Source organism: Pelobates fuscus, chromosome 5 (genome assembly GCF_036172605.1).
Source record: "Pelobates fuscus isolate aPelFus1 chromosome 5, aPelFus1.pri, whole genome shotgun sequence".
Lineage (NCBI taxonomy): Eukaryota > Metazoa > Chordata > Amphibia > Anura > Pelobatidae > Pelobates > Pelobates fuscus.
The window spans coordinates 372,558,550-372,846,907 of record NC_086321.1 but is presented as its reverse complement, the minus strand read 5'-3'; the positions used below and the strand labels follow the sequence as shown (position 1 = coordinate 372,846,907).

Here is a 288,358-nt window from a genome sequence, read left to right as displayed (position 1 = left end):
CGGCAGCACTAACCATAGTACACATCAGCCAAAATACATATAGTAAAAACCAAAGAAACAAGTTACCTGCGCTCTTTCCACAAGTTCCCAAGGAGGATGACCTAGTGAAAGCTGTATAGTAAGGTATGATTAGTTTATCAATATCGTGTAGTGTGGTGGGGTAGTATGCAACCCCTGTAAGTGGATGTGGATGTTATTCAAATGAAAAGCCCAATGAAGGGCTGAAATAGGAACATAGTATGTTGCCCACTGAGGGTCACGTGAAACGGACGTTGCAAAGTTCCATTGAGGGCTTTTTGCAAGGACTATGTATATGAGGCTGAGAAGGGGCCCAATGCAAGTCCTGAGGGGCAGGCTGGCCATGTGAGGTTGTAATAAAAATAATGGAGGGGGTGGTTGCTAGATCAGATATAGGTTGTAGAGGTTGTGGAGAAGCAATGATTAACGGAAATATGATAGTAGTAGTATATAGTAGTAGAGAAACCTATGGTGCAAATACTAATAACAATAATAATAATAATGTGTCTAGCTTGTGAAATGGTTAACATAGAGACCGTAATAATGTTAAAAGTTATACAATACATGCTTACTGAGCCAGTTGAATGGAGGGTATTAAAAAGAGAATTTACGACAGGAATGAGGTTTAGACCACTAGAATGCAACAGTGCTGAATTGGTTTGAGGCTGTGAGTGCCGTAAGCTAAACGTAGGAGGAGACAGAATTTATACGACATAAATTTATAAAACGTCTAGCTTGTGCAATGGTGAACGTAATATTTTATTTTATAATTTTTTTTATATATAATACATACGTTTATAAGGCATATTTGTGGAATGCTTAGGAGGATGATTAAAACTTATGCATACATAATTGGTATGGCACAATAGGGTTGAAAGCAATGGCAAATGCTAGTGTAACGTGAAATAACATGCATTAATGTGAGGCTAGTGACGATCAAATGGCAGTACCATGTGTTAGAGGCCCTGTGGGGCTTGTTAAGACACACCTATAAATATAATCCCAATAAAAAAAACAAAATAAATAAATGCATGTTTTCATTTGGGGTATATCTACTAAGCATTTTTTTGTTTGTTTGTTGTTGTTTTTTGAGCAGTGGAGTGTCCCCAAGTGGCAGACCTGGTTCGCGGTATGTATTGATTGAACTGTGACTATAACATATTAAGATGAGGGCCATGTATATGGCCGTATAACCATAGAACAGACATAATTATGACCGACAATATTAAAGTACAATTGACTATGCCCGTGCTGAGCCGAGAAAGGGCTAAAACAATATAAGTATTGAAAGAGAGTGAAATAAGACCTATTATTGATCGGCAGTACCCTATATGCTGATCACATGTATAGCTCCAAGTTTGGGCCTGACATGAATTTAGACAGTCACTAGCAACACTTAGCCACACAATTACATAATTAACAGTGTAGGCCCAATGCGTACCAAGAGGGCAACCATGAAAAATACATATAGGTACTGAGGCCTGGTGAACATAAGTAACAAAAGCTGCAAATATGACAAATAAATATGGAATAGCATTTATTATACAAAATAACATAGGGTGACTTACTAAATTGTATATTATAAAATACGATATGTTTGAATACAGTAAGCAGAATGCATGAACCGAATTGAGGTATCACTGTGATGCTGTGATTAAAAAAAGCCATATTTGCGTTAGTAGTGAAATTCGCCATATCCGAATGAGAAACGAAGAAGGACTGAAATGCTGATGCCACCCTAGTTAGTGAAAGGTCAAATGTGGGCTGAATATGTGTGGAATGTCAGTGATAGCATGGCCCAACGTCGAACAAAACAAACAAACTTACAATTTTGCTGAAAAACACGTGAACAGCGATAGGAAAAGCCGCGACTTGGCCGGATGTGGCAGTGCCCCATGAGCTCAAATTAGGTAAAATGAGTACTTGCATTGAACTCCCTAGGCCAAGACCAGCTTGTTGGTTTGGAGTTCAGATAGTTTGTGCTGATGACCTTTGAACTGGAAGTAGAGGGTTCTGTACTGAACCAGGAAGTCTCAGCTCAGAGGAAGAGGAGGCCGGTGAATTTATAGGCCGGGTAAACCCCTCCCCACAACTACAGGCTCCGCCTTTCCATATATCATATATATATATTTTACCTTGATTGCTTGACTAAAATTTTTTAAATCTTTTTTCACTAGCAGGGGGACTGTCTGTCAGTTTAGCCAGTCCCCCTGCGGCAGCTGCACAGGCAGCTATGCCTGCCATGTGATCGCTGTTTCAGAGCGATCACATGGCTCCCGGGGGCCCAAATTGCAGAGGGGGGACTGCCTAAACTGCCAGGTAGTCCCCCAGAAGCAGATCGCAGCCGAGGTAAGTACACCTCTGGCGCTGGGGCTAAAAGCCGTTAGGACGGCATGGGGACGGCATAGAACGCCCTAACGGCGTTAAGTGGTTAATACAGTGTGCTATAGTGTCCAGCAGCAACGTTTTGACCCAAGGCTGTAGTTCAATAAAATGTCCATCTAAGCTGGGAGTGCCTGGACCTTTACTTTCTTCAGTGACTACAAACTACTTCTTGGGCCTTGGTGCTGGCCCCAGGTTTGGTTGCATCCAGGCTTTATTTATAGATCGAGTGAAGTTCCATTTTTTGGTTTTTGGAATATTTCAAGTTGCTAAGTTTTAGTGTAAGAAACTACCACGCTAAATAATGGCCTGTTTAAGACCTCCGATCAATATTTTTAGATAAATTTTTACAATGATTTTTTTCAAAGTATTACAATTTCAAAAAAATATATCATATAAATATATATATATATGTGTCAATATCTCAAAAATATCAAAATGTGGAAATATTAAATAAATTCTCGAAATATTCAATAGTTTCAATACGTTTATCCGATGTATCCATTAAGTTGTTTGAAAAACATCTCCAAAAATTAAATCAAGGCCTATGGAAAACTTAAGCGGGATTCAAACAAAGGCAGGGTATTAATATTTACTGGTAAACAGGAAACATGGATTGGCTCAAAGTAAAAAAAAAAATTAAAAAAAATAAAAAAAAAACTTGCAGAAGCAGAGAGTTAGTTAATTCTAATGATAAATGCTGCCCTTTCTTGCAAAAACAAAAAACAAAAAAACCTGTTGGACACAATGTGATAGCTTTTCCAAATGATTCGATATTGTAAGGCAAAAACTTGCAAAAGTTTTATCTACAAAAGTCACCATTAAAGTCTATGGGGATTTTTATAGATAACAGTATTGAATCATTTGGAAAACATCATCACGTGGAAAAAAGAGTTAACAGACGTTATATGTAATGTTTAATGGTGTAATGTTCACAAAAGTGACAGTTTTAGCAAAAATTACCACTTTTAAAGACAATTTAAATTCTCACTAGAAATATGACCAATCAACAGTTTATCTTGTCTATTGTCACATTTTCCCAGTTTTGTTCGTTCCTGAAATGACATATTTTCACAGATCATTGGGTGTTATTAAATTAAATTAATGCTATCACTCCATTAATATATGTTTCTCAAACATACAGAAACACATATTCGTACACTTACTTCGTTCGTAAGAAAAGTTGTTCTTAATGTGCACAGTGAACAAGCAGAATATGATCAACTTCAAACCTCGTGATTTACAGATACCAAGGACAAATGTGCTAAGGCGATTCTTTTCTTATAATCCCAATACAACAGATTTGCCATCTTTGCAGCAATTTGATGAGTGTGCCCCCTCTGTCTTCCTTGCCATTCTCTCATATGTCTCATGCTGATAAGTGCTATAATTGTGTTAGTAAATACCTTTTCAATATTCTTGGCTGAGAACACCTTTACGAGAATGTTGATGTTCAGGCAGAGGCTGATGCGAAGCCATCTGTTGAGTGGCATTATGCCTACTTATACATTGGTATGAGGTTATAGACTGTGCCAAGAAAATGATTTGAATAATTTGATTGCATAATTTTGCGAGGGGCCATCTGTCCAACAAAATATCCCCTATTGCAATATTACAAGTACAATAATACAGGGCCACATATGCCACTTTATACTTAAAAACACAAACCGAATATTCAATTCTCACTCTGAAAATACCTGGACAGCAAATGTGGAATAAACAACTAGTAATAAAAAATATAGCTAATAGTTAGGACTTTAGTGGCTCAGGAAAAATGGATAATAAAACTATTTCCTGTTAATTATCAGTACAGAAACATATTTAAGAATATGCATGTAATTTAAAAATGTTAAATTATAAAGTTCAACAAAAAAGAACGATAGCCTCTTAAGGACCAATGATATATTGGCATGTAAAAGAAAAAAAAGTCTTATCAACCAGCTATGCAACAATAATTAAAGGGAAACTACAGTGCCAGGAAAATAAAGGTGTTTTTCTTTGCACAATTGCTCCAAATAGACCCCCCCCCCTAAGTTAAACCCTTCCCCCTCTCTCATTGGTGCAGATGGGGTTAAAAAAAAAACTTCTGTGACTTACCTAAGACCAGCACCAATGTTCCTTAGCGCTGGCTTGGGCTCAGCCCCATCGATGTCAGCAATGAAAACGCTCACATGAGTTCTCACCCCATAGGAAAGCATTATATATATAATGTGTTCCTATGGGGTTTTGGGTGACGCTGGATGTCTTCATGCATAGCGTGAGAACTTCACAATCAGTTAGGTGACCAGAAGCCGCCCAACAACCCGGAAGACCCTCTAGACAGACAGCCAATAGAGGTGGAGTTAACCCAGAAAGGTAATTGTTGCCGTTTCTTACAAACTGCAATAATTACCTTTGCATGGTTAAGGGAACTTGGAATATGCACCCAGACCACTTCAAGTGGTCTATGTGCCTATAGTGTTCCTTTAATGGCAAAAAAGTTATTGAAATGCAATCGCTGGTCCTGATGTCCCTTAACCAGAATTTGCCACTCTGCAGACACAGACAGTATTAAGAACGCTGTCTGTGTCTGAACTCAATGCTTGCCTCATTCACAACGATTGTTAGAGAAAGGTCTCATTGGAATTGAGAGGAGACCCTTCTTCCAATCCCTCACTCCCATTCAATGTGTGTATCTAATCCATTGATCTCTTTATTATGCAGGTATCAAAGAGTTCACTAAGTATAAGCCTCGCTCACTTATTTTCTGAGTGAGAAAGAGACTCGGACCCTATACCCATGCCAGTGTCTTCAATGTCCCAGCTTTCCCATGGTCCTCCAAGGCTTGCTCACACTCAGTAAATGTGAGTGAGATGGAGGCCTGAGAGTAAGTATGGACACCCCCATCTTTGCTGATCTCCCCAATAGGCATTATACACATTAATAACTCTGTATAAAATAGTGATTAAGGAACCCTTCTTCTCAAGCTCTCACTCAACCACTTTGAGTGTTAGAGAGGAGTGAGGTAACTCACCCAATTTTCCCAACTCCCTGTTAAAAAAAAAAGAAAGAAAAGAAAAACTGACATTCTTAGCCAATGAGGAGCTTAGAAACTTCTGGCTCTCCAGCAGAATTAGCAAAAGTGGTTGGCGGAGTCTGTCAGACCCCAGGTAAGAAGTCAAACTGTTCTAAAATGGCCCGATTACTTACAATGTGGGGCTCCAGGGCACTCCAGGCACCATAACCACTGCAGCCAAATGTAGTTGTTATGGTGCTTGGAGTGTTTCTTTAAAGTCTATTGGTCTATGTGCCTTTTAGTCTCTTTTAAAAATCTCTGCCAAATATTAAGTTGAAGAAATACCTGTTAATACTTCAACAGGGGAACCCTGGCAACATTTTTAGCATGACCTTAACTATTGACAAATATAAACATGTTTTAGATCCACTTTATATATTTTCTTTACTATTTCTTTAGCATTTGAAAGGTGGCACACAGCCTGTGCATTTATATCAAGAATACTGTGAAAAAAATACTTTTCTTAACCCATAATAATGTTTTTTTTACAGTGTTTATTTCAAGAGTGTTCAGTGACCTAACCACCCGAGCGTATTGTGTCTGGTGCGTACCCTTTCCAGCGTGAAGCCGTATTTATATACATTGCCCCTAGAGTGTGATTGACTCCCACCTTTTATATTCCGAAAGCAAACCTTAGAATTGCTCAGTTAGATTCATATCCGTCATGTTAGCAGAAAGTGTTTGGGGTTTTTTTCTGTTCATAATCCCTTTTTGTGTTCAGCACAATATCCAGCTGACTCCCGCGTCCTTTTCCTTTTGTCTGATTTATTTGAATTGCAAGTTTGCAAAATGCACACAGAGACCATTTCCCCCTCCTCGGTGCCGTCATAGAAATTCAAAAACAAAAATGTTTCTAACAAATAAAATAAATAAAAACTAAAAATACTAAATGTTAAATTTGAAGTATTATACAAACAATGGTGACTTTTTTAGATCCCCCGTTTATTTATCAAGGTGAGCAATTCAACGTCTCTATAAAAGCATCAATTTCTCTCTTAGCATCTATTTCAGATGGTTTTGCAAACACTCCTTTGGAATTGTAGGTTCTAGCAAACATTATAATACTCAGCAGTTTTTGTAGGTTTTCCTGTGACACATATATGCCTTGAACCCCCATTCTAATTTATTCCAAGAGGGTAATTTTTCATTCAGCAAAACATATGAAAATCACTAATGTTCATGAATATGAAGAGACGTGATAAAAGAGTTTTTTAAAGTTTTTGGGAAATCCTGCATGAAAAATTAGTATCACTCAAACACTGTTTTTCTTTGGGGACTTTCAGATGCGTTCATGCAGATTTTAATATCCATCACATAGTGTTTCCTGTGAATTATAAGATGTGGCATACAAATTAACCTCTTGTCTTCCAGCTGTCTTGGCTGGAAACTTGGCATGTTAATAAAAAAAAAAAAAAAAATCTTGTTGCATTAAAAAGCAATAATACTTAAAGGGACACTATAGAGTCAGGAACACAAACATGTATTCCTGACCCAATAGTGTTAAAAACACCATCTAGTACCACCTGAACCCCCGACTGAGACATGCGATACCTACCTTCCTCAGTTATACTAAGTTATACTAAGTTATGCATATATGTTATATGTTCTTCCCATTAATTCCACACAGTAGGATTAACTCTCAACACAGCAACTCAACCACACTTCCTTAGAGCGGTCACCCGACTGCATACTAATACCCCCCACCCACGATTGTGTCATTAGCTGGCCAACATAAGCAACTCCATAGCCAGGCGTTGCACCCCTAGACCCAGCAATAGTCCTAGCGACACCTATCTTCACCTGTAATAAAAGCTTAGCATGAAACCGAAATATGGGTCAATTCAACTATAGGAAAATGAAAAGTAACATAGAGCAACTCTGTTTGATATATATGATAGTGTTATGTGCCAAATGGATCACTCACACTTTAACTGTAAAAACAGGGCGTATCAAAATTCTTTGTGGCTCTCTGGTATTTCTCTGGTTCCCAAGTTATTCAATCTCATTTATGTGAAGAGAATAAGAAAAGAGCATCCAAAATAAAAGGTAGAAAGGCTTGTGCAAAGTACAAAAAGCATTTATTACTTACACATAGGTAAGGATCAATCAGCATAAAATCAAGCTTAAAACTGCCCCCAATGCGTCCAACGCGTTTCTTCCCACTTCAGGGACTTCCTCAGGGACCTTGCAACAGTGCGGCAGATAAATAACACTTGGTGTTATGTCACACTGGTGAAATTGTATTATCACTGAACCATATAGTGAAAGAGTTCTGTATTTTGCTTCACATAAAAGCTTAGCAGATGGGTAATGAGTCTCCTACAATGTATTCTAACATAAACCACTTAAGCGGCCATGTAAAGCAAGTTTATTTGCTCCACTCCAGGGCGGGTCAGCTAGTTGTTCCTATCCTTATACTACCGGTATGTCCGACTCTCTTGCTATATAATATAAGCTCTGTTATGCCACACATACCCTCTCCGACCAAAGCTATTTCACTTTTACTCAAAAAAATTTGCAGAATCTCTACTAGTCACATTGGAAAATGTATCTTAATGTTAAGCCCGGGACTGCTGTTGTGGCACCACGGGCTTGTTTGTTGTTACTCGCACAGCAAAAATAAAGAATTTAAAAATAAAAAACACCATCTAGCCCCCCCTAAATATAGTAAACTCTTACCTTTATTCCAGTCTACTGCTGCTGGCTCTGTCCCTGATCTGTCTGCTTGGCTGACATAATGAAGTGATTCTCTAGGCCAGGGCTTCCCAAACTTTTATGGGCCGAGACCCACTTTTCAAAACGTTAATTTTTCGAGACCCACTTGCTTTTAATGCATATTTTAAAAAGTGAACACCATAGCAATCCGCTTTAGATGCACACAATTGGCACACCATGACAATTACTTTTAGAGGCATAAAACTGGCACACCATGGCAAACCGCTTTAGAGGCATACAATTGGCACACTATCCACTTTAGAGGCATGCAATTGGCACACTATCCGCTTTAGATGCATACAATTGACACACCGTGGCAATCAGCTTTACAGGCATACCGTATATACTCGAGTATAAGCCGACCCGAATATAAGCCGAGGCCCCTAATTTTACCCCAAAAAACTGGGAAAACGTATTGACTCGAGTATAAGACTAGGGTGGGAAATGCAGCAGCTACTGGTACATTTCTAAATAAAATTAGATCCTAAAAAAATTATATTAACTGAATATTTATTTACAGTGTGTGTATATAATAAATGCAGTGTGTATATGAATGCAGTGTGTATATGAATGCAGTGTGTGTGTGTGTATGCAGTGTGTGTATGAGTGCAGTGTGTATATACACTGTGTGCAGAATTATTAGGCAAATTAGTATTTTGACCACATCATCCTCTTTATGCATGTTGTCTTACTCCAAGCTGTATAGGCTCGAAAGCCTACTACCAATTAAGCATATTAGGTGATGTGCATCTCTGTAATGAGAAGGGGTGTGGTCTAATGACATCAACACCCTATATCAGGTGTGCATAATTATTAGGCAACTTCCTTTCCTTTGGCAAAATGGGTCAAAAGAAGGACTTGACAGGCTCAGAAAAGTCGAAAATAGTGAGATATCTTGCAGAGGGATGCAGCACTCTTAAAATTGCAAAGCTTCTGAAGCGTGATCATCCAACAATCAAGCGTTTCATTCAAAATAGTCAACAGGGTCGCAAGAAGCGTGTGCAGAAACCAAGGCGCAAAATAACTGCCCATGAACTGAGAAAAGTCAAGCGTGCAGCTGCCAAGATGCCACTTGCCACCAGTTTGGCCATATTTCAGAGATGCAACATCACTGGAGTGCCCGAAAGCACAAGGTGTGCAATACTCAGAGACATGGCCAAGGTAAGAAAGGCTGAAAGACGACCACCACTGAACAAGACACACAAGCTGAAACGTCAAGACTGAGCCAAGAAATATCTCAAGACTGATTTTTCTAAGGTTTTATGGACTGATGAAATGAGAGTGAGTCTTGATGGGCCAGATGGATGGATTGGTGAAGGGCAGAGAGCTCCAGTCCGACTCAGACGCCAGCAAGGTGGAGGTGGAGTACTGGTTTGGGCTGGTATCATCAAAGATGAGCTTGTGGGGCCTTTTCGGGTTGAGGATGGAGTCAAGCTCAACTCCCAGTTTCTGGAAGACACATTCTTCAAGCAGTGGTACAGGAAGAAGTCTGCATTCTTCAAGAAAAACATGATTTTAATGCAGGACAATGCTCCATCACACGCGTCCAAGTACTCCACAGCGTGGCTGGCAAGAAAGGGTATAAAAGAAGAAAATCTAATGACATGGCCTCCTTGTTCACCTGATCTGAACCCCATTGAGAACCTGTGGTCCATCATCAAATGTGAGATTTACAAGGAGGGAAAACAGTACACCTCTCTGAACAGTGTCTGGGAGGCTGTGGTTGCTGCTGCACGCAATGTTGATGGTGAACAGATCAAAACACTGACATAATCCATGGATGGCAGGCTTTTGAGTGTCCTTGCAAAGAAAGGTGGCTATATTGGTCACTGATTTGTTTTTGTTATGTTTTTGAATATAAGAAATGTATATTTGTGAATGTTGAGATGTTATATTGGTTTCACAGGTAAAAATAAATAATTGAAATGGGTATATATTTGTTTTTTGTTAAGTTGCCTAATAATTATGCACAGTAATAGTCACCTGCACACACAGATATCCCCCTAAAATAGCTATAACTAAAAACAAACTAAAACCTACTTCCAAAAATATTCAGCTTTGATATTAATGAGTTTTTTGGGTTCATTGAGAACATGGTTGTTGTTCAATAATAAAATTAATCCTCAAAACTACAACTTGCCTAATAATTCTGCACTCCCTGTAATGAATGGAGTGCAGTGTGTGTGTATGAGTGCAGTGTGTGTGTATGAGTGCAGTGTGTGTGTATGAGTGCAGTGTGTGTATAATGAATGCAGTGTGTGTATAATGAGTGCAGTGTGTGTGTATGAGTGCAGTGTGTGTATGAGTGCAGTGTGTGTGTGAGTGCAGTATGTGTGTGTGCAGTGCGTGTGTGTGCAGTGTGTATGAGTGCAGTGTGTGTATGAATGCAGTGTGTGTATGAATGCAGTGTGTGTATGAATGCACTGTGTATATAATGAATGCAGTGCAGTGTGTGTATGAGTGCAGTGTGTATGCAGTGTGTATGAGTGCAGTGTGTGTGTGTATGAGTGCAGTGTGTATGCAGTGTGTGTATAATGAATGCAGTGCAGTGTGTGTATATGAGTGCAGTGCAGTGTGTGTATATGAGTGCAGTGTGTGTATATGAGTGCAGTGTGTATGTATGAGTGCAGTGTGTATGTATGAGTGCAGTGTGTATGAATGCAGTGTGTTTAGAATGAATGCAGTGCAGTGTGTGTATGAATGCAGTGTGTGTGTGTGCAGTGTGTGTGTGTGCAGTGTGTGTGTGTGCAGTGTGTGTGTGTGAGTGCAGAGCATTGGTGGGGGGTGGGCATTTTATTAATTAATTATTATTTTAATATTTTTTTTTAATGTTATTATTTTTTTTAGGTAACTATTTTTTTTCTTTTATTATTAATTGTATTATTTTTTTTGTTATTATTTTAATATTTTTTATTATTATTATTATTTGTTTTATTAATAATATTTTTATTTTTTCTTCCCCCCTCCCTGCTTGTTAGCTGGCCAGGGAGGGGGGCTCTCACTCCCTGGTGGTCCAGTGGATGGGCTGTAGGAGGGGGCTGTCAGGAAGCTGTTACATACCTTCACAGCAGCTCCTGTCAGCTCCCTTCTCTCTTCTCCGGTGCGTGCAGCTCCCAGGTCAGCTCCCTCTGCAACTCTCGCGGCCGCGCGGAGCGTTGCCACGGTAACCCGTGGCAACGCTCTGACCCCGCGGCTCTCGCGAGAGTTGCAGAGGGAGCTGACCTGGGAGCTGCACGCACCGGAGAAGAGAGAAGGGAGCTGACAGGAGCTGCTGTGAAGGTAAGTTACAGCTTCCTGACAGCCCCCGGTCCTTGTCTGTATTATGGCAATGTAAATTGCCATAATACAGACAACTGACTCGAGTATAAGACGAGTGGGGGTTTTTCAGCACAAAAAATGTGCTGAAAAACTCGTCTTATACTCGAGTATATACGGTACAATTGGAACATTATGTCAGCTTTAGATGCATAAAATTGGCACACTATAGCAATCCGTTTTAGATGCATACAATTGGCATACCATGGCAATCCGCTTCAGATGCATAAAATTGGTACATCATGGCAATCAGTTGTAGATGTATAAACTTGGCACATCATGGCAACTTTAGGTGCATACAATTGGCACACCATAGCAATCAGTTTTAGAGGCTTACAATTGGCACACGATGGCAACCAGCTTTAGAGGCATAAATTCAGAACGTGGTGGCAATCAGTTTTAGAGGCATAAAATTGGAACATCATGGCAGCTTTAAATACATAAACTTGGCACAGCATGGCAATAAGCTTTAGATGCATAAACTTGGCATATCACGGTAATCACTTTTAGATGCATAAACTTGGCACATCATGGCAATTCGCTTCAGATGCATAAAATTGGCACACCATGGCAATCAGTTTTAGATGCATAAAATTGGCATAACATGGCAGTTTTAGAGGCATAATTCTGGGATATCATGGCAGCTTTAGAGGCAGAAACTTTGGACATCATGGCAATCAGTTTTAGAGACATACAACTGCTTACTCACAGACTCAGAATCAGAAGTGCTGTGTCCTGCTCTTTCATCCAGGCACCTCACATTGATTATCCCAGTGGTGGAACTAATGTAGAGAGTGCCCTTGTGCAAATATGTTTTCTGGGCCCCCCTCTAGTGAAAGTGTGGCCAAAAGGTAGAACCCCATCTGTCGGAGAACTTCAATAATGCTATACCAGATGGGGATCTACCATTTTCTTATCATTGCAGGGTTATATTTGTGAGCAGTGTTTGAGCGTTTGAATGTAAGCATGTTTTTGTATTCAGTATATGTGTGCATGTATGGGTGTATTTGTATGTACTGTTGCCATTGGAATGTAGTGGTGTACTTGTTTGTAATGTTTGCGTCTGAATGCATGGGTGTTTGTATGTAGTGTCGGATTTGAAATGCAGGTGTGCTTTTTGAGTGTTGGTGTTTGAATGAAAGGGTGTTTGTAGATAATTTTAGTGTTTTAATGCCGGTGTGTGTTTGTATGTAATGTTTGCGTTTGCAGTACGTGTGTAGTGGATGCAGTGTGTGTGTGTGTAGTGGATGCAGTGTGTGTGTGTGTAGTGGATGCAGTGTGTGTATTGTGTTTATAAAATATACATATACACAATGTGTGTTTGAATGTAATCATGTTTTTTTGTATGGAGTATGTGTGAAGTGTATACACATATACACACACACAAATACACACCCTGACACAGCAATACACAAAATGACACCTAGTTTCCCACACATAGATAAACAGACACTCATGTACACAGATACACACTGACACACAATACACACAGACACACAAATACACACACACTGACACAAAAGGACACACAGATACACATACACGCAGAGCCAGGAGGTGAGGGTGACAGTGTGTGGGAGAGGTGAGGGTGACAGTGAGGGAGTGTGTGTGCTGGTAACAGTGTGGGGGGCAGTGTGAGGGCAAAGTGAGAAAGGGTTACAGTGGGGTCGGTAGGCAGGGGGGAAAGGTTACAGTGTGGGGAGGGGCAGGGAGTGAAGGGGTTACATTGGGGAGGGCAGGGAGTGAAGGGGTTACATGTGGGGAGGGCAGGGAGTGAAGGGGTTATATTGGGGAGGGCAGGGAGTGAAGGGGTTACATTGGGGAGGGCAGGGAGTGAAGGGGTTACTTGGGGTAGGACAGCGAGTGAAGGGGATACTTGGGGTAGGACAGGGAGTGAAGGGGTTACTTGGGGTAGGACAGGGAGTGAAGGGGTTACTTGGGGTAGGACAGGGAGTGAAGGGGTTACTTGGGGAGGGCAGGGAGTGAAGGGGTTACTTGGGGTAGGACAGGGAGTGAAGGGGTTACATGGGGAGGGCAGGGAGTGAAGGGGTTACTTGGGGTAGGACAGGGAGTGAAGGGGTTACATGGGGAGGACAGGGAGTGAAGGGGCTACATGGGGGGGATAGGGAGTGAAGGGGTTACATTGGGGAGGGCAGGGAGTGAAGGGGTTACATGTGGGGAGGGCAGGGAGTGAAGGGGTTACATTGGGGAGGGCAGGGAGTGAAGGGGTTACTTGGGGTAGGACAGCGAGTGAAGGGATACTTGGGGTAGGACAGGGAGTGAAGGGGTTACTTGGGGTAGGACAGGGAGTGAAGGGGTTACTTGGGGTAGGACAGGGAGTGAAGGGGTTACTTGGGGAGGGCAGGGAGTGAAGGGGTTACTTGGGGTAGGACAGGGAGTGAAGGGGTTACATGGGAAGGGCAGGGAGTGAAGGGGTTACTTGGGGTAGGACAGGGAGTGAAGGGGTTACATGGGGAGGACAGGGAGTGAAGGGGTTACATGGGGGGGGGGTGTCAGGGGGCTGTGTCCTACTTTCACTGAATTCCCTGGTGGTCCAGTGGGGTTCCTTTCCGGTCTGCAGCTCCTCCGGGGGCAAAGCTGCAGACCGTGTAATAAAAGTCTCGTGAGCTCCCATGGTAACGCTCTGGGAGCTCGCGAGACTTCTATCACACGGTCTGCAGCTCTGCACCCGGCGGAGCTGCAGACCGGAGCTGCTGGGCAGACTGACAGGGAGTGAAGGGGTTACTTGGGGAGGGCAGGGAGTGAAGGGGTTACTTGGGGTAGGACAGGGAGTGAAGGGGTTACTTGGGGAGGGCAGGGAGTGAAGGGGTTACTTGGGGTAGCACAGGGAGTGAAGGGGTTACATGGGGAGGGCAGGGAGTGAAGGGGTTACTTGGGGTAGGACAGGGAGTGAAGGGGTTACATGGGGAGGACAGGGAGTGAAGGGGTTACATGGGGGGGGCAGGGAGTGAAGGGGTTACATTGGGGAGGGCAGGGAGTGAAGGGGTTACATGTGGGGAGGGCAGGGAGTGAAGGGGTTACATTGGGGTAGGACAGCGAGTGAAGGGGATACTTGGGGTAGGACAGGGAGTGAAGGGGTTACTTGGGGTAGGACAGGGAGTGAAGGGGTTACTTGGGGAGGGCAGGGAGTGAAGGGGTTACTTGGGGTAGGACAGGGAGTGAAGGGGTTACTTGGGGAGGGCAGGGAGTGAAGGGGTTACTTGGGGTAGGACAGGGAGTGAAGGGGTTACATGGGGAGGGCAGGGAGTGAAGGGGTTACTTGGGGTAGGACAGGGAGTGAAGGGGTTACATGGGGAGGACAGGGAGTGAAGGGGTTACATGGGGGGGGGGGGTGTCAGGGGGCTGTGTCCTACTTTCACTGAATTCCCTGGTGGTCCAGTGGGGTTCCTTTCCGGTCTGCAGCTCCTCCGGGGGCAAAGCTGCAGACCGTGTAATAAAAGTCTCGTGAGCTCCCATGGTAACGCTCTGGGAGCTCGCGAGACTTCTATCACACGGTCTGCAGCTCTGCACCCGGCGGAGCTGCAGACCGGAGCTGCTGGGCAGACTGACTGGAGGGAGCCCGGCGGCATACAGGGCAAGCCGCCGGGCTCCCTCCTGGTGTCAGGCCCGCGGTCACGGACCGAGAGCTCGACTAATCAGTCTGCCTTTCTGAGTATCCGGCTGCCCTGGATGTGTGGGTCAGCGCGACCCACTGGGAATCGCCCTGCGACCCACCAGTGGGTCGCGACCCACACTTTGGAAACCACTGCTCTAGGCCAATCACAATGCTTTCCCATTGAAAAAGCACTGGATTGTCGGAGCTTGTCAAGTAGGAAGATCAGGGGCAGAGTCAGCACAAGCCAAACACAGCCCTGGCCAATCAGTATAGAAACATAGAAATATAGAATGTGATGGCAGATAAGATCCGTTTGGCCCATCTAGTCTGCCCAGTATTCTAAATACTTTCATTAGTCCCTGGCCTTATATTAAGTCTAGGATAGCCTACCCCCTTATATACTTTGTTCTCTAATTTGTAGCCACACCCCCAAAACGTTCAAATTCGAACGTCTTGGCGGATATTGACGTCACTTGTGTCATGACGTCGGCACGCACATAAAAAATATATCGCGGCCGGCATGAGAATCACCACAAACCCTGGAGGAATGCCTTGACCGGTCCCCAGTCTCACCAGAAAGGACCCCAGTGTGTGGCACATCCTGTGTCCACACATAAGGTACCCTGACACTGTGTTAACCTCTACCACTTCAGCTGGAAGGCTATTCCATGCATCCACTACCCTCTCAGTAAAGTAATACATCCTGAAATAATTTTTAAGCCTTTGCCCCTCTAATTTAAGACTACGTCCTCTTGTTGTGGACAACAAGATCCCCCTGTCTCGTCTTTCCTCCAAGCTATACATATTAAGTTCCTTTAACCTTTCATTGTAAATTTTATCCTGCAATCCACTAACCAGTTTAGTAGCCCTTCTCTGAACTCTCTCTAAAGTATCAATATTCTTCTGGAGATACGGTCTCCAGTACTGCATACAATACTCCAAGTTCTGTACAATGGCATGAGCACTTCCATCTTTCTACTGCTAATACCTCTCCCTATACAACCTCCCAGTCAAGATATATTGAATCAGTGCATCTCTACAGAGAAAGTTCAGTGTCCGGAACTGCCCCAGGAATCACCTCTAGTAGCCATCTGACCATCTGAGGAGTGGCCAGTGAAGTTATCCCTGGGCTGTAATGTAAACACTGCATTTTCTCTGAATAGACAGTGTTTACAGCAAAAAGCCTGAAGGTAATGATGCTACTCACTAGAACAAATACATTCAACTGTATTTGTTCTGGTGACTATAGTGGCCCTTTAAATGTCTACTAACATAATAGTAGCATTATTAGAATTTTGCCAGAAATAATTAATATGCAGACTATATTTAAGAAAAATAAATAAATAATAATTATAACCTTTATTTAATAAATCACTCCAAATTGTATCAGTTTATGCCATAACATGCCCGGCTTCCTTAAACATGTTTACAACATGCAGACAACATTTTCAAGCCACTTATCTTGAAAATGATGGATTAGTTTACAGTGCATGATCATACATCCTATGGGCTTGCTACTATTTATTGTCATCATGAATGGTTTCTCCCGGTGCTGTGTTGTTTGGCATATCTAAAATAAATCAGGGTTATGATTGAGCCATTACAGGATGGCAATGGCTAGATGTAATTGGGATGTTCTGGCTTTAGGTTCGCATCCCCTAGGACTCATATGCTTAGAGAGGATATTTTTCTGGTGTCTGTTCAAAGTCTCCTTACAATCCTACAGGATTATACTATATATATAATTTCTGATTTCTGAACTTTTTATATAAACTGCCCACCGGCCTTTTTCAGTTTGCTCATTACTTAAAGGACCACTATAGGCACTCAGACCACTTCAGCTCAAGGAAGTGGTCTGGGTGCCAGGTCCATCTAGGGTTAACCCTGCAGCTGTAAACAAAGCAGTTTCAGAGAAACTGCTATGTTTCACTGAGGGTTAATCCAGCCTCTCGTGGCTGTCTCACTGACAGCAGCTAGAGGCGCTTCCGCGATTCTCACTGTGAAAATCATCAAATTGAGTAATGCTTTTCTATGGGCGGTTTGAATGCGCGCGTGGCTTTTGCCGCACATGCGCATTCGGAGCTGACGTCGGCAAGGGGTGGTAGAGCTCCCCAGTGTAGAGGGAGCCCGGCGCTGGAGAAAGGTAAGTGGCTGAAGGGGTTCTAACCCCTTCAGCCCAGCAGGAGTGGGGCCCCGAGGGTGGGGGGGACCTAATGACCCTATAGTGCCAGGAAAACAAGTTTGTTTTCCTGGCGCTATAGTGGTCCTTTAATGCTGCCATGGTTTGACCAGGAATTAAGAATCAGTTCCATACTCGTGGTTTTTTTATTTTGGTTCACTCTCCATAGCAACATAATATTTCCGCCATTTTTTATGGCATTAAGAAATAAGTTAATCAGACTGTCTATTAGGGAGCGGATGGTCAAATATATTTATAATAACATCTGTGTTTGTTTCCTCTCCTATAGCTGGGAGTCAGAATGGACACCTATTACTTAGTGTCGCCATAGTGAATTATCAGGAAAAGAAAATACAGTTTGTGCAGATACAATTTTTTTTTTTTTAAACTAAACATTTGTTAGCCATTCAGAAATCTCACCGTATAGACGGAATTGTTTGCAGAATAAAACCGACATCGCTTTATGTTTCAGCATTTCTATAACAATTTATTTTAAAGACAAATTAATTTATGAATGGCAGATACCTAGGCTAAGCCTTTGTCGATGACCCCGCGTGGAGCACAGACTGGTTCGGTATTAAGAGTATTTTTTAATTCTCTTAAGAAGATTAAATGCTAAATAAAAGAAAACCTGGACGTATGGCAAATTCAAATAACGTAGCCTAATTAATTATGTCAGGTTTTAAAAAGGTGACTCCTTTCGAAAAGGTTTGTGATCTTAATAATACTTACTGAACACTAATCTGATTTAATTAGTAGGGGTGAAGAAATGTGTGTATGACATGTTAATTGATTGCTGTATGAATAATTGCTTAATTATATATACTAAAATGAATGTACGGTAACTGGATCTCACCTCACTGCTTCTACCACAAAAGCATCAATGCAAATTTATAAACTGCCATAAAACAATTATACAGCTTGTATTGCACAAGAGGGTGTCTCCTGGTTGGAAGAGGTCCCCATTTTTTGCCAACTTTTCCCTTTTTATGCATACCATAACCGCCGCAGCTTTCTGTAGTGGTTATGGGTACCAGAAGCTCCATTGCTCTGTTGCGTGCATGCAGTGTCTCCGTCTCCGGTAGTATGTCAAAGTATTTAACATAAGCAGAAAGACATAACATTCCTACTTCCTGATTGCAAGGCTCAGAGATCAAAAATATCCCTACCTAGACTGTTCATGATTTTTGGGAGATAATTCTAATGGAGATAAATAATGCAAAATGCAATTATAGTCACTCTTTAAAAATTGATGAATTTGTTGTAAAAGTACTTTGGACTAAATGGGCAACAACAAAACTGATATTAACCTGAGCGAGAACAGTCTACTAAATAGTGATTAAGCAAACCCACCAAGATAATGTAAATAAAATGTGCAAGGAATCTGACTACAGCCACGCTAGTAATATTTCCAATGAAAGAATGATGTCCAGCACTACTTGTAAATTTAAATATATATCCCTTATTTGCAACCCATAAATAATGACAATTGTACAAGTATATATTTTTCAAGCAATCTAAAAACTGACATCAAAATTGTTGTAGTATGTACCGGCATCATTATTGGAACTTGGTTTGACATCAAAATTGACGTTGGACCAAATAAGTTTATTGGCGTTATTTATGGAACTTTATTTGGCATCAAAATTGATGGAACGAGGGGGCGTGGCCTGGACGCTGAAGAAGATGGCAGCATAGACCTAGAGCTCCCTGAAAGGCTCCGCAAAATCACCGCCTAAAGCACACTTTCACCCCGAAAATGGGCAAGACAAATCGACCTTCTCAACCCCCTAAACAAGCGGATACCCCCAGGAGGTCTCAAAACCCCTCCTTGAGGCAATTCCTGACCGCACAAGCGGACGCAGACCCTCAGGCCTACGCGAGCCTAACGGCCCCAGAGGACCCGCTCCCACTCACACCAAACGGAGACGGGATCATGGCGGACAACCTGACAGCCAATCCAGCCACCCAACACCCAGACTGGATGGAAATGCTGCGCAACTTACCCACAAAAGCCGATTTAAAAGCGGCCAACTCGGAACTCCGCACCTCCATCTCAACGGAGCTCCAAACGCTTAAGGAGGAAATCCGAGGCCTACACCAACGGGTCGCCCAAGTGGAGGCGGACTGCGACCACATGTCTGTGGCGCAGTCCGCGAACACGGACACGCTACGACTCCACACCCTCCAACTACAGCAAATGGCGGGCCATATGGAGGACCTGGATAATCGCGGTAGGAGACAGAACATTAGAGTCCGGGGGATCCCGGAGGAAACAGACAACTCCGCCCCGGTGCAGGCCACGCTGACCGGCCTATTCAATTCCATACTGGGCCGCTCACACCAGGATCCCATTGACTTTATACGGGCACACAGGGCTCTACGGCCCAAAGGCCCGGAAGGGACCCCACCGCGCGACATCATATGCTGTCTGATGAGTTACCAACTCAAGGAGGACATACTTAGAAAGGCCAGGGACGCAGGAACGGTACACCTGGATGACACCGAGGTACAACTCTTTCCCGACTTGGCACCAGCCACGCTGGCATACAGGCGAGCACTACGCCCCTTCACCAAACAATTACAGGCAAATAAGCTGCGCTACCGCTGGTGCTTCCCCACGGGGCTGCAAGTACAAACACCAAAGGGCCCCTTCCTGATGAAGGACAGACAAGACTTGAATGTCCTGGCAGAGGAACTCCATATCACGCCGGCACCCTTACAATGGCCGGACCCACTAGCACCATATACACCTGCTCAAGGGGCTCTACCTCAACCACAGAGAACGCAGATCTGGAGAACTACGCGGCAACAGGCGCTGAGGCCCTCAGGGGCCCAACTTTGAAGTGGTCGACGACACGCGCCAAGATGGCGGACGACACCGGCCGACCACCACAAGAAGAGACTCCCCTGACACAATAGCAAAATCCTAACCAGAAACGGACAATCACTAATCACACTGGCTCCCCATACTCCGACACGAGGGAATGCCCACCTTATGGACTATGCCTAATGTTCTACCTAGAGCTTTGAAACCCCTCACTCGGAGACACCCGCCTTCAGAGTTACGAAACCCTGGGTGCGGCCCGGACATTGCAAAACTTACAATCTACCACAGGACTGCCGCGCCTGGCCACGACCGAGACGGCGCCCATGCAGAAAGACTCGCAAGTATATGCTGGACTCTTAATACAGGACTGGCTAAACCAGCTGGGGGGGGGGTGGGGGTTGAAGGGTGGGCAGGTACAGCCAAGCGGTAACAGACAACGCATAGGACGGGAGGGAGGCAGGCACAGGCCGAGGCCGACTGGGCTGGGCAAACGCTTCTCCTACACAGGGCCCGTGATGACCCCAACAGGAGCGGGCAGGAGGGGCGTGGGCCCGGTTCACTTGGGAACTGACAGGGCCGATAACTGGCCTGTAGAGAAGGGGGCTAGAGGCAGGAGGAGGGGGGGACACTCCGAGAGGCCTGGAGAGCAGATACACAGGAAAGGGGAACATAGGTCACCCCATGCGGACCACCTCGCACACAGGCACAAACACATGCTCAGAACACTCAAGATATCCATCCAGAGCACAGAAGAGCTGGCAGGGCATAGGGACACCTATCACCATGAGCTAGCGTAATAGGGAGTAACTGAAGGCAAGGGGTGATCTATGGCCAACTTTGCAGGTATTAGCATTAACAAAACTACAATACTACGGTATCACCATCTCACTGTGGAAGGGGAGGGAGAGAGGGAGGGGGTCGGCCGGCCCACAAAGCCGCAAAGTAACAATTTGAATGTTTGTGAAGGTTTACTTGTGTTATTATTTATTGTTTCTTGCTCTTGTGTTATTTGAAGATATGCCCAGGGTGACGATTCGACTGCAGAGACGTCCATAGGCGGGGACAGCCACCTATGAACACGACTAGAGCCACTGAACAGGGAGACATGGGAGACAGACGTTCCCAGACCACCCAGACTAGGAAGAGATCGAGAGCCGGACCACCTGGGGGAGGCGTATCCCACGTGGTCACGACACTTCTCGGTGTTCCTCCCACACCCCGACGGGATAGGCGCCACATTCAGGTGAGAGGGGCACTGGGCACGCGAAAAGGCCCAGGCCCACGTATACACCTCGACGCCATAACCCTAACGTCACCTAGGTGACGATTACTCCATACACCTATTTTATCCCCTTACTTCCCAACACCCTCCCCACTTTCCCCACCCCCCTCCCATCCTACGCCCCGAGACCAAACGACTGAAGACATAGACATACACACAGCCACACACCAAACATGTCACTCGCACCAGCAACCCTCACATTAGTGTCCATCAATGCCAAAGGGCTTAATAAACCTGAAAAGAGGTCGACTGCACTACGCGAACTCCACACTCTAAAAGCGTCCATAGCCTACATACAGGAGACCCACTTTAGAGAAGGGGCACAACCCCGCTTCCACGACCACAGATTCCCAAAGGGGTATTATAGCGATTTCCAGGGGGGAAAGGCACGAGGGGTCGCGATCCTAATGCACAAGTGAATCCCCTTCCTGGAAGAGGAGACACTGACGGACAGGGAGGGCAGATACTTATTCGTGAAGGGGAAGATAGTGGGCCAAACTTACACATTCGCCAACATCTACGCCCCCAACCAGAGACACTATAGGTTTCTATCCCACACATTACGCGAACTCCAGAAATTTGCGGAGGGGGTACTCATCCTGGGGGGTGATTTCAACATAGCTATGGACCCAAGATGGGACTCCTCCTCGGGGACATCTCATATCCCGACTCAACACTTAACAGCACTTAAAACTCTCCTGTCTAAACAAAAACTAATTGACTGCTGGAGGGCCCACCACCCTGATGAAAGGGATTACACCTTCTTCTCCCACCCCCACAACACTTACACCAGGATTGACTACTTCTTTATGACACACTTTCACCTCCCACTAGTTGAGCGAGCGGAGCTAGGCACAGTGACGTGGTCGGACCACGCGCCAATCTCCATCACAATAACATCCCCAATGCACAGACCAAAGTTGACTAAATGGCGCCTAAATGAACAATTACTAACGCAACCAGACATTAAAGCGGACATTAGCACCGTACTAAGAGAATACTTCACTATAAACACACCCGAACAAACGACACCGACTATACTATGGGAGGCCCACAAGAGCGTAGCGAGAGGTCACTTCCTCCAAAAAGGAGCCATGCTGAAAAAGCGAAGGGAAGCGGAGATATCCGCAATACTCACCGAAATCCAGGAGATAGACACACAAAACAAGGGCACCCAATCACACGCACTACAAGACAAACTCCTTGCACTCCGCAGGGAATTGACCCGACTCTTACTGAAGAGACATCTCAGGGACGCATTGAGACACAAAGCGTTCTTTGCACTACACGGCGACAAAAGTGGCAAACTACTCGCTAGGATGCTAGCTAAACGCAGACAGCAGACATATATAGAGCGCATTAGAGACGAAAAAGGCACACTACACCGACTACCCACGAAGATCCAGGACATAATTAAAACATACTATGCCAACCTATACAATCTGCCCCGTCCACCGACACAGGCTGCCGACGACCGCCTGACGAGTAAAATAAATGACTATCTCACTACACAAGACCTACCCTCACTAGACAAAAACACCGCTGACCTCCTAGAAGAGGAGATCACGCTGGAAGAATTGGCCCTCGCAATAAAACAGACAAAACCGGGCAAAAGCCCAGGCCCCGACGGCTTACCCCGGAGCTACTACAAAACATTCACGGACATACTTTACACCCCCCTGGTAGACACATACAATGCCATCAGGGCGGGACACCACTTCCCCAAACAATCACTCGCGGCTCACATCACCATCCTCCCAAAAGAGGGCAGAGATGGGGACCACTGCGGAAACTACCGACCCATCTCTCTCATCAACTGTGACCTTAAATTTCTGGCCAAAATACTGGCCAACAGACTGCAACCACACGTGCCCTGCCTGGTACACCCGGACCAGGTGGGGTTCGTGTCGGGGAGAGAGGCACGGGACAACACTATGCGCACCCTCACTCTGATACACAGCCAGAACGCGGAGAAGGCCTTCGACAGAGTCGGATGGTCATACATGTTTAGAACGCTAGCACACGCCGGCATGGGCCCCAGAATTAGAGGTTGGATAGAGGCCCTATACACACAACCATCCGCACAAGTGGTGGTGAACGGGGCACTGACAACGGCATTCGAAATTCGGAATGGCACCCGTCAAGGCTGCCCCCTATCCCCATTGCTTTTCGTCCTCGCACTGGAACCACTCTTACAGGCCATCAGGACAAACCCAGATATCACAGGGGTGACGGTAGGAAAGACCCAACACAAAATCGCGGCATATGCAGATGACATGCTATTTTACGTGTCGAACCCGGAGATCTCTCTCCCCAACATCTTAAAGGCACTACACGACTTCGGGACCATATCTAATTTAAAAATTAACAACACAAAATCATCCATACTTAACATTAGCGTACCAGAACACAGGACAACACACATGCGACAAAGCTACACCTTTCGGTGGGCAGCACACAAGATCCGCTATCTGGGCATCTGGCTAACTAGACGGGCAGGGGACATGTACGGGGAGAACTTTACACCGATGCACACGCAGCTACACGCAGACATGAGGGAATGGGCGTACCCACACATCTCTTGGCTGGGCAGAATACAGGTAGTCAAGATGAACTTCTTGCCACGTCTGCTGTATCTGTTCCAGACCATCCCCATAACAATTCCTCGCACATTCTTCACCACATTACGCTCCGCTCTAGGCAGATACGTGTGGGACGGGAAAAGACCCAGGATAAGCCACAACACACTTACACTTCCAAAAAACAGGGGCGGCCTAGCCCTCCCGGATTTCCACTTGTATTACAGAGCCTGCCACCTCCTGCGGATACTGGAATGGTCCAAGGAGGGGGTACACAAGCTCTGGAAGCAAGCAGAGGAGGGAGAGGCAGGGATGCCGACAGCAATAATACCATGGATACCACCAGGATCAGGGAGTAAGACACTAACACACTCACAATACGTGAGAGCCACCATCCAGGAGTGGCAGAGGGCGAAGGGAAAACACAATCTGTCAACACACCCCTCACCCATGCTACCTCTGACATACAACCCTGAGTTCCCCCCAGGTCAGGACCCGAAAGCTTTCAGGACCATAATTCCAATCCCCATACCCAGGCTCAGACATATCTCTAGACCCGACGGCATTAAAACCCTGAGGGAGCTTAGAGGAGAAGCACCAAACACATTTCTGACACAACTCAGATACCGACAGCTACGCCATTACATTGCCACACTCCCTCAAGGCACACCACTCACGAGAACCCCAACGGCATTCGAAAGGGAATGTTTAGAGCCCCAACCATTGGCACATGGAGTCTCTTTTCTATACAACATGCTACTGACCCACACACCAACGGCCACGCCGGGCTTCATGGGAAAATGGGAAGAGGCACTAGGGCACACACTCGACGAAGCTGAATGGGGAAAAATCTGCTACCTCACGCACCACTGCACTAGCTATAGCAAGACTCAGGACACGGCATACAAAATCATGACGCACTGGTACCGCACGCCATCGACACTACACGCGATCTCCCCGACGCATTCTCCGCAATGCTGGAGATGCGAAGCGGAGAGGGGCACACACTTGCACATTTGGTGGGAATGTAGGGGAATTATCCCGTTCTGGCGGGGAATCCACAAGATGCTACAACTTTTCTCAGATGACCCACCTCCCTTTAAGCCCGCAGAAATGCTCCTACACCATACTAAGACACAGAGATCCGCATACAAAAAATCGCTGTCCATACGAATACTGAACACGGCCAAATCCATCATCCCAAAATATTGGAAGCAAACCGTAACCCCACCACTGACCACATGGTTCACCCATATGGAGGACCTCCGAACCCTAGAGGAATTCCAACACACAGCAGCAAACACACAACAGACATACTTTAACACGTGGACACATTGGATACTACAGACCTCCAAACCAGACTTTACGGACTGCTTGAGACTGGTGGACAGGAACGAACCACAAGGGACTACAGACGCACCCGGCACCCTCCTAATTCCATGACCCCAACCCTCTATCCTCGACTTTTCCTACACACCCCGACCAAGAAGGACCAAGTCTACGACCTAGAAACACTGGACAGGCTTGACAGGAGCAACAGACCGAACTAGAAGTTAGCATAGGCAACAGTTGTCACAGGCAAACTGGCGCTAACTGACACCCCTAACCAGACGCTCTGAGAGGGCACAGAGGAGGCAGGGACAGACACGGCCAAGTTAAGCGAACATAGCCGTTCCATACAAGACCTGACAAGGAACACAATCCTATGTACCCCGACTAAGAAACGAAACACTAGGCCGCAGGGGGCTGACAGGTGCAAGCCCCGCACACACTCAGACAACATCACACCTGTCAGAGAAATCAAACGCAGCACCCCGACACGAACGTCGGGTCCCGATAGGCAACATCCATGCTCAAGCCTAGGCACAGGGTGGAGATACCGCAACACCCACAGACTGTAAGGCTAGCTTATAGGGCCTTCTACTACCCAAGGGGTGATAGTGCTGCCCACATAAGCATATAGGGGCAGTGTTTACCAAGCCAGGTGCTGTGAAGGTCTTATTATATGCCACTATTCCAGAGACTTAAATATCTAGATACGCTGATTATAATGCTATTTAACTGAGACCGGTCTGTCTCTCTCTCAACACTATACTTTTTGAGATCACTTGAGGCCTGCGAGCCAAAAATAAAAAATAGACGATAAACGGGCCTGCGCGCCCATGCGTACATGAGTAAGCTAGAGACCTGCGAGTCTCCATGTTGAATCTCTATGTTTGACACTACTTATTCCAAAATAATAAAAATTATATTTACAAAAAAAAAATTGATGGAACGATGTCGGACGGCCACAGAACAGAGATGCTGAAGGGGCACAGAAGATAAAGGTATCAAGACAGGTGTACAATCTGAATAGAAATAATATGCCTCGTTATGTGACTCATGCTATTGAGAGAAAAAAGTTATACGAGACAGTGGATTGACACATAGTGTGACGTCAGAAAGGGGAAAGTTCTGTAGGACGAGGAATTACTTTGTGTATTGATAGGCTTCCAAAGCAAGCACCCCCATGATGCTCTAGAACCCGTTCAGACATTGATCCCGGCAGCCTTCTATACTGTGTAGAAGGGGGACGGAGATGTATGATTCTCAGGAAGGAAGGGACAAGCTGTAGCGTTACTTACCTTATCCGGGGGCCGGCCGCGGTCCTCTCTTCAAGCCGCGCGCGGTCCTGCGGCTGCACGAGCCGCACACATGGCTCATCGACTCTCCTAACAGGAAGACGGGCAGTGACCGCGAGATGCGGTCACGTGTCCCGCCTGCAGCTAAGAGCGCGCCGCGAGTCTCAGGCGCGCTCTTAAAGAGACAGTGGGAGCCTAAATTGCAAAAAGGCTCCCATTGGCTCCTGTCATGCCAATCACCCCATACACTTACCTGTTGGGGGTGTGGAAGTGACAGGAGCCAATCACATTAGTTTGAAGGCTACTTATACTCACCCTTTTCCCTTAGTTCCTTGCCCTATCGTGGTTTCTGCTACAGTTCCCTTTAGTGCTTGTTGTGTTCAGTTGTGTTTCTCCGTATTTGACCTTGGCTTTGTATTCTGACTTCGTTTTCGCTTTATCCTTGTCTGTACTGTTTGCCGGCTTGCTGATTCCTGTGTACCAGACCCCGGCTAGTTCTCGTTTACGCTGTCTCTTTGTGCCCTTGACCTCGGATCGTTCCTGACTCTGTACTTCTCCTATTACGTCGAGTCCGGCCACTCTAAGGTCCGGTAGGCGTATCTCTCCTCTGTGCTGTCTTCTGTTTGGCTGGATCCTGCATGTAGGGGTATATACTCGTTACATTACGATAGGGCCATGGACCCCGCAGATTTAGCTCAACAGATGGCGTCCCATGAGGCTAGATTTGTAGAGCAGGATCACCGTATGGATCAGATAGCTCAGGCTCTCCAGACGCTCTTAGCTAGAACCATTCCAGCAACCGCACCTAACCCTCCTACACCCCTGCTTCCTGAAGTATCGACTGTGCCTAATGCTACGGCCCATTTAACGCCTCCTCCTAGGTATGGAGGGGATTCTAAGACATGCAGAGGGTTCATTAACCAAATAGAGTTTCATTTTGAGATGTATCCACGTTCATTTCCCACAGAGAGGTCTAAAGTTGGGTTCTTTATGCACCAACTTACCGACAAAGCACTTGAATGGGCAAACCCTATTTGGGAGGCTAATGGACCTATGGTGCATGACTTTCACAGTTTCCTTACAGCTTTTCGCAGAACTTTTGACACTATGAAAAGGTCTAAGAATGCCGCGAGAGCATTAATGAGGGTTAAACAGGGTTCTAGGTCTGTGGCTGATTACGCTATACAGTTTCGTACCCTTGCCTCACAGGTAGATTGGACTAACAATGGGTTAACTACTGCCTTCATGGAAGGCTTATCAGACTCTATATTGGATGAGGTAGCAGCTAAGGAGCTTCCTGTTGCCTTAGAGGACCTTATTGACTACCTCATCGATATAGATAATAGGATTCGTGACAGGCTCTATACCAAGAACAGGAATAGACGTTTTGTTACACCTATTCACCCCAGAGTTAATACACCGGAGAGTGTAAAAGTATCTGAAGAGGAACCCATGCAATTAGGGGTTGCCAAACTCTCTGATAATGAAAAATTACATAGGAGAAGGGAGGGACTCTGCCTATATTGTGGTAGGAGAGACCATATGGTAAAGGAGTGTCCTTTGCTCCCGGAAAACTCTAGCACCTAAGACCTTATAGGGGACTGGCCTTGGGTGTGATTTCTAAGTTTCCTACATTGCCTCCTAACCGACTGCTTCTCCCTGTTTCTTTACATATGGGAGAGAGTTGTATAGTTGAAAATATATACGCCCTGGTTAACTCTGGGGCAGCTGAGAATTTTTTAGACTCTGGTTTTGTAAAGAAAAACAATATTTCCATCAGGGAGAAGGAGATACCCTTGGCCGTTGAGGCCATAGATGGTAGACCATTGATATCTCCAGTTGTTACTCACGAGACTGCACCGCTACACATGTACACAGGGGTTCTACACTATGAAACCATTCGGTTCCAGGTCATCACCTCTCCCTCTTCACAGTTGGTGTTAGGGTATCCATGGTTACATGCCCACAATCCCATTTTTGACTGGGAGACAGGGCAGATAAAATCATGGAGTGAAGCCTGCCATGAGTCATGTACTACTGAAGTCACGCCTGTGAATTCTATTAATGTTCCTACCATTCCTCCTTTGTCTACGGCTATACCCTCTCAGTATTTATCTTTAAAGACTGTCTTTGATAAAAGAGAGGCTGACAAATTACCGCCTCACAGACCCTACGATTGTGCTATTGACTTGTTGCCTGACACTATACCTCCCAAGGGCAGGGTGTACCCTCTATCGGTTCAAGAAAACCGTGTCATGGAGGAGTACATTAAAGAATCATTAGACAAGGGATTTATTAGGAGATCCTCTTCTCCGGCTGGAGCGGGGTTCTTCTTTGTATCAAAGAAAGAAGGTGATTTAAGACCTTGCATTGATTATAGAGGTCTTAATAAAATCACCATCAAAAATGCTTACCCTATACCATTAATAACAGAATTGTTTGACAGGCTCAAACATGCTACGGTATTCACCAAATTAGATCTTAGAGGAGCATACAATTTGATACGTATAAAAAAGGACCACGAATGGAAGACAGCCTTTAACACTAGGTCAGGTCATTATGAGTATACCGTCATGCCATTTGGGCTTTGCAATGCCCCAGCAGTATTCCAAGAATTTATTAATGATGTCTTAAGGGACTTTATTCACTCATTTGTTATTGTGTACTTGGATGACATTTTAATATATTCTACAGACTTACACACCCATCACAGACATGTTACGACAGTTCTGAAGACCCTTCTTGCTAATGGTCTTTATTGCAAACTAGAAAAATGTCTATTCGACCAATCCAAGGTCCAGTTTTTAGGGTATTTGATTTCCGCTAAGGGTTTTCGGATGGATCCCCAGAAGCTCGCTGCGGTCATAGAATGGCCTCTGCCGCAAGGTCTGAAAGCCATCCAGCGTTTTCTGGGTTTCTCTAATTATTATAGACGTTTTATCAAAGGTTTTTCGTCTATCGTAGCACCTATTACTCGTATGACTAAAAAGGATGGCAATACACGTGCCTGGTCTACCGAGGCACTTCAGGCTTTTGACTTTCTTAAGACTACGTTTGCCTCTGCACCTATTTTACAGCATCCTGTCCCCTCATTGCCATATATACTTGAGGTTGATGCTTCCGATATAGGGGTAGGTGCAGTCTTATCCCAAAGAGAGTCTCCTGACAAGCCATTGCATCCTTGTGGCTTCTTTTCTAAACAAATGTCCAAAGCAGAAAGGAATTTTGATGTGGGTAATCGCGAACTCCTTGCTATCATTTTAGCACTCAAAGAATGGAGACATTTGTTAGAGGGCACTAAGGATCCTATCCTCATATTTACGGATCATAAGAACCTATCCTACCTTAGCGAAGCTAAAAGATTGTCTTCAAGGCAGGCTAGGTGGTCACTGTTCTTGTCTCATTTTAATTATATAATCACCTATAGGCCAGGTGATCGGAACACTAAAGCGGACGCTCTGTCCAGACAGTTCGAGACTATTGACAAACAGGAGATTGATGTCACTCCTGTCATTCCCCCAGACAGGATAATAGCAACTACTATATTGTCTATTTCCTCGTCCCTCTTGCAGGCCATACAAGCGAAACAAAGCATGGCACCTAGCGAGAGGCCTAATGATAAATTGTTCGTTGACGTTCCCGAGAGACGGGATATTCTGTCACTGTATCATGATACTAAGACTGCTGGACATCCTGGTATTTCCAAAATGGTGTCAGCCGTTTCTCGGTATTTCTGGTGGGATACCTTACGTAAGGACGTTACTGACTATATAAGTGCTTGTACTACTTGTGCATGTATGAAATCCTCTCGTAGAGTTCCTTGTGGGCTGTTGCATCCGTTACCCGTTCCCGAGAGACCTTGGTCTAATCTATCAATGGATTTTATTGTTGAATTACCCCCTTCGAATGGTAACACAGTCATCCTAATGATAGTAGATCGGTTTTCCAAAATGGCTCACTTTGTGTCTCTTCGCAAGTTGCCCACTTCCAAGGAACTGGCTCTTATCTTCGCTAGAGAAGTGTTTCGATTACATGGTATTCCCTTATCTATTGTATCCGATAGGGGTAGCCAATTTATTTCCAGGTTCTGGAAAGCCTTTTGTTCGGAGATGGGTATTTCTCTGTCATTTTCTTCCGCTTACCATCCCCAGTCTAATGGAGCTGCTGAACGTGCCAACCAGTCTCTGGAGCAGTACCTCAGTTGTTTTGTGTCTCACCATCAGGACAATTGGTCTGACCTGCTTCCTTGGGCTGAATTTGCTCGGAATAACGCCACTCATGATTCTTCCGGCAATAGCCCTTTTTACGTTGTCTATGGCCAGCATCCCGTGGTTCTTCCGGCTGCATTCTCCTCACAGGGCATGCCAGTTCTGGATGAGCATTTGGCTGGTTTGCGTAATACTTGGGAGTAGGTTCAGCGTTCTTTGGTGGACTCTGCTGCCCACCAGAAGGCTCAGGCTGACAAGCATCGCAGAGCGGCTCCTTCCTATGTTGTGGGGGACAGGGTTTTGCTTTCCACACGGAATATTCGCCTCCGGGTGCCTTCTATGAAATTGGCTACCCGCTTCATTGGTCCTTATCGCATTATACATAAGGTTAATCCCGTTTCTTATGCCTTGGGTCTGCCTAAGAATCTGCATATACCTAATGTATTTCACACCTCGTTGTTGAAGCCTTACGTACGCAACCGCTATACCCGGCATACTCCCCCTCCCCCTCCTGTCTCTGTGAAGGGTCATGAGGAGTTCGAAGTGTCTGCTGTTATTGACTCTCATTTTCTTAGGGGTCGGCTTCAGTACTTGGTACATTGGAAGGGTTATGGGCCTGAGGAGCGCAGTTGGATCTCTGCGGATGCTGTTCATGCTCCCCGCCTTGTACGTTCTTTCCATTCGCGTTTTCCTGCCAGGCCTGGTCCTGCCCGCCCGGAGGGCGTGTCCTCAGGGGGGGTACTGTAGCGTTACTTACCTTATACGGGGGCCGGCCGCGGTCCTCTCTTCAAGCCGCGCGCGGTCCTGCAGCTGCACGAGCCGCGCGCGGCTCATCCGACTCTCCTAACAGGAAGACGGGCAGTGACCGCGAGATGCGGTCACGTGTCCCGCCTGCAGCTAAGAGCGCGCCGCGAGTCTCGGGTGCGCTCTTAAAGAGACAGTGGGAGCCTAAATTGCAAAAAGGCTCCCATTGGCTCCTGTCATGCCAATCACCCCATACACTTACCTGTTGGGGGTGTGGAAGTGACAGGAGCCAATCACATTAGTTTGAAGGCTACTTATACTCACCCTTTTCCCTTAGTTCCTTGCCCTATCGTGGTTTCTGCTACAGTTCCCTTTAGTGCTTGTTGTGTTCAGTTGTGTTTCTCCGTATTTGACCTTGGCTTTGTATTCTGACTTCGTTTTCGCTTTATCCTTGTCTGTACTGTTTGCCGGCTTGCTGATTCCTGTGTACCAGACCCCGGCTAGTTCTCGTTTACGCTGTCTCTTTGTGCCCTTGACCTCGGATCGTTCCTGACTCTGTACTTCTCCTATTACGTTGAGTCCGGCCACTCTAAGGACCGGTAGGCGTATCTCTCCTCTGTGCTGTCTTCTGTTTGGCTGGATCCTGCGTGTAGGGGTATAATCTCGTTACACCAGCACAGCAGCAAGTTAAAATATTCTGAAAAATGTCAATAATAATGTAAACAATGAAAAAAATAATAGATATACTTTATCATAAGGAGGATAACAGCAGATAGTGCTTCAATCAACATCTTCATTATTATCCACATGCTGTTTTGCTTGCTGCATTTATGTTTGTGTTTTATACCTAGCCATGTGTTTAGTGTAAGTACTACTCCCTCACCATATACGCATTATTCTTATTACCGTAATTAAATTTTTATTGTTTGTTTTGATCTCCACCCCTCCTGTACATATCTCCAGAAGTAGGTCCGTGCAAACACCTCTACAGCTTCCCCCCAGTCAGTCTAAGATGAAAGCCAGTAGAAGCCTTCCGAAAGCACAGCGCTCATGGGCACAGAAGAGGAAACGCTGAACGCTGCAATCTAAACTCTCAAGCTCTCCCCAGAAGAGAAAGAGCTATGTAAGAGACAGTCTTTATATCCGAGAAGCAGAGAAGCTAGCCCATGAACAGTCTTGGGTCAGGGAGAGTACTCACTTGTGGAACCCTCTTGTGCATACCTCTAAACACTCTCCTAACAACTCCTCAACCCTACCACCTAAGGCTGATTCAGGCCTTAAGACTGCCGCCTAACTTATGAGTCTCAAATTAGAGAGAATATCCATACAAAATTAGTAGAGAGCAGATGCCAATTAGATATATATCTCAACTAGTTAGTCTGCTCGCTCTTACATATTTTTGAGGTGCAGTAGCATACGCCTCATTCCAGTGGTTTTTACGCATCTGTCTATTGTCATATCACTCTTGGGCATAATGCTCCTCTTCATACCCCTGTTAGATAAACAGGATTTCAATGTCAGTGTTTCATATGTATGTGGATGCAATTAGCTATTACTACGACAGCTTGTTACATTGTTAACTCCTGTTGACTATGCCCCCAATGCAAACGATCTGCTCTACCTATTTTACCTGTAGCTGCAATCTTCGAGCATTGAGTTACTCATGTTTTCTATTGTTTAAAAAAATCTGCAGATTATTGTATTGGTTTGAGGATATTTCCCTTCTTATTACAAAGCTTGTACATGTGCAATATCCAAAATGTATCCATGCACAACAAAAGTAAAGAGTTATGAAAAAAAAAAGAATCGGGTTTAATTATTTTAAATTAGAATTAATGTCAATCTATTAATGTTCAAGGGGATTCTATATTCTCAATGTAGATCCCAAAACTGCTAAGATATCAGACTACCATATGAAATTCAATGAAAATATAAAATATGCAGTATAAAAGTATAAAAATATATATATATATATTAAAACATACCATATAAACAAAACGTAGTACATACACCCAACAAAATAAACAAGGAGTGAAATAAAGAAACGCATTGTAGTATAGTTTTTATAGTAAATATTAATGAAATAAAGATCAATATTTAAGGATGAACCCCTATCGCTATGAACTACAGAAATAATTACTGCACACGTGATTCAGTGAAGGCATCTGCTCATCCTGTTCTCTGGTAGAGCAGCATAAATCTGACTACATTGTATCCTCAGCAATTAGCAAATCATTTGATTGGACATACAATACGTATTCACAAAATTAATTCCCGTGTTGGGCACAGATTCAATAATTTGACAAAGCTGATTGTTTGATACATCGAACAAAGTGTATCCATTAAATATATTGTTGTAATTAAATATGCATATGGCGTCTTCACTAATTAAATAGCCGCACAAACATTGCAAAAGTGTAATTAATATGCAAATACTGCGGTCGTTATTTTACTTTCTATGGCTCGCAGTAGTAAATATGATACATAGTAGGGAAATGTTTATTATGCAAAACGAAAGTCATCAAAGGGTTCTGGAGACATTTCAATTAAAGGGTTAATCCAAACACCACAAACACTTCCGTGATTTGCCTGCTATCTGTACAGTTTAACCCCTCTGTTTCTCCACCTCCAGCAGCGTCACTAGGCTAGAGCATACATGTCCCACTGTGCTTGAGATTGGTGGGAGTTACATTCCAGGGTAGTGGCCTTTATTCGTAACTGCTGCAATTAAAGTGGGGATTTTACTGAATTTACGAAGTCCCCCGACAGTGACATTGCCGCAGGAGGTGTGGTGGCAGGTAAATGTGAGACTTATCATCCCAAACCTGTCCCTAGCAGGCACCACCATCTTGATCCGGTGGACCCTCTTCGGAGCATGCACAAGAGTACACCATTGAGATCTATGGAGGAGTTGCACCAGGGGAGAGGGGTTGACAATGCCTCTTTAAGTCAGATCCCCTCCCAATAATTAATGATAGCAGCAGCAAGGGAGCTGGGGAGACAGTATTGCACTATTTCTGTCTCCTCAGCTTCTCTCCCACAATATCATCATCAGGAGTGGAGTGGATGTAATCAATAAAAGCACACAGTTGCTGCCTAACTCCCATTAAAGGTTAATGAAGTGGTCTGGGTGCCAGGTCCCTCTAGGGTTAACCCTGCCTGCTGTAAACATAGCAGTTTCAGAGAAACTGCTATGTTTACATTTGGGATTGAGCTGACGTCGGCGGGGGAGGAGAGGTAAGGGAGCCCTGCGGTGGAAGAAGGTGAGTAACTGAAGGGGTTTTAACCCCTACAGCACCACGGGAGGGGGACCCTGAGGGTGGGGGCACCCTCAGGTTACTATAGTGTCAGGAAACCCAATTTGTTTTCCTGTCACTATAGCGATCCTTTAATCTCTCCACCCTGAGATTAGGGACCCTCATACTGTACTGTGTCAGTCAAACTGTGCATTACAGAAAATAAGTCACCCATAGCACAGTACAGGGTGTTAAGACACGATCTGCCATTTTAGGTAACAGCTAGACTATATAGTATGCATTTATATATTGTTTATTCCCCATTTTAGGGATGTTGTTGGGGAATCATTTTTGGATAGTGCTTGTGTTCTGAGCGATGATAATTTTATTCAAAGCATAAAATGTTCTGAAATTCTTGGCACTATGATGAAGAATGTTAATGGACTTCATCTGAGAAGTCATGGACAATTAAGTTGAATTAAATGATTCAAGTTGCTCACATTCTGAATTTTTACTCACAACTACTTCCTAATTTGCAGTTTTAACAGTACTTAGAAGTCCTATGGGTGAAATCAAGTCCTGGGGCCTGTATATACATCCTTAGAACAATTTATTCTCTAATTCACATGAAGAGGCTGAGACCAGACGTGTTCACCTCAACTTATTTGGTTTTAAAAAGTGAAAAAGAAGCTTGCGTTGAAAGGAAAATATGTTGTACAAAATATGCTTAACTAGGTTTAACGGCCAATTTAACACTGATATCCTTATACTACCAACACTGGGTCTCATTTTACACAAGCCAAAACATTATGGATACATTTTAAATTTCAGCTGTTTTTTATTTGTTTGTTTTACCTTCAAGACGATATAAATCAGCTAATTATTACAAAGTCTTATGAGCGTGGGTGCTCTCCTTTAAAATGAATATATATATATATATATATATATATATATATATTGGAGCGATGAGAGCCTATTGGACTGGGTAAATTCAGAGAATATAGCAAGGTTCTGCTGTAGTGATGTCGCAAACATAACATTTTCGGTTCGCGAACGGCGAACGCGAACTTCCGCAAATGTTCGCGAACTGGCGAAACGGGCGAACCGCCATAGACTTCAATGGGCAGGCGAATTTTAAAACCCACAGGGACTCTTTCTGGCCACAATAGTGATGGAAAAGTTGTTTCAAGGGGACTAACACCTGGACTGTGGCATGCCGGAGGGGGATCCATGGCAAAACTCCCATGGAAAATTACATAGTTGATGCAGAGTCTGGTTTTAATCCATAAAGGGCATAAATCACCTAACATTGCTAAATTGTTTGGAATAACGTGCTTTAAAACATCAGGTATGATGTTGTATCGATCAGGTAGTGTAAGGGTTACGCCCGCTTCACAGTGACAGACCAAACTCCCCGTTTAACGCACCGCAAACGACAGCAAACAGTCCATTTGCACAAACGCAAACTCCCCATTTGCACAAGGTTGGATACCAAGCTAGCCATGTGCCGTTCCTCGTCCTCACTGATGTCATTGAAGGTCTCTCTTCCTCCACCCAGGAAGCGGGAGATGGAAAAAGATGCTTGGTCGGTCCTCCTACTTCAAATTTGGGGCACTGCATGTGCAATCTAATGTGCCACCAGATAGGAATAGTACTACTTAACACACCACTCCTATCAGTTTAATCCCTGTTATGTGCCTTTATTTTGTTTGGTTTTTGAAGCCACAGTGCAGCACCAGAGGGCCGAAAAATTAGGCATGTACACATGCCTGAAAAATTAGGTATTGTTGCAGCCGCTGCTGTAGAAAAATTGATGTTTGTTTCCCAGGCCGAAAGTGCCCTAACACATTGCGGCTTGAACCCTAGTTGGTGGCGGATAAGTCACGCAAGTCAACCGGCATTCAGAGCTAAAATACAGTGTGGACCATTTTTAGCCCAAGGCAGCTCATCTCATCAGGACTTTTTTAGTCGAATGTATCGCCCAGTGTCAGTCCCTTCGGGATCCATCCCTCATTCATCTTAATAAAGGTGAGGTAATCTAGACTTTTTTGACCTAGGCGACTTCTCTTCTCAGTGACAATACCTCCTGCTGCACTGAAGGTCCTTTCTGACAGGACACTTGAAGCAGGGCAGGTCAGAAGTTCTATCGCAAATTGGGATAGCTCAGGCCACAGGTCAAGCCTGCACACCCAGTAGTCAAGGGGTTCATCGCTCCTCAGAGTGTCGATATCTGCAGTTAAGGCGAGGTAGTCTGCTACCTGTCGGTCGAGTCGCTCTCTGAGGGTAGACCCCGAAGGGCTGTGGCGATGCGTAGGACTTAAAAAGCTCTGCATGTCCTCCATCAACCAACACGTCTGTAAAGCATCCTGTCCATGCCAGGGAGGAGGAGGAGGATTACTTTCACCTCTTCCCCTGTTAGATTCCCGTTGTGCTGTGACATCACCCTTATACGCTGTGTAAAGCATACTTTTTAATTTATTTTGCAAATGCTGCATCCTTACCGACTTGCCGTAATTCGGTAACATTTCAGGCACTTTCTGCTTATACCGGGGGTCTAGTAGCGTGGACACCCAGTATGTTCTCCTTCAGCCTTTTTATACGAGGGTCCCTCAACAGGCACGACAGCATGAAAGACGCCATTTGCACAAGGTTGGATGCCGAGCTACTCATGTCCTGTTCCTCGTCCTCAGTGATCTCTCTGAAGGTATGTTCTTCCCCCAGCCACGTACAACACCACGGGTACCAGATAGGTGACAACGAGCACCCTGGGATGCCTGTTGTGTTTGGTCTTGCTCCTCCTCCTCCTCAAAGCCACATTCCTCCTCTGACTCCTCTTCCTCACAATCCTCTTCCAGCATTGCCGCAGGTCCAGCAAGCGATGCTGACAAGGCTGTTTCTGGTGATGATTTTGACCACAACTCTTCCTCTTCAATCTCATCTACGGCCTGATCCAGCACTCTTCGCAGGGCACGCTCCAGGAAGAAAACAAATTGTATGATGTCGCTGATGGTGCCTTCGGTGCGACTGACTAGGTTTGTCACCTCCTCAAAAGGACGCATGAGCCTACAGGCATTGCGCATGAGCGTCCAGTAACGTGGCAAAAAAAATCCCAGCTCCGCAGAGGATGTCCTAGCACCCCGGTCATACAAATACTCGTTAACGGCTTTTTCTTCTTGGAGCAGGCGGTCGAGCATTAGGAGTGTTGAATTCCAACGTGTCGGGCTGTCGCAAATCAAGCGCCTCACTGGCATGTTGTTTCGCCGCTGGATATCTGCAAAGTGCGCCATGGCCGTGTAGGAACGCCGGAAATGGCCACACACCTTCCTGGCCTGCTTAAGGACGTCCTGTAAGCCTGGGTACTTATGCACAAAGCGTTGTACGATCAGATTACACACATGTGCCATGCACGGCACATGTGTCAACTTGCCCAAATGCAATGCTGCCAACAAATTTCTTCCGTTGTCACAAACCACTTTGCCGATCTCCAGTTGGTGCGGAGTCAGACACTGATCCACCTGTGCGTTCAGGGTGGACAGGAGTGCTGGTCCGGTGTGACTCTCTGCTTTCAGGCAAGTCAACCCCAAGACAGCGTGACACTGCCGAATCCGGGATGTGGAACAGTACCTGGGGAGCTGGGGGGGTGCCGCTGATGTGGAGCAAGACGCAGCAGCAGAAGAGGACTCAGCTGAGGAGGTTATGGAAGAGGATGGAGTAGGAGGAGTAGAGGAGGTGGCAGCAGGCCTGCCTGCAAGTTGTGGCGGTGTCACCAACTCCGGTGTCACCAACTCCTCTGCAGAGCCACGCATTCCATGCTTGGCAGCCGTCAGCAGGTTTACCCAATGCGCAGTGTAGGTGATATTCCTGCCCTGACCATGCTTTGCAGACCAGGTATCAGTGGTCAGATGGACCCTTGCCCCAACACTGTGTGCCAGACATGCCATTACTTCCTTTTGCACAATCGAGTACAGGTTTGGGATTGCCTTTTGTGCAAAGAAATTGCGGCCGGGTACCTTCCACTGCGGTGTCCCAATAGCTACAATTTTTTTGAACGCCTCAGACTCCACCAGATTGTATGGTAAAAGCTGGCGGGCTAAGAGTTCAGTCAAGCAAGCTGTCAGACGCTGGGCAAGGGGGTGACTTTGTGACATTGGCTTCTTATGCTCAAACATGTCCTTGACAGACACCTGACTGTGGGCAGATGAGCGGGAACTGCTCAAGGCGAGAGACGGAGGGGCGGATGGTTGAGAGGGGGCAAGGAGGACAGCAGTAGTTAACGTGGCTGAAGATGCTGGACCAGGAGGAGGATGGCGGCAAAGCAGTTGTACCTAGGTGGGTATTGGACTTCCCACAACTCAGTTTCTTTTGGCACAGGTTGCAAATGGCATCGCTGTTGTAAGAGGCAGACACACAAAAAAAATGCTACACTGCTGAGCTCTGCAATGACGGCATTCTGGTGGTGGCAACAGCATGCGTTGATTGGCGTGCTGTCTGGTGCCAATGCATGCTGTCTGACTGTGCCACTAGCTCCTTGCGACGACCTCCCCCTGCTTCCAACTCGTCTCCTCCTCCTCCTCCTCTCTGTCTCCCCATGTGAACTTTCCCCCTGTTCTTCTTCTCTTCTAGCGGGCACCCACGTGACATCCACGGACGCATCGTCATCATCAACCGCTTCACTTGTATCTGACAATTCAGCAAAGGAAGCATCAGTGGGTACAACATCATCATCATCACACCGTACGTGTGTAATGCTGCCTGACTGAGACATATCCCTGTTATCTACATGCTCTGGCAATAATGTTTGCGCAGCACTCATTTCTTCCAACTGATGTGTAAATAACTCCTCTGACATGCCAAGTGAAGCGGCTGTGGTGCTAGTGTTGGTGGTGGTGGCAGGCGTGTGAGTGGTAACTTGAGAGGTGCCCGAAACTAAGCTGGAGGAGGATGGTGCGTCGAGGTTCCGAGCGGAAGCTGTAGAAGACTAGGTGTCCTGTGTTAGCCAGTCAACTACGTCCTCAGAACTTTTCGAGTTCAGGGTACGTGGCCTCTGAACACTGGGCATTATTCTAGGGCCAAAGGGAATCACAGCACCACGACCACGACGGCCCCTGCGGGGTGGCCTGCCTCTGCCTGTCATTTTTTTCGATTAGTGGTACTATGCGTGCAAGCTACTGTGACAACAGATATGAGTGGCACTGGTGTGACACTGTGCCCTGGCAGGCCCTGAAACGCACACTTGTGAAGGAAACTGACTGCTATTATATTACAGTCCAAAGTTGTTGTTTTTTTTTTTTTTTTAAATGCAAGCTATTGGGACACCAGATATGAGTGAGTGGTTGCACTGGGCAGGCCCTGAAATGCACACTCATGAAGGAAACTGACTGCTATTATATTACAGTCCAAAAAGTTTTTTTTTTTGTTAAATGCAAGCTATTGTGACACCAGATATGAGTGGTGGGACTGGGCAAGTGGGCACAGTATACGCTGTGAGCCTGACACACACGCTGGCAGACAACTAACTGCTATTCAATCTATTACAGTCAACATTTTATTTATTTTTAAAAAATGTACACTACTGTTACACAAGATATGAGTTGCACTGGTGTGACACTGTGCCCTGGCAGGCCCTGAAACGCACACTCGTGAAGGAAACTGACTGCTATTATATTACAGTCCAAAAAGTTTTGTTGTTTTTAAATGCAAGCTATTGTGACACCAGATATGAGTGAGTGGTGGCACTGGGCAGGCCCTGAAACGCACACTAGTGAAGGAAACTGACTGCTATTATATTACAGTCAAAAAAGTTTGTTTGTTTTTAAATGCAAGCTATTGTGACACCAGTGAGTGAGTGGTGGCACTGGGCAAGTGGGCACAGTATATGCTGTGAGTCTGACACACAGGCTGGCAGGCAGGCAACTGCAATTACATTACACAGAAAAAAAAAGCAGACTGATGTTCTAGCCCTAAAAAGGGCTTTTTGGGGTGCTGTCCTTACAGCAGAGATCAGATGAGTCCTTCAGGACTGTAGTGGACACTGAATACACTAGCCTAGCTATCAATTTCCCTATCAAATCAGCAGCAGCTACTCTGTCCCTACTCTCACTAAGAATGCAGCTTCACAATGAATGTAAAATGGATGCTGTCCAGGAGGTGGGAGGGTCTGGGAGGGAGGGTCTGCTGTGACTTGGCTGGAATGTGTCTGCTGACTGTGAGGTACAGGCAGGGTCAAAGTTTACTCAATGATGACGAATAGGGGGCGGACCGAACAGCGCATGTTTTCGCCATCCGTGGCGAACGCGAACAAGCGATGTTCGCCAGGAACAATTCGCTGGCGAACAGTTCGGGACATCACTATTCTGCTGTAAAGAATGGATACATAGAAAAGACAGCAGTGGTGGGGTTCAATGTTCTGAGTGAGTATGAGAACAAATTGGTCTGACCTGCTATGAGTGTAAGTGGGGATTGGTCTGACCTGCTATGAGTGTAAGTGTGGATTGGTGTGACGTGTTATGATTGTCAGAGTGGACTGATCTGACGTGTTGTGAGTGTGTGGTCTACTGGTCTAAGTGTGAGAATAGACTGGTCTGACCTGCTTGGAGTGTTCAGTGGACTGGTACTTACCTGCAGTGAGTGTAAGAATATAGTGGTCTGACATGGGGTGAGTGGGAGAGTGGACTAAACTCACACAAAGAAAGTGTGTGTGCATTGGTCTGATCTGTAGTAAATCGACATGTGGACTGTTGTGATTTGTAGTGATTGTGGACTGGTAGGATTCTGTCACGGGTGGCGGTACGGAAACCGGGACCCCTGAGTGCCTGATTATAAGTGGGAGTCTTCAGCGTGGAAATGAACTATCAGGGCCTGGTGCAGGGTAACCGCACGCCCCCTGGTGTTGAGCACCAGCGTTTGTGCAGCCACATACCAAGACCCTGATGCAGCTACAGCGGATCCCAGGAACTAGGATATATGGAAATTAAGCAGACCTCCTAGGAGCTTAATAGGGAGGCTCTGCAGCAAGATTGTATCCAGTACTAGAAACAAGGCAAGACTAGAGATAGACACCAAACATGAAAACAAGACAGAACTAATAGAACCCAGAACCAGAGAAGGACAGTAAGCTAAACCCAGAACATATACACAAGACATGAGGAAAATCTGAACATAACATGGGCATGACTGGACAGGACTGTACATGGGCTGGGTATACAAACTAAAACAAGACAAGATAACATAGGTAAAACAAGAGGAGAAATAACTAAGTACTACATATGAAAATCATGGGGATTTAGTCACACTATATGATCATACATTGCATAAGTCTGCCAACCACGCCAATGTACCCCATATCTGGCAGGTCCTACACTTCCTAATGTATACTAAAACATCCACAGATTCAGAACACATACATAGCACTTGCAAGAAAGGGCAGAAGCTTTGAGCAACTGCCTGCAGGAACTATGACACATAATGAATGACTGAAACATACGGGTGTGGCAAATAAAACAAACATTTAAAGGAAACCTGGAGACTGGGTAATCCAGGGACGAACTATAGAAATGAACACAGAAATCCCAGCATAAAGAAAACCAGACATATAATAGAAAACCAAAAACCAAGAAAACTAAGCAAGAATAGCAAAAAGAGTACTGGATATCAGAAGCCAAGGCCAGACATCTGCGCAGAACATGGCACGATGTGACAGATTCGTAGTGAGTGTGTACCGGTGTGACTCGTAGTGAGTGTGTACCGGTGTGACTCGTAGTGAGTGTGTACCGGTGTGACTCGTAGTGAGTGTGTAGTGGTGTGACTCGTAGTGAGTGTGTACCGGTGTGACTTGTAGTGAGTGTGTACCGGTGTGACTCGTAGTGAGTGTGTAGTGGTGTGACTCATAGTGAGTGTGTACCGGTGTGACTCGTAGTGAGTGTGTACTGGTGTGACTTGTAGTGAGTGTGTAGTGGTGTGACTCGTAGTGAGTGTGGACCGGTGTGACTCGTAGTGAGTGTGTAGTGGTGTGACTCATAGTGAGTGTGTACCGGTGTGACTTGTAGTGAGTGTGTAGTGGTGTGACTCGTAGTGAGTGTGTACTGGTGTGACTCGTAGTGCGTGTGTACTGGTGTGACTCATAGTGAGTGTGTACCAGTGTGACTCATAGTGAGTGTGTACCAGTGTGACTCATAGTGAGTGTGTAGTGGTGTGACTCGTAGTGAGTGTGTACTGGTGTGACTCGTAGTGAGTGTGTAGTGGTGTGACTCGTAGTGAGTGTGTAGTGGTGTGACTCGTAGTGTGTGTACTGGTGTGACTCGTAGTGAGTGTACTGGTGTGACTCGTAGTGAGTGTGTACCGGTGTGACTCGCAGTGAGTGTGTAGTGGTGTGACTAGTAGTCAGTGTGGACTAGTCTGACCTCCTTTGTTGTATCTCGCTACACATGTTTCTCTGGAAATACCTGGAACCGTTACTGTTCCTTTATCTGAGTCGCCTGGTAACATTACTGGCAAGGACCGGCATGGGAAAGGGGTAAGGAAATGAAAACAATGAACTGGAACTAATCCACTAGCAGAGACACAGAATTTTGTATTACCAATGGTTTAACGGTTTGGTACACAGCATATTAAGAGTCATATTGAAGGATATTATTAGCAGTTCTAATTTACTCTCTCTACTGTCGTTTAATATTCTCATTCCTGAGATAATAACCTGAATTCTCCTATTCTGGCTTCAAAGAACCAGCTGACTATCGTATGTTGCTTTATAAGTACGTTCGTAGTGTCAGCAGCCCTAGTCTACCTGCAGGTGTCTTTAAAACCTCAGTATTTAGTCCACGGAGACTCCACCAAACTGAATAATTACTGTGTCCCAGTGGTATTTAAACAAACGATGGCTTCATTCATGCTGTTAATTAATTGTAAATTTAGATTTTGAGCTGTATTGCCATAGTTTAACAAAAAGGGATTTCCAGGTGTTTCAGTGACTGGGTGTACGAATAACAGACTGTGTTATAATTATTGAATCATTTCACAAAAATTCCTCTTTAAAAGGGCCTATAATGAACCCAGAAGTTAATTCAGGCACCGTACAAGGCAATCTTTACTAAAATTATTTTGTGAGGTTGCTTTGCCTGTGCTAAATAAATAGAAAGAAACTAAAGCACATGATATATATTTTTAATAATGTTTTCATAAAATATTTAAACATTCTGTAGTTTTTCATTTGTTATCCCCTTGGTAATTGCCTTTTACAATAAGTAGAGAATAAATGGAAGGCATTTAAGTTAACATAAAGGAAGGTAAGATTCTCACAAAACCCATCCTACATAATTGATGTGTGTTGCTCCACCTTGTACACCAGACCAGGCGAAAGTAAACACTGAACAGAGGTATGGGGGGGGAAACTAACCAAACAGACACAATTCTTAAAACTGCAGTCATTATCATAGACACACAAATACCTATTTACCATACCTCATTAATATTTTAATATGCATGCCATCGTCATCTTCCTGTCTCGTCTACATCCCTTGAAAATCACAATGTAACTCTTATACCTTCACAAACAGAGGTCTACTGCATCCGACTCTTTATCTAACTTCCACTGGGACAACAACACTGCTAAATATTAGTCTTTTGGGCCAAAGGCATGCCAGCGGGCTCTAGGTGTCAGGAGAGGACAGTCAACGAAAGGAGGGGGCAGCACTGCAGTAGCTACAGGACAAGGAGAGGACAATGGTGGTTGATTTGAGATTTGATTTCTTTATGTATAATTTGATCAAAATAATGTTACATAATAGTTTTTGGACTTCGAGAACTATATGGTTCATTGAAATTGGTGAATCTCTAAACGGTAAACTAAACGGTGTATTCTTTTAACCCCTTCAGGACCGGCCTGTTTTTGCGATGTTTGTACGTTAAGGACCAGAGCAGTTTTAACACTTTTGTGGTGTTTGTGTTTAGCTGTAATTTTCCGCTCTCTCATTAACTGTTCCCATACAAGTTATATATTGTTTTTTTCAGGACAAAAGGGGCTTTCTTTACATACCATTATTTGTATTATGTCCAATATTGTATTTAAAAAAAATAATAAAATATGGTGAAAAATTAAAAAAAAAAACATGTTTTTGGACTTTTACTTGAAAAATCTTTTACTTATCTACAAAAGCTAATGAAAAAAACTGCTAAATAGATTCAAAATTTTGTCCCGAGTTTAAAAACACCCAGTGTTTACATGCTTTATTGCTTTTTTTTGCAAGTTATAGGCCTATAAATACAAGTAGGAAATTGCTGTTTCAATATATATATATTTTAAATGTATCAATAGTGACCTTGTAACACCGTTATCTGTCATAAATCCCTGAAACACACCTAACATGTACATATTTTTTTAAAGTAGACAACCCAGGGTATTCAAAATTGGGTATGTCCAGTTTTTTTTAGTAGCCACTTAGTCACAAACACTGGCCAAAGTTAGCATTTATATTTGTTTGTGTGTTAAAAATGCAAGAAACGCCAACTTTGGCCGGTGTTTGTGACTAAGTGGCTACTAAAAAAGGCTGAACATACCCCATTTGCAATACCTTGGGTTGTCTTCTTTTGCAAATGGTATGCCATCATGGGGCTAATTCTAATTCCTTGGCTACCATACGCTCTCAAAGGCAACCTAACCAATCCGACAAATTTCAATTAAAAAAAAGTAAAATCAAGCCTTATATTTGACCCTGTAACTTTCACAAACACTATAAAACCTCTACATGTGGGGTACTGTTATACTCAGGAGACTTCGCTGAACACAAATATTAGTGTATCAGAACAGTAAAATGTATCACAGCAATAATATCCTCAGTGAAAGTGCTGTTTGTGTGTGAAAAATGCAAAAAACTTCACTTTCACTGACAATATCATCGCTGTGATATGTTTTACTGTTTTGAAACACTAATATTTGTGTTCAGCGAAGTCTCCCGAGTAAAACAGTACCCCCATGTACAGGTTTTAGGGTGTCATAGAAAGTTACAGGGTTAAACACAGTGCTAGCAAATTAAATTATCTGGACTTTCGGCCTGGGTTGGCAGGCAGGTCCCTCAAATTGCAATCATTAAAATTACTTAATTAGGTAAAAATATTACATAAATACACATGTAGAATTTTAATATATATACATATTTATATATTTGACGTCTACGTGTATATTTATGAAATTATTTATGTAATTATGTATATGGACATATGTATATTTCGTATTGTTTTTATTTATTTATTTATACATAGATATATATATCATTACATTCTAAGTATATTTTGATATAAATATATATATATATATATATATATATATATATCAAAATACTGTTAGAATAAAATTGCATATATAAATATTTTTTTATAATTATTAAAAATTATTTTTATTTTTTGTTATTTATTTTTATTAACATATTATTTGTATTTTATAATAATATATATATACCATATATATAGCAATTATATATATTGTATATATTCGTGTGTAATTTAAATATAAGTGTATTTTTATATTAATATACGTATATATAAATATAAAAATACACTTAATATGACATTATATATATGATACATATACTATATATAGATATAATACATGTATATATATCATATATATATATATACACATATTATTATTATTTTTTTTACACTGATTTTACACTGTTTTTTTTTAACTTTATTTTTTTGATTTTTCACTTGCAGGGAGACTGCCTGTCAGCACAGACAGTCCCCCTGCAGGCAGATACACAGACACCTATTGCGGTCATGTGATCGAGTGATCACATGGCCGCAGGGTCCTGATCTGCCGAGGGGGGACTGCCCGGGCAGACAGGCAACCCCCCTGGACCGGGAGGAGAGCTGATCGCCGCCGTGGGACCGACGGCGATCAGGTAAGTAGCCCCAGACCGTTATGACGGTTCAGGACCGTCAGCGGTCCAAACGCATGTTTTACCGCTGACGGTCCTGAACCGTCAGCGGTCCTGAAAGGGTTAAACATAGAAACATAGAATGTGACAACAGATAAGGGCCAATCGGCCCATCTAGTCTGCCCAAATTTCTTAATACTTGCATTAGTCTCTTATATCTAAGATAGCCGTATCCCTATCCCTCACTGTGTTAACCTCTACCTCTTCAGCTGGAAGGCTATTCCATGCATCCACTACCCTCTCAGTAAAGTAATACTTCCTGATATTATTTTTAAACCTTTGCCCCTCTAATGTAAGATTATGTTCTCTTGTTGTGGTAGTTTTTCTTCTTTTAAATATACGCTCCTCCTTTACTATGTTGATTCCCTTTATGTATTTAATTGTTTCTATCATATCCCCCCTGTCTAGTCTTTCCTCCTTTTCTACAATTTGTCCCAATATTGTCCTTCCAACTTAAAAAAATAAATCTATATATAAAGTGTATTTGTATTTGCATATTTTCACTTCTGTAGCAATATGCTGGCAATATCTTCACTCCCAATAAACAAAAACAAAATAAAAAATAATTAGCACTAAAATGTGTCCAAAATGAGTGATGAAATTCCATGTTAAGTGTGTGTGTCACCCAAAGTAACTTTATCGGAGATAGGAATACGTAGAGAGTGGGAAAAAGTGCACAATGGAAGGGTTCGTAAGAAGAGGAAGAAGCGGGTGGTGTTTCGATTCATAAAGGATTAAATTGTAATATTGCTTCTAACTTTTACTGTGGCTTCTTAGTTAGTATTGTACATATTTTTTGTTTGTTTTTCTCTTCATTTCGCAAAACTACATTGCCTTTCCGTTTAATTCGAAAGATAGCCTGTACTCTTTTTGTTTACTGTTTCCTTTTTAGAACCTTTTTTAAATCTATATCACTGAAGAAAAAGTGTAAGATGAAACTTTTGGCTGGGTTAAACTTTTGCAGGTGTTTGAAAGCCGTATGGGATGAAATATTGACTATGGCGGTTTTGCAATAACTGTACTGCTTTCTACTTTAGGATCAATGAATTCTGATTTCCTATAATATAACTCTTCATTCTCATTGATCTCAGTCTACGTTTCTCAAGTTAATTTTCACATTTCCAAAACTATTTAGTAACTGGATATTAAAATATGTTTCAGCATTATTTGCATGGCACTAATATTATCTTATTTTGGCAAACACACTAACTTCTTTCTTAATGCTGTACATAATGTTCTTGTAGCGTACACGGATGTACCTTCTGTGTTTATATTGCAGCAATATCTCTTCAAATCCCCTATTAGAACATTATTTTTCCTTGTCATCAAAAACTTTATCTGCTCAGGATAGGTAGCAGCTTTCAAAAAAACAATACTTCTAAAAGTACAGTCAGGGGAACCCAACGGGAAATGTAGCTGTGAAGAGTGGGATTGTGCTAATAACAATCACTGCAGAAGACCAACTAGGGATTTCGTTTTGACCTAGAATCAAAAATGTATTATGTTTGATTTAGTGTGGAAAATATTAGATTCTTCTACAGCTTTAGCAATGATTATCGTCCATGGCTGCCAAGATCAGAAAAGTACTGGAATCTAAACATTCTACAATACAAATTAACCTGCCATGTTGTTACTAACTAAAACTAATACGCCAATGTTTGATTAGACACCGGCCACCTGACAGTCTTTTAGTGGAGCTGCTGGCTACTTACCCACAGACCAACATTGCAGAGTGGTGCCCTGAGAGCTGTGTGTATGTGAGTGTCCGTGATTGTTTGTATGTGTGAGTGTCAGTCATGGCAGAATCTGTGAGTGTGTCTGGGAGTACGAATCTGCGTGTGTGTGTATGTGAGTGTTTGTATGTGTGAGTTCATCTGTGAGCATGTGCCTATATATGCATGGCAGCAATTATCTGTGTATCTGAGTGTGTGTCTGTGTGTCAGTCAATGTTAATCTACATGTGTCTATGTGAGTGTTTGTGAGTTCATCTGTGAGTGTGTGCCTATACGTGTATGGCAGCGGTTATCTGTTTTTCTGAGGGCGTCTGTGTGTCAGTCGATGTGAATCTGTGAGTGTCCCCCAGAGTATGGATCTGTGTGTCTGGGAGTTTGGATCTGTGTGTCTGGGGGTGTACCCCAGAGTATGGATCTGTATGTCTGGGAGTTTGTATCTGTGTGCCTGGGGGTGTCCCCCAGAGTATGGATCTGTGTGTCTGGGAGTTTGGATCTGTGTGTCTGGGGGTGTCCCCCAGAGTATGGATCTGTATGTCTGGGTGTTTGTATCTGTGTGTCTGGGGGTGTCCCCCAGATTATGGATCTGTGTGTCTGGGAGGTTGGATCTGTGTGTCTGGGGGTGTCCCCCAGAGTATGGATCTGTGTGTCTGGGAGTTTGGATCTGTGTGAAGGGATCAGCAGGACCCATATGAGAAGATGCCTCTGCCAGAAGCCCTAAGGTAATTTTGAGTTTAACACCCCTGATATCGATAACGCAGTAAAAGGAAATATTATGATTAATATAACCCACATTTTTCTGCATTAAAAAAAAAAAACTCCAAAATATTAAAACGAAACATTTTGATTAAAACAATAAAGTACTTACCATGAACGATCCCTTCAGGGGCTTGGTTTAGTGAGACTGACTGCTGTTACATGCAGCCCCTCTCTGAGCATGAAGAGGCTCCAATCAGGTGCATCTCATTTTGGACTATACCCAGCCTGGGTTTATGGGATAAAAACGTTAATCCCCCGGTATAGTTCCAATCATCACATATGATGAGCAGAACGGCTCTGTATATCAGTTTATACACAGTCCAGTTCACTGTTTAATGAATTGGGCTGTGTGCACAGCTTGGCAGAGGAGAGAGAGTCCAGTTCAAGTTGTGTCTGTGGTATGGACTCCGCAGACACAATTTGGACACATCTGATCTTACTTACCAGAATGTCAATAAAAGATAACAAGATCTGAAAATTCCCTGCACCAAAACTACTTCAAAAAGATAAAAGAGTTTTGCTGTTTAGGTTACCTTAGGGTAAAAAATGCTAAAAATAAATAAAAATAAATTACAACCAAATAAATAATTAAAAGTAGAGTGTAAATGTTAGGACATCTTGCGTCTCACATCTAAACACTGTAGTGAGAGCTTAGTCCAAGGTGTGCATGCGGTAGGTGTATGCTGTATACACAATGTGGAGTATATTGATATCAGACGGCCGGTGTTGAGAGTTCCACCTGCTGCAATTGACAGATCCGTTGGGCTGGCTTATAGCAGATTTAAGCCACTCACAGAGCTGTACTCTGCAATAATGCAAAGTTGTGATGGTGCTTAGATTGACCCATTAATGACGGTGGGAGTGGGAGTTGGTGATGGTGTATAGTGATGTGAGAGGGAAGGTGGTGATAGCTAATGGTGATGAGAGACAGCGATGTCTAGCAGTGGTGGAAAAGAGAGGGGCTGCATAAGTTAATAACAATCAGCATTAGGCATCACCCCCAAGTTCTCTGATCACCATTAGATATCAGCCCTCCTTCCTCCCATCACCATCTGACATGAGGCCCCTATATCAAATTTTAATTAGACATCTCCAGGACTGCCGTCAGTGGGCGTTTGGGTGTATCTGTATGGATGTGTCTGGCTGTGTGTATCACTGTGTAAGTCTGTGTGTCTGCATTTGTTGTGTCAGTGTGTATGTCTGTGTAACTCTGTGTATCTGTGTGTGATGTGGCAGTGTGTATCACTGTGTAAGTCTGTGTATCTGTGTGTGATGTGGCAGTGTGTATCACTGTGTAAGTCTGTGTATCTGCGTTTGTTGGGTCAGTGTGTATGTCTGTGTAACTCTGTGTATTTGTGTGTGATGTGGCAGTGTGTATCACTGTGTAAGTCTGTGTATCTGCATGTGTTGTGTCAGTGTGTATGTCTGTGCAACTCTGTGTATCTGTGTGTATCACTGTGTAAGTCTGTGTATCTGTGTGCATTTGTGTGTGTCTCACATTGTGTAACTGTATTTGTGCGTCTATGAATATGTATGTAAGTGTGTATGTGAGAGGTTAAGTATGACTGTGTCTGGAAGAATGTGTCGAGGCAGGTCCAGTCAGTGGTTCTGTATGTGTTCTGATGGCAGCCCTGATCACCCCATCCCTCTCCCACCTGCATTAAGATTGCTGAGTGCAGCAATTAGCTGAGCCGTAGTCCAAGTTAGCTCTTAATCGCTGGGAAGAAGACAAAGCTCAGTCCGAAATCTGACATATGTATGCTACATGCACAATGTAAGGCAGCTGGAACAAAGAGTTCCAACTGATGATTGACAGCTCTGAGGGGCTGGCTTATAGCTGTGTGATTTTTTTCTTCTCTGTGTGAGTGTGTGTGAATGGCAGTATTTGAGCATGTATTTGTATTACAGTGTTTTTTTGTGTGTGTCTCACAGTGTGTATCTGTGCTTGTGTGTGTCTGAGAGTATGTAGGTATGTGTACGTGGGAGGTTATGTATGCATGTGTCTAGGAGAATGTATCCAGGGGAGTCCAGTCAGTGGTTCTGTATATGTTCTGATGGCAGCCCGGAATACCTCATCCCTCTCCCTCCAGCATTAAGATTCCTGCATGCAGTCATTGGCTGAGCCACAGTCTGCGCATGTACAGTGCACAGGTTGGCTCTCAATCTCTGGGTAGGATATTGAGCTTAGTCCCTATTTGTCCAGTATGGACAAAATCGATGTCAGGGGACAGGGGAGCTGACCGGAACGCAGGAGAAGGGAGCTGACAGGAGCTGCAGGAAAGGTAAGTAACAGCTCGCTGCCAGCCCCCAACAGGACCGCTGGGCTTGTAATGTGCTGAAAAACTCGACTTATCCTCGAGTATATACGGTAATTATGCCACAAAAAAATAAAAAAATACATCTTGACTTTATAACAGCAATCACATTTCTCCTGGGGTCAAGAATCTTGAATAAACAACTCACTAACATGTTACATAGATATTCGACATAAACGCTCGAACTTTATGTGCAGTTATGTGGACAGTAAATCTGATACTCAAAGTCCAAGGGAACCACTCTAGTCCTTCCTCCGTAAAAGGTTGTTGCTGGGAGTGGAGTACACTGCTTGCTTTATTTCATGTCTGTACTGTAATCAGGATCCTCTAATGATAACCATGCATTTCTTCTATAGTGTGCAGGCTCAGACATCCCAGAGAAAAGTGAATGGGTGATGTTAGAAAACATTTCTAGAAGCAGACAGAGCATGTCTGAGATTTATCTTCAGATGGGGCAATTTCCTCCAACGTTCCAAGATCTCGACATGCCCAGTTGCCTCAACAGCTAATTCAGACTATCGTTAATCAGAGGGAGGGGGAATGGTAGAACTGATTTCATACAGTTAGATGCAAAAGGCAAACTCCTCTAGGAAAAAACAAAATCTCAATAGTCCTAATCAACGCTAATTGTTTGGGGGGTGTTTTGTACAGTTTGGGCCATTGCAACATTTATCATTAAACAAATGGACTTGGGCTTTTTCAAGGACATCTGATGGTACATTGACTAAAGTAAATTAAAAAAAAAAAAAAAAACAGTCCAATGTCACACATTTTTATCTAATGGAGATACCACTATAAAACACACTTATAATGGAAATAAGAAGTTATGATAAAAGCAATGATTTTCGAAAACAAGTATATCCAACTCCCATTCTGACAAAGCAAAACATGTTTTCATTTTTTAAGGTCTCATTTAAAACACCCAGTTTATATCTCCCCTTCAGAATATACTGCACATTGTCTTTTGGGCAACTGAATCCACTCACTGTATTATGGTCATCATACACCCATGTCCTATTTGGGACATTTTTGAAGCCGGCCTATATAATTTACCCCCATCAAACCATATAATTTTGAGAAGTAGACAACCTACAGTATTTCAGATGGTGGTATTATAAGACTTTCCATGCACTAATTCTACCACCAGTCTTTGTCAAACTTTTGGGTAGTCATTTGTTTGTTATTTTTCTTTCACATTAGGCATGGATTCTCAGTTCCTGATATGTGTTACTGGCAAAGAACATTCCAATATGCGTTCAGCAACATCTCCTGAGAGCAACAGTGCCCCCAAAGTACAGGTTTTATGGGTTTTTGCAAACTTACAGGGGTCAAATGTAGGGCTTTCCCCTTTTCCATGTTTGCACATTGAAATTTGCCAAATTGGTTTGCTGGGTCTGTATTGCCTTTGAGACCGTATAGCAGCCCAGGAATAAAAATTAACCCCATCATGGCATACCATTTGTAATAGTAGACAACCCAGGGTATTCAAAATGGGGTATGTCCAGTCTTTTTTAGCAGCCACTTAGCCACAAACGCTGGCCAAAGTTAGCATTTTTATTTGTTTTTTTGCATTTTTTTACACAAAAACTGCACTTTTACTGGTGATTTCATAGTTGTGATAGGTTTTACTGTTTTAAACACTCATATTTGTGTTCAGCGAAGTCTCCCGAGTATAACAATATCCCCCATGTACAGGTTTTATGGTGTTTTTGAAAGTTACAGGATCAATATAGGGCTTGCCCAATTCAGTTTGACAGATTGGTTTGCTGGGTTTGTGTTGCCTTTTGAGACCATATGGTAGCCCGGGAATGAAATAAAATAACCCCATCATGGCATACCATTTTCAAATGTAGACAACACAGGGTATTCACACACAGGGTATTCAAAAAGTCTGTTGTAGTAGCCACTTAGTCACAAACGCTGGCCAAAGTTAGCGTTTTTATTCATTTTTTATAAAAAAAAATGTTTTGCAATTTATATTATACAAAAAAATAATAATATATATATATATAGATATAATATATAATATGTGTGTGTGTGTGTGTGTGTGTGTGTGTGTGTGTGTGTGATATATATATACACACACACACACATATAAATATATATATATATATATACACACACAGACAATTTTATTTCCTATATATGTATAATATATTATAATTAAAGCATTTTATAATATATTATACATATATAATGCATATATATGATTTCATTTTAAGTGTATTTTGAGATATATGTGTATATATCTCAAAGTACACTTATAATGAAATTATATATATATATATAATAAACAATACACAAGATCCAGCGCACTAAATCCCCATTATTTTTTGCCTAGATAAGGTGTTTTTTAAAAAAACCTTTTAAAAACGAATAAAATCTGTCAACATTGAAGTTGCTGTTTAGTAGATAGGAGAGTGCGCTGGATCTTGTGTATTGTTTATTGTATAATATGGCCCCCAGCAGCACCCCATTTAAGCATGTTCAGGTGAGTGCAACCCCCCCCCCCCCCATGTTCCATATATATATATATATATATATATATATATATATATATATATGTATAATATATTATACAAATATAATATTTGTATAACATATTTTTATTTTTACTTTTTAGCAGCCTGGGGGACTGCCTGACAGCTCAGACAGTCCCCCTGTTGGCAGCTCCTAGAGTCCTATTGCGGCAATATAATCATGGTGATCACAAGGCCCTGGAAAGCCGGGGTACCCGGAGCTGCTGCAGGGGGAATGCTGGGGTCTCCAGAAGTCTCCCCCCGACCGTGATTGCTGCGGATTGCCGATCCAGGTAAGTCCAGGGCTCCTATTTGCCGCGAACATACTAGGTACGTCTGCGGTCCTTAACGACCGTTTTTTTTGTCGGACGTACTCAGTAAGTTAAGAAGATATACATAGAATTAAATTATATATATATATATATATATATATATATATATATATATATATATATATATATATATATATATATATATATATATATATATATATATATATATATATACACATATATACATATATCTAAGTGTATTTTGATATAAATATATATATATTATCAAAATACAGTTAGAATAAAATTACATTTATATATATATATAATTTTTTTTAATTTTTTACAATTATTTTTATAGTTTTTTATTTATTTTTAATCAATTATTATTTACTTTTAATTTTATATATATACGTGTGTAATTTTACTCTAAGTGTATTTTTATATCAATATCTGTATATATTAATAAAAATACACTTAGTATGACGTTATATATAAGATATACATATTATATATAGTTTTTTAAACTATTACTGAGTGCCTCGACCCCTCGAGTCACTCAGTACAGGCAGAGCCTGAAGGCTTCTGATGCTCTGCTATACACTGTCGGACGCCACGTGCAGCAACCCAGAATTGATTGCTTCGGGGAAGCGTTCATTCGGGTGCCCGGCAGTGTAGGGGGGTATTCTATGATGCCTCGATATTAAGGCATCGTGGAATACCCTTATATCGTGGAATACCCTTAGAGCAGCTGGAAGCGATCATGATCGCTTACAGCACTCATTTTGGCCAAGGATGTAAAGGGTACGTCAGCGATCGTTAACAACCATTTTTTTGCTGACGTACCCTGTATGTCCGCGGACACTAAAGGGTTAATCTATATTATAGATATATAATGCATATATATGATTTCATTATATGAGTATTTTGAGATATATGTATATATATCTCAAAGTACACTTATAATAAAATCATATATATGCATTATATATGTATAATATAATGTAAAATGCTTTCATTATTTTATAATATATTAAAAATTTTATATTTATATATAAAATTAATATTAAAATACACTTTTAATAATGGTTTATGTGTGTTTATGTGCATGTAAAAGTACTTAGATCATATATATATATATATATATATATAATTAATATGATCTAAGTACTTTTAATGTACTTTATAAACTTTAATATAACTTTTTTGTAACTTTCAAAACTCTTTTTTCAGCCACTAGGGGGCCTGCCTAAGAGCTCAGGCAGGCCCCCTGCAGGCAGTGCACAAGCCGGCTATCCCCCGATCACATGGCCTGGGAAGGATGGATCGGGCAGTGGGGGTCTGCCTGAGCTCCCAGGCAAACCCCATGACAGGTGTATAGTCGCCATTTGGGCAGTCGGAATCCAGGACAAACCACCCCCATAACCTAACCCAATAACACACAGACACTAAGTATTATGGGGAAATTTGTCCACAGCTTTATTAACCAATAATTATAATAATAATAATAATAATAATAATAATAATAATAATAATAATAATAATAATAATAATAACAATAATAAATTAACATATTAAACATGGGTCATTGCCCCCCATACTCCGCCCCCTGGCATCCTGTTCCTTCGGCTACCATACAAAAGGCAATGACCCCCATATAATAACACCTATACATGTTTATAACATATTTATCACATACACCAACATTCCAAAGTACCAACCAACCATTAACCACGGCAGGGGTATACCCGGATACCCCTGCCCCACCAGGTTCTGAGTCACCTCCAGGACTCGAAACCTCTCAACCACCGATGACCACAATCTGTTATTCCACCTCACGTTCATCCAGGGGAGCCTATTTTCTCTCCTTCGGCTCCCCGTCCCGCCGCTGTGAAAGAAACGGGTTAAAACAAACACATAACAAACAAAGGGAGGGTGGGTGGGACAAACTCAACCGGGTAGAAAGTTAGAATGACTCACCTAAGATGGCTGCTCATTTAAATAGCCCATCCTATTTACCCATAATCCAACCCTTGCTTACTTCCTCCTAAGCCCGCCTCCTAACCCCTGTCAAGGCCTTTTTCCGCTTAGCTGCGCTCTGGCTACATGGGGCTACAGGATTGCCGGCGGGGGATCGCCAGCGATCAGGTAAGTCCCGATCTACTAAATGACATACCAGGTACGTCCACGATCTTTAACGACCGTTTTTTGGCAGACGTACCTGGTACGTCACCTGTCACTAAGCGGTTAAGGTGAGCATCACAGGTGGTAATACGAACAGAGGTTAGGCGTAGGTCTCCGGCAGAGCGTAGGGGCCTAGACGGGACATATTTGTGTAACAGTGAGGATAAGTAGGTGTGAGCAGCATTATGTAGAGATTTGTAAGCAAGTATCAGGATCTTAAATTGAGTCCTATATCTCACGGGAAGCCAATGGAGGGACTGACAAAGGGAGGAGTTGTAGGAGGTGTGGGAGGTGCGGGCGGAGAGGAAGATGAGCCTCGCCGCCGCATTCCTTATAGAATTAACTTTAAATTCTAACTTTAGTGACTAAACCAATATTTAACTAAGAGCATTTTGGCTTTTTTTTATTATTTAACCAATTTACCAACAACTTTTGTGATTTTAAAACTAATGTTTCATTTTCACTGGGAATTTTAAGACCATGTGGGTCTCACTAGAATAAAGTTCCTATATGTGTTTTTGGCTACTGTCCAAGAGCACCTTAAAATGATTCCAAAAAGACATATTACAGACATACCAATTTAAAAAAAAATGTAATTTACATTTTTCACCTATTGATTTATTGGACCCATGTCACTTTCAGGACAATATAGCACCCCAACTGCACATAATCCCTATTATAATAAACCATATGACAATAAATATTACTTATTATCGAGCTCTTTTCTTCACTTCTATTCTTCTACTGCTTCAACACCAATCCCTGCTAAATATATGTATACATTTTATTTACCTCCAAAATGACGTAATTAAAGGAGGAGGTAACTGGAGACGGGTGAGTAATTTCTTTTAATTTAATTTATTTCATTTTGTTTGTTTTTTACTCACTACAGTGGGGACCGATTTAATAAGGGGCATCAGGGCTGTAACAGTAGGAATAAAGATATCTCTAACACTTCAGTGTTCCTTTAATAAAAATATACCACACAAAGTCAAATAAATAAATATATATATATATAACCCATAATTCTACAATAACATTATAGGCAAGCCGCTGAAGCTATCTTCTTTGTGTCTCTTTACTAAATTGCCAATGTACAATCTGCTTGCTGAAACAAAATGAATTCATAAATAACTCGATAACTGGCCAATATTATTCATAATTCATTAAAATGACATTTCAGATCTTCCGCAGTGTACAAGTCAATGGACCTTCTCATACTAAGAAATGCTAAATTGTTGTGATCCTTTTTTTCTCCTCATAACGGTTAATGTAGCAGACTATTCTTACGACGGCAATTAAATGGCTTATTTACCATCACAGCCCAATTCTGTGACTAGGAACAGATGGGGATAATAGCTAAGGCAACTTATTATCTCACACTAAACTTATCAAACAAGCATACCTGCATCTAGTCAAACATATGGTGCTGATTTTCTTCTGTAGTTCGGCAGTACTTAAAACGAGGTGGAGGGTCCATTCGATGTATTTTAATTCTGAATTACTGTACACAATGTTCGTGGTTCTCTGAGCAATGCGTCGCTCGTCCTTTAGCCAACCAATAGGTCAAATAATTAGCTCTTTATATAGTGCTGTTACTAAAGATGATGTTTCACATATATAATATGTACCCCTATCAAGCAGATCAAATATTTCTTTTAAAAATGCATTATATTTTCTAAAAACTCACATATTTGGCCTTGCTTTTAAAGGGACACTATAGGCACCCAGACCACTTCAGCTAAGGGTCTCCTAGCCCTGGAATGGTAATTATTACAGGTTTAAATTAACTGCAATAATTATCTTCATGGGTTAACTCTACCAGACAGTCATTAGAGGGACTTCTGGGCTGTGACTTTTGGTAGCCTAACTGACGCTGGAAATCCTAACGCTATTCATCAGGACATCCAGCGTCACCCAAAACCTTATTGGAAAGCATTATATGATGCTTTCCCATGGGGCTATTCAAATGCGAGCATGGCCATTGGCACGCATGTGCATTAGGTCTCCCCCGTATGTGTATAAGCAAAGTCGGACCCCTTATGCACCACAGGGGGGAGGTGAACTATAGGGAGCTATAGTGCTAGCAAGACAACTTTTTTTTCCTGGCACTATAGTGCTCCTTTAAGTAGCGCCATCACATATTTTGCAAAGACCCCTACAAAGGAAATATGACCTAAATTTAGTATTTTTGGATAAGCTTTACAAATGATTTAATAGTTTGGGATAAAAATGTAAAATGATTTAACATTTTGCTATAATGTTTTTCTATGCTATATTTTTTAAAATGTTTATATTTTGAAGAAATATATACTTTTAACGTTTATCCAAAAATATTAAATAATTTTAAAATCAAGGCATAAATAGTCTAAAAAGAGATCTACTTTCGTGACGCTCTCATCACCAGTCTCTTTTAACTCTTAACCCTTTACCCACGAGGAGTCTCCATCGCAGTTGGTTTCTCGTGCAATGTCGAAAGTAAAAAGCAGAAAGTTCTATGGAAGATCCGAGGAAATCGTACGATTCTCTGTACAACTTCACACTTCTCATAACAGATGCCAGTTCTTCACAGCCATCACTAGTGACAGCTGCTGCGTAAAACACACAAGCTGACGGAGTAAGCTCTGCCTTTTGCCAATTTTTCCAACATCAGCCTTCTCTATAAGACACAGAAATCCCACAATAGTTATTTAAAGAATGTCCCTAAAATTCCAATACAGTCAATATCAGTATATCCTAAATATTTATTCTTTATTAAATGGACACTCCACACCCCTAAAAGCTTTATGTGTGAAGAGTGTGTCCTCATTATTTCATTTCGCAAAAAGTGCAGATTTCACTAGAAATTGTTTATTTTATAATTTAACCTGGTTACACCCCCTGGCTTTCAGGCAGACAACAGGTCATTCTACTTCCTGGTTTTGGTAGCTCAGTGGAGCTAAACTCAAGTGGCAGCAATTGCCTTGCAAAGACTTCTTATTGAGCTGCATTGGAAAGTCTGTGATTGGACAGTCACAGAACGTCTGGGCGGGGTTAGAAAGGGAGGGTTTGCAAAGACAACAGACAAGAGATCTGCAGTTTTTAAAAGCAGTTTTTAGATAAAACCCAAATGAAAAAATGCATACTTAAATGCATGTAAGTTAAAAATCATCTACTAAACATTGATTTGTTTTTATTTTGTATTTGGGGAGTGGTCCCTTTAAATAGTCAAATGTGACATATCCACTTTAATAGGATTTTATTACGCATTCCTATGTTTTAAGATTATGCTAGAAATGCTATAAGTGATTTTTTTTTTAATAAAGCTATTATATATACTGTATATGATTATTTTTTTTATAATGATTTTTCTCTGAGTGCCTCCATAACCTCCCGTTGGGTGGTAAAACTGATACTGTTGTTGTGTAAATTATTGTGTAATAATTAAAGTAACAATTAAATTAAGTAAAATAATCTTTATGAAATGTGTTAGGCTGCTAGTCTCAACCCTTAATATCACAAAACTAGAATTTTGTAAGAGAAAGGAATATGATAAAAGAAAGGAATGAACTCAACAGATAAATATTGTAGCAGATATATGTTTTCTTGAATAACTCTAATTAATGTCTAACTTGGCATTTATGTAATTGCGATTTTTTTTTTAATTGTGATTATATTTTTAATTGTGAGTTTTTTTTCTGCTTTATTCCAAATAGAAAATATTTCTGTAGTACTTTGACAGATGTACGGTATTACATTAATATTATGTTACTGATTTTTACTTCTTTTTTACTATTATATGATATTCTTTTTTTTTTTATGAAATATTTTACCAGGAAAAACATTGAGATTTCTCTCGTTTTCAAGTATGTCCTGGGTCCACAAAACATTGCATTGGTACAATAGGGTACAATAAAATACAAACACATTATTAATACACAATGTATATACAAAATTTAACATAGAACAGGTAGGAAATATATAATCAACCATTTATTTTTTTTAGATATGTAGAGAAGGATCTCTTAAAGGGTTTTAGGCCTGGGGAAGATCTGAAAGTATGCAAGAGGTCGTTCCATAATTGCGGTGCTCTGTAGGAAAAGGAGGATCGAGATGCTTTCTTTTTGTATTGATGTATGCTAAATAAAGTGCTGGTACTGGATTGGTGGTTACAGGAGATGGGGACAGCTGGGGTGAGCGTTCTGCTCAGGTAGGGTGAGAGCTTCCCAGAAATGCTCTTAAACACAAGGCTGGAAAGATGAAGGGTGCGTCTGGATTCCCTCAATACTAATAGGATTAAGTGCCTTGCTACACAAAACGCGTTGGGCTATCTTCCTGGGATATTCTTCATGTTTTGCACTGCTATGTCCGTACTTTTTTCTGTTTTTAGACCATTTCAATAAAAGATATGTTTTATACAACCAAAAACCCTTCATCTACTTTATATATGATTTTGAGTGTGAACACGCGTATCCATGCATTGTGTTAACCCTCAATACTTTGTAGATGGAAGGTTAGGTAGGGACATATTTAGTTTTGGAGTGGGGTTTGGGATTTTAGAAGTTGGGTAGCTATGGGTTTTGGGTTCTCTAGCCACCTGAGAGATGGGAGTTACTTTGAAATATTTGTGACTAGGAAACTATGTATCCTTGTTTCTGTTTAGTGGAATTTTTTTTTCCAAGCTCCTAATCTGGATGGGATTCCCTTCACCCCCTGTACATGCCCTGCTGTGGCACTAAAAGAGTTAATTGGAAATGTTACAAGTGTGTCCAATCACTGCTTGCTAGGTAGCCTGACTTGGATCCATTTGAGGGAACTTTCAGATGGTCTCACTATTTGAACGAATGATACAATAAAATGTTTTTGTTTTGTTTTATTTTTTTACACCCAGAAAACCGAACTTTGATCTAAAGTGTTCTTTTTCTGGCATTGCAACTGAGATGTGACAACCGGTAAATAGCATTTTGCTGCAAAGCTAGTATATTTTGCCTTTGAACTCTGCAATGTTTTAGTTTGAAACATTAGTGCAACCTTATTACATATATAAATGGCGATAATAATAATAATAATAATAATAATAATAAAAATAATAATAATAATATATAAAATGGAATAAAAGGTTAACATCTAATAATTTATAAACACAGTTGAACATATCTTAGCTTGCGTTATTTAATTAAGATGGGGAGAGCTTATCTTCAGATGAAATGTTCGTGTATCCAAATAAGTTAAAATGTTCAGATGAAGCAGTTCTGGGACATTCATCTTTGTTTGCATCTATCATAATGTGCTGGGAATGCAATCTACTCTCAAGTCAGTTCTCTAATTGCTGTCTTACATGGTATGAGGCTGATCACAGTCAATGTACGTTCAAGGAATATTCAGACTTTGATTGATAGTAAATAACTGAAATGAAAAACACATTTTATATGTAATATGCCTGTGGAACTAAACAGAGCATCATCTACATATATTTGGGAGCAATTTAGAATAATGATGTAAAAATTGGTTCATTTGGAGTATTTTGCATTTTATGTGCTCATGTTGAGTTTATGAAAGGTCTTGAAAGCTTGATAAAAACATCACTGACACAACGTAGAATGTAGAATACTTAAAGAGTTACTCCAAGGATCATAATCAGTACAGTCCACTTCTGTAACCTGGCCTCTTTTCCCGGTAATGCGGCAAACCGTTTTGCAATGGTTTGCCCTGTTGCCTGGTCCTAAGCCTGGTCTCCTCGCAGGCTGTGCATCCACCTTCTGGAGACACCGATGCTGCCGACTGGTCCTTGCTTTAAAGTGTTATCTGATCTATCTACAATTGTTGCAATTTTGTATACAGGAATATGCACAGAATTGACCTTAGTCAGCCAGGAACTTTACTTCCAAGCTGACTGTTGACGCTCCAGTGACACTGCTGAATGTGGAGTTGAAACTACGGCAGCAGACGATTTAATTTCTATATGAGCAGCGATTAATATTGAAACACTGCTCATATAGACTCCAGTTACTTCAAGCCATCAATTGGAGCAACCCTTTTATTAAATATAGGCAATTATTAGCAATTACTGATAGGGTTGAAATGTAAGAATTGCATTAAATAGTGAGAACCATTGTGGCAAAACCGACCTCGCCACGTGTCCTTGGAGGGGGCTGATTGCCCGCCTCTTGCCTTTGGACTATGGACCAGACTTTATGGGAATGTGATACCCCAGATAGCTATACCATGGAGCCTATTCATATAATGAAAGACATGGGGAAAGACTTTAGCTCCATGGCAATTGTACTGTGTGAATAGGATCTGCGCGCTATTCGGTAGTTTTATGCGCTCAGATCCCAGCTATCTGGGGATATGTGAAATGTCTGTGTGTTATGGATTAAAAGTAACTTTCTGTATTTTAAAGTGTTTTATGTCTTTCTGTAACCATGTGGTTAATGGAGTCTGTCTCTGTGCTGGAGATAATTAGATTACTTCTCCAGCACAGAGAAGGCTCTGTAAAAAACAGTCTGAGCTGGAAAGCCAGGGGTTTTAAAAGATACTTTACTAACTTTTGAACCCCTGGTCTGATCCATGCCATTTTTTAATATGTTGTTCCCCTGGATGAATTGATTGTGGATATGTATTTTTATGTGAATGTGATGTATGGTTTTAGAGTTAGGAAAGTTGTGTAAAAGTATATTTTAAACTGTATGCATAATGGGATTATGTGTCACACTAAGGGGAGGGGATGTGTGGGAGGTAACATCTATGTCATTGGTTCTTTTATGCCTCCCCCTGGGTGTGGCCTGTATGTGTGAGTTGGAAATAAAAGCCAGGCTGGATGAGCCAGTCCAGAGTTCCTGCTTAACCCTGAAGCTGAAGTGTTGTCTCATTCTTGGGGGGAATTTGACTGTATGCCGACTGCCAGGAGTGTAAGCTGTTCGTATTGCTTTTCCTGTTCGGCTGCTTCCAGGGTCCGTGTGTCTGCTGTTCGAGAGTTGGTGAATCCGTGCAGTTTGGGAGTTCGGGAAATTGGTGCTTACAGTAGCTGCTGGTCTTTCTAAAGGGGATTATCGACTAAACGGATTTTTCCCCTTTTATGCTGAAACGGTCCGTTACAATTGGTGGCAAGCGGCGGGATCGTTCCTACAACCAGAGGGACAGCTACAGACCACACCATTCCTGGATTACAAATTGAGGGCAACGCTAGTACCCGTACAGCGACCCTATCTACAAGGACCAACTGCAGCAGAGCAAGCATGGCACCCAGCTACACTCAGGAGGAGTTTGACAGAGAGGTTGCCATGCGGCTGGCATACTTTGGACCCAACCCAGAGGAGAAATACATACAGTTCGTAAGGAGCCAGGTAGACGAGTACCTGCGGTTCATGGCAGATCCAGCCAAGGGTATCGGTCGCCCTATCCGGCGGCAGAGTGCGTTTCGGGGACTCAAAGGTGTACCCCAGGGAGCTGATGGTGTTGTCCGTCCTCCCCAGCGGCAGTGTGAGCCCCAGGGAGCTGAAGGTGCAGTCCTTCCTCCCCAGCGGCAGTGTGTAACCCAGGGAGCAGAAGGTGTCGTCCTTCCTCCCCAGCGGCAGTGTGTACCCCAGGGAGCTGATGGTGTCGTCCGTCCTCCCCAGCGGCAGTGTGTAACCCAGGGAGCAGAAGGTGTCGTCCTTCCTCCCCAGCGGCAGTGTGTGTCCCAGGGAGCAGAAGGTGCAGTCCTTCCTCCCCAGCGGCAGTGTGTACCCCAGGGAGCTGATGGTGTCGTCCATCCTCCCCAGCGGCAGTGTGTGTCCCAGGGAGCAGAAGGTGCAGTCCTTCCTCCCCAGCGGCAGTGTGTACCCCAGGGAGCCGATGGTGTCGTCCATCCTCCCCAGCGGCAGTGTGTGCCCCAGGGAGCAGAAGGTGCAGTCCTTCCTCCCCAGCGGCAGTGTGTACCCCAGGGAGCCGATGGTGTCGTCCATCCTCCCCAGCGGCAGTGTGTGCCCCAGGGAGCAGAAGGTGCAGTCCTTCCTCCCCAGCGGCAGTGTGTACCCCAGGGAGCTGATGGTGTCGTCCATCCTCCCCAGCGGCAGTGTGTGTCCCAGGGAGCAGAAGGTGCCGTCCTTCCTCCCCAGCGGCAGTGTGTACCCCAGGGAGCTGATGGTGTCGTCCATCCTCCCCAGCGGCAGTGTGTGTCCCAGGGAGCAGAAGGTGCAGTCCTTCCTCCCCAGCGGCAGTGTGTACCCCAGGGAGCTGATGGTGTCGTCCATCCTCCCCAGCGGCAGTGTGTAACCCAGGGAGCAGAAGGTGCCGTCCTTCCTCCCCAGCGGCAGTGTGTGTCCCAGGGAGCAGAAGGTGCAGTCCTTCCTCCCCAGCAGCAGTGTGTACCCCAGGGAGCTGATGGTGTCGTCCATCCTCCTCAGCAGCAGTGTGTGCCCCAGGGAGCAGAAGGTGCAGTCCTTCCTCCCCAGCGGCAGTGTGTACCCCAGGGAGCCGATGGTGTCGTCCATCCTCCCCAGCGGCAGTGTGTGTCCCAGGGAGCAGAAGGTGCCGTCCTTCCTCCCCAGCGGCAGTGTGTACCCCAGGGAGCTGATGGTGTCGTCCATCCTCCCCAGCGGCAGTGTGTCCTGCAGGGAGCAGAGACAGTCAGTCTCGCACCCCAGCAGCAGGACAAGAGAAGGAAAGGGGAGACAGTTGGTCTCCCTTTCCACCAGCAGAGAGAGTGGCAGGGAGAGGAGCCTGCTAACCCCTCTCCCCAGCGGCAGTTCACCGTCCAGAGAGAGGAGCTTGTTACACCCTCTCTCCAGCGGCAGCCTGACCCACCAAGGGGAGATGTTGAGCCCCGCAACTGTGCAGATGGGACCGTAGTCTCTGCACTTACAGCCCAAGGGGTAGGGACGGTCGGTCCTGTTCCCCAACCACAGAGCAGTATAGCCAGAGGGGAGACAGTCGGTCTCCCCCTCCCACAACCAGGCTTCAACCAGGCTACTTCCGCGGTAGTACTGGCACCAGGGCAGAGTACCGCTGGTCTCTGCCCACTCAGCAACCCACCAAGGCAGACTACCAGTCCCCCACAGCCGTAGTGAGACACCTGAACCTGGACAAGATTCTCCCTCACCCAGGTGTAGTAACCAGTTATTGTGGGTGGGCTGTACTGCTGTTTCTGTTTTGTGGGTGGGTTGCTGGACTAACCAGGGCACTGACCGGCAGGAGGTCAGATACCCTGTTAGTCTGGGGGGTAAAGGGGAGAAGTGTGGCGAAACCGACCTCGCCACGTGTCCTTGGAGGGGGCTGATTGCCCGCCTCTTGCCTTTGGACTATGGACCAGACTTTATGGGAATGTGATACCCCAGATAGCTATACCATGGAGCCTATTCATATAATGAAAGACATGGGGAAAGACTTTAGCTCCATGGCAATTGTACTGTGTGAATAGGATCTGCGCGCTATTCGGTAGTTTTATGCGCTCAGATCCCAGCTATCTGGGGATATGTGAAATGTCTGTGTGTTATGGATTAAAAGTAACTTTCTGTATTTTAAAGTGTTTTATGTCTTTCTGTAACCATGTGGTTAATGGAGTCTGTCTCTGTGCTGGAGATAATTAGATTACTTCTCCAGCACAGAGAAGGCTCTGTAAAAAACAGTCTGAGCTGGAAAGTTAGGGGTTTTAAAAAGATACTTTACTAACTTTTGAACCCCTGGTCTGATCCATGCCATTTTTTAATATGTTGTTCCCCTGGATGGATTGATTGTGGATATGTATTTTTATGTGAATGTGATGTATGGTTTTAGAGTTAGGAAAGTTGTGTAAAAGTATATTTTAAACTGTATGCATAATGGGATTATGTGTCACACTAAGGGGGGATGTGTGGGAGGTAACATCTATGTCATTGGTTCTTTTATGCCTCCCCCTGGGTGTGGCCTGTATGTGTGAGTTGGAAATAAAAGCCAGGCTGGATGAGCCAGTCCAGAGTTCCTGCTTAACCCTGAAGCTGAAGTGTTGTCTCATTCTTGGGGGGGAATTTGACTGTATGCCGACTGCCAGGAGTGTAAGCTGTTCGTATTGCTTTTCCTGTTCGGCTGCTTCCAGGGTTCGTGTGTCTGCTGTTCGAGAGTTGGTGAATCCGTGCAGTTTGGGAGTTCGGGAAATTGGTGCTTACAGTAGCTGCTGGTCTTTCTAAAGGGGATTATCGACTAAACTGATTTTTCCCCTTTTATGCTGAAACGGTCCGTTACAACCATTTATAAAGTAAGACATTGTGAAATACCCTCTCCATCTCCAAATCCAACCGTAAATGCAAGTCACCAAGTTTCATCATGAAGTCCTTCAGTTAAGACGGCAATAATTTTGACTGGCTGGTGTTGGACTGAATGCAGATATTAACTATAACTAGGGCTCAAAATTCCCACTCGCCCCATGTGCAGATATTGACTTCTGGTAAGTGAACCTTCAGGTTTAAAGTGGAGAGTAACTTTTGGGCCTCTCTGATAGTGTAGGACTTCAAATGTTTATGCCTCCTTTAAAGGAATAATCTATCCGTGGTAGTAGTTATTGAGCAAGTAATTCCCTCTTTTAGTGTGGTTTCAGTATGGTTTGAAAAATTTCCTAGATCCTGCGAGGACACCACGTCAGCATAACCTATATCCCATCCCCTCCTTTAGAAGAATCTGGTTAGATCTACAGAGCAACGCAGGTCCATGCAGAGCCGTGCTTAATGACTGGACTTACTAGCTGAGTGTTCTTAGCCAATGAGCGTGGTTTTGTATCAGGTTTGTATCAGGTTTAAAGGGACACTAAAGGCACCAGAACACGTCACCTCAATGAAGTGGTCTGGTTGCAGTGGCCCTCTCATTTTAACCCTGACAATGTTTAAAAAAAACGCCATTTTATAAATAATAAAATAATAATAATAACAATAGTTAAGCAAAAAATGCTTTTTCGTGCACATGGGGGGCGAAGGGGTCACCTAAACATTGAGCAACATACTATAGCATCACAAATACATGTTTTTATTCCTAAAGCTTTAGTGTTATTTTAATTATCCAGTAACATCCATCTTCTCCTGCTAGACCAGGCGTGCTGTGGGTGTTGTCAAACTGCAAAACAAATCGCTTAACTACTTACCATGGGATGGAGCCACGGCTCTCCAGGTACTATAACTAACACAATGGTCTATTGCTTGGAGTCTTTCTTTAACAGTGCTAACAGTCTGAGGACATGTTTTAAGTGAATTCGTTGTTTTTTTTTGCTCAAATTAAAGGTTTCTGACTAAATTATACTACCTGTGATTTTGTAACTGGCTTAATGAAATTAAATTGGACTTATCACAATATTGAATGATTAAAACATGTGTTGGATCATTTAAAAAAAAATATTGGTGAGAGTTAATTCGAGGGATTGAAGTAAATTGATAAACAAGTGAGACTTTAGATACAATAACTTTTTGGAATAATAGCCCTAAACCTTGGAAATGCATATAAATGTATTTAAACGGACAATTCACTGTCCAAATACAAAAAGACATAAGATAAAAGATATAAAGTAAGTAAAAAAATCACTGTTTAAATAACCCCAATGAAAACATGCATGCATTTAAATATGCTTTTTTTTTTCTAAAAGCTGCAAATCTATTGTCTGCTGCATTTGCAAGCCCTCCCCCTCTAACCCCGCCCAGACTTTCTGTGGCTGTCCAATCACAGACTTCCCAATGCAGCTCAATGAGGAGTCTTTTCAAGGCAGAAGCTCTGGTCAATTGCTGCCTCTTGAGTTTAGCTCCACTGAGCTAACCAACCAGGAAGTAACAGGACTAGTTGTCTGATTGACAGTCGGGGAGTGTAACACAGTTCATTTTAAAGTGCCAATTTCTATTGACAGCTAAAGCTGTCTGTTGTGTGTATTTCACAACCCCCATTATTTTGACCGAAATTCGGCATATCCACCTCAAATTCACCCCAGCATAAGTCACTGCTTAGCGAATAATTGCCATCGACGATGTTCTTGCTCGTCGTGTATTAAAATGTACTAAATATCGTATATATAAAATGCTAACAACCGTAATTACTTGACCAATCACATGTGAGATAATAAAAATGGCAGCTGAATCGGCAAACACAAATTACTTTCCCTTTATTTGAAATCCTTCAGAGACAGAATGTAATTACCTGACAACTATTAATGACCCATATAAATTAACTGGTAACTTCAACTTGGTCTTAATATTTATTATGGAAACATCACAAAAATGATAGCACATCCAACTTGGCAGCTGTATAAATTATCAGCCCTTCTAATGTGCGAAATCTAAAATATAATTAAGACGTGTGGGAGGAACTCAGTAAATAATATTAAATTGTTGGTACACATGTATGCATTCGGTTTCAAGTGTAATTAATTTGCAAGCTTGTTATTAATTACCGGAGAATGTAACAAAAAATACTTTAAGTACAAAATGTGTGTGAATAAATTCTTCTTGCAGTTGGTCTAGGTCTAGGGTATGCAAACGATTTATTTTATAAATCTTATGCTGACTAATTATCAAATCAACATGTTCAAGCAATTTGGCTACTTTCCTGTTTCCTAATTTAATTTTTTTTTTATCTGGCCCGGATTTCCATATCTGAAAATGACTGAAAAACATGCATTATTTGAACTTATACACCTTAGGTGAAAAGATGCATTCATAAGTTTGATAAGAGCAGAGAAAATGGGGTAGAGAATCCACTCACACAAAGTAGGTGGAACACCTAACCCATTCAGTAATACCTCCCTAACGTAAAGTGTCACATAAATAGGGTAAACAACCTTTATTAGAAAAATGCTAAATAAATGATACTAAATACACCAAAATAGTGTATACACAGTGATAGAGTGAACACCAACACTTATAAAAGCCAGGGTAAGCTAGTCCTACAAAGCCACAAAACTGAATGAAAAGGTCAGGTGAGTGTATAGTATGATCCTCTAAAAAGGTCAAAATAACACTCACCAAAATACCTTAGTGAATATGTGGCAACACGGACTAGTCTAGTCCCACTGTAAAGAAAATAGCACTAATGGGATGGTAGGTGTCTAGTAGTGGTTATAGTGCCAACACAGATCCAAATGAATAAAGGCAAAAGCTGTAGTCACCGGTACAGGCGCCCTGAGGTGTCTGAGTATTGTAAATACCACCCTATCAAGGAATGAGCTCTTGACAAAGGCGTACTTAAAATGCCGAAACGCGTGTCGAGCTAATATTAGCCGATGCTATTTCTCTGAATTGAGTTTTCCATTTTTTTTATTTTTCCTGGGCTCTCACAGCACTTGGTATGAGCTGAAGTACTACTTATAGCTCTCTAGGGATTCCGGTAGGCTGCCACAAAGCAGCAGTGAGTTTTGCTGTCCATTTGAGGCTAGATAGTTGGCTTAGGGCGTCTTTGGGTGCCTTTCTTTTTTCCTCGATATTGGGAAGTTGTTTTTTCCTTGATAGGGTGGTATTTACAATACTCAGACACCTCAGGGCGCCTGTACCGGTGACTTTTTGCCTTTATTCATTTGAATCTGTGTCGGCACTATAACCACTACTAGACACCTACCATCCCATTAGTGCTATTTTCTTTACAGTGGGACTAGACTAGTCCGTGTTGCCACATATTCACTAAGGTATTTTGGTGAGTGTTATTTTGACCTTTTTAGAGGTTCATACTATCCACTCACCTGACCTTTTCATTCAGTTTTGTGGCTTTGTAGGACTAGCTTACCCAGGCTTTTATAAGTGTTGGTGTTCACTCTATCACTGTGTATACACTATTTTGGTGTATTTAGTATAATTTATTTTTTAGCATTTTTCTAATAAAGGTTGTTTACCCTATTTATGTGACACTTTACGTTAGGAGGTATTACTGAATGGGTTAGGTGTTCCACCTACTTTGTGTGAGTGGCTTCTCTACCCCATTTTCTCTGCTCTTATCATTGTAATTCTTGGGGTTAAGCCCCTTATACCTCCTGTAACCTTTTCCGGGGTAGTGGTGGTAGTCTTTCTACTCCATAATCCCTCCTCTTTCTCTTATTCATAAGTTTGGTTTTGATGTTTCTTCATATCTTTTAACAAACTGCAGAGAGACTAACAGGGGCACAATAAGAGTGCGGAATATGATTGTAACTGTTAGATTAGGAACGATGCAGGAGATTTAATCAAAGAAGCAATTCATTTGTCTACAGCATATAGAGGTTATATCCACCGGAGCAAAGGTAGATACACCTCTGTATACTTATTCTCTAGAGTGTGATTTGTTATTTGAATTAAAAGTAAATTTCAAATTTCAAGGAAAATTTCCAAAACAGGAAAAATTATGGCAAAAGTGTGGCTTGGAGATTATCTTTCTCCTTCCTCCATCCTTTGTGGAAGCCCAAAAAAATGGCCTACATTTTAAAGGACTAATCCGTATTAGGTAGATCTGTGCGATGGTGTTCCCATACTCTGACGGAGTACCTCCGCCCAGTCCGCTTCCTGGAACACTTCAGCCCCAGTCGCCGAAGCTTGACTGGGGTCTCTCATGAACTTTTCCACCCAACCAGGCTGCAGTACTCTTTTTCCAGGTAGGTATTACCTCTTCTGGCTATCCGCACTTCTGCCTAGACTGTGACCAACTACTGCCTTTGAAAAAGGCACTTGTGGCTCTCAGGCCTATCTCTCTTTTACTCTCCCAAGGCTACAGGGACCAAGCAGCCAGGCAACAGGTTGATCATTTCTGTTAGTGGGATCCATGAACAAATCAACCAGGACACACCATTCCAAAAGGAACTAACCCAGATGCTCATTACACCAAACTTACTGTGACAACAACAATATAATACAAGTAACAAAATCATATCAGAAAACATACCGAAACTTATATTAACATATTGATAGAGGGGCGGGGAAGACAATAACCAACCTGAAATATCTCTCCTGCATTCAGAATCCATAATATGGAAATCTACCTGAATATGCAAATTAACACACCTTGCTGTTCAAGTAGTCCATTTAGCTGTTTCAGGATCCCTACAACCAACAGATGGTGCTCTACAGGCTCCTTAGCCAAATCCACCTAGTTGGTTGAGAGAATCAGCAGGACAATCACATTACACACACCCTGCACCCACAATGGGCACATGGTGACTTAAACATAGGAGTCATCCAGGGTCCAAACTGTATTGTGAGTGTTCTGTTCCCAGTGATGGTGACTATGACTACCGTCACAAGCTCTAGTACGTTTTTTTCTGTTTTTATCAAAGCTTGTGTATACCAGTCAAGTGTAATACCCTTCATTCACTTAAATCCCGCTAACGTTCTTTCAGTAAGCACAACTAACACACGCATTAACTGCATCTCAGTTTCTTTAGCTCTTACAAAACCTCGCATTATATATATATATTATTTTTTTCAGATTTTGATAAAACTGACGACAATGACAACCTTGTATCATACATTATCTTATTAGAATTAATATAGAGTCATAGGCCTGGAACATGTTAAAATCTCATCATTCTGATTAGGAAATAAATTAAGAAATTTGCTTTTCTACTTTAACAAAGATATGTCTTGATTAGTCAACTTGTTCTTACCTATCCTAAAATTATATGTAGTGTATCCTAAAATTATATGTAGTGTATCCAATTGGAAAATGTTCTAAGCTTATTATACGTGCAGTCTGTCGATTTCAATCTGGAATATATACTGAAAGGGCTCTTTCCGTCTCACAGCTATTTTTAAGGATGCTGCTACATTCGTGGCGAAAATTTGGTGAAGTTTATAGAAATAGAAGAGCATTCGGTTCTTCGTATTTATTATTTATTTTTAAGCAATGCTTTTATTGTTAGATTTGATTTCACAGAAAATACGATGGACCCATCAAATCCATAAACATTTTAAGGATTAAATCTAATACAGAACAGATGGCACTCTGGTAACCAGCAAAAGTGCTTGAGTAGGCTTTCAACTAAAATAGGTCATTCATTAAATCAGCCGCAGAAAGCAAATGTTTTCTTTTTTAATCTTCCTTCTACACAATTAATAAAAGGATAGAACTGATTTTCATGTTGTAGATTATAATAACCGAGGTTTATTTGGGGATATTTGTTCTTTTTTGTTTGTTTTGACCTGTGATATGCACAGTATTCTTTATTTAAATAATTAACGTGCAATGGTAATTGGTCTGTTTATTGGGTTATATAGAAAGTGTTTCGGAGAAGTGATACTGAGATTTATTTCATTTTAGTACTCCTATCCTTTTAAACCTGTGTGTTCACAGAATACATACCATTTTGTTTTACAGAAAAATACAAGGTGCAATTTGCTCCAATGCTGGACTTTACAGAACAGGGAAACAAATTTAAAGGGACACCATAGTCATCAGAACAGCTACAGCTTAATGTAGCAGTTGTGGTGAGTATAGCATGTCACTACAGGCTTTTTGCATTGAACACTGTCTTTTCAGAGAAAGGACCGTATTTACATTTTAGCCTACGGACACTTCCAGTGGACACTCCTCAGTTGCCCACTAGAGGTGTTTCCTGGGGCAGTACTGCACACTGTGCAGCATTGACATTCAATGTCTCCACCCTCTGCATGCAGACAATAAACTTTCCTCATAGAGATGCATTAACCCCTTAAGGACACAACTTCTGGAATAAAAGGGAATCATGACGGAATATTTCTGTCATGTGTCCTTAAGGGGTTAATTCAATGCATCTCTATGAGATGCTGATAGGCCAGGGCGGCGTTTGGCTGCACTTCTGGCTGCAATCATTAGAATTGACAAAGCATTGTGATTGTGGGAAAGTATTGTGATTGGCTGAGATCATCACTTCTGATGATGTCAGCCAAGCAGGCAGATCAGTGGCAGAGTCAACACCAGCAGACTGGAATAAAGGTAAGACTTTATATTTAGGTGAGCAAGAGGCAGCAAGGGGGCTAATTAGTGTTTTTAACACTATAAGGAAAGGATTACATGTTTATGTTCATAAGCCTATAGCGTTACTTTAATTATTCTTGCTGCCAAATAGAGAGGGCGGAAGAGGATAGAAGTAGGGCACATTCACATGGTGCAACCACAGCATGAAACACCCTTTTTTGTGCAATTACCTGTTTGTAACTGGTTTTATCCAGACAAAAGTGTAACCTACTTAGTAACCCCCCCAAAAAATGACAACAACCCATTTGGCAGCATTAGATGGGGAAAAATATAAACAGTAATGAAAAAGCACCTAAAGAGCTATGGTCCCCATTTACCCCAGCTAAAACCCAAAGGCATACATGCTTCTTTTTCAATGCACTTTGCTTGATGGCAGGGTGACGTGATAATCATCAGTAGAAATTTAATTGGCCTTCTGCTAACTAGAGATCGACCTCTCCTTGTACACCTACTGAGACTGAGTTACAAATGGTTGTAATAAAATAATGAAAAATTAAACAATAATAATACAATTGCAATTTTTCCTAGTTGATTGTGAAGTCAAGGGAGTAATATAAAATATATATATTTATGTGAGCCTCTATAAACCCCCTAACACACAAGATAATAATATAATTGGACCCCAGTGACCAGACAACCTCATTTTTATAACACTCTTAGCAATCCCGAGATAGACAGCCAGAGAGGTGACCAATTTACCTGACACCAGGTGTCAAACAATATTACGAAAACCTATCAAACCCCAAATCCTCCAAAATATTAGTGCTTAATGGGCCTGATTTGTCTATAGCCCTGTTTCTTGAAATGCCAACTTGATTATTTAGTACGTATGCAATGCAGTCAGTGATGCCCATGTCCTTCGTCATTCACTCTACGCTTTAAGTGATATCTTTGATAGTAAAGAGCGAATGGATTGACTGCAATTTAGAGGATAGGGAGGACTCCACGGGTTACCTCATCTTTACAGAGTATTTAGCGGGCCTTCACATTTTATATTAACACTTATTATACATCATTCCACAAGATGAGAACTATAACAAGACGCACACCTGGCCTCTAGTCTTTATTAACCAACACTCCTTTAGACGGCATGGGAACAGAGACTGTGTAGAAATATCTAGACCAGAGTTTGGCAACTTTCGGCACTCCAGATGTTATGGACTACTTCTCTCATAATGATCTTACAGCCATAAGGGTGTGTTTGAATATAATGTTAGCATTTTGATACAAGGATGTGTTTGTATGTAATGTTTGCATTTGCGTGCAGGGGTGTGCTTGGATGTAGTGCTAGCTTTTAAATGTGGATGTACATTTGTGTTTAGTATTAGTGTTTGAGTGTTTAAGTGTAGGGTGTGTTTGAGTGTTTGCATATAAATTAGAAATTTGAATCCAGGGTTTTTTGTATGTAATGTTTGTGTTTTCAGGAGTGTGTTTGCATGTTGTGTTGGTGTTTAATTGCTGGGATGTATGCACATATACGTGTCTGATTGCTGGGATGTATGTGTCAGGGTCTTACCTGAGTTGGGAGTCTGTAGCGCAGATGTTGCTCACCCTTGCAGATAGCCACAGGCCGAGGTGGTCAGGTAAGAATTCACCTGGCCTGTGGGTCTGTGCACGGGGGCTGTGCAGGATGCAGTACCAAATACGCAGGACAGGCAAGGACAGAACCAGCAGGATAGTCGAGGGATAGCCGAGGTCAAAGGATGCCAGAGGTCAGGAACAACGAGGAGTAGCCGAAGTCAAGGGATGCCAGAGGTCAGAATAAACGTAGTCACAAGCCGAGGTCAAATATACGAAGCAGATAAACTGGAACACTGGTACGACACAGGAACACTAGATCAAAGACTTGACCCTGAGCACAGGAAGAGGCTGGGTTTAAATACCCTGCTGATGACCGATGAGAGTCAGGTGAGACACAGCCAAGTCAAGGTGCAACCCCCGGTGTATTAGCCATGCCAGGATGAACAGGACCGGACTAAGTAGTCTCTGTGTAAAGCAGCTGTGGCTCAGAGGTAGAAATCAGGACTAGGACTGATAAGTTCCCCGGTTCAAGTCCCCTGTTGGGAATTCCAGGAGCGACCACGTCTGGCTGGCTGTCTAACAGGTGAGTACCCTGACAGTATGCACATATGATAGCTGTATGTATGCTACGTACGTACGTACATAAATACATGAACAAACAAATTAACACACAGACACACATATAAAAACATTGATACATACACACACATTCATATACACACAGACACACCTTGACACATGCACAGACCATCACACACAAATACACACTGGCACATGCACACACACACCAAGACACACATACTGACATATACACACACTCAGATACACACAATGACACATACACACATCTTGACACACAGATACACGCACTGACACACACACTCTTTGACAGACACACATATACTCTCACTGACAAACACACATACTCTTTGACAGACACATACAAACAAATACACTCTCACTGACAAGCACACATGCATTCTCACTGACAAACACATTCGCACACATACTCTCACTGACAAGCACACACTCACTGACAAGCACACATACATACACACTGACAAACACAAATACACTCTCAGTGACAAACACACATACACTTTTAGTGACAAACACACATACAAACTCCTAAACAGACACACACACAATTTGTTTATTGTTTTGAATTTCACTCCACCCAGCCTCTCTATCTTTGGGAGTGCTGGCATCGAGTCTCTATTTCCCTGGGTTTCAGTGGGGCTGCTGGGCTGAGTGGCTGGTGTGCGGTCACTGGGGTCCAGTGGGGCTGCTCGGCTGAGCGGTTGGCGAGAATTGAGTGAATGGATTTTTTATGCAAACACACTCTCCCCAGATGATCTAAATTTAGATTTTGAATTTGCACATTTTTTATAGATATACCACTTTTTATAGATATACCATTTCTATATATATATATATATATATATAAAATACAAATGTTTTTCAAAGTTAGTGCTATGATATTTTATTTGTTTATTTTTTCTCTCCACTGCCTTTGTCCTGTAGACACATTCCATATAGTTTGTGTATAATAAAATAAGCATTTTTTTAAATATATTTATGCCTTTTTAACTTTATTTATATTTCTCCCTTTTCTTTCCCTAAATAAGAGATATGGTATATAATGTGTTGTTGTTCCTTTATTAAATAGAATTTGTGTAGATTAGCTTTAATCCACCATGTTAAACTGTATATAAGACTTGTCCAAGGAAAAAACAATAAAGACGGGCAAATTTCAGCCATTTGGCAGTACGACTCGTTCAAATTTCATTGATGGAAAAAGATTTTGGTAAATGAAACAGATGGACCAGAAGGACGGGAAAATGGGCTAATAAGTTCACTGCTAAATATATACATAATATAAATACTATGTATATATTCAGCAGTATTGTTTCAATCGTTTGGCTTATAGATCAAGTGAGAAAAAGTTACCAAAAGAGGAGGAGAAATAAAAAATATGAATTTAGATGACTAGCTTGCAATCATTTTTTTTCCTAATCATGTCATTTTTTGGGGCATAATGTGCGGAATTCATAATCTAGAATCAAAAAAAAAATGTTTTGTCTATTGTGATTTGTTTGGTATAAAATACAGCTACATTTCATCTCAGAGTTCTAGAATTTCTATGATCACCCAATCTTCTCGAATTCGGACAAAGTGCAGTTTGTGACTCAAGGAATCTCCGTGTCAACTGAGTGGTGAACATCTACAAGGACCGTCTTGAACTGCCGTAAAACAAAATTGAATGGATGAAGCCTTTTATCCCACACGCTGCCTCGTACTGTAGAACATGTGTTGGTAATAACGTAGCAAGTTGGAGTTATTGCTAGAAAACAATCTATATAGATGGATATTACAGAAATCAGACAGAAGGTTTTTTTTACTTTACTGAACATAGTGTACAGAATTGAATTGCATAGTCCTTCCATGCATCTGAATTGTCATACATAAGTGGAAAACATATTAAATTCATTAGGCTGTTTTTGTGCTATAAAAAGATATAATTAGTTTAAGGTCCATTATTACTAGGTTCTCGTCTGTAAGCATTCTATCATTACTTCTAATGGAGAAATCCTGGCATCAAAGGTGTAACCAGCATGATGTTTAACCAGGAATCTCAGCCACGGCTTAATGTGCCGCATACCTGCAATTATTGCAATTATCTATAATATATTTACAAATTTGAAGACAATGCCACGAGTGCTTTTAAAAGGTTTCCTTCCTCTTCACAGTACGTAAAGTTTTTATTAATCCAGAAATACCAGATTCACAGCAGTATATAACTCTACCTTTAATTGGCCTTAAATATATTGTACTTGTTATATGTTACTAGAATGTGTTTTGTTATGGTTTTTGATTTCATGCAAAATATTTTATGAAAATGAAGACAAACTGTTTGATAGCATGATTTCGAACCATTTGGAATGCACATCACCTGCCAAAAACACTGTACGGGGCTTATTTAATAAAGTGAGAATTCAAAGTGAATTTCTAATTCATGGCCAGAGTACCGTAACTAAAAGCAAAGCTGACTTAGAGAATATTTCCAGCTGACCTATTTTGTCCATAAATTTGAAATTCACTATGAATTCAATCACTTTAGTGAATTAAACCGGTATAGGTAACCATTATTATAAATACAATTGATGATTATTATTGTTAAAGTAAAATATACTGACAAAATTATGTTCTAATATATGAATGAAAATGCTTTTTTTTTTTTTTTTTTAATTAAACAGTTAATTTAATTGCACCTGTAAAAGTGTCATAGCAATAAAGGGGGACCACTGTCAAGGATTTAAAATATTTTGCTTACTATTAACAAATATTTGTTTTTGAATTCTAAAAACTAATATTAAATGATATTCACATCCTTTTGAAGTTGTTATAGTGTCATTAGTCCTACCCCCAAAACCTTGTATTTTAATAACTAGAAGGCTTGGAAGTGCAGCCTCCAAACCCTGTGAGAAGAAGATCAGGGACTGTTCCTTCCCGGCTCTCGTACCTTAACATACCATGATTCATGCTTGATAAAGACCCTGAGGGGTTGAAACGTCGCTTTGTAGCTGCTGGTTCCAATAAATTGCCTTTTTCTTGGAATTCATTTGGAGTGCCTGGATTTTTTTTCTACATTCTATTAACATACTATGATGTCACGTGAACACGCCTCCAGGATTAGAAACGGGGGGGAAACACTTTTGCGAATTTTTTTCGGTGAAACGTGTTAAGTGTATTTTACAAGTGTATTTTGTACTATTTTATGTCACTTTATTTTATTTATTTTTTTGTTACATCCTTGTTTTTACAAATAAAAAGTACTTTTTTATCAGACCATATTGATTGCTGTTGGATTCCCAAACACCTAGATCCTTGGTGGGGATACTAAACCACCTAGGCCATTTGGAGTGGGCTCCACTACATGTGAGAACGCCATTTGTCTATTTAATATTTTCATTCCAATCTCACAGTTATACACTATTGTGGTTTTCTTCTTTTTTATATCTATATACGGAAAAACACCACTACCGTTCATATTCAAGAGTGGGGATTATACCACTACACGCTATATTTGGGGAGCCGAAGGTCTGGCTCCAAAATATGTGAGTGCACATTTCTAACCCTACTTTATTTTTATACTTTGGTCTGACATACTGCACTATATCTCCTTAAATTTTTCCCTTTTACATGCCAATGAGGAAAACAACTGAAGGAAGGATTATCCACAGACCTGTGACCACATTATACCCCTAGGCGGGGATCATTCCGCCCAAGCGCAAAAATCGGAGATGCACACACGCTCCCAAAAAGTGTGAGTGAATTATTTTTACAATTAGTTTCCAATGGTATTTTACATACTGCACTATCAGTTCTTTCCCTATCCACCCACACAGTTTTAAGGACATACTTGGCGCTACACCACCCCTCTGTTTTCCCCAAGCTTCCAGGATTACATCAGCCAAGGATGCGCATGCGACAGCACCGAAGGAGACTAAGCCCTGTACAGAAGGTGAATACTTGTAATTTTATTTTACATGTTTTGTTTTGTGTTTTTTTATTTTAACCCCTTAAGGACACATGACATGTGTGACATGTCATGATTCCCTTTTATTCCAGAAGTGTGGTCCTTAAGGGGTTAATTCATTTTTTAACAAACACTGAAGGTGAGACTTTAAAAATGTAGCGCTAGGAAAAGAGACATGTTTTCCTAAAACTATTCCTTTAACCCCTTAACCCCTTAAGGACACATGACATGTGTGACATGTCATGATTCCCTTTTATTCCAGAAGTTTGGTCCTTAAGGGGTTAAGGACACATGACATGTGTGACATGTCATGATTCCCTTTTATTCCAGACGTTTGGTCCTTAAGGGGTTAAATGGCAACTATAGTGCTAGGAAAACAAAATAGTTTTCTTGGCACTAAAGCTTCCTTTAGTTCCCACGTCCCTCGTGCTCCACCCCACAAAAAAAACTTCTGTTACTTACCTGATTTTAGCTCCAAAGTCTCTCAGCGCTAATTCAGGTTCCACCTCCACTCATCCCTCGTTGATGCCATCTGGCAGGGGGGACCTAATGTGCATGTGCGGCACTCGCCCAGACCGCATTAGGACTTCCCCCATAGGAAAGCACTGTATAATGCTTTCCTATGGAGTTTTGGGTGACACCGGATGTCCTCATGCACAGCACAGCATGAGGCATGAGGACAACCAGCATCAGTTAGGCGACTTAAGTTGCCTAACCACCCAGAATTGGCTCTAGTGACTGTCTGGTAGACAGCCACTAGAAGTGGAGTTAACCCTCAAAGATAATAATTGCAGTTTATTAGAGACTTCAATAATTACCAATGCAGGATTAAGGGGCCTGGGAAACTGCATCAATGAGCTGAAGTGGTCTGGGTGCATATAGTGTCCCTTTAAACTCTGTATTGTGCAGCTGAATACAGAATCTCACACCAAAAAAGTTGACTTTCATTGTTTTATGCAATTTTGTAATTTCTAAGAAAGTGACAGTTCCCCTCTAATTTAAATGTTATCTTAATTTATGGCAGTTTATGGCAATTTTTAAATTTGTGTGGATGTTGCAGAATTATCTGTCATCTTCATTAAAAATGAATTCATGATATAACTTCCGTTTAATTTGTCACTGTAGTATTGAGGCAAACAACACTTCATTTTAAAAATGAATACAAATTATGTTTGTTTTGTTCAGTGAGTTTTTATCATAAATGTTATCATTTTGTTTTGACTTCTAGTCTACAAGCAAGCAGAGTCTATAAGTGAAAATAAGTTTGAGCCAATATGATTACTGTAATTAAAGACAACATTCTTCCTTCTTTGTGATCTTGTTTCCCGTTTTCGAGAAATTACAATTTGTTGATAATTATGTGGAGGGCGGTCGTCTTATCTCCTCCCTAGCATGTGGAGCTGGAAAGATAACTTTTCTGTCGCAACTCAAGACCTGGTGTCTCTCCACCTCAATTCTTACTTTTACATTGGTCGAAAGATCGTAATGTGAGAAAAAGTGCAATTTTTGGGGGAATATGCACATCGTAAGGTACAAATCATATAGGTAACTTCAAAATCAAGAAACAAAAAACAGAATAAGCAAAACTTGGAAAAATCGGATGGATGAATGGGATCAGGGTATCACAAATGGTGTTCTTGCATGAGTAACAAGTTTGATGTGTTACACTAAAAGGCATCAAAGGATGCTAAAGTCCCAAAAAATGAACAGAAAAATCCACCTAATTGATCCTGACCGTAGTCTTACTGTACTGTGAGAATGTGTGGAGTGATCCCAGCATTAATGCGAATTCCAAGAAAATTGCAATTGTGTGTTGAAAGGACCATGTGCCATGCAATAATATTCCAGGACAGGTCTTGGAAGATGTTACATACGTATTGGGCCTCGAAACTTGTAAGGGGTCTTTTTATTTATTTATTTTTTTTACATGTGAAGGCATGCAGTTTCATCAAGTTAATTTTGGATTCGGACTATAAAGTCCTGTGTTACTGGTGGTTTAAGAAAATGGAAGAAGTCATCTAGATTGATAGGCCTAGAGAGTTTGGATGGCTACAGGTCCATTGAATTAGTGTGGAAGAAGAGAGAAAGTCCTACCAAATTTCTGAGATCTACTATGTCCACCATAGATGACTGTGAACATGTATCTTCCCATACCTCACAAAATGTTAAATGGACAAAGTGGGACACTTTAATTGTAAGGAGGCCACGATCGGGCTGTTCAGAGGTATTTTAGATGACTTACCAATGACAATTTATGCAACTAAAATGTAATTTAAAACAAGAACCATGATTTGTGTACAGATTTCTAAAAAAAAATATTGTTTTATAAAGACACACTCTGGTATAAATTCAGACAAACCAAAAAGACAGAGCTTCTACAAAAGAGGAACATTAGGAAAGAAAAGAGAGAGAGAGTGGGATTTGAGCCAAAACCTAAAACTGTCTCTACTAAATTTGGAGATAAACTAATTATAGAAACTGTTAAGTCCTAACCTTCAACCTAATGCTATTTAAAATAAAATAAAAACTAAAAAAACTTAATAAAAGATATATAATGCAGTAGCTTGAATTGGAGTATAATAATGTCATCTTGGCCTTGTGGTTTATTATAAACCATTCAATGATTCCCCTACTCCAAGTTTCTATGTATCCCATATACATATATAGTGGAAGACAAGCATTAACAATAGCTGCTCTGTATTTGAAGAACCCATCGCAAATCCTAAACTCAATTCTCATTTGACCTTTGGCAAGTCTTTTATGTTTCTCTGCCCTGGGCATCAGGCATACAACTTCAATCTCCACAAGCAGATGAATCAGCGCGTACATTGCTGTGTTCTTCGACTCTGTGCTACAAAGAAAAGGGAAAATACAATGATACTGTAAATGAATTCTGTATGAAATGTATGAGATGGTGATGGTGTCACAGTAATATTGTAAATTCCGAGAAAGTCATAACATTGTAGAATCGCTGAAAGTCTCTATCCCCCTCAGTAAGATGGACATTTTCTGATTATTTGGTAATTGTCGTGATGTATAGTTAACAATATGCAAATGGTGCTATCAACAGTTTATTAAATATAGCCACGTTTGTTCATCATTTTAATATTTTATGTATTTTTTTAATGTATCTTAGTAAAATCAGATTGGATGTATTTTGAAAGATATTTTAGTAAAATCGTTTAATTTGTATTGATTATGGATTCCTACTTAGTAACATATTTACATAGTAATCTAGGTTGAAAAAAAAAGACTAAAGTCTATCAAGTTCTATCAACCTTTTAACATGCACCTGATTTGACAAAGATGTAGCTATTCAGAACCAGGCACATTGCAAGACAATAAATAAGTTAACATTTGTCAGAAAAAGGTAACAAAACTTGGGTTCCTCATGCACCCACAGCTTTGCCCCTTGGGGTACCCACTGTTTGTTTCAAATCGAATTTTAGCTGGCAGATGGTACAAGCAGCCTCCTACCACCATAACCACAATGTGCTGTAGTTATTATGGTGCTTATAGTATGCTTTTTAAGATCTGTGAGAATCATAAGTTCTGTAAACTTACTCCGTCTATGGGTATACTATTAGACTAAAATAAAAAAAAAAGCGATAAACGTGTGTTGGCACCTCTAGACAATATAATTATATGCAGTGTGCCCACTGATGTAAATCAGAGTGCTTCCCCAACACTTTTAAATGACAAAGCAAACAAATATGTAAAAAGCAAAAATGATACACAAAGTGTTTGTAGCCCATGGATCAGCGCAGCTACGAGGAATAGGCCTTGACAGAGCCAGGAGGTAGTCATAGCAGCCACAGGAACTTAGTGACAGCTAGCATGCTGGGTAGGGCGGAGCCATAAAGGGAATATTTACACCAGCCATTATATGAAGTGGCCATTTTAACTCAACCTAAGCTTACCTGTCAGTTGTGAAAGCTGCCTGCCCCTGGAGGGAGAAGGCCGAAGCATGGAGGCAGCATAGAAGAACAGAGCAGTACTGAGGCAGGAGGCAGCGTGGAGGTACAGGAGAGGCTGGAGTGAGCTGCTGCTGCATGCTCACTCCCATCAGCCTCAGACAGAACTGCAAGCAAGCCACCATCCTGGACACAAAGGTTGTGGCAGAAATCGTGGCTGGTGGCTGCAGGAGCAGCTGGGGGGCCCGAGCACGTCTGCTCCCCCTCCCACGCGGCGACGAAACGGAGGCCAGCAAGGAGAGCTAGGTCGTCCCAGCGGCAGCCCGGGAGTGACATCGGCAGTTCGGCGGCGCAAGAGCCTGTCAGGAGGCAACAAGGGGACAGCTGAAAATGAGGTCGGAAAGCAGGCGGGAGTTGGAGGGCGGCCGGCGCCGTCTGTTCAACGCAGCGACGGTCAGGCAAGATGGCAGGCCATGATGAGGCCGCACAGGAAGAGCTCCCCCTGCCATAATGTGGGGGGGCAGGAAAGCACGAAGGACAGCGGAATCCAGCATGACATGATGGCCGCCGGGCAGGGAGAGCGGCAAGAGGCGTCCTGGTAAGTCTGCCCCTGGTGGCATACCTGAGGGACAGGGGGAATGATGCAGGGGGCCAGCAGTGTAAAAGCGGTCGTCCCCCCAATGGGGAGGCGGGGGGGTCCAAGTCGGCGGGACACAGACGGAGGCGGCCCTGGATGGGGCCAGGGTCAGGTCAGAGGTGAAAGAAGGGGATAGTGAAAGCAGCAGGCGGAGTCTTCACAGGCTCAGCAGAGCAGCTATGGAGGGGAAGGCCAGCAACCAGGATTAATTAAAGGGGCCACAAGTGGATGAGGCGGCCGTAGAGAGGCCAGGTACTGCAAGCAGAGGGCAGAAGAGAGGACAAGGACGGGTGGAAATGGACGTAAGGGACAGAGGCAGGCGGGAGCCCCCTGGGGGGGGGGGCGTTCTCAGGAGCAGGAACACAGGAGGAGCGTCAGCAGGTGTAAGTACGGGAGGGAGCAGCGCAGGGACAATGACAGGCACAGCAGCAGCAGGAGGTCGGATGAGGGATGGAGGAGCAGGTGAGGAGCCCGTCAAGAAGTCGGTGTGGTAGGAGGAGGTCCAGTTCCTGGGAGAGGAGGAGGTCTCAGAGCAGCGCTTCAGCTTCATCTGGCAGGATTTTACTAGGGCAGAGGCGTGACGCCTGCGGCCAGGAAGGTCAGGCAGCAAGAAGGATCAGAGATTAGGACAACAGAACAGAGCGCAGGGAGGAAGGGCTGGTAAGGCTATATCAGAACAGACTACCCAGGTTATCTTCTCCCAGAAGGTCGAGGAGTGTAACTCCACCCTCCCTGTATTTGGTTAGATAAGTTGATTTCCCGTTTTTTCACAGCGGCGGGGAATGGCCTGGTTAAATCGGAGGGTAGATGGAGGAGAAAGTGATCATCCTGAGGTTTAGTGTGAATTGGGCAGTGTTGCACGTGGTTGGTAGGTTCGAGCCCGTCGGTGGCTCCGAACCTATGGGGTGTGGTGGTGTCTTGGTACACCCTACACTGGAACCGGTGGGTAGTGGTGTCTTGGTACACCCCTACAATGGATATGGTGGGTAGCTGTGTCTTGGTACACCCCTACAATCGATATGGTGGGTAGCGGTGTCTCGGTACACCCCTACAATTTAACCTGGTGGAAATGTGGTCATATTAGGCGGCCAGTTTCTGTATTAACATGTTATTTAGATTGTTATCTATTGTTATTATTGTGGGGTCATTGCTAGGGGTATGTTATGTATATGGGGATATGTTAACTTTAATAAGTTTTTTTGGCAATGACCCCATTTGTTATTCCTTAATTATTTTATTAATCATTTAATAAAGCTGTGGACTAATTATTTCCAACAGTATAACCCGTGTGCGTGTTTTAATGGGGGTTTGTGTAAGGTTAGCGCATATGCCGGCAAATCCGACTGTGCGCCTGTCAAGCACGCAAGATAATACTTATTACATGGATTTAATACTGGAGTTACCACTTATGGTAGTAACAGTTGTTATGGTATAGAGTATATATAGATCTACAAATAAATCTCAACAAACATAGTGCAATCTGACTCACAATCAGAATCTATAGTGTGTGTCCAGGATTGCCTATTTTTATTTACCTGATTAAAGTAATACTTTTGATATAATATGTATATTACAAGCTACTATTTTACTTCTATTTTATTACTGTAATTCTCTCCTAGTTGGTCTTCCCAGAAGCCGTGCTGCCTCGTAGTCACTACAGTCTGCAATGTATGTTGCCGCCAGGCTGATTTTTCTCTCCTGTTTCTGCTCTCGCACATCGCCCTTCTGTCAATCCTTACGTATAGCTTCCAAGCTATAAAGAACTCTAGCCCCTGTTACATTTCTTCGCTAATTCGTAGGTACACCACTTCTCGGTCTCTTCGCTCTACCGGGGACTTTTTATGGTCAGCTGCTCGCACCCTTGTTAACAAGCACTTGCAGAACTTCTCAAGGGTGGCTCCTTTCTTTTGGAACAGATTGCCTGCCCCCATCAGGCTCTCCCCTAGTCTTCAATCATTAAAGAAGTCCCTCAACACCCTTTTCTTCAGGAAAGCGTATGGCCTTGCAAAGTAACTTTTATTTCACAAACCTGTCTCTTGCTCTCTCTTAAAGAGCCACGCACCATTCTCACCTCCAGTTCTGCTACTTTCCCACCTTAGTTTGCTATCCCCCTCGATGTCCTTTTGTGTTTTTATACCCCACCTTCTCTAGACTGTAAGCTCGTCTGAGCAGTGTCCTTATCAACCTATTGTTCCTGTACCATTTTATAATTGTCCCATCTATTGTTACATTTCCCCCATTTTATAATGTTGCAAAGCGCTGCGGTATAAGTTGGCGCTATATAAATGCCTAAAATAATAATAATTATACAATAACAACTAAAGCGAAATATAATTTTACAGAGATATACATAAATTTGTAAGCTTATATCAGCCCATAAATGTACCGACACATTCTTTATTTTTCATCGTCATTGTCTACCCGTGCTTTTGCAATGCAAAACCTTCCACGTGCTTTCTTTCCCGATAGAGATAAAATAATGTCAATACATAAAGATTGTATTCTGTGTTTGCATTCTTACACCTTTTCAAAATAAAACGATATACAAAGCCGCAGGACACTCACCTGTTATTCACTCACCTGCTCTGACTGAATCCCTATATCTCTGAAATAACCAAGATAAATGGTTCAAACTGTGCAAGTTCTGATTCTATGAACACAAAGGCTGAAAAATGTAAAAATAAATGTAAATAAATGAGTATGAAGAAAGGAGTAGATCTACTGATCATGCCAAGCTCCATGGCTACTACACCCACTGTAGTGGTTATGGTGCCATGGTAAGCTAACAAACCATTTTAGTATGCTTTGACAATTTACCTAGGTCACACAGGTCACTCGTGACCAAATCTTTTGCATCTGGTCCTCTACAGCAGAAGAATCATTGCTCAATAGCAATGCCAGGATATGCAGAATTGTGCTCATTGGCTGAGATCATTGGCTGAGCACTCTCAGTCAATCAGTGTTATCCTGCATCAGCTCTCCTTTACTCTAGAGTGACATCTGGTTTCTCCTGCATGAAAAGATTGTATGCAGAGGATGCAGCTTAGGTGCCCAGGGGGACCCAGTTAAGTTGTCAAAAATAATAGACAGTATGGTGAGCGTCTGTAAAAGGGACTGATCTTTAAATCCATGTTTTTTACTGCCTCTTAGCACTTCTGTCATGCGGTTATTCTGTGTATTTATTGCCATTGCACTGCAATAATAATGAGTACACCGAACGCCCCCTCGTTTACCCGAATAACGTGTGGTTTATCTGTTTTTCTCTAGTGAAACTCAGCCTTCCTTTTCGTGATTCAATTCACAGTAAATGGAGGAAACAAGTTTACATTTGGCTTATAAGAAAAAAAAACTGTTGTTTTTTTGTTGCAGACTAGACATTTTTGTTATTTATCAGTTCCCCGCTGATGTTTTTTTTTTTTGAATATTGGGTAGACAAGTTTGTTTTATCAATAAAAAACTTACTTCCTTCGCTACCTATCTTTTGACGAATCCCAAACAAATTAAAGCCGTGTCCATCCTCCCTATAAATATTATTATTCTCTTTGGTTGTCTAGCGAGTTATAAGATCTCTTATATTTCATTTGGAAGCCCAAAGTGCCGTGTAACCTGAGGTGGCTTACGTGCCTGTTAATTAACAATCTTTGGCTCGGTTAAGGCTGACTGGCTGATACACTGACTGGCTGTAAGCAACATGTCAAAAGCCAGAACTCTACTCAGCGGGAGATGTTTTTAGATTTTGCAGTTCATGTTGTTAAAAGGCAAGCTAAATCAATAATTCATAAATCATATATTTTGTAGAGATTTTGCAGATAAATAATATAAGAATACCCCAACTGCTGGGAGACACCACAAGTACAAAATGCTCTTTGAGAAAGGCAGGGTGCACTCTGCTCTACAAGTTTTGCAAGCTGGCCTTGTCTAGGGAGAGTGATTTAATGACACCAAGAATTGGAAGAGGAGGACTTCTTCACAAAGGTTACAAAGTATATTCCACCCAGCAATCTTGACAACATACACTATTTCTAGTATTTTTACATCTTTAGTAAGATATGCAAAGGGAGTTTTGAGGTGTAGCAGTTAAGTTGATCCACTTCTTCTCGTCTGACGAAATTCAAACATTGGACATGGGTGGATATGGGTGGCAAGCCTGCACCATCCATGAAGGTCACGTGGAGTTTCACAAGGATCAACATCATCACTATTAAATGTTTATATTAAATCTCTTTCAGACTTCATAAGACAAAAACAATTCTACCAATACAAGAATAACATAGATAATATTATAGCTTTGTCCTAGAATGTCACGCATCCTTAGTTATTAAGAACAAAAATTCCACATATCATTATTGAGACAAGTTCATGATTAATGTATGTAATGGAACAGCTAACCAAAACCAGCATCAGATGATAATTTAGCTTTATTTAAATCTGTAGGTGTTGCTGATCCTCTTCCTGGTGGAGTAAAGAAAGGATAAAAATGTTTGAAATACCCATTGTTTCTACAGAGATCCATGTCCAATGCAAATAAGCCAAAAATAGAATTTCTGAGAAGACTACGAAGGAGCAAAGCCTAGCAGCTGTTAGTCCCAGCTCAGATCTTAAGCAAGCTTTTGCCCATTCTCTCAGACTTCTCATAAATTCAGTTTTGGCTAACTTCCAAATGACATGGGTCTCCCTAGGTCTTTAGGTTGAGTCAAATTTGGGCCCTGGCTCAAAGTCCCTAGAGGGTGTTTTATTTTTACTTTGCTTTGGAACAGAAATGCACCTAGAAAGCATTTGACGTTTCTTTAACTCTACGGGCCTTTACCACTGGTAATTTATTATATATAAGACAAGATGGTCCCCTCACTTTTAGATACATGTTGTAGAAGTGGCTATTTACAGTGGTCTAAGATGCTTATTTGGTAGTGTTGTCTCACTATTTCAAGATGTTTGGCAATTCAGGCTCAATACGTAAATGTGTTATTCAAGCCAAATAAAATATGGTAAATTCTTGGAAACAACCGCCTTAACTACCTTTTTGTTTTCTTCTATTGTCTATCTCATTTGCTTTTTGCAACCATAAATTGTTAACAGACAAGGCCATAAGGACTAGAATATAGACAGATATAACCTCAAAGAAAGCATTCATGTATTTAATTGTGCATTTTTTTTCATTAGCTCTATAGATCCGATGTTTGAAATAAATGAACCACCAAAGACTGTCAAAATTAATGCTTGTTTTGATAAAATTGAAAAGTGAACCGAATCACATGGGATTTTTGCATTACAGTTCTCTGGAATTGTGCAAATTGATGCGAAAATATGCAACATTTGTCCATTCGTCCATAATATTTGCTTAGAAAATAACAGGCTGAGGTAAAAGTTCATGTTTACCCTTTTTTAATGCATTTGAAATTTTGTGCTGGCTATTTTTCCGCTTGCAGATCCACACATGGTCAGAGGGGGCATCAGAGTTCCAATGTATTAAGTTACATTTGTTGCACATAAACGGCACATTACGTGCGTCTTTTCTAATACAGCCCTTCTGAAAGATAATTAGAGGTCAAGATGTATTGAAGTTTAGGATTATCAAAAATATGTTGTTGTCGTTTGATTGCCACCATATTGGACCACACTCTGACCTAAAACAGAATATATTTATATCACAAATTTATTTAACAAGTATTGTAATTATATGGGCCTGGACATTTTGCTGACATAATACCTTAACACACTTATATATAAGAACCAGTACGTCTGCATTCACATTCTGTGGCCGTACAAGTGGTAATTGGAAGTAGCCTATTTTTCTGAATAGAATATCCAGTATTATTGCACTATTTTACTGAATAGTTTAATTAGCAGAAACTTCTAAGTATTAAGTTTAGAGTGAAATATTTGCTTAATGCATGCAGAATTAGCTCGTGGTGCATTCCCTGTAACGCTAAACCATCCAAGACTATATCCAGAAAGTATAACATCTACAAACAAATTAACTTATGTAGTAGCAGTTAATCCTCGGTGTCAAGCCATTCTGCCTTTCTCCTAAGTAATTTAAAAGATAATTTCCCTCCGGACTCTGCAGCATTTAAATATGCTGTTCAGATTCTTAGTGTATCTGCTTTTGAATGAAAGATACTGCACTTCATTACAGTTCTCTCATACTCAAAGGCTTTACAGTTATTTACTAAGAAAAGCAAAAATACGAACTCGTATTTTTTTAAAGGGACAGTGAATCACAGAACAGACTAATTTGAAAATCATTCTAATTTCATCTACACCCTGCAGTTATTAATCTAGGTCATGTTATTTAGCGTTGACCCCTTAATTTAATTTGTTTTTGTTTGCGTAACATTTATTTGAAACACACAATGTATAGCTAGCACATAAATATAAAATAAAAGAGATGCAGAGAGATAAATGGAATGCTGAGATATAGTAAGTAATTTAAGGGAAAAGCGTATCATAGAAGCAAGTGACAAACTATCCTTGTCACTCAGTTTGTTGCATTCAGTGTTGTATGATCTAAGAGTCATGACAGTTATAGGAACAAGGGTCAGAAAGACATTAAAGTGGTAAACACAGAGTGAGGACACACTTGCTCTGTTTTGCTTTGATTATCCGAATAGAAAGTCCAGGAGTGGCATCTAGGCTTGTGCAAGGTGGAATAATTCAGTTTGGTGAGTCAATTCAGCTGAAAACAATATGTTAATTTCGCCTATGCAGTGTTTCGACTCCTCCAAATTTCGGTCGTGGAGATGATTCTGACAAACCACAAGACCTGAGCCTATCACTATCCTGCAAAATATGTACACAATATTTATGAGTATATTTATTTTGCAGTTCAGAGATAGACTCATTTTTGTGCCCTTTGAATTAAGTTAATTCTGACGAAATTCCAAATTAATAAAATTGTGTTTTACCATTCCAATTCAGTCCACATTCGGTCAATATTTGCAATTTTGAGCATTTGGTTACGTTTCAGCATTCAAGTGGGTATTTTAAGCATTTAGCCCAGCAGATCCCTGATTTATTTCTTAATTATTTATATATGTGATTTAGTTCTTTGCTATTTATTTATTTGATTTGATTTTATGCCTGTCCTCTAAACGATCATTCATCTCTTTGTATGGTGTTACGAGTGAAACCAGAACTCCAAATTACAAATCAAACAAAACTGTTTATTGTCCATGTCATTTGTTTCATGAAAGGTCCATATGACACTTCAGAGTTCTGGAATTTAGACAACCTGATGATCTCTCAAAACTCAGACGAATTGCAATTTATTTGAAACTGAATGTACAAGTCTAGTGGCATAGATGTTATCGTGAAATTATCCAATTTATTAAAGAAATACACCACAAAGCCTCTGATCATCTACATTCAATATCCATCGCTGAAGAGTCACTGCATGGGGTTGCTTCCATAGAAATTGGATTAGTGACAATGCTATGTGCAGCAGGTGTTTAGTGAAGGACTTGTTTTATTTAACAATAGGAACTTTTATGAAATGTAAACACAGCAGTCAGTTGGAAGTTGGTTTAGCAGGGCCAACTGTGTTTATATTATTATCCTAAATGGAATTGCAAAACTTGAGATGTGATTGGACTGGAATTGATTGAACCCATCCCCAGCATCACTAACAGGTCCCTATGACTTCCTCAGAAAATGTGGTGTAGAACCTTTGGACTCCTGTGTGATGACCTTATAGCTCAGCTCTTGGATTATAGAGCTCAGTGGACATTTTTGGGACAGAGCTAACATTTTCTTCTATTATTCCAGTAAAAATCCTTCTCCTACGCTCCTGCTCTCAGCATGATGTGAACCTGAAATACACACCTTTGACAGCAGTCAGTAGTAGTTGGTTAAGGGTAAATATACTCCTGTCTAAGTGTTCAACAAACAGAGTCTCTTGAATATTGTTATGGACCTGCCTCTGCAAGACAGTGATTTATAGTCATTTAGGACCTGAAAGTAAAGGATGACCTGTTGGTAGTCTCTATACTGAGAGGTCTGGGAGAGATTAATTCCTGCTTGAGATCTCTTTATATGGAAGTGAATTCTCTCCCTATTTCCTAGAAAGCTCAGGTTTGCAGGATGAAGACTAGATTTGAGCATTCAGTTTAAGTCAAATTTAGATCTGGCCAAATTTGGTTCAATAGATTCCATAATTCTTTAGCACCATGTAAAACCAAGCAAATGACAAAGTGATCTGTGCATGGCGCCGAAAAAATATATAAAATAAATATTTCTATATTATAAATATAGTGAATATATATCAGTTTACTGAAAAATATATACATAATATTTATATAATGTAGGTATTTTGCAATACACAAATTGCCCATTTTCACACCCTCTTTTTTGGTTTGTCCAAATTTTTCCCTAAATAGCTTTCCCGAACAACGTTCTGCCAAACAAAACCTTCATGTGAACAACAATTGGACGTCCCAAAAAAAATATTAATTTCAGGAAAAATTATTAAGCCAAGCTTAAAAATCCCACCATGCACATATCTAATGAAGACCCATAGGAAATGCTGGCTGTGTGCTAACAGGACATGTGAGTTTTTTGTTTGTTTGTTTGTTTGTTTGTTTTGCAAAATCCAATAGTTAACCAAAACTAACCATGAATTGTAAGATTTTTAAAAACATTTCTATTTTTATTTATTTTTTATTTTACAATTCACGTTGAATTCCTGACTGTCTTTACAAGGCAAGAACATGCCCTGTGAATGAATTTTAAACTAACAATTCCATTTGCACATGCGCACATGGTGTACAGCACCATAGAAGGCGGACAGCATCATGGGGGAATAATGTTGTGCTTAATGAGTGTTTTCTTTTTAGTGTTATTTTTTTATGAATCCCTACTGCAAAACATACTCCGGACAGAACTCCAAACATTTACGCTTCAGGCTGAATCAAAGTCCAAGTGCCTTCAGTTTTGGACTCGGCTCTACCTACACGTAGAATAAAAAGACAGAGCGTGTAGCACGTCTCTCAGTGCAATGGCTGACCCCAACTGCTATTGCGTTCTTTAAGAATTTATTGTAGGTTTATTGCAACATTGATTGTGTCTATTTTTGTTAAATTACAGGGTATATGTATCAAAATCGGCCTGCTGATTATGTAGTTATAATTATACATACAGGTACATTATATGCAGAATTAGTCATCAGTATGACACAATAGACCCTAATCAGATTACTGAATATGTATAAGTAGAAGGTAAGACGTAAGACAATTCGTAGATCCTACACTTACACCTTTTGTCAGATAATGCTATATCGTTTTTTCGTATTTTTGTTCCTACTTGTGGGAAGAAAATAGCAAATGGAAAAAAATAACAGGTGATATTATGTCAGATACAATCTAAACCACATGAGTCTGTTCTAACAAACTCCAAGCCTATAATTAACAGAAAATTAAAAAAAAAATAATTAAAAGTTTGTTAGTTCTAAATTCTTACTACATACCTGCAACTGGAAATGCTGTCCAACAATTAAGCAAATTCATCTTCAGCTGCACTGTTATTACGGAGAGCGCTCCGTCTTGGGATTTTCCTCCTCTGTCCTCTAAGATAGGGGTTATGTAATCTAAACATGTAATCCCTATGATGATCAATATGTGAAGGATAGTCCAAAATATATATTCATTTTATTAATATTATTATTATTATTTTTATTATTATTATTATTTTTGCAAGACCAACAAATTCCGCAGCTCTGTACAATGGGTGGACTAACAGACACGTAATTGTAACCAGATGAGTTGGACGCACAGGAACAGAGGGGTTGAGGGCCCTACTCAATGAGTTTACATGCGAGAAGGAGTGGGGTATAGTGACACAAAGGGTATGTGTAGGGGTAGAAAAGTAGGTTGCTTGAAAAGTTTTCACTGAGGGCTTAGTGTGTTATTTTATGTTGACAGTTGCAGGAGAGGAAGCATAGTGCGGGGATATTTTGAAGGAGTGGAGACTGGGTGAAAGTCTAACAGAGAGGGGAAGGGCGTTCCATAGGAATGGTGCAGCCCTAGAGAAGTCTTGAAGGCGAGCATCAGAGGTGGGAGTACGAACAGATGATAGACGTAGGTCTTCCTCTGACCGTACTTGTTCTTGAATGTATATATATTATATTAGTGCATATGTTCCTAATAATTATAATTCAATTATCTGTAGTTGTGATGAGTTTGATAGTGCACACGTAACGTTACCTTACCTGCTTCTTGAGATTGTGGTAGTCAGTACATGTTTATAGTTACTAACCGGTTAAAAATAATTACAAAGAATATAGAACTAGTACGAAATGAAACATAAGATTTGAGTTCTATCAAACATGTTTGTTTGATTGTTTGCACTTCGGTAACATCAGATAACTTTTTCAGAGAGAAACCCTTTGCACTAATAATCAATATTTTTGTCCACCTCAGCTTGAAAGATTTTTAAAGAAAAGCATCAAGCTCTCTATACATATTTTATGCTAGAAAAAAAATCTCAGTAAGTTTTGTAGAAGTTAGCTCACCACTGTTTCACTCCCTTAAGGGACCGAGATGGCTTAAAGCAGCCACAAATTTAAAGTTTTATTTTAAAAGCTATAAAACTCTAGATTTTAATAACAGATTGAGTAAATTGCTCCATAAATCATGTGGGAATTGAGTCACATAGTAGTACAGGAATAAGAGAGTATAAAAAATAATATATATATATATATATATCTAACAAATCAGGCTCGGGTGGAACGGAGGTTCCAGCAAATGACTTTGTAAATCATAAAAAATAAACATATAATATCATGTGTCATACTTTCAATATTTCTTTCTGGATCTCCAAGGCAACGTGGATTTGTGATAAGATATTCCACAATGTTATTCTATGGATTTTTAGATTTATCTTTATACACTCCTTATTTTAAAATGTTACTTTATACATTGTTGCTTTTACGTAGTACATTTATAAAGACTAATTTAAAGAAGTTTGATCACACTTCCTCCCCAGTCAAACTTTGGATTTGTTGTAAAGTACTTTTACTTTTTGCACTAAAAGAACCAGTAATTCCAGAGATACCAGGTCCCATCTGTACCTATTGTTATAGTCGGAGCTAAAGTAAAAGTGATTCTGGGCACAAAGAAGCAGGTCTCCATTTCCTGATTTGTTCTGTATAGACGTAACATGAAAAAGAGAGAACTGTAATTATTTACCTCTGAGAAGACAAGAAAAACATTTCTTTTTGAAACAGAAAGCTTGATTTTATATAGATATAATACTTAAACAAGTGCGTCTACACACTTATAAATACACATTTACATACAGCTTGCAGATAGTGTCTCTCAAAGTTGAGAGGACAATATCGTGCAGTAAATGAAATGTATTGAATAGGAATATGTTCCAAAAAGAGTTCTAGATTCATGGGGCAGTCTTCCAGGGTTCAAGTAGGTTCAAGATGCATAAATATCAGATCAACAAAAAAAATCAAATATCAGGATGCAGTTTTGGACAGTGAATGGACAGAAAAGATGGGTCAATCAAGGCTATATATGTGGATGGATGGATGGACGGATGGATTGATGATGGATGGGCAGACAGACAGAAAGACAGACAGAAAGGCCAGAGGTAACTTGTGGTCAGTGGGTTACAGATACAGTCCTAGTCACACACCCTTGCATGTGACTCACACAGTTTCCTTACACGCTTCCCGAAAAAGAGTCTGATTTTTTTAAACTTCCTTTATTGCACAGTGTGTTTAATTTCGAATTTCCTATCTCCTGCTCTGTTAATAGTCTGCTAGAGCTTGCAGGAGCTTCAAGTGTGCCTCAAAGTTCAATTAACAGAACAAGAGATATGAACGCCTAATGTTAACAAACTAATGAAATGAAACCATTTTTCATGCAGGTTGTATGAGTCACAGGCAGGGGAGGTGTGGCTAATGCTACATAAAAAATAAGAAACAAAAGTGATTTAACTCCTAAATGGCAGAGAATTGAGCAGTGAAACTGCATGGGGCATGAAATATACACCAAAACTGCTTCATTAAGCTAACATTTTGGTGCTTAGAGAGTCCCTGTAAGCGTGAGAGACATATGAGAGGATCTGAAGGAAAGGATGAAAGAAAGTATCAAAGATGCACTCGGAATTTGTTACATTGATGAAATATATAGTACGAAATAAAAATCTTTTTAAAATTCAGTTTCCTTTACTATGATTAAAGCAGCAAACCATGCTTTGAGTTATATATCTTTCATACTGTGATAGAAACTGGCTGTAAAAATAAAACTAAAACAAACAGAATAAAAAAAACATATGGAAGTTTAGCTCCCTACACCAATCTAAATGTCAGACGTTGTGCTTAAGAAATATAAATGTGTAGCTTTATGTTGTGACATCTGTGAAAATGAGTACCATTAAGTTTAGAATGAAGATTTCCAGGTAATATATGCAAGATTTCTAGAACAATAAATTTCACAATAACATTTTGCAACCTGATGTACTTACTATCAGAAATCCCACAACTGCATCTCTTAACTATAAATTTGCGGTTTATTGTAATTTTAATATGTGCATGCACGAACGAGATCATTTATTCATTTCAGCATCATTCCATCACACAGCTTCATGGACTGTATCACTCGTGTCGGTTTTGTCATCTTGAATAAAAATGGGTTATGACAGTGGAAAATATCACAACAACAAAAAAAAAATGTAATCAATGAGAAGCAATTTGTGTTGAAGTTCAAACACAGCATGTTATCTATCAGATCTCTATATGCTTGTACACAACATGGCGCCACGAACACGTTTAACATTAATAGATTGTGCTTCGAGCACGCCGGTTGGAATGAATACAATGGACAGCGACTACAGGTTTCTATTGCTTTTGATAAAGTTCTTGAGAATGTTGTTAGAATACTTCTGAGCTGATTACTACTCAGACACCATGATGTAGTTTTGGTAATATCGTCATTAATAGTATTATTGTTTTGTTTTTTTTTCATTATTGTGTCCAAACAAAACAATTCCAGCTCTTGCAAATTTGTTGAAGGTTGGTGCAGCTCTAACCCTGACAAAAACTGTGACAGACCCCTTTTGGGAGTGACAGATACAATCTCGGAGAATTGTCGTTGTATTTGGATTATTGGGGATTTCGGGTACTTGTGGATCCGTACGATACACGCCGCCACGTGGAAAGAACAATGGGTCGCGGCCATTTTGACCGCATGGACTAATGACCGAATCATCACGAACTTTCCACACGATGAATTCCAACCTTACCGGCAACGTACGCCCATACTGGTCGACAGATCCAAAGTACCGAGATAGAGACACCGGATCCAAGAGAGAGTTTTTGTTTATGTTATATGGTTCCTGAGTAAATGGTGCGAACGTGTATCTAGCGAACGGCCCAACCGATCTAGGGGATTTTCACGTATATTGTTCCCCTAGATCTCCGTTCCCTAATACACGTAGCACATTGTATTTTTGTTATATATTGTGTGTATTATTAAACCTGTAATTTTTGTATAATATTCTGCTCGGTACAGTGGGAGTGACTCCCACTGTAAATGTATTATCTCCTCCGGATACGGGAAGGAGTTGTTGTACGGCATAAAAGCCCGAGTTGCAGAATAAACATTATTCCTACTTTGACCCTCAACACAGAGTCTCGTCTCGTGCTTGGAGGGGATGACTATTACTTGGATGTCGTAATTATGGGGAACCTGGTATGCTTTAGCTAACTTCGTGCTTGGGGGAAAGGACACCTTCTCAGCGGCGTAAACCCCTACTACACCGGGGTGCCGCTACAATTGGTGGCAGCGGTGGGATCGTTCTTTCACCCCAGAAGGACAGCTACCGAGAGCAATCAGGATGGAGGCCTACTACGGAAGGTTGAAACGATCTACCCTAAAAGACTTGTTGGAGAGCCGTGGTCGTTCGGCTAGCAACAAAAAGAAAAGAGACATTTTGGCAGAATTGGTCGCATTGGACTTAGCTGAACAGAATGGCGAACTGGGTGTCGAACCAAACCCAGAACCGGAGATCGCCTTGGTCCGAACCCCGGAAGATGAACGATTCGACCACGAGGTGAGGGTAAGGTTGGCTCACTACGGACCAAACCCCTCACCTAGGATTGTAACCCAAGTAATTGCGGCGGTCGATGCCAAACGGCGCCAGACTTCAACCAGCGCCAGTCCAATTGCTGGGACTTTTCAAACTCCCGAGGAAAAGAGGAAAGTCCACTTTGCCGCTTTTAAAAATTTCGTAGAAACAGAGGGGGAGATTGACCAATACCTGGCGGATTTTGAGCGTCAATGTGCCCTACATAAAGTACCCTCCGAGGAGTGGGTTAAAATTTTGTCTGGCAAATTATCCGGACGAGCCAGTGATGCTTTCCGGGCGATCCCGGACCATGAGGTGGGAAATTATCGATTGGTCAAGGAAGCTCTACTGTCCCGATATGCAGTAACCCCCGAAGCATATCGGAGACGCTTCCGGGAATCCCGAAAGCAAACCGGTGACTCCTACACCGAATGGGCCTGCCGACTACAACGCACGGCTGGCCACTGGATGGATGGGTGCCAAGCTACCACCGCGGAGGAGGTATTACAATTGTTTTTGTTGGAGCATTTTTTTGAAAAGGTGGACAAGGAGCTCAGGGAGTGGATTCGGGATAGGCGACCACTTACCCTACCCGAAGCCGCCCGTCTGGCTGACGAGTATGCGGACGCCCGCAAACCCGACCCCTCGGTCCAAAAGACAGCTCCCCGAGTAGAAAGCCGCCCCGTCGGCCCTACTCCAACCACCTCCGCTAATCAACCTAGCTACAACACCCCCTCCCGCTTCGCCCAGTCCAGTGCCCCGGACCGCCGGCGGTGCCATAGGTGCCAACAGGTGGGCCACCTGAGAGACAAATGCCCACTAGATCCAGCTCGACAAGCTTCTTGGAGGAAGCCCGCTGAAGGGAACGCCCGGCCCTTTACCTCAGGGGCCCATTGCATTGAAGCCCAGCCCCTGGGGGAAGAGCAATGGGAAATTTTGCACGAGGCCAACCCCCTATATGCGGCTGCCGTAGACAACCGTCAACATCAGCGACAAACAGTCCGAGTGAATGGACAAGTTGTCAGTGGATTACGAGACACTGGGGCCACCCTAACCTTGATCCAACACGACCTGGTCCCAGAAAAAGAACACACGGGCCAAACGGTGGCCGTCAGAGTGGCGGGGGTGCGGTGCATCGTCTCCCCACGGCCCGAGTGCATTTGGACTGGGGGGTGGGAGCTGGCCAAGTGAATGTGGGCCTGATGAAAGGACTACCAGCGGAAGTACTCTTGGGAAATGATTTAGCCCCGCTATTGTCCGCTTTTGCCCCTCAAGGCCCTGCTGGAGCCTGCCCTGTCACCACCCGGGCTCAGGCTCGTGCTATTGGAATCGGCCCGCCAGTCGCGGAGACCCAGGTAAGATCTAACCCTCCGACTGTGACCTTAGGACAGACCCCCTTAGACTGGGATACCCCTGAGACTTTTGGGAGGGAGACGCGGGAAGACGTCACTCTACGGAAGTATAGGGATAAGGCAGACAAAGGGGAACCGGGGACAGATGGGGAAAGCTACGAGTGGGTGGGGGATAGACTGTATAGGATCCCCCAGGAGTCCGCAGCAGGTAAAAACCCCGTCCCGCAGAAGCAACTAGTGCTACCGAAAAAATACAGGCAAGAAATCATGAGGATCGCTCACGATATATCCTTAGCTGGCCATTTAGGAGTACGTCGCACGGGCCATAGGATTACCCAGAATTTCTTCTGGCCAGGGTTTAACCGGGACGTGCGACAATATTGCAGAACCTGTGACACTTGCCAACGGGTGGGTAAGAGGGGAGATCGCCCGAAGGCTAAATTAATGTCGATGCCGATCATTGGGGAACCTTTCTATAGGGTCGCCGTCGACATTGTAGGCCCCCTAGCGCGACCTAGCCCATCCGGTAAGAAGTACATTCTTACCGTGGTGGACTATGGGACCCGGTACCCCGAGGCAGTACCCCTGCCGAATATTGAAGCTGAGACGGTAGCCGATGCCTTGGTTAAGATATTCACTCGGGTGGGGTTCCCTAAAGAAATCCTATCCGACCAAGGAACCCAGTTCACTGCCGTACTCACACAGCAGTTATGGAAAGTGTGCCACATTAAACCCCTGCTCAGTTCCCCGTACCATCCCCAAACTAACGGTCTCTGTGAGCGCTTTAATGGGACTCTCAAACAAATGTTGAGGACCTTTACGGACGGTTGCAGAGACTGGGAGAGATTCTTACCCCACCTGTTATTTGCGTATAGGGAGGTCCCCCAAGAATCTACGGGTTTTTCCCCCTTTGAGTTATTGTATGGGAGGAGGGTGCGAGGACCCCTCGATCTCATTCGGGACCACTGGGAAGGGGAAACCGAACAGGCAGGGACACCTATTGTGCCATATGTCCTGGAACTCCGGGACCGCATGGAGCAACTCTCTCTATTGGTAAGGGAGAATCTCCAGGCGGCCCAGGGGCGACAGAAACGATGGTACGATAGGGGTGCCCGGCAACGACTATTCCACATAGGGCAGAAGGTATTGGTGCTAAAACCGGTAAAGGACAACAAACTGCAAGCTGCGTGGCAGGGTCCTTACAAGGTTCTAGCCCAACTCTGTGATACCACCTACCTTATTGCCAGCTGTGCAGATGAAAGGATCCAACGATCCTTTCATGTGAACATGTTGAAGGAATACCAAGAGCGACAGGAAGATGTTAACGCTGTTTGTGCCCCAGCTACTGATGACCCCGAAAATTTACCCCTACCTGACCTGCTAGAAAGGGAGACTCACCCCGACCCAGTTAGCCTAGTGAAGCTGGGAGAACGACTGAACCCTACGGAGCTAGAGCAAGCTAGACAGCTCCTATGGGAAAAACAGAGTACCTTCTCCCAGGAGCCCGGATACACCACCCTGGCCATGCACAAAGTAGAAACCCCAGGGCAGGCCCCCCTCCGACAACCCCCTTACCATATTCCGGAAGCCGTCCGGGACAGGATGCTGAAGGAAATACGGGAAATGACCCAGCTGGGGGTCATTGAGCCATCAGACAGTCCCTGGGCCTCTCCCGTAGTCCTAGTCCCCAAGAAAGACGGAACCACTCGGTTCTGCGTCGACTACAGGCGACTAAATGAAAAGACTACCACTGACGCTTACCCCATGCCCCGGGTAGACGAATTATTAGATCGCATAGCCAGGGGTAACTATCTCTCTACCATAGACCTCTGCAAGGGTTATTGGCAGATTCCCCTGGCCGAGGATGCCATCCCCAAGTCGGCCTTTGTCACCCCGTTTGGCTTATACCAATTTAAGGTCATGCCATTCGGGATGAAAAATGCCCCGGCTACGTTCCAGCGAATGGTGGATCGGCTCCTCGATGGCTTCCAGGAGTTTGCGTGTGCATACCTGGATGACATTGCGATCTACAGTGAGTCTTGGGAAGAACATTTAGTCCACGTAGGAGTAGTACTAGATAAGATTCGGGCCGCGGGCCTGACACTAAAACCCGAGAAATGCCATTTAGGAATGGCCGAGGTCCAATACCTGGGACACCGGGTAGGGTGTGGAAACCAGAGACCGGAGCCTGCCAAGGTTGAAGCAGTAGCGAACTGGCCCACACCGAATACCAAGACCCAGGTATTGGCCTTCTTAGGGACCGCCGGGTATTATAGGCGCTTTGTCCCTGATTATAGTACGGTAGCCAAGCCCTTGACTGACTTGACCAAAAAGAATTTACCCAGACAGGTCCTGTGGTCTCCCGCTTGCGAAGCCGCATTCCAATCCCTCAAACATGCTCTTGTTAATGCTCCTGTCTTGGCTGCCCCAGTGCCTAACAAACGTTTCCTTGTACATACAGACGCTTCCATGTATGGACTGGGGGCTGTGCTGAGCCAGATCGGGGAAGATGGAAAGGAGCATCCGGTCGCATACCTCAGCCGAAAGTTGTTACCGAGGGAAGTGAGTTATGCGGCCGTAGAGAAAGAGTGCCTGGCCCTGGTATGGGCATTGAAAAAACTAACTCCCTATCTGTATGGACAAGAATTTTCCTTGGTAACCGATCACAACCCATTGGTATGGCTTAACCGGGTCGCAGGAGACAATGGCCGATTGTTAAGATGGAGCTTGGCCCTGCAAACGTACAATTTCACCATCAGCTATCGACCCGGTAAGCTAAATGGCAACGCCGATGGGCTGTCTCGACAACTTGACAATTCTCCGGATAAGTAAATTCCGGTCATCCCTAAGTTCATCCGAAAGGATCAAGCCAGGTCTGCCGGAGTGTACAACTATGAGGGAGCCGTGTGACAGACCCCTTTTGGGAGTGACAGATACCATCTTGGAGAATTGTCGTTGTATTTGGATTATTGGGGATTTCGGGTACTTGTGGATCCGTACGATACACGCCGCCACGTGGAAAGAACAATGGGTCGCGGCCATTTTGACCGCATGGACTAATGACCGAATCATCACGAACTTTCCACACGATGAATTCCAACCTTACCGGCAACGTACGCCCATACTGGTCGACAGATCCAAAGTACCGAGATAGAGACACCGGATCCAAGAGAGAGTTTTTGTTTATGTTATATGGTTCCTGAGTAAATGGTGCGAACGTGTATCTAGCGAACGGCCCAACCGATCTAGGGGATTTTCACGTATATTGTTCCCCTAGATCTCCGTTCCCTAATACACGTAGCACATTGTATTTTTGTTATATATTGTGTGTATTATTAAACCTGTAATTTTTGTATAATATTCTGCTCGGTACAGTGGGAGTGACTCCCACTGTAAATGTATTATCTCCTCCGGATACGGGGAGGAGTTGTTGTACGGCATAAAAGCCCGAGTTGCAGAATAAACATTATTCCTACTTTGACCCTCAACACAGAGTCTCGTCTCGTGCTTGGAGGGGATGACTATTACTTGGATGTCGTAATTATGGGGAACCTGGTATGCTTTTGCTAACTTCGTGCTTGGGGGAAAGGACACCTTCTCAGCGGCGTAAACCCCTACTACACCGGGGTGCCGCTACAAAAACAAATTGAAGTAATTCTATCGCACTCGTCTTGAAGTAGGGACAGTTCAACTAAGGTGCTGCTAGACTGAACGAAGGGGCCGATCCCCAGCAAACCATAGTATAGAAGAATGCCTCGTGTGCAAAATTATTGCAGGCTGCCCAACCATCCCAATTTAGGTGGGACAGCTTAAAATTTAGAGTCTTGTTTTGAGTTTTGACTTTGGAGTCTCACTTTTGGACAATAAGGGTTGTCCTCAAAAAGCATAGCGTGAGCGCATTGTTAGATGCACATTGGCTATGCTCAGGGCACTAGATCCCTGCAGAGAGCAAAGGGACAGTAGGACGGTTGGCTGACCTGGATGGTTGACAGACAGCCTACCAATCCTTTGGGTGGACCCTCCCATTTTTTGCGCAGCACACATCCCATTCATGACGCCCACCTGCGTCCTGATTCACAATAAGCCCAAGGAGAATGTATGCCTATAGCAGACTTTATTTCGGAGCAAGCTAAAGAAACATTTCGGCTCACAACAATCAGAAAAATTGGGTCCACTAGACCTTCGTAATTTTGCAGGATTATTGCAAAACATATCTGATTAAATTAACCATTATCATTTAATGGATAGAGACTTAGATTTTCAAGAGTGACCAAGTTATCTAGGCAACTCCATGTTCAAGCAACTTGGAGTCGCAGTGATGACGTGGTCTTATCGGAGTTATAATTGGCCTATTAGAAGTTGGTTTGGGCACTTGTTCGTTGCCCTGTCGTGGTTTCTGCCTTGATACATGTCAGTGCTCATAGTAAGTCTCTTGATGTTGTGATATTACCTCAGCTTGTATTTAACTTTGTTGTATTCTGGTATCCTGACCGGCTTGGTTTCTTGCTAACACTAAATGACTAGAATCTTCACATACAGCAAAGGGGTGTTTCAGGACAAGATTATTATTGCAGATTATGCAGACAATAGATTTTAGTTAATTATTCTGAATATTAATTCAGTGAAGCCGAGAATTGAATCATAGTACAAGGCAAGGTCTACTAATACTAACTAGAGGGAATTCATTTATGTCTGGGTTAATATATATTTTTTTTCATCAGTTGTACCCTCTGAAAAGCTGGTATCTTAAGATTTCAGGCCTGTTACTAATTCTGGAATATTTAATATTGTTTAAAAATAAATAAATAAAATAAAAACAGAAAGGAAATGCTTTTAAAGGTTTTTTTTTTCAGGAAACCTGGTTCTGCTGAGTCAAATTTGTTGTCTGTACCTATCGTCCTGCTTGGTGCGATTAATTAGTAGGAGATATACAATGCACAGCGTGTGTTTACTGATGGCAGAAGTATGTGACATTGATCGAGACTGGATAGTGAAGTGACTTTGGTGAAATGTTTTTAAGCAATAACCGGAGGTCAAAGGCTATCCTGCCCTGATTTACTCACTCATTATTTTGGGCAAGAGTGATTTCTAAGAGAAATCCATTAATCTCTCTGCACTGAAAGCCATTGTTTTGCCCCAGTTACACGGTATTAATACATATGTTCGCAATGGTGCATCTTTTAGAAAGCTTTAGTTTTTATACTGAATGTACAGTGATAAAGCGATTCCCCGCAGTATACAGTAAATCAGTGCTTCAGACCCAAAATCCGTAGGACAGAAAACATTGTACGTACGTTAAAGTAACCTCTTCAAATTGCTAATTTTGGGGAGTTTGGATAAAAGAGGAATCAAAGTAGTGAAATGCAATTTTAAAATGGAACGGATGCTTAAATCATTCTGCTGCTTTTATTTGACAAGCAACCTAAAATGTATTTATTTTTATCCTTCAATTCTAATTGTTTTTCTTCTGCAAAGAATTTCAATTCCAAAATCAATTTATAAAAGCTTAGAGTGAAAGCTTTTAAAATAAACACAATACTTCCAACTTAATGATTGCATACACCTTCAAACTTGGGCCTTGATAGGCTTTCCAAATTGGTCACTTCTGTTTGTGACAAACGTCCCTTACCCTGGAGCACCCTGTTTCTATGTGTAGTTTTTTTTATAGTTTTCCGGACAGAAACACTTTCCCTGCATTCAGTAGATAAATCTACCGAACACCGACCACCCCTCTGGCTCATTAACTACAAAGAAATCACAGACTTAAGGTCTCTCTCTGTGTTGCCACAGTTCGTATAACCGAACGCCATGTGCTGGAAAAACGTTGGCCATCTTGTTGCGCGAACGCAGGCAGCGGGACTTGGTCATTGAGTGTCTTGAACTCTAAGTCAGACACTCGACCTCGTGAACACCGGTAAAACCATACGAACACCTGCTTCTTTCCGCGAAGCCAGGAGAGCGCTGTTTGGTAGGTTTGTTCACACGAACAAGCCAAACAAACACTACTTATGAGCCAGGGGAACTGTTCGTTGTTTTGATACGTTTGGAACTCCCGAAAGTAAAAGTCTCGACTGATGTTTTGGTATGTGACAGACGAACCGCTAGATTTACTTTCATGCTCCACTGTGATTTTTGGGAGCGTACGAATCAGCGCTCCGGGCTGTGGGCTCTTCCCGCGCATGCGCATTCAGCCAGGGACGTCAGAAGAGGGAGGAGAGCCCCAGCGCCGAGGGACCCCGGCTCTGGAAAAAAGGTAAGGGATTAACCCCTTCCTCCCCCTTCAGCGCCACGGGAGTGGGACCCTGAGGGTGGGGGCACCCTCAGTGCACTATAGTACCAGGAAAACGAGTATGTTTTAATAAATCAAGATTTAATAAATCAAGTCCTTGGTATGGTTGAAAGCAATACAACTTGGTATGTAGGTGTCCAGTCATCTATGAATATAACATGTGTGCCGTTAACCCAATCCCCTGGTGTAAACTGTGGTTCTTAAAAATTGATCTGACACTCGAAAAAAAAGTTAAATATATTAATAAATAAACTTGAGATGGGTCCCTAAACCCTTACCCAAAAGGGGATACATGTGTATAGCCTCCCCTCCAATTTCAAACCATACATGGTAGTATGGGGTGCAAAAACATTAGCAGGTGTCTTTTAGTTCCTGTGCTAACCATGATGCACTTGGGGCATGCCACCATAGTGGAGATATCAGAGCAAGTGGAACCATAGGCCAAGTCCTCAGAATAATTTTGAAATTCAGGGATTCCTTCTCATTTGCCAGCCCCTTCCATACTTCCAGAGTGCTTTTTTTCTTGCAAATCTTAAGGGCTTACTCTAAGCACTATGACCACTGCAGTGATTTAAAGTGGTCATGGGGCCTGGAGTCTGTGTGCATAAAATGTTTCTATGAAACATTGCACATACAGAGATTAACCTCTCTGCTACTGGACTTGTAACTCCACCATCAGCAGCATCTTTGGGTGTCATTAGCCAGTTTGGAACAAGATATACTGGTGGCTGTGATGGATGCCTCCTCCATGGATTGCATACCCAGTTCGTATACCGAACAAACTGTTGAACTGGCCGACCACCCAGGACCGTCAAGTGTCGCTAGTTAACCCCCTTGAACATCCTAACACCTTCTCTAACTGCAATCTCTGAACATTCTAAGTGGTCGGCTGGGTGACCGCTATTCATATGGATGAACACGAGGTGGCGGCCATCTTGTTTTGACAAACGCTTCCAGCGGGGTTTGGTCATTGAGTGCATGGAACTATTATCGGACACTCGACGGCCCGAACACCACTGAAACTTCTATTCCCACTTATGTTCATTCCCATTCATCAGACGAAAGCGGCGTTCGGTTAAACCAAACTCCCGAATGAGGGATACACAAATAGCCTGCTCACGAATGGTTCCATTCTGTATTTCGTTATGTTTGGAGTTCCTGAAAGAGACCAACCGCACAGCCTGAATGTCTGGAACAATTTTGGGCAGGAGCCTCATGTGTGGTCGGTCAGAAACAAGACTTTCATAAAACGTTTAACCCCTTAAACACACATGACATGTGTGACATGTCATGGTTCCTTTTTATTCCAGAAGTTTGGTCCTTAAGGGGTTAAACCCTGAACCGATCTGGATGATTTTTAAATATGTTGTCAGATTGGGGCTATCAGGAGATACAACTTGTGTGGGGTTTATGTGAGCTTTTGGGGTACTTTCGGGTTACCTGCAAATTGTGGTATTTTTCACCTAGAGATAATTGAGTTAATGCAGTATCTGGCTCAATTATCTCTCAGGCAGGAGGGAGGGATTGTATGATTGTAATGAGAGTGTCATGACTACATCATTGTCATTGGTCTATGTCTTTATCTTGTAAGTTCCCCACAAGGTCCATGTGGGAGTACCCCTTGCATGGGGAATTGCATAAAAGGGCAGTGTGGCTACCAATAAATCATTCCTTGCTTACCCTTGTCATAGAGTATCATCTCATGATTGTAGGGACCAGCTATACATGCTATACTCACCCAGCTCTTGTAAGAGCTATACTATCCTGGGAGCATCACTCTGGACAGGGGGAAAAGAACGGCTCAGGCGGTGAAACCCCTCACCCTCCTGGGGTAGCTGCCCCAGTGACTAATGTTAATTTAGTGCATATTGGACCTCTGTGATGGCACACAGAGCATGCTGGTGACAGGTGTCCAATGGTGGCATTACCCCTCCACACTGCCCATATTCTCTCCACAGATCGTTATTAGACTGAGCATCTCTTGACCTCCCTTGGGACCAAGAGATTAGGCACCTCCTGGCCCCATTTGAGCAATTTAGGTTTTAGGAGACTGGCCCATGGGGTGTAGACTGAGGAAGGGGATATTTACTCAATATTATTAGGGTAAGGGTGGGCCCCACATTTATACTGCGGATTTATTTATGTTACTGTAGAGAGATATTCAGTGTATGGAGTCAATCATGTATGCAGGTGAGTTTTAATTCTAATTCATTTATCTACTACCATGGCAACAATCCGGTAACTAGTACTTATCATATCCAATTATCGTATATAATACCTACAACACTGGATACAAGCCAACTGATGAGTGGAAAGGGTTAAGGATTTTCTTTTCTGAGCTAATACAATGAAGCCAGCCCTTACGCTAATCTACACATACAGGTACTGTCTAGAAAGTATTATTTTAGAAGTATTAATGTGTCATTTCCTTGCATGATCGAATGCTCTGTATCTCTTTGTATTCTGCAGGGACACAATTATTCAAGATTTTATTCCAGACGTATCACACTGTATGTACCTTTACCCTAGGAAAACAAAATGTTATTTCCCAACCGTAAGCGTGATTGCTATGTACGGAAAGTGTTTTATCCTTTTCAGTCGAGTTTTGACCTGATTTTGCTGCCTTTTCACTGCAGAGAGGAATAAAATGGTGGCATTGAACTTGATGTCGGCTACAACTCCCATCAGGCTTAGCCTGTCAGTAGGCAGAGCACAGAGCAGTTAAAGTGTCAACGGCTGCCTGACGGTGGGGTACGAATCTGGTGTTCACATCAATAGCCTAATTATTACGGACCCAACCATCACCAGTTGGCCACATTATGCTGTAAATAGGAGCTTTTTGTGATTGTATTTCTCTGCGATCCACACCCACCTCTATGGGGAGGCAAGGATCCTCCTGAATTTTAAAGCGGGTCATTGAATGGCATTGCTTAGAAAGAGGGGATCGCCCGTGCCCGGCTGAAAGCTAAGCTGTGCAAGGAGAAAGCAATGCTGGATGTACCCATGTATTTGAAAAGCAGACGTGAATATTTGTTATATTGTCGGCCCATGGGCCACACATATAACAAGAGCTAACCTTTATGGCCCAAACTGATTAAAAACAAGGATAGAAACACAGAATGTGACAGCAGATAAGAACCATTCAGCCCGTCTAGTCTGCCCAATTTTCTAAATACTTTTAATTAGCCCCTGACCTAATCTTAAGTCTAGGATAACCTTATGTCTATCCCACGCATGCTTAAACTCCTTTACTGTGTTAACCTCTACCACTTCAGCTGGAAGGCTATTCCATGCATCCACTACCCTCTCAGTAAAGTAATACTTCCTGATATTATTTTTAAACCTTTGCCCCTCTAATTTAAGACTATGTCCTCTTGTTGTGGTAGTTTTTCTTCTTTTAAGTATAGTCTCCTCCTTTACTGTGTTGATTTCCTTTATGTATTTAAATGTTTTTATCATATCCCCCCTGTCTCGTCTTTCCTCCAAGCTATGCATGTTAAGATCCTTTAACCTTTCCTGGACAGTTTTATTCTGCAATCCATGAACCAGTTTAGTTGCCTGTAGCAGAACCCCTTTTTGGCTGTCCCATCTCTTGTTTTACTGTTGGCACTGCAGAGGTTTTTTCATGCCTGGAATACACAGATTTACATTGCACCATCTATGGACATACTTTGTTCGGTATACGAACAAAGTACCGAACAACCGGACCACCCTGATGTACATTATTAATGTAATTTACCTCCCTGATCGCTTCTCCTATTCCCTTTGTTCATACGAACACGCTGCTATATTTCCTGGGTGGCCGCCATTTTGGCAGCCGAACACGTGGCGGCGGCCATCTTAAACCCACGAACAACGGTGTTTGGTCGTCGAGTGTCTGGAACTCAAAACGGACACTCGACTAGCCGAACACCGCTAAGACCTCCAGGACGGCAGAAACTACTGAAAGAAACCCACAAACGGCCCGTCGTTCGGTAGGATGAATCCCACGAACTAGGGGATTCATCCGGTTACCGACTCCATTATGTGTGGTATAGCCTTTCGGGAGTTTTGGGGCATGAATAGAGACCGACCGCAGGGCCAGATCTCATGGAACTATTTTCGGCATCTTTACCCATGCGGTCGGTCGAAAATTTACCTTCCTATAACTTCCGAACCCCTGGTCTGATTTGGGTGATTTTTGGATATGTTTCTCACCCAGATCAGGGCTACCAGGGGGTACCATATTTAAAGGTATATCACACATATTTGGGGTACATCTAGAAAGTAGGGAAAAATATGTGTATTATAATTGTATTATCTGTGAAGCTAAGGGGAGGAGATGTGTGGGAGGTAACGTCTATATGATTGGTGTAATGTGTAATTGATGTGAATCCCTCCCTTGCATGGGAGAATCTCATAAAAGCAGGAATGTTGCCATTAAACTCCAGTTCTACTCCTGATACTGTGTGTGGTCCAGTGATTGGGAAAGGTGATGGGATACTACTGGATTTTATTGCTGACTGTGCTGGATATTCTCTGGGATGTATTACTTGTTCCTGCATCCTCTGGATATATTGGTGGAGTTAAGCTGTGAGAAATCAGCTCTCTGCTACATTGCCCTTCTCTGAAATCACTCTAAGGTATAAATATCCTTCTGGAGATATGGTCTCCAGTACTGCATACATTACTCCAAGTGAGGTCTCACCAGTGTTCTGTACAATGGCATGAGCACTTCCCTCTTTCTACTGCTAATACCTCTCCCTATACAACCAAGCATTCTGATGACACTTAGGGTTTCCTCCTGGTCTTGTTCTGTCTGGCCTATTATCAGCTAGGGTATAATTATTTATAACTATCTATGAATGCAGGGGAGGCCAACGGTTGAATAAAAAAATTTACATGCTCGGTGATATTTTGTCAGCCTTAAAGTGTTAGTGGAACTACCATAACCACTACATGTCAGTGGAGTATTTATGACGTAATTGGGCAATGAGTGTGGTCCCCTGGTTCTGGCTCTTAGTCAAACCATTTTCAGATGAAAGCAGAACCAGGGGGCAGTGGGTTTCAGGTTGCAGGTGCCAGTTTGGTTTGGTCAAACCATTCAAAAATAGTTTTACCAAGAACTGGGGGATTAAACTCGTAGCCTAATAGCACCAAAACCACTATATGGGCATGTTGTGGATATAGTGCACGCATTGCCCCTGTAATACTAAAAAAAATCACGGAGGATTAAGTTCTAATGTTGACTACCCTTGCATTAAAGCACATGTAACCGTAAAACACAAACCCTGTGAGTTACGCTAAACAGGAGACTCTGGTCTACATTTTGCAAGTTCCTTCATCTCATTGTTTAGAAACTACTAGCAAGTTTATTAATTATGACTATTTACATCCATATAGAGGTATAATGTATACCATTCTAACAAGTGAGTGGAGGATCTTACATCCACAAACTTATACCACATTTTATTCAGGCAAATACAGAGTTCATATCCTTACATCACCAGAAGGAAAAAATAAAAGCCTTAACAACGTTTTCCTGTGTTTGTGCCCAGCATTTTTTATTCATTTTTCTTTTTTCTACCTGTTACGACACTCACTGCCAGGGGAATGAAGCCGCCGTTTAGTCGATAATCCCCTTTCTCCAGAAATGCAATTTCAGTCCAACCGATCATAAAACTCCCGAACGGAGCATACGAATGCGGTAACTCCCGATCAGCAATCCATCCGAAATCCTTTCACAGCTAGAAATAAACGAAAACGCTGTCCCCATAGTAAATCCCTCCACAAACGAGACAAAGCTCCGTCTTGAAGGTCAAGCAGTAATGTGTTTAATGGGGGCTACCTGCCCGGTATTTATGCAGGTCTCCACAAGGTAGACACTCCCCTGGGGGACCTTGTGGAAGACTGTAAAATATATTATACAGTAGCCAATCGCAGTGGCTATAACACAAGCCCTTCCCATTTTACCCACAAGTCATTCTTTCCTATCCCGGAGATAATTAGGGAGAAACCTAATTAACTCCGAGGATAGGGACCATCGCCATTTTAAAATCAAATACAAAAAATGCCATAAAATACATAATATCAGAAGTACCGAATATATAGTGTTCGTGCAACGTATCCCCAGATAGCCTGGATCTGAGGGCATATTCCTACCGAATAGCGCTCAGGTCCGATGTACACAGTCCAATCACCATGGAGTCAAAGTCTCTCATAAGTCCTTCGGTATACGAATGACTCCATGGGACGGCTATCTGGGTAAGTTCATACGAATGAGAGAAACTCCCGAACGGACCGGTGTTCGTACGCCTCCAAGAGAATAGAAGGGGGCGGCCGTCTCCAGCGGTGTTCGGTAGATAAAGAGTCCGTTTTTAGATCCATAGGTTTTGCACCGAACACCGCTGATTCGCCTCGTGTCCAAAATGGCCGCCGCCTCGTGTTCGGCATACGAACGACGACCACCCGTACGAATGGAATGGAGAGGTGTTTGCGGTTAACCACAACGTTCTAATTGTGGTCAAGGTGTTAATGAGCCGCACACTCCTCTCCTGGGTGGCCGATGGTTCGGTAGTTTCAATCGGTACTTTAGGGAAACGTACGAACAAGAGCATACGGACAGGAAATCCACGAATCCAAAGCAAACAGACGAACCAGCAATACAGGTCTATGCAGCAGGGTTCGTCACACTACCTATTTCTCAATAGAGTTAATTAAAGGAGAACTACTACTTCCCTGGAATTTGCAACAAAACGTGGAACCTTGCACATAAATTGTGTGAACCCTTTTCTTCACAAAATACTCAGTTTTCTTTTAAATCTATCTAAAAAATGTAGTAGATACGTCATTATACAATTCAGACAATGCAGAGTCAGGGCAAACATTGCTAATGAGGAGAATTAGAAACATTGTCTCATTCCTCCTCTTTTCTCTATGCTCGCTCTATACTGACTGACAGGTGCAAAGGACAATGCTAATAATGATTGACAGGGAGCTAAGATGGAGGCGCCCAGTAACAGGATAAAGTGGCACAAAAAGTCTACAATTAATTTTATTTTTCACATCTTACAAATAAATATTTGTTAAATATATGGATATATAAACATAGTATTCAAAATTACGGGATTTGACAAGTCCCTTTAAGTTTAAGGATTGTGCGTATAAGTTGTTAGTAAATGAACATTGTATAATATGTGGAATGCTGTTTCCATGGATTTTGGAAGGTACAAGAAATGAGAGTAAAGACACTAAAAATATGAAATGAATTTAGCTTAATAAATGTGTTCAAGCCAATCTTAGAACACATCCATGTAATATTGATTGTTCCGTTTGAATTTCTTTTTGGATGCATTGGCTGTTTACTTGTTATATTACCAAATGTTTGTGTTTTACAGTTACAATATTGATTATTCCCTTTCTGTTTTATGTTATAGGACACTAATAAAATGTTAAGTAATAAAACACCAAAAATAAATTGAAATATAGCCAACTATCCGGAACATTTCTTTTAATACCAATCTAAGACACAAGCAAAACTTTTTAAACAAAGTCTAATAAAGGTTTGACATGTTCAGAGTTTGAAAGAAATGATAAAGTCATAAAACTAATATAATAAATTTCAGATCCCTGTAAAAAAGAGCTTCAAGTTACAGAACGTGGTAAATAAGTATTTATACCCAGTCTAATGACTTCTTACGGACAGTTAAAATCTCATTGTCCGAAGTCATTGATAGGCCAAGAAGGGTCATGACCGAGTGTTCCGCTAAATTTTTTACTAAGAGAAGGTCATACAATTGCTTTACCCTTGATGTCTGAACTTTGCCATCTCCTAAGTTTGTGCTGGGATACTTCATAAACGTTACCAGTTGGTAAATGCATTATTCATAGCATAATCCACTCAATGTAATAGGTTTAAACAACTAAATACACTAAAACAAAACACAAACACTGCATGAGGATTTTTGGATTTTGATTTTCACAAATAGCGACATTTTAATTTTGAAGAGCAATAGCAAGTGAAACTAGCTTTATGTAACAGTGGAATTGTAATTCTGAATTCCTAAACTATTCCTTAAGCAATGCTATCAAATTCTGTAGTTTGTAGAAACTGCATCAAATTAGTATAATCATCAACAAGGACAAAAAAAAACATATTTCTTAGACGATGCCCATGAGAATATATTAACTCATCAACGCTGCCAAATTTCCTTATAAAATGTTATTGATTCGATTACCGCATGGATTGTCTAAGCTAGCAGGATAACCTTGCGGTGGTAGAAGATGAATTGCACATATAGGACATGAACCACAGATTGTTTTAGGCTAGCTGTAGGATTCATTCAGTAGAGTTCATGTATGGCAGACAATTAATTATGCTGCAGGATACAGTGTAGGGACACACTAAATGGAAATGAAGCATGACTGCTCTTGAACATGGTAGATTGATATGACAGAGGCTTGGGGTAAATGCAGTGCAGTGCACAGAATGACTCTCACTGGATCCTGAACTAACCAAAAATGATGGCTTTCAATGGATCTTGGACTAACTGGAGAAGGATTGTTCTTTCTGGATCCTAGACTAACTGGAGAATGATGGTTCTCACTGCATCCTGGACTAACTGGAGAATGATGGCTCTGGGATAATTGTGGAGAATGATGGCTTTCACTGGATACTGGACTGACTGGAGAAGGATGGTTCACTCTGGATCCTGGACTAACTGGAAAAAGATGGTTCTCCCTGCATCCTGTTCTAACTGGAGAATGACGGTTCTGGGTTAATTGTGGAGAATGATGGCTTTCATTGGATCCTGGACTAACTGGAGAAAGATGGTTCTCTCTGAATTCTGCACTAACTGGAGAAAGATGGTTCTCTCTGGATCCCGGATTAACTGAAGAAAGATGGTTTTCATTGCATCCTGAACTAAATGGAGAATGGTGGTTCTCGCTAGATCCTGGACTAACTGGAGAAGCATGGTTATCTCTGGATCCTGCACTAAGTGGAGAAAGATGGTTCTCATTACAACCTGGACTAACTGGAGAATGATGGCTCTGAGATAATCATTTAGAATGACGTCTCTCAGTGGATCCTGGACTACATGTGGAGAATGATGGCTCTCACTGGATCCTGGACTATTTGCGGAGAATCACGGCTCTCACTGGATCCTTAATTACTTGTGAAAATCACTCTCACTTGTCCTTTTTTATAATTGTGGAAAACAATGGCTCTCTTGCACTCCAGTAAATCGAGAATAGTTGCTCTCACTGGATCATGAGCTAACTGGATAATGCTAACTCTCAATGGATCCTAAATTCATTAAAGAATACTGGCTCTCACTGGATCCTTGGATAATTGTGGAATGGTGTTTGTCACTGGATCCTGAGCTAAATGAAGAATTGTGGCCCTACTGGATCCTAAATGTATTAGAGAATTATGTCTCTCTTATTGAATCCTGGGCTAATTGTAGACTGATTGCTATCACTGGATTCTGGGCTCATTGAGGAATGCTGGTTGTCACTGAATCATGGGCTAAATAGAACCTAATAGCTCCCAAATGATTCTGGGCTAATTAGAGAATGATGGTTCCCACTGGATCCTGAGCTAATTCTAGAAAAATCACTGGAATATAGGCGTAGAGAATTATGGCTCTTACTAGATCTTGGGATTGTCACTGGATTCTAGGATAATTAGAGAATGATGTCTCTTACTGGATCCTGGGCTAATTAGAGTATGATGGTTCTCACTGGATCCTGGTCTAATTGGAAAATTATGGTTCTCACTGAGAATGAAGATTGTCACAGAATTCAGGGCTAATTGTAGAATTATGGCTCTGTCACTGGATTATTGACTAATTGATTACGCTCTATTATTCCCGAGCTAACAGAAGAATTGTGATTGTCACTTTATCTTGTGCTAATTAGAGAATGATGGCTCCCACTGGATCCTGAGCGAATTGAGGATTGATAGCTCTCGCTGGATCCTGGATCAGGGCTGGCCTTTGTGGTGTGCAAACTTTGCGTCTGCACGTCCTGTGCAGCAGGGGCACCAGACTTCCGACACAGGGAGCCATAGAAGGCGGAGCAGTATCTGAAGATATTTCTGCTCCCCCTCCATGACAAGTACAATGCAATTTCTATTTAATATATTGCCAGACTCTATATATTATGGGTGCCGACCATGTATATATTATGGGTGCCAACCATGTATATATTATGGGTACCAACCATGTATATATTATGGGTGCCAACCATGTATATATTACGGGTAACGACCATGTATATATTATGGGTGCCGACCATGTATATATTATGGGTGCCGACCATGTATATATTATGGGTGTCAACCATGTATATAATATGGATGCCGACCATGTATATATTATGGGTGCCAACCATGTATATATTATGGGTGCCGACCATGTATATATTATGGGTGCCGACCATGTATATATTATGGGTGCCGACCATGTATATGTTATCGGTGCCGACCATGTATATATTATGGGTGCCGACCATGTATATATTATGGGTGCCGACGATGTATATATTATGGGTACCGACCATGTATATATTATGGGTGCCGACCATGTATATATTATGGGTGCCGACCATGTATATATTATGGGTGCCGACCATGTATATATTATCGGTACCGACCATGTATATATTATGGGTGCCGACCATGTATATATTATAGGTGCCGACCATGTATATATTATGGCTGCCGACCATGTCTATATCATGGTGCCGACAATATATATTGTGGCGAAACCAACTTCGCCACTGTGGGCTGGAGAAGCCTGGCTGCTAGCCTCCTGCCCGCTGACTATGGCCCCTGGACATATTGCACTTTAAAGACTATATTTGGGCAGGTAATAATGTATATTGCTGCTACCGGCCCTTTAAAAGCATCTAGGAACAGATTGGGACTTTTGGGACTACTGTCCCTTTAAGGCCGGGAAACATATTCCAGTGTACTGCCTGTAATATTGTATATGTATTATGTGTTAAGTTAACCTGGGTTATATATATATATGCAGCCTTCATCTGATTGTTCGGTAGAATCCCTCCATTCCTTGTATTGAGGAAACTACCGAACAACCAGACCACCCAGGATTAAGTGTGCCTCCAATTACCGTTTGCAACAATGTTGCAAACGGGTAATTGGCAATCATGTAATGTGTTCTGTGTCCTCTGGGTGGCCGCCATTCAGGAAACAACCACGTGGCGGCGGCCATCTTTAACTGCCGAACAGCGGTGTTTTGCCGTCGAGTGTCTGGAACTGAAATCGGACACTCGACTAGGCAAACACCGCTGAGACCTCCAGACTTCCAGGATTTCGTGGGGAAACTACCGAACGGCCCGCCGTTCGGTAGAAAGAAACGTACGAACTAGGGGATTCATACGAATTCCCCTTAGTCTCTATAACACCAGTAATTCGTATGTTTCATTCACCTGTTTGTGACCGACCGCAGGGCCAAAATGCATGGAACTGTTTTCGGATACTTTACCCATGCGGTCGGTCAATACTTTAAAGTCCCATAACTCCTGAACCATTTATCCGAATGGGCTGATTCTTGCATATGTTGTCCCCCTGAATAAGGGCTATCAGGGGATACCTGTTTTGGAGGTGTAGCATATGTATTTGGGGTACATCCAGGAATTGGGGAAAAAGGTGTACCGTATAATTGTGTTAAGTGTTAATCTAAGGGGAGGAAATGTGTGGGAGGTACATCCATGTGATTGGTTAATTTCATCCTCCCCCTGGGAGTGTCCTGTATGTACTTGTTGGTAATAAAAGCCAGACTGGGTGTCCCAGTCTTGAGTTCCTGCTTAACCCTCAAAATGAAGTGTCGTCTCGTTCTTGGGGGGGATTGGATTGTAAGCTGACTGCCAAGAGTGTAAGCCGATTGTATGCTTTTCTTGTTCAGCTGTTCCAGTTCGGAGTGTTATTTCGTATCCAGATCGGGAGTGTGGTGTTCTGCAGTAGCTGTGCCTGTATCCAGAAAAGGGGATTATCGCCTAAACGGATTTTTCCCTTTTATGCTGAAACGGTCCGTTACAATTGGTGGCAGCGGTGGGATCGTTCCTACAACCAGAGGGACAGCTACAGACAACACCATTCCTGGATTACAAAGTGAGGGCAACGCCAGTACCCGTACAGCGCCCCTATCTACAAGGAACCAACTGCAGCAGAGCAAGCATGGCACCCAGCTACACTCAAGAGGCGTATGACAGAGAGGTCACCGCGGTGCTGGCTATATGCGGACCCAACCTCTCAGAGGATCTAATACAGCAGGTGAAGAAAGCAGTGCGAGAGTACTTGCCGTGGGAATCAGAGCGGGCCAGGGGGTTTGCAGACCTCCCTCCCCAGCGGCAATGTGTGGCCCAGGGAGCTGATGGTGTCGTCCATCCTCCCCAGCAACCGTGTGTGTCCAAGGGAGCCGAAGGTGCAGTCCTTCCTCCCCAGCGGCAGGCTGAGTTACAGGGGGCAGAGGTTGTTGTTCCTGCCCCCCAGCAGCAAAGTGAGATGCCAAGAAGGCAGTGTGAAGTGAAGGGAGAGGAGAGCAGCGTCCTCCCTCCCAAGCGGCAATGTGTGCCCCAGGGAGCTGATGGTGTCGTCCATCCTCCCCAGCAGCCGTGTGTGTCCAAGGGAGCCGAAGGTGCAGTCCTTCCTCCCCAGCGGCAGGCTGAGTTACAGGGGGCAGAGGTTGTTGTTCCTGCCCCCCAGCAGCAAAGTGAGATGCCAAGAAGGCAGTGTGAAGTGAAGGGAGAGGAGAGCAGCGTCCTCCCTCCCCAGCGGCAATGTGTGCCCCAGGGAGCTGATGGTGTCGTCCATCCTCCCCAGCAGCCGTGTGTGTCCAAGGGAGCCGAAGGTGCAGTCCTTCCTCCCCAGCGGCAGGCTGAGTTACAGGGGGCAGAGGTTGTTGTTCCTGCCCCCCAGCAGCAAAGGGATATGCCAAGAAGGCAGTGTGAAGCGAAGGGAGAGGAGAGCAGCGTCCTCCCTCCCCAGCGGCAGTGTGTGCCCCAGGGAGCTGATGGTGTCGTCCATCCTCCCCAGCGGCAGTGTCTATCCCAGGGAGCTGATGGTGTCGTCCATCCTCCCCAGCGGCAGTGTGTCCTGCAGGGAGCAGAGACAGTCAGTCTCGCACCCCAGCAGCCGGACAAGAGAATGAAAGGGGAGACAGCTGGTTCCCCTTTCCACCAGCAGAGAGAGTGGCAGGGAGAGGAGCCTGCTAACCCCCCTCCCCAGCGGCAGTTTACCGTCCAGAGAGAGGAGCTTGTTACACCCTCTCTCCAGCGGCAGCCTAACCCACCAAGGGGAGATGTTAAGCCCCACATCGGTGCAGATGGGACCGTAGTCTCTGCACTTACAGCCCCAGGGGTAGGGACGGTCGGTCCTGTCCCCCAGCCACAGAGCGATATATCTAAAGGGGAGACAGTCGGTCTCCAGCAGCCAGGCTCCCACCAGACTACTCCCGTGGTAGTGCTGGCAACAGGACAGAGTACCGCTGGTCTCTGCCACCTCAGCAACCCACCAAGGCAGCCTATCAGTCTCTCACCCAGCCGTGGGGAGGCACCTGAACTTGGACAAAATTCTCCCTCACCCAGGTGTGGTAACTGTTTATTATGGGTGGGCTGCTCTACTACTTCTGTTCTGTGGGTGGGTTGCTGGACTAACCAGGGCACTGACCGGCAGGAGGTCAGATACCCTGTTAGTCTAATTGGTAAAGGGGAGAATTGTGGCGAAACCAACTTCGCCACTGTGGGCTGGAGAAGCCTGGCTGCTAGCCTCCTGCCCGCTGACTATGGCCCCTGGACATATTGCACTTTAAAGACTATATTTGGGCAGGTAATAATGTATATTGCTGCTACCGGCCCTTTAAAAGCATCTAGGAACAGATTGGGACTTTTGGGACTACTGTCCCTTTAAGGCCGGGAAACATATTCCAGTGTACTGCCTGTAATATTGTATATGTATTATGTGTTAAGTTAACCTGGGTTATATATATATATGCAGCCTTCATCTGATTGTTCGGTAGAATCCCTCCATTCCTTGTATTGAGGAAACTACCGAACAACCAGACCACCCAGGATTAAGTGTGCCTCCAATTACCGTTTGCAACAATGTTGCAAACGGGTAATTGGCAATCATGTAATGTGTTCTGTGTCCTCTGGGTGGCCGCCATTCAGGAAACAACCACGTGGCGGCGGCCATCTTTAACTGCCGAACAGCGGTGTTTTGCCGTCGAGTGTCTGGAACTGAAATCGGACACTCGACTAGGCAAACACCGCTGAGACCTCCAGACTTCCAGGATTTCGTGGGGAAACTACCGAACGGCCCGCCGTTCGGTAGAAAGAAACGTACGAACTAGGGGATTCATACGAATTCCCCTTAGTCTCTATAACACCAGTAATTCGTATGTTTCATTCACCTGTTTGTGACCGACCGCAGGGCCAAAATGCATGGAACTGTTTTCGGATACTTTACCCATGCGGTCGGTCAATACTTTAAAGTCCCATAACTCCTGAACCATTTATCCGAATGGGCTGATTCTTGCATATGTTGTCCCCCTGAATAAGGGCTATCAGGGGATACCTGTTTTGGAGGTGTAGCATATGTATTTGGGGTACATCCAGGAATTGGGGAAAAAGGTGTACAGTATAATTGTGTTAAGTGTTAATCTAAGGGGAGGAAATGTGTGGGAGGTACATCCATGTGATTGGTTAATTTCATCCTCCCCCTGGGAGTGTCCTGTATGTACTTGTTGGTAATAAAAGCCAGACTGGGTGTCCCAGTCTTGAGTTCCTGCTTAACCCTCAAAATGAAGTGTCGTCTCGTTCTTGGGGGGGATTGGATTGTAAGCTGACTGCCAAGAGTGTAAGCCGATTGTATGCTTTTCTTGTTCAGCTGTTCCAGTTCGGAGTGTTATTTCGTATCCAGATCGGGAGTGTGGTGTTCTGCAGTAGCTGTGCCTGTATCCAGAAAAGGGGATTATCGCCTAAACGGATTTTTCCCTTTTATGCTGAAACGGTCCGTTACATATATATTATGGGTGCCGACCATGTATATGTTATCGGTGCCGACCATGTATATATTATGGCTGCCCACCATGTATATATTATGGCTGCCGACCATATATATATATATATATTATGGGTGCCGACCATGTATATGTTATCAGTGCCGACCATGTATATATTATGTGTGCTGACCATGTATATATTATGGCTGCTGACCATGTATATATTAAGGCTGCCGACCATGTATATGTTATGGGTGGCGACCATGTATATATTATGGGTGATGACCATGTATACATTATGGGTGCCGACCATTTATATATTATGGGTGCCGACCATGTATACATTATGGGTGCCGACCATTTATATATTATGGGTGCCGACCATGTATATATTATGGGTGCTGTCCATGTATATACTATGGCTGCCGACCATGTCTATATCATGGGTGCTGCCCATATATTTATTATGGGTGCCAACCATGTATATATTATGGGTGCCACCCATGTATATATTATGGGTGCCGACCATGTATATATTATGGCTGCCGACCATGTATACATTATGGGTGCCGACCATGTATATGTTATCGGTGCCGACCATGTATATATTATGGCTGCCGACCATGTATATATTATGGCTGCCGACCATATATATATATATATATATATATATATATATATATATATATATTATGGGTGCCGACCATGTATATGTTATCGGTGCCGACCATGTATATATTATGTGTGCTGACCATGTATATATTATGGCTGCCGACCATGTATATATTATGGGTGCCGACCATGTATATATTATGGGTGCAAACCATGTATACATTATGGGTGCCGACCATTTATATATTATGGGTGCCAACCATGTATATATTATAGGTGCCAAACATGTATATATTATGGCTGCCGACCATGTCTATATCATGGGTGCTGCCATGTATATATTATGGGTGCCGATCATGTATACATTATAGGTGCCGACCATGTATATGTTATCGGTGCCGACCATGTATATATTATGGGTGCCGACCATGTATATGTTATGGGTGCCGACCATGTATATATTATGGGTGCCGACCATGTACATGGACAGCATTATGGGTGCTGTCCATGTATATACTATGGCTGCCGACCATGTCTATATCATGGGTGCTGCCCATGTATATATTATGGGTGCCGACCATGTATATATTAAGGGGGCCGACCATGTATATATTATGGGTGCTGCCCATATATTTATTATGGGTGCCGACCATGTATATATTATGGCTGCCGACCATGTATATGTTATGGGTGCCGACCATGTATATGTTATGGGTGCCGACCATGTATATATTATGGGTGCTGACCATGTATACATTATGGGTGCCGACCATTTATATATTATGGGTGCCAACCATGTATATATTATGGGTGCTGCCCATGTATATATTATGGCTGCCGACCATGTCTATATCATGGGTGCTGCCCATGTATATATTATGGGTGCCGACCATGTATATGTTATGAGTGCCGACCATGTATACATTATGGGTGTTGACCAGGTATACATTATGGGTGCCGACCATGTATATATTATGGGTGCCGACCAGGTATACATTATGGGTGCCGACCAGGTATACATTATGGGTGCCGACCATGTATATATTATGGGTGCCGACCAGGTATACATTATGGGTGCCGACCATGTATATAATATGGGTGCCCCCCATGTATATATTATGGGTGCCGACCATGTATATATTATGGGTTCCGACCATGTATATATTATGGGTGCCGACCATGTATTTATTATGGGTGTTGTCCATAATAAGTTCTCATGTGAGCTAAGGCTCTGCAAGGAAGTGGGTTCAGCAGTAGTTGCTTTAAAATGAGCAGTTCCTGACCTCAGCCTACGATTGGTTGGTTGTGTGATCTCAGCCACTCCTCTAGTTTGTGATTGGTCAACTGTGTGACCTCTGCCATTTCTCCTTCCTTTGATAGGTTGCCAACCAGACTGCTACCCAGCATTCTACCTAACCTGCCACTCAGCATTCCACCTAACTTGCCACCCAGCATTCCACCTAACCTGCCACCCAACATTCCACCTAACTTGCCACCCAGCCTGCTACCCAGCATTCCACCTAACTTGCCACCCAGCATTCCACCTAACTTGCCACTCAGCCTGCCACCTAACCTGCCACCAGCCTGCCACATAACCTGTCACTAGCCTGCCACCCAGCCTGCCATCTAATCTGCTACCCAGCCTGCTACCAAGCCTGCCACCCAGCCTGCCACATAATCTGTCACTAACCTGCTACCCAGCCTGCCATCTAATCTGCCATCCACCCTTCCACCTAACTTGCTATCCAGCTTCCTAACCAGCCTGCCATTCAAACTGCCACATAGTCTGCAACCCAGCCTTCCACCTAACCTGCCACCTAACCTGCCACATAACCTGTCGCTAGCTTGCCACCCAGCCTGCCATCTAATCTGCCACCCAGCCTGACACATAACCTGTCACTAGCCTGTCACCCAGCCTGCCATCTAGTCTGCCACCCTGCTTGCCACATAACCTGTCACTAGCCTGCCATCCAGCCTGCCATCTAACCTGCCACCCAGCCTGCCACCTAACGTGCCACTTAATGTGCCACCCAACGTGCCACCTGTCACTAGCCTGCCACCCATCGTGCCACCTGTCACTAGCCTGCCACCCAGCCTGCTATCTAATCTGCCACCCAGCCTGCCACATAGCCTGCCACATAACCTGTCACTAGCCTGCCATCTAATCTGCCATCTGCCATCTAATCTGCCACCCAGTCACCTGTCACATAACCTGTATCTAACCTGCCACCCAGCCTGTCACATAACCTGTCACTAGTCTGCCACCCAGCCTGCCATCTAATCTGCCACCCAACGTGCAGTGTGTGGCTGTGAGTGCAGGACTATCTGTATTTAATGTGCAGGACTGTCTGTATATAACATGCAGTGTGTGGATGTGAATACAGGACTGTCTGTATTTAATGTGCAGTGTGTGGCTGTGAGTACAGGACTGTCTATATATAATGTGCAGCGTGGGACTGTGAGTGCAGGACTGTCTGTATATAATGTGCAGTGTGTGGCTGTGAATACAGGACTGTCTGTATAATGTGCAGTGTGTGGCTGTGAGTGCAGGACTGTCTGTATATAACATGCAGTGTGTGGCTGTGAATACAGGACTGTCTGTATAATGTGCAGCGTGTGACTGTGAGTGCAGGACTGTCTGTATACAATGTGCAGTGTGTGGCTGTGAATACAGGACTGTCTGTATAATGTGCAGCGTGTTGCTGTGAGTGCAGGACTATCTGTATATAATGTGCAGCGTGTGACTGTGAGTGCAGGACTGTCTGTATATAATGTGCAGTGTGTGGCTGTGAGTGCAGGACTGTCTGTATATAATGTGCAGCGTGTGACTGTGAGTGCAGGACTGTCTGTATATAATGTGCAGCGTGTGACTGTGAGTGCAGGACTGTCTGTATATAATGTGCAGTGTGTGGCTGTGAATACAGGACTGTCTGTATATAATGTGCAGTGTGTGGCTGTGAATACAGGACTGTCTGTATAATGTGCAGCGTGTTGCTGTGAGTGCAGGACTATCTGTATATAATGTGCAGTGTGTGGCTGTGAATACAGGACTGTCTGTATATAATGTGCAGTGTGTGACTGTGAGTGCAGGACTGTCTGTATACAATGTGCAGTGTGTGGCTGTGAATACAGGACTGTCTGTATAATGTGCAGCGTGTTGCTGTGAGTGCAGGACTATCTGTATATAATGTGCAGCGTGTGACTGTGAGTGCAGGACTGTCTGTATATAATGTGCAGTGTGTGGCTGTGAGTACAGGACTGTCTGTATATAATGTGCAGTGTGTGGCTGTGAGTGCAGGACTGTCTGTATATAATGTGCAGTGTGTGGCTGTGAGTGCAGGACTGTCTGTATATAATGTGCAGCGTGTGACTGTGAGTGCAGGACTGTCTGTATATAATGTGCAGCGTGGGACTGTGAGTGCAGGACTGTCTGTATATAATGTGCAGTGTGTGGCTGTGAGTGCAGGACTGTCTGTATATAATGTGCAGCGTGTGACTGTGAATACAGGACTGTCTGTATATAATGTGCAGTGTGTGGCTGTGAGTGCAGAACTGTCTGTATATAATGTGCAGTGTGTGACTGTGAGTGTAGGACTCTCTGTATATAATGTGCAGTGTGTGGCTGTGAATACAGGACTGTCTGTATATAATGTGCAGCGTGTGACTGTGAGTGCAGGACTGTCTGTATATAATGTGCAGTGTGTGGCTGTGAGTGCAGGACTGTCTGTATATAATGTGCAGTGTGTGGCTGTGAATACAGGACTGTCTGTATAATGTGCAGTGTGTGGCTGTGAGTGTAGGACTGTCTGTATATAATGTGCAGTGTGTGGCTGTGAATACAGGACTGTCTGTATATAATGTGCAGCGTGTGACTGTGAGTGCAGGACTGTCTGTATATAATGTGCAGTGTGTGGCTGTGAGTGCAGGACTGTCTGTATATAATGTGCAGCGTGTTGCTGTGAGTGCAGGACTGTCTGTATATAATGTGCAGCGTGTGACTGTGAGTGCAGGACTGTCTGTATATAATGTGCAGTGTGTGGCTGTGAGTACAGGACTGTCTGTATAATGTGCAGTGTGTGGCTGTGAGTGCAGGACTGTCTGTATATAATGTGCAGCGTGTGACTGTGAGTGCAGGACTGTCTGTATATAATGTGCAGCGTGTTGCTGTGAGTGCAGGACTGTCTGTATATAATGTGCAGTGTGTGACTGTGAGTGCAGGACTGTCTGTATATAATGTGCAGCGTGTGACTGTGAGTGCAGGACTGTCTGTATATAATGTGCAGCGTGTTGCTGTGAGTGCAGGACTGTCTGCATATAATGTGCAGTGTGTGGCTGTGAGTACAGGACTGTCTGTATAATGTGCAGTGTGTGGCTGTGAGTGCAGGACTGTCTGTATATAATGTGCAGCGTGTGACTGTGAGTGCAGGACTGTCTGTATATAATGTGCAGCGTGTTGCTGTGAGTGCAGGACTGTCTGTATATAATGTGCAGTGTGTGACTGTGAGTGCAGGACTGTCTGTATATAATGTGCAGCGTGTTGCTGTGAGTGCAGGACTATCTGTATATAATGTGCAGCGTGTGACTGTGAGTGCAGAACTGTCTGTATATAATGTGCAGCGTGTTGCTGTGAATACAGGACTGTGCATATAACGTGCAGTGTGTGGCTGTGAGTACAGGACTGTCTGCAGTGTGTGGCTCTGAGTACAGGACTATCTATATATAACGTGCAGTGTGTGACTCTGAGTGCTGAGAGTCAGCCTGTATACAGTGTGTTGTGGCTGTCAGTGCTGAGGGTCATTCTGTATACAGTGTGTTTTGGCTGTGAGTGCTGAGAGTCAGCCTGTATACAGTGTGTTTGGCTGTGAGTGCTGAGAGTCATTCTGTAAACAGTGTTTTGTGGCTGTGAGTGCTAAGAATCAGTCTGTATACAGTGTGTTTGGCTGTGAGTGCTGAGAGTCATTCTGTATAAAGTGTGTTGTGACTGTGAGTGATAAGAGTCAGCCTGGCTGTATACAGTGTGTTTGGCTGTGAGTGCTGAGAGTCAGCCTGTATACAGTGTGTTTTGCTGTGAGTGCTGAGAGTCAGCCTGTATACAGTGTGTTGTGGCTGTGAGTGATGAGAGTCAGCCTGTATACAGTGTGTTTTGCTGTGAGTGCTGAGAGTCAGCCTGTATACAGTGTGTTGTGGCTGTGAGTGATGAGAGTCAGTCTGACTGTATACAGTGTGTTGTTGCTGTGAGTGATGAGAGTCAGTCTGACTGTATACAGTGTGTTGTTGCTGTGAGTGATGAGAGTCAGCCTGGCTGTATACAGTGTGTTTGGCTGTGAGTGCCTAGAGTCAGCCTGTATACAGTGTGTTGTGGCTGTGAGTGATGAGAGTCAGTCTGACTGTATACAGTGTGTTGTTGCTGTGAGTGATGAGAGTCAGCCTGGCTGTATACAGTGTGTTTGGCTGTGAGTGCTGAGAGTCAGCCTGTATACAGTGTGTTTTGCTGTGAGTGCTGAGAGTCAGCCTGTATACAGTGTGTTGTGGCTGTGAGTGATGAGAGTCAGTCTGACTGTATACAGCGTGTTGTTGCTGTGAGTGATGAGAGTCAGCCTGGCTGTATACAGTGTGTTTGGCTGTGAGTGCTGAGAGTCAGCCTGTATACAGTGTGTTGTGGCTGTGAGTGATGAGAGTCAGTCTGACTGTATACAGTGTGCTGTGGCTGTGAGTGCTGAGAGTCAGCCTGTATACAGTGTGTTTGGCTGTGAGTGCTGAGAGTCAGCCTGTATACAGTGTGTTGTGGCTGTGAGTGCTGAGAGTCAGCCTGTATACAGTGTGTTTGGCTGTGAGTGCTGAGAGTCAGCCTGTATACAGTGTGTTGTGGCTGTGAGTGCTGAGAGTCAGCCTGTATACAGTGTGTTGTGGCTGTGAGTGCTGAGAGTAAAATGTGTTGTGGCTGTGAGTGATGATAGTCTGCCTGTGATGAGCCGCAGTTCCAGCCGCACTGACCTCTGGCGCCCCCACCAGGCGGATCGAGCTCCTCCCGGAGACACTGGCTGCACATTGAGCTGGGTCTCGCTGGCTGAACGTTCTCCGCGAGCGGATCGGGAGCAGCTGCAGGAAGAATCCGCAGCAACCCCACAACTCCCAGCCACCCCAGCACAACCAGACACAACTCCCAGCCACCCCAGCACAACCAGACACAACTCCCAGCCACCACCTGCCCCCAACACAACTCACAGCCACTCTGACATAACTCTCAGCCACCCCAGCACAACAAGACACAACTCACAGCCACCACCTGCCCCCAACACAACTCACAGCCACTCTGACATAACCCCCAGCACAACCAGACACAACTCCCAGCCACCACCTGCCCCCAACACAACTCCAAGCCACCAACACAACTCCCAGCCACCACCTGCCACCAACACAACTCCCAGCCACCACCTGCCCCCAACACAACTCACAGCCACTCTGACATAACTCTCAGCCACCCCAGTCACCCGAACTACACACCCAGAAACAACGACCGCCTAGCACACTCTGACACCCCCTGCTCAGCTACAGCCCCAGCACACCTCCCAGCCACCCCCTGCTCAGATACAGCCCCAGCACAACTCCCAGCCACCCCCAGCTCAGATACAGCCCCAGCACAACTCCCAGTCACCCCCAGCTCAGATACAGCCCCAGCACAACTCCCAGCCACCCCCTGCCCCAGCTCACTCCGGGTGCAAGCTTACATTGCTCTTAGCAAGCACACAGATACAGACAGCAAGCTTTTACAAACACACCTGGAGCAGGATACAGTGTTACAAGCCACCAGCATCACTGGAGACAAACACAGGCTGCCTGCAGCGAGACCCCCACCTGGATCCAGATACAGACTGTCTACAGAGAGACCCCCACCTGGATCCACCAACCTAGAGAGAGACCCGCACCTGGATCCACCAGCCTCCAGAGAGACCCCTTCCTGGATCCAGATACAGACAGACAGCTTCCAGAGAGACCCCCTTCTGGATCCACCAGCCTACAGAGAGACCCCCACCTGGATCCACATACAGGCTGCCTACAGAGAGACCCCCACCTGGATCCACATACAGGCTGCCTACAGAGAGACCCCCACCTGGATCCACATACAGGCTGCAATCTACTACAAACCACCCCTACCTGGAGCAGGATACAATCTTGCAAGCTTCTAGAAGACTACTGCTAGCTGGTACTGGGGGACCCAGCAGTATTTCAGCATTTCTAGAACAGCCTTAGCTGGAGCCAAGGAGGAGATAAAGGGGCAGGACAGTGCTTCAAGCTCCTAGGAGATCATCCCTGTTTGGAGAAGGGGGGGGGGGTCGGTGCAGTGTTTCAAGCGTCTGGGAGACCACCAGACCTGGAGCAGAGGGGACTTCTGGATGAGCACAAACAGCTGGAGCAGATAGGACATTTCTGGAAGACCTCCCTTAGTTGGACCAGAGGGGACAGATCTGGAAGACCTCCCTTAGTTGGACCAGAGGGGACAGATCTGGAAGACCATCCTTAGTTGGACTAGAGGGGGCAGTTCTGGAGACCACCCTTAGACCAGAGGGGACAGTTCTGGTAGACCACCCTTAGTTGGACCAGAGGGGACAGTTCTGGAAGACCACCCTTAGTTGGACCAGCGGGGACAGTTCTGGAAGATCACCCTTAGTTGGACCAGAGGGGACAGTTCTGGAAGACCACCCTTAGTTGGACCAGAGGGGACCGTTCTGGAAGACCACCCTTAGTTGGACCAGAGGGGGCATTTCGAGAAGATCACCCACAGCTGGAGCAGGGGGGACAGTGGAAAGCTTTTAGAAGACCAGCCTTATCTGGAGCAAATAGAGAACCAGGGAGCAGTAGGATACTTTGGTAAGTGCAAACGTGTGTATTAATCAGCTGCAATGCAGATCAGCAGATTTACTAGAATTCTGTCTAAAAGCAGAATCACCATGTTCCATTATTGTGTCAGGAAACTCTCTGCTTAATGAAACATTTATGGAAGTCATATTGCACTATTGATCATCTCTTCAGTCCATTCCCTATCAGATTGCTGCTATCCGTGTCTTGTGGTGTCTTTTTGTTAAAATGGTCTGAATACAGATATTTAATTCAGTACAGTAATAGCTATTAGCAATATGAGAGCCAGGGGTACACAGAGCACCTGGTCAGCCCAAGATGCACCATACAACAGGGGAGAAGAAGAGAAGGTAGGTGAGGTTAGACTGACCCCTACTGGCTGCAGAGGGGCACTGCTTACAGAGATAAATATCAGTCTTCAATACTATCGACCAGCCCCATATCATATTAGCATTTAGTTATTATTGCCTTATTTCAGAGGTTTAATATATTTCCTTAGGTTTACCATTATCTACTTTTTATCCTTGCTGCAGAAACCTACCAAGAATGACCCCTATTTGGAAAAATACATTAAATGGATAAACAACTGGCTATCTTTGGGAAACAGACTACAAGGAGGATGGGATGCATCTGATCATTTATTAAAAAAGAATTCTACTTTCTGCTCTGTAGAGAACCTGCTTTCGGAGTTTATATATTTTATTTTGTTGTTGTTGTTTTTTTTTTTTCCTGGAGAAAGGATAAAGGCTTCCAATATATAAATATTTTTTATTATTATTTTTTGTGGATCTTGATCACATTTTTGTTTTTTTACTGGGACATGTGTAAACGAATCTGGAAAATACCTACAGGCACAGAGGGAGCCAGGGTGAACCCTTGGAGAGTGTGATTTGATATCCCTACTTCCTCTGGGTGATGCAGATGGAATGAAATTTATAGAATGGAAATAGTTTGGGAGATTTTTCTTGTCCTGCAAGCAAATGTCATTGTTTGCATGTCAGGTACGGTCTGTGTATTATCATATTGTGCATTGCTTCTTGGCTGGCTCCTGGCTGCTTAATCAAGGTGTTTATAGAAATATAGATCAGAACCTTCAGATGGGCATCAGTAGCTAAATAATTAGATTTCTGTAATAAACTATTAATTCATACCTCATCCCCCCCCCCCCCTCCTTCCTCCCACTCCAAAACAAAAACCTCTCTGTATTTTAGGGGCTGTGATAGATTACCCTAAATTACATCTTTAACCCCTTAAGGACACATGACATGTGTGACATGTCATGATTCCCTTTTATTCCAGACGTTTGGTCCTTAAGGGGTTAAATCCCCCAGAATTTGGTTTTACTGAGGTTCTGTTGGGGGGGGGGGGGGCATATTTGATATCTGCAGTGTGAATATATGCATGTCATTCAGATTATTTTCTCAGACTCCTCATCTTCTGCTGTGTAAAAATGTTATAAATTATTGCTGCAAATTACCATATGCAGGCACTGAGATGTGTACTATCCCAGTCACAAAACATGTAAATCTCATTGGTGTGTGCTGTGCTGGCTAGCCAGAGTTGGCACCAAGGAATTAATATTGGGGGTACCACAGGTACTGGGATCACTAACTGCAAATTGTGTACCTACACACATATATACACACACACACACACACATTCATACACAAATACATACATATACATACATATACACATACATACATATACATACATATACACATACATACACACACACATACACACACATACACACACACACATACACACACACACACACATTCATACACAAACACATACATATACATACATATCCACACACATACATACACACACACATACACACACACATACACACACACACACACATTAATGCACACACTCATATAAATATATAAGGGGATGTGTGTGGGTTATTTTGTGGGTTTTATTTGGAGATTTCCTTTTTTGGGGGCAATATGATGTGTTTACAAAATGTAAATGTTCTGTCTTCCAAAATCTCCAAACTGTATTTCTGGTTTCCATGTGATAAGTTGCTTTGAAGTGACACATTATAGAAATGCTGTGAAATATGGTTTCCTATAAATGAAAAGGTTTGTTTTGGAAAATAATGTCCATTAATATAAATCCGGGATTAAATCATTCAGTCCGCCAACCCTTTTATTAAAATTAGAATGGGGAGAGGGGAGGTTTTCCACTTAACTTTACCTTTTTTTATTTATTTTATTTGCCACTCCACATTATCTAAAGCTATTTGTTATTTTGTTTTTGTGTTTCTTCTTTCAGTTCTCAAATAGAATTGCTTAACTATCTGCAGATGTTGATATTGCATTACTTGTTTAACCAGTTGTTTGCCTGGAGGATGTGTAATGATTTTGGTTCTTACAGGACATTAAATGAATCATTTCACTGTAATAAAATATATATATATATATTTTGATAAATATTTGAGAGCCTAGTGCATCCAGTTTTAATACTTCATATTGTATTGTATTAGCTGATGAATTAGCCTAGGTAGTGATTGTGTCAATATTAGCCATACGATGGCCACCTTGTCTAAATACTCGCCCAAGGTTACATGCCTAGTGGCATTGGAGCTGTGCTAAACTGCAAACCCTCCAGCCTAGCCAGATATCAACTCCATGCTTGAATGATGAAGGTTTCTTATATATGTATCTGATGCTGCATGTACCGCCTATCCAGAATCTATCTGAAATTACAGATAAGTTCCTACGCCTCCAGAATGCAATGGGTGTGAGCTTCCAACCCAAAATCACATCAAAGCACTCATAATATTTTTTATAGTTGGTTCAAACCAGAGACCTGCAACCACACCTTGTTTCTTTAGCCAGTCTGTCAATCAATACCAAATGGCATTTCCCTGCAGTAAAGGTTTTAGGCCACTTTTTTAATTAAAAAAAAAAAACAGATCTTCAGTCATTTTAATGTGCATTCAACCAGGATGGGTAACTTCAGGGTGCATGTCTAGGTGTATAAATTCTACGAATTTTTGAATCATCTCCTGTGTCTCAGCTGAACTGTACTGTATTAGGGTCACTCCTTGAGACTAAGTGTAGCAGGCAGGTGTAAACTATTCAATTGTAGCCATAAATGTAAACCCATATTTACTAATAAAACAGCAATTCACAGCCATGCACACCAGTCACATCACAAATTGTCATTATCCTTGTCAAGGCTGCCGAAGGTGTGGGGTGTCATGTGATCAGATCTGTAAATTGCAAAATTTTTAAGTACTCAAAGTGTGTTTCCATAATCTGTTAATTACGATTTATGTGTTTGCATTTTGCAACAGCAATAGTTTATACAGCATTATGTATATTTTAGCACCTGGGCCCAATGAAACATTAACACCTGCTGATAAAGCATTGGAAAAAAAATATGCAAACAGTTTAAGAGTCTCTGCAAGGCAATGGGACTTTGCATTAACACTCTAGTTATAGTACAAAACAACCTACCTTGTAGTATTGAGACAATGTATCATATAAGTAGGCCTACGACCTAGGGCCGGCCTGGGAACCTGGCAGTTACCCAACTCAATGTATTCAAATGTTGTATATGCTTTAAGTATCATTCTGGAAATACAATTATTTTGTATGAAAAAAATAATATTTGGAAGCAAGATAGGAACAAATCACAGTTTGAAATTGGCCGCTAGTTGTGTTAGTAGTTGGGATTTTTGGGTTTGAAGTGCAATTTTAATCCAATTATTTGTTTCAAAGAGAAAAACGTAGCAAAGGATCATAGCACAGAATGTTTAACCACTCATATCCCTGAGCCTTCCAATAACTGAATATGTTAAATGGGGATATGATATAAATATGGCTCTATGGCGTAGGGGTAAATACTATTAGTAGTAGTGATATTACTCTTTTCTAAGAATTTTCTGATGATCACAGATGCTGACAGTCGATACTTAGGTGAAGCTATGATTTAAAAGCTCTGTATGCTTACAATTATTTATTTAATAATCCTTATATAGTGCTCTGATCCAGGGTGCTTTACAAACATAGCAATTTTTGCAATCATTAGAGGCAGAGGGATATATATCTTCACATAATGGCACATAGGAAGCAGTGTGATTCTTATTAGACAGCTCATATATTAAATAACATATTTAGCATCCGTGTTACTACATGTTTATAGTAAATGTGTCTGGATGGTGATTGGAAGATACAATCTGTCCATCCGGTGTTATTGTGTGACTCCTTTCTTTATCATCTCATAAAAGAGGAAGATTTCAGACTTTGTTTTAAGGCAATCGAAAGGGTTCCTCCAAGTACCATAAGCACTGCTACTTATAGGTTATTTATTTAGGTCCTGCCATCATTTTCTGTCAAATCATTTTTCAGTATTTTGAAAACAAATTGGGGAGTTCCCCGCATGCTAAGCCTGGCCCTCTGCTGCTGCTCATCAGGTGGAATTTGTATGTCCTTGTTGTCCGTCCAAATTTATTTAAGATTGAATGGTAGTGATAGGCTGTGGGGCCAATGGAAAGTTGGATTCCTCACAAACTATCTGAGCTTCTGGTGTTGGGAGAGACGTTTGTTTGTTTGTTTTTTTGTTTGTTTATGTTTTATTTCTTTTTTATGAGAACCGCTTCCGCAGAAATGGCCAGGATAATACACTGGCTTAAACAATTGTACTGCCACAATGCGCATGTATTTTGTGAGGATAGGGAAGGAAGATATGAGTCTCACTCTTGGCTTTGTATTTTTTATTCCGATTTGTATGTTTATTCATATTTTAACAGTTTGTCTTTTTTTTATTGTACATCTTGTGATAGAAGGACCTTCAGACCTTTAACCAGACCAGCTCAAAGCTTTCCGTTCATCTGAGACATGCCAGGTTTTAGCAAATCAGCTGTGTTTTCGTCCATTTATTTAGCCTGTATCTGATTGGTAGTGTGGGCCTGTGAGTCTGTTACCATGTTATAATGTTACCATGTTACAATGACATGCCTGAAGAGCCCATACAGATTCTCATGTTGGACCTTTCAGAATGGACCCAATAGCAAAGGGAAAATGTTCAGTAATTCTCAACAATCTGAATTTGTCATATTATATTCCACACTGACACCCAACTTTTAATGTGACACACTCATACACATTGCACATTACTGAGGGTTTTATAGCTGGGGAGCTCTGTGATACACTCATACACAGTGCACATTACTGAGGGTTTTATAGCTGTGGAGCTCTGTGATACACTCATACACATTGCACATTACTGAGGGTTTTATAACTGGGGAGCTCTGTGATATACTCATACATATTGCACATTACTGAGGGTTTTATAGCTGTGGAGCTCTTTGATACACTCATACACATTGCACATTACTAAGGGTTTTATAGCTGTGGAGCTCTGTGATACACTCATACACATAGCACATTACTGAGGGTTTTATAGCTGAGGAGCTCTGTGATACACTGACTCATACACATAGCACATTACTGAGGGTTTTATAGCTGTGGAGCTCTTTGATACACTCATACACATTGCACATTACTGAGGGTTTTATAGCTGTGGAGCTCTGTGATACACTCATACACATTGCACATTACTAAGGGTTTTATAGCTGTGGAGCTCTGTGATACACTCATACACATTGCACATTACTGAGGGTTTTATAGCTGTGGAGCTCTGTGATACACTCATACACATTGCACATTACTAAGGGTTTTATAGCTGTGGAGCTATGTGATACACTCATACACATTGCACATTACTGAGGGTTTTATAGCTGTGGAGCTCTGTGATACACTCATACACATTGCACATTACTGAGGGTTTTATAGCTGTGGAGCTCTGTGATACACTCATACACATTGCACATTACTAAGGGTTTTATAGCTGTGGAGCTCTGTGATACACTGACTCATACACATAGCACATTACAGTGTTTTTTTATAGCTTTGGTGCTCTGTTATACACTCATACACATAGCACATTACAGTGTTTTATTGCTGTGGAGCTCTGTGACACACTGCATTACACTTATACACACTGCACGTTACTGTGAGTTTTATTTCTGTGGAGCTCTGTGATAGGGTTCACTGTAAGTTCTATTTCTGTGGAGCTCTGTGATATGGTTCACTGAGTTTTATTGCTGTGGAGCTCTGTGATACACTCATACACACTGCATGTTACTGTGAGTTTTATTGCTGTGGAGCTCTGTGATACACTCATACACACTGCATGTTACTGTGAGTTTTATTGCTGTGGAGCTCTGTGATACACTCACACAGCACACTACTGTGAGTTTTATTGCTGTGGAGCTGTGCAATATCGTTTACTGTAAATTTTATTTCTGTGGAGCTCTGTGATAGGGTTCACTGTAAGTTTTATTTCTGGGTAGCTCTGTGTTATGGCTCACTGTAAGTTCTATTTCTGTGGAGCTCTGTGATATGGTTCACTGTAAGTTCTATTTCTGTGGAGCTGTGATAGGGTTCACTGTAAGTTCTATTTCTGTGGAGCTCTGTGATAGAGTTCACTGTAAGTTCTATTTCTGTGGAGCTCTGTGATAGGGTTCACTGTAAGTTTTATTTCTGTGGAGTGGGTATTATATATTGATTCTTGATTTTGAAATACTACCGGCCCTCCAGCACAACCTTGGACAGGTTTGAACAGTGACATTCCCAAACATATTTTCAAATTGATTGTAACCGCTCACAATAGCTCTCTCAATAGATGTTTGTTTTCAGTTTATTTGTACGACGTGGGCTGTTATAGACTGACCTAGCTGTTTGTGCTGGATGTCATTTATAAGTGGCCTGCTCATGTAACTATTCAAACACATGACTTGAGTTAATCCCAAGCAAACATCTTCTGCCAGCAGAGTGTGTCTCTCCCAGTGGATTCAGGCACTTCTACGCAGAGATTTGGAGTACAACTCAAATGGTTTAAACAGAACTGTCTGCAACATATAAAGAGAGTTTCTCGTGGATCCCAGTGACCTTTCCAGTATATCCACAGCAATACAACTCACAGTAATGTGCAGTGTGCAGTATACTGAATCCCTTAGCACCTTGTATTGATAAACATCACCCAAATAGAAATCAAAGCTTTATCAGAAACACAGTTGTTTTTAATCCGCTGGTAAAGAAATGGATTCTCTTGCTGTCACATGTATACATTGTGATCAAATGTTTTTCTAAGTAGTGGAGAATTATTTTTTTCTGATTGAAAAAAAAAACGTGTTTGAGAGGCCAATCAGGAAAGGGTACAATTTCTAAAATGTCCCTGTCTATAACATTTATTGCATATATTATTTTCTGCTGATTCCAATGTATGTTCTTTTAAATCAGACTGTTACATGGGAAGTGTGTTGGCATGCCCTAACTTGGTAGGAAGAAAGGGCTCGTGTATGTTAAGTTGGACCAGGTCTTTGTGGGATATTTGTCACCGACATGACGGTTCATTTTCACAATAGATGACAGTCGATTGTGGCTTCCCTGTAAACCAGGACAGTGGGTTCTGACTGATGCAGAGATGATTGGTTGTGACAGAATATGCCTCTGCTGAAGATTTGTCTGGGGTACAAGGGTTAATCAGGGCAAATTAGGGGAAAATGTGTGGTCTGTTTTAAATAATTAAAGCCATATGTACAGTATGCAGAGGAAGTTGAGCTATTGGAGAAGTCCCTTGAATGAAATGATTCCCATCTCAGTAAAGGTTGAGATAAGAGTACAATAAGGAGAAAAAACTATTCGCTATCTATGAAACAAGAAGAGAAAAAAGTAGGAACACTTTGATTTGTGTGAAATATGGCCTGTGCTCTGTAGCTGGGATTCATCACCCACCATGCCCAAATCTCCTAATTGCATTTAATTAGCATTAAAGCCCTTAGCTCTTGGTACCTGTTAGGTAATGGGAAGGCCAGGACACCCCATGATCCGTTAGGTGACACATAATTGAATGTGGCAGTGATTAGTAACATTTTAAGAAATTTAATCTACTAAAAGGTGAACAGGGGGCATGGACACATTTGGGTCTTATAGTAACTAGAAGAGTGAGGCAGGGATATCTGTTGTTTATTGTGGGAGGGATTAGAAATCTGGTAAAACTAATGAAAGAATTCCATTAAGTAAAAACAGCCGGCAGTGACAGGAAGGATCTGAAAACAACAGATTCAGGTCTTGGAGTAACAACTGTATCTATTCTAAGTATATTTATCACCTGGTACCAAGGCAAGCAGGGAGCTGTCCAGCCCTGAAAACGTCACACTGACTGGGGGATATATTCAATAATCCCTGAATTGTGGAGAGAATTGGAATCTGAATTACAGAATTTAACCCCTTAAGGACACATGACATGTGTGACATGTCATGATTCCCTTCTATTCCGAAAATTTGGTCCTTAAGGGGTTAAACAAAAATTGGTGTCAAATCAGCAAAAGTGTTTTAAATCATCTATTATTGCCAAAAGGTTTGAAGCTATTTTTTAACATTTACACCAATTAGATGCTTAGTGGGTAAAAGCCAAGATTCCTACTTGGAGTAAATGTGTGCAAATCTGTGCATAATCCACAGTACTTTAATATGTAGAGCACAAGCAGAACACTATCGAGGTTATTCACAAAACTGAGAATTGCTGGGAGAAAGTGAATTTCAAATTTAAGGTCACAATAGTCAAAATGAAAACAGAATTGTAGGCCTCCCAGCAGTTCTTTTCACCAGGACAATGTATTTTGTGGGGGGTTTTAAATGCATTCTATGCACCAGGACAATGTGAGTTCCATCATTGCACTCTACTCACCAGGACAGTGTGAGCATTATCATTGCACTCTACTCACCAGGACAGTGTGAGCATTATCATTGCACTCTACTCACCAGGACAGTGTGAGCATTATCATTGCACTCTACTCACCAGGACAGTGTGAGCATTATCATTGCACTCTACTCACCAGGACAGTGTGAGCATTATCATTGCACTCTAATCACCAGGACAGTGTGAGCATTATCATTGCACTCTACTCATTAGGACAGTGTGAGCATTAACACTGCACTCTAATCACCAGAATAGTGAGAGCTTTATCACTGCACTCTACTCACCAGGACAGTGGGAGTTATATCATTGCACTCTACTCACCAGGACAGTGTGAGCTTTATCACTGCACTCTACTCACCAGGAAAGTGTGAGCTTTATCACTGCACTCTACTCACCAGTACAGTGGGAGTTCTATCACTGCAAGAAAACCCATGTATAAAAAAAACTGTTCCTGTGTCGTGTTTTTCCCAGTAACAAAGAATTCTACTGATTGTATTATTTATTATTTTTTTTATGTGTTTAGCTGCTTCTTGATGTGCTATAACCATTGTGATATCACTGTATTTGTCAAACTCCTTTTACTGAAGTGGTTAAAAGGGCAGATGGGTCTAGGCTTTTCTGAAGAAGGAGTTAGCTGGAGGGGGGGGGGGTTTAACAGCAGAGGAAATATATATATTTATACATTTAATGATAGGCTTCTCCGTCATCTGAAAAATATACCACTGTGCCGATCACTAAAGATTCTGCAAAGCGTGCTCGTAGGACGGCCAGTGTCTATTGTGTTGTCAACAACAAAGCGTTTTTTAATTTTTTAACATCAAGAAAAGAGATGGGACTTCGTCAATGAAAAGACTAGTTGGAAGTTCAACAAGATTATTCAATAGAACAGGAAAAGTTGAGGATTAACCAGGAAAATACACATTTTTGAACAAACTAGACAGGAACATTCCAACACCACACGGGAGATAAACTGATTAATTCCTGACAATATTCGGTTCAGTTTTGTGATATATAATGTCTTTCAGATAGAGTATCTTTGATAAAGAGGTTCACGGCTGCACAGCCAAACGCTTTTGTCTTTTGGCCAGCAATGTGTTTCCATGGCTAAACTTTAATTGAAGCTGTGGCGAAACCAGCTTCGCCACTGTGAACTGGAGAGGCCTGGCTGCTAGCCTCCTGCCCTGCGACTACGGCCCATGGACATATTGCTCTATAAACACTATATTTGGGCATGTAATAATTTATATTGCTGCTACTGGCCCTTTAAAATCAGCGATGGACATATTGGGACTTTTGGGACTAATGTCCCTTTAAGACTTTGTAACATATCACAGTAATACTGTCTTAAATATTATGTAGGTATTTATGTGTTCAGTTAAACTGGGGATATGTAGAAATGTGTGTTTTATGTGTTAAATGTATCAGTATGTAATTTTATGTCTTTTACTGTCTTTTTGCAACCATGTGGTTAATGGAGTCTGACTCTAGTCCTAGATAATTGGATTACTTCTCCAATTATCTCCAGGGCAGAAGGGAGGAAGCCGGGATGCATTGTGGGGGATGTTTTACTTCTGTTTGGGCCAGATTGTGCCATGCTGCAAGCCAGGGCCCAAAAGATACTTTTAGTAACTTTTAAACCCCTGGTCGGATTCATGCCATTTTTTAATATGTTGTTCCCCTGAATGGATTGATTGTGGATATGTATTTTTATGTGAATGTGATGTATGGTTTTAAAGTTATGAAAGTTGTGTAAAAGTATATTTTACTCTGTATGCATAATGGGATTATGTGTCACACTAAGGGGAGGGGATGTGTGGGAGGTAACATCTATGTCATTGGTTATTTTATGCCTCCCCCTGGGTGTGGCCTGTATGTGTGAGTTGGAAATAAAAGCCAGACTGGGTGTCCCAGTCTAGAGTTCTTGCTTAACCCTCAAAGCGATGTGTCGTCTCGGTCTTTGGGGGAATGGGATTGTTTGCTGACTGCCAGGAGTGTAAGCCGATGTCTGCTTTTCTTGTTCAGCTGTCCCAGTGTTCGTGTGGTTCCAGTCGGGAGAATGGTGTTTGCCGTAGCTGCCTGTGCATCTGGAAAGGGGATTATCGCCTAAACTGGGTTTTATCCTCTTGTAAGTGAAACGGTCCGTTACAATTGGTGGCAAGCGGCGGGATCGTTCCTACAACCAGAGGGACAGCTACAGACAACACCATTTCTGGATTACAAATTGAGGGCAACGCTAGTATCCGTACAGCGACCCTATCTACAAAGGAAATCAGGAAAATGGAAGGAGACAGAGTCGCAGCTGCTGCAGCACCTCCGAGGGAGGAGGAGGAATCCGAGTTTGCCAGGGAATATAGGAGCAGGATGGCTCTATTCTCACCAGCCCGAGCGGAGCGGATGGCAGACCGGGTCTACAACGATGTACAGGCGTACCTCATGCTGCGAACGACGCAGAGGAACCAACAAGCTGCGGGATTGTTCCCACAGCCAGAAGGACAGCTACAGAACACCAATTCCTTGGAGTTACAAATTGAGGGCAACGTTAGCACTCGTGCAGCGCCCCTGGCAGCAGAGGTATCCAGCGACTTGGAGCAGACAAGTATGGAAGGCTCTGACGCTGAAGATGATTTTATGGCCAAGGTGAGGCAGCAAGTGGCCCAGTATGGGGGTTATATATCCATGGACACATTCCAGGGGATCTGGAACCAGGTCATGGCTGAGCAAAACTCAAAGATGGACGAAGAGTATGATGAGCAGGAAGAGTGGTACAGCAGCAGAGTAGAGGCTGCATCCGAGGAGGTTAGCCGCCCCCCCCTGAGGCGGCAGGAAGAACCCGAAGTAGGGGTCCTCATAGATTGGTCCTGTGAGGAACCACAACAGGCAGGTGGAGATGGGACCGAGGTCTCTCTACCAGCCCTACAGGGATGCTGGGCAGTCGGCCCAGATCCCCAGCGGCAGTGTGTAACCCAGGGAGCTGATGGTGTCGTCCATCCTCCCCAGCGGCAGAGTAAGTCCCAGGGAGCTAAAGGTGTCGTCCTTCCTCCCCAGCGGCAGTGTGTGTCCCAGGGAGATGAAGGTGTCGTCCTTCCTCCCCAGCGGCAGGCTGAGTTACAGGGGGCAGAGGTTGTTGTTCCTGCCCCCCAGCAGAAAAGTGATATGCCAGGAAGGCAGTGTGAAGTAAAGGGAGAGGAGAGCAGCGTCCTCCCTCCCCAGCGGCAGTGTGTGTCTCCGGGAGCTGATGGTGTCGTCCATCCTCCCCAGCGGCAGGCTGAGTTACAGGGGGCAGAGGTTGTTGTTCCTGCCCCCCAGCAACAAAGTGATGTGCCAGGAAGGCAGTGTGAGGTGAAGGGAGAGGAGAGCAGCGTCCTCCCTCCCCAGCGGCAGTGTGTACCTCAGGGAGCAGAAGGTGCAGTCCTTCCTCCCCAGCGGCAGTGTGTGTCTCCGGGAGCTGATGGTGTCGTCCATCCTCCCCAGCGGCAGGCTGAGTTACAGGGGGCAGAGGTGTTGTTCCTGCCCCCCAGCAACAAAGTGATGTGCCAGGAAGGCAGTGTAAGGTGAAGGGAGAGGAGAGCAGCGTCCTCCCTCCCCAGCGGCAGTGTGTACCTCAGGGAGCAGAAGGTGCAATCCTTCCTCCCCAGCGGCAGTGTGTACCCCAGGGAGCTGATGGTGTCGTCCTTCCTCCCCAGCGGCAGTGTGTACCCCAGGGAGCAGAAGGTGCCATCCTTTCTCCCCAGCGGCAGTTTGCCATCCAGAGAGAGGAACTTGTTACACCCTCTCTCCCACGGCAACCTAACCCACCAAGGGGAGATGTTAAGCCCCACAACTGTGCAGATGGGACCGTAGTCTCTGCACTTACAGCACAAGGGATAGGGCCGGTCGGTCCTGTTCCCCAGCCTCAGTGTGATGGATCCAAAGGGGAGACAGTCGGTCTCCCCCTCCGGCAGTCGAGCTGTGCACCTAAAGGGGAGACAGCCAGTCTCCAGCAACCAGGCGCCCACCAGACTACTCCCGTGGTAGTGCTGGCAACAGGACAGAGTACCGCTGGTCTCTGCCCCCTCAGCAACCCACCAAGGCAGCCTACCCGTCTCCCACCCAGCAGTGGTGAAACACCAGAACTTGGACAAAATCCTTCCTCAACCAGATGTAGTAACCGGTTAGTGTGGGTGGGCTGCTCTGTTATTTCTGTTTCGTGGGTGGGTTGCTGGACTAACCAGGGCACTGACCGGCAGAAAGTCAGGTACCCTGTTAGTCTAATTGGCAAAGGGGAGAAATGTGGCGAAACCAGCTTCGCCACTGTGAACTGGAGAGGCCTGGCTGCTAGCCTCCTGCCCTGCGACTACGGCCCATGGACATATTGCTCTATAAACACTATATTTGGGCATGTAATAATTTATATTGCTGCTACTGGCCCTTTAAAATCAACAATGGACATATTGGGACTTTTGGGACTAATGTCCCTTTAAGACTTTGTAACATATCACAGTAATACTGTCTTAAATATTATGTAGGTATTTATGTGTTCAGTTAAACTGGGGATATGTAGAAATGTGTGTTTTATGTGTTAAATGTATCAGTATGTAATTTTATGTCTTTTACTGTCTTTTTGCAACCATGTGGTTAATGGAGTCTGACTCTAGTCCTAGATAATTGGATTACTTCTCCAATTATCTCCAGGGCAGAAGGGAGGAAGCCGGGATGCATTGTGGGGGATGTTTTACTTCTGTTTGGGCCAGATTGTGCCATGCTGCAAGCCAGGGCCCAAAAGATACTTTTAGTAACTTTTAAACCCCTGGTCGGATTCATGCCATTTTTTAATATGTTGTTCCCCTGAATGGATTGATTGTGGATATGTATTTTTATGTGAATGTGATGTATGGTTTTAAAGTTATGAAAGTTGTGTAAAAGTATATTTTACTCTGTATGCATAATGGGATTATGTGTCACACTAAGGGGAGGGGATGTGTGGGAGGTAACATCTATGTCATTGGTTATTTTATGCCTCCCCCTGGGTGTGGCCTGTATGTGTGAGTTGGAAATAAAAGCCAGACTGGGTGTCCCAGTCTAGAGTTCTTGCTTAACCCTCAAAGCGATGTGTCGTCTCGGTCTTTGGGGGAATGGGATTGTTTGCTGACTGCCAGGAGTGTAAGCCGATGTCTGCTTTTCTTGTTCAGCTGTCCCAGTGTTCGTGTGGTTCCAGTCGGGAGAATGGTGTTTGCCGTAGCTGCCTGTGCATCTGGAAAGGGGATTATCGCCTAAACTGGGTTTTATCCTCTTGTAAGTGAAATGGTCCGTTACAGAAGCAATAAGTGCTGGATTTTATTGTTCACTGGCCGGGGTTCCAGCGAGGATTTCCTGTCTTTCTGGACCCTGTAATAAATGTAGTTTTTGCAATAAATCTAGTTTTTCTTAATTGTTCTGCTGTTAAAATGGGACATGTTGCAGTTTGGAAGGGAGGAATAGAAAGATTTATCATAAATGACGGTTTCCGATAAAAATGAAAGCTTAATTTAAAAGAAATGCCTAGTATCACTACATAACAGAAACATACACATAATTATTATGAATGCATTGGGAACGTACTAATATCGGTGTAATATTAAATAGATTGTTTGATCACTGCATGCCTGGAGCTGACATTAAGTTAACAATGATCATTCTGAATAATATAATAACTCAATCCGAGAAAGATTGGTTAATTTATTCCAATGGCCCCCTCGTCAGTGCCTTCATTCAAATCCTTTATGTTGGAAGAATCAAACATGTTTCCATCTGTCCCCGTTGTCTGTCTTTCAAACTGTCAGCCAAGTTGCACTTCAAGCCAAAAATCCACTTCTTGGAAACTTGATGATAAATTAAATCATCTACATGAAATTTCAAATAAAGGCCTACATTACAACCAAACATTCGCATCTCATCGACAATCTTACATAGACCTCACTGCTGTGACATCGGCTCCTGGCGCTGAGCTAAAGAGGACCGGCCATAGGCCACACTTGTGAGGGACAGGTTCAGGCTTAGGTAAGTAAACCTCACCTTTAATTGCCCCAGCCCCCCCCCCCCCAACCAACGTATCCCCAGCAGTGATGTCACAGTCGGTGGTCTTTGTTAATTCTGCAAAGTCCCAAGACGGTGAAAGAACCCCTTTTAAGGTCAAAATAGTCCACTATGAAGACTGGTTTGGGGAGTAATTATCTAAACGGGTAGTTCAGGTGTTTCTTATGTTATCAGTTTTGCCACGTTATATTTTAGTGACCGTGCTAATTTACCCTTTAATTGGTCTATTTGATTAATGAGGAATGTTTAGTTAACATCATCATGTTGGTGGAAATTTGGTGGTGTGCTTGTTGCTAATGTATAAAACCTTCCAGAGCTATACACTAACAGAGACGGTCCTACAATGAGTCTGGTTGGGACCATGGCCTCAGGCGACACTTTAAGGGGAATGGCAATTTGCCGCCCTTGCCGCATCCAGGCATGTTTTTGGTTTTTTTTGGCACCATAAGGGAATTGCACGCACACTAATTTAGCAGTGGAGTGCCTCCCCCTCACGCTCTTTCTAGGAATGACGAATGTCATGTGACTACCCACCACTTAGTCTAAAACTACAGTCAGCATGCCCAACATTGATAGCCCCCTCCCCTGTCATTACAACTATAACAGCCAATAATAACCAATCTGTGTGTGAGCAGAGCCAGGGCTACCTTCGCCTAGGGCGCTGGTTCTGTGAGGGTGGCAGCTGACTGCTGTTTGGGAAGGAAGGGGGAACCATGGAAGAAGGAGGAGGGGAAACATGGAAGGAGGAGGGGAGACATATGGAAGGGAGAAGAGAACCATGGAGGGTGGAAGAGATACATTAATGGAAAGGGGAAAGACAGACATGGATAGAATGGGGAGGAGAGACATGGAAGAGGGGAAGAGAGACATGAATGAAAGGGAGGATGAGACATGGAAGGAAGTGGGAAGAGAGACATGGAAGTGGGGTGCAGTCTGGTGCATTGGGTGCAATACCTAATGCTGTGGAAAATGCTGTGAGTTCAATCTGGTGCTGTGGAAAGGATCAGTAATAGTGAAAAGGTGGAGAGAACGTAGTGTGAAGAGGAGCAGAGGCAGTGGAGGGAAGCTTGGTAAGGGAAAGTGGGTGGACATGTATGTGTGTGTATAAATTACCCGGGGACGGAGTCAGCAAGGGACGGCAGATTATATCTTTGTCTAGGGTGACAAAAAATCTTACATTGGCCCTGTCTGTGAGTGTGTGTTTCTGTATGTGTCTGTGAGTGAATGTGTATTTCTGTCTTTTGTGTGTTAGTGAATGTGTCTGTGAATATGTGTGACTACGCCAATGTGTTTGTGTTTGTGTGCATAATTGACGGGGTGGGGGACATCAATTGAGTCTTGGTCCCAGCCTGACCCTGTACACTAAAGAGAGAGTTGTCAGGAATTTCCAGTAAACTCAGAATTCAAAGTGAGTTTCACATTTAAGATAAACATTCTCTAAGTCAGCTAGTCAGTTCAGCCACTCTTCACTTTGAATTCCCACTTTCGTAAATAACCCTGTTACAGTTAAAATAACTAGCTGGGAAAAATCTTCCATTTTCGCTGTTATGACCTCACATTTGAAATTAATTTTCAATCCCAACAATTCTCAGTTTACTAAATAAACCTGGAAGAAGTATTTTGTTCTTATTGATTATTTGTTAGAAATGCGTTTTCATGCTTTTTTCATGTCCGTTATTTTATTGAATTTGCTACTTTTTTCACTGTCTTGATAAAGTGTCTCTAAATTTATACCATCTCGTGCAAAACATAGCTGATCACCGTGACTACGCCACCATCTTGGATACCAGGAAAGACGCGCTAATGGTGATGTCCATAATGAACTTGTTATTATTCCTCCATAATGTACTCGTAATAATGAATCCTGGGGGCCCTAATCTCGGGTGGACATACATGTCCTGTTCTGACTGAAGTAATGGAAACTTGGAGTCCCAGGCAGTAGGACGAGGTAATGACTATGATAACAGCTGGCAACTAAGAACAGCCCCTACCAAGCACACAAGGGGGCAAGGAATCTGGTTCCGCCCCAAACAAGTGTATATTCAGGAAAATCTAACAATACATTCAAGCACTTCCTTTTGAAAGTATTGTTCCCTGTATTAGGTGCCTATAGTATAAAACAGCAACGTTTCGACCGCTTCAATGGTCTTTATCAAGCGTTGTGGTGGCGTTAACACAATATGGTGTAACTAAATCCCCATATTTGTTTAAGCCTTTGGTTCCAATGACCTTGATGCCGGTTCACCGATTGTCCTTTCTTGTACCATTTTTGCTAGGTACTAACTACTGTATACCAAGAACATCTTGCAAGACTTTTTTTGGGAGATGCTCTGACCCACTCAACTAGCCATCATTATTTCTCCATTGTTAAAGGGACACTATAGTCACCTGAACAACTTTAGCTTAATGAAGCAGTTTTGGTGTGTAGAACATGCCCCTACAGCCTTACTGCTCAATCCTCTGCCATTTAGGAGTTAAATCCCTTTGTTTATGAACCCTAGTCACACCTCCCTGCATGTGACTTGCACAGCCTTCCATAAACACTTCCTGTAAAGAGAGCCCTATTTAGGCTTTCTTTATTGCAAGTTCTGTTTAATTAAGATTTTCTTATCCCCTGCTATGTTAATAGCTTGCTAGACCCTGCAAGAGCCTCCTGTATGTGATTAAAGTTCAATTTAGAGATTGAGATACAATTATTTAAGGTAAATTACATCTGTTTGAAAGTGAAACCAGTTTTTTTTTTTCATGCAGGCTCTGTCAATCATAGCCAGGGGAGGTGTGGCTAGGGCTGCATAAACAGAAACAAAGTGATTTAACTCCTAAATGACAGTGAATTGAGCAGTGAAATTGCAGGGGAATGATCTATACACTAAAACTGCTTTATTTAGCTAAAGTAATTTAGGTGACTATAGTGTTCCTTTAACCCCTTAAGGACACATGACGTGTGTGACACGTCATGATTCCCTTTTATTACAGAAGTTTGGTCCTTAAGGGGTTAAAGTCACTCAGGTCTTTTCGTTTGCCCATTTTTCCTGATTCCAACACAAGAAATTCAAGAACTGACTGCTCACTTGCTGCCTAATTCATCCCACCCCTTGACAGGTGCCATTGTAATAATATAATCAATGTTATTCCCCTCACTTGTCCGTGGTTTTAATGCTGTGGCTGATCAGTGTATGGTAGGATCTTTGTAGCATTCAGTCTCAAACAGTGGGTAGAGTTTGTTTTTCCTTAACTTGTGTATCAATTATTTAGTCTCAGACAAAGTGCTAAGCTTTTGTTTTGCTGACTCTAATGGGATTTGGACAGTCAATTCAATTTAATTAATTGCAAGAAGGATTAGAATAATGAGTAGGCCAGAGACAAATGCATGTTAACATAGAGAATAGATGAATTGCTGAGTAAAAATAATTTGGTTAAATGAACGAGGAGCAAAGAGAGTAACTAAGAGTTCTGTAACAGTAACAGAGAGGTGCAGCCACGGGGACTACACAGTATAGCAACAGGGGTGGACCTCTCTGCAGATCATTTTGTTGGGTAAAAGAAAGGGAACGTCTTCATGGTGTAGCTATTGTTTCACATAGCATTTAAAATAATTCAATTTCAATGACTAGAGAAAAAATAAATAAATAAACATGCTCTTCCTTGTAATACACCAGAGAATGGCAGGATATAAAGGGACACTTCAGAACCCTAAATTACGTATGTGTTTTTTTTTTACAAAAAGTGCAGATTTCAATTGAAATTGGCACTTTTATAAATGAGCCCCTTTGACTGTCAATCAGACATCTGGTCCTGTTACTTCCTGGTTTGGTTAGCTCAGTGGACCTAAACTCAAAAGGCAGCAATGGTCCAGAGCACAAGCCTTGCAAAGACTTTTCATTGAGCTGCATTGGAAAGTCTGTGATTGGACAGACACAGAAAGTCTGGGCGGGGTTAAAAGGGGATTGCTTATGGTTTTAGATATACCCCTATTCATTAAAAAAAATACATAATAAATTGCATGCAGGGTTTAATTGGGGATATATCTACGAAACGGTGATTCCTATTTATTTTGTATTTGGCAGTGGACTTTCACTTTAAATGACTCAAATGCAGAACTGTCATCTGATCATGATCACTTAAGTTACACTCCAAGCATTATAATCACTACTGCGTGCAGTAATAGTTATGGTGCAAAGAGTGCATCTGACACCCCTTCTATTGTAAGGAGTCAAACCATTTTACAACACTTTGAATTCTTACCTGAGGTTTGCTGGGCCCTGGTCCGTGACTCCTCTACAGCTTAGTAAGAGTTAAAAGGAGCCTTCTCAGTAGCTTCCATTACTCTCCTGAGCTAAGCTCTGCAGTGCAGGGTTAGCGCAAGATCTGAGAGCGTCAGCCTATCACTCTCAGCCCATCTCTCAGTCCTGAATGAAGAGAGCTCAGCTCTCAAAGAGCAGTAGTGGAGGCAGGGAGCAGAGTCTTGAGGACAACAGGTGAAAGGTCAAACCATGCTAAAATGATTTGACTCCTTACAACGTGGGGTAGGCGCCAAGGCACGCCTCGCACCATAACCACTATAGCGAGCTAAGGATCAGGTAGATACACTGAAGCCATTCTACCGCCTCAGTTTAGCTCCACAGCTGGTTAGATGTTTTGGTCCCTAAAGACCCGATGCAAAGAGAAATGTAAAATATGAAAATTAGAGGAGTGATTCATTATTTTTGTTCTAGAGTTTAGATGCTTCCTTTCTTCAGTCATTTTGTGTTTGAAAACAGGGCCAGTTAAGGTAGTCCATTTGTCATCATCCTGTTGGAATCATTATGCCAAGTCCAATAGTCTTAAATTCTAATACTACTTGTCAGAACAAGAAATCGATCTGAATATTAAGCGTACACTAAGGAATATTGGTATCCTGCCACTGGGAGCCAAATAATGGATGGAGATCTATGATTCCCAGTACCAAACAATTCCTGTTCTTTCCAGTTACCCAGTCCACAAAAGAAAAATATATTGAAAATACTTTGTGTTAATTCTGCAACAAGCAGTGTCATTGCAGAGTGTAAAATGTATGATTAGAAATTAAATAAAAGGCAGCTAATGTACTGTTTTATTTGTTATAATGGTAATGTTAAAGGACCACTATAGGCACCCAGACCACTTCAGCTCAATGAAGTGGTCTGGGTGCCGGTCCATCTAGGGCATGGGTCCTCAAACTCCGGCCCCCCAGATGTTGCTGAACTACAACTCCCATGATTCTTTGAATTACATAGATAGCCAGAGAATCATGGGAGTTGTAGTTCAGCAACATCTGGGGGGCCGGAGTTTAAGGACCCCTGATCTAGGGTTAACACTGCAGCTGTAAACAGTTATTGTATGAGTGTGAGTTTCTTACACTAGGGTTAATCCAGCCTCTAGTGGCTGTCTCATTGACAGCCGCGAGAGGCGCTTCCGCGCTTCTCACTGTGATTTTCACAGTGAGAAGACGCCAGCGTCCATAGGAAAGCATTGAGAAATGCTTTCCTATGGACTGGCTGAATGCGCGTGCAGCTTCTGCCGTGGATGCGCATTCGGCGGATGACGTCAGAAGAGGGAGGAGAGTTCCCAGCGCAGAGGGAGCCCAGCGCTGGAGAAAGGTAAGATTTTAACCCCTTCCTCCCCCTAGAGCCTGGAGGGAGGGGGGCCATGAGGGTGGGGGGGACCTATTCACACTATAGTGCCAGGAAAACAAGTTTGTTTTCCTGGCACTATAGTGGTCCTTTAAACTTCAAGATTTGCCATGGAAACTGTAAGTTTAACAGTTCAGTCATGAGACTTCATGCCATCGGCCTAAAACTAATCAGACCCAGCGTTTCAACCCCCAGACTAATACTCGCTGCCAATTCTTCAGACAAACCCTAAACACCCAGCAATGGTAAAGACCACTGCAAGATCATTTTAATGCTGAATGTTAATGGAACAGGGTAGGATAAACACCAATTCATGTCACAGCAACATACTTGACAACTGTCCTGATTTACATGGGACAGTCCCAGTGTAACGGACCGTTTCAGCATAAAAGGGGAAAAATGCGTTTAGGCGATAATCCCCTTTTCCATAGACAGGCACAGCTACTGCAGAACATCAGAACTCACGAGCTGGATACGAAATGACACTCCGAACTGGAACAGCTGAACAAGAAAAGCATACAATCGGCTTACACTCTTGGCAGTCAGCTTACAATCCAATCCCCCCCAAGAACGAGACGACACTTCATTTTGAGGGTTAAGCAGGAACTCAAGACTGGGACACCCAGTCTGGCTTTTATTACCAACAAGTACATACAGGACACTCCCAGGGGGAGGATGAAATTAACCAATCACATGGATGTACCTCCCACACATTTCCTCCCCTTAGATTAGCACTTAACACAATTATACTGTACACCTTTTTCCCCAATTCCTGGATGTACCCCAAATACATATGCTACACCTCCAAAACAGGTATCCCCTGATAGCCCTTATTCAGGGGGACAACATATGCAAGAATCAGCCCATTCGGATAAATGGTTCAGGAGTTATGGAACTTTAAAGTATTGACCGACCGCATGGGTAAAGTATCCGAAATCAGTTCCATGCATTTTGGCCCTGCGGTCGGTCACAAACAAGGGAATGAAAACAGACGAATTGCCTGTGTTATAGAGCCTGGAGAGGGTTTGAATGAATTCCCTTGTTTGTGGGGTTCTTTCTACCGAACGGGGGGTCATTCGGTAGTTTCCATACGAATTTCTGGAAGTATGGAGGTCTCAGCGGTGTTTGCCTAGTCAAGTGTCCGATTTCAGTTCCAGACACTCGACGGCAAAACACCGCTGTTCGGTAGTTTAAGATGGCCGCCGCCACGTGTTGGTTTCCTGAATGGCGGCCACCCAGAGGACACGGAACACATTACATGATTGCCAATTACCCGTTTGCAACATTGTTGCAAACAGTAATTGGAGGCACACTTAATCCTGGGTGGTCTGGTTGTTCGGTAGTTTCCTCAATACAATGAATGGAGTGATTCTACCGAACAATCAGATGAAGGCTGCATATATATATATAACCCAGGTTAACTGCATACAAAAATACATACATGACATTTAAAGTATTAAAGGCAGGATTACTGTACTACGCTCCACAGTCTTAAAGGTACAGTAGTCCCAAAAGTTCCAATATGTCCATCGCTGCTTTTAAAGGGCCAGCAGCAGCAATACAAATTATTACATGCCCAAATATAGTCTTTAAAGTGCAATATGTCCAGGGGCCATAGTCAGCGGGCAGGAGGCTAGCAGCCAGGCCTCTCCAGTTCACAGTGGCGAAGCTGGTTTCGCCACATTTCTCCCCTTGGCCAATTAGACTAACAGGGTACCTGACTTTCTGCCGGTCAGGGCCCTGGTTAGTCCAGCAACCCACCCACAAAACAGAAATAACAGAGCAGCCCACCCACACTAACCGGTTACTACATCTGGGTGAGGAAGGATTTTGTCCAAGTTCTGGTGTTTCACCACTGCTGGGTGGGAGACGGGTAGGCTGCCTTGGTGGGTTGCTGAGGGGGCAGAGACCAGCGGTACTCTGTCCTGTTGCCAGCACTACCATGGGAGTAGTCTGGTGGGCGTCTGGTTGCTGGAGACTGGCTGTCTCCCCTTTAGGTGCGCAGCTCGACTGCCGGAGGGGGAGACCGACTGTCTCCCCTTTGGATCCATCACACTGAGGCTGGGGAACAGGACCGACCGTCCCTATCCCTTGTGCTGTAAGTGCAGAGACTACGGTCCCATCTGCACAGTTGTGGGGCTTAACATCTCCCCTTGGTGAGTTAGGCTGCCGCTGGAGAGAGGGTGTAACAAGCTCCTCTCTCTGGACGGTAAACTGCCGCTGGGGAGGGGGGTTAGCAGGCTCCTCTCCCTGCCACTCTCTCTGCTGGTGGAAAGGGGGACCAGCTGTCTCCCCGGTCATTCTCTTGTCCGGCTGCTGGGGTGCGAGACTGACTGTCTCTGCTCCCTGCAGGACACACTGCCGCTGGGGAGGATGGACGACACCATCAGCTCCCTGGGGCACACACTGCCGCTGGGGAGGGAGGACGCTGCTCTCCTCTCCCTTCGCTTCACACTGCCGTCTTGGCATCTCACTTTGCTGCTGGGGGGCAGGAACAACAACCTCTGCCCCCTGTAACTCAGCCTGCCGCTGGGGAGGAAGGACTGCACCTTCGGCTCCTTTGGACCCACACGGCTGCTGGGGAGGATGGACGACACCATCAGCTCCCTGGGGCACACATTGCCGCTGGGGAGGGAGGACGCTGCTCTCCTCTCCCTTCACTTCACACTGCCTTCTTGGCATCTCACTTTGCTGCTGGGGGGCAGGAACAACAACCTCTGCCCCCTGTAACTCAGCCTGCCGCTGGGGAGGGAGGACGACACCATCCGCTCCCTGGGTTACACACTGCCGCTGGGGAGGATGGACGACACCATCAGCTCCCTGGGGTACACACTGCCGCTGGGGAGGAAGGACTGCACCTTCTGCTCCCTGGGACACACACTGCCGCTGGGGAGGATGGACGACACCATCAGCTCCCTGGGGTACACACTGGCGCTGGGGAGGAAGGACGGCACCTTCTGCTCCCTGGGACACACACTGCCGCTGGGGAGGATGGACGACACCATCAGCTCCCTGGGGTACACACTGCCGCTGGGGAGGAAGGACTGCACCTTCTGCTCCCTGGGGCACACACTGCCGCTGGGGAGGATGGACGACACCATCAGCTCCCTGGGGTACACACTGCCGCTGGGGAGGAAGGACTGCACCTTCTGCTCCCTGGGACACACACTGCCGCTGGGGATCTGGGCCGACTGCCCAGCATCCCTGTAGGGCCGGTAGAGAGATCTCGGTCCCATCTCCCCCGGCCATCTGTGGGTCTCTCCAGGGCCAGTCCATGAGGTCCCCCACTTCTGCAGCTGGTAGTGAAGCAGGAGGTACCTCGGCCCCGTTTTCCCAGCTGTAGGCTAGCAGGTCTGGGTCTGCCACCCAGTTTTCCCGGTCTGCGTCCCCTCTCTGCGGCTGGCCGGAATTTAATAGTTCTACATAGTCCATCTCCAGCCCTTGTTCCATGCCAGCGAAACGGCGGAGGTCTTGTCCCAGTCCAATAGATCTCGGGCCCTGTAACATCTCACTCCGGTAATGCACGATAGCCCAGTACCGTGACTCTGCTGGACTGCCGAAGTCGACGTCTTCTGTTAGGGCCTTCCACAACAGGCCAGGGCTAGTGTAGTGATCCCCCTCCGGCTGGATGCCCTCTGCCCTCCACGTCTCTGGCTGGACAGTGCACCACCACAGTGCCCGGTATGAGACGTCCAGGCTCAGTTCCCTTTCCACGAGGTACTCAAGTTGTCTTACCCGCTCCCCTCCGGGTTGGTCCCCCAGAAGCGGCATCCGCCAGGCCATTTGTTCCTCCAACTGGTATGCGGCACCAGGAAAGCGCTGCTGCCGTTGATACTGGACTTCTTCCAGGGCATCATCCCATAATTCTATCCGGGCATTATCTCTCCATTCTAATTCACTCTCTTCCTCAGGTGTGTGTGTTGCCCAGGTGTGCGTGTTGCCCATTTTCCCAAAATCCTTCGTAGATAGGGTCGCTGTACGGGTACTGGCGTTGCCCTCACTTTGTAATCCAGGAATGGTGTTGTCTGTAGCTGTCCCTCTGGTTGTAGGAACGATCCCGCCGCTTGCCACCAATTGTAACGGACCGTTTCAGCATAAAAGGGGAAAAATGCGTTTAGGCGATAATCCCCTTTTCCATAGACAGGCACAGCTACTGCAGAACATCAGAACTCACGAGCTGGATACGAAATGACACTCCGAACTGGAACAGCTGAACAAGAAAAGCATACAATCGGCTTACACTCTTGGCAGTCAGCTTACAATCCAATCCCCCCCAAGAACGAGACGACACTTCATTTTGAGGGTTAAGCAGGAACTCAAGACTGGGACACCCAGTCTGGCTTTTATTACCAACAAGTACATACAGGACACTCCCAGGGGGAGGATGAAATTAACCAATCACATGGATGTACCTCCCACACATTTCCTCCCCTTAGATTAGCACTTAACACAATTATACTGTACACCTTTTTCCCCAATTCCTGGATGTACCCCAAATACATATGCTACACCTCCAAAACAGGTATCCCCTGATAGCCCTTATTCAGGGGGACAACATATGCAAGAATCAGCCCATTCGGATAAATGGTTCAGGAGTTATGGAACTTTAAAGTATTGACCGACCGCATGGGTAAAGTATCCGAAATCAGTTCCATGCATTTTGGCCCTGCGGTCGGTCACAAACAAGGGAATGAAAACAGACGAATTGCCTGTGTTATAGAGCCTGGAGAGGGTTTGAATGAATTCCCTTGTTTGTGGGGTTCTTTCTACCGAACGGGGGGTCATTCGGTAGTTTCCATACGAATTTCTGGAAGTATGGAGGTCTCAGCGGTGTTTGCCTAGTCAAGTGTCCGATTTCAGTTCCAGACACTCGACGGCAAAACACCACTGTTCGGTAGTTTAAGATGGCCGCCGCCACGTGTTGGTTTCCTGAATGGCGGCCACCCAGAGGACACGGAACACATTACATGATTGCCAATTACCCGTTTGCAACATTGTTGCAAACAGTAATTGGAGGCACACTTAATCCTGGGTGGTCTGGTTGTTCGGTAGTTTCCTCAATACAATGAATGGAGTGATTCTACCGAACAATCAGATGAAGGCTGCATATATATATATAACCCAGGTTAACTGCATACAAAAATACATACATGACATTTAAAGTATTCAAGGCAGGATTACTGTACTACGCTCCACAGTCTTAAAGGTACAGTAGTCCCAAAAGTTCCAATATGTCCATCGCTGCTTTTAAAGGGCCAGCAGCAGCAATACAAATTATTACATGCCCAAATATAGTCTTTAAAGTGCAATATGTCCAGGGGCCATAGTCAGCGGGCAGGAGGCTAGCAGCCAGGCCTCTCCAGTTCACAGTGGCGAAGCTGGTTTCGCCACACCCAGTTTTAGGTCTCCTGTCCCATTACTTATAGTCACCAGAACAACTACAGATTAATGTAGTTGTTCTGGTGAGTATAATAGCTCCATTCAGGCATTTTCATGTAAACACTGCCTTTTTAGAGAAAATGCAGTGTTTACATTGCCCCTAGGGACACCTCCAAGTGGCCACTCCTCAGATGGCCACTGGAGGTGCTTCCTGGCTCAGTGCTGCACAGTAAGCAGCCCTGCCGTTCAGCATCCCCACGCTCTGCATGGAGTCGCTGAATTATCCTCATAGAGATGGTCCTGATTGGTGTTATGAGCTGCACAATGCAGTGTGAGTGGGGCTGGAGCTGGGAAGGTGACTTTGTAGTGTTCCCCCACTCAATCCCTTTTCCCATCCAGCAAGCATGTTGTCAGAATATTTAATACAGGGGCCTGAAATCCCACCGGCCATTAGCTGCCATTGCACAGTGACAGAAAGGATGGCACAGAGCATTATAAAAAAAAAACACAGAGCACACAGAGGGCTGGGAGGGCACCAATATATTATTTCCACGTTTCTTTACTGTTTTTTCAAAGGTAAAGGAGCATGAAAATAATAATGGTGGCCCCCCCTCTGAGCTCACCTTGCTTTTGAAATGCTCTGTGCTGTCCTGTGTGAATTTACAATCTAATAATTGACAGCCAGAGCCGCCTAGCAGCAGGGAGAAGACAGGAGTCTGAAGTTCTATAATAAATAGTGCACAATGACCTGCGGGGTCTCAGGGCCCGGTATTACAATGCTCTGAGCGCATGCTGTAACTTTCCCTCTGAGTTTGAATGTATTCCCAACAGGTATGCAGTGCCTATACGTGTGTGTGTTTCTGAAGGTAAATAGTATGCATGTTCTTGTGAGGGTGTAAATGTATGAGTGTGCGTAATTGTGTTTGTCCTTGAGGGTATAATTGAGTGTGTGTGTGTTTCTGAAAGTGTATATCTATGTGTGTGAGTTTCTGATGGTGCATTTTTATGTGTTACTGATGGTGTAATTATGTGAGTGTTGTGTTTTTTTTATTATGTTATTGTATGAGTGAGTTTCTTGTGGTTTAATCGTATGTGTGTGTGTGTGTGTGTGTGTGTGTTTGTGTGTTTCTGAATGTGTAATTCTATGACTGTGAGTTTCTGATGTTGTAATAGTATGAGTGTCACTGAAGGTGTAATTGTATGTATGTTTTTGTGAGGGTGTAATTTTGTGTGTGTGTGTGTGTGGGTGTTCTTGGGGTATAATTGTGTGTGTGTGTGTTTGTGTGTTTCTGAATGTGTAATTCTATGACTGTGAGTTTCTGATGTTGTAATAGTATGAGTGTCACTGAAGGTGTAATTGTATGTATGTTTTTGTGAGGGTGTAATTTTGTGTGTGTGTGTGTGTGGGTGTTCTTGGGGTATAATTGTGTGTGTGTGTGTGTTTGTGTGTTTCTGAATGTGTAATTCTATGACTGTGAGTTTCTGATGTTGTAATAGTATGAGTGTCACTGAAGGTGTAATTGTATGTATGTTTTTGTGAGGGTGTAATTGTGTGTGTGTGGGTGTTCTTGGGGTATAATTGTGTGTGTGTGTGTGTGTTTGTGTGTTTCTGAATGTGTAATTCTATGACTGTGAGTTTCTGATGTTGTAATAGTATGAGTGTCACTGAAGATGTAATTGTATGTATGTTTTTGTGAGGGTGTAATTTTGTGTGTGTGTGTGTGGGTGTTCTTGGGGTATAATTGTGTGTGTGTGTGTTTCTAAAAGTATATTTCTGTGACTGTGAGTTTCTGATGGAGTAAACACGAATTTATTAGCGTCATTTCCAAACCTCTCATCTTTCAGAGGAATGCAGTGGTGATGGGGTGGGCAGGTTGCGGGAGCATGTCAGTGATATATTTTATATTTTGTATCACTTGCAATGCACTAGACTTGCTGAAGTGCTCTCTTCATGGTACTGGTGCCCTGGTATCCAGCATTTGAATTGGGATGGTGGGAAAGGACCCTTATATTAAGAGATCTCTATTATTACATTTTGTTAGGGGCTATAAATGATATGACACCTGTCATATGGCAGTGTTTGTACAGTGAGCACTAGTGGATGGGACTAAGGAAACGAGTGGACGAGGCTGACACTCCTGTAACGTGCGGACGTGATTGCTCTGCTGAAAAGTGTCCCTGGATATTTTGTTTCAGATGTAATATACTCGATAGCATGGAACAACTATTCAAAATGAGCTACATTACAAAACTAAAATCACAGTAACACAACTGCTGAACGGATTTAACTGTCCAAGTTTTAGAGAAATCTCTATTAACCCCTTGAGGACACATGACATGTCTGACATGTCATGATTCCCTTTTATTCCAGAAGTTTGGTCCTTAAGGGGTTAAAGGAACACTATAGTGTAAGGAATACAAACATTTTTTCCTGACACTATAGGTCTAAATAACCTTATAATGATATTGCTGGTGATCTATTTTTAATAAAAAATTAATGTAGGTCGGGAATACTATGTAGCAATAAAACACATGACGGAACACGAGGTTTTTCATAAGTATATATACTATAAAAAATGACATAAGACATAACATTACTTAGCTTTCTTTGTTTCTTTCAAAACACAGACAAAAAGATTCCACAATAACAATGATGGCTTCTTAAACCTAAATGTGCTTATTTGAGCAAAAATATCAGATCATCATTATAATCCAATCTCCACAGCCTAAATACCTCTTTGGCATATAAGAAAGGCACAAAGTAACTGTTTTATACAATACAATGAATTAAAGGTTATTTTAAAATGTTCTATTTTTTTTATTTTATTTTTTTGCAGAGAACATTTGATAATTCTGAGAGTAGATACCCTGCTTACAATGCCATCTCCCAGAAAGGCTTGGCAATCATAGTTATTCTATCATTGAAGGTTTCTGAACAGAACAATTTGCTGGTACTCAGTTCATACCAGCCTCTCAGATGATTAAGCCTTAAAGGTTTTTTTTCTCATCTGGGCTTTGTTGTCCATCAATTTTGTCTACGTTCCATTACTCATCAGAAATCTTTGATTTTTTTTTTTTCTTGATGGTGAATGGAATATCAGAGCTCTCGTCCATTCAATCTGTCTACCGAATAATTGTCTGTGCGCCAGTACTCACAAAACACGCCTACAAAACTGTGTTCAAGTTTTTCTTGCAGGTATATATTATAACTGAATCTTGGGAGAGTCGTCATGGGTAATTTCACAAAGGAACAATAAATTAGCCAGAGAAAATAATGAATTTATTCATCAACTCATCATGTTTGACAAAGCTCATTTTCATTTAAATGGCTTTGTTAATAAACAAAACTGTTGTTTCTGGGGCTAAAGATACTGCATCCGTGGCATCTGCACCCTAACAAATGGACCATCTGGTACGGGATGACTTTGCAGGAAGCTATCGGTCAGAAATTCGAGCACTGGAGTCTCCAAAATTAACTAATGTTATGAACAATGCAATCGAAAGAGCACAACTTTGTGAGGCGGCAAATTTAGCTCATTTAAAGAATGCCATCTGCTGTACCTAGTCAAACAAATCTCCATACATTAAGCATTCATTGTATGTAATATCAATGGTTCAATAATAAAAAAAAAGTTATTGACTCCTCAAACCCTACTCTGAATTTCGGCCCACCCTCTATATATATATGTATGAAAAGGGGGAAAACAATCATAGCGTAACAATATTAATAAAACTATTTTGTGTACATGTAGAAACACACTTACAAAAGAAATATAGCACACTATTTAGCCACGAGCCATAAGAGGCAACAACTTACTATATTACTACATTTGTAAACATGTATCTAAATACAAATGAATGCTTTCATTAATGTTGTGGCACTATGTTTTCTATTTTTGTCATTTATGCAGCAGGTTAAAAATATTACATTGTGCTAAAGAAGAAAGTGATTTTTTTTGTATTCTGGATATTTCTAAAAAATACTAGTATGCTAAACCTGTGAAGCACTGTATAGCACAGGTGACCAGCAACTAATATATGTTATTGCATCATATTGTGAGGTTTCTCTGGTTTAGTTATTTGATAAGTTTAATTAGTTGTACAGCCCCTTGGTGGCAGCTGGGCACCGTCCTCCTAAAGATTATTGCATGTTCAATGCCCACATTTGTGGTTTTTCTATTTTGTTACCCCTATAGAAGGATTGGGCATTTCTTTAATATATTGATTTGGTAGGGTGATGGATGCTATATCCCAGGATTTGGGATTGTGGCATGGTGTCTGGGCAACGTCTATGCCCACTGCTATTTCTCGATACTGCTCAGGCAAAATGGCATGGGCTTTCACCTTCAACCATTCACAACCACGTTATTAGGAGGTCATGTTTAATATATTTTGAATGGTGTCATAGTAATAGAATATTCACATGCGATAATAAACAATTGAGCAAAATGCTTACATTTCCTCCTACCACAAAAAAAGAATAGACATAGTATTAAAATGGCAAATATAAACTGATAAAACATAACTTATAAATGGCAAAATACAAACAAATAAAAATTCACCCCTAAAATGAATAAAGTCAAACAATTTGACTAATTAGTGGAGATTATTTTTACCCTCCTCCCCCCCCACCCCCCCCCCAAATGATGAAGTAATTTTGGACAACCTTTTACATTGATTTAATATTATTAAGTATATTTTTTGTCTATCTTTATTTTTGTTGTGCACAAAGTTCAAATATTCTTGCATTGACCCAACAGCAGACGCAAGGTCATGAAAACACATATAAAACAGTGTGTAGCAAACCAGACGACACATAGTTCTGGGAGTACAAGCTGGAACCTTTAATGGCAGCCACAACTGGCCTTATATGCATGTCCCCATGGGACACTCCCCCCTGGACCTGAGAGTAATCCACAATAAAAACAAATACACAATTACATTGGCTCTCAGGTCCAGGACACTCTCATAAAAAAAATCAGATAATCCCTCCTCTGTGCCTGGGAGATAATTGGATCAGGAACTGTACTAATCTTATCCAATTATCTCCATGCACAGAAAAAAAAAACACTTTTTCCCTAACACCCCAAAAGTACCCTAAAAATGCATAAAACCCCTGATAGCACTGATCTGGGTGACCAACATATCCAAAAATCACCCAGATCGGCTCAGGGGTTCAGGATTTTCATGGAAGTCATAATTTTGACCGACCGTGCACATGGTCCTATGCCCAAAACAGTTCCATGAAATCAGTGCTAACGGTCGGTCAAGTTTGGTAGTCTTTTACAGGTTTCCCTGCAGGGCCCATAGTCTGTGGGCAGGAGGCTGGCAAGCAGGCTCCTCCAGGAGCTCGTGGCAAACTCACTTGGAGAGGGGAGTTTGTTACAGTGAGCATCAGAGGTAGGAGTATGAACAGAGGTTAGACGTAGGTCTCCGGCAGAGCGTAGGGGCCTAGATGGGACATATTTGTGTATTAGTGAGGATAAGTAGGTCGGAGCAGCATTGTGTAGAGATTTGTAAGCAAGTATCAGGATCTTAAATTGAGTCCTATATCTCACGGGGAGCCAATGGAGGAACTGACAAAGGGGGAGGAGTGGGAGGTGCAGGCGGACAGGAAGATGAGCCTCGTTGTTGCATTTATTATAGACTGTAATGCCATTGACTTGGAGGGACACACACAAGGGAGTAGCAACACTTGAGGGAGAGAAGACCAGAAGTTCTTTTTTGGACAGATTCAGTTTAAGGAAATGAGCAGCAATCCAGTTGGAAATAGCAGAGAGGCAGTCAGAGACACGAGTCAAGGGGGGGTGAGAAATCAGAGGAGGACAGATAAATGTGCGTGTCATCCGCATAGAAATGATATGGTCCTAACTTAACCAACCTCATTCCAAAGTTCCAGTCAGACTCCATAAGGCTGCACAAGCATTTTGGTTCTTGTAACTATGCTTTTGTAATAGAAGTGAAACTATAACAGGAGAATTCAAAGTAAATTTCAAAACAAGTGCCAGAGTAGCCAAACTTAAAATATAGCAGATTTTTTAGATTTTGTTTTCATTTCATCACATTATGTACCGTATATACTTGAGTATAAGCCGAGTTTTTCAGCACATTTTTTGTGCTGAAAAACCCCAACTCGGCTTATGCTCGAGTCACTGTCTGTATTATGGCAATTTGCATTGCCATAATACAGACTGGGGGCTGGCAGCGAGCGCTTACCTCTCTTGCAGCTCCTGTCAGCTCCCTTCTCCTCCGCGGCGGTCCGTTCAGCACCTCTGTCAGCTCCCAGTTTAAGTCTCGCGAGAGCCGCGGAGTCATAGTGCGGCTCTCGCGAGACTTACACTGTGAGCTGACAGAGGAGCTGCACGGACCGCCGCGGAGGAGAAGGGAGCTGACAGGAGCTGCAGGAGAGGTAAGTAACAGCTCTGCCAGCCCCCCTCACCCCCCACTGAACTGCCAATGCCACTAGACCACCAGGGAAGGAGAGCCCCCCTCCCTGCCATGTATCAAGCAGGGAGGGGGGACAAAATTAATAATAATAATAAAATAATATTTTAAAAATAATAATAATAAAAAAAATATTAAAATAATTTTAAAAAATAATATTAAAAATGCCCACCCCCCACCAAGGCTCTGCAACCCACACACACACACACTGCATCACACACACTCACACTGCATCACACACACTCACACTGCATTCATATACACTCACACTGCATTCATACACACACTGCACTCATACACACACTCACACTGCATTCATATACACTCACACTGCATTCATACACACACTGCATTCATACACACACTGCACTCATACACACACTGCATTCATACACACACACTGCACTCATACACACACTGCACTCATATACACACTGCACTCATATACACACACACTGCACTCATACACACACTGCACTCATATACACACTGCATTCATACACACACTGCATTCATACACACACTGTATTCATACACACACTGCATTCATATACACTCACACTGCATTCATACACACACTGCACTCATATACACACTGCACTCATACACACACACTGCACGCATACACACACTGCACTCATATACACACTGCATTCATACACACACTGCATTCATACACACACTGCACTCGTACACACACACTGCACTCGTACACACACTGCATTCATACACACACACACTGCACTCATACACACACACACTGCACTCATACACACACTGCACTCATACACACACACTGCATTCATTATATACACACACTGTAAATAAATATTCAATTAATGTAATTTTTTTAGGATCTAATTTTATTTAGAAATTTACCAGCAGCTGCTGCATTTCCCACTCGAGTCAATAAGTTTTCCCAGTTTTTTTGGGTAAAATTAGGGGCCTCGGCTTATATTCGGGTCGGCTTATACTCGAGTATATACGGTATATATTCTTAGTTTATTTTTATTTTTGTTATTTTGTTTTTAAGGAAAATGAAAAACAAACAATAAAATAGTGACTTTATGAAATGGTCAGATAAATACATTGAATTAAATTGTAGAAAATATTTTTCTTTATCTTATTAACTACGATAATTGATTAATTACAAGTGCAGTCATTCATCCCTTTGTTTGTGTGTATTTTCGTTCGGGGTTGCATCTCCCGAGGGACTGTCTCCTTGGAGAAAAATGAAAGGTTGACAATAAAATGCAACTGTAACGCAGGATTATACTAGTTCCTTGTAAATTAGAACCCTGCTTAGGAGCTTTGCTGGTCATGAGATGAAAATGATTTTCAATCACTTTGGTCATTGCAGGATTTAAAAACGAGGATGCAGAGATTAATGACCCGTTTTGACTAATCCATTAAGCTTTCCAGTTCCTTTAAATTGACTAAACCAATAAAAGATTAGTAAATGCAAGGCTGTCTGACACTGCATTCTCTGCATATTGAGCATTCTTTGATAATGTCTCCGGAGACTGTATTAGACAGACCTCAAAATGGAACAGTGTTGTGCAATAGTTCATCAGTATGTAATCTAGGCGTACATTAACAGAAATCCATTCTAGTAGCACATCGCTGAACGCCGTTTAGTACATACAGACACTTTATCTTATTAAACATGCGCTGCTATTATAATGCTCGGTGCTGATGGTGTGTCTGTGCAAAGTGGCATTAAATTAAATTTCCCCGTGGGAGGCTTTATTAATAAACACATCAAAAATAATCTTTCTGCAGGTTTGCTGAGATATTTACTATATCAGCCAGTGTGTGTCTATAAATATTGTGTGTGTGTGTGTGTGTGTGTGTGTGTAATACTAGTGCATATATCACAAAAATAATATTTCGATAATGTTTACATTTTGCAGTTGATATACACAGTGATGAATGAATGGTGTATTGATAAATGGTCATAATATAATTATTCATTTGATGCAGATACTGATTAACCCCTTAAGGACACATGACGTGTGACATGTCCTGATTCCCTTTTTTTCCAGAAGTTTGGTCCTTAAGGGGTTAAAAACACAAAACTTCAAAGGATTTAAAAAGTGGTGGCAAACTTCTTACTATGTATTTATTAGCATAGTGTTAAATGTTTAAAACCAGGAGGGATTATTCACGAATCAATACATTTATGGCGAATTGAAAACTGAATCACAGCATTTAACACAAGCCGTGATACAGCCAATTTGGCTTTTATTCCCAGACTGGTTATTTTGTCATTATTTGTATTGTGATTTATAATTGGTAGTTTAACCCCTTAAGGACACATGACATGTGCGACATGTCATGATTCCCTTTTATTCAAGAAGTTTGGTCCTTAAGGGGTTAAGGAGATTTTGATCAAATTGGAGCTAGGCTGATAATGGATGATATAATTATATTTAAAATATGCATGCTTAAAGCTGAATTAAATTACATGATAACAATAACAATAATATTATTATGGATATATGAATTGAAATGATTAAAACAAATCTAAAAAATTGTAAAATGAAAAGTGTTACTGATACATGATAATACATACCTCCTAACATTGGAAGATATGACGTTGGGATGGGGGAACAAGCGCATTTAATGATTTCATTGTGTTGTTCTTCCTTAGGATAGCTCACTAATGTCTCCGAACGTGGGACTCAAGGGAACGCAGGACAGGACACAGAAATACAGGCTGCTTTCCCAAATCGGGACTGTTAAGGGGCCTGCTAATATTGTTCTGGAATATTGTCTAGTTATAGGAGCTACCCAACAAAATCTGAATTTTCCACCAATGTATAAGCTAGTGTAGATTGGAAAAGAAGAGAAGTTGGCTCATTAGTGGATGCTAAAAAGATTTACTCCAGTGAAGATGTTGTCTGTCGACAAGCAGTCAATTAGCTTCCTGTGAGTTAATAAAAAGAAAAAACATTTTAAAATGATGACAGATGCTTTCAAATAAACAATGATCTCCTATCTCTCGTATTAGCCAACGGACCCTCTAATTGCCCCCCTATTCTCATATCCCACCCAATGCACTATAAGTTAATTATATAATTATACCCAGTGGGGGGAGGGTACTGTCCAGTCTGTTTGCTGAATGGAATCTCTCTGCTTGGTATACAAAAGTGCACTAAGGCATAAACCATTATAGCACACGTTCACCAGGAGGAGCCATTAATCTCCCATCTACCCCCATCAATAAGGGTGTATTTTGCTTTTTTCGAGAATAACTATACTACATTAGTATTTGTAAAGCACCAACATACTCTCAAGCACTTTACAATTATAGGAAGGGGATATTTGAAAGCCTTGCACAAACAAATTTACAATCTATGATTAATTGGGGTACGCAGATACGCTCTGACTGGAACTGACTTTACCACAGCTCTAACCAGTTCATGTGGAGTATAGACATTTTTAAATTCTTTATTTTGTCGTGCGTGGGAAATACAAAGAGACATGCAATGCCACAACAGCTATTTCTAGCCTGTCAGCCAACATTTAACGACAATTGTTTGGCATCCAATAACACTGTACATTTTATATTATAGTGTAGAATAAGCACAAGGTAAACCAACATGTCACTTACGAGACAAGGCAGGTATGGGACTGAGTCGGATTAAGCATACTGACATTATTAAATTAAATATAGTGTAAAAACAAGCTTAAATGGGACATTTCCTATTGTTAAGACCCCTCTGGCATAAAGGAGTAAAAGCACCATTTAGTTAAACTTCCCCTTTCGCAATAATGCAATCTCCATTCGTATACTCCAACCGTACGAACTGCAACCAGGGGAATGTACCAGTCTCCCGACCGGGACCCGTACAGATCCAAAACTCACGAATACGAAAACCACGAACCGCGGCTAACAGCCGATCAAATATAACATCCAAGCGGCTTACATTTCCAATAATCAGTCTCTAGCCTTGTAGTAAATATCCCCTCCAATAACGAGACCAAGCTGCGCATTGAGGGTAAAATAAGAACTGGCTTTACTGTGGGCTACCCGCCCGTATTTATGCAGGTTTCCCAATTGGTGAACACTCCCCTAGGGGACCAAATGGGAGACTGTAATGGCAGACAGACATATGGCACTTTTAGACATACAGGCACAAAATATTCCCACAATGCATCCCGGTTTCCTCCCCTCTGCCCTGGAGATAATCAAGAAGTAATTCAATTATCTCCAGGACAGAGGCAAATCGCCATTTTAAATTATACATAAAAAAACGTGTAAAATTGCATAAGTTTATAAGTACCGAACATATTCCATTTGTGCAATGTATCCCCAGATAGCCTGGATCTGAGTGCATATTCTTAGCGAATAGCACTCAGATCCCATTCGCACAGTTCAATCGCCATGGAGTCAAAGTCTCTTACAGTCTTTCGGTAGGCGATTGACTCCATGGGACGGCTATCTGGGTTAAGTCCATCCGTGCAATCCAAACTCCCGAACAGCCGGTGTTCGTATGCCTTGTCGACTGAGAAGGGGGCGGTCGGTACTTTGAGCGGTGTTCGGCAGAAAGAGTGTCCGTTTTTAGTTCCATAGAATCTGTGCCGAACACCGCTGGTCTTTCGTATGCCCAGGGCCGGACTGGGAATAAAAAGCAGCCCTGGAAAAATGTTATACCAGCCCCATCATAAATCGTGCCAGCTGTGACAGATATACAGTTACAATTATTTAACCAACAAGAAGGAGCGCACTCACAGGACTTAAAATAAACAAAAGAGCTGTTTTATTCTAATCAGATGTGCAACATCTTACTTCAACGTTTCATCCTTATAATTTTGAAAGGTCCAGTAATTGGAATTAAACATTGACTGAATGCTGCTGCATGTCTGATTTAAATTAATCTTATTTTGGTTAGTCCTCATTCCTATGAGTGCACTCTTCGTTGTATGTAGTTTGATACCACGGAATGAATGAATGACTGAGAGAAAGGCAGGGTTATCCACTAAACTAATATTTTTGTGAATGAAAATGTAAATTGCTAAATTTAGGCTACAATAGTCAAGCTGTCACTATACCCAAGTTAAAATTTTGTTTCAAATACGCTATTTTGGTTTAAATTATGAAATTTAGATTTTCACTTTTTAAAATTAAAACTATTAGTAATAACCCTTTGGCAAATGTCAAACCCTTCATACATTATATATGTATATATATATATGTGTGTGTGTGTAATTTCCAAGTGTATTATGCATGAAAATATTATATATTATAAACATAATAATTATTACAATTATGCTTGCGATTTATATACATACATATATACATATATAGTGATATAATACCATTTGTGCATATGTATCTATGCAGAATACTTTCACAAATAACATAGATAAAGCAAAGCTACATTTTATTTTTTTTAAATTCAACATGTCATTTAAAAAAAAAAACACAAGCATAAACACAGGTTTTTGATTAATGGATACTCACTGGCACGTACTGATGCCCACATACTCACATACACTGGCGCACAATGATCCATACTCACACACATACAGTGATCCATACTGACACTAACACAGTAATCCATACTGATACATACATTGATCCACACTGACACTCACACACAGTAATCCATACTGACACTCACACATACATTGATCCATACTGACACTCACACAAACATTGATCCATACTGACACTCACACAAACATTGATCCGTACATTGACCCATACTGACACTCACACAAACATTGATCCATACTGACGCTCACACAAACATTGATCCGTACACTGATCCTTACTGACACTCACACAAACATTGATCCATACTGACACTCACACAAACATTGATCCGTACACTGATCCATACTGACACTCACACATACATTGATCCATACTGACACTCACACAAACATTGACCCATACTGACACTCACACAAACATTGATCCATACATTGCCCATACTGACACTCACACAAACATTGATCCATACATTGATCCATACTGACACTCACACAAACATTGATCCATACTGACACTCACACAAACATTGATCCGTACACTGATCCATACTGACACTCACACATACATTGATCCATACTGACACTCACACAAACATTGATCCGTACATTGACCCATACTGACACTCACACAAACATTGATCCATACTGACACTCACACAAACATTGATCCATACTGACACTCACACATACATTGATCCATACTGACACTCACACAAACATTGATCCATACATTGATCCATACTGACACTCACACATACATTGATCCATACTGACACTCACACAAACATTGACTCATACTGACACTCACAAACATTGACCCATACTGACACTCACACAAACATTGATCCATACACTGATCCATACTGACACATACATTGACCCATACTGACACTCACACATACATTGATCCATACATTGACCCATACTGACACTCACACATACATTGATCCATACATTGACCCATACTGACACTCACACATACATTGATCCATACATTGACCCATACATTGATCCATACATTGACCCATACTGACACTCACACAAACATTGATCCATACATTGACCCATACTGACACTCACACATACACTGATCCATACTGACACATACATTGACCCATACATTGACCCATACTGACACTCACACATACATTGATCCATACATTGACCCATACTGACACTCACACATACATTGATCCATACATTGACCCATACTGACACTCACACATACATTGACCCATACTGACACTCACACATACATTGATCCATACATTGACCCATACTGACACTCACACATACATTGATCCATACATTGACCCATACTGACACTCACACATACATTGATCCATACATTGACCCATACTGACACTCACACATACATTGATCCATACATTGACCCATACTGACACTCACATAATATCTTCAAAAACACCTCCCACACAATATTACACACTCAAATATACAAACACCCTATGAATCCTACCTTGCTCCGTGCTCGCTCAGCTCCTGGCTGAGAAGCAGCCTGCCTGCAGCTCTGTCTGGCCCCACTTCTCTCCCTGCCTGCAGCTGTCTGGCCCCAGTCCTCTCCCTGCCTGCAGCTGTCTGGCCCCATTCCTCTCCCTGCCTGCCAGCACTTTACACACAGGAATCAAAAGGCAGAGGACCCGCGTGGGCTGCCCTGCTCTGCCTGATTACCGGGTCACATGCTTCCTGTGTGTGAAGGCTGACAGGCAGGCACAGAACTGCCTCCCTCCCTGCTCCTTATCCTTCACTCGCGAGCAGCATTGACACTTCACTTTGGAGTGCCTGCTGCTCACTGTGTGTACTGTGTGGGGAGAGGAAGGGCTGCTGCACTGTGCGGCCCCAAGTGCACCGGCCCACCGGGAAATTTCCCGGTATCCCGGTGGGCCAGTCCGGCCCTGCGTATGCCTCATGGTCGGCATACGAACGACGACCACCCTGAATACGGTTGGAATGGAGAGGTGTCTTCGGTTAACCGCAACGTTCTAATTGGGGCCAAGAGGTTAACCAGCAGCACACTTCTCTCCCGGGTGGCCGTCCGTTCAGTAGTTTTAATCGGTTCTTTCAGGAAATAAACGAACAGGGGTATATGGACAGGCAAATAGACGAAAAGGGGCAAACAGACGAATCAGCAATTCTTAGGCTATACAGATGGGTCTGTCACACCTATTTTTATGGGTTATAAAGAAACAAGGCTTGAAATGTCTATCAACTATGAGCATAATCTTACTAGGAGACCCCCCTCTGCGGCCGTATTGAACTCTCTAAGGGTTAAGGCATGAACATGCATGAAGATCAGCAGGGTTGTATGTTGAAAAACCAAAAGCACAAATAGAAAAACAAACAAAAAAGAAAAAACACAATATTCATATGTAGGTATAGCTATGCTGCTTTCTGCTAATATGGAAATATAGAAGGTAGCAAATCATAGGCCACGAGTCCCAGAGAGTCCCACAGTGCCTTCTCATTCAGTCTATGCCTTCAAGAGTCACAGCCCAGACCTGTAACATGCCGAGGGCTCAGCCATTACAGATCCCAGTCCTGAGAGCCCCGATGTCGGCCTTATCTGCTCACGTAAATTGAGGCATGCTATAGAATAATCAGGGTGGAACCTGCTCCTTGAGTCGTATTGGTTACTTTACAGTGTTGTTTGCGTCCAGCGCTCTTCGTGGATCTTGGGTCGAAATGTGGCTTTGAGGTGGGCTTGGATGGAACGGTCTTTGTCTTGTATATAACTGTTTGTGTCTTGCATGGCATGGCAGTCGCAACCTGGTGCTGTCACGGGGGTTTACTTGCTGGCGAGAAGTAGCACCTTCTGCGGTGCCATTTTCTGGCTTGCTTCGTTTGGCAAGGTGTGCTTCTAAAGCAGGTGCGAGTGGGTAGCACCAACGGTAAGTACTCAATCAAAGTGCGTGCAGAAGCCTGTCGCTCTTTGAGTTTCTTCCAAAAGGCCTGAATACTGCATAAAGCCATGTCAGAGTGTCTGGCTCTTGTGCTGTGTCGACTGGCCCAGTGACAGTTGCAGCCATTTTTGGGTTGATATACTGCGGCTGAGGCGGCTGCAACCGCGCCTGGAGGGGCCTTCCTTGGACCGGGATGACCCTCACCAATCCATAGGGGAGGAATGGGGGCCCATATTTAAGATTTCTGCCGGTGAAGACGAGCGGCCGTCTCCCTCTCGCCAACATGCTTGGAGGGCGTGATTTTTGCTCCGGTGGTTCCTGCAGGGTATGATGCATATTTTGTGCCAGTGTGTAGCCCCAGTTATCACCTCTCGGTTGGTGGCCCATGTGAGTTATATGGGTTCCATTGAAGGCTTATAATTGGTCAAATTTGCCTCGAGAAGCAGGAGCAACTCTGTCCTGCGTCCACTCAGCTCAGCGGTCAGGCCTTGCCCCCCCCCCTGCCTTTCCCCCCTAGACATTTTTAAACAATGCTAGAGGCTATCTAGTTGTTTGGAACACAGAATATTGAAACTTAACGATTAAAACAGAATTTCAGTTGCCATTTTGGAGTCTGGAAAGATTATTTTCCTTTTTCGTGGCCCAAATTTAAGTTTGTTTGTTTGTTTGTTTTCTTTGTCTTCTTTTAACAGCTAAGGCGAATGTGTGTAATTGTGCATTTGAGTTGTTCTATTTTTTCATCCTAAATTACTATGTAACTGTGATGATGATTGGCAACTCTTTGACAGGCGGCTCTTATAAAAATTGAACTTTACCTAGGAGTCAATCAGCATTAAATTCTGCCAGCATTTATTTAAAATGGTTCGAGTCAGCTCAGGTCAGTCAGCAGACGTTTCCATGAAAAATGTACTGACATCATTATTAATGAACACTGCGTCTGCGGGCCAGATTAATCTGGCTTGAAACTTTTTTTGGCCAGTTTACCTTGAAACATCTCACTGTATTGACTTGATTTGCCGAAATAAACAGTTTCAAGGTTTTTTTACACTTATCGGTAAGATTGCAATGGTACATGTGGAAATGTTGCCCGTTCCTGCTCTGTGCTTTGCTTTGGTAACTGTAATATTTGTATAGAAATCATCTCTGACAGAAGGGAGCCAACAGTCTGTTGATCTAAATGTACATGCAACCATCCGTGAAATGAATTCCAATTACTACAAGCTGCAATCATACAACTTGTGATTCAACAAGACTAAAATATTGGAAACCAGCAATAATCATAATTTAATGACCTGTTTATAAGGGATTGCATTTACTTTAATTATAGTCATATTTTCTTGTATTTTGGATTTATTTTTTTCACACCAGTCTAATTGTTTAAGATTTACAACCTATTTATTTCATTTTATAATTATACGTTTGACTCTCATATGGTGTAAAATGTTGCTGTTTAAGTCATTTCAGTCATTGAAGGAACTCAGGAGAAGTTCTGCCTGAATGATGTTTATGGATGTAATAATGCTTTTATTACATCGCTGGCTTTGATTGAGCTGTTATGGTATTTACATAATCAATAAGAAAAATCAATAAACAGAAATGAAAAACATGTTTCTTGTATAAACAGGAGAAATTTACGTATGTTGGGATCATGTGTTGCTGGTGAAGTGGGACAACCACAATTGCAGGCCTCACATCCCGATTTCAGCTGGCCGGCCCACTTTTAGAGTCCCAGGTTTGTTTAGAGTCCCGGGTTTGTTTAGAGTCCTAGGTTTGAGGATGCAGATGTCCAGGATATGCAATTGTCACACAAGTACAAAGACCAACGTATGTTGCTAAAGATAAAACAACATCATATCTTGATTTATAGAGAACAGTTACCGTGCAAATGAGGGTCAGAATAATAATGATTTTGGTCTCCTTTGGGTCCTGCTAGTGAGGTGTACCTGATTCTCCTCTTCAACATCTCCAGAAATTGTTTTATTGAGACTCTGCTCTTTTTATAAATTCAATTTTCACACATTTTCAGAACACTGCGAGCTGGAAAAAACTCAAATGAGTTTTAGCACACATGTTCTATCACAGAAGGTACCTATACAGTATGCATATCAGACTATTCCAACCCACAAAGGCAGTCCAGCTCAGGTATATTCAGAAAGTTTTCTTTATCTATTACAAAATAAGCTCCTTAAGTATCCTTGGGTGAGTATCAACTGGCCCCTGGAACCTTATTTAATTACATTAGTATTTTATTTAGTGTCACAAGTGTGAGTCACAAGTTGTTTGTGTGATGTTGGATTTTGTATCTACAGCCATTGTTTATTCTTTTTACATACAGAAGAACATTTACATTTATAAATATTTTTTTGTTCTTAAGGTTTTTCTTTCATGTTTCCTGTTGCTCTCATACTAATATTTGCACACTTTCAAGTTCTTTTGACATTTTTGTATTTCATATAAGATGCTCATGACCTATCTGACATTAAATAATAAATTGATGTTTTTATCTCTTTGCTGGCCTTCTACGTTCTGTGGGCTGTAAATTTTCTTTAATATTTATTTCTTTTTGATGTTTTGAGAAGTATATTTTATGACATTTATGAAGTATCTTGCTTGTCCATTACGTTTCTGAGAAATTTTCATCCCAGTTAATTAAGTAAGAAAGCCGTTTTTATAACTAATCTCAAACTCGATTTTACGACCAATATTTCCTAAGTGCTTTCTTGCTTGAATGTTTAATAAACTATAGTTTAGAATAAATGAACATTTTAATGGAGATATGAACATGAAAAAACTGTTTTACTTTACTTATCTACTAAAGCCTACCATAATAAAATCTGAGCCAACTTTTTCAATTTGGAATAGAAGCCGATCTACCTCTTTAATACTGTTATTGCTTTATTGCTAATGTTAATATACTGCTCCTTTTATCTCTAATGCAAATAGCTCCCATAAGGCTTCCACGTTATTATTAGTTTTTAAATTCCTTTAGCTCAATATGGCTTTAATTCAAGTTTGAATAACCCCTCACCCCCTTTCCTCTTCTATAGCTTTTAAGCGGTTTATAATTATTTCTGTTAGCTACCCACTCAAGCTTTTCACCACATTTCTGTAATCAATGTAATGTAATGATGTCATATATTAACCATGTGTCAGTAACTCTACATCCCACATTTTGATAAAGAGACAATATAGTCACCAAAACAACTTTAGCTTCATGAAGCAGTTTTGGTGTATAGATCATACCCGTGCAGTCTCACTGCTCAATTCTCTGCCATTTAGGAGTTAAATCACTTTTGTTTCTGTTTATGTAGTCCTAGACACACCTCCCTTGGTTGTGACTCAATTGTTTCATTTTCAGTGAGATCTTACAGCACAGTGTGTTTACTTTAGACGTGTTTACTTCCTTCTCTGTTAATTAAGCATACATAACACACAGGAGGGTGCTGCAGCCTCTAGCAAGGAAGTAGAGCAGGGCATTAGGCATTCTAAATTAAACAGACAGTGCAATAAAGGAAGTTTAAAATTGAGATTTCTCTTTACAGGAAGTGTTTAGGAAGATTGTGCAAGTCACATGCAGGGAGGTGTGACTAGGGCTGCATAAACAAAGTGATTTAACTCCTAAATGGCAGAAAATTGAGCAGTGAGACTCATGATCTATACACCAAAACTGCTTCATTAAGCTAAAGTTTCTTCGGTGCTTATTGTGTCACTTTAATCAAGCTTCTTGCATTTACAAGTAGACATTTAAAGGGACTCTTCAGTGCCAAGAAAACATATTTGTTTTCCTGGCACTGCAGGCCCCTGCAGTGCCCCTCTCCCTCCTGCCCACCCACCATTCCATGTTGCTGAAGGCATTAAAACCCCTTCAGTGATTTACCGGAGTCCAGCGCATTGGGTCAGGCTCCACCTACTCACCGTCGGCTGGGGAGGCTTAATGCGCATGCGTGGCAAAGGCCGCGCATGCGCATTAGACCTCTCCAAGGGAAAGCATTATTCAATGCTTTCCTATGGGGATTCCAGTGACACTAATCCTTTTTCCATAGGGGTGGGTGCTAAGCCAAAAACCTAAGTGTATTTTTAATCTTGTTCTGTAGTGCCCCCCACGTATTGATAGCTGTTTGGAGAAGCTTACTTGAGAGCATTCAGACACAGGGGCGGACTGACCACTCGGGCAGATCGGTCATGGACCGAGGGCCCGAGGCAGTCAGGGGCCCGGCTGCCTTAACAGTCATACTCTTTCTGGCTAGGGAGTTCAGAGATCTCCCCAGCCAGAGAGGCACAATTTAACATGATATGTGTTCCCTCACCTACTGAGACCTGGCAGCAATCCTGCTCTTGCCAGGTCTCCTCCATCCTCTCTGCGCGGAGCTCCGTGTGAGGGGAGGAGGCGGAGCCCAGGAGAGGGGAAGTGACATCACTTCCTGCCTCCTCCTCTCCTCTCCTCCTGCAGAATATACTGAGTGAGCAGCCTGGCAGAGTCAGCAGGTATGTAAATCAACCATCTCCACCTCAGCACCCATCTCCTTCAGCCCCATGCCCCCTCCACCCACCTCAGCACCCACTTCATCTCCCATGCCCCCTCCACCCACCTCAGCAGCCACGTCATCTTCCATGCCCCCTCCACCCACCTCAGCACCCACTTCATCTTCCATGCCCCCTCCACCAACCTCAGTACCCACTTCATCTCCCATGCCCCCTCCACCTCAGCCCCGTGCCCCCTCCACCCACCTCAGCACCCACTTCATCTCCCATGCCCCCTCCACCCACCTCAGCACCCACTTCATCTTCCATGCCCCCTCCACCCACCTCAGCACCCACTTCATCTTCCATGCCCCCTCCACCCACCTCAGCACCCACTTCATATCTCATGCCACTCCACCTCAGCCCCATGCCCCCTCCACCCACCTCAGCACCCACTTCATCTCCCATGTCCCCTCCACCTCAGCCCCCATGGCCCCTCCACCCACCTCAGTACCCACCTCATCTTCCATGCCGCCTCCACCTCAGAACCCATCTCCCCCTTAACTCACATCAGTGCCCACTTCATCTCCCATGCCCCCCTCGACCCACCTCAGCACCCACTTCATCTCCCATGCCCCCTCCACCTCAGCACCCACTTCAGCCCTATGCCCCTCTCCAACTCAGCACCCACCTCCCTTAGCCCCATGCCTCCCTCCACCCACTTCAGCACCCATCTCCTGCTTCACTCACCTCATCTCATCTCCCATGCCCCCCTCTACCTCAGCACCCATCCCCCTCCACCTTCACTCACCTCTGCCCCCATCTACCCCAGCACCCACTTCATCTCCAATGCCACCCTCCACCTCAGCACCCACCTCAGCCCCATGTCCCGCTCCACCTCAGCACCCATCTCCCTTAGGTCCCACCTGGGCCCCATGCCCACCTCAGCACCCATCTCCCCCATCACCCACCTCAGCCCTAATGCCCCGTTTACCCATCTCAACCCCTATCCATCCCTACACCCATTACAGCCCTCACTGCACCCACTACAGCCCCTATACCTTCCTGCACCCATTATACCACCTATCACTCTTCAATTCTCTACAGGCACTATCTCCCCATGCACCTACTACGGTCCCTATGCCCCACTGCACCTACTAGAGCCCATATCCTCACACGCACACACTGCAGCTACTATCCACACACACAGCCTTAAAGGGACACTCCAGACACCCAGACTTTTGCCCATTGGAGTGGTCTGGTTGCCAACTCCCACTACCCTTAACCCTGCAAGTGTAATTATTGCAGTTTTCATAATTGGCAATATTTACCTTGAAGGGTTAAGTCCTCAGCCACTAGAGGACACTTCCGTGTTCATAGAACACGAAAAGTGTGCTATAACATAGCTGGACGTCCTCACGCTATGTGAGGACCTCCAGCGTTGCTGAAATCCCCATTTGAAAGCATTCAATGCTTTCCTATGGGGAGGTCTAATGTGCGTGCGCGGCATTGCCGCGCATGCGCATTAGGTCTCCCCGGCCGCGTGGGCAGATCCTGACCAGGAGCCGAGGGACATCGGCGCTGGATACAGGTAAGTCACTGAAGGGGTTTTAACCCCTTCAGCAACATGGGATGGGGGGTGGGAGGGAGAGGGGGCCTGCAGTGCCAGGAAATTTGCTTTCTTGGCACTGGAGAGTCCCTTTAATATCTATTATCCATACAAACACACATTACAGCCCTAGTAAACCCCAGACGCCTACTACAGCCCCTACCACACACACTGCAACACAACCAGCTGTCTCAACTCACATACTGCACTGCAAACAGTCTCACTTAAATCACCAGAAGCCTCACTGTATGCACACAATCCCACAAGCAGCATCCCCACACATGGAAAACAACAAACATGCAGCCTCCCTACACAATGCCTCCCTACAGTTATCACAAGCAGCATTCCTACTATTGCAATACTGCATACAGCCTCCTTACACACTCACACACACACACCATAATTACAACCATCTATATAGCACAAACATATTCTGCAGTGCAGTACAATAGGTAAAAGGCAAAAAATTGTACACAACACACTGAACCCCACAAGTCGCCTACAAACGTTTGCAGGCTACTTGTATGGACTTGTATGACTGAAAACAAATGTGGGGGATGCTGCTTGTGATGTCACCAGCAAACACAGGGGAAAAAAACTTTGCACCAGAAGGGGGCCCTTGGTCTCCTATTGCCCGAGGGCCCTGTGAGTTGTCAGTCCGCCCCTGTTCAGACATGTAATAAAATTCAAACCAGCCCTGTTTGCACAGGTTTTGCACATGCCTGGTCTCTTTTAAGGAGGAATTTCAAAATTTCCCACTGAGTTGGTATTGCAGAGCCAGGTGCCCATGAGTGGGCATGCTATCGGCCTCTCTCTTCAGGGGTCGTCATTGACCGATAGCACCAGGGGGTGGGTTTACAGTGCCCACAGGAGAAAGAAGCAAGGATCCATCTTGGAAGTAACACAGAGCGACCACAACAGCAACAGATCCTGGCCAACCAGATATAAGTGTATAATATTATCTTTTTCTCTCCCCAAACAGCCCTAGCGACTGTCTGAGGACTGATTAAAGGGACACTATGGTCGCCAGAACAACTACAGCTTGATGTAGTTGTTCTGGTAAATATAGAGTGTCCCTGTAGGCCTTTTAATGTAAACACTGCCTTTTCGGTGTTTACATTGCTGCCTAGGGACACTGCCTAGGTGCTTCCTGGGTCAGTTCTTCACAGCACCCACATGTACAGCACCCACATTTACCATCTTCATCCCCTGCATGAAGGTGCTGAATGTTCCTCAAAGACATGCATTGATTCAATTGGCTGATAAAATCTAAATTTGTATTCCTATCACTATAGCTCCCTCTGGTCCCCTCTTCCCCCTTGCCCCCAGGAAGATAAAAGGTTAAAAAAAAGTTTTGTTTACTTACACAATCCCTCAGTGCTGGGTTAGCACTCAGCCGCCTCTGACATCATCTGATAGGGGGTTAATGCGCATGCACGATGAGCACTGTGAGTTCATTAGGCCCTCCCCTATGGGGATTTACTGACGCTGGGTGTCCTCGTGTAGAGTTTCTCTGCAGGACTAAGTGTGGCAGGGGCATTGCACCCAGATTACTACAATGAGCTGAAGTGGTCTGGGTGTCTAGTGTCCCTTTAATACAAAACTAAAGTTATCACAACAGGAGCACCACTGGAGATGACATCAGGTCAGGGTGAGCTAAGAGAGGGCCACGAAGATAGAGGGCCACGAAGATTGTATAGATATATTTGTATTGTGCCCAGCCCTGTGTATTGTATAGATATCTCTGTATTATGCCATGCTCTGTGTATTGTATAGGTATCTCTGTACTGTGCCATGCTCTGTGTATTGTATAGGTATCTCTGTACTGTACCCAGCTCTGTGTATTGTATAGGTATCTCTGTATTGTAAAATAAAAGGAAAGAGGGCGGTGGTTGCGCACACAGTAAATGATATCCTTGGTCTTAAGCGTAGACCCCTAGGTTCTGTAAGTATAAAAAACCAACATAGGGCAGTACATTTTAGACACAATAAGAGTATAAAAAACTTGGAAAACTCACAATATTTAGAGCCTTTCTGAGTTGGCTCTAAACTTTTAAAGCAGTGTGATCAGTCTGGTGCAGGTAATGCAGTATGGGTCCCTTGGGAAAAACGCCAAACCACCTTCTTTGTATAGAAGAAATCAGGAACCAGGATCACCAGGTGAGTAGAAGGTAAATACTTTAATATTAAAACATAAAAGTATATGTAAAACACAACGCGTTTCGACCTAGTCGAAATAGGTCTTCCTCAGGTGCATAACAAAAACGGACTGACAACTTTCTTATATACCATACATGCTACATACAATTATTGGTAAAACATTAGCAGCTGTGTAAAGTCCATCCTTCCATCCATACAAGGGGTGTTTCCGGCGAAGGTAGTAATACTTGTGCCTCTTCCAAGATGGCCGCCGTCTATTCATGTCTATGGGAGTGCGAGCGACCTTCCAAAGATGGCCGCACGTTATTTCCAAGAGAATGTGTGTGGGTGGTTTTTATGTGTTTTTATGTGTGCTGCACTGGTTTTTTATATATGATATTTTTTATATTACAACTAACTGTTAGCGCCATCCTTTATCTCTGTATTGTGCCATGCTCTGTGTATTGTATAGGTCAGAGGCGGCTCTCTAATTAGGCGATTTAGGCGGCCGCCTAAGGCCTCGCGCTTGCTGGGACCTCGTGGCCGCCTAAATCGCCTTAGGGCAGACTGAACTGTCGGGTCCTCGGTCAATGACCGAGGACCCGACAGTGAGAGGGGGCCCAGCGGCTTGCCCAGTATGCCCTCGGGTGGCCCCTCCACATGGTCTGCCCACAGGGAGAGCCAGCCTCTGATCTGCAGCTCCGCTGAGTGCAGAGCTGCAGATCACATGATGTGGTTCTCACGGGCTTACAGAGCGTTGCCGCGGGTTACTACGGAAACGCTCTGACAGGCTCTCGCGAGAACAAGGTCTGCAGCTCTCGCGGAGCTGCAGACGGAACAGTCATCCCACCGGACCACCAGGGAGTGCTGCCACTGGACCACCAGAGAATTTCAACCACTGTGCCCAACACTGCCCTGCCCCAACACTGCCCTCCCACGCACACTGCCCTCTCACCCACATGCCCTGCATCCCACATGCCCTGCCTCCCACACTGCCCTGCCCCCCACATACCCTGCCTCAAACATGCCCTGCCCCAACATACTCTGCCCTGCCATCCACATACCATGCCCCCGCACTGCCCTGCCAATCATATACCCTGCCCCCCACACTGCCCTGCCCACCACATACACTGCCCCACACTAACCACCACAGACCCTGTCCCCCACACTGACCACCACATACACTGCCCCCACACTAACCATCACACTGACCACCACAGACACTGTACCCCACATTGACCACCACATACCCTGACCCACACAATGACCACCACATACCCTAATCCCACATAACCTGCCCCCACACTGACCACCACATACCCTGCCATCCTCAGTGACCACCACATACCCCACACTGTCCGCCACACACTCTGCCCCCACACAATTTCTCACAAAAGAATTGTCACACACCCTGTCACACACCCCACTGTGTCTGTGTGTGTACGTCAGTATGTCTGTGTGTGTATGTCAGTGTCTGTGTGTGTGTCAGTATGTTTGTGTGTGTCAGTATGTCTGTGTGTGTATGTCAGTATGTCTGTGTGTGTGTATGTCAGTGTCTGTGTGTGTGTGTCAGTATGTTTTTGTGTGTGTGTGTGTCAGAATGTCTGTGTGTGTATGTCAGTGTCTGAGTGTGTGTGTCAGTATGTCTGTGTGTGTGTCAGTATCGCTGTGTGTGTCAGTATGTATGTGTGTGTCAGTATGTCTGTGTGTGTATGTCAGTGTCTGTGTGTCTGTCAGTATGTTTGTGTGTGTTAGTATGTCTGTGTGTGTATGTCAGTATGTCTGTGTTTGTATGTCAGTGTCTGTGTGTGTGTCAGTATGTTTGTGTGTGTGTGTGTGTGTCAGAATGTCTGTGTGTGTATGTCAGTGTCTGAATGTGTGTGTCAGTATGTCTGTGTGTGTGTCAGTATCGCTGTGTGTGTCAGTATGTATGTGTGTGTCAGTATGTCTGTGTGTGTATGTCAGTATGTCTGTGTGTGTATGTCAGTGTCTGTGTGTCTGTCAGTATGTTTGTGTGTGTGTGTCAGTATGTCTGTGTGTGTATGTCAGTGTCTGAGTGTGTGTGTCAGTATGTCTGTGTGTGTGTGTCAGTATCGCTGTGTGTGTGTCAGTATGTATGTGTGTGTATGTCAGTATGTCTGTGTGTGTATGTCAGTATGTCTGTGTGTGTGTGTCAGTATGTCTGTGTGTGTTTGTCAGTATGTCTGTGTGTATGTCAGTATCTGTGTGTGTGTCAGTATGTTTGTGTGTGTCATTATGTCTGTGTGTGTATGTCAGTATGTCTGTGTGTATGTCAGTGTCTGTGTGTCTGTCAGTATGTCTGTGTGTATGTCAGTGTCTGTGTGTCTGTCAGTATGTTTGCGTGTGTCAGTATGTCTGTGTGTGTATGTCAGAATGTCTGTGTTTGTATGTCAGTGTCTGTGTGTGTGTCAGTATGTTTGTGTGTGTGTGTGTGTGTGTGTGTGTCAGTATGTCTGTGTGTATGTCAGTGTCTGTGTGTGTGTCAGTATGTTTGTGTGTGTGTGTCAGTATCGCTGTGTGTGTATGTCAGTATGTCTGTGTGTATGTCAGTATGTCTGTGTGTGTGTCAGTATGTCTGTGTGTGTGTCAGTATGTCTGTGTGTGTGTCACTATGTCTGTGTGTGTATGTCAGTATGTCTGTGTGTGTGTGTCAGTATGTCTGTGTGTGTGTGTCAGTATGTCTGTTTGTGTGTGTCAGTATGTCTATGTGTGTGTGTGTCAGTGTGTGTGTATGTCAGTATGTCTGTGTATGTCAGTATGTGTGTGTGTGTGTGTCAGTATGTTTGTGTGTATGTCAGTATGTTTGTGTGTGTGTGCGTATGTCAGTATGTCTGTGTGTGTATGTCAGTGTGTGTGTCAGTATGTTTGTGTGTGTGTGTGTGTGTGTGTGTCAGCATGCCTGTCGGTGTGTATGTTAGTATGCCTGTGTGTGTCAGTATCCCTGTGGGTGTGTCAGAATGTCTGTGTGTGTGTCAGAATGTCTGTGTGTGTCAATACATCTGTCTGTGTGTGTTTCAGTATATCTGTCAGTGTATGTGTATGTGTGTCAGTATGTCTGAATGTATATAAGTATATATTTGTGTGTCAGTGTATGTGTGTCAGTATATATCTGCGAATGTCTTAATATATCTGTATGTGTGTGTGTATGTGTCAGAAGATCTGTCAGTGTGATTGGGGGTTGGGCGTAATTGGGGGGGGAGGGGCCTAGGGGGCCCAAGAAAATGCTTTGCCCAGGGTCCTATTCATATTATAGACGGCCCTGGCCCCCCACATGCTGTCATGCCCCCTTCACCCAGCCTCGCTCACATTAACCTCTCCTAATCTTGTTGCTCTCACCCCCTCCATCCATACCACAATTACCGGCCCTCGCTCTTCCCCCTAATCCTATCACACTCATCTTCTCTCATACTGTCAAACTCACCCCCAACCCTGTCACACTCATCCTTTTTCACATTAACCCTTTCACGTGGGCCCAACCATGCCACACTCACCCTGTCACGTAATCCTGTCCGGCTCACTTTCCCTCGCCCTGTCACACTCCCTCCTCCAGCCGTGCAACACATAACCCATAACCCTGTCAAACTCATCCCCTCTTCACCCTATCACATTAACTTCTCCTATCCTGTCACTCATCCTGCCTAGACATGCCACACTCACCCTGTCACATAACCCTCCCTCATCCTGTCACTCTCACCTCCCCTCGCCCTGTCACACTTTCTCCTTCAACCGTGCCACACTCACCCCAACTGTGAATACCGAGACTAGCTCTCTGTATCCAGCGCTGCAAACCTGTCATATATTATAACTAAAGCTCATTATACACACAATGCAACCCCTATATGTTTTTTTACTATGAGTGTTAGTGGGGGCTCTTGTTTGAGTTTCGCCTAAGGCCTCATAAAGTCTAGAGCCGCCACTGGTATAGGTATCTCTGTATTGTACCATGCTCTATGTATTGTAAAGATACCTTTATATTGTGCCCAGCTCTGTGTATTGTATAGGAATCTCTGTATTGTGCCATGCTCTGTGTATTGTATAGGTATCTCTGTATTGTGCCCAGCTATGTGTATTGTATAGGTATCCCTGTATTTTCCCTAGCTCTGTGTATTGTATAGGTATCTCTGTATTGTGCCCAGCTATGTGTATTGTATAGGTATCCCTGTATTTTCCCTAGCTCTGTGTATTGTATAGGTATCTCTGTATTGTGCCATGCTCTGTGTATTGTATAGGTATCTCTGTATTGTGCCCAGCTATGTGTATTGTATAGGTATCCCTGTATTTTCCCTAGCTCTGTGTATTGTATAGGTATCTCTGTATTGTGCCATGCTCTGTGTATTGTATAGGTATCTCTGTATTGTGCCCAGCTATGTGTATTGTATAGGTATCCCTGTATTTTCCATAGCTCTGTGTATTGTATAGGTATCTCTGTATTGTGCCATGCTCTGTGTATTGTATAGATATCTCTGTATTGTGCCATGCTCTGTGTATTGTAAAGATACCTTTATATTGTGCCCAGCTCTGTGTATTGTATAGGTATCTCTGTATTGTGCCATGCTCTGTGTATTGTATAGGTATCTCTGTATTGTGCCATGCTCTGTGTATTGTATAGGTATCTCTGTATTGTGCCCAGCTATGTGTATTGTATAGGTATCTCTGTATTTTCCCTAGATCTGTGTATTGTATAGGTATCTCTGTATTGTGCCATGCTCTGTGAATTGTATAGGTATCTTTTTATTGTGCCCAGCTCTGTGTATTGTATAGATATCTTTGTATTGTGCCATGCTCTGTGTATTGTATAGGTATCGTTGTATTGTGCCATGCTCTGTGTATTGTATAGGTATTGTTGTATTGCACCCAGCTCTGTGTATTGTATAGGTATCGTTGCATTGTGCCATGCTCTGTGTATTGTATAGGTATCTCTGTATTGTGCCATGCTCTGTGTAATGTATAGATATCTTTGTACTGTGCCCAGCTCTGTGTATAATATCTCAATTTTTTCTCAGGTCTGTTACGTCATATGGTTACCTCTGTATTGTACTCAGCTATATGTATTTTATAGATATCTTCTTGTTGTGCCCAGCTCGTTTTATTTGTATGTAAATCTCTGTATTATGCTCAGCTCTCAGTATTGTATGAGTATCTCTGTACTGTATAGGGAGGAGTAAATTTCTGGGGGAACGTTTGGCACCCCACCATCTTAAAACTTCACCAGCCGCCAGTGGTTAGCAAGGTGCAAATACGTGACTCACTGATTATTTTTCCCCAAGTTCATTATTTCACCCAAATTAAAATAGTCTAAAATCAGCTGGTCTCAAGTCAATTATTCTTGTGAACAGACCCTTAACGTCTACTGCACTAAGAATATTAACTGAGTGAAGGGTATTATAAATACCATAGTATCATAGAGATGCGTTATCCCAATGCATCTCCACAGGGAGCGGTAAGGGTCTACATGTGGACATTGCAGGACCACAGCATGAATGTCCCCTTGTGGCCGCCTGAGTGACTGATTGATTGCCTGAGTTACAGCCAATGGATGTCCTTAGGGGTGACTTTAAACATTATCAGAGAGTGAAGGCATCTCTTTGCACTAAAACCACTACACTAAGCTGTAGTGGTTCTGGTGCCTAAAGTGTCCCCTTAACATGCCTTTATCACCTCTGTGATATAGCTATACTAAGTGTCTGTCCTGCAGAGCTTCGAATCCACTCATACACACTGCACATCACTTTAGAGATGTGGAACTATGATCCTGCTCATGACACATTATTAAAGGGGCACTCCCCTGCTCAAATACAAAAACAAAATCCTACTGTGCAGTAGACATACCCCTAGTAAAAATATTAATGTATTTAATTATGCTTTATTGCATTCGGGTATATCTAAAAACAGCTTGCAAAGGCTGCAGATCTTTTATCTGCAGCATTAGCAAGCCCTCCCCTTCTAACCCCGCCCAGACTTTCTGTGATTGTCCAATCATAGACAAGTGCACTGAGCAATTTCTCTTAAATTTATCTCCACTGAGCTAACAAACCAGGAAGTAACAGGACCGGTTGTCTGATTTACAGACGTGAGGTGTAACAAGGTAAATTTATAAAAGTGACTATTTCTATTAAAATCTGACCTTTTTAGTAAAATAAAAAATAAATTTAAAAAAAGAGTACCCACTTCACACATAATGCACTTCAGCAAGCTTAAGCTCTTTAGGTATCTGGAGTGTCCCTTTAAGAGTTTTATTAGAGTTGCTATTTTCATGGTTGTGAGTGCCAGAGGTTTGGAAAAAAGTTTTCTAAGTGAGACAGGGTGCACCTAATGAGATAGGAAGAGAGATGAAGGTCACTGAGGAGTTAGAGGGGACGTGTCAAGGAAATGTATAACTAAGGGAAGAGACAGAGATGAAAGATTTATATGTATCAAACATTGTATTGTTTGTCTTGCTATATATAAGTTACAGCAGGACCTTTAAATGTTTCTGGTCGCCATATGGTGTAGGTTCTCCTTTTAAGCACTAAAAAAAGGCTTTCTCCCAAAAAGTTATTTGATCCCAAAAAAAAAGAAAGAATAACAATCTCCTGCTGTATTTTGTGTAAGTATTAACGTAATATAGAGGCTTCAAATGAGGTCAGGCTGGATAGACCCGAGACAATGTTTCCATCGCAGATAAAAATTCTAAAATCTATAGATTTGCCAAAAGCATCGAGATTTTGCTTCAATATTATATTTTGAAAGGCAGAATCCAGTATGAAATGTTACAATGTAATACATGTTGGAAGCTAATTATTTCAGCAAATTCTCTTTAAATCCCAATTTAGTTTAACTACAGCTGTAGAAAAATCATGGTGTATTATATGTATTAACATTTTTATTGTTCTGATCAAGGCATGATTCTAGTTCTTAAATCAGTTAATAAACATGTATAATAGTTTTTAATTATATATTTAAAGACCCTTAAGATTGACAGTATGAAATATAAAAATTACAAGTAGGTACTTAAAGGAACACTATAGGGTCAGGAACCCAAACGTGTATTCCTGACCCTATAGTGTTAAAACACCATTTAGGTGGCTTGCCCCCAATGCGGTACTGGCCACGCCCTCGATCCACCTCCTTGGCTGACATCACAAATGATAATCTCAAGCAATGACTGGCTAAGATCGTCAAGGAGGTGGGGCGGGGGTCAAACACCAGCTTGGCCAATCAGAAAAGCTTATCAATGCATCTCTATGAGGAAAGTTCAATGTCTCCATGCAGAGGGTGGAGACACTGAATGTCAGTCACACTGTGCAGCACTGCCCCAGGAAGCACCTCTAGCAGCCATCTGAGGAGTGGCCAGTGGAGGTATCACTAGGCTGTAATGTAAACACTGAATTTTCTCTGAAAATACAGTGTTTACAGCAAAAAGGCTGCAGGGACTGACTATACTCACAGAACAAATTAATTAGGCTGTAGTCCTTCTGGTGACTATAGTGTCTATTTAAACCTTATGTATACTTCATATCTGCATATACAAAATATATGTATGGCGTTTCGAATACACACTCGTACCTCTTATATAAGGTACACTTTGCTAACACCTAGCATGGTTAAGTAGTTTATTGAGTCATGTAATTACAACAAAGTTAAATGGTCATAAACCATCACCACTGCAACTCATTGTACAAGCTATGATGCTATTAGACTTTGGGGGAAGTCCAAACATTTTTGTCAGACCACTTTTAAGCATTTATCCAAAGTATTCAGTTTTGTACAGCAATAAAAGACGGATTGCTATGCGAGGGCTAGCCCAACACTCACAAATCTCCAGCTCTGTGCTCCCAGCACATGTTTGGATGGCGGCAGATGTGAATCTAACGCATTATCTGAGGGGCTGCAGAGGGGCCAGGCTTTGGGTGCCCAGGATTGCTCCAGAAAATGGAGAGACAGCACCCAAAGACTCATAACACTATAAACTCTACAATTATCTGTAGTGGTTATGGTGTACATAGAGTGTCTCTGAGAAATAAAAAAATTCTGATGTTCATGAGACCCAGTAACAAGAGCGTTGCTTAACTCTCTAACCTCAAGAGAAACAGGCAGCTTTTACATAATGCTTTTACGTTTTATTTTTGTTTTGTTTTTTTAAGCCTACCATAGGTCCTATTAGTTGTGATGCTCGGAGTATCCCTTTAATAATTAAAACACATAATATGCTATGTAACATTATGAATAAGACAAAAGTGTAATTTGGTCTGTGCGATTAGATGTCTCCAGGTTTAAAGCGATCTAGAAATGACAGCATGCTTTCAGTGACCTTGCAACTTGTGCAATTTTTCAACTTCTTCTCTTGGTTCCTGGGATATGGAGTCCCAAATCAGGTAAAACCCAAATACCTATGTACTCCTTCATTTTCAATAATTCTCACTCATAGTCCCTGCTACTGGAACAAACCTCTCCCTTGGCGTAAGCCACTCACCTCCCGATCACCTTTTCATATATTTTTGAAGACATACCTCTTTATAAAATCTTTCCCCGACTCTTCATAATAGGGCATTGCTTCTGACAATCTGATTCAAACCTTTCTTGCTCTATATTGACGTGCTATATAATAATTGTTCAATAAATACATTTGTCAATAATTGGATAGTAGGAATTATAGATAAACAAGTCTGGCTTGACATTTATCCGGGTTCTCCTTCCACTTTGATCAAGTTTGTCCAAGTTCGGTTTGTCAATCAATGCATTTCGGCCAAATATGGCCCAAACTGATATTGTTATTGCGGATATCTGTATCGGAGGGCCAGACCCTGTTTGCCAGGGGGACACAGGCATATCCCAAACAGTGGGACGGAGTCAACGTACTCCTGGTACCATAACTACTAGAGTGCGTTGTAGTGATTGTCAAAGTTAGAGTGGCCCTTTTAAATAGTGACGAGGGGGATTCACAGCACATTTTGTCAATAGCTTTTAAGAACATTCGATTTTGCATCTGTTTTAGTTTTCTCATTACACATATTTGCATAAATCTGCATATTCTGCATTGTTCTCTTTGCGCACTTGTACCAAGGAGAATTATTTGTTTCCAAGATCTGTAATTACTATAATTCTTAATGTTTGTTTGCAAACGCAAAATATCTTCAGATAACTCCTGTCTTGTTAAAAGTGTGTGCAATTATATATTCATTTTGAAGCCGCACAATAACTTTTTAGTGGATTTTACAGACAAAACGGTGATGTTCTTTGACATTTTTGATAAGTTTAAAGGACCACTATAGGCACCCAGATCACTTCAGCTCAATGAAGTGGTCTGGGTGCCAGGTCCCTCTAGGTTTAACCCTGTAGCTGAAAACATAGCAGTTTCAGAAAAACTGCTATGTTTACACTGAGGGTTAATCCGGCCTCTAGTGGCTCTCTCCCTGACACTCGCTAGAGGCGCTTCCGCGATTCTCTCTGTGAAAATCTCAGTGAGAAGACGCTGGACGTCCATAGGAAAGCATTGAGTAATTCTTTCCTATGGGCGGATTGAATGCACGCGCGGCTCTTGCGGCACATGCTCATTCCACGCCGACGTCGGCAGGAGGAGGAGAGTTCCCCAGCACAGAGGGAGCCCGACGCTGGAGAAAGGTAAGAGGTTGAAGGGGTTTAACCCCTTCAGCCCAGCGAGAGGGGGACCATGAGGGTGGGGGGGATCTAATAACCCTATAGTGCCAGGGAAACTAGTTTGTCTTCCTGGTACTATAGTGCTCCTTTAATGTATGCTACTAATTGGCAAGATGAAACATGAGAGCAGTTTCATGGTACAAGTTTCTTTGAATCAAAGGGCTTCCATGCGCAAGTCATTATGGGGTTGACTATTCTCAAAGTTTAAATAACAGGAATGGTCCAAACCTTTCCAAATGCACCCCCTTTTCTTAATACTTACTGGGGTGACATGGACCCAATTATTAGGAAGGGGCCTGCAAAAAAAAAATAGATCTTAAAGAAAAAAATAAGATAAACTAGTGCTTATAACCAGTGCCTCTATAGGAAAACAAATTCCTATTGAGATATAGGGGGCGTACTACAAGTGATCGGTCACCAAGGAAATCCGTGAAATCAGCGGGCACGTTCCATTAGTAATTCCTCCCCTGTAACCTTTTGTACCACTTTTTAGAACAGAACACTTTGATAAATCTCCCCCATTGAGTAGAAAATGTCAAGTTTTTAAATTTGACTTTGTAATGTGAATTGCGTTGCGATAATGACGCTACATTAAAATGGACACCGCAGTTTTATTGTGCTTTTTACCATGTCAGGACGTTCATGCCAAGTCATGTCATTTATGTTTTGATGATTCTGTGGATTAAAACTCCTATCACTATTATCCAGGCTTCACACGCAAGAGCCCTACACGAATGATCTTTCTTATTATAAGAGGAGGCTGCTTTGAAAAGCAACTGTCTGATGTAAAATGAAACATAAAATAAAACACCAATATCTTCCAGCATCACTCCGTCCATTGTAGAGATCGAGGGCTAAAGAGCCGTATATCAGGGGCTTCAACCCCCCCCCCCCCCCCAACTTCAAGTAAAGCACACTGAGTGTTAAAATGTGTCTAATGGAAATTCACACCTGGAAATTGTACAGTTGGCCGCTTCCAAAAGAGAATCACAGTGGCAGATAAATTGTTTCCCGTCTATTTCTGTCACTTGTGAAACTTTCCTAATCCTACAAACCTTCAGTCCAGTTATATGTTTGGGGGGCTCAGTTCAATCATCCAGCCCAATCTGTTCTGAACTCTGTATTCTTCAGCTTCTTCAACAAATGTTTGACTGCAGTTTATCTGTATTTGTTAATAAGATATTTGGGAGTATTATCTAGCCTTGTTTTATATATATGTATATACACTGTTATTTAATAAAACATGTTATTGAACCATTTTTTTTAATATATATAGGCTACAATAACAGCCCTGGGGCTGTCTATCAGAAATTAATGAGTTGTAATAATTGCAGAGGCACAACTGAAGAACCCAATATATTTAGTATCTGTGTCAAGTAATGATACTCCAGCATACAGCATTCAATGTAATGTAAGGGCGATTTATTCAGACAAAGTTTCGACACCAAAATGTGTCTTTATCAAGTGTTGGTGCTCTGTAAGGCTTTGCAGTGATTATAGCGTGCATTCTAATTCATTGTATATTCAAGGTGTTCATTAAGCTGACACAATTCATCTATGCATTATGGCAATGTTTGTTTCCATTGTTGTGGCATCATCGACAATGGCTTCAAATTGTTTTTTTTTTTTTTTTTGCCTTCTTTTGGATCAGAAGCATACAAAGTTGTATTTAAAGATTGAGTTTAATGGACTTGATTATTGGGTTTTTTTTTTCAACCTAGATTACAATGTAAGTTTGATGCATGTTTCCATTGTACTTCATACCTCCCAACATTTCTAATGGACAAAGGGGGACACTTTAACTTTAGAGGTGTGAGTGGGGTGTGGCCAGTGGGGGCAGGGTGTTCTGAGAAAATTTAGATGAATTACTAAAATAATTTTGCAGCTAAAATGTAATTTAGAATAAGAACAATGTATTTTATTTACACAGACTGACTTCGAAACACATTTATTGTCGTTTATTTTTTCCCTTATTATTTCCACACAACTCCTGATTTAGTGATTAAACCCTTTTGCCTATTTATGCACTAGTTATTGGAATGGTGCAGGAGAGAGAGAGTGTGTGTGTGTGTGTGTGTGTGTGTGTGTGTGTGTGTCAGTGTGTATATGGTTGTGCATGTATCTGAAAGTGTTTTCTTGTATGTGATTCTTTGAGAGTGTATGTGTATATATGTCTGTGAGTATGCATTGTGTATGTCTGGCAGTGTGTACCTGTGTGTATAGGCGCGTGCATTTGTCATCATGTATCTGTCACTGGGAGTACGTATCTATGTTTTGTGTCTGGGAATATGTATTAACAAAAAAATGTGTAAAGCCCTAACTGATAGCTCAAATTAATAAACACATTTAAAGCACTCAATGAGTGGAGAGAAGTTATGAGGCAAAATATGTTCGATGAAAGATGTGATCCCAAAGACTCCAAATCAACAAATGGTTCCAAAATAATGTGAACAAAGACTGCCCTTTAGTGAAAGCTTTTCCAACACATTTCCTTTACATTTTGATTTTATATATGGCCCTGTGAAATTGGCCGCCCTGTCCGTGATGCTCAGTCAGCTGAAACCGGCGTGCCAAACGCTAATCAACTCTACTCTATACATAGCAAAACTCCATCACAGGCTGCTTTGAAAAAGTTCTACTTCAATAGAGTGTTCATAAAGGGTTACTCCAACTAAAAATACATATTTTTCATTACAAATGCCCTATGGGGCATAAACTAATAGGTTCCCCTGTAAAACCTTTAAAAATTATAATCAAAACTCACCCTAAACCAGCGTCGGGCGTAGATCCCAGTGATGATCTGTCATGCTCCGTCATGATGTCATCCGGCATGCACACGGTACAATCAGTGGCGGAACTACCGCAATGTGGCCATGCTACTAGGACCACCTGATGGTAATGTGTTCTCAGGGGCCCCGTCAGTGCTGAAGCCTTTTAACAGCGCGAACAGGCCCCTTTAATGAGCTCAGCGTTGGGACTTGCATTTGTTTTGTGCTGAGCTAGTTCATCTGGTTTCGTTTGATTTGTTCATTGCAAACAGCTGTCTGTAAATTTTGACAATAAACTTGATTTTCAATGCGGGTTGAATAATTTTGATTACAACTGTTAATACTAAAATTACTGAAGTGGTCATGGTGGTTAGAGTGACATGGGAACAACTGCAATATAAGACTCGCTCTTTCTCGAAGATTCCCTAAATAAACTGAAAATTAGACAAATTGCTGGCCGGGGAATGCCTGCAGGCTCAGGTGTTCACGGCCAGTGTGTGCTTAAATACTGCAATCCATTCATTATCCCAGACAAGACAACTATTTATTTCCCACCAAGAAACTCTGCTCACCCAATCACTCTGTATCCAAGCGCCGGGATACATTCATTACAAGCTCACAGCAACAGACATTGCAATTAAACAAATCCAGTAAATTGTCTGTGAGTCCACAAACACCAGACATAAATCAATCACGTTTTCTACAAAATGCATTCCTAATTACCTAGCTTGGCAATTTTGTATAATTTGGGGATCTTTTTACTAAACTCCCATTTCTTTGAAAAAAATATATATATTTTATGCACAATTCTTGCCTGCAGCATCTCTCGCGGCTGGTCAAAACATTGTCCTGCCTGGGTCCAAAGACACAGTTCTACTTCTATCCCACCCACCAAAACCCCAAAGCTGGCTACTTTGATGCTATAGTGTTCCTGTTAGCTGTTGGGAATCATCGGGAATAAAGCGCCCCCCAACTATAATTCAGAGACTTCAAGGTACACTTTAACATTAGAAAGCAAAATCTTTATTTCTAACGCTACACCTGATTCCTCTAATTAATTAGGTTCCCCCTGTGTCAAATAAAAATGGAATAAATTAAAACCAAACAAATTACTCACCTTTACTCCAGCGCCGAGTCTTTCTCAGCGCAGCCGCCTCCTCCTCGGATTGCGTCGTCTTAGTAGATATTATTCAATTCTGACCTCAAACATGTTAAACTATTTTTAAAAAGTATTTCTATGTAGGTTTTTAGTATTTTCTTAAAAATAAAGTTATTTTGTAGTTTGTAGGATAATTCCCCCCTTTCCACCACCCATCACCCATAGACATCGTTCAGTGATAGCTGAAGATGTGTTTAGGCTCATTCCAGCCTCTTCTTACACAGTGTCACATACAGGGTTATTCAGAAAAGTTGGCATTTTCATGAACTCAAATTGTTACTATTGCATCTAAGATGATTTTGGTGTAAAATTATGATTATGCAAATTAATTGACATTTTCCTTTCATCTCTCCGAAAGTATAGAAATATGCCATTTATGAACTTTGGCTTATAAAATATTAAACAAATGTGCATAATTATCTTGTTTTAATTTATTTATTCTATGAGAAGATAAAAAAGTAATTAAGTAATGTTATGTAAATAAACAGCCAAGCATGGTGAAATCCCGTAACGTACCACGCTGGCGAAAGGAAAGACAGACCGACAATTTAACCAAACCCCCCCACCTTCCCCCCATATTTTTTATATTAACTCCCATAAAGCTATATAACAGCTCCTGAAGCAGTAAACATTCATCATAGTGACACATCATATATTTTGTTGCTTTACAATCTGTTTTAGTTGTTCTTAACTGCTGCCTATCGCTCCCACATCGCCATTCTTGGACGTCCGATGGGTCTTACACTGTTGTAATGCCCACAATCCAGTCCTGCCCTCTCTCTGCTCTCAGGTTGGACCTTCGCAGGTCAATCCTCCCTTGGGGTGCATGATTCATCAAAAAAAATGCTTGCTGGGAAGTTGCTAAGGGACAAGGAGCAGGAGAACCACTTGTGAGAAGGTTCCCCTGCTCTCTCTGTCGCTCAAACCTTGACTTAGATCTGCACAGAGGTGCTCTAATGCAGAGGACTAATTGACAGGTTGCGAATGCATTTCTGTTAGCACAATGTATAGATGCAATTGCGATGCTCTTTGATATTATCTCAGATTATGTGTACCTTGACAGGTATATTTTGTGCAGGTTGTTTTTTGGTATAGCACAATACAGCTGGAACACAAGGTTTCAGTCAGAATGACATTCTTCTGGTCCTCCAGTTAGCCGTGTGACCTGTATTTAAATGGGTAAATCATTGTCATTACTGTTTCTCTATTAGCAATAATAATACAGTATAATTATATAATTCGAAGCTGTAGTTTTTGCTTTTGATTGTGGAATCCTGGGGTCCTGATTTTGCTATATTGAAAGTTTAGGTATATACATTTTCTTCTTACCAACATATTAAGTTATACTAAAATCAAATGCATTTCATTAATTACGATGAAGAAATCACACAATAAAACAGAAGTGTTAAGCAGCTGAAGGCTCTCTATGCTGAGACTTCCCATAACGAGCATGTTCTTTGGTCCCCGCATTATTTGAGAGTGGCCTCTGAGCCGTCCCTCTCTGCTTAATCGACGCACGCTGAGCATCATGCTGTATTAAAGGGAATTCAAAGGAGCTTATCGTTACAAACAGCATGGGAATATAAAAAAATATATAAAAATGATTAAATTCAAGATGCTGGGTCCCAGCTGGGAGCTCATCCTGAAGAACTGATCCATTCTACCTCTGGCTATTTCATGCAGGAAGCAACCCTAACTGTTCTTCATTACAGTAATAATGTGTCAATTTACTAATAAACTCCTCGATTTAATATTTTGGCATAAGCTTTTCAAATGTTTTCATATTTTTGGGGTAAACTTAAAATAATTTTTTAAACATACTAAAAATATATAAAAAAATAAAATAAATATATATATATATATATAAATATTAATATATCAAAAAAACTTGCCAAATAGTAAAATATTAACATATTTGTTTAAATAATAAGTCATTTTAAAAGTTTATCCGAAAATATCCCGATAGGAAGAGGGGTTTAGCCGCCAGAGATGTTCTTTTCCCCCTAGTGTGAGTGATTCTGTAGTATAGCAGAATCCAAAACAATTAGAGCAGGTATAGCTCTTAAAAGAGCTAGTGAATAGCTGGTATAGTTTTCTCCCACAAGCATGAGACGAGGCTCTATGCTGAGAATGAACTGATTTATTGGGAGCCACACACTGCCTATTATGTAACTCCCCATGCAATGGGTTTCCCAAGTCATATTACAGGGGCATTCCCCGCTGGTCCTGAGAGGAGACTACTGTAAAGTACACATCTAAATTACATTATCTCTCAGATCCAGAGCATATACATTTATTACACCCCAAAACATATATTTTACAAACAGGAACCCCCTTAAGTTCTATATCGACCGATAGCCTGGATCTGATCACCCAACATATCCTGAAAGCACTCAGATCCCACAAACGCAGCTGAAACGCCACAGGGGTAAAGTTTAGACCGACCGCACACGAGGCGCCTGCCCAAAATAGTTCCATGGAATTGGGCCGTGCGGTCGGTCTGTTTCGGGAGTACGAAATACAACAAAGTACCGAACATAACCATTCGTGAGTATCCTAAGTCTGTGTCTCTCGTTCGGGAGTGTGCTCCCACCAAACAACGTATTTCTAGTAAAAAATTGACAAACATAGGTGGAGGTGGAAGTTTCAGTTCGCCGAGTTTGTGGAACTCAAATCGGACACTCGACCCCCTGAACACCGCTGAAACTTCCACCTCCACCTACGTTCGGCTATTTTTGCTGTATGTGTTTACAACTCAAGATGGCCACCATCACGTGGTCGCACATACGAACGCTGGCCACCCAGCCGACCGTGTAGAATGTTGCGGTTATTGTGGTTAACGAGGTGTTGACAGAGGTTAAAAGGGTCAACGAGCAGCACACGTATTATATGGGTGATCTATCAGTTTTGGAAGTTCATTCGGTATATGAACAAAACAAGTATGATCCATTCGGAGAATTCTATGTACCAACCCAACAGTTTAAGAAAAATAAAGTTTAATAATCCAGAGACAGGGTGGTCTGTCACACATAACTACACAGACATTTTGAAGTAATGTCAGGAAATAAGTTTTTTTACAAAAGTTTTGTTAATGCCTGGATAGATTGTCCACGTTGAGGTAATAGAGCTATTTCATGGGAAATGGCGCCAACAAATCATCTAAAGTTTAAAAGTTAGACAACATTTTTATCTAAGATAAAAAGGTACACAAAGAATGACTGGCCATAAAATAACTAAAACCATACACTTTTGGTCTATGTAATTGTTCTACAGATTTAGGGCTAAATACAAAAGAAAAGGGCTTTGAAAATCATCAGCAACTGCACAATGTATACACATTTCTGTGTTTTTAAAACATTTAATATCTGATAAATATTCAGCCCACAGAAAACAATTGGGCAAATGAACAACAGATGGTTTAATGTGTAAAGATCTAGCTAACACAAAAATATTTCACAAGCACTACAAATATTTTACCTAAGGCATTCTGAACATAAAAAAAGATTAACAGAACATACCATGAAACATATTGAAGTTTGAAGTGAGAAAAAAAAAAAAACAATAAAAATAGGCTTATCTTGTATAACAGTAGCTAAAGTAAATTCCCAGGTGACAATACGTGTTTCAAGTGATAACAAGCAGATCCACTGTATGTGGACATGTTTCCCTTCCGACACACTGTAATATATGATTAACAGTATACAACATCCATTAAAGCCAAAGTAAAAAATATGGAAGCAGCCATAGTGGGCACAGCCAGGTTACCTAAGATCACAGTAAGAGTCAGGCTTTATGTTTTTGCGAGGATATATTATCTCACTCTTTGCAACTCCCACGGCCTCCATGTGTCAGACCCAGATATCGCGTGGTGCAGGCCATCTTCCAAGGTCACAAAGTTACCCAGATTCTTCTTCACTAGTGTCTATCAAAAGTTTGTCCCTAAACCACTGGCCTTTAGATTCGGAGTTGGCTGAGTGCCTCTCTGCCTGGTCATGGTATCCTGTTACCTTCTTATGTCTCATTGGGACTCCTGTTTTGTAGCTTGTACACTGTTGTGTCTCATTTTCTATGTGCTATCTTTAAAATATTATTTATCTGTAACATAGGTGGCACAATTTAAACTCAACTAGATGGTTTTCTTTACTCATATATTGCTCACTTTGGGGTTATTCCATTGGTTGAGTTCCAGAATGTTATCTCATTCTTAAATATAAAAATACTGGGTCTGATTTCATAATATCTGACAATGCAGATATATTTGGATATGTCATTCTGCCATTTTGAGCTGATCCTCTGTATTGGAACAAGCCTTAAATAAAAACACTTGAATTAGAAGAGAAAAATCAAAAAGGTTCAAAATTGAGCCAATCAGTGTGCTGCAAAATATATGCATAATAAAATATTCTGTATTTATTTTTAAGTATACTGATAGGAGCATTTTTTTTTTGGTGCCCTGGGTTGAATTCAGAATATTGACCCCAGAACATGTTGGGCATTGTGCATTTCGGTTAGTCTATAATTTGGTAAATTCTCCGAGTCTAGTTTACTCTGCTTATTGAATAACGATTCATCCACTGTCTATGGCAAAATTGCCATTCAAGAAACAGAGGCAGCGTAATTCCTTTCTCTACTGAGAGAATCCAACCTGGTTTTTAGAGTTTTTCACTCTACAAAAAATGCACAGTATTGATATTTTTTTATGTTTTAAAAATCTTGGCAGTAAAAAAAGACAAATATTGCTCAGCTGCACATCTCGGGTACAGCAATACCCTTGTGTGTATCTGTGCAAGGACATCATTTGGAGGTCCGCCAGTCTTGTTTTTCAGATGTGTGATTTTTATAAATTTGCTGGATCTGTGCCTAAATTTATGGAATTTGAGTACTTCTTACTCTATAAACATATGTCACGTGCAGAGGTAGACACTAAGGGAAACTTTATTAGGTTATTTGTTTGCTAATTGATTTCATATTATTTTTCACACTTATTTTTATGTTTTTTTTCACAAATCTGATGAAAAAGTATTCTTTTCAAAGTACAAGGTCAAAGTAAAGGTTCGATCATATTTTTATTTTTATTTTTTTTTAAACTAGAATATTGGTGCCGGATGTATGTCACATTTTTTCCTGAATCCCATAATCCTAACCTTAATCCCACTCTAACCTTAACCTAACCCTAGCTTTCTGCAATTGGCAGAGGGATTCCCAACTCATATCACAGTCGAATCAAGTGTAAAAATAATTGTTACAGTTGATTGTTATCTTGACGTATAGATAGTAGAGATAGCTTATTTTCATGTTACGGATTACTGTGCCTCAGTAGAGCTAAATTCAGTAAGATGTGCGTCAGAACTTATGTCTAATGAGTAACCTAGCCTACCCTCACCTCCGTTCTTGCCCAATTTACAAGGTCTTCATGACCAAATTCCTTAAAATAGGAGCTATAGCTCAATTAGAAAAGTAAATTCTATTTACAAGAATTTAGATTTCTAATTGAGCTACAGCTCTTTTTTTGTGGACAAATAATGGTTAATTTATTCCGCAGGCCTTGATACCAATGTTTTAAAGATGAAAACCATAGTGAAAGCAGACATACAGGGTCTGAATATAGAGACATTAAAATGAAATCCATAGTAAAATGACAGTTTAAGGTTAAGTAAAAAGAAGAGAGTACTTTGAAAGATTAATGGGCTGCAATATGAGATGAGAGCCTCTGATATGGATTTGCCGTATGTGACTTTAACTGTCCGCTGATAGGACAAAGTAACAGAACATAATGAGAATTATCTAAATGCTAACCAGGTACATGCAGGAAAAAGAGGTTACAGTTCAATTTATGTAATCCCTATCAAATACGATTCAATTAAAATCCCATATCTAACAGTCCTGACGAAGGCAGAATGAAAATAACACGAACGTTAAAACAGTTCTTACAAATTAAACTTTAATATTTCCTGGCAAACGGGGAAATATGAAATAATGTCAGGTCGATGAAAGAAGAGACTTAAAACCTGATAGGTGGAAACTAAGAAACGTAATGATAGCCTGAGTCGATAACGGAGTTAATGAAGGTCATAAATGATGGGCGGAAGAGAGATTTAACCCTTTCAACTGCAATTATCTTTATACACGGCCACCTGTAGTACGATCAAGACAGCCTACCCATATAGACAGAGAACTTCCCATTGTATATACAATGTTACTGATTAAGAAATGGATCCCCTAAAATCTTGGTATTAGAGGGATTGACAAGGAATATGAAATAAAATAAAGTGTGTAATTGAGACCCTTAGATTTATTTGTCTTGCTTTCATTAGATTCCAGGCTGATGGTATACTCCTTCCATGTAGAACTGGGCAGACGGAAGATCCTTAGATGTTGTCGATGGGCAACTTCTATGATGCTTTGACATTCTAAACACAGGTGAAGCATAATGACAGTTGAAGTTCGACCACATCGGGGATCCCGGCCCTGTTAGAAGTCTCCAGTGTGGGGTTTAGGTTATAGTCTGAGCTGCCCCAAATTTACCGTTCGTGTTTCATTGCCTTCCTGCTTTTGTGTCTCTGTTCTTCTAAGATAAAGTTAAGAGACAAGAGAATATTGTTGGTTGTAAGGCAAAATTAAAGTGAACAAAGAAATGACAATGAAAGGCTTTGACTTGAATTCCGTTGTTGAAGAAATTGGTATTCTAAAAAAAAAAATCCTGGTCAGCTCTGTGTGATGCGCATTTACTTTAAATTACTATCTGAACCGAGTCGAGAAACTTCAATCCGTGTAAACACCTGTCACACGATACGAGTTGGTTGAGAGTCTTCGCTTTTATTTAAGTGACGGACGTTGCGTATTAAAAGTTGTTTACTATACATGACTGACAGAGCAGGGCGACTAGCAACGTTCATTTACTGTAAATACTTTTCAGAATAGAATTATTATGGAAAATTACACCTGCCAAATCTATAGATTTTGAAATATTTGTTTGCTATCAGTCATGTGTTATCTTAATAATAGATAGGAGTCAATTTACTGGGGCCATTCAGATATTTGGACAGCTAACAAACGTTCACATACACACATGCATGCAGATACATACGCACACAATTTCATAATACTGCATACGCTACTTTCCACCCCACCCCAATGGGTACTAATGTCAAAAGATGGGGGGGATGTACCATTGTCCACCTCACCCCCCCTCCAAAAGTAGGGCAGTTTGTCCTCCCGTTCCCAGATAGGGGTACCTAAACCCATGGCCAGACACCAAATAAAAACAAAATCCTACTTATCACCCTCACCTTAATAATAGGGAGGGTTCAATAAATCTAATACCTGTAATATAAAATATCACTTACCTAAATTATATACATATACACACTATTTATTTTAGTATTTATACATATACACACTATTTATTTTAGTAGATACACCCCCAATAAAAACACGAAAACATTGAATTATGCATATCTTTAAAAACAGCTTGCAAAAGCTGTAGATCTCTTGTCTGCAGCCTTTCCAAGCCCTCCTCTTCTAACCCCGCCCAGACTTTCTGTGGCTGTCCAATCACAGACTTACAGAAGCAGGCCAATGAGAAGCCTTTCCAAGGAAGGGGCTCTGGGTTTATTTGCCCTGTGCTAAACAACAAGGAAGTAACAGGACCCATTGTCTGATTGACAGCTAGGGGGGGTGTAAACAAGGTTAATTGATACAAGTGTAAATTTCATTCTCTACACATAAAGCTCTTAAGCAAGCTTCTTTTCTTCAGCTTCTAAAAAGGTGAAATAAAAATCCATGATAAATTGATGGTACTATTAAGGTAAAAAAAAATACCCGAACCGGGGGGGGAAAAAAACTACAAAAAATAAAATTAGAAAATGAAATCCACAACAGGAAAAGACTTAATAAAGGCTTTCCCGTGCTTTGAAATATCAATAGAATGCTCCGATTTGATTGGCTTATGACCCTGCTAGCATTTGCAGGGCTCACATTAATTTATTTATTTTGTGGGGGTGATTTGTGTTTTTTTATTGCATTTTTTCTGGTTTAGGTCTTTTTAATTTTAATAGTAATGTCTGTTTATTATTTATGGATTTTTAAAATCTGCTTACAAAAATAATTAATCCCCCATAATGCTCTTGGCAAAGCATCATGGGAGGTGTAGTCCAAACCATCTGGAGTGCTGGAGGTTGCCTATGCCTGGTATGTATCATGTCCCTGCAGTCTCATTGCTCAATCCTCTGCCATTTACGAGTTAAATCACTTTTATTTATGTTTATGCAGCCCTAACCACACTCCCCAGGCGGTGACTGACACAACCTGCATGAAATCAAATGGTTTTGTATCCAATCAAATATTAACTTGCTTGTTCTTAATTTTATCTCCTGCTCTGTAAATCAAACTATAATCACACACAGAAGGCTTTTGCAAGGTCTAGCAAGCTATTAACAGTGCAGTGAATAAGTAATTCGAAATGAATCAGACTGTGCAATAAAGTAAGTGTTAACATTAGATCTCACTTTGCAGGAAGTGTATAGGAAAGCTGTGTCAATAATATGTAAGGGGTATGCATAGTGCTGTATAAACAAAGTGATTTAACTCCTAAATGGCAGAGAATTGAGCAATGAGACAACAGGGGCATGATCTATACACCAAAACTGCTTCATTAAGCGAATTTTGTTTTGGTGACTATAGTGTCCCTTTAAATGAAAAAATATATATATATATAAAGATAGTTACTCTTAACGGACAGTCTGCTAGCTGTGTTTGTAAATATCAGCAGATATTTATTTGTAACTTCAAAGCATAATTTATTTTATTTTCTGCACAGCTTTATTACCTAATTTAGTAGATCACAAACCATTAGTATATTAGTATATTTTCCAAATTGAACTGTTACATTTTTTTTTTCGTGCACTTTAGCCTTGATTTAATATTTTTGGATAAGTTTTTTGCAAATGATCACAATCTGTCAGAAAAACTGTTTCAATGACACGTCTACAGAAGTCACTATTAAAGTCATTGGGAGATTTTTTTGTAGATAAATTATTAGATTATTTTTATTTTTTTATTTTTTTAACAGATTGTGATCCTTTGAAAAGTTTATCCAAAATATTCATTTGAGAGCTTTGTTTGAAACCGTGCTTGCTAATTATGGAGTGAATATTGTTTTGTTTGTAGTTTTGTTTTGTTTTCTTATTATCACTGAGTAAATATTTGTTACGGTGTTCAATATTGTAATGCCCTTCACACTCTGCTGTTTGAGTTTAAAAGAAAATTATTTTTTATTATTATTATTATTTAAATTATCTGTGTTGCCTCTACATGCTTTGTAAATCCATCTGCAACATATGCATATTCTTTAACATCAACCACATCACGTTATACCTGAAGACTCCTTTAACTCACTGCTAGAATGCATATTATGAGGTGCAATACTGACACCTGCTGGCAGTCCTGCAATTTGCAAGCCATAGTAAAAACAACCCATGAATGAGGTCACTATGCCTTTGTCTAAATGATTTGTAGAGCTAATATTGCCGAGGAGATCTAATGTTGATTTGGCTCTGGGGAAGCCTATCACCCTTTTTACAAGCGATATCAATATTTGTTAAGTATACGAAGACATATAGCAGTTTCCAATGGCTGACATGTTTTATGTTCATGTGTATTTTCCTGGTATTTTATTGATAGGTTAGTACAAAGACAGTGTACAGAATAGAATGAAAATACACACAAACCCACTTAGCTCACATTTTGTACACATCTGCAAAAAGAGTGATTACACTCGCACCTAGCTAAAACAATGCTGTATACAATAATATGCACACTAATCTTGTATATGCAGAGCTCGAACACACACTTGTTACACACATAATGAGCCAATGCTAACACATACACACACCTGACACCTAACACACAAACTTCTAACATACATTTTACACATATCAGGATCACGCATAACTAGCTCAACCTATTGCACAAACATCTTGCACACACTCGGACACTGAGCTTACATTAACAGATACACACACACTGTACACATATTGAGACTACACTAACAGACACACACACACTGTGCATATACTGAGCTTACACTAAAAGACACACACACTGTATACATACTGAGCCTACACTAACAGACACACACACACTGTGCATATACCGAGCTTACACTAAAGGACACACACACTGTACACACACTGTATACATATTGAGCTTGCACTAACACACACACACACTGTACACATGCTGAGCGTACATTAACAGACACACACACTGTACACTTACTGAGCTTTCACTACCAGACACACACTGTACAGTTACTGAGCTTCCACTAACAGACACACACACTGTACACATACTGAGCTTACACTAACACACACACACACACTGTACACATACTGAGATTACACTAACAGACACACACACACTGTACACATACTGAGCTTACATTAACAGACACACACTGAACACAAACTGAGCTTACACTAACACACACATACACTGTACACATACTGAGTTTACACTAACAGACACACACACACACACAGTGCATATACTGAGCTTACACTAAAAGACACACACACACTGTACACATATTGAGCTTGCACTAACAGACACACACGCACTGTACACATACTGAGCTTACATTAACAGACACACACTGAACACAAACTGAGCTTACACTAACACACACATACATTGTACACATACTGAGTTTACACTAACAGACACACACACACTGTGCATATACTGAGCTTACACTAAAAGACACACACACTGTAGACACACTGTACACATATTGAGCTTGCACTAACAGACACACACACACACACACACTGTACACATGCTGAGCTTACACTAACAGACACACACTGTACACATACTGAGTTTACAATAACAGACACACACACACACTGTACACATGCTGAGCTTACACTAACAGACACACACTGTACACATACTGAGCTTACACTACCAGACACACACACTGTATACATACTGAGCTTTCACTACCAGACACACACTGTACAGTTACTGAGCTTCCACTAACAGACACACACACTGTACACATACTGAGCTTACACTAACACACACACACACACTGTACACATACTGAGATTACACTAACAGACACACACACACTGTACACATACTGAGCTTACATTAACAGACACACACTGAACACAAACTGAGCTTACACTAACACACACATACACTGTACACATACTGAGTTTACACTAACAGACACACACACACACACAGTGCATATACTGAGCTTACACTAAAAGACACACACACACTGTACACATATTGAGCTTGCACTAACAGACACACACGCACTGTACACATACTGAGCTTACATTAACAGACACACACTGAACACAAACTGAGCTTACACTAACACACACATACACTGTACACATACTGAGTTTACACTAACAGACACACACACACTGTGCATATACTGAGCTTACACTAAAAGACACACACACTGTAGACACACTGTACACATATTGAGCTTGCACTAACAGACACACACACACACACACACTGTACACATGCTGAGCTTACACTAACAGACACACACTGTACACATACTGAGTTTACAATAACAGACACACACACACACTGTACACATGCTGAGCTTACACTAACAGACACACACTGTACACATACTGAGCTTACACTACCAGACACACACACTGTATACATACTGAGCTTAAACTACCAGACACAAACACTGTACACATACTGAGTTTACACTACCACACACACGCACACACACTGTACACATACTGAGCTTACACTAACAGAAACACACTATACACATACTGAGTTTACACTAACAGACACACACACTGTACACATACTGAGCTTACACTACCAGACACACACACTGTACAGTTGCTGAGCTTACACTAACAGACACACACACACACTGTACACATTCTGAGCTTACACATACACACACAGACACATACACACACACACTGTGCACATACTGAGTGTACACTAACACACACACACTGTACACATACTGAGCTTACATTAACAGTTACACACACACATTAAACTATAACCTAGCTTAACCTTTTTCATGTGATGCTCAATTTCCTTAACTGTGCAATAAAATATTCAGCAAGTGACATCACAGTCCTGTACAGTCTTGGCACATCTAGGGCAAACTATGTAAATGAGGAGGAAACATAAAATAATAATCCCAACATTCACACGGCTAACTTGAAAATAAGAGATATTCAGGGGGGAAAAACATGACCGATCCATTTAATTATTTTGGGTAATTCTCTGCCAGATATACACTGATCTGTTAAAGGTTCCTGTAGTGAAAAAAAACGTGGTTAATTTTTCGTTTGTCCTTTTATACAGCATAAAATAGCAGAAGGTTTAAATACTCAATAAAACTGTTCTTTTAGAATTGCATGATTGTAAATCATTGCACAAACTATTCCCTCTCTTAACAAGACAGAGAGAGCACAGCTTTATGATCAATACAGACAATACTAATAAATAGAATTTGTAAAATCTCTTCATATTTAATAAATTAATTTCATAAATATTGATCTGGAATACTTTTGCATTTAATTTTAAATTCTTGCAGGTTTAATAATAACAGTAATCTATTTTATATATATATATATATATATATATATATATATATATATAATATTTTTTTATGCATAACAATAAAGTTTAACCCCTGAGGTTATTATGTATTACGTAATGAAAATCTGTGATGTATCTATTGCAAATAACTACACATTTTGTTAATTGACTGGGCATGAAGGCATCTTCTTTACAGTAAGTATCAACATGATTGATACAGTGCTTTGTTAATTCAGTCCATGGACTTAACCCTGACCTTAACGTCCTGGACAAATATAATGCAGAACTTCACGATATCACTGTGGCTGTGAGGGGCCTTCCAAGGAAGAACTCAGTTTTATGGCAAACTGCTTCCAAATATGTTTGCCAAAAAAATGTAAAAGAGGCTCTTTGCATCACCACCACTATACTGAGTTGTAGTGGTTATGGTAGTTAGAATTCTACTTTAACCCCTTAAGGACCAAACTTCTGGAATAAAAGGGAATCATGACATGTCACACATGTGATGTGTCCTTAAGGGGTTAAAGTTAGACTGTAGAGAGCCAGCTGGATTTGTGTCTTTAACCCCTTAAGGACCAAACTTCTGGAATAAAAGGGAATCATGACATGTCACACATGTGATGTGTCCTTAAGGGGTTAAAGTTAGACTGTAGAGAGCCAGCTGGATTTGTGTCTTTAACCCCTTAAGGATCAAACTTCTGGAATAAAAGGGAATCATGACATGTCACACATATCATGTGTCCTTAAAGGGGTTAACGGCACACCATCATCAACATTTTTAATGGCTTCCATAATATACGAGATTTATTTTAAAATCACAACTTTTTCAAAAATTGGTATTTCAAAGAGTCCAATTTTAGATAATATTATTTTGTTAGTTACTACTGCCTTAGTTGCCTAGTCCCCTAATCCCTCTGCAGCGCAGCAATATACACTAAACCGCAGATGAGATTTAATGTATATAAATGCCAAGGTATAGTTTTGTGGTGAGCGATACACATGTAACTTGGGCCTCGATGTAATATTGTTGGGTACGCTTTCCAAATGATTCATTTGGAAAGTTTGGATAAACTTTTTAAATTATTTAATATTATGGAAAATATTTAAATTTTGTAATATTTAGATTTTTTTATGTATATATTATTGATTTATTACTTTTTTTTATGTATGATGTATATTTTGATATCTTAATATGTTGAAAAAATGTTCATCCAAAAATATTAAATCATTTGGAAAGCTTATCCAAAATATTAAATTGAGACCCACATTGGCAATGAGTTAGTGAAAACAATAAATGAGAAGGAATATAGCTATAGACAGCAGACTAGGCAGCAAAATGTATTTTCAGGTTACAATTAATAAAGTCAGTAAGGCATTGACATGCGAAAATATTATTTAGCAGCTTTATAAATAATTGGTAACACCCCATCTCAATATCTGGTGCAATATCGGGCATCTGTTTTAACGAAGGTTATTAATCTTCTTGAACCAATTGACATCAGAAAAGGGAGTTTCAGAAGGTATATGATAACATGTTTTCAAATACATACAGGCCAAGTACAAACAGTTCTCCGGTACCGTGTTTATTGACATGAATGTAGAGAGGACAAGCTGTTACCCATTCCAACTTGAAAAAAAGAGATTTCACCTATAGCAAAGGAAAAGGTTATTTACAGTAAGAACAATAAAGATGTTTTTTTGTTTGTTTGTTTTTTTAGATTTTATACAGATTTTGAATGCCTGGGTGATTTTTCTGAAGACATTAGATCAGGGATTTTATTGTTAATATGTGGATTAACAGCTTGTTGACCCAAAGGAGAAATCTACTGGCATATTTTGAGTCAAAGGGCATTTTTTTTCATTGTTGTGGCAAAATGGGGAATAGCTTTAAAATGTGTTTTTTTTTTTTTGCCTTCTTTTTGGTCAACAGCAGAAACATAGATGTGTAAAAGACTGAATCTCATGGACCTGAGGTTTTGTTTAGTCTATCTTACTATATAATGATTTATTTTATATCTTTCTTTGTTTCTCCGTATATAATTTTACAGTTTCTGTCACATCATTAATTAAGCTTCTCCGTCCCGTGCTAATGATTGTGCTTTCATTTAAAAAATCTTCAAATTGTATCGTGTGATCATTGACAAATAAGAAAGCTACAGAGAATTAATATTGCATCAGGGACTGTCAGAAAATAGTGTTGGTTAAAGCTTAGCTCCGATAGATCGAAATACTGTTATAAAAGATACAAAGTTTCTGCCACTTCAGGAAGCATCTGGTGATTCAATCGGGAACAAATCTCTTGCTGTGTCAATGTATCTGTCATCTTGTAGCTAAGGGAAACGGAAATCTGGTTTAAAACTTGGCTTCCATTTTCATATGGATAGAACATTTACAGGGTTTACAAGTAAATTTTACGTTTACGGTCAACATTCCCAACATTTCCAAATTGGAAAAATTCCCTGGCCCTAAAAAAGGTGCCGTCACCGTTTGGGGACTTTGCTGAATTCACAAAGTACCCCATAGGGACATTGCCGCTGGTGGTCCAGTTGCCAGGAGCAGATAAAGGTAAGTTTATGAACCTGAACCTCTCCTTTGTGGGTGCCACCATCTTGGTCCGGTGGGGTCCTCTTCAGCACCCACATCACTGATGTACTATCGCGCAAACCATGGGATCCTCCATAGACACAGGCAGTTCCTTGTATCAGTGGTGATGGCTGGAGGAATTGACACTTGGGTTCTGCCTTGTGTCAAAGAAAGTCACATGGAGGAGAAATACAGAGTAGTCCCTAGAATTGGGTTAGAATTTTTGTGAAATTCCAATACAGTCATAATGAGTCTTTTATAAAGCTTCTATCTTTATTAAATACTCCTTTATAATAAGGGCTGACAGTGCCACTTTAAATTTAAAATCCACTTTGAGTTCATTCTCACTCTGTATATAATTCTGAAAATGGGACTATATGGCAAGGATGCAGTTTTTGCACACGTAAATGTACATGAGAAGGAAGGGCAGTTGTAGCAATAAGAGAAATCCTCTCGGTATCAACGTTTTCAGGTTCAGTATACCAATAGCGGTCCTAATTCAGCTGATGTCTCGAAGTTCTAAAACTATTTTTACAGACGTGTTTCGACATATATTATAACAACTGCCCTACCAGAGACAGGACGCTGAACGCTGCAGGACTGAAATAAGGATAAGATATATTATGGTGGTGTTTTTTTATTCAAATGTGAGAGCCCAACTTTGCTTAATATTTAATTTTTATTTAATACATTTTATGGATTTTAAAAATCTTTTTACCCCTTTTTTTAAAATTTCTACTGTCTTTGCCCTCCATTTTATCTTTTTGGAATCACATGGCCAAGCACAAGGAGAGCCTCTACACCAAAGACAAAAACTAAAATGTATTGTACCAGTGTGAAAGACTCTTAACTTTAAATTGTATCTGTAATATACATAGGTAGCACGGTCTTTCTATAATTTTTGCTTTTGCTGGTATAGGATAGTGTTTGTATGTGTTTTATTCTGCATTTCGATTTATGCTCTTGGTGTTTATTTTGTTACTTGGCCTGGCGTTCCGGCTTTGCTGGATAAATGGGAGATGTTATCCCTATTGAACATGTTAATTCTTAGAGCCAGTGTTCGAGACTCTTGTCCACATCAGGGCATTAACAGCTGTTAATATATACATATCTTGTGTTCAAACCATCTACACTACCTGGTGATTTCTTATATATATCCTGTTTGCGGAGTTGCCAGGAATATTGCATTGTATACAATAGGAGGGTGTAATAGAACCTTTAAAGAGCCAATCTGACCAATCAATATTTTTTGCTTGAGCCAGGATTTTATTGGCTCTTTGCATAAGTACAGTACTCAAAAAAAGAAGGCATCACAGTGTTGGTATATGATATATATTTTTCATATGAAGCCCACCTTTTCCCTCTTTGTATATGTTGGTGTATACTGGATGGATGAAGTATTTTATAGTGTTTTGAAGGTTTTGTGTTGCCTTGACACATTATCATTTTGTTAAGATTTTATACTGTGTATAAATATAAGTACCAGCACCAAAGACAAATCAGACAGCTAGTGATGTATAGCCACCTCTCCAGAGTCATCGGTGGAAACTCTGTACAGTCTTTCCAGCGGTCCACTTGTAACAGTATCACTTGGGTGTCTTTGCAGTATTGCAACTGTAATAAATGTTCTCCAAAGAGAACACTACAGAATCCAAGATGGAAAAAAAACGCCATTTATTAAACAAGCTAGTCCGGAGGTCACTAGAAAAGGCAGGATGCAACTCAGATAGTCTGTTCCCGGAGTGGATGCCTCTCAGCACTATAACAACCCAACTTTAACGTGTTTCAACCTCAAAATGGACTTTCCCAGGAAGAAGGTTGTGGCGGAACCCGCCTCACCACTGGGCATTGGAGAGGCCTGGCTGCCCACCTCCTACCTGCTGACTATGGTCCCTGGTAAATTTGTACTTTTGAATGCAATATTTGGGCATGTGGTATTTTATATTGCTGCTACTGGCCCTTTAAGGGCCATCCGTGGACATATTATGACTTTTAGGAACAATGCCCCTTTAAGACTGTGTAGCAGATTGCATTCAGGCTGTCTTAAATATTATGTATGTTATTATGTGTTCGGTAAATTGTATATGTGTATGCAGAATTCGTCTGATTGTTCGGTAGAATCACTCCATTCATTATATTGAGTGAAACTACCGAACAACCAGACCACCCAGGAATAAGTGTGCCTCCAATTACCGTTTGCAACAATGTTGCAAATGGGTAATTGGCCATTTATGTAATGTGTTCTTCGTCATCTGGGTGGCCGCCATTCGGGAAACAAACACGTGACGACGGCCATCTTAAACTCCCGAACAGCGGTGTTTTGCCGTCGAGTGTCTGAAACTAAAATCGGACACTCCAGCAATTCGTGTAGAAACTACCGAACGACCCGACGTTCGGTAGAAAGAACCCCACGAACAAGGGGATTCATTCGAATCCTCCCCAGGCTCCATAACCCAAGCAATTCATGTGTTTTCATTCCCTTTTCTGTGACCGACCGCAGGGCCAAAATACATGGAACTATTTTCGGATACTTTTGCCATGCGGTCGGTCAAAACTTTAACCCTCCATAATTCCCGAACCCCTGGTCCGATCTGGGTGATTTTTGTATATGTGTCTCACCCAGATCAGGGCTACCAGGGGATGTAACATTTAAAGGGGTAACCCTATGTTTAGGGGTACATCCAGAAACCCAAGGAATTTGTGTCTGGAATAATGGGATTATGTGTCACACTAAGAGGAGGAGATGTGTGGGAGGTAACTGGTACATTATTGGCTGTGGTACTAATTGTTGTGGATCCCTCCCTTGCATGGGAGAATGTCTTAAAAGGAGGTTATGTGAATAAATCTGTTCCTGCTTAACCCTCAAAGTGAAGTGTCGTCTCATTATTGGGGGAGGAATTATTGTATGCTGTTCGAGTGTAAACCTATTCGCATGGTTTGTCCTATTCGGCTGTATACAGCATTCATATGCTTGAGAGAATTTATATGTTTCTCCGGTTCGGTGGCTGTGGTGTCTGCTGCAGTGCTTGGAGTCCTCAGGAAGTGCTAGGAGCATCCTTCAACGGAGGTACCCAGTCGGGGTGCCCGTCGATCCGTTACAAAGGTTCCTGTGTTTCTCCTACTTTCTCGGTTCAAAACTCCAGAGTGATGTTTATACATGGCTTGTTGTTTGAATTGACTGTTTCAATGACTGTCAGAAGGATTTTTTTAAGATATTAAAAAAATTGATAACAGTGTTCATTTAAGTATTTCATATGCATGCGTGAACTCCTCTTTAACTGTCCAAGATGGTAGATTTGAGGAAGTGATGGCCATGGGGTCTTTGTTTTTGGCTTAGAAATAGTCTATGATTAGTTTCATAAAGGCTGTGATGAGCATTGGTTCCTGTGGGAAGAAGGGAAGAGATGTGTGATGAGCATTGTTTCCTGTGGGAAGGAGGGAAGAGATGTGTGATGAGTATTGGTTCCTGTGGGAAGGAGGGAAGAGATGTGTGATGAGCATTGGTTCCTGTGGGAAGGAGGGAAGAGATGTGTGATGAGCATTGGTTCCTGTGGGAAGGAGGGAAGAGATGTGTGATGAGCATTGGTTCCTGTGGGAAGGAGGGAAGAGATGTGTGATGAGCATTGGTTCCTGTGGGAAGGAGGGAAGAGATGTGTGATGAGGATGACAAGCATAAGGGGAGCCGTGAAGAGAGGGCTCTAATGTGCATGAAAGAAGCTAGAATGGTAATTGGGATAACCATGATGGGCAGTAAGGATGTTATAGGCATTAGGATCTAGTCATGGACATAGTTGGGGTCAAACCTTAGTGAGTTTTATTTCTGTAAAGCTCTGTTACAGTAGCACACTCTTACGGCACATTATTGTGAGTTTTATTATTGTGACACTTTGAGATGGAGCTAGACAGGACACAGATATGTATGTCCTTGGATCCGTCGTTGGATACGGTTTACACTATAATAACCTGCTTACTTCATCTTCTGCAAATTGTCCTTGGAATTATAAATGTTACCAACTAAAATACAGCTGTGACTCTATGGGGATTATATTGAATTTTAATTGCTTGCTGTTTATTTCAGGGCATTTCTTCAGTCTAATGATAAATAAATAATAACTAAATGAAATCTCCATATTAATGTTTCTGCTTCCTTTAGCATGAAGTACTAAAGTATTTTGTGAGAGACTTGTTACTGTAACTGTCAGCAATTACCATAGAGAGGCAGGACGGCAGGACTGCAACTTAAGATCTCAAATGTAAATGGTTGGTGTCAACCTGGCACGTATGGATGGCCATACACTGAGCACGGGTGTAACCGTTCATATATGGCCTTAAATGCCCTGAATTTTCATTACAGGGACAGAGGAAGTGCGGACATTACTGTACTTGCTCTACACTTTCCCTCAGTTCTTTCTGACACCGGGTGACAGAGCTGGTTTGTTGGATGACAGGGAGAAGTGATGGAAAGCCGTAAAACACATTTGTACAATATACAGATTATGGAACAGCGCACACACACAAAAAAAAATACTGTTTTGATTTTCTGTGCACATTCAAGTTGTGAGACTTGGGAGGTCTGGAGGGGAATCGTAGGTTTGAATGAAGCTTTAAGGAAGCTGACAGTACCTCTCTATGGTATATCTGGTTTGTTTTGATGACAAAATGGCAGCAACGTCTTCACTAAGATTCTTCACATAAAGAAGGAAAGGGCTAGACGAATGGATCATATACTTGGTAAACTATAGGAAAAGATATAATAATTTAATGAGTATGAGGTAATCCAAAACAAAATAATAGAATGATTGACCACTTAACAAGAAAGTGCAATTTTAATGAAATATACGTATATCTTTCAATGACCTTTCTCTTTAATAAGAAGTTTTGGCCTCATACGACATGAACACAATGAGACACGCGTGACTCATGTAATTCATTCCAACTGCACAATTGATACAATCATTTAAAAGGAGCGAATACAATGCGTACTTTCAAAGGCACAGCTTCGGATTTCTAGAAAACCTGTTTTAAAGGAAAAGGAAATGTTTAAGAAAATAAAGCCTTGTGTTATTAAGAGATGATAGGGATTGCATATTAAATAACGTATTTAAGAGGTCATCCACGGGGAAATGTGATGACTTTGATCCTCATCGAGCAGATTTCCAGAAGGGAATATTTCATGAAAGATTAAAAACCGCTGTATTCTTGGATTGCTTGTATTTTCTGAAACAGAACTGCAAGAGAAAAGGCACTTCTGTTTTGTATGACCCAAAGCATAAAGAGGTCAATCCTTCAGAGAAATCTCTTCTGACACATACATTTAAATGAGGAGTTCTTTAGGTTCACTAAGCAGATAGCTGGGCTGAAACAGTTTCCAGGTTCCAGTTTTTTGTCTGTTTGTCTGAAGCCATTTCAAATTGTTTTAGAAAATTCATAAAAAATTAACTTGGGTCTTTCTTCTTTGATCAATGAGCTGTTACAGACAGACTCACATCAACAATGTTATCATTTGAATGTTCTGTTTTTCCAAAAGCATGTTTTGAAAATGTCAACGGAATCTGATCAAACAACTTCGTTAGGCAGAATATTCCACTCAATGTCTCAGTGGATCACCTTTAGACCTTTTTAAAGTCCTACTAATGAGCAGATCTGAGAACTGTTTGTACATATTTGTTTTATATATTTGTATATTGTTTCCATATTCCCTTTTTTACAAAGATAAACAAATTAGTTTTCTTCTCTTTTTAAGGAACTAAACTATTTCACTTAACTTATTAATTGGGTAGCTTGCCTTTGAACTTTTTCTAGTTCCATACAATCCTTCCTTATCACAGGCACCCAAAATTGTACCATATATTAAAGGTACAAATACTATTTTCATTACATGAATGAATACCTTTTTTATGCTTGATGTTACCTTACTGACCTTGTATATAATTATCCTCAACTAATTCTGAGAGTGGTTGTGCAATGTATCCCAAAATGTCCAACTTTACATTTATCTACATTGAATCACCTCTGCCCCTTGTCTGCCCAGACCCCCCATTTCTCCAGATTCCCCTGTAAAGAAGTAATATCTTCGTAGACTTTTTCTCACCAAATATCATGTCGTCTACAAACACATGGCTTTCAATGCGTCCATGCGTGTCTTTCGATGCACGCTGTATGATATCAGCCCCTTAAGCGTTAAGAAACCATGTTCTTTTGTAAAACCACTTCCAAAACGAGAATTAAACTATGCTTCTGCCAAAGAAAGAGAGAGGTTTATAAAAGTAACCTGTGAAACTTCTGAGGGTCATAAAACTCTGCGTGCATGTTTGAGTGTCTGTCCATGTTTACATGTGTTTGTGTGTGTATGTACATATGACAGGGACGTCAATTGACGATTTTAGGCACACCGACTTTGGCAGGACAGTCCTGAATTTGTGGGTTTGCTCTCCAAATGCGATACAGCAGATACCAAGTCCCCACAAAACACACTGTGAGCACATTATTAAAAAAAGTTTGTGCTACACAAACTATTCTCTTGGCATTCATTCAACACGTTGGGAGTTAATTTGGAATAAATGCAGCTCATTAACTCTTTCATACCCACTATCTGACCACTGTCATGGCTTGGCCAGTAAACCTTGTAAGAACGTGAATTACAAGATTATTCATTAAAAGATAAAAGAGAAGTGGAACCAGGACAGAGCCAGTACATACTTAATATGCTCAATTTACCACTAGTCCAGATTTTAAAAATGTATTAAGTGTTACTTAATGAATTCTGTCTTTAATCCAACAATTTGACAAAAGTTGAGTGTACAAGCATCTGTATACCTAATCTAGTCTGCCTTGACGTTGGCAGGCAGGCATTCCCTCCAATGGCCATTGGAGCAACTAAATGACCTCCATTTGTCTAAATATACATAGGGATTAGGGAGAGAGCGCAGGTAACTTTTTCTTTTCTTTGGTTTTTACTATATATTGGGGCTGATGTGTACTGTAGTCCTTGCTGCCGGCCCAGTAGTAATGGGAGTGAGCGCAGGACTTCTCTTTTTGTAATCTATACTTCTATTTGCCTTACAGTGCAATTAAGTTAGTTTGGCTAGATCTGCCTTTTATAAAACTATGATATAAAACCTTGATGATTTTTATGGACGTTGACACACAAAAACTTACTGAATGCTTTCTCGTAGTAAACCTTCAAATGATTCCCTAAATACTCATGTTAATCTCACAGGACTTGCATTTCTTGTATGTAATTTTGATCCCACATCTACTTTTTGGGATTCCATTGGTACATACAAGAGTCTTAAAAAATCTAAAACACAGTGGTTTGCACTGCACTGAGCTCCCTAAGTACCCATGGGTGACTACCATCTGGCAATGGGGCTTAGTTTACATTAATGTTGCTTAGTCACACTTTGTCCTTTGTCATCCAACCATACATTTGCTGTAAGATGATACGTGTCTACTGCCATTCATTTGTTAATTATTTACCATATCTAGAATAATGTTTGTTTGGACCACATATGTGTTTTAGTGTGAACTAGAAAGTAAGAAACCCAAACTGGTCTTGTAGTAAATGGCTTACACTTATTCACAAATAGCTGTGAGTAGTCATAATTCATTTAGTCATTTAACATGCGTTTTCCTCCCTTACCTCTAGTTGTGAACTCAAAAATACCGATGTACATTTCTTGGAATTTTAAAATGATAGAATGTATGAGTCTTTATTAAACCACTTTCTGCCATATGAATATTGATCATGATTATTGTGTTTTTATGAACTTTTAATATACAATGTCATAATTCCCTATGATTTCCTATAGTTCATTGTTTGAATTGTAAAATTATTCACACGTGTTGGTGACAGTGACAATAACTGTATTTGTCTTTTGTTTTCCAGCACAACAAAATTCACCAAAAATCCATGAAGGCTGGTGGGCATACAAAGAGGTTGTACAAGGCAGTTTTGTACCAGGTAGTAAACCTTATGTATAAATCGCTAACACTTGTGTCTGTATGAATTACTGCATTAAGAAATGGAGTTGATGTTTAAACTATGCATGTATCACGTACTAAATTAAATGTGTTCTGTTTATATCAAAATAAATACAAATATACCATACCTGCCAGGGTCATATCTTAAAATATTCTCTCTGCATCAATTTCATCTTTTATTACATATAACATCTGGGAAATGGTCATGGTACAGTTCCAACGGCAGGACTTACACTTTCCTTGTCCTGCCCTACTTTGGACAAAAAAAAAACAAGCATTCACAGATAAGCACCCTCCTGTGTATTGGAAGTCTTCAAGAGTGCAGTAATATTTGCTTTTATTTTTGTGTTATTGTTACTTTTAGAACATATTTTTTTTTTACCAGCACCTGAATATCCTTCAGTGTTATTTTATGGTTTTCTCTCATATAATAAGTCATTCGGGGGGGGGGGGGGGGATATTAAGTTGTTTGTGCAGTTCCCACCATTACCCAGCGTTTAAAAAAAATGTTAATCCTTTTCTTTTAAATAAGAAGAAAATATTTGCATGATATAGAGTGTTAACAATATTTTTCAAGTTGTTTATGGACCTCTCTTATAAATTATGAAATTAAGGATTACAGTTAATGGCAAAAAAAGTAATTTATAGAAAAGCAATCTTTATATTTGTAATGAGCAACTTTTCGTGGTAGGCCAATACTCGTTGTTTCACAATAAAAAGGTTTGGTTTATTTTGGAGAGATTACATCATGACTCCAGCGCACATGCACCGCATCATAAAAAGGGGTGTGGACACTGCGGCCAGCATCAGAGATACCAGGCAGGGCCTTGAAATTGACAGTCTGCTTGATCGGAACACCACATGATTGGTGGACTCGTAGAGTAGCATGGGAACTCCTTACAAACAGTCTCAGTGCAGATGAGAATGAAAAGCGGTTGGCTACAAAAAAAAAAAACAGAAAAGGAAAACAAGGAGAGGAAGAGGTGGTTCTGGGTCACAGTACAAGAACATTTCTCATAAAGAAGAAACATGTCAAATAAGTAGAAGAGATGTTACTAACCTTTCGAGAGTTGCCCATTACAGAATATTCTTTGTCGTCTAGGAGATTATCCCCGGTGTGGATGTTAACATCTTTGAAACTTTGATTGATGTTGGTAAATTTAAAAGGAAACTTACAGAGAAAAAGGTTTTCCTTTCTGTAAGAATTCAATTAGAATCTTGTGAAGACAATTCTCTGGATGAGGGGGAAATATATACTCAAATAGATAATAAAGTGCGTACAGTGGTGAAATGTTGACAACCCTAACAATCTTAATTTTAGGGATTTATGTTATTTGACAGATTAAGAGGACCTTCTTGCGGAGGGTAAAACAGTAGATCATCAGAGCGGCTATACAGGTCCTAAACCTCAATCAGTATTTAATCCTACCTTCAAGAGATGTTGTGGAATGTAAATTTTTAAGACATGTAGAAAAAGATCTACTCTATATAAAAAGGTGAAACAGAGCAACAAAAATGCAAATGTAACCTTTCTGTAAAAACTCTAAACTCTAAAAGCTAGCTGAGCATCATGGGAAATGTAGTCCAGAAATAATTTATGGTGTCAAGGTTAGTCATCACTGGCTTAGAATTATCTTCAGGTTTCCTATCAGAAAAGAAACAAGATGATATACTTAGACATGTTTATTACCTTCCCAAGATACACAACTAATTAATTCATTAATACTGCAGGACATCCCATAATATTTGGGATAGGTTCCCTTAATTAAGGTTTCTCGGAATTGCTTGACTTCCAACTTCAGCCATTAATTAAAAACTCCAAAAGTTATCTGATGGATATGAAGCATGTTCTTATGCTGTTAGCTACTTTAGAATGTAAGGCAACCTACTTATGGCTGACATTATGGTTTCTCAATTGTTAAGTACATTTTCAGATTTTACTCCAGACATGAGTGTATACATAGTGGATTGTTTTTCATTTCTTTTAACACAAAATTTTATTTTTAATGTTTGATGGCAATTTTTATCTCCTAAGGTGTGGCACAGCTATGGGGTTACGTTTGCCCCCTCAAAGCTATACAACAATTATATGATCATTTGGGAACTGTGCCACATCTTTGGTTATGATAATAATCATTCCCACATTGTCTAGTATGGTCAATATATTATACAATATACAATTATATGTACAATTTACTCTTTATTTGAGATGGAAATGAAAAAAACATGCATAGAATAATGCTAATCATTTAGACAACTAAGATTGGAATCTGGCTTTTTCCAAAACAATTGGAATAGACCTCTGTTAACTTTTTTGGACTTTTACTTAACTTGGGACCCAGAAACTAAAATAAATTCACACTAGAGGATGTTGGAAAAATATAGCAAGAAATAATACTCTAAGGGCAGATAGTGGTCACCCATCATATACTTTCAAAGCTATATGTAGGGGAGTTTATTAGACTGCCAATAGGGTCTATTAAGTACCGATAGGGTTATTATTCAAACCAAAATTCTACAGTGACTAATATAAAACACTACACAGTTAAGGAGAAAAAATAAATAAAACATGAGTTACTCTGACTTGGTATTTACCTTTGATTATGAGATGGGGTTACGAAATTGCGCATGAAATTGGGAACATTTTATATTAATTAATGTTTAAGAAAATGGCAACTTTCAGCATTTACAATTGACAATATGTTACACTATAATGGAGAGCTATGAATAGTTTACTGAAGAAGACTAATGAATGCAGAAATTGCTCTGACTGTATTTACCTTTGATTAGGAGATGGGGTTACGAAATAACTCATGTAGTTGGAAACATTGTATACTAATTAATGTTTAAGAGACTGGCTGAATGGTTTTCTAACATTGCATTAAAACTTTTTTTCTCATTTACTATATAGTTTATTTATTTAATTAATCATCTCTAGTGATTATTACCCAGTCTGTCTTCTGGTTTGCTCTGTAATTGGTTTGTTACCTGGATCCAATGTGTGGATTCTGTTGCAGGCACTAAGTGGAGTTCGGTTTTATTTATAAAATCGAAATTTTGTTTGTGTTTTGTGCACATATTTTTAGCTTTTTTTGTGGATGAACAATTTGATCCAATATTGTGAATGAGGTTCACCGTGTTTTCAGCCATGTTGTTCAATGTATGAATAAACCGGTACTTCTAAGGATTTGCATCAATGAAGATGTCTATTGTTTGAAAACCTTCTGGTTTTTCATTTGGCAGTTTGTGATTATGGAACTGCACGACCATCACTTGGAACATGTAATTGTGCCACAGAAGGAGATGTTTACCTTTTAACCCCTTAAGAGCAGAGGCAATTGTACACGTTCTGATCGAAAAAAAATCAAAACAAAATCTGGAATTTGAGTATATAGAAACCTAGAATGTGACGGCAGATAAGAACCATTCGGCCCATCTAGTCTGCCCAATTTTCTAAATACTTTCATTAGTCCCTGGCCTTATCTTAAATCTAGGATAGCCTTATGCCTATCCAACGCATGCTTAAACTCCTTTACTGTGTTAACCTCTAGCACTTCCCCTGGAAAGCTATTCCATGCATCCACTATCCTCTCAGTAAAGTAATACTTCCTGATATTATTTTTAAACCTTTGTCCCTAATTTAAGACTATGTCCTCTTGTTGTGGTAGTTTTTCCTTCTTTTAAATATAGTCTCCACCTTTACTGTGATTCCCTTTATGTATTTAAATGTTTCTATCATATCCCCCCTGTCTCGTCTTTCCTCCAAACTATACATGTTAAGATCCTTTAACCTTTCCTGTAAGTTTTATCCTGCAATCCATGACCCAGTTAGTAGCCCTTCTCTGAACTCTCTCTAAAGTATCAATATCCTTCTGGAGATACGGTCTCCAGTTGTCACGTATGCATCCGCTTATAAAAATGTGGTTAATGACATTTACTGTCCACACAGGAAAAGTTGTGCTGAGCAGCAACCAATTCCACAGAAGGGTTAATGCTGAGCAGCAGTTATGCAAATGGGAACCTGGTAACTGCTTTGGGGTCAAAGGCCGGTTACAGCCTATCAGATCTAGAGGAGGGGTATTTAGGCCCAGTTCTCATCCTGCTCAGTGCCCTGTCGTGGTTTCCCTTGTGGTTGTCCGAGAGCGCGTTATTGATGCTGGTAATTCTGGTTATTTGACTTCCCTGTTTTCTGGCATCCCTGACTCCTGGCTTTTCCTTATCGCTGTGTCTCTTTCTGTGTCCCTTGACCTCGGCTATTCCTGACTATTCTTTGGTACGTTAGTCCGGCCATTCTAAGGTCCAGTATACGTTACCTATCAGTCCTCTGTGTTACACAATTATATGTGCTGGATCATACTGTAATCCTGACACCAGTACTGCGTACAATACTCCAAGTGAGGTCTCACCAGTGTTCTGTACAATGGCATGAGCACTTCCCTCTTTCTACTGCTAATACCTCTCCCTATACAACCAAGCATTCTGCTAGCATTTAATTACTCCACAAACTACAAACTAAAAGAGAACTTAAAATCAGAATATATCATTAAATCAGAAACAGCAAAGCAAACATTGATATCTACACACTTCAGAGAATGTGTAGGAGGCTATTCATCTTTTTTCTCTTATATGAGATTTGAAACGTATAGACTAGGTCTCATTAGGCAATCTACAAAAACATCTATTGAAAAGGGAAATGTTCTGGATATTTGTATTGTATACTCGGGCTCCTGATGGTCTTAATTTAGAGTGGGTTGTTAACCAGATTTTTCAACATTAAATAAGGTTTTACGTGAATTACCAATTTTCCTTGTGAAATCCTTATGAAATAATGTTAGACATTCTTGCACATTATTGTTATATAACATATAATGTATAGAGATCTCATGTATACACTACTGAGTTGGAAATAGATTCATGTTTGCATGTAAATTGAAAAAGGTGCTTTTACTTTTAAACATCAAGAAAATAAATAGACCCCATCCCAGCTTTGGATGGGGGAGATGACGACTGCGCAGATGAAAACCAATAACCCGCTGATAGATGTGACCATCCAGATCTGGTGTGCCATACGCTACTGACTCCAGCTGACCACCAACCCCAATGCTCTATTACTGGTACTATACAAATTGAACCTCGCTGGAGGCCTCAAGTCCCAGGATTGGACCTGTCTACAAACCTGGTGCTCCAACAGAAAACTCAAGCCCTTACCTGACATATCCCTGAGAGGTACACATACGGGCTTGGATCGCTTACGATACTGTCAACTGCAAACCTACTACTCATCCATCAGGTCTAAACCCCTAATACACAGGCAACAAACGCAATTTGAGGCATTCTGCTTGCAGAATAATTGTAATTGGTTAACTCAAGACAATGTGCTGCAGCAACTAAAGAAAGTTAATATAAACAAAGCTCCAGGGCCTGACGGTATCCATCCACGTGTACTTAAGGAACTAAGTGTAGAAATAAGTGAACCTCTGTTTTTAATCTTTCAAGATTCTTTTCTTTCAGGAAGTGTTCCGGAGGATTGGAGGAAGGCAGATGTGGTTCCTATATTCAAAAAGGGTTCAAAATCCTTGCCTGGAAATTATAGACCTGTGAGCTTAACTTCTGTGGCTGGTAAAATATTTGAAAGGTTATTAAGGGATAATATTCAAGAATTCCTTGAGAAGAATATGGTTATCAGCAAAAATCAGCACGGTTTTATGAAGCACAGGTCATGTCAAACTAACTTGATTGCGTTCTACGAAGAAGTAAGTAGAAGTATAGATCAGGGTGTTGCAGTGGATGTGATCTATTTGGATTTTGCCAAGGCATTTGATACAGTTCCACACAAAAGATTAGTGTTCAAACTCAAGGAAATCGGTCTCGATGAAAATGCTTGTTCTTGGGTAGAACATTGGCTTAAAAACAGAATACAAAGAGTTGTCGTTAATGGTAAATTTTCAAGCTGGACAGAGGTGGCAAGTGGTGTCCCTCAGGGGTCTGTTCTGGGTCCCCTTCTATTTAACATTTTTATAAATGATCTTGAAGACAGCATTGAAAGTCATGTTTCAGTGTTTGCAGATGACACAAAACTTTGTAAAATAATACAATGTGAGCAAGATATTACTTTGCTGCAGAAGGATTTAGATAGACTGGAGGACTGGGCACTCAAATGGCAGATGAAATTTAATGTTGAAAAATGCAAAGTTATGCACTTCGGCGTAAAGAATACACAAGCAACGTATACCCTTAATGGAAGCGAATTAGGGATAACAACACACGAAAAGGACTTGGGAATTGTTATAGACAACAAACTATGCAACAATGTGCAATGTCAATCAGCAGTGGCCAAGGCCAGTAAGGTATTGTCATGCATGAAAAAGGGCATTCATTCTCGGGACGAGAATATCATTTTGCCTCTCTATAAATCACTGGTAAGACCACATATTGAATATGCTGTGCAATTTTGGGCACCTGTTCTAAAGAAGGATATCATGGCACTAGAAAAAGTGCAGAGGCGGGCTACAAAATTAATAAAAGGAATGGAACATATCAGCTATGAAGAAAGGTTAACAAATTTAAACCTATTTAGTTTAGAAAAACGTCGCCTGAGAGGGGATATGATAACATTATACAAATATATTCGGGGCCAATACAAACCATTGTGTGGAAATCTATTCACAAACCGGACTTTACATAGGACACGAGGCCATGCGTTTAGACTGGAAGAAAGAAGATTTCGTCTAAGGCAAAGGAAAGGTTTTTTTACTGTAAGAACAATCAGGATGTGGAATTCTCTGCCTGAAGAAGTGGTTTTATCAGATACTAGATGCATACTTGCAAAGACAGAATATTCAAGGATATAATCTTTCAATGTAGGGTAATAACTGCTTGATTCAAGGATAAATCTGACTGCCATTCTGGGGTCAAGAAGGAATTTTTTGTCCTAGCTTGTTGCAAAATTGTGCTTCAAACTGGGTTTTTTTTTTTGGTTTTTTTTCCTTTTGGATCAACAGCAAAAAACAGGTGTGAGGAAGGCTGAACTTGATGGACGCAAGTCTCTTTTCAGCTATCTAACTATGTAACTATAGGAGACACCTTTCACGAGGAGTGTCAACGCTCTATACAATGCTACTCCGAGGAATAAACAGGGCCCCTCCCAAATTCACCTCTAGATAGTAAGAGGAAGAGGAGACAGGGATGACCCTCACAGACCAGGAATGGGACAAGATATATATACTGACACACAAAAACTTGATTAACATGAAAACATGTTAAAATAGTTTAACAAATGGTTCTTAACCCCTTAAGACCGCAGGACGTTCTATGCCGTCCTTAATGAACCGGCTGTAAACGCCGCACGGTGGCATAGAACTATGTACTTACCCGGTCGCCGGCAATCCCACACCGGCGATCGCGGTATGGGGACTTACGTAATAATTCTACGTATATATTTATGTAATAATTTCACATAATTAGGTCATTTTATTAATTACAATTTGCAGGACCTGCCTGACAACCCAGGTCGAAAGTTCGGGGAAATTAATTTGCTAGCACTATATTTAACCATGTAACTTTTGAAAACACCATAAAACCTGTACATGAGGGGTACTGTTATACTCGGGAGACTTCGCTGAACACAAATATTAGTGTTTCAAAACAGTAAAATGTATTACAACGACGATATCAGCAGTGAAAGTGAAATTTTTTGCATTTTTCACACACAAATGGCACTTACACTAATGATATTGTTGTGATACTTTTACTGTTTTGAAACACTAATATCTGTGTTCTGCGAAGTCTCCCGAGTATAACAGTACCTCTCATGTACAGGTTTTTATCATGTTTTCAAAAGTTACAGAGTAAAATATAAGGCTTGCGTTTCAGTTTTTTCACATTGAAATTCGCCAGGTTGGTTATGTTGCCTTTGAGACCGTACGGTAGCCCAGGAATGAAAACAGTACCCCCTATGTACAGGTTTTATGGTGTTTTGGGAAGTTACAAAGTCAAATATAGCGTGTTACATATATCAGTTTTTTCACATGGAGATTACGTTGCCTTTGAAACCTTATGGTAGCCCAGGAAAAAGAATTACCCCATCATGGCATACCATTTGCAATAGTAGACAAACCAAGGTATTGCAAATGGAGTATGTTCAGTCTTTTTTAGTAGTCACAAACACTGGCCAAAATTGGCGTTCAAATTAGTTTTTTGCATTTTCAAATATTAACAATATAAACAAGTGTTTGTGACCAAGTGGCTACTAAAAAAGACTGGACATACCCCATTTGCAATACCTTGGGTTGTCTACTTTTGCAAATGGTATGCCATCATGGGGGTTATTGTGGCGAAACCAACCTCGCCACTGGGCCCTGGAGAAGCCTGTTTGCTAGCCTCCTACCTACTGACTATGGCCCCTGGGTTATTTGGGGCATATTGTACTGTATATTGCTGCTACTGGCCCTTTTAACAGCATCTATGGACATATTGGGACTTTTGGGACTACTGTCCCTTTAAGACTGTGAAGCATATTCAAGTGTACTGCCTGTAATATTATATATGTATTTATAGATGTGTTAAGTTTATCCTGGGTGATTTGTATGCAGCATTCTGATTGTTCGGTAGAATCACTCCATTCAGTATATTGAGTGAAACTACCGAACAACCAGACCACCCAGGAATGAGTGTGCCTCCAATTACCGTTTGCAACAATGTTGCAAACGGGTAATTGGCAATCAGTGTAATGTATTCTTTGTCCTCTGGGTGGCCGCCATTCAGGAAACAAACACGTGGCGGCGGCCATCTTAAACTACCGAACAGCGGTGTTTTGCCGTCGAGTGTCTGGAACTAAAATCGGACACTTGACTAGGCAAACACCGCTGAGACCTCCATACTTCCAGAAATTCGTATGGAAACTACCGAATGACCCGCCGTTCGGTAGAAAGAGCCCCATAAACAAGGGAATTCATTCAAACCCTCTCCAGGCTCTATAACACAGGCAATTTGCCTGTTTTCATTCCCTTGTTTGTGACCGACCGCAGGGCCAAAATGCATGGAACTGTTTTCGGATACTTTACCCATGCGGTCGGTCAAATCTTTGGAACCCCATATCTCACGAACCATTCATCCGAATTACTTGAATTTTGGATATGTTGTCCCCCTGAATAAGGGCTATCCAGCGATGCTGGATTTAAAGGTGTACCCCCGGGTTTTGGGGTACATCCAGAACTTGGCTGAAAAAGTGTACCGGATAATTGAGTTTAATGTTATCTGAGGGGAGGGGATGTGTGGGCTGAACCATGTATGTGATTGGTTATTTTATGCCTCCCCCTGGGTGTGGCCTGTATGTGGATTAGTGTAATAAAAGCCAGGCTGGATGAGACAGTCCAGAGTTCCTGTTTTAACCTCAAAGTGATGTGTCGTCTCATTATTGGGGGAAGGATTTATTGTATGCTGTTCCAGTTGACTGCTAGGAGTACAAGCCTATTCGTATGGTTCCTATTCAATGGTCTTCAGCATTCATACGCTTGGGAGAATTTAAAGGTTTCTTGGATTCGGTGATTATGGTGTCTGCCAGAGTGCTTGGAGCCCTCAGGAAGCACTAGGAGCATCCATTAACGGAGGTACCAAGTCGGGGTGCCAGGTGATCCGTTACATTGGTGGCAGCGGTGGGATGGCGTCCTAGTGCGAGGTAAAGCAGCTCGGAGACACAGTGCGTTTGGATTTACAATTGAGGGCAACGCTAGCAGTCGTGCAGCGCCCCTGGGAGCAGACAAGTATGGAAGGTTCTGGCTCTGGAGATGATTGGCTGGCCGAGGTGAGGCAGCGAGTGGCTGAGTATGGGGATGATATACCCATGGAGACACGCCGGGTGATCTGGAACCAGGTCATGGCCGAGCGAAACACAAGGCTGGACCGAGAATTCCGGTTGGCAAAAGAGAGGAAGTATGCTCAGCAGCAGGAGCGTTACAGCAGCCGGGTAGAGGCTGCATCCGAGGAGGTTAGCCGTCTTTCCCTGAGGCGGCGGGAGGAACCCGAAGTGGGGGTCCTCATAGACTGGTCCTGTGAGGAACCACAACAGGCAGGTAGAGATGGGACCAAGGTCACTCCACCGGGATGCTGGGCAGCCGGCCCAGATCCCCAGCAGCAACCAGAGTTGCCAGGTGGGGAAGCAGGTGGCCCTTACTCACAAATGTTGAGGGGCCTCACGGATTGGTCCTGGGAAGACCCACCAATGGCAGGTGGAGATGGGACTGCGGTCTCTCTACCGGCCCTACAGGGATGCTGGGCAGTCGGCCCAGATCCCCAGCGGCAGTGTGCGTTACAGGGAGCTGAAGGTGCCGTTCTGGCTCCCCAGCGGCAGTCTACGGTGCAGGGAGAGGAGCCTGTTATCCCCTCTCCCCAGCGGTTGAAGGTGTGTAAGGGAGAGGAGTTTGTTATTCCCTCTCCCCAGCGGCAGCACAGCTCACCAAGGGGAGACAGTAAGCCCCTCACCAGCGCAGATGGGACCGTGGTCTCTGCGCCCTGCCTACAGGGAGTACAGAGGGTCAGCCCTGCTCCCCAGCGGCTGAAAGTGTGTAAGGGAGAGGAGTTTGTTACCCCCTCTCCCCAGCAGCAGCTTAGCACACCAAGGGGAGACAGTAAGCCCCACACCAGCGCAGATGGGACCGTGGTCTCTGCGCCCAAGCTACAGGGAGCTGAAGGGGCCGTCCTCCCTCCCCAGCGGCAGTGTGATTTGTTGGGAATTGGGAGCCCAGTCTCCATTCCCCAGCGGCAGGCTGAGTTACAGGGGGCAGAGGTAGTTGGTCCTACCCCCCAGCAGCAGAGTGATATGCCGGGAAGGCAGTGTGAAGTGCAGGGAGAGGAGAGCAGCGTCCTCCCTCCCCAGCGGAAGGCTGAGTTACAGGGGGCAGAGGTAGTTGGTCCTACCCCCCAGCAGCAGAGTGATATGCCGGGAAGGCAGTGTGAAGTGCAGGGAGAGGAGAGCAGCGTCCTCCCTCCCCAGCGGAAGGCTGAGTTACAGGGGGCAGAGGTAGTGGGTCCTACCCCCCAGCAGCAGCGTGATTTTTTGGGAATAGAGAGCCCAGTCTCTATTCCCCAGCAGCAGGACACTGAATTGGGAGGAGAGACAGTCGGTCTCCCTCCACAAAGACTGAAAGTAGGCATGGGAGAGGAGATTGTTACCACCTCTCCCCAGCGGCAGATCATCAATGGGCAGAGTGTTCTAATGGGAGAGGAGCTGGTTACCACCTCTCCCCAGCGGCAGCTTAATGTACCAGGGGGAGACTGTAAGCCCCACACCTGTGCAGATGGGACCGTGGTCTCTGCACTTCCAGCACAGGGGGTAGGGACGGTCGGTCCTGCCCCCCCACAACAGGGCTGTTTAGCCAAAGGGGAGACAGTCTGTCTCCAGCAGCAGAGCTGTGTAACTAAAGGGGAGACAGTCGGTCTCCAGCAGCAGAGCTGTGTAACTCAAGGGGAGACAGTCGGTCTCCAGCAGCAGAGCTGCGCAGCTAAAGGGGAGACAGTCGGTCTCCAGCAGCAGAGCTGCGCAGCTAAAGGGGAGACAGTCGGTCTCCAGCAACCAGGCTCCAACCAGACTACTCCTGTAGTAGTGCTGGCACCAGGGCAGAGTACCGCTGGTCTCTGCCCACTCAGCAACCCACCAAAACAGCCTACCAGTCCCCCACACAGCCGGGGTGAGGCACCTGGACCTGGACAAGTTTTTCCATTACTCAGGTGTAGTAACCATTCATTGTGGGTGGACTGTACTGCTGTTTCTGTTTTGTGGGTGGGCTGCTGGACTAACAAGGGCACTGACCGGCAAGAGGTCAGGTACCCTGTTAGTATGTTTGGAAAAGGGGAGAAATGTGGCGAAACCAACCTCGCCACTGGGCCCTGGAGAAGCCTGTTTGCTAGCCTCCTACCTACTGACTATGGCCCCTGGGTTATTTGGGGCATATTGTACTGTATATTGCTGCTACTGGCCCTTTTAACAGCATCTATGGACATATTGGGACTTTTGGGACTACTGTCCCTTTAAGACTGTGAAGCATATTCAAGTGTACTGCCTGTAATATTATATATGTATTTATAGATGTGTTAAGTTTATCCTGGGTGATTTGTATGCAGCATTCTGATTGTTCGGTAGAATCACTCCATTCAGTATATTGAGTGAAACTACCGAACAACCAGACCACCCAGGAATGAGTGTGCCTCCAATTACCGTTTGCAACAATGTTGCAAACGGGTAATTGGCAATCAGTGTAATGTATTCTTTGTCCTCTGGGTGGCCGCCATTCAGGAAACAAACACGTGGCGGCGGCCATCTTAAACTACCGAACAGCGGTGTTTTGCCGTCGAGTGTCTGGAACTAAAATCGGACACTTGACTAGGCAAACACCGCTGAGACCTCCATACTTCCAGAAATTCGTATGGAAACTACCGAATGACCAGCCGTTCGGTAGAAAGAGCCCCATAAACAAGGGAATTCATTCAAACCCTCTCCAGGCTCTATAACACAGGCAATTCGCCTGTTTTCATTCCCTTGTTTGTGACCGACCGCAGGGCCAAAATGCATGGAACTGTTTTCGGATACTTTACCCATGCGGTCGGTCAAATCTTTGGAACCCCATATCTCACGAACCATTCATCCGAATTACTTGAATTTTGGATATGTTGTCCCCCTGAATAAGGGCTATCCAGCGATGCTGGATTTAAAGGTGTACCCCCGGGTTTTGGGGTACATCCAGAACTTGGCTGAAAAAGTGTACCGGATAATTGAGTTTAATGTTATCTGAGGGGAGGGGATGTGTGGGCTGAACCATGTATGTGATTGGTTATTTTATGCCTCCCCCTGGGTGTGGCCTGTATGTAGATTAGTGTAATAAAAGCCAGGCTGGATGAGACAGTCCAGAGTTCCTGTTTTAACCTCAAAGTGATGTGTCGTCTCATTATTGGGGGAAGGATTTATTGTATGCTGTTCCAGTTGACTGCTAGGAGTACAAGCCTATTCGTATGGTTCCTATTCAATGGTCTACAGCATTCATACGCTTGGGAGAATTTAAAGGTTTCTTGGATTCGGTGATTATGGTGTCTGCCAGAGTGCTTGGAGCCCTCAGGAAGCACTAGGAGCATCCATTAACGGAGGTACCAAGTCGGGGTGCCAGGTGATCCGTTACAGTTATTCTTTTTCCTGGGCTACCATACGGTTTTAAAGGCAACATAACCAATCTGGCGAATTTCAATGTGAAAAAACAGAAAAATGTAACACGCTATATTTGACTCTGTAACTTCCCAAAACACCATAAAACCTCTACATAGGGGGTACTGTTTTACACGTGAGACTTCGCTGAATACAAATATGTGTATTTTATTGCAGTAAAAGCAAACAGTATTATGACATTTACAGTTAGAATGTCACGTAGAACTAAAAAAAAAATTTAAATTCTTATTTTTCCCCATTTTTTTATATTTTATTCATATTAAATTATGTTTCATACCTAAATATTTTGTGTTAAATGAAATCCCTGTTTCCCCTGAATAAAATGATACATAATAAGTGTGGGTGCATTTAATATGAAAAAGGCGAATTACGCCTGAACAGACATATCGCACAAATTCCAGTTTTTGTTTACGTTTTGTTTTGATCACAACGTGTTCATTTGGCTCAGTCCTTAAGGGGTTAAAGCAACTCTTTAAATTATAAACAGTTGAAAAGTAAGAAAATATCAAAAAAATGTGCATAACTATAAGTATTAAAATAAATAAATTAAAATAATTAGTGAATACAGTAAAAAACAAATAGGATGGAAAATACCACTACCGAGTAAAATTGAAAGGCCTTGTAGCAGGGATGGTTGATCCTGTGGGGCTAAGGAAGAGAGATAAAAACCAGTTTGTAGCGGAACGCAGTAAGCCTGTCCTGCAATATGCCTGTATGACTATATTCCTTATAATTTTGCCTGTGTTGAATTGCTATTCATTTATTTAAAGTGTGAATTGTATGTTATTCGGTAGTTTCCATCCGTACTATATACTTATGGAAACTACCGAACGGAGGGACCACCCCGGAGAGAAGTGTGCCAGTAATTAAGGTTCACATTCTTTCAAACCGCAAGTTACCGGCTCATTAACATTGTGTTTGGGTGGCCGCCATTCGGCATGCGTACACGTGGCGGCGGCCATCTTACGCATGAAAATCTCAGCGGTGTTTTGTCGTCGAGTGTCTGGAACCCAAATCGGACACTCAAACAACCAAACACCGCTGAGACCTCCAGAGCTCCGTAACTGCCGAACGGAGAGACCTAACAAATCCCCATTCGGTAGTTACAAAGTACCGAATGAGGGAATCACTATCTAGGTGAATTAAAGTATGGATGGCAGTTATAAATGTCTGTTTTAACTGCCGAACGGAGACCGACCGCAGGGCCCATTCTCATGGAACCCTTTTCGGATACCAACTCGTGTGCGGTCGGTCAAACTTCACCTTCCTGTAACTGCCGAACCACTGGTCCGATCTGAGTGAATTTTGGATATTATATTCACCCAGATCAGGGCTACCTAGCGGTACCCTAATATTAAGGATATGTGATGGTTTAGGGGTACATCCAAGTTTGGGGTAAAGTACTGTACAAGTTAAGGGGATTATGACTCACTCTGAGGGGAGGAGATGTGTGGGAGGTAACAAGCACTGCATTGGTTACTGTCATAATTACTGTAGTTCCCTCCCTTGCATGGGAGCAGGCTTTATAAGAAACCTTGGAATAAACGATTGTCAGTTCTACTCCTGAAACTGTGTGTCGTCCAGTTATTGGGAGTGCTGTGGGGATATTGCTGTACCTTTTTACCTGCTGGAAACTATGCTGTGGATTCACTAATGACTTGTTCCTGAGCCTTCCTTGGATCTAAAGTGGAGAATAGCTGCGAGAAATCAGCTCTCTGCTACATTGGTTGGCAGCGCTGGGATCCAGACTCACAGAGGAACAAGGATTAATGGAGATTGACCTTTCTACGCTAAAGAGAACCACATTGAAAGACCTTCTGGAAGCGAAAGGTGTTTCTGCCAGCAGCAAATCCAAAGCAACGCTTATCACCGAAGTAATGGCAGAGTACAGAGCAGAAGAGGTCCAGGCCACGGAACAAAAACCTGAAACAGAACAGGAGGAGTTCCAAAGGCATTTACAATTCAGACTGGCCTTTTATGGGGAAAACCCACCAACAGAGATCATCTCTAAAACAATGACAGAGGTGCAGGAGTTTGTGATGAGAAACAGGAGACCACAAACACCGGAAAGAAGTGCAGCAGGAGCTGTGACACAAGAGGGTAAGCCTAAAATTCCCTATCAAGCTTTTAAAACGTATGTGGAAGCAGAGGAGGATATAGATGCCTTCCTCCAAGACTTTGAGAGACTGTGTACGCTGCATAACATACCAAGGGAAGAGTGGGTACCCATATTAGCAGGACGGCTGTCAGGAAGGGCAGCTGAAGCTTACCGCACTGTGCCTGATATTGAAATTAGGAACTATAGCCGGGTAAAAGAGATTATCCTGGCCCGGTATGCAATAACACCAGAGGCATACCGGAGGCGCTTCAGGGAATTGAAAAAGGCGGACAAAGATTCGCACGCAGAGTGGGCTTGCCGACTAGAAAGGGCAGCTCTTGGGTGGATGCAGTCAAGTAAAGCGCGGTCCATGGAGGACTTGTTACAAATGCTGCTGTTGGAGCAGTTTTATGAGGGGATATCCTCAGAACTACAGGAATGGGTGAGGGATCGTAACCCCACCACCCTCACCGAGGCTGCCAAAAAGGCAGATGATTTTATGGACGCTCGCAGACAAACCAAGGCAGTGAGTACCAAACCTGCCATGCGGCCACTAGGGGGGAATTCCTTCTCTCCTAACCCTCAACCCCCACCAAGACAACTCCCTCCACCAGCACCAGCAGCAACGCAGCAGAGATACCGCACACCTGCTTCTGTGCAATGCCACCGATGCCAGAAGTGGGGACATTTCCAACGAGATTGTCCGCAGTCTAGAGACCGCACCACCTGGATCCGACCAGGGCCTCCACCACCACCACCGAGAGCAGCAGCGCATCACTACCAGGACGAGGTACCACTTCCCTACAGCTCTGCCGTTCCAGTCACGACTGTGGAACAGTGGGAAGTGCTGCATGAGGCCAATCCCTTACAAGCGCAGGCGGATAATCGACAGCACCATAGGCAGACCGTATATCTGGAAGGGAAGCCTATGCAGGGGCTCAGGGACTCGGGAGCCACCATCACCCTGGTGCAAAGTCATTTGGTTTCGGACAAAGCCAAACTGAATAAGACTGTGGCTATCAGGGTTGCAGGGGGAGCCGTGTATCGGCTAGACACAGCCAGGGTACACTTGCATTGGGGTGCGGGGTTTGGGAATGTGGAAGTGGGACTAATGCCGCAATTACCTGCTGAGGTGGTCCTAGGGAATGATCTGGGCAAACTCACCTCCGCATTTGAACCACAAACTACTGAGGAGGCACACCCAGTAGTCACCAGGCAACAGGCCCGCACCCAGCACAACAACGCACTGCCGGAGGTCCAGGTAAGAGATTCCTCCCCTTCCCTAGACTGTATCCCTTGGGCCCCTCCTGACGAGTTTGTAGCCGAGGTGATCACTGACCCTACCTTACAAGTATACCGAGACAAGGTCACCTCTATCCAACCAGGGGCGGAGGGGGAAAGATTTGTATGGGACAGGCAGTTATTATACCGGGAAACAAGTAAAGAGATAGCTGGGTCAGACCCCATTACTGCAAGACAGCTGGTGGTACCGCAGAGGTACCGAACCGAATTACTCCGGATAGCGCACGATATTCCGCTATCCGGACATTTGGGGGTCAGCCGTACCAGATATCGGCTGACCCAAAGTTTCTTCTGGCCAGGGATTAGCCAGGAGGTGCGCAGGTATTGTAACACCTGCGATACGTGCCAGAGGGTAGGAAAGAGGGGGGATAAGCGTAAGGCGAAGCTGCACCCCCTACCCATAATTGAGGAACCCTTTCATAGGGTTGCAGTAGACATTGTAGGCCCCTTCCGGAAGCCTAGCCCATCAGGCAAACGGTACATTTTGACCGTAGTGGACTACGCCACTTGCTACCCCGAGGCGGTAGCCTTAACTAATATACATGCAGAGACGGTGGCTGAGGCGCTGATGCAGATTTTCTCCCGGATGGGGTTACCCAGGGAGATCATCTCGGATCAGGGCACTCAGTTCACAGCAGAGGTCACCCAACAGCTCTGGAAGTTCTGTAAAATTAAGCCCATAATTAGTGCTCCGTACCACCCCCAGACTAATGGGCTCTGCGAACGGTTCAATGGCACCTTAAAACAGATGCTCCGAACCTTCGCAGAGACTCACCGAGACTGGGAAAAATTCCTGCCGCACTTACTGTTTGCTTACAGGGAGGTGCCGCAGGAATCTACGGGATTTTCCCCCTTTGAACTGCTATTCGGGAGGAGAGTAAGGGGACCCCTGGACTTGATTAGAGAACACTGGGAGGGAGACCGTAGCGCTGACGGCACCCCTATTGTACCATATGTGTTGGCCCTCCGAGATCGCCTGGAAGCGCTCACAAAGACGGTAAAGGAAAACCTACAGGCAGCTCAGACGCGTCAGCGCACCTGGTACGATAGAGGCGCCAGGGACCGCAGCTTTCAGGTCGGACAGAAAGTTTTAATTTTAAAACCTGTCCGACACGATAAGCTACAGGCCGCCTGGCAAGGCCCTTATAAAGTGGTAGAACAACGATGTGACACCACTTATATAATTGGCCACTGCGCAGGGAATGGGGGGCGACGCATGATCCATGTGAACATGCTGAAGCCTTACCAAGAACGATCAGAGGAGGTGACAGCTATCTGCGCCCCCACCTCTGAAGAAGGCGACAGCCTACCCCTCCCCGATCTGTTAGAAGACGGACAGATGGCTGGGGATTTAGGAGCAGTTGTACTGGGGGATCGGTTGAGCCCACAGGAGCGTATCGAGGTACAACAACTACTGCAAGAAAAGCAGGAGACCTTTTCTAATGTACCTGGATACACCCCTCTGGCTACCCACCGAGTAGAAACCCCTGGTCAACTTCCCATGCGCCAGACTCCGTACCGCATCCCTGAAGCGGTACGGGAGAATATGCGCAAAGAGATTGAAGAGATGATACAGTTAGGAGTCATTGAGCCCTCAGACAGCCCTTGGGCCTCTCCAGTAGTCCTCGTACCAAAACGGGACGGCACAACCCGCTTTTGCGTGGACTACAGGAGATTGAATGAGAAAACCGTATCCGACGCATACCCGATGCCTAGGATAGATGAGTTGCTGGACCGGATGGCCAGGGGTCAATACCTTACCACTATTGATTTGTGTAAAGGGTATTGGCAGATTCCCTTGGCCCCGGACGCCATCCCTAAGTCCGCCTTTGTCACCCAATTCGGCCTGTACCAATTTAAGGTCATGCCGTTTGGGATGAAAAACGCGCCGGCTACCTTCCAGCGGATGGTGGACCGCCTCCTAGATGGGTTCCAAGACTATACATGCGCATATCTCGATGATATTGCCATATTTAGCGATACCTGGCAGGAACACTTGGCCCATATAGGAGCAGTTCTAGACAGGATCAGGGAGGCTGGTTTGACCCTAAAACCAGCGAAATGTAGCATTGGGATGGCCGAGGTACAGTACCTGGGCCACAGAGTAGGCTGTGGTAAACAAAAGCCGGAACCAGCCAAAGTAGAGGCAGTATCACAGTGGCCTACCCCGAAAACTAAAACCCAGGTGTTAGCCTTCCTAGGGACAGCAGGGTATTACCGGAAGTTTGTGCCCAATTACAGTGCCCTGGCCAAACCCCTCACTGACCTGACACGTAAAAACCTTCCCCGCCAAGTAACCTGGACCCCGGAGTGTGAGCAGGCATTCCAACACTTGAAAGATGCCCTTGTTAATGCCCCTGTCTTGGCCGCTCCCAATCCAACTAAACGTTTTCTTGTTCACACAGACGCTTCTATGTTTGGATTGGGGGCAGTATTGAGCCAAGTCGGGACCGATGGCGGAGAACATCCAGTGGCTTACATCAGTCGCAAACTTTTACCTCGGGAAGTAAGCTATGCCGCCATCGAGAAGGAATGCCTGGCTGTGGTGTGGGCCTTAAAGAAATTACAACCCTATTTGTATGGACAGGCTTTTTCTTTGCTCACGGATCACAACCCGTTGGTCTGGCTGAACCGGGTGGCTGGGGACAATGCCAGGCTGCTGCGCTGGAGTTTGGCGCTGCAGCCCTTTGACTTTAACATTCAATACCGCCCGGGTAAGCAAAATGGAAACGCCGACGGGTTGTCACGACAAACTGATCTGGAGAAATAATCCGTGAGCACCCCGGTCATCCCCAAGCCGATCCGTGTGGGATCAGACTGTGTATGCAGGCTTGTGGGCAAGGGGGAGCAGTGTAGCGGAACGCAGTAAGCCTGTCCTGCAATATGCCTGTATGACTATATTCCTTATAATTTTGCCTGTGTTGAATTGCTATTCATTTATTTAAAGTGTGAATGGTATGTTATTCGGTAGTTTCCATCCGTACTATATACTTATGGAAACTACCGAATGGAGGGACCACCCCGGAGAGAAGTGTGCCAGTAATTAAGGTTCACATTCTTTCAAACCGCAAGTTACCGGCTCATTAACATTGTGTTTGGGTGGCCGCCATTCGGCATGCGTACACGTGGCGGCGGCCATCTTACGCATGAAAATCTCAGCGGTGTTTTGTCGTCGAGTGTCTGGAACCCAAATCGGACACTCAAACAACCAAACACCGCTGAGACCTCCAGAGCTCCGTAACTGCCGAACGGAGAGACCTAACAAATCCCCATTCGGTAGTTACAAAGTACCGAATGAGGGAATCACTATCTAGGTGAATTAAAGTATGGATGGCAGTTATAAATGTCTGTTTTAACTGCCGAACGGAGACCGACCGCAGGGCCCATTCTCATGGAACCCTTTTCGGATACCAACTCGTGTGCGGTCGGTCAAACTTCACCTTCCTGTAACTGCCGAACCACTGGTCCGATCTGGGTGAATTTTGGATATTATATTCACCCAGATCAGGGCTACCTAGCGGTACCCTAATATTAAGGATATGTGATGGTTTAGGGGTACATCCAAGTTTGGGGTAAAGTACTGTACAAGTTAAGGGGATTATGACTCACTCTGAGGGGAGGAGATGTGTGGGAGGTAACAAGCACTGCATTGGTTACTGTCATAATTACTGTAGTTCCCTCCCTTGCATGGGAGCAGGCTTTATAAGAAACCTTGGAATAAACGATTGTCAGTTCTACTCCTGAAACTGTGTGTCGTCCAGTTATTGGGAGTGCTGTGGGGATATTGCTGTACCTTTTTACCTGCTGGAAACTATGCTGTGGATTCACTAATGACTTGTTCCTGAGCCTTCCTTGGATCTAAAGTGGAGAATAGCTGCGAGAAATCCGCTCTCTGCTACACAGTTACTTAAAAGAAATTACAGCTGGGAGTGGCAAGGGGGAGGGGTGTTTCTAAAACAAAGTATATGAGAAGTTTGAGAACTGAAATGCCTTTTAACATGGGAGAGCCAAGTTGCAACAAAAACAAATATGAGATCTCTGAGAACGGACAAAAGCTTAGAGGAATTACGTAGCTTGCCCTTCGATAAATCCTCACTCAGGTCTCAACATTTTTTTTGCTCACTTGTGCCATTATAGAGAGAACCAGTTCCAAGGCATATCAGACTAATCCCGCCCATAAAGGCAGTCCAGAACCGTAATGCCGGCAAGTTCGCTTTGCACAAGAGATACAGCAATGCCGGACGGTCGTTAGCAAGATGTACCTCATACCCCTCTAGGCACAGTGAGCACGGGATCCATGTCTGGATTACCCTTTTAACTTGGGTAAATGTAAAATGGTATTCTCATGTTCTTTGTTTTTGTTGCACTAATTTGACTCTCTCCAATTTAAAATGGTAATCCGGACATAAACCCCGTGCTCACTGTGCCTAGACAGAGGGTTATCAGCTACACCTCGCTGACGAGGCCCAAAGAAGGCTAACATGATCATTCTGGGTTGCTGAATCTTTTTTTAAGCTGAGCGAAGATTGACCGAAGGGCATGAATTCCTCTAAACTTTTGTCCGTTCTCAGAGTTCTCATTCTTTGTTTTTATTAGTGTTTCAATATTATGTTCAATAATGGGTGAGTTCATTCTCATGTGTGACACTAGTCACGTTTCAAGACGATAAAAACACAAATGTGCTCGCATTTTAGTCTCTCTTGGAGAAAGGGTTTGAGGAGGGCAGATATATATTGCTAGGTGTTTGCCAAAAGATACTGATGAGTTGGTCTGACCAGGATTTGAATTTGGGTCCCCCAGTTCTATAATCTATTGCACATATTGCTGTTCGATATTTAAGTTGCTTAATTTAATAGCGTAACTTTTTGGAAATCAAACAAGTATCTTAAATGTAATAAAATAAAATTAAGGAACCTAAACCTACTATTTATTGTGTCTAAAACACATCAATAACTATGAACTGTGCATGCACTAGAAATAAAGCTCAACTCACAACTAGCGCTATATTAAAGGGACTGAATGAATGACCCAGGGGTGCAATAATAATGCCAAAATGGCTGTTTCTTTATTTGGTTTACTTCTGATTAGATCTTCTTTACATTATGAAGCCTGTAATTGCTATCCCTGTGTCCAAAACAAGGACAACAATCCATTTTGAGTTGTTTTCGTTCAGCCGAACGTGGAATAAAGGTTGTGATGTTTGCGATGTTAACACCTCATTTAAAAAGGTTATTGTGGCTCTATTGGCTATATCCCTCACAATTAGTTACATGTGTGTCCAGTTAACATTTAATAAACCTACGAAGTTAAGACACAAGAATGAAATAGATCATTCAACAACAAAAAATTATTTAATTTTGAAAACTTATTAAGGTATTCTCACCTTTGCGAGATGGGTGAAACATTTAATGCATCTGTCCAAGGAGCCATGGCTTCCAAAGCATGTTCTGTAGGTTTGAAACAATGTGCCCTAATACCAATTAAGGTTTATTCAATGTATTAGCACTAGCCTATTCATGACCCCCAACCTTATTTTGTGATTCCAGCTCTGTATTTATTCATTTTGTTTTGATCCAAAATAAATAAAAAAAACAGTTACCGGTAAGAGCAAATCCGATAGTTTAATATGCGCTATTGGTGCCCAATATCTTTAATTACTGAGTGATTTAGATCATTTCGTGTTCACAGGGACAAACCTGCACCCTTCCCAAAGTAGCCTAATTTTATCTAGAAGAATTACCGTATATACTCGAGTATAAGCCGACCTGAATATAAGCTGAGGCCCCTAATTTTACCCCAAAGAACTGGGAAAACATATTGACTTGAGTATAAGCCTAGGGTGGGAAATGCAGCAGCTACTGGTAAATTTCTAAATAAAATTAGATCCTAAAAAAAATTATATTAATTGAATATTTATTTACAGTGTGTGTATATAATGAATGCAGTGTGTGTGTGTGTGTATGAATGCAGTGTGTGTATGAGTGCAGTGTGTGTGTATGAGTGCAGTGTGTGTGTATGAGTGCAGTGTGTGTGTATGAGTGCAGTGTGTATGAGTGCAGTGTGTGTGTATGAGTGCAGTGTGTGTATGAGTGCAGTGTGTGTATGAGTGCAGTGTGTGTATATGAGTGCAGTGTGTGTATGAGTGCAGTGTGTGTGTGAATGCAGTGTGTGTATATGAGTGCAGTGTATGTATGAGTGCAGTGTGTGTGTATGAGTGCAGTGTGTGTGTATGAGTGCAGTGTGTGTGTATGAGTGCAGTGTGTGTGTGTGTGTGTGTGTGTGATGCAGTGTGTGATGCAGTGTGTGTGTTGCAGAGCCTTGGTGGGGGGTGGGCATTTTTATTATTATTTTTTTAATTATTATTTTAAGAATTTTTTTGTTGTTAAATTATTTTTTTTGTTTTATTAATATTTTTTATTATTATTAATTTTATTTTATTATTATTTTTTTTTATATTATTTTATTATTATTATTATTTATATATTTATTTTATTTTTACATGGCAGGGAGGGGGGCTCTCACTCCCTGGTGGTCCAGTGGCATAGGCAGTTCAGTGGAGGGGGACTGGCAGGAAGCACTTACCTCTCCTGCAGTTCCTGTCAGCTCCCTTCTCCCCCTGTCAGCTCCCAGTGTAAGTCTCGCGAGAGCTGCAGGGTCATAGTGCGGCTCTCGCGAGACTTACAGTGTGAGCTGACAGAGGGAGCTGACCGGACCGGCGCGGAGGAGGCGGGAGCTGACAGGAACTGCAGGAGAGGTAAGTAAACGTTCCCTGCCAGCCCCCCTCCTACACAGCCCCATTGTCTGTATTATGGCAATGTAAATGTAAATGTAAATTGCCATAATACAGACATTGACTTGAGTATAAGACGAGTTGGGGTTTTTTCAGCACAAAAAATCTGCTGAAAAACTCATCTTATACTCGAGTATATACGGTATATGCCTAAACATCTCTTTTAGCAGATGGCAGTAAATTAATTTTAATACAAAAAAACTCCCACCACTCCCACCACTCTTGGGCGGCAGCAATGACCATAAAAACCAAAGAAAAAAAGTAACCTGCGCTCTTCCCAAATCCCTATGTATATTTAAACAAATATAGGTTATTTAGTTAATCCAGTGGCCATGAATTGTTTGTTTGTTTGTTTACAAATTACGGATTTTGCCTGATTATGTTTTATTGCTTGAGCAACTTTTTATTTGACCTATGAAATGGCTACCGTTAATTTACTGTCACTCGGAGCCATATTTACAGGGAAACTGTCACTCTAAAGGGTTTTTAACATTATGTTTACTTATCTGTATTTAACAAATATGTGATTTAAAAAAAAAATCCTAAACGTACAGATCTGCACCCCTCTTTATCCTGCAACTGGGCGTCTCCGTCTTAGCTGCCTGTCAATCATTTATATAACCAAGCGATGGGGAACCTGTGGCATACGTGTCACAATGGGCGCATCTGCTGGCACTGCTGTAATGTGGCACTGGGGGCTGCCTAATTGGGCACCAGCAGGGGGCAGTGTCCACAGATACTGCCACCCATGTGAAATTAGTCATTTTTATTAATAAAGTGCCGACACAAATGGTGATGAAAGAGAACAACAGGTAATGAGAGTTCCTGACCACTAGAGGGAAACATACCATCTTTCATCAAACATCATCAGTTTACATTGCTGAACAATAGTATACTATACTACATATTCTTTATACTATACGACCCTGCCGAGCAGGTTGGTATGTGTTGAGAAGCCATTACAGTAATCATTATACTATGTATCAATCCCAAGATATCACCTTCCTTTGATCTCTGTAAAATATGTATGTACTTATTAGCATTTCCAGCTAACGAGAGATGATGCGAGTACTGAGGAACTCACCTTCTAGAGGAGGTGGGCTATAATTATATTTAGAGTTAAAGCGCAAGGCTCCCAGTAGGAAATACAACGTACCAGGTCTATACTGTATGGAGATGTGGGATGTAAACCGAGGTGAGGGTCACAGTGAGATGTTACAATGCCTTGACATTACTTTGGACATGTCCACGTTTTATGGTGTTAATTGGAATTAAAATGAATTATATTGAGGTTTTTACCATATGTCAATTAAATAAAACAAATAGGTCAATTTGGCTCGATGTATCCTCTAGTACTGCTTCTAATAAATGTGACATCTATAAGCTACCAAATAGAAACATAGAATGTGACGGCAGATAAGAACCATTCGGCCCATCTAGTCTGCCAAAAAAAACACGTCTTGGAAGTATTCTTTCATTTGGTCACAAAAGGGCCTTGTGGCGAAACCGACCTCGCCACATGTCCTTGGAGGGGGCTGATTGCCCGCCTCTTGCCTTTGGACTATGGACCAGACTTTATGGGAATGTGATACCCCAGATAGCCATACCATGGAGCCTATTCATATAATGAAAGACTATGGGAAAGACTTTAGCTCCATGGCAATTGTACTGTGTGAGTAGGATCTGCGCGCTATTCGGTAGTTTTGTGCGTGCAGATCCCAGCTATCTGGGGATAGGTGAAATGTCTGTGTGTTATGTGTAAATGTGACTTTATGTATTTTAAAGTGTTTTATGTCGTTTTGCAACCATGTGGTTAATGGAGTCTGCCTTTAGTCCTGGGTAATTGGATTACTTCTCCAATTAACTCCAGGGCAGAAGGGAGGAAACCAGGGTGCATTGTGGGGATGTTTTTCTGCCAGCCAGAAAGGAACAAAAGATACTTTTAGTAACTTTTGAACCCCTGGTCGGATTCATGCCATTTTTTAATATGTTGTTCCCCTGAATGGATTGATTGTGGATATGTATTTTTATGTGAATGTGATGTATGGTTTTAAAGTTATGAAAGTTGTGTAAAAGTATATTTTACACTGTATGCATAATGGGATTATGTGTCACACTAAGGGGAGGGGATGTGTGGGAGGTAACATCTATGTCATTGGTTCTTTTATGCCTCCCCCTGGGTGTGGCCTGTATGTGTGAGTTGGAAATAAAAGCCAGGCTGGATGAGCCAGTCCAGAGTTCCTGTTTTACCCTCAAAGTGATGTGTCGTCTCATTATTGGGGGAAGGATTTATTGCATGCTGTTCCAGTTGACTGCTAGGAGTACAAGCCTATTCGTATGGTTCCTATTCAATGGTCTGCAGCATTCATATGCTTGGGAGAATTTAAAGGTTTCTCGGATTCGGTGATTGTGGTGTCTGCCAGAGTGCTTGGAGTCCTCAGGAAGCACTAGGAGCATCCATTAACGGAGGTACTCAGTCGGGGTGCCAGGCGATCCGTTACATTGGTGGCAAGCGGTGGGATGGCGTCCTAGTGCGAGGTAAAGCAGCTCGGAGACACAGTACGTTTGGATTTACAAATTGAGGGCGACGCTAGTGTGCCTACAGCGTCCCTGTCTACACAAAGATTTGGGAAAATGGGGTTCGTAGACCCCTGGGCAACACACACACCTGAGGAAGAGAGTGAATTAGAATGGAGAGATAATGCCCGGAAAGAATTATGGTACGATGCCCTGGAGGAAGTCCAGTATCAACGGCAGCAGCACCTTCCTGGTGTCGCATACCAGTTGGAGGAACAAATGGCCTGGCGGATGCCACTTCTGGGAGACCAACCTGGAGGGCAGCGGGTAAGACAACTCGAGTACCTCGTGGAAAGGGAACTGAGCCTGGACGCCTCATACCGGGCACTGTGGTGGTGCACTGTCCAGCCAGAGACGTGGAGGGCAGAGGGCATCCAGCCAGAGGGGGAGAACTACACAAGCCCTGGCCTGTTGTGGAAAGCCTTAGTGGAGGATGTCGACTTCGGCAGTCCAGCAGAGTCACGGTACTGGGCTATCTTTCATTACCGAGGTGAGATGATACAGGGCCCGAGATCTATTGGACTGGGAGAAGACCTCCGCCGTTTCGCTGCCATGGAACGAGAGCTGGAGATGGACTATGTAGAACTATTAAATTCCTGCCAGCCGCAGAGCAGGGACGCAGACCGGGAAAACTGGGTGGCAGACCCAGACCTGCTAGCCTATAGCTGGGAAAACGCGGCAGAGGTACCCCCTGCTTCACTACCAGTTGCAGAAGTAGGGGACCTCATAGACTGGTCCTGGAGAGACCCACAGATGGCAGGTGGAGATGGGATCGACGTCTCTCTACCGGCCCTACAGGGATGCTGGGCAGTCGGCCCAGATCCCCAGCGGCAGGTTACAGTTCAGAGAGAGGAGCTTGTTACACCCTCTCTCCAGCGGCAGCCTAACCCACCAAGGGGAGACCGTAAGCCCCACACCAGCGCAGATGGGACCGTGGTCTCTGCGCCCAAGTTACAGGGAGCTGAAGGAGCCGTCCTCCCTCCCCAGCGGCAGTGTGATTTGTTGGGAATTGGGAGCCCGGTCTCCATTCCCCAGCGGCAGAGTATCCAGCAGGGAATAGAGAGCCCAGCCCCCTTTCCCCCACAGCAGGACTCTGTGCTGGGAGGAGAGACAGTCGGTCTCCCTCCGCAGAGACGGGAAGTATGCATGGGAGAGGAGATTGTTACCACCTCTCCCCAGCGGCGGATCATTAATGTACAGGGAATAGAGAGCCCAGTCTCCATTCCCCAGCGGCAGAGTGTTCTAATGGGAGAGGAGCTGGTTACCACCTCTCCCCAGCGGCAGCTTAATGTACCAGGGGGAGACTGTAAGCCCCACACCTGTGCAGATGGGACCGTGGTCTCTGCACTTCCAGCACAGGGGGTAGGGACGGTCGGTCCTGCCCCCCCACAACAGGGCTGTTTAGCCAAAGGGGAGACAGTCTGTCTCCAGCAGCAGAGCTGTGTAACTAAAGGGGAGACAGTCGGTCTCCAGCAGCAGAGTTGTGTAACTCAAGGGGAGACAGTCGGTCTCCAGCAGCAGAGCGGTGTAACTCAAGGGGAGACAGTCGGTCTCCAGCAGCAGAGCGGTGTATTTAAAGGGGAGACAGTCTGTCTCCAGCAGCAGAGCTGTGTAACTAAAGGGGAGACAGTCGGTCTCCAGCAGCAGAGCTGTGTAACTCAAGGGGAGACAGTCGGTCTCCAGCAGCAGAGCGGTGTAACTCAAGGGGAGACAGTCGGTCTCCAGCAGCAGAGCGGTGTATTTAAAGGGGAGACAGTCGGTCTCCAGCAACCAGGCTCCAACCAGACTACTCCCGTGGTAGTGCTGGCAACAGGACAGAGTACCGCTGGTCTCTGCCCCCTCAGCAACCTACCAAGGCAGCCTACCAGTCCCCCACACAGCCGTGGTGAGGCACCTGAGCCTGGACAAGATTCTCCCTCACCCAGGTGTAGTAACTGTTTATTGTGGGTGGGCTGCTCTGCTGTTTCTGTCTTGTGGGTGGGCTGCTGGACTAACAAGGGCACTGACCGGCAGGAGGTCAAGTACCCTGTTAGTCTGGGGGGTAAAGGGGAGAAGTGTGGCGAAACCGACCTCGCCACGTGTCCTTGGAGGGGGCTGATTGCCCGCCTCTTGCCTTTGGACTATGGACCAGACTTTATGGGAATGTGATACCCCAGATAGCCATACCATGGAGCCTATTCATATAATGAAAGACTATGGGAAAGACTTTAGCTCCATGGCAATTGTACTGTGTGAGTAGGATCTGCGCGCTATTCAGTAATTTTGTGCGTGCAGATCCCAGCTATCTGGGGATAGGTGAAATGTCTGTGTGTTATGTGTAAATGTGACTTTATGTATTTTAAAGTGTTTTATGTCGTTTTGCAACCATGTGGTTAATGGAGTCTGCCTTTAGTCCTGGGTAATTGGATTACTTCTCCAATTAACTCCAGGGCAGAAGGGAGGAAACCAGGGTGCATTGTGGGGATGTTTTTCTGCCAGCCAGAAAGGAACAAAAGATACTTTTAGTAACTTTTGAACCCCTGGTCGGATTCATGCCATTTTTTAATATGTTGTTCCCCTGAATGGATTGATTGTGGATATGTATTTTTATGTGAATGTGATGTATGGTTTTAAAGTTATGAAAGTTGTGTAAAAGTATATTTTACACTGTATGCATAATGGGATTATGTGTCACACTAAGGGGAGGGGATGTGTGGGAGGTAACATCTATGTCATTGGTTCTTTTATGCCTCCCCCTGGGTGTGGCCTGTATGTGTGAGTTGGAAATAAAAGCCAGGCTGGATGAGCCAGTCCAGAGTTCCTGTTTTACCCTCAAAGTGATGTGTCGTCTCATTATTGGGGGAAGGATTTATTGCATGCTGTTCCAGTTGACTGCTAGGAGTACAAGCCTATTCGTATGGTTCCTATTCAATGGTCTGCAGCATTCATATGCTTGGGAGAATTTAAAGGTTTCTCGGATTCGGTGATTGTGGTGTCTGCCAGAGTGCTTGGAGTCCTCAGGAAGCACTAGGAGCATCCATTAACGGAGGTACTCAGTCGGGGTGCCAGGCGATCCGTTACAGGCCTCCTTTGTGACCAAAAGGGACCAATAAACTATATTGTTAAGGGCCTCTTTTACATATACTTATTGGGGTTTCCATACTGTTAGAAAAGTTTGCTTCCGAAGTCACCATTAAAGTCTATGGGAATGTTTGTAGATAAATCATTTATATTATTTTTCTTACGGTACTGAATGATTTTGAAGGCTTATTAAATTGAGGCTTTGTTTTTACAGGCATGCTGGTAAAGGATAGGGGTGATATATAGTTTGATTTTGGGTGATGCCCTGACAATCTCTGTGCAGCAGTTATTTTCAGACTCCATTGGGATATTCTGTGCCCAAGATGCCCCACAGTTAGCTGGAAATCTTATCTGTATTTTATAAAAAAAAACTGCTGAAAAGATTAAAAAATAATCAACACAAGGTTTTTACAAGATCAATAATGGTGCAAAGACTTTCTGATAACAGAGATACATTCTAAAGATGATATTGTGTGCTCAAGGGTTAAAAGTTGTGTAAACCACATTAATTAGCATTTTTCCTTTGCCAATCCTCCCCCATTGGGAACATGCTTGTTGACTGTTATCATATATTATGCGGCTTTCAGATAATTAGTCGCGCATGATGCAATTATCCACTTGCTGTTAAACTTGTCTATGCATTATCATTTTTTTCCTGATAGTTCTTCTTGTATTGCCTATTTATAAAGCTCCAGCAATGTCTGCTTCGTAGGATGTGCAAAGTATGATTTAGGTTTTGTTTTGACTAATTGACTCATTTTATAATTGCATTCCCTTTTGCCATTGTTAGCGTCCATTAGAGTATTTGTAAACAACTAAGATAAAAATGGGTAATGACGTATTGCAAGGTCTGGATCTGTAATAAAAGGGCTTTCATAACTATTTATTTAAAAAAGTTAGGACAAAATAGACATTTGCGTATAGACGGTTGTTCAGTGGTAATTCAAATAAAACGATATAAAGATAGAGATTATATTCAATATTCAGAATTGATGTAATTTCCTTTATAACAGGTAAATAAAAAAAGAAGTAATTCGATAGAAAAGTTAGCAAAGACGAACAAATGTACATTTTCTTATTTGATGCAAATTGACGACAAAACTTTCTGATGGGTGTTTTAAAAAGATCTGTTATTTTAAGGAATGTGAATTCCCAAAATACTATCTGAATTTAAACATTGTTACTGTATTTGCAAATAATGACCATTTATAGTAAATACAAAATCCAGAATCATGATTTTAAATGGTACTACAGGATGCTTGTGCAGGCTGCATATATAGCCTGATGGATGCTTGAGTAACATTCTCCCTCATTCCTTGTCTGCTGTTCACCAGTCAGTACTAAGGGGATTTGAGCTAAACAGGCACCTATACAGTGCAGGAGAGTGTGACTACAAGGGACACTCCAGACTCCTAGAGCACTTTAGCTTGCTGAAAAGCTTTATGTGTGAAGAGTGTCCTATTTTTTTCTATTTGTAAAAAGTGCAGATTCCAATAGAAATTGACACTTTAGTAAATTATACTGGTTACACACCTCTGGTCCTGTTACTTCCTGATTTCGTTAGCTTATTTGCACTAAACTCAAGAGGCAGCAATTGCCCCGAGCACCTGCCTTGCAAAGACTTCTCATTGAGCTGCATTGCAAAGTCTGTGATTGGACAGCCACAGAAAGTCTGGGCGTGCTTAGAAGAGGAGGGCTTGCAGAGGTAGCAGACAAGAGATCTGCATTTTTTTGTAAGCTGTTTTTAGATATGATGCTAATGAAAAATGCTTAATTAAACGCATACACGTTTTCATTTGGGGTGTATCCACTGAACAGTGAGTTTTATTTATTTTGTATTTGGGCAGTGGAGTGTTTCTTTAAATGAAAATCCCCAAGTTCCTGTTTGTTCTTCCAACACTTGGTATCACGCAGCAGATACAATCACAAAGTCACCTCCTGTAATGGACTTGTGTACTCTACTCGGTTGCACTTCAATGACTCTTGAAAAAGAATCAAATTTCTACATGTGTATAGAAAGTCAGTTATTCACTAAATATCACCTTATTCTCTAAACCACTCCATGCTAGGCCTCTTGTTTAAGGCCAGAATATCTAGTGGGGTTCTCCTGTTGTACCAGATAAGCTGTCATCACTAGCCAAAGAGTCAATTCCAATGATCCCACCATTCACAAACCTCGTGTGCAGTGAGGTTTTTGCCAGAATAATGTCCCAATAAGAGTCCCAATCTGGCCATCTCCAAACTTGTAGGGTCATGGCAGCTACCCAATTGAGTGGTAACAGCATAGAATGGATCAGATGTTCATAAATCTCATGACAACTTAGGTCCCCCGTGCGGGGACGGGAAGGTTACTAACCTTTTATTACAAGAAGAAAACAGCCACATTAATGCAAAAATAGCAAATTAAAGAAATATCATTATATGCCCATGGAAAGGGGTTCTGTAAATGTGTTCTCTAATCAAAAAGAGGGTTCAAAAATAATAAAATAAACCAATCAGGGACGAGTATTTGTGCCATTAATGACCAACGCTGTGAGGAAACCAGTGACTTGGTTTGGTGTTTTGTGTAGCCTGTGAGAATATTTTGATTGAATTTGATGCCATGCTCCACGTTTCAGTAACATGCCATTAAATTCTTGTTATTTCTCTTTCATTTCTAGTGCCTTCCTTCTGGGGATTGGTAAATTCTGCCTGGAATCTCTGTGCGGTTGGAAAGAGACAGTCTCCGGTCAACATAGAAACCAGCCATATGATCTTCGACCCCTTCTTAACGCCTTTGCGCATCAACACAGGTGGACGTAAGGTAAGAATTTATTTGCACACTTCCTTATTCTCCTGTGATGCTGGAGAAGTTGTGTTTCTGTGTGAATTTGTTGCGACTAGTGTTTTTATACATTGTTTATATATAGATACTGCTACTTTACGCCAGCCATAAGTACTGGTGGCATTCTCGCATGAGCATCTGTCCAAAACATTTGCATTAATTGGTGTCAGGTTCTCTCATTTATAAACAGGAGACTGTGCAGAAACCAGCAATAGATACAACATTGACTATAAATTACATGTATTATTCACTTGTGCATTTCTAAGAAATTAATACTAAATAGCACGTCATGGTGGGTTACTGTGCTTAGAGCACTCTATTAAAAGGATACTATAGTCACCAAAACAACTTTAGCCCCTGCCACACCTTCTCTGGCTGTGACTAACATAGCCTGCATTAAAAAAAATAGTTTCAATTTCAATCAGATGTTAACTTAATGTAGAAGTTTTTGTCTTCTGCTCTGTACATTGAAGAGAACAGGAGATAAAAGAAATAATTAAGATTAAACAGGCTGTGCAATAAGGAAGTGTACATTTTAGATCTCAATTTTCAGGAATTGTTAGGAAGGTCTTGGACTATGGCTTTTCAAAAGGGCAGAATAGATGGGCCGAATGGTTCTTATTTGCCGTCACATTCTATGTTTCAATGTTTCTATAAAAAGTAATGTATCTCCTAAATGGCAGCGAATCTAGCAGTGAGACTACAGGGGCATGATCATTGAGCTAAAGTTTTGGTGCCTATAATATGTTTATAGTGTACGAATCCCTTTGTTGACAATTCATTGCTGTATTTTAGTATAAGTTTGTTAGCAATATAAAGAGGGTTTGGGCACAGCCACCCCAATAACTAACCACAGGAAGCCCTTTAACTGTCAGGATGAGGAACTGTGATTCACAGAGAAGTAAAGGTCCCACTTACGAGTTTACCTTAAAGATCAACGCATTGAAAAGGTTCTCAATACGATAGTAAATGTTTTAGAAACTAAATTAAAAGGTAATCCTGTGTTAGAAATATTTTTCTATAAACCTAAAAAGCTGACATTTCATTAAAAACTCAAATCCGTATCTGGTAACATAGTAACAGAAAATCAGATTAGCATGCTCGCTCCATCTGTGCAGATTAATGATTCCTAAAACAAAATGCTACAGATGAAAGGGGTGGAACTGGCAATCAGAAAATCAAATAGAAAGTATCCCTTGATTATACACCCAGTGGCTATTGTACTAATATTATGATCTTATGAGTTTGGTAATTAATGCAAAATGAATATAATTATGCATTTTATCCATTTTCTAAATTAATGTTTAATATGTCTCTTAGTTTAACCTGTTTTAAGCATGACTGGTAAGAGCTAGAGACAGTTTTAAAACCTTTTACAAAGTATGAAATAGTTTTTAGAAGAAAACACGGAGATCTAGTAAGTGGTTTTGGTTGATACATAAAAGTAAATTGTGTATATACAATGTGCTGTCCTTTACGTGTTTCAAATTCTGAGTTTTGATAGTTCGAACACTGACAGTCTCCTTGACCGTCTCAGCCAATCCAATGCTTTCCTATGGGAAAGCATTGTGATCGGCTGAGGTCATACCTTCTGATGATGTCAGCCAAGGAGGCAGATCAGGGGCAGAACCAGCAGCAGCAGACAGGAAAAAAAGTAAGATTTTACTATATTTCGGGGGCCTAGGAGGGGTAGGGAGCTACATGGTGTTTTTAACACTGTAGTGTCATAAATACATGTTTTTGCTCCTGACCCTATAGTGTTCATTTAATAGGACACTTCAGGCACTAAGGTGACTTGTCCGTTCTATAGATTTTGCTCCAAATAATTGCTTGTATTTTCTGCACACTCAATTTTATATAGTTTTTGCAGTAAATTAATTATTTTGCTCCATTCTGCATCTTACCTCCTTCCTAACAGTGGGCAGCTTTCTTTCTGTCCTCTCTCCTAACTTGCAGTGTCCAATAACTAAATTGTACAAGTTATCAGGAAGACAGTGAAATGATAATGTAGTGCTTAAAAATCCATAGAGCAGGGGGGCGGGGCCTGACTGTGATGGCGGCTGGACGCTTTTTCAGAGAGCTCCGGGCAAATCAGCGAAATTAAGCCACTTACCCGTATTCCCGGAGCTCTCTCTGAGATAACCTGCGAAGCCTGGACGTCAGGTGAAACTTGGAAGCCTTGAACGGCCAACAGCAGCCGTCCAGACTAAGACCTCAACAGGCTGGAGTGAGGCCTAGCGAGCACTGTGGAGGGGAGAGGCGGCCGCTCTCCCAGCCAAGGCTCAGGCAGACCTTCAAGTCTCGATGGTGCCCTGCTACCCCCCCCTTTGGACCGGCGGGGGAGATCCCGGTCCCCACCCTGGAGGCTCACCCATTTTACCAGGGCTGTGCAAACCTGACTTGGACGGCAATGATACCCCACATGGTGGACCTAACATGGCGGATGCAGCGGACCACATGCCTAGCTGTGATGTGATGTCCAGAACGCTGTCCTTCCTGGACAAACTTCTTACCGACTTTTGGGGGACGCTGTCACTCCGTCAACCGGTACCCGACCTACAAACCAAGCGGGATCACCCACCTAAACCTGCTCCCCGGCAGCCTCACTCTTGGCGTGGCACAAAGACAGTGCGAAAATGGCGGAGAAAACCGGGTCGGCTGAGCATGGAAGGCGGGAAGCGCAGGCCTGCATCAGCAAGACGTGCATACAGAGCCGAAAGCTGGAATATCAAGCAGGATAAAGCAGGGAGAGGAGAGCAGGGGACATCGAAGAAGAAACCATATACCATGGACACTGCTTTGATTTTGGCTGGGCCACTACGCCTCCTAACCCATCCCATTGCCTGGTATTGTACCTTGCCCATGACAGGCATAGGCTGAGTGCACAGAGGTTCATCTAACTCACACTCACACCACACACAGCCAGGAAAAATCATCCCTTCCTCAACTAATTGTACGCTAAGACTCACAATTCTGCTGATTTACGTGTAATCTATCTGCTGACTGGGCCAGTTGCCCCAAATGTTTTCACACTAGCACCTGCTACTATACTTACTCAGGGTGGCATACCTCACATGTATACTACTCTTGTAATATACCTCACAGTATTTACCTGTGCATACTCTGCTTCAATCTCTAATGCTAAATGTATGCTACTAAGCTCTGTCTAACCTCATACTTTACATTTCCTGTTAAGCTGAATACAAGAAATCCCTTGACAAGCAACATTAATCTGTAAAAATGTGCAGTAACCTCTAATGCCTAACTCACTTATGTACTACCATGTTATCAAAAATGCTTACCCTTGCTGTTGTGGCATTGTAAGTCCCTAACGTGTATTTCTTCTTGACTATCTTAAAAAATGTGCAACTATATCCTGTGCCACAAATGTAAAATCTTGTTTAATTTGGTACATGCTACTGCTGTTGTGGCAAAGCATGAAAGTTTGTAATATTAACTCTTGCACGAAAAAATAAAGAATTTAAAAAAAAATCCATAGAGCAAATAAACAAATGAGCAAAATTCCGCTTATTAAAGTATCAAAATACCCGTGAAGATCAACTCGCAAAACACTCTTAAAGAGCCCGTGCAAACTATATTAATTTGTGTATATCCTTAATAAATATATTCAAAAACATGTTCAATACACTTCTGAAATCTTCTAGAGTGCTTAGTGTTCTTTTCAAATAACATTTTTGTGCAAATCAGCAAACCCATCAATTTTAAATATATCAGCCGTGACTAAAGTGAATATGATGAAATAAATATTTGTGCCAATATCAAACTTTTGAATACTTAGCAGCAATTTAAAGTTCTTTAGATGGTAAGTACCACAAGAAAATAAAAACAGAAAAACAAAGCAATGGTGAAGACTGTTTGTAAAAATATTAGAAACAAATATCTCCCCAATTAATCCCTTTGGACCTCCACTCACATTTACTGGAGCCTCACACTTGGCTCTAGTTTATATGCCTCGGAGTCTCTTTTTGGGGGACTACTTCCCACTTGTCTCAAGTGATGTCAGCCTCCGGGAATAAGACAGATAGAAAACACAATATAGTGCAATATATCCATACAATATGGCAGAGTAGAAAATTGTATTAAAAATCAGCACTCCCATGTTTATAGAGCCTTTTAATAGGCTCTATTTTAGTCGCAGCGTGCCTAATTGTGAGGGGGACGCCACCCTTAGGATTTCAATAGATGCAATTTTCCAGATCGGGATGTAGGTAAAAATGTTTTATTTAATCCGATAATTTAAAAAGTTTACTCCATTCTCATAAAATTATCATCAATCAATAAACCAAAGTCCACAGGGAAATCTTAATTCATAAAAATGCGTTTCACTAATACAAGGCTTCCTCAGTTCATCTGTATGATCCCTGTGAGTATTGTCCCTTTTATACATTCTGTGTCTGTGGCTTGCTTCCGGTTTCGATGTGCGTTCCACGCCTCTCTCTCTTTATATGGGTAATGTGCTCCAAGCCTCCATTTTGTTCTTGGCTGGGCTCTGACTCTTATTATTACTATAACTATTTATAAAGCTCCTCAACAATAGTTAGACAAAAACAAATACTTGCAACAAGACACGTTGGACGTACTAGAACAGAATTTATTGAGGGTTCTGCTCAAACAAGCTTCTATTCAATTCATATCTAATTTCTACAAACAGAAATGGAAGCAGGACTGATCAATTCTTATGGGTCACTCAACAACATTGTCCGTGGTTCTGATTGTTAGCTTCTAAACCAAGCTACCTTTGATTTTTAGACACCTTCTCCCGTTGCTGCTCCATTTTTCTCTGTCACACATCTAGTAAATAGACGTACACTGTGTGGGCATTTTTACTACGTGTGATTTTCCCGTACTTGTGATGAAATACAAAGTGGAGGGGCTGGATTAAATTAAATCTTAAACTTTTAGTGACAAAGTGGCAGCATAAAAATGGTAATGGATGTCTGCATTATAAAACTAGAAAATTGCTGTTAAAATAAAAATTTTTATAATTAGCAAACAATTCTGAATTATATTTATTTCAACCAGCAGCAGTTTTGGGCAGTTATTATGTAGAGCAAGCGGTGTACACCACCAGGGTGTCGAGAGTGAGGAAAGCGCATCGACCAAAGAATATTGTTACGAGAAAAATAGTTATCAATACCTGATTGTTAACCCTTCCTCTCCCACCATGACAACTTCCTATGTTAAAAGCTCATCACGAGCTGGCCATCATGGCTTGCTTTGAGTCTTGTGAGCAACAGGGAATCATTGCCAAATCAGACCCCCTGTTACGATGTACACATAGCCAGGGAGCCGATATTGTGGCAGTCGGTTGTCTCATCTACCAGTGGTGTGAAACGTGATTGTATATCAGATTATTGAAAAGCACAGGAGTGCGAGGGAGGCTGTGATTCTCTACTTTAAAACATGGTGTATCCAATGTATATGTGCAGTGTTTATTGCGTCGTTGGATAACGTACTGACTGCATAGAGAGACTAGGCAACAGTCAGACTTGAGATGGAGATTAGGAACATTGAGTTTCCGGATATAATGTTATCAGAACCAACCAGGGATGGTAAGGTTGGAAATGAAACGAACACTCCGAATATATATAGAAGTTTGCTATATGCTCTATGTGTCTGTCTGCCACGTTTGTGATAGTTTATAAAAGTATCAATAGTATTAATTTATAATTGGGACAGACACACCTCCCTGGCTCTCACTGGTATCCAGGTAGATTGTCTTCTAATATCATTAGTTCTGTGGAGCTAACAGAAGTGACCGGTGTGCTGGGCTAGCATGTGTCTGGCTTCCCTCCTTCTCAAGGAGCTGTATTACGGCTAACAGAGAAGCACAAGAAGAATGTGATTGTGTGATTTTTAATGCAAAGCCTCTGACTGTAGTATTCTATTTTAAAGTCTGTGCAGGGTTAGAAGGAGAGGGCTTGGACAGGCTGCAGACAACAGATATGCAGCTTCTACAAGTTGCTTTCAGATATAATATATATATACCCTTTAATTCAGTCACTGACACTCTACACAATTCTCCACATGCACACTTACTGACATACTACAGAGAACAAAAAACTCTGCATTCACACACACATAGTTACACTCTAGCAAACATATCCTTACATTCACACACTAAACCTCTACTCAGAAACCCCACACATACACCCACTGATACACTTCACATGAACGCAACCCTCGGAACAATGACATTGACACAGTACACACAAATGCAACCTGCATTAATACACACTGACACTACACACAAATACACCCCTGCATTCACACACTCTGATTCTCTACAACCAAATAAGCCCCTGTATTCACACACCTAACCCACCAATGTGCCTGTATATTAGTGGCTTATATTAGGAAGCATTTAGATTTGGCTAGGAAATTAGAACTCACTATGCTCTTACTAGGATTTAATTTAACACCTTTTATTTTTAACACTAGTACTATTTAATTTGTCCCCCACATTTTAGTGTAGGACCCACCAATATTGGGGTACTTTGAAAGTAGTGGTGGGCTTAACAACATATGGCCATATGGTGGAACCAAATCCCCATATTTATTCTTAGATAGGCATTTTAGTAGCCTTCTTTGTATTATGTTTTGTAGTCTGAGTGCGCCGCAACTATTTATTTTCTCATTAGGAAATTAGAACTTGACATTAATTTGATATGTATCTTCTCTTTTCCCCAGGTGGGAGGTACAATGTACAATACAGGAAGGCATGTGTCACTAAGGCTGGACAAAGAACATTTAGTAAATGTATCCGGGGGGCCACTAACTTATAGCCATCGCTTAGAAGAAATCAGGCTGCATTTTGGGAGTGAAGACGGACAAGGTTCGGAGCATCTTCTTAATGGACAAGCTTTTTCAGGAGAGGTAAGGACACACGTTGTTTGAGGGGGCTTGTTATTAATCCCCATATCTCTGCAATGAAAGGGACAATATAACAAAAACACCCTTCATATGAAATAGGACAATATTGTCTCTCAAATAGAGGTACATTGGGTGTAATGCAGCCCCTGAAAAGGATGAGTAAGTGAAATCCTCAGACCTTGGTATTACACTTATCTTGCTTGGGAAACTCTTGTTTTAAAGAAGACATGTCCCTCTCACCAACGTGGACTCTAAGAGTAACTGACTCAAAGATCTAAGTTTTAATCAGTTAGCATTATGTGATCACTATTACCACTGCAATTTCCCCTACAGAGTATCTACAAAACTATCATTTTAAAATATGCTAGGCATCTTTTAAAGTAACACTCTAGTGAAACTACATTTCAACAATTTATTAGACATGATTCCAAAGAAAATATGTATTTATTTATTTTTTCTGCATGCTTTCTTTGGGGGTATATGAAAAAAACAACTGGCAAAGGCTGCAGACCTGCAAGGTGTCAATTTCTTGAAATCAGCACTTTTATAAACTGTCCCTGTGACGGAATAGCCCCAGAATACTATATTTATATTTTTTAGTATTCTGACTCGTTTTCCTTGGTTCGTGGGATTTTCCTATTGGTTCGGAAGTACCTTGTAACGGTTCTCACCGCAGTGTTCTAATTGTTTGTCTGGGTTTACACTACCGAAGTTGACTGACCACTACCACTTTTCTCATGGAACTAATTTGGGCAGGAGCCTCGTGTGCGGTCGGTCAAAAAAGTGACTTCCATGGAACTACCCAACTACTGAACCGATCTGGGTGATTTTTGGATATGTTGGTCACCCAGATCGGGATGATGCAGTGATCTAACTTTTGTGGGATTTTCATGTATTTGGGGGGTATTTTTGGGGTGTCTGTAAATTATGTGTTTTTCTGTACCCGAAGATAAATGAGTTTGTACATTTACTGACTCAATTATCTCCCAGGTACAAGGGATGGATTACCATGCTGTAAGAAACCCCTTGCTTTGTCATAAAAGGCCATATGTGGCCCTGAATAAAACAGTCTTCTCCCAGCATTAAGCCTTGGCTCATGTGTGGGGGACTTGCAAAACGGGCAAAATTTTTACTTCCGGATTATTGGCGTTATTTTATTTGGGGAAAAGGGAATCTGTGGCGGTGATACTTTGGCAGACCGCCACAGTCCCAAATATGACAGACTCCAGACACATAGCAAACTGAAGTACTGTGTGTGTGTTCCTTTAATTAAATGTTTATGGGCAATGATATATTGCTAATATTTGCTGAATAATCAATATACATGGCAGAGGATATTTACACGTGTATAAATTGAAAATACAAAGAGTTCAATTATATTTTAAGCAGGTTATTTTTATGCAATTTTGTTTTTCTCTCGCCAAATGGAGCGCGGTGGCGGCTTAAAAACTTGATTTGGTGTCAGATTCTATACGTGTGCATTGTTTAAAGAGCATATTTTAGAAGGAGTGCAAGAATATAAAATGGCTTATGTTTTATGGTGAAATTTTTATGATTATTTTGTTATCCTAAACATTTTCTATATCTTTTTGCTCTACCCTTTTCAGCAATATTTGTTACAATTTAATGAGGATTATAAATAGTGAAAGCCACACGTAGCTAAGTATCCCCTAGCTGAAATTGGTATGTTATGCGGTTTTTAAAAATGTATATCAGTAACTGGTTATAGATTTTGTTCTTTTTCATTATGAGTTTGAATGGCAAAATACATCAAAGCAAAAAAAAAAAAATGCCTGTTTCTACTGGAAGATTATAACATGTATTCCCTCTGTTTTATAACTGTGAACTAAACTATAAAACTGCATGAATACATTGTAATTCTTTTTTTGCATTCTAAGAGCCATTTTTTTGCACATAATGGGGTAATGAAAAGCAAAGTTTGCATTGTCCCAGAGCAAAGTCTGCTGATAAAAAAAACTTGATTTGAGGAATACGTCAGAGAACAGGCACTGATAATTGCATGATTTTGCTATTACATGACGAAAAGTCATGATTTTATTAAAGACACGGAGGCGAGTATTGCATATCCCTTTCTTTACTGTTGACAAATAGCAGCAAAGGAAACATACAGAATGAAAAAAGAATGAACATGTGATAACGTAGGCCCCTCCCCCTCAGGTCCCAGTATAACAGGCAGCACTTCCCTTCCATTTCCCTCTTTCTGCAGATGCGACCAAAGAACAATGTCCATAACTAGAGTAATGCGAGAATAAAGTCCCAAGGAATAACAGAAAAAACCGAGGAGGTATAACATCACAAACTGGGAAGTGTGGCCGTAGAATTCATAGGACCGATGGAGGACAGCAGGAGGAGACCAATAAACCGGACCCTTGCTAGACGTCTTGCCAGATTAAGCTGTGGAGACATAAAGGACAGGAGCCAACAGGTTAAAGTCGATACTTGTAACTAGTACAAGGTTACACCAGTGGGAACAAAGACCCTTGTATATACAATCCCACAAAACAATCAATGTTAACATATCCAGTAATATTGAAAACAACAATTATAAGGACGGCCCCACTTACCGTCCCAAACTATAACATAGGTGTATCGTGGTATGAGTAATATGGGTGGGGAGATATATACTTACCAGCGAGAGAGTAACAAAAAAGGGTGGGGCAATACTCGCCTCCGTGTCTTTAATAAAATCATGACTTTTCGTCATGTAATAGCAAAATCATGCAATTTTATAACAAGACACGGAGGCTCATATTGCAAGTTTAAAGCTGATCCATTATTACAGCGAATGTGTGTGGGGCCGGCCGAAAGTAGAATTCTCGGAAGGTAGATTCCCTAGACCAATCAGCTGTTCTCATAATGTCTTCCAGGCGGGCGCCCGCAGACATCATAGAAGAGGCCGAAGCCCCTCGTACTGAGTGGGCGCCGAACACTGTAGTGTCAATGCCCGCTTGGGCCAGCAGCCATTTCACCCAGCGTGATAAGGTAGTGCTGGAAACTGGGTGAAAAGGGGGGCGGAAAGATAAGAACAACTGACGGGAGGCAGTAGATCGGTGTGGTTCGGTGCGAGATTCGTATTCACGAAGGCAGGTCACTGGGCATAGCGAAGGAGAGGCAGGGAAACTAGGGTAGGATACCGCCTTGATGGAAGTCTTAGTGCGTCTGCTGATGTTAAAAGTTACCCCGTCCGGGGTGTATGACTTGGCATCGACATCCAGTGCACTGACATCCGAGACTCTCTTGCATGAGATGAGACAGAGCAGGCACACCAATTTGGCCGACAGCTGTTTGAGGGAGAGTCCTGCGTTAGCGGGCCAGGATGAGAGGAAAGTCAATACAACTGAAACATCCCAGGTCGTGGCGTAGCGGGGCCTGGGTGGCCTTGAAAATCTAGAGCCCTTGACGAGTCGGCACACTAGAGGGTGTTGTCCCGCGGGGCGGCCCTCGAAGCCTTGGTGAATCGCCGAGATAGCGGAACGGTAAAGGTTAATGGTCCTGTAAGCCTTACCGGCTTCGAAGAGAGACGTCAGGAACTGCAGGATCGTTGTTACAGGGGCCGAAACGGGATCCTCGTTCCGAGCCATGCACCAGCTAGCCCAAGCTCGCCAAGCTGACCCATATGCCCGTCTAGTGCCGGGAGCCCATGCTGCTGCCAATAAGAGTCTAGTTGCGTCCGAAACTCCTTGGATTTCCCAGGGTCCCCGGAGATTCGCCACGCCAGAAGTGGGAGAGAGCCCTCCAGCCGGAGGGGATGATAGCGACCCGTCGGGTCTTGTAGCAGGTCGTGGCGATCCGGCAGGAGTCGAGGGTAGTCCAACGTCATCTCGAGTATTTGGGGGAACCAAGACTGCGTCTCCCAGAATGGGGTGACCATGACTAGCTCCGCCCGGTGTTTGCGGGTCTGCAGGAGTGAGCGAGGGATCATGGAAAATGGGGGAAAGGCATAGAGGAGGCCTCCCTTCCACTCTTGTAGGAAGGCATCCGCTGCCTCCGCCATTGGGTCCGGCCTCCAGCTGAAGAAGCGTGGGAGTTGAGTATTGAGCCGGGAGGCGAAAAGGTCTATGGTAAATGGCCCCCAAAGAGATGATATGTTGGAGAACACCTTCCTGGCTAATCTCCAGTCGCTGGTGTCTGAAAGATAACGTGAACCCCAGTCCGCTTGGACGTTGTGCAGGCCAGGTAAGTACTCTGCGTAGACCATCAGGTTCCGCTCCAGGCAGAATTCCCAAAAATCTTTCGCCAACCTGGCCAGGACCGCCGACTGTGTACCACCCAGGTGGTTGACATATCTCACCGCCGAAACATTGTCCATGCGGAGCCGAATACATGATAGGGCACGGTCCTTGGCGAAGCTGCGGATGGCGAAGGAGCCTGCCAGGAGCTCCAGGGCATTGATATGTAGTCGGGTTTCGGACTCCGACCACCGGCCCCCAGTTGAGATGCCCTCGCAGTGGGCTCCCCAACCGTGTAGACTCGCATCCGAGTCGATCGTGAATTCCGGCGTTAAGCCGAAGATGGCTTTGCCATTCCACGCAGACAGGTTGAGAATCCACCATCGCAACTCGTCTTTCGTCTCGTTGTCCAGGGAGACTAGGTCTGCGTAGGATGCCCCGGCTCTTAGGTGAACGATTTTTAGGCGCTGTAGCGCTCGGTAGTGGAGTGGGCCTGGGAACACGGCCTGGATTGAAGAGGCCAGTAGGCCTATGAGGCGTGCCAATTGGCGTAAGGTGAGCTGGGGTCGGATAAGGGCCCTGCGCAATTCTTTGCGGATGGAACGAATCTTGGATATCGGGAGACTCAGCGTCGCTGCCCCCGAATCCACTTGGAAACCTAGGAATTCCAAGCGGGTGGCGGGGGTCAGGCATGACTTCTCCCAGTTGATTATGAAACCTAAGCGTGACAGGAGGTTTATGGCTAGTCGTAGGTGTGAGAGGAGGGTGGAGCGCTCCTGAGCCATGAGTAGAATATCGTCTAGGTAGACGATTAGTCGAACTCCTCGACTGCGTAGCCAGGCCATAACGGGCCGTAGAAGTTTTGTGAAACACCACGGGGCTGAGGATAGGCCAAAGGGCAGACAGGTGAATCGCCATATTTCGTGTCGCCAGTAAAAGCGTAGGAGGTCCCGAGAGGCCTCCGCTATTGGCACTGTCAGGTACGCGTCTTTTAGGTCTAGTTTCGCTAGCCAGTCTCCGTGGAGGAGGAGATCCCTTAGCAGGTGAATACCCTCCATCTTGAAATGGCGGTACCTGACTACGGCATTGAGGGGGCGCAAATTTATGACTGGCCTCGATTGGCCGCCTTTCTTTTCCACTAGGAAGATATTGCTTATTACGCCCGCAGGGCTGGGGGGTGCTAGTTCGATAGCCCCTTTGAACTGGAGGGATGAAAGTTCTTCGTCGATCCGACCGCGATCCTGGATGGAAAAGCGGATCGGTCGAGGAGGGGGAATGTGTGTAGGGCGGCAGGTGAGTTCTATATGGAAGCCCTGAATAGTGGCCAGTACCCAGGGATCTGAAGTGATTTGTGACCAGGCTGGGAAAAAATGTTGGAGTCTGCCCCCTATGTAACCCGGAGAAGAAATGTGTGGTAGAAGGCAACTCACCGTATGGTCGTCTGGGGTTTGGGTTACTCCGAAGGCCTCTGGATCGCCATTGACGTCCACGGGATGGAAAAAACATGGGGCGGGAGGTCTCCTGGTATTGGTGATACTGTTGAAGGGAGCCTCTTCCCGTGCCACGGGATTGGGGATAGTTGCGGCCGGACAGACGGCTCCTGCTTCTGCCGGCCCTGGTAGAGACCCGCCCCTGGAATACTCGCCTCATGGAGGCCTGGGCCTTGTCTAGAGCCGTGAATGCCCCCACATAACGCCCCAAGTCTTTGATGAAGGAGTCTCCGAAGAGGAGTCCTTGGGCGTCTTTGCCCGCCTCCGTAAGGGCGAGGTTGGCTAGTTTTGGCTCAATTTTGAACAATATGGCTTTACGCCTTTCAATAGACAGGGAGGTATTTACGCTCCCAGCAATACAAATTGCTCTCTGGACCCAACCTCTAAGGTCTTCAGGGTCGACCATGCGGTTCTCCGCTCTGGCGTCTTCCGCCAAGTCAAATAATTTGGCCAAAGGCCCGAATATGTCCAGGTGCTTGTCCTGGCAGGACTTCAAAGCGGACTCTAGTCCTTTACGGGGGTTCCAGCCCAGTTTAGTGAGGAACTGGGTCATTTTTGGATCAACCTCTGGGGTGTCACACACCTTGTTAGGCACCAGAGGCCTAGGACACTCCGCCCTCAATTTGTTGCGGGCCGCCTTGCTTAAGGGTTTTCTGACCCAATTTTCCAGATATGTGGCAACGTGGTCGGCTGGGAGCCACTCCGCCGACCTCGGATGATGAAGGTCATCCGGATCGAAGAGTGGGACCCCCGAAGGATCCACGAGGGATGGCCCCGCAGCCGCAGGGTTCCTGGTCCCCGTCTCGCCTCCGGGCATCTCTGCCTGAGCAGAGGAAAGGAGGTCGAGAGCGCCATCGGCGGAATCCGCATCAGAGTCGGAATCTGACTCATTCATAGCCTCCTCATTTGACCCGATTTCTGAGTCGGTGCCGCTCTCAATCTGTGCTCTAGCACATTTCCAAAGCCGCGCCCGTTCTGCCTGGCGCGGAAAGGCTCTTTTGCGTGGATGGGACACGCTTTCTGGGGCGACCGAAGGTACGCCAGTCATGGTGTTTCTGGAGGCAGAGGAGTGTTTAGATTTACGGGCAGCCTTTTTGAAGTCCCCTTTAGATACCTCTCCCTGGGGTGTCAAGGTGCCCGAGAGTTGCTCGTCTGAAGGACGGGGCAAGAGGGCTTGTGAAATGGTGTGGGAGAGGGTGGAGGACATAGACCCCATAGCAGCCATAATGGCGTCTGTCACCGAGCGCTGTAGCGCCAGAAACTGTGGTCCATCGGGTTGGGTAGTCCCATCCGCCATAGAAGGCGAAATATCTGAGGTGACAGGGGCCTCAGTTCTGATTACTGGGGAATCCGACTCCCCAGAGTGAGCGGACCCAGTAGATAGTCTGGGTTTAGGCATGATCAAGGACGTATGGGTTAGTCACCCAAACAATCTAAGCAAAGGAAAAACGCTCTCACCAGGGCCCAGACCAGCGACACACTAAGAGGTAGGGACAGAATGACAGAAAATGGCCGCCGGGAATCTCGCGGGATTCGCGGCACCCGCAAGCTACGCGGAGGAATAATGAAACAAGAAGAAGTGCGCAGAGAGGCGCTCGAGCAGAAGAAACAGACAAGGTTACATAAGCAGGGGAGGTCTGGGCCCTGAGGCTAGTGTATAACGACACAATTACTAACCTTCGAAATAAAAGACTAAATAAATACAAATTAAATAAAAATCCATTAAATTATCAATGAATAGTATATAAGAGAAAATATGGCATGTACTTATCTTTGTGTCAGAGCAGCAAAGAAAGAGGGAAATGGAAGGGAAGTGCTGCCTGTTATACTGGGACCTGAGGGGGAGGGGCCTACGTTATCACATGTTCATTCTTTTTTCATTCTGTATGTTTCCTTTGCTGCTATTTGTCAACAGTAAAGAAAGGGATATGCAATATGAGCCTCCGTGTCTTGTTATAAAATTGTCTTTTACCAAAGACAACAAAGAAATTCTAAATTCTCATCAAAGAATCGATACAAAGCTCAGAAAGGCTCAGCAACTAAGGGGTTACACTAACAGTGGATACTGTATGATACAGAGACTCGTGTTTCTCCAATGGAGACACTAACATTTTGAGTGGACAGGAGGTGAAGATTTCATCATTTGAACACACTGATTAAGTAAACAAAAATATTTTTAGTAACAAGGTAAGATAATGCAGCCCATTGTCATTATTTATTTGAGGAAGTGAAGGAGTAGGTAGGTGCATTCAGGATCGGATTAACATAGGGGCTGATGGAGCTGCAGCTCCAGGCCCAGGCCTGTGGAATAGGCCCATTTAAAAAGTTTTTTTGGGTTTTTTTTTTACACACTACTCTTAGGTTTGCCACCTGACTGGTATTTTACTGGCACTGCTGGTATTTGAGACTGCCTGGCCATGCCAGTATTGCAGTAATACTGGCAATACGAATGCAGATATTTTTCTCAGTATAAACAGAGATTAATCTGCAATACCAGCACCAGCCATTAGGTGTCTCTGTGTATGGAGAGAGGCAGGGATAGGAAGTTACAGCATATCCCTCCCTGCCTCTCTCTACTCACTGATCCGCAGGGGAGTAGCTACACAGCACAGAGAGTCCAGACAGCAGCTCATAGCCTGCAGAGACAGCCTTCAGCTCAGGGAAGTGAGGGATGAGGGGAAAGGCAGCAGGGAGACATAGGGACACTGAAAGACATGGGGATGCTGAGACACATGGGGACGCTGTCAGACATAGGGCCATTGTGAGACACATTGGGATACAGTGTCTCCATGTCTCCCCGTGTCCCCATGTCTCCCAACCAGTGTCCCTAGTGGCTGTGTCCCCATGGCTCCCAGTGTCTCATAGTCTCCCAGTCTCTGCCTCCATGTCTATCAGTGTCCCTAGTGTCCCCATGTCTCCCAGTGTCCCCAAATGTCAGTGTCCCCATGTCTCCCAGTGTCCCTATGTCTCCCAGCCAGTGTCCCTAGTGTCTCAGTGTCCCCATGTCTCCCAGTGTCTTTGTCCCCATGTCTCCCAGTGTCCCCAAGTGTCTCAATGTCCCCAGGTCTCTGTGTCCCCAGGTCTCTCAGTGTCCCCATGTCTCACTGTGTCCCAATGTCTCTCAATGTCCCCTAGTATCCATGGACACAGGATACACTGAGGCATGGGGACACTGGGAGAAATGGGGACACTGAGACACTGGGAGACTAGGGCACTGGGCGACATGGGGACACTGACACTGTGATACATAGGGACACTGAGGCCAGGCTGGGCTTCCAATTCTTGGACACACATGCCCCCTTTTTTGGGCATGTTCGCCCCTTTTGGCAGTTCTGGTCACGTGATGCCGCGCATGTGCATTCGGCAGAAGAGGGAGGAGAGTCCCCAGCGCCAAGGGAGCCCGGCGCTGGAGAAAGGTAAGTGAGTAACCCCTTTCTCCCCCTTCAGCCCAGGTTGGGGGGGACCTATTAACACTATAGTGCCAGGAAAACGAGTTTGTTTTCCTGGCACTATAGTGGTCTTTTAACATAGGGGTCTTTTCACACTACTTAGGGTTGCCACCTGGCCAGTATTTTACTGGCCCAGCCGGTATTTGAGGCTGCCTGGCCTTGCCAATATTGCAGTAATGCTGGCAATACAAATGCAGGTATTTTTGTATTTTTCTCAGTATAAACGGAGATTACCCTGCAATACTGGCGCTGGCCAGTAAGAATCGCTGTGTGTGGAGAGAGACAGGGATTAGAAGCTACAGCATAACCCTGCCTCTCTCTATTCAGCACAGAGAGTCCAGACAGCAGCTCCCAGCCTGCAGAGACAGCCTACAGTTTAAGTGAGTGATGGGGGAAAGAGGGGGAGATACTGAGAGACCTGGGGACACTTAGACACTAGGGGACTCTAGGAGGCCTGGGGACAATGAGACACTAGGGGACATTGTGAGAAATGGGGATACTATGAGACATGGGGACACTGAGACACTAGGGGACACTGTGAGACATGGAGACACTGAGAGACATAGGGACACAGGGAGATCTGGGTCTCCCAGTGTCCCAAGTCTCCCAGTGTCTCCTAGTGTCTGTATCCCCATGTTGCTCAGTATCTCTAGTGTGTCAGTGTCCCCATGTCTCTCTGTGTCTCGATGTCCCCATGTCTGTGTCCTCAAGTGTCCCCAAGTGTCTCAGTGTGCCCATGTCTCTCTGTGTCCCCAAAAGTATCAGTGTCCCCAAGTCTCCCAGTGTCCCTATGTCTACCAGTGTCCCTATGTCTCCCAGTGTCCCCATGTCTGTGTCCACAAGTGCCTTTCATGTCTCTCAGTGTCCCCATGTCTCCCAGTGTGCCCAGGTCTCCCAGTGTCCCCATGTCTCCCAGTGTCCCCTAGTATCCCAGTGACATGAGGACACTGGGAGACATGGGGACACAGGCACTAGAGGACACTGGGAGACATGGGGACACTGAGACACTTGGTGACACTGGGAGACATGGGGACACTGAGAACCATGGGGACACTGGGAGACATGGGGACACTTGGGGACACTGAGAGACATGGGACACTGAGACTCTGTGATACATAGGGGACACTGGGAGACCTGGGGACACAGACACCAGTGGACACTGAGAAATAGGGACAATGGGAGAAATGAGGACACTGGGAAACTAGGGGACACTGTGATACATAGGGACCCTGAGACACTGAGTGACTTGGGAGACTGAGACATCTATACAGCATAATCAAACTGTAAGTATTTTTTGGTGATTTTAAAGAATCTTCTCTTATGTCACTCCTTGTGATTTACATCATGTGATGTCACACATACATTTAATTATGCAAATGATTAAGGTCAGTATTTTTTTCCAAGAAAGGTGACAACTCTAACGATTCTTCACATACTCTTGCTTAAAGGGACACTCCAGTGACAGGAAAACAAACTTGTTTTCCTGGTATAGATTTCCCCTTTGTAAAGGCCCATCCCCGTGGTGCAGAAGGGGTTAATAACCCCTTCTGGTACTTACCTGAGTCCAGCACCGATGTCCCTCGCATTAGGATTGCATTAGGATTTCCCCATAGGAAAGCATTATTCAGTGCTTTCCTATTCCCTCCGCGCTGGCTCAGCTCCACCTACGCTCCTCCCCCGCGCTTACATCTGAATTACCAGATAGGAAACCATTGTTCAATGCTTTCCTATGGGGATTCCGGTGATGCTGGAAGTCCTCATGCATAAGTTGCCTTTAAGCCCGGGACTCCCTCTAGTGGCTGTCTGGTAGACAGCCACTTGAGAAGGAGTTAACCCTGAGAGATAATATTTGCAGTTAATAAAAACTGCAATAATTACCACTCTAGGGTTAAGGGTGAAGGGAGTTTGCACCAAGACCACTTAAATGAGCTGAAGTGGTCTGAGTGTCTTCAGTGTCCCTTTAAGTATGGAAACGTAAGAAAGTTGTATGGGAACAAAACATGTATGGACTGGCTGACAATGAAATTAATTAAGGTAATGCTCACTTTGGTCTCTCTAACACTGTGGCATATCCCCTTTCATCTACACTCACTACATCCACCTTTTCTCTGTCCCAGATTATATACCAGTAGCTTTGGCCTGCTAGTAAGAAGGCAATAAGACAATTGGACATGTGAGTGCTAGGGGTCAGTCCTTACAAAGCATTAAGTAGGCGCATCATTTAAAGCATTTATGTCAAACTCGGGATGCTGTCTGCATAGTATGCCCTTAGTTGGCCAGCCTGCATGATTGGCAGGCAGCCTGATGTGCATTCATGCCAGGCTGGCCTTCCAATTCTTTGGGCAGAAATGCAACCTTTTTGGGCATGTTCGCCCCTTTCGGCAGTTCTGATTACGTGATTTGCATCAGTGGCCCACACTTTTACACCGCCCATTGACTTCCTGATTCACTGGACACTGCTGTTAGGGGGTATGGATTTTCTTATGGCTGCATCCTATGAGTTTTCCTCCAGCACCATCTCCATCGATACGTATGGCTGTTTTATTGTTTTTGGTTAATAAGATTCTGTAATTAGGTCCATCATAATTGTCAGCACCAGGCCCACTGGGCTCTTAATCTGGCCCTGGAAATATATATCAAGCTTAGGACAGCAGACACTACCTATCTCATCTAAGAGAGGGTATAGGCGTTGAGGCGTTTGGCTGCCAAATCCTCAATATTAATTTTAAATATTCTTTATGGAATAGCCTTCCAGCTGAAGTGGTAGAGGTTAATACAGTAAAGGAGTGTAAGCATGCATGGGATAGGCATAAGGCTATCCTAACTATAAGATAAGGCCAGGGACTAATGAAAGTAATTAGAAAATTGGGCAGACTAGATGGGCCGAATGGATCTTATCTGCCGTCACATTCTATGTTTCTATGTTGATGGTCTGCGTGATATCGTGACATTAGTATATACTGTATTCAGGGACCACAACTGATTAATTCCACATAAACGTGGATTCAGGAGCCTTACCGTCTAACAGCTAAGCTCCCCTTTAATTAACTAATTGTTCCGATTCCAGAAATAAAACATCTTAATAAAGTTTAATATGTTGCCGTTTTAATTGTTTCAAGATCCTTGCAGATTTCCCCTGAGATTTTTTTCTGGTAGAAAGCACAGCGTAACTGACCGTGACAGTAACTTAAGAAAAGATAAAAACGATCTTTCAGAAGAAATATACTTTCAGTCATCAGTAATACGAAGGTTGGAAAATGTGGCATTCAAGGTAAAACTGATATCAAAAGTCAGCTAATGTATAGTTTATAGCATGTCAGATCGCGATGTTACAAATCAGCGTGATATATGGCCTCCGCAACAAGCTATCAAATCATCCTTGGGGGAAAGAATCATACATAATTCAGTGATTGTCAAGAGCTGGTGTCATTTTTTTTCACAGTTTTCTATCATTTGAGGAAAAATATGTAAATCAGCCAAATATTTTATAGATGGCTAAATCCTTGGGAAACTGAGATAAGCATTTGAAGGTAGAATTTTATGAAAATATAGTTTATTTGGCTGATAGCTGGTACTTTGTGCACTTTCTACAACTCGTAAAATATCCTATTCAAATTTAGCGAATGTTACTGCTTTGAACAATTCCATGTCACAGTTTAATCAGAACTGCCTACAGTTAGACACATTGTACATTGACTTGGACACTTAAAGGGACACCAGAGGCACCAAAACAAATTTCGGTTAATGAAGGAGTTTTGGTGTATAGATCATGCCCCTGTAGTCTCACTGCTCAATTCTTTGCCATTTAGAAGTTAAATCACTTTGTTTATACAGCCCTAGTCAAACCTACATGCATGTGACTTACACAGTCTTGGCAGTACATCCAATCGGCCTCACAATCACAGACCACGTGTAACCACAACAGCCGAGGACCTCCACATCCAGCATCTTCACCTCCAAGATCGCCTGAGACCAGCCACCTGGACAGCTGCTGCAACAATTGGTTTGCATAACCAAAGAATTTCTGCCCCAAAAACTGTCAGAAACCATCTCAGGGAAGCCCATCTGCATGCTCGTCGTCCTCATCGGGGTCTCGACCTGACTGCAGTTCGTCGTCGTAACCAACTTGAGTGGGCAAATGCTCACATTCGATGGCGTCTGGCACTTTGGAGAGGTGTTCTCTTCACTAATGAATCCCAGTTTTCACTATACAGGGCAAATGGCAGACAGCGTGTATGGCATTGTGTGGGTGAGCAGTTTGCTGATGTCAACATTGTGGATAGGTGGCCCATGGTGACGGTGGGGTTCTGGTATGGGCAGGCGTATGTTATGGACAACAAACACAGGTGCATTTTATTGATGGCATTTTGAATGCACAGAGATACCGTGACGAGATCCTGAGGCCCATTGTTGTGCCATTCATCCACGACCATCACCTCATGTTGCAGCATGATAATGCACAGCCCCATGTTGCAAGGATCTGTACACAATTCCTGGAAGCAAAAAACATCCCAGTTCTTGCATGGCCAGTTTATATACCGAGCATGTTTGGGATGCTCTGGATCGGGGTATACGACAGCGTGTTCCAGGTCCTGCTAATATCCAGCAACTTCGCACAGTCATTGAAGAGGAGTGGACCAACATTCCACAGGCCACAATCAACAACCTGATCAACTTTAAGCTAAGGAGATGTGTTGCACTGCATGAGGCAAATGGTGGTCACACCAGATATTGACTGGTATTCGGAGCCCCCCGGACCACCCGGACTCCCCTAATACAGTAAAACTGGACATTTTAGAGTGGTCTTTTATTGTGGCCAGCCTAAGGCACACCTGTGCAATAATCATGCTGTCTAATCAGCATCTTGATATGCCACCTGTGAGGTGGATGGATTATCTCAGCAAAGGGGAAGTGCTCACTAACACAGATTTAGACAGATTTGTGAACAATATTTGAGAGAAATAGGCCTTTTGTGTACATAGAAAAATTCTTAGATCTTTGAGTTCAGCTCATGAAAAATGGGGGCAAAAACAAAAGTGTTGCGTTTATAATTTTGTTCAGTGTACATAAATAAAGCAAATGGTAGATATTTAGATTTACATCATAATGTAATTGCCATTGGTCTTTATTTAATATATATATCTTAGACAGTGATGGAGTGTTATGTGCAATTACAGTGACACGAATTTTAACAAACATCACCTGATATGCTTTGTATATAATCTGCATATTGCACAGTATCATCATTCCCAGTAATACAAAAAATATAGAATATATTGTCATCCACCTACTTGTCGTATTGCTTTTCCTGTGATGTCATATGCTTACACTCTGTTCTTTTAAAGGTTCAACTAATTCATTATAACCATGAGCTGTATACGAATGTCACAGAAGCAGCTAAAAGTCCAAATGGAATAGTGGTTATTTCCATATTTATAAAAGTAAGTTTAGCATTTTTAAGAAATATATTATTTGAGTTCATGTCATTCCTGCTGCAATTTAATTCTCCTTTCGCTCACACATCATCTTTTGAACAGTAATAAAAAGCCCACAGTGGGAAATGGTGGGAAATGGTGAAATTGTGGAATTATTATGCACAGAGGAATTAGTAAGAAAAGGCTTCTAAATGTGATTCATTAATGTGAACAGATCACAAGACAGACAGCGAATGTGAGTTACAAAGAGTTTATTGTGCAGGTAAACTGCAGCCAATAGGAGACACAATCTATCCTTGGCTTCTCTCTTATTGGCTAACCAGTATTCTAATTTATAGTATTATCATGCAGGTATAACCTCTGCTTTGCTTCACTCTCATTGGCTAACCAGTGTTCTAAATTATAGTATTATCATGCAGGTATAACCTCTGCTTTGCTTCAGTCTCATTGGCTAACCAGTATTCTAATTTATAGTATTATCATGCAGGTATAACCTCTGCTTTGCTTCACTCTCATTGGCTAACCAGTGTTCTAAATTATAGTATTATCATGCAGGTATAACCTCTGCTTTGCTTCAGTCTCATTGGCTAACCAGTATTCTAATTTATAGTATTATCATGCAGGTATAACCTCTGCTTTGCTTGTCTCTCATTGGCTAACCAGTGTTCTAATTTATAGTATTATCATGCAGGTATAACCTCTGCTTTGCTTGTCTCTCATTGGCTAACCAGTGTTCTAATTTATAGTATTATCATGCAGGTATAACCTCTGCTTTGCTTGTCTCTCATTGGCTAACCAGTGTTCTAAATTATAGTATTATCATGCAGGTATAACCTCTGCTTTGCTTGTCTCTCATTGGCTAACCAGTGTTCTAAATTATAGTATTATCATGCAGGTATAGCCTCTGCTTTGCTTGTCTCTCATTGGCTAACCAGTGTTCTAAATTATAGTATTATCATGCAGGTATAACCTCTGCTTTGCTTGTCTCTCATTGGCTAACCAGTGTTCTAATTTATAGTATTATCATGCAGGTATAACCTCTGCTTTGCTTGTCTCTCATTGGCTAACCAGTGTTCTAATTTATAGTATTATCATGCAGGTATAACCTCTGCTGTGCTTGTCTCTCATTGGCTATGTAGTGTAATCATCATACAGATATAATCTAGAATTTTCTGCTCTCTCATTGGCTGGCTAGTGTCTTAACTGACGATGTTATCATGCAAGTATACTCTGTGTTTTAATTTAAAGTATTGTCATGCAGGTGTTATCTGTGTTTTACCCCTCTCTCATTGGTTGCTTAGTGTTCTAATTTACAATATTATCCTGCAGATATATATTGTGTACTTTGCCTCCCTCTGTTTGGAAGCATTATGCAGTAATTTAGAGATTTACCAGGTAGACAAGTAGGCAGTTTGTAAATTGATTAGTTCATGTTTGCAACATAATAATATTTAATTAAAGGCATCCAGGGTTTAGTTCTGCACGAGCTCAGGTATATTTATATCAATGATATTATTATTTCATGGATGGTATAATATGTAACACTGTCACTGGTTTAACGAATGCTTGTTTGGGTACTCCTGTGTTTTCTCCAGGTAACGGATTCATCGAATGCTTTCCTAAATCGGATGCTTAGCAGGGATCCAATCACTAGAATAACATTTAAAAGTAAGTAAGGAAGATACCACAACATTAAAATGTATCTGAAGCTTGACCGACAAAACCCTACATTGTGTGAATTTCTAGACTCTGGGAAAAATGGTGAACTTGGTGTAATATTGACGTAGACGGTAAAGGACTCCGTGCTCACACCAAAACATTAACTCTATCCCGGAGGCACTGTGGAGTGTATAAATTATTCGGCAACTCTGACTAATAAGGTAACTTAGTTAGCAAAAATTCTTAGTGAATTTCAAATTTAAAGGGAAACTCCAGTGCCAGGAAAACGATCCGTTTTCCTGGCACTGGAGGGTCCCTCTCCCTCCCACCCCCCAATCCCCAGTTGCTGAAGGGGTGAAAACCCCTTCAGTGACTTACCAGAGGGAGCGACATGTCCCACGTCGCTGCTTCCTCCTCCCCCGCCGCTCCTCCTTCTGCTTACGTCGGCCGGTGGGCGAGACTGATCCCGCCCACCGGCCGAGGAGACCGCATTAGCGCACCCCATAGGAAAGCATTGAAAATGAATTTCAATGCTTCCCTATGGGGAATAGAGCGACGCTGGAGGTCCTCACACAGCGTGAGGACGTCCAGCGATGCTCTAGCACAGAAAACCTGTGCTATAGAGCAGGAAGTTCCCTCTAGTGGCTGTCTAATAGACAGCCCCTAGGGGAGGACTTAACCCTGCAAGGTAATTATTGCAGTTTAAAAAAAACTGCAATAATTACACTTGCAGAGTTAAGGGTAGTGGGAGTTGGCACCCAGACCACTCCAATGGGCAGAAGTGGTCTGGGTGCCTGGAGTGTCCCTTTAAGGCCAGGGTAGCAGTCGCAAACAGTCAAGTGACTCTGGAAGGTGATTGTGGATAAACACATAATAAGATGAAAGATTTAATTTTAAACATTAAATAATGCAGCACATAGCTCCAGGAGAAGCACGTAATATCCAGTTAGAGATGTAATTGTGCTGATTAGATTCCTTGTTTAAGAGCCAGGGGGGCCAAGTGTGTGTAAAACAGGAGTCTTGCTATTTTATCGCCCAACAAGTGTTGGCAGGCCGCAGACCCCAAGATTTAAATGGGGACCATGAATACTTCACTATATTACATTAGTTGTGTTAGTTGACTTAACATGTTTTTTTCATAATATATCCTCAGATGATGCCTATTTACTGCAGGGGCTAAATATTGAGGATCTGTACCCCGAAACCTCTAGCTTCATTACATACGATGGCTCGTTGACTATACCTCCTTGTTATGAGACAGCAAGTTGGATAATAATGAATAAACCGATCTACATTACAAGGATGCAGGTAATTCATATCCACTAATTATTTTAAACGGATACATTTTTATTTATTATTTATTTATTTATTTGTATCACCTATGAAGCTGTATTAAAAAGGTACCTGTTCAAAGTACCAAAATTTCAGCACCAAAGCAAGCGTTAACGTTCGGGGTAACAAATGAGTGCAACATTCTGATTAAAGGACCACTCCAATGATCAAATTAAATATATTTCATTCTGATGTTGGAGGGTTCCTTTTTGGTTCCTTTTTACCTGTAGATTACTAGACACCTCTCAAGTCTCCTAAAAAATAATTTACTTACTTCTAAGTCAGCCGTGAGAGGGTCTCCTCGCCGCAACTCTGCTCCCTGCCAATCCAATGCTTCTCATAGGGAAGCATTGTGAGGCAGAATATATGCACAGTAATTGCCTCACTGCAGCAAAATGCTTCTCATAGAGCAACATTGAAACCAATACTTCCCTGGAAGTGGGGTGGAAGTCCTCACTTCCACCGTGAGTGAGCATTCAAGGTAAATGAGAAAGGAAATTCTTCTTACTCTTTGATTGAAAGCCAAAAAGTGCTAGTTTGGGTGCTGTAAAAGCACAAGGGCACAAAAGCAGTTCAGCGAGAGTTCTTTTAAGCCAAGAAGTGATGTAAGTATTTTAAAACATTTCTGCTTTCTTTACTGCTAAAGCAGTTGGCACATTGACTGAATTTTTATTTTGTTGTGCTAATATAGAAAACCAATCAAAACTAATCATTTTCAGTGGTGAACTTGTGCACAATGGTTGTCAGACAACTGGCCCTTTTACTTCCTGATTTGTTTGGCTCAGTGGAGCAGGTAATTTAGAAATATTTTTATACTTAATTATTTTAGGTTGTTTTTGTATTTCCTGTTTTTTATCTATATAATTAATTTAAATGGGTTGATCTTTGACCTTTTTTTTTTTTTTTTTTAATGAAATAAAAATTAAATAATAAAGAATTGTAATACAAATATATATATTATTCCATCAAGTTCAATCAACTATAAAAAAATATCTCAGATTATTTCAAAGAATATATATTGTGTGTCTTTTGTCACAATTACATGTTAGGCTCTTGACAAAAATACAAATGGCCAGTGCCTAAACTTTAAACAAAATAAAAAATTAATCTTTAAATAAACGTGTTTAGCCACAACATCAGGAATTGATCTGGACAAGGCTAGAAACCCTATTAAAATGTCCAAGTCAGGAACTAGAGTTGTTACATAAAGATCGGAACCAACACAATACAAATTGTATATAAGATTTAAAGGCGAACTGTCATTTTCCAGGATTTTTACTATTGTGTTTATTAAATCACCTATTTTTAGGGGGAAAAAAATTTGTTAAAGGGACACTCCGGGCAAAAATACAACTTTAATGCATTTAATAGGTTTCGGCATCATTGTAAAAAATAAAAAAAAATTTAAAGTTTCAGCATGGAAAATTTGTTAAGAAGTTTGTTAAGTAGCTTTCCAGAGTGCCCCCTAAAATATGGAAAAAATAAATTAAATGTAGAAATCTACACTTCCATTCTGGAACTGGGAGCGTCCATTTTGACTCCCAGTCATCATCGTAATCGTTGCCCTTTTTAATGCTTCTCTTTCCCTCCTCGTTTGCATCCAGTCTGTGGTTGGACTGGACTGGATGATGTCATGTCGCTTACTAAATCTTTAATATAAAGAAAATGATGCCATTTTAAGCTTAGATAATGTGCCGCACATTGTAATATTATCCATCGCTCATCAACGTCCGACATACAGGGAGCTGCACGAGGTCACAGACCTGACAATCAGAACTACGTGGATTTGTAGCTTTGAGCGATAGATTTGGTGCTTTTCATCATTTTAGCTTTTACCTTTGAGAATAAGGCATTATAGGTGATTTTCAAAGTTTATTCAATGGTGTCCAGAGAAATGACAGTTCTGCTTTGTGGATCTACAAAACAGGTATAATCATGTATTTTTTTTAAAAAGTCTCAGGTGGAAATCTACCTAGAAATACAGAAAAATTAATAATAATGAATAACATTTGGTGATAGCACACAAATGGAAGCAAACACGAAATCCATGAATTTTGGTTGGGAATTGGATTGTAGTGAATTGCAACATTTAGGCGGCTGTAACTGTGAAACTGTAAAAGTTAAATGTAACAGCATTGTTTGCCAACATTGTAGAAATATTTAGTTTTTTTTTTTTTGTGAGATTCACACTATGGCAATAATTCCTTTGGAGACGTGGGCAAAAACAAATTTTGCTCATCGTGTTATAACAGGATGTGTCAGTGCTCACTTCTGACCTGTAAGCATGTGGCATCAAAGACCAAGGTGTGAATACATGAATAAAACCAAGGTGTGAATACATGAACCTTTTATTCGGTTCTTTTTGTTTTGTTGTTTTTGGGTTTTTTTTGTAAATGTACTTGACCTTATGTATTTGTGTTCCTGTAGAAGTTGGAATGTTAATCAGTTCCATTGCTAAGTCAATTAATTGATGGCTTAGGTCAGCCATCAATCATTCGGCCCTCTGTTAATGATATGAATATGCTATATTCTGTACTAGGGCTGCATGTTTTAAACCTTCAGCATATTTTCAACTACATCTCTCATAATTCTTCTACAGCCATAATGTTGGCAAAGCATCAAGGGAGGTGTATTTGAAGTGCCAAAAGTTTTCTAACCCTGTTTTATAGTCCTGTCCTGTGAAGATGTCTAGATTCACTAGTCTAATGGAAACAAGGAAGATCGGTCCCCAGCTTGGGATTGAGACCTACCTCGTTACACCATCCATCCCTTCACCAATGGAACCAGAGACAAACAGGTCTTACCCTCTATCCACTGGACAGGCATGTGTCATCTCCTCTAACCACTCATTTTTGCAGACGGAAAACTATTTCTCTGAGGGCATCCAACTCCATCTTATCCATATAAAGATACTTCTGGCTCACATGTCCAACTGATTCAGATATCAGCACAAGACTGAAGACTCCATTACCACCCCACCTCCCCCCCCCTCCTCTCCCCCCTCCTACCATCACCATAACAAAGACAACACTCATGTTCAGAGTAGGGATGGAATTAGAAGAATGCAAATAAAAGTTGGCACAATTTTCTTGCTATACAGATGCATGCAAAATATATGCAAACTTGCAAATTCTCTGAGTTATCCCTTTGGGTATTGCCCACAACAGTGAGAATATAGAAGGACTTCAAAGACAGTGAAACTTTCAGATAGAGATTCTGTTACACCTACTAATTTGTGTTCACCAAGTATTGAGAGGAGGTCTGTTATTGCTGAATGTACTTATATAAAAAAAATATATATATCGACATTATTTATTGAGGTTTTGTATCTAAGCTTCCAAAAATCTCCAAATTTGGATTTTTGCAATTTCGAGTGTCTAAAACCGAAAATCTCACTATATTATTATTAAATGAAATTTCACAAACGATAGTTGTCACTATCTACAATCTGGGACCCTCGGCTTGATATCTGCTAAATGACGGAAGGTAAAAGCTAAAATGATGAAAATCTATCGCTCAAAACTGTAAATCCACGTAGTTCTGATTGTCACGTCTATGACCTTGAGCAGCTCCCTGTATGTCGGGCGTTGAAGAGGGATGGATAACATTACAATTTTCGGCACAATCTGTATCCTTAGTGACAGACTATGGAAATAAAATTATTTTCACCTTTAACATATCACCATGAAAGAGACAGATTAGCAGACATCAATTTTATTGCTTAACCTCCAGAATAATATTATTTTTTTAGAGTAAGTAAGAGTGTATAGAATGATTTACTAGCGCATAGGACTGTTGTAGTAAATTTATACTAAGATGCTATTTGCTGGATAGTAAATTTCTGCCATTGGGCCTGAAAAAATATATTTTTCAGGCCCAAAGAGGATTTGCACCAGCAAAAAAACAAAAATCAGCCATGATTCCATTCTATATTTTCTAGATTATATTTTAGTTTGCCGAGTGTAAAAAAACAACAAAAAAAAAGTTTTTTTGTTTCATTACATAAATGTAATTTCTGATGGGTCCAGGTGTAAAGTCCATTGATGTACCTGGTTTAGTCTAGCAGGACATTATCCCCGGTGTGAAACCACAGAGGAGAGTGGTGTGATGGCCTGCTCCTTGTCTTTGTGTTGAAAGGAATTTCAAACCAAATGAAAATCTAATCAAAACATATCTAGTTTTCACTCCTATGTTAGTGGGGGACTTTCCTCAGATTTCAATAATAATTTGGAATGTGTGATAAATGCCCCCTCTTCTTCACCCCTTGTGTGTTGGGGTTGGAGGGTAAAAAGATTATGCTACTGTAACGGATCGCCTGGCCCCCCGACTGGGTACCTCCGTTGAAAGATGCTCCTAGCGCTTCCAGAGGACTCCAAGCACTCCACCAGACACCATAAGCACCTCAGGCTGCAGCTATCTCCCTTCAGAACGAAGCAGGAACAAGCTCTTACAAGAGCTCAGTGATTATAGCAAGGGAATATGCCTAGCATAGCAATCCCTTGTAGCAGATTCCCCCAATAAGAGACAGGACTCAAGTTGAGGGTAAAAATAGAACTCTCTGGCTGCTAGCTTGCAGCCCTTTTTATTAGGTGCTCCCATGAAGGGGAGGGACACACACAGTAACGTACATTAACCAATCACACAATAGTTACATCCCACACATAGCCCTCCCCTCTACCTGTAAACTAATTATCTGTACACACAGGAAAATACAATTATCCTAGGTAGGGAAAATACAGTTTTTACACAACATTCATAACTCCCAAAATATACATCACATTCGCATAAAAATACATATACACAATCAATCCATTCGGGGGAACAACATACTCAAAAATCATACGAATTGGACCAGGGGTTCAAAAGTTAGTACAAATGTGCATTTGACCTTCTGGAAGCATGGTTTTTAGAAGCTCAAACTAGTTCCCCAGAATCCTCTATCCTGGAGACAATGGAGAAGCTGATTTAATTATATCCAGGGACAAACACAGCCTCCATTAAGCACATGTTACCAGCAACCACCAAAAGACATAAAAATACATAACTCCTGTTATACTAAACAGAACCCCCACATTCAACCCATCCCCAGATGGCTTGGATCTGAGCGCTCAACATATCCAAACAGCGTTTAGATGCCACAAACACAGTTCAAACGCCATGGGGTTTAAGTTTCGTATGGGCTGATGAGAGGGCCCATAATCCTGGGGCAGCCCAATAACCCACAGTATGCCCAAATACCGTGCATAAAGGGCCAAATCGCCCAGGGACCGTAGTCACAGGGTAAGAGGCAGGCAAGCAGCCCCCTCCAAACCACAGTGGCGAAGTGGCTTTCGCTACAGCTACCCCCTTTGTCTACTTTGAATTCACTCTGAACTCTGACTTTCGATGTGGCTGGGATTTAACATTAGAAGCAGTGACCACAAAGCACGACTCTGGAACTTATGTGAACGTGATTATATTTTTTGCTTTAAAAACAGCTTATGTCAGATATTTAGCGCCCACAATGGAAACAAGCGCTAAGTTGGTGAAATATCAAATATATTTGTCTGTTTCTCCTATCAACTGCACATACACGCAAATAAGTCATATCGGTGCATTAGGCTGAAGTCTTCTATTCGTTTCCATTCGTGTTATTAATTGTGTAATGTCAGAGATGACTCCTTACCAGAATATTGTTATTTTGAGTTCATTTCTCATTATGTCATAGATATAGATATGGCTGTTTTTAAAACCTCATTATTTTTCCTTGTATTCATTTCTTTTCACATTTCGTGTCCAAAAAGAAGAAATAAGAAATAAGTCTTGCATAAAACCTACCCCACAAATTGCTTTCGACTTACTTTCTCTTAGAACCAATTTTTTGTTTTGTTGTTGTGGCAAATAAGGTATCTCTATTTTCAGGGATTGTATATATATCTTTTTGACATATCGCAATAGTATTGCTGCAGACAGTCTAGCACCTGTTCAAGGGAGTGTGTATATATATATTTTTTTATTTTTTATTATACTTATTTTTGTATTGTTATCTAATCTTAATTATACTAATAAAAGCTAATTTTTAATCTGTTATCCACACTTTTGGTCTGGGCAATCCTTTTATTTTTTTGTTTGTGGCAAATAAGATCCGACTGACCAGAGTAGTCTGCCCATTGGGAAATTCTTCCCCTGTGTTATCCTTCGAATCCTTCGTAGGGCTATTCCTGGTATCTACATCCAATTCTATATCACTATTAGCCTTTACTGCTTCCTCTGAATGTCCATTTCAGGTATTTACTACTCTTTCTATTTCATTATCACTGTCTCTGCTGGATGGCCGCTCTCAGTATCTTAATCTACCACCTTTTAGATATATAGAATAAAGATACAACTATGTGCAACATAATTTCTACTTCTATCCATGACTTATTCATCTCAAGCTCCCTTAACTTTCTTGCTTTAACTGAAACTTGAAACTCTCCCTCTGACACAGCTACCCCAGTCTCATTATCCTATGGTGGTCTACAGTTTACGTACAACCCAAGACGGTCTGACAGTAAAGGTGGCGGTGGTTTCTCCTTTCACCTCACTGCTCCTTCAAAACTCTACCCACCCACCCCCCCACCCCAACCCCCTTCCCTCTCTCTCCCCTCCTTTGAAATTCACTCAATTCGCTTATTCAAACCAATATCTGCAAACATTGCAGTTATTTATTGGCCGCCGGTTCTCCTTGTCTCTTCCTTGATGTCAGTGTGGCGGTCCGGTGCCCGGAACCCAGACACAGTGTCCAGGCGGCGGCGCATGGACCGGGACCCAATATGCCTGATGTTAAGTGGGAGTCTTCAGCGTGGAGGTGGATTAGCAGGGTCTGGTGCCGGGTAACCGCACGCCCCCTGGTGTTGAGCACCAGCGTTTGTGCAGCCACATACCAAGACCCTGACTCAGCTTGTGCGGATACCAGGAACTAGGAGCTTGGAAATTAAGCAGACCTCCCAGGAGCTTAATAAGGAGGCTCCGCAGCAGGATTGTATCCAGTACTAGAAACAAGGCAAGACTAGAGATAGGCACCACACATGAAAACAAGACAGAACTAATAGAACCCAGAACCAGAGAAAGATAGTAAGCTAAACCCAGAACATATACACAAGACATGAGGAAAACATGAACATAACTTGGGCATGACTGGACAGGACTGTACATGGACTGGGTATACAAACTAAAACAAGACAAGATAACATAGGTAAAACAAGAGGAGAACTGACTAAGTACTACATATGGAAATCATGGGGATTTAGTCACACTATATGATCATACATTGCATAAGCCTGCCAACCACGCCAATGTACCCCATATCTGGCAGGTCCTACACTGCCTAATGTATACTAAAACATCCACAGATTCAGAACACATACATAGCACTTACCTGCAAGAAAGGGCAGAAGCTTTGAGCAGCTGCCTGCAGGACACTGAAACATAATGAAAGATGGAAACAAACGGGTGTGGCAAATAAAACAAACATTTAAATGAAACCTGGAGACTGGGAAATCCAGGGACGGACTATAGGAATGAACCCAGAAATCCCAGCCTAAAGAAAACCAGACAGACTAGAAAACCAAAAACCAAGAAAAACCAAACAAGAATTGAAACAAAAGTACTGGATATCAGAAGCCAAGTCCAGACATCAGAACAGAGCAGAGCAGATCATGACACTTGACCATTTTGCTGCCTGGCTTTCTTACTTCCTTTCAAACAATATCCCATCTCTAATTCCCAGGGATTTCAATATTACCATAAACCCACCCTCGTCCTCGGTAGCCTCAAAACTTGTTTCAATCACCTCCTCCTTTGGCCCATCTCATTGGGCTAATTCTCCCACACATGTAGCTGGCAATACCCTAGATCTTGTTTTTTTTCAAATGCTCAGTCTCCAATCTCTGTAATACTTAATTTCCTCTTTCAGATCACCACTTCCTATCATTTGTTTTTGAGTGCCCCTACACCCAATATCCTCAACCTAATCCTCACTTGGAGTATTGTATGCAGTACTGGAGACCGTATCTTCAGAAGGATATTGATACCTTAGAGAGAGTTCAGAGAAGGGCTACTAGACTGGTTCATGGATTGCAGGATAAAACTTACCAGGAAAGGTTAAAGGAACTTAACATTTATAGCTTGGAGGAAAGACGAGACAGGGGGGATATGATAGAAACATTTAAATACATAAAGGAAATCAACACAGTAAAGGAGGAGACTATATTTAAAAGAAGAAAAACTACCACAACAAGAGGACATAGTCTTAAATTAGAGGGACAAAGGTTTAAAAATAATACCAGAAAGTATTACTTTACTGAGAGGGTAGTGGATGCATGGAATAGCCTTCCAGCTGAAGTGGTAGAGGTTAACACAGTAAAGGAATTTAAGCATGCGTGGGATAGGCATAAGGCTATCCTAACTATAAGATAAGGCCAGAGACTAATGAAAGTATTTAGAAAATTGGGCAGACTAGATGGTTCTTATCTGCTGTCACATTCTATGTTTCTATGTTTTTAAACGGCAATACCCCAAGGGGCCATAGTTACATGGCAAGAGGCTGGCAAACAGGCCCCTTCAAAAACCAGTGGCAAGGTCACTTTCACCACAGTAGAAGAAGATAAAGGTCTAGCTGCCTGCCTCAATTGATATTTTTGTTTAGTATTTACAGATGATCTTAGACAAAAAGGAATTATAAATGAAAATAAAATAAAAATGTTTACACAAAATACTACCAGTAGGTGTCACCAGTGGGATAGGTAATTTATATCGAAAATAGAGTCTTAATGTGTCTAATTATAAAACTTAGCTTTTAATATAATAATACATAAAATAAAAAATGTGAAGCAAGATTTATTAAAATAGGGTAAGCTGTCATTATTCTGTCTGTGTGGTAACAGTACAAATAGAGCTAAAGAGAATTAGGCGGTCGTTAGTATTACTTGCAATTTAAATCAATTGTTCTCTTATAGATAGCGAGTAGGACATTCTAAAGTACTTTCTTGGTGTTTTTTAAAAGCAGCCGAACTGTGATACTGTGCTGTTACTTTGGATACATTCCTCGTCACTGTGTATTCAGCCGTTAACAAAGTAGCAGTCTTACAGTTATTTCTTATCTGAGAGGCAGGGTCTAGAACAGGGGTAGGCAACCTTTTAGCAGCACTGTGTCAATATAGGATTGTGATGTCCCGTAGCGTGCCGGTCCTATTTTTTAAAAATTTAGGTGTGTATGCTGCCGTATTCTGCTTGTGTTATTTTTACTGCAGTTGCTTTGCATGATTGTATTTGCGCGTATATGAGCTATTATATTGTATATGTTTATTAGTAGTTTATGGTATTGTGTATGATACAAATGAATGTTGGCTGTGTATGAGGGCTGCTTGTGGAATTGTGTGTGGATGGATATGTCACATTGTGTGTTTGGTAGTGTGTGTGGGCTGTTTGGGGTATTGCATGTGAAAGGCTGCATGTGGGGTTTGTGTGCATGTATGTGGATTGTTAGCGGGTTACGTTTGTGCAGATTGTGTGTATGTTTGTGTGTGGGCTGTTCGTATTATTTGTATAAGGGGAGGGTTATTCTTCATTTCTGTGTTATGAATGTAAATTAGTGATAGTAAAAATGTCTATTTATTGTGTATACCTGTATTCAATATCTACTCAAAATGGCTTCTAGAGCACCCGCTCCCACCGACTAACTACCTTGTGTAACAAGATGGCGCCTACATCCGGAGTAAAATCCCGGGATGATGGTGACATCACGCCTTGTAGGATGTGCATTAGATAAGACACTTAACACCTAACCAATTAGGTATATCTAGCAGTATGGTTGGCTTCCCTGGGTTCCAGTGGGGACCAGGCTGGCCTGGTACAGTTCAAAGACAGGAGCTGCAACAGCAATTGCAGGCTGCTCTACTACGTTGTGGATTCCCATTCACAAGTGCTTGGAGGAAGTGATCTGAGATAAATGACCTCCATTTGTCTAAATATACATAGGGATTAAGGAAAAAGCGCAAGTAACATTTTCTTTTCTTTGGTTTTTACTACATATTGGGGCTGATGTGTGTTGTAGTCCTTGCTGCTTTAGCGCAGGACTTCTCTTTTTGTATTTGTATTTACTTTGTATCACACAGCCTGGTTACAATGCTGCTACCCATCCCATGTGTTCCCTATTAAGGGTTAATATGTAAAGGGGTGTATATAAAAAATACCCCTTTCTGTCTCATTAGAGATATCTTTGCCAGAAGCTCAAGGAAGCAGGCTGAAGGGTCAGTGTTAGGACCCGCTTAGGGGGGGTCTGCCTTGACGTTGGCAGGCGGGCATCCCTCCAATGGCCATTGGAGCAACTAAATGACCTCCATTTGTCTAAATATACATAGGGATTAAGGAAAAAGCGCAAGTAACATTTTCTTTTCTTTGGTTTTTACTACATATTGGGGCTGATGTGTGTTGTAGTCCTTGCTGCTTTAGCGCAGGACTTCTCTTTTTGTATTTGTATTTACTTTGTATCACACAGCCTGGTTACAATGCTGCTACCCATCCCATGTGTTCCCTATTAAGGGTTAATATGTAAAGGGGTGTATATAAAAAATACCCCTTTCTGTCTCATTAGAGATATCTTTGCCAGAAGCTCAAGGAAGCAGGCTGAAGGGTCAGTGTTAGGACCCGCTTAGGGGGGGTCTGCCTTGACGTTGGCAGGCGGGCATCCCTCCAATGGCCATTGGAGCAACTAAATGACCTCCATTTGTCTAAATATACATAGGGATTAAGGAAAAAGCGCAAGTAACATTTTCTTTTCTTTGGTTTTTACTACATATTGGGGCTGATGTGTGTTGTAGTCCTTGCTGCTTTAGCGCAGGACTTCTCTTTTTGTATTTGTATAGGTTAAACGGGTTATATTCATAGGAACATGCCTGCTTTAAATTTCTAAGCTCCTATTATATAGTCTGTATTGCATTAAATTAGGCGTTAGAGAAGCAATAAGAAAAATAGAAGGCAGTTTGCAAATCCTATCTATTAGACAGTCTATGGTGCCTCGAGGGCACCCCTTAAGAAAAGACCTGTCTATTCTGCCTTTAGCCCCCCACATGTAATTGAGTAACAAGTAAATATTAAAATCCTGCGGACAAATTAGTAATTTGTTACACGTGAGTTTACAGAGGAAGAGGTTCTATTTCAACTGTCAAAAGTAAAGACAAATAAGTCGATGGGGCCTGATGGAATGCACCCAAAGCTATTAAAAGAGCTTAGTGGTGTACTAGCAAAACCATTAACAGATTTATTTAACCAATCATTGATAACAGGAGTAGTCCCAGAAGATTGGAAGTTGGCGAATGTTGTGCCCATTCACAAGAAAGGTAATAGGGAGGAGTCGGGCAACTATAGGCCAGTAAGCCTTACTTCAGTAGTGGGGAAAGTGATGGAAACCATGTTAAAGGATAGGATTGTTGAACATCTAAAAACACATGGATTTCAAGATCAGAGACAACATGGGTTTACTTCAGGGAGATCATGCCAAACTAATCTTATTGATTTGTTTGATTGGGTAACTAAAATAATAGATCAGGGTGGTGCAGTAGACATTGCTTACCTAGATTTCAGTAAGGCTTTTGACACTGTTGCACATAGAAGGCTTATCAATAAACTGCAATCTTTAAGTTTGGATTTCAATATTGTTGAATGGGTAAGGCAGTGGCTGAGTGACAGGCAACAGAGGGTTGTAGTCAATGGAGTATATTCGAAGCTTGGGCTTGTCACCAGTGGGGTACCTCAGGGATCTGTACTTGGACCCATTCTCTTTAATATTTTTATTAGTGATATTGCAGAAGGTCTTGATGGTAAGGCATGTCTTTTTGCTGATGATACTAAGATATGTAACAGGGTTGATGTTCCAGGAGGGATAAGCCAAATGGCTAATGATTTAGGTAAACTAGAAAAATGGTCAGAGTTGTGGCAACTGACATTTAATGTGGATAAGTGCAAGATAATGCATCTTGGACGTAAAAACCCAAGGGCAGAGTACAGAATATTTGATAGAGTCCTAACCGCAACATCTGAGGAAAGGGATTTAGGGGTGATTATTTCTGATGACTTAAAGGTAGGCAGACAATGTTATAGAGCAGCAGGAAATGCTAGCAGAATCCTTGGTTGTATAGGGAGAGGTATTAGCAGTAGAAAGAGGGAAGTGCTCATGCCATTGTACAGAACACTGGTGAGACCTCACTTGGAGTATTGTACGCAGTACTGGAGACTGTATCTTCAGAAGGATATTGATACCTTAGAGAGAGTTCAGAGAAGGGCTACTAAACTGGGTCATGGATTGCAGGATAAAACTTACAAGGAAAGGTTAAAAGATCTTAACATGTATAGCTTGGAGGAAAGACGAGACGGGGGGGGGGGGGTATGATAGAAACATTTAAATACATAAAGGGAATCAACACAGTAAAGGAGGAGACTATATTTAAAAGAAGAAAAACTACCACAACAAGAGGACATAGTCTTAAATTAGAGGGAAAAAGGTTTAAAAATAATATCAGGAAATATTACTTTACTGAGACGGTAGTGGATGCATGGAATAGCCTTCCAGCTGAAGTGGTAGAGGTTAACACAGTAAAGGAGTTTAAGCATGCGTGGGATAGGCATAAGGCTATCCTAACTATAAGATAAGGCTAGGGAAAGTATTTAGAAAATTGTGCAGACTAGATGGGCCGAATGGTTTTTATCTGCCGTCACATTCTATGTTTCTATAACCTACTCTAGCCCCTTTTACATTTCTTGACTGATCTATAGGTATGCACCCTCTTGGTCTCTCCGCTCTCCTGTCTGCTGCTCGCACCCTTACTGCAAATTCATGCCTGCAAGACTTCTCACGGACGGCTCCTTTCCTATGGAACAGCCTGCCTACCCCTGTCAGATTCTCCCCTAGTCTTCAATCCTTTAAGAAGTCCCTCAAAACCCATCTTTTCAGGATTGCTTATGGCCTCCAAGAGTAGCTTCTATCTCTCAAACCTTCCTCTCGCTCTCTCCTAGAGGGCCACACTCCACTTTCACCTCCAGTTCTGCTACTTTCCCACCATGTCTATCTGCTATTCCGAAGCTCGTTTGAGCAGGTTCCTCATCTACATATTGTTTCTGTTACATTTTGTTATTGTCTCATTTGGTAAATTCCCCTCTTATTGTAAAGTGCTGCGGAATAAGCTGGCACTATATATATATAATAACCAATAATAATAATAATAATAACTACTACAGCGTACTGTTTGAGATTTTCCCTAGTAAGGACCATCCATTGAGGTTGTGTTGAGCTGTGTTGCCCAGGTCTTATTCACCCCACATTATTCTTTATACCGCATTGCAGGGCTGTGAGCTGGTTTCCATTTAAAGTGTGTAACCGGTGTGTATACAGTACAGGATATGTTCATGTAGACAAACATTTGTTTTATATTTTATTTTAGTTTTTTAATATTTAAAAACCACATAGTCCTGTGGATCTATTCTGCAAAGTTGGTAAAAATATCTTTGTTACAAACCTGTTTTGCCCATCATATCCAATCCCTGATATCCCCAGCAATAAACGTGGTGTATCGTAGACTACTCAATAAGTAACAATTATTATTTTTTCTCTTTCTTTTGCAGATGCATTCTTTAAGATTACTAAGTCAAAACCAACCGTCCCAGATATTTTCAAGCATGAGTGATAATTTTAGACCAGTCCAACCACTAAATAATCGCTGTATCCGAACCAATATTAATTTTAGCTTGCAAGGAAAAGACTGTCCGAATAATCGGGCGCAAAAACTCCAATACAAAGGTAAGGATCCACAGTTTTATCGACATTGTAGCTAGGTACTAGGGAAAAGAAGAGAAAGCAGATAAGGAAGGTGGATGGTAGGATGTGATATTTGGGGCTTCAAAGGTTTTCAATGTGGGACAGAAAATAATAGTTGAGAATAGAATGAGGACAATGCAGAGAACATTAAATAGATTCTGTTGATCTTACCATAAATATTACCATGAATATTTCCATCTTACGGCAGTCTCCTCTATTGCTTTTGTATTGGTTTGTCTATACTGTACCTTTTATTTCCCCCAGTTGTACAGCACTGCTGAATAGCTTGCAAGTAATAATAAAAATTCACAGTTGTAGCTGGGTAATCAGAGGTGCCTCACTATAAAAATCTGAGATTTTCGGAAAACTGAAAACATCTGTTATTTAAATCCTTTCTGTGCATGTAATAAACTTTATTGGGTCGCTCTAAAAATTGCTACATAAGCTTCAGGGGTCTGCCGATCTCTGCTCCCCACCTCCACTGCCCAGCAGTGTAACTCCCACTAATCTCAAGCACACCTGGACATGCATCACTACCGTCACTGGCGAGCTGGATGTTACTTAGCAGTGCAGGGCTTAGCTCATTGGCTGAGAGCATCAGGTTATCACTCTCACACAAAATAATTTGATTCCTTAAAATGGGATACCCAATGCACTCCTTCCACCGGTGCTGTAGTGGTTATAGTGCTCGGAGTGTTTGTTAAATGCTGAATTAAAAGAACATTTTATATAAAGGGACGGTGCCAGCAGGTGCTGCTCAGCAGTGTAACTCCCACTAATCACAAGCACACCTGGGCATGCATGTCCTAGTTCTGCCCAATATCATGGTCCTCAGACTGCGCAGAGATCATCTGTGTATAATTACCCGTTTATTTCAGACATGTACAAGAAAGTTTATATATAAAATAGGAAAGCAGTGATTGCCTATTTCATGTACTGTGACAATAACAACATGACGTGATGTGTTTATTTCCACACAGTGAATGAATGGCTTCTCAAGTGATATGTACAACGAAGGACGTCACCTGTAAAATGGGTGCCTTGGATTGACAGAACCTAGAATGCGCCAATCTCCATTCACTTTTCTGGACATGTACTTTATGCCCTGTACGTGGTGCCCATCATCTCACAACAAAGGAACGTGTGCTGCACGAAACATTGTAACAAAGGGCCGGACAACTTGACTTGTTAAATCTGTCCCAAAACATGCAAGGGGGGGACAGTGATTTAAACATTTTTGCGAACTCTCAAGTTATTGAGTGAAAGACTTTTCGGCCTCTGTACAAGTTGCATTCTTTATATGAATCGCTTCGGACACTCTCCAATCGGATTCGTAACTTTGCCCTGCGTTTCCACGAGTTTCCCGTTTTGGGGGGGCGGGGGGGTAAAAAAAACAAAACCTCTATACGTATTGGAATATCACAACAAGTAATGAGAAAATACTTATTTCTAATATATCATACTGTTTATTCCATCACGCAAGATGACGAGCGATATATGTATTGTGTATATATATACAGATATATAGATATATATATATAAAAATATATATATATTATGAAAGAATTTTAAGGACGTACATTCATTTGTTTCTTTTCAACAGCACCCCGAATGAATAGCAATTTTCTTATTCACCCCAAAACATCCCTTCCATCACAGTTTGATCATTTATACCCTAAATCTACGTCAAACACGTTTTATTTTTCTGCTATTCAGATATTTCTTTTCATTTCATTCTTGTTATGGCTGTCTGAATTCTTAATATGCATATTTATTCTTCTTAAATGTTTAGAGCAATCTGTATAATTCGGTCAATATTTTTTTTTATTTTATTTAACATGATACAAAGAGGTTTCTAAATTTCAAATAAGCTTATTTATGTCTTGTTTGGATGACATTTAAATTACTTTTTTAATTTATTTTTTTTTTTTGGTTTGAGCACAATCAATCTAAGAGACATTTTCACGTTTTTCTAAAATTACTCATTTCTTGTGTTTGGCTTCTGTCAACATCTCAATAAATGTTATAAAAATCTTGTATAAACTAGAGAATGGTTTTGTTCATGTTAACAAGCGCTCCAGAATATGTCGGCGCTATATAAATGGCAATAATAATAACATAGTTACTTCCATTTTATATACATATTCCAGCATTCAAATAATACATTTTTATAAGCAAACAATATCTAAAAAGAAAATGGGAAATGGTATACTGCCCCTAAAATAGACTATATAATTATAGCATAAAGTATATTTTATATGTATCAAAGCGTTTAGTATACATACAGATAGAATGTAGTTATCTCAAAGACTGAAAGATGTGAAATCTCAAACACAAAACCCATGAACCCCTCATCACCATCAGTCCATAATTTTGCTGGGCCTGGCTGAACAATACATTTAGATAGACTACAGACACCTTTTTACAGTTCCAGGAGTTCTGCAGAACAATTTCATTTTTAGAAAAAATATTTCATAAAGAATTTAAAAAGTGATGTTCAGGTGTAAATAGGTGTTTCGCCCCCTTCCCAAAGTGACCTACTAGAGTTCACCCCACAGACATCAATCACATTCTCCTCTTCTTCTTCCATCTTACCCAACCATGACTCAATCCTTCATATGCCCTCCTACATCAGCCACATGCCATGTGTCTTACTTGCCTCTTCTATGCCCTGTGTCTCCTGCCACAGCCATGAACCATTTCTCCTCTTCCCCTATGTCCCATCCGTGCACTGTGATTCGGTACTAATCATGCCTCCTTCTGTCTTCCTGCTCCTTAGCTCTTCTAGCCATTGGCCATAGGTAGGTACGTTTCTTTACCTTAGATATATCTCTCCCCTAACTCAATCCCCAACCTCCCCATACCACCATCCTCAGCCATGCCTCCTCCTGTCTTTGTGCCCAAGTCATGTGCTATACCATCCTCCATCCAGGTTCCATCTCCATTTACATATTACTCTCTCTATTTGCATTACTCTACCCAGCTGCCAAAACCATGTCCCGTACCTCCCCTGACCCTCTCCTTTACAGCCATGACACGTACTCCTGTCTTATTTAATCCTTCCTTCTGCACCATACCCTTAACTTTCTTCCCCACTCCTCAGCAATATTACATACCTCCTACTTTAGCAGACTGACCATGACCGTCTGGGACAGGGGTCTGCAACCTTTAAGACAAAAAGAGCCACTTGGACCAGTTTCCGAAGAAAAAAAAAAAACTGGGAGCCGCAAAACCATTGCGACATTTAAAACAATTTTTCTTTTCTTGCCTTTATCCATGGCTGGCCTACCGGGGGTCCAAAACAGGGGCGTAATTAGAAATCAGAGGGCCCCATA

The 288,358-nt window shown here is 42.4% G+C and overlaps 2 protein-coding genes across 2 annotated transcripts; both read left to right on the top strand.

The window, feature by feature from the left end:
• Positions 1-121,786: 121,786 nt before the first annotated feature.
• Positions 121,787-128,982, top strand: LOC134612294 (uncharacterized). The gene is made up of 3 exons (XM_063456633.1): positions 121,787-121,867; positions 127,640-128,343; positions 128,422-128,982. Exons 1-3 carry the CDS (start codon positions 121,787-121,789, stop codon positions 128,495-128,497), a joined length of 861 nt encoding a protein of 286 aa, XP_063312703.1. The 3' UTR covers positions 128,498-128,982.
• CA10 (carbonic anhydrase 10) lies at positions 128,979-286,847 on the top strand. Its single transcript, XM_063456229.1, has 10 exons — positions 128,979-129,179; positions 129,701-130,168; positions 214,788-214,862; positions 246,580-246,722; positions 253,455-253,640; positions 268,112-268,207; positions 269,797-269,869; positions 271,014-271,168; positions 284,831-285,005; positions 286,004-286,847. Exons 2-10 carry the CDS (start codon positions 130,108-130,110, stop codon positions 286,024-286,026), a joined length of 987 nt encoding a protein of 328 aa, XP_063312299.1. The 5' UTR covers positions 128,979-129,179; positions 129,701-130,107; the 3' UTR covers positions 286,027-286,847.
• The last annotated feature ends 1,511 nt before the right edge of the window (positions 286,848-288,358 follow it).

Coding starts and splice junctions, on each gene's coding strand:
- LOC134612294 (XM_063456633.1), top strand. CDS start 121,787: ATGTACATGGACAGCATTATGGGTGCTGTCCATGTATATACTATGGCT. Junction 121,868..127,639: donor ATATCATGGGTGCTGCCCAT/GTATATATTATG, acceptor CATAACCCCCAG/CACAACCAGACACAACTCCC. Junction 128,344..128,421: donor GCCTACAGAGAGACCCCCAC/CTGGATCCACAT, acceptor AGAGACCCCCAC/CTGGATCCACATACAGGCTG.
- CA10 (XM_063456229.1), top strand. CDS start 130,108: ATGGAAATAGTTTGGGAGATTTTTCTTGTCCTGCAAGCAAATGTCATT. Junction 130,169..214,787: donor TGTCATTGTTTGCATGTCAG/GTACGGTCTGTG, acceptor TTTGTTTTCCAG/CACAACAAAATTCACCAAAA. Junction 269,870..271,013: donor CACTAGAATAACATTTAAAA/GTAAGTAAGGAA, acceptor ATATATCCTCAG/ATGATGCCTATTTACTGCAG.